The 243,953-nt window shown below is 27.0% G+C and overlaps 15 protein-coding genes across 27 annotated transcripts; 6 read left to right on the forward strand and 9 right to left on the reverse strand.

The window, feature by feature from the left end:
* Positions 1-13,841: 13,841 nt before the first annotated feature.
* LOC103569003 (uncharacterized) lies at positions 13,842-47,792 on the forward strand. Its single transcript, XM_008546067.2, has 10 exons — positions 13,842-14,199; positions 37,076-37,118; positions 37,562-37,729; positions 39,888-40,146; positions 44,991-45,074; positions 45,461-45,594; positions 45,736-45,872; positions 45,952-46,348; positions 46,750-46,933; positions 47,501-47,792. The coding sequence occupies exons 1-10, from the start codon at positions 14,174-14,176 to the stop codon at positions 47,698-47,700; spliced, it is 1,632 nt and encodes a 543-aa protein (XP_008544289.1). The 5' UTR covers positions 13,842-14,173; the 3' UTR covers positions 47,701-47,792.
* A 2,247-nt stretch (positions 47,793-50,039) lies between these two features.
* On the reverse strand, positions 50,040-52,365 carry LOC103569004 (acyl-coenzyme A diphosphatase NUDT19). Its single transcript, XM_008546068.3, has 5 exons — positions 52,186-52,365; positions 51,123-51,489; positions 50,728-50,966; positions 50,501-50,659; positions 50,040-50,390 (listed from the first exon to the last, which is right to left on the reverse strand). Exons 1-5 carry the CDS (start codon positions 52,261-52,263, stop codon positions 50,187-50,189), a joined length of 1,047 nt encoding a protein of 348 aa, XP_008544290.1. The 5' UTR covers positions 52,264-52,365; the 3' UTR covers positions 50,040-50,186.
* Positions 52,366-52,457: 92 nt separating this feature from the next.
* On the reverse strand, positions 52,458-53,197 carry LOC103569007 (succinate dehydrogenase assembly factor 3, mitochondrial). The gene is made up of 2 exons (XM_008546071.2): positions 52,850-53,197; positions 52,458-52,734 (listed from the first exon to the last, which is right to left on the reverse strand). The coding sequence occupies exons 1-2, from the start codon at positions 53,024-53,026 to the stop codon at positions 52,561-52,563; spliced, it is 351 nt and encodes a 116-aa protein (XP_008544293.1). The 5' UTR covers positions 53,027-53,197; the 3' UTR covers positions 52,458-52,560.
* Positions 53,198-53,651: 454 nt separating this feature from the next.
* On the forward strand, positions 53,652-56,363 carry LOC103569006 (coatomer subunit epsilon). The gene is made up of 3 exons (XM_008546070.3): positions 53,652-53,802; positions 54,006-54,494; positions 55,551-56,363. Exons 1-3 carry the CDS (start codon positions 53,689-53,691, stop codon positions 55,857-55,859), a joined length of 912 nt encoding a protein of 303 aa, XP_008544292.1. The 5' UTR covers positions 53,652-53,688; the 3' UTR covers positions 55,860-56,363.
* A 3,084-nt stretch (positions 56,364-59,447) lies between these two features.
* LOC103576487 (uncharacterized) lies at positions 59,448-190,579 on the forward strand. Its single transcript, XM_014443240.2, has 18 exons — positions 59,448-59,959; positions 60,452-60,707; positions 170,516-170,576; positions 171,185-171,293; positions 172,096-172,640; positions 173,343-173,803; positions 174,896-175,020; positions 175,292-175,424; positions 176,563-176,714; positions 180,096-180,294; positions 180,427-180,579; positions 184,480-184,830; positions 185,415-185,556; positions 188,318-188,499; positions 188,590-188,779; positions 188,858-189,141; positions 189,225-189,373; positions 190,191-190,579. Exons 3-18 carry the CDS (start codon positions 170,524-170,526, stop codon positions 190,380-190,382), a joined length of 3,420 nt encoding a protein of 1,139 aa, XP_014298726.1. The 5' UTR covers positions 59,448-59,959; positions 60,452-60,707; positions 170,516-170,523; the 3' UTR covers positions 190,383-190,579.
* LOC103569008 (ATP-dependent (S)-NAD(P)H-hydrate dehydratase) lies at positions 61,173-63,133 on the forward strand. 2 transcript variants are annotated; one of them, XM_008546074.2, is made up of 3 exons: positions 61,173-61,522; positions 61,585-62,559; positions 62,656-63,133. In XM_008546074.2, exons 2-3 carry the CDS (start codon positions 61,619-61,621, stop codon positions 62,702-62,704), a joined length of 990 nt encoding a protein of 329 aa, XP_008544296.1. In that variant the 5' UTR covers positions 61,173-61,522; positions 61,585-61,618; the 3' UTR covers positions 62,705-63,133. The 2 variants fall into 2 exon arrangements, with proteins under 2 accessions (XP_008544296.1, XP_008544294.1); XM_008546072.2 differs by having other exon boundaries at positions 61,173-62,559.
* Positions 63,206-76,653, reverse strand: LOC103569010 (bumetanide-sensitive sodium-(potassium)-chloride cotransporter). 3 transcript variants are annotated; one of them, XM_008546076.2, is made up of 16 exons: positions 76,573-76,653; positions 71,738-71,878; positions 71,610-71,670; positions 70,766-71,021; positions 69,479-69,732; positions 68,960-69,403; positions 68,398-68,629; positions 68,103-68,224; positions 67,461-67,660; positions 66,674-66,821; positions 66,187-66,428; positions 65,354-65,674; positions 65,174-65,277; positions 64,907-65,021; positions 64,544-64,804; positions 63,206-64,457 (listed from the first exon to the last, which is right to left on the reverse strand). In XM_008546076.2, exons 2-16 carry the CDS (start codon positions 71,866-71,868, stop codon positions 64,322-64,324), a joined length of 3,027 nt encoding a protein of 1,008 aa, XP_008544298.1. In that variant the 5' UTR covers positions 71,869-71,878; positions 76,573-76,653; the 3' UTR covers positions 63,206-64,321. The 3 variants fall into 3 exon arrangements, with proteins under 3 accessions (XP_008544298.1, XP_008544297.1, XP_053595161.1); XM_008546075.2 differs by lacking the exon at positions 76,573-76,653 and adding an exon at positions 74,951-75,077; XM_053739186.1 differs by lacking the exon at positions 76,573-76,653 and adding an exon at positions 73,943-74,324.
* LOC103569011 (probable serine/threonine-protein kinase DDB_G0282963) lies at positions 83,234-108,751 on the reverse strand. 2 transcript variants are annotated; one of them, XM_008546078.3, is made up of 9 exons: positions 108,276-108,751; positions 94,178-94,247; positions 89,254-92,377; positions 88,992-89,184; positions 88,587-88,694; positions 88,042-88,209; positions 87,099-87,608; positions 85,345-85,659; positions 83,234-85,279 (listed from the first exon to the last, which is right to left on the reverse strand). In XM_008546078.3, the coding sequence occupies exons 2-9, from the start codon at positions 94,215-94,217 to the stop codon at positions 85,226-85,228; spliced, it is 4,512 nt and encodes a 1,503-aa protein (XP_008544300.2). In that variant the 5' UTR covers positions 94,218-94,247; positions 108,276-108,751; the 3' UTR covers positions 83,234-85,225. The 2 variants fall into 2 exon arrangements, with proteins under 2 accessions (XP_008544300.2, XP_053595159.1); XM_053739184.1 differs by lacking the exon at positions 108,276-108,751 and adding an exon at positions 97,013-97,068.
* Positions 113,775-124,822, reverse strand: LOC103569012 (bumetanide-sensitive sodium-(potassium)-chloride cotransporter). 5 transcript variants are annotated; one of them, XM_053739185.1, is made up of 18 exons: positions 124,305-124,614; positions 124,040-124,125; positions 122,923-123,201; positions 121,666-121,825; positions 120,629-120,724; positions 120,379-120,570; positions 119,662-119,838; positions 119,438-119,577; positions 118,395-118,950; positions 118,201-118,322; positions 117,569-117,704; positions 117,281-117,492; positions 116,776-117,017; positions 116,008-116,156; positions 115,599-115,929; positions 115,364-115,512; positions 114,143-114,254; positions 113,775-114,057 (listed from the first exon to the last, which is right to left on the reverse strand). In XM_053739185.1, exons 3-18 carry the CDS (start codon positions 123,187-123,189, stop codon positions 113,922-113,924), a joined length of 3,177 nt encoding a protein of 1,058 aa, XP_053595160.1. In that variant the 5' UTR covers positions 123,190-123,201; positions 124,040-124,125; positions 124,305-124,614; the 3' UTR covers positions 113,775-113,921. The 5 variants fall into 5 exon arrangements, with proteins under 5 accessions (XP_053595160.1, XP_008544302.1, XP_008544301.1 ...); XM_008546080.3 differs by adding an exon at positions 123,616-123,741 and having other exon boundaries at positions 124,040-124,614; XM_008546079.3 differs by lacking the exons at positions 124,040-124,125; positions 124,305-124,614 and adding an exon at positions 124,671-124,822.
* On the reverse strand, positions 125,718-128,657 carry LOC103569014 (ubiquitin-like protein 7). The gene is made up of 4 exons (XM_008546084.1): positions 128,394-128,657; positions 127,976-128,181; positions 127,768-127,904; positions 125,718-126,550 (listed from the first exon to the last, which is right to left on the reverse strand). The coding sequence occupies exons 1-4, from the start codon at positions 128,536-128,538 to the stop codon at positions 125,890-125,892; spliced, it is 1,149 nt and encodes a 382-aa protein (XP_008544306.1). The 5' UTR covers positions 128,539-128,657; the 3' UTR covers positions 125,718-125,889.
* LOC106694253 (single-pass membrane and coiled-coil domain-containing protein 4 homolog) lies at positions 129,466-131,246 on the reverse strand. The gene is made up of 2 exons (XM_014445018.2): positions 131,041-131,246; positions 129,466-130,436 (listed from the first exon to the last, which is right to left on the reverse strand). The coding sequence occupies exon 2, from the start codon at positions 130,427-130,429 to the stop codon at positions 130,253-130,255; it is 177 nt and encodes a 58-aa protein (XP_014300504.1). The 5' UTR covers positions 130,430-130,436; positions 131,041-131,246; the 3' UTR covers positions 129,466-130,252.
* On the forward strand, positions 132,065-134,187 carry LOC106694252 (mitochondrial nicotinamide adenine dinucleotide transporter SLC25A51). Its single transcript, XM_014445015.2, has 2 exons — positions 132,065-132,376; positions 132,888-134,187. Exon 2 carries the CDS (start codon positions 132,927-132,929, stop codon positions 133,887-133,889), a length of 963 nt encoding a protein of 320 aa, XP_014300501.1. The 5' UTR covers positions 132,065-132,376; positions 132,888-132,926; the 3' UTR covers positions 133,890-134,187.
* LOC103569038 (gamma-1-syntrophin) lies at positions 135,583-142,926 on the forward strand. Of its 4 annotated transcripts, none has more exons than XM_053739187.1 (10): positions 135,583-136,135; positions 136,362-136,466; positions 137,681-137,879; positions 138,171-138,296; positions 138,822-138,986; positions 139,351-139,535; positions 140,084-140,242; positions 140,329-140,553; positions 142,273-142,476; positions 142,695-142,926. In XM_053739187.1, the coding sequence occupies exons 1-10, from the start codon at positions 136,073-136,075 to the stop codon at positions 142,800-142,802; spliced, it is 1,539 nt and encodes a 512-aa protein (XP_053595162.1). In that variant the 5' UTR covers positions 135,583-136,072; the 3' UTR covers positions 142,803-142,926. The 4 variants fall into 4 exon arrangements, with proteins under 4 accessions (XP_053595162.1, XP_014300497.1, XP_014300493.1 ...); XM_014445011.2 differs by having other exon boundaries at positions 138,825-138,986; XM_014445007.2 differs by having other exon boundaries at positions 137,684-137,879.
* Positions 190,580-200,246: 9,667 nt separating the features above from the next.
* Positions 200,247-205,400, reverse strand: LOC103569040 (aminopeptidase N-like). 2 transcript variants are annotated; one of them, XM_053739183.1, is made up of 13 exons: positions 205,372-205,397; positions 205,111-205,211; positions 204,505-204,960; positions 204,164-204,415; positions 203,100-203,280; positions 202,624-202,741; positions 202,461-202,542; positions 201,786-202,138; positions 201,430-201,713; positions 201,071-201,264; positions 200,691-200,987; positions 200,522-200,591; positions 200,247-200,454 (listed from the first exon to the last, which is right to left on the reverse strand). In XM_053739183.1, the coding sequence occupies exons 3-13, from the start codon at positions 204,951-204,953 to the stop codon at positions 200,332-200,334; spliced, it is 2,403 nt and encodes an 800-aa protein (XP_053595158.1). In that variant the 5' UTR covers positions 204,954-204,960; positions 205,111-205,211; positions 205,372-205,397; the 3' UTR covers positions 200,247-200,331. The 2 variants fall into 2 exon arrangements, with proteins under 2 accessions (XP_053595158.1, XP_053595157.1); XM_053739182.1 differs by lacking the exon at positions 205,111-205,211 and having other exon boundaries at positions 205,372-205,400.
* Positions 205,401-206,166: 766 nt separating this feature from the next.
* LOC103569041 (aminopeptidase N) lies at positions 206,167-209,719 on the reverse strand. Its single transcript, XM_053739310.1, has 11 exons — positions 209,277-209,719; positions 208,936-209,187; positions 208,522-208,702; positions 208,230-208,350; positions 208,085-208,166; positions 207,685-208,019; positions 207,328-207,611; positions 206,966-207,159; positions 206,586-206,882; positions 206,352-206,430; positions 206,167-206,289 (listed from the first exon to the last, which is right to left on the reverse strand). The coding sequence occupies exons 1-11, from the start codon at positions 209,717-209,719 to the stop codon at positions 206,167-206,169; spliced, it is 2,391 nt and encodes a 796-aa protein (XP_053595285.1).
* Between the last annotated feature and the right edge of the window lie 34,234 nt (positions 209,720-243,953).

Genomic DNA, 243,953 nt, shown 5'->3' on the forward strand with positions numbered 1-243,953 from the left:
CGGGAGTTACTTGGAGTCTGTAACTAATGCAGTATGTATATATAACGTCTCCATGATTTAAATTGCCCAGTTACTTTAAGCACAAAACGGAAATAGAGCATTTAAATACCACTTTTGAAGTTTACGGAGAAATGGAATAAATGCTGCTGTGTGTATACATTTTTTTTTTTTTAAATATGTATATAAATTTATATTTTCATTTGAAAATTTTTTATGAGTCATTGCTCTGTAAAAAATAAGCGGAGTGAACCCGGAGTAAATCTGGAGTAAATAAAGAGCCGATGACTTTTTATTTATTTAATATCCTCGGAGTTAAATTCACTCTAAAGGGGAGTAAATGCAGATTTAAATAAAATCCAGATCACTCCAATCACTCCGCTAAAAAAACAATGATCCTGAAGTTAGTAGACAATTATCAATTTTCGATTTTTTTTTCTGATATCAATTACAAAAAAAAAAAATAACTAAAAATATGCACATGTAGAAAATTTAAAAAAATACAGGTGCAATTTTTTCAAAAGTTTTTTTTTTTAATAATAATTATAAATTTGATGTCTGCTACATTCACACTCATAAATTAACAGACAGTTAACAATTTTTGTATTTGTTTTTTAATAAATAAATCACAAAAAAAAAAAAAATTGAAAAATATGCACATGTAGAAAATCAAAAAATCTACAAGTGAAATTTTTTAAAATATTTTTTTTTTATAATTTATCGTTTAGAAAAAATGATTAAATGTCGGCTAACTTCAGTATCATAAAAAACAAACTCCCTATTTACTCCATATGCAGATTGATTTTTTTTAAAACTCCGGAAGTCCGAGTGACGGAGTGAGCTCTGATTGAAATAAAATCCGTAATCACTCCGAATTTTTTAGTGTGGGAAAATGAATAGTGAATACTTTTTTATGTTAGGGCTGAAAGAGTAAATTTAAATTATGCGGAAGTAAATTTGCAGAGCCGACACTACTCATAACCTTTGGTCATATAGAGTGTATGAAGCAATCAATTTTTAAGATGAGAGTATAAAATGTGGATAAAACACAGTATGTGAATAGTGAGTGTAATAATTTTTTTAGTATTTTTTTTCAGAAGCGAGAGTGAAAGAGAATAATGTTGTTGTGTTAAAGGGTTTTTATTTGTTTTTTTTTGTATAATCAAAAGATAATAAAAGTGGTATATGTAAGTGAAGAATAAATTCTTTTATATTTAGTATAAGGTAATGTCCGGCAATTTTCAATTTCACTGACTCGCTGCTGACGGAAGTCTAATGCGATTGAGACACGACGACATACAATGACGCTTATACTATGACGCGTTTACTTTTTATGGATTATAACATTTAGATATGGACAGCTGCTGCTGATGGTTTGATATGGTAAATTTTACTTGTTTTTTTTTTTTTTTTAAATAGTTGTGGGTTTAAATGGACATAAATATTTCAGAAGTTGGTTGAAAATAGCGAGATAGATTTTAATTACATAGCGCGCAATTAGTCATAGAATTTTATAACATTTCTTGAGTTCTATTTTTTTTAGATGCGAAAAATTGGGATTAAATTCAGAGTAACTCCGCATTCACTCGGAATTTAATTTGCGTTCACTCAATGAATTTTTTACAGAGTATCATTTTTTAAATCAGAACAAAAAAAAAATTGTTGTCCTTTAGGAGATTTAATTTAACTACGGTTTTAAACTGGCAACTACAGGTGCAATTGGTACTAGATTGGAGCTCGTGAATTTAAAGATTAGATTTTAGATAAAAAAATTTTTTTTAAAAATAAATACATAAACATTGAGCCAGTTGAATCAGTATTAATTTTTATGGACTAAAATTATTAATTAAAAAAAAAAAAAAAACTATAAATTACGTCTGGATAAATTATGAATTTTTGATAACTAATTTTGTAAAAAATAAAATCTGCAATTAATTAAAAAATTTATATAAAAAAAAATTTCAAGAAGTCATTTAACTTTAAAAGAAAACCAGGTTAATAATTAAAAGTAATCAGATAATTTGAATTAATTAAATAAAATGACTTATACAAAACAATAAATCACCTGTGCAAAGTTAAATTAAAATTAATGACTCAGTTGGTTAAAAAAGAAAAGATTAGCGATAAGCTGCAGGATCTTTCACTGCCATAGGATCTAAGGATCTTAACGCTGTCTGATAAAACTTGAGAACATAAAAGAGCCGCGAGTGATAAAGTCAATGATTTTTATTATATTATTTTTAGTTGCTGCTGTTGTTGTTGATGTTGATGTAATTTTTATATTTTTTTCCATTCTGTTCTCTTGTCTACAATCGTACTGATGCACAATTCGTTAGAGTTAAAAAAATGTGGGGTTCCCGTGAGCCAAGCGATCACGGATCAAGAGAGAAAGAGGAAGGAAACTAAAAAGGATGGGATGAGGAATAGAACGAGAACGGTAACAACAGCCGTGTTGGGATTCACACGGTTCACACCGTGGTCTTCTTAGCGGTCCTCTTATAGCGGTAGATACGTATAACCCTTTTCTCATTTACATACGCGTGGTAACGTGATCCTGCTTTATATATTATTGTTATATTTCATATATATCTACCTACATTTTCCATTTACACACTCATAGACACATACATCCACAAATATCTACGTGCATACGCATCAATTCACTTTACAGCTGATGCTCTCGTGTCAATATTTATTTATTACCTTATTAGTGTAATTATACTTTTTAATTTAACCATCAAAAGATTATCAGCAAATGTCTCTATCATTTAATAACATTTCATTTTTTTATATATTTACTTTCACATGTATGTATGTATGTATATTTATTTATTAAATTTTTCTTTTCAAAGGGGGAGGGCAGTTAATTTTTTTACTGGATGGTGAAAAAAATAAGTTTTTTCTTCTGAAGCTTTGGGTTTACTCAAGATCAAGTTTAAATCTGCAAAATCGATTTAGCGAGTTCGCGTGCATACAATCGTGACATTTGCGTTAGACAAGGTAAGAATAGAACAGTAAAAACAAAAAGAGTGAATAGACTGTTAATCGTCGCATGCAGAAGACGTGATTGCAGCTCCAAGCAGAAACCCAAGTAAAATTATACCAATAAAAATAAATAATACTGTTGTTGTTTGTTTATTTCTGAAATAAAAATAAACATAGTATTATTATTATTTATATTATTATTGTTATGGCAGCAAATATTGATTTTTTAAATTATCATTGTTAAAGTTAAATTTTTAAAGTCAATTTCTAACAAAAATTTTTTTTTACGTATTGTCAAATTTAAAAATTGTATTTTGTTATGTTTTTGATTTTTAACCATTACTACTAGAATAATTTTAAATAATTTTTGTCTCTACTAGTTACAAGGGCTTACTTCAAAACGTAGTCAATGAAATATTTTTATCTAAAAATATGTTGATAAATAATTTTAATTATGTAAGACCTTAGAAATATTTCGGACTTGAAGACCGGAAGGATTTTCACACGTTTTGACTTTAAAGATGACTTATGGAGTAGTTCGGGGTGGCCTGCAATTTCCGGCTGACGTGTAAAATATTTCAGGTATCTGGATACAGTAGATTTTTTACTTTTCATTTCATTTTTTTTATTTTTGTTACACGGAAAAAACAGAATATTAAAAATCAATAAATAGTAGTAAAAATTGGAATCTGTTATCAATAATTAGTACTATTATGCTTAATGTAAAGTAGATTACTAATTTTTGTAGATTCCTAAAAACTACTATCTATTATTTAAAAAAGTAACTACATATTATAACTTTTAGGTATAATACGTAACTTATTAGTGAAAGTTAATTAACTTATGGCATAATCTATTAAAAAGTAATGATTGGTCAAATTAAGAATTGCTATCTTAGATACTGATTTTTCGAGTCGAAAATTGCAAAAGTTACAAACTTTTATTTTATAAATTCGATATCACTGATCAATTATTAGCTTAAAATATTATTTATTCGTCCTTATAAATTAATTTACAATATAAATGAATTGAATAAGTAATAAATAATAAAATAAAAAATTACTATACTAGATACTGATTTTTTGTTCATAAAAATACCGAAAATTTTAAACTCTTATTTTATAAATTCTATCCCATTGACTAATAATTAATGTAAAATGCTATTTATTCGTTATTATAAATTAATGTATTATATAAATATATCAAATAAGTGGTAAATAATAAAATGAAAAATTCGTATACTAGATCTTTATATATTAATATGTACGTTTACTAATTTTTCGGTTCTTCATTTTTTTAATTTTTCTGTTTATTTGAATAGTTATAACTGTAGATACTAATTTATCGATTTTTTTTCATATCAGTTTTAATATTCGAAATTACAAATTTAGCTCTTCTATGTGTATCAAATTTGAATATAAATAATAGCCAGTTTGTAATATATATATAATGATTCTGGTTTGATATAAGTATCGAATGTACTAATTTTAAATCGAAAATAAACTACAAACTATTAAAATTTTGAGTATCATTTTTTTTCGTGATACGTGAACAACGTTTCGATCTTCAGGTATATGAAATATTACTTCGATTATTATATTATTGTTATTATAATTATGTAGAATTGACGGTATTAAATAATTTTAGATTTTGCTGATAATTAATAATAAGTCAATTAGATCAATTTTTGACAATCAAATATGTAATTTTTTTTTTTAACATTTCGAAAAGACACCTTCATTATTATTGTATCGAAAAATTTGTATAAATTTTGAATTAAAGATTAGACTGATTAATTTCCAACAAAATTTCCAATTATTAATATTGAAAATATAATAATAATAGTAATAATACTAAAATTAATAAAGAGAGAAAAACGAAGGTGAAGAATAAGAAGAAGAAGAAGAAGAATAGTGCAGAGTATTATATAGACTAGTATACTACAAAGTGCAACTGAGTAGTGTAAAATAATAAGTGAGAGGATTGCGAGTATTAAAGTTTAAAACTGCAACAACCATTAGGAAAAGTTGTTGTTCTTCTCATTTGGACGTTTTCACTCGCCCTTATAACTGCGGGAAGAATGACCAGGCGGTTTCTTTACTCCACAAAGCATAACTTTACTCGTATCCGAGATACTCATGAGGACCGCAGAAAGACCAGTACAGAGAAATATTCATTTTATGAGTTAAGAAATTACACTAATACTCTCAGCTGTACATATATACACACATGTAACTTAACAAAATGCTATTTCATTGTTTATCTGCATACGAAATTGGTTGCTTTAACTATGATAACTATTCAAAGCCCTTTTAGTAAGACGCTTAAGTAAATTCAATATTCAAATACCTTTTTACATACATGCATTGTTGTTACTGATAATTATTATTTATATATTTATTATTATACTCACTGAACAGTACTTAGGACCACGTCGTTGGTAACTTTAAATATTTGCTTGTTTAACCAAAATCCCTTTTCAATTATACTAAGTGTTGTTATTATCAAATAATAAAATATAAATCTTCCTATGACTTTTGCTTTATGCAAATTACTTCCGCCTGTTATTATGGTAATTATTTTTTTTTATTTAACAAAAAAAACAATTAAAATATTATGAATCGACTTATTGTATGGATAGATTTTTAATGTTTTTAAATGATTTATCTCACGCAACTTGTTATTATCCATAGGGTTTTAATGTCTGATATTAAGATGTTAGTCACGATTTGTACCTCGGCAAACCATTCTTTGCATAAATTAACGATTAGTTTTATTGTTTCAGTGAATTTTCGATTTTGTAAATTATCCAGTGCTATTGACAAAAATAATTATTAATTATTTTACCACACTGTAAAAAATTGAAAGTGAATTCGGATTGTATTTAAGTCATAATTCACTCCTTTATTCGAAGTTTCGGAGTTTTAAAAAAAATCACTTTGCACATGGAGTAAATTGAGAGTTAGTTTTTTCAGCGGAGTAATTTCGAAGTGATCTGAATTTGATTTAAATCCGCATTCCGATTACGGGTTTTAATATTAAATTAAACTCCTCAATGAAGTGAACTTCACTTTGATCTTGAGGTTACCAGACAATTAACAGTTTTCAGTTCTTTTTTCAACAAACCAATTACAAAAAAATAAAAACTAAAAATATGCACATGTAGAAAATTTAAAAAACTGTAAGTGCAATTTTTCGAAATATTTTTTTTTTGTATAATTTATTGTTTAAAAAAAAATCAAAAAATTATTGGACGTCGGCTAACTTCAGTATCATTTCACTGTGATCCTGAAGTTATCAGACAATTCATAATTTATGTTATTTTCAACAAATCAGTTACGAAAAAAAAATACCAAAAATATGCACATGTAGAAAATTTAAAAAACTGTAAGTGCAATTTTTTTAAATATTTTTTTTTTTTTATAATTTATTGCTTAAAAAAAAACAAAAATTATTGGACGTCAGTTGACTTCAATGTCATATTTTACTTCAAGGGGATTTACTCCACACTCCGATAATTTTTTACAGTCGATGATATAATTTTTTTTGATTAACTGTTACAGAATTTAAATAAAAAGTAATTTTATTTTGTAAGTGGTTTTCAGTTTCCTTTGTCAGTCTTTTAATTTAAATTTAAATTTTAAAAAAATTTTTTGTTACTCACGATTTATTGCCAGGTCGGAAGTGTCGCCAATTATTTCAGACATTTCACACTGCAAACTGTAAGGAAAAATATAAAAATTGTAAAAAAATTATGTGTAATAACAACGAAGGTACAAATGGTATTGTTATTATTGTTATTGTGGTATATTGTACGTTGTAAGTTAATTATATCTTAGGGTTTGTCATTTTAGCGCCGTAAATAGACAAAGACCACCCAAGATAAAATGAAGAAGGGATGGAATAGTTTAAGATGATTATAATAATCATCTCGAGCTGAGTATAAAGGGAGTCAGGAAATGACGTAAAGAAATAGCCCCGAAGTACTTTTAAACTTTACATTAAATATTTAAGTGTAAGTTAATTATTTTTATTTTTAACGAGTATGAGTTAAATTAATTATTTAAAAAGTCGGTTAATAAAAATTTTTTTACCCTCGAGTAATTTCTTCAGGCCGAGTATATCTGTCAGATATTTTTTTACTTGAATTTTTATCCATTTTTTAAAAATTATCTTGCTGTCATATTCAAATTTTATTATTGCTGGCCTATACGTTACACAATTAATTAATTAATTCAATTTAATTGCGACAATAAAATAGTAGGGGAAATTTAAAAAAATTAATTAATGGTTAAGGTTAATTAAAGAGTAAAATCAGACTATTTAAAATAGACTTTATGTTGATAGTACAATTCGCTGACGTAAGATGACATTACGTTTCTTCGTACAGGCGTCGTGCACTATCGTCAATGGTCGATGCTTTCTCACTGGGAATTCCCTTGTAAGAAAAATGCTTTTGTTTATTATCATTAATACTGACTACTGACATTTTAATTTTTAATTATAAATTCATCATATTTATAATAACAGTTATATTATATTTATAATCAGATATAGTAAAAATAATTAATTTGAATTTATAAACCTATTCATAAATGATGCATTCAATTCAAATATGATAATAATTATAATAGAGTTATTTTATGCTATCATTTTAATTAATTAATCTAATTATTTTTGTAACTTGCTTATATACGGATAAAAATGGAGACAAAAAATCTACGAATTTTTATTATGCTGTTGATCAAACTTTGAACAGGAAGTTGAGCCGTCAAAAAATTTTTATGCTGCACTATAATTGGTATTGTGTAATTCATAATTTACACATGTAATATTCATTACAACTTATCAATTTATCAGTTTTGAGTGTGCAAAATTTTTTGCTAACTTCCTGTTTTGGTTCACAGCATAATAAAGATTCATAGAATTCTCAACCCCATTTTTTGCTGCGTAGTATTTTATTTTTATTCGCTATGTTTATGATTTAGAGTGTCGTCAAAAAAAATTTCTTCAATGAGTCCTCATGAGAATTTCAAGCCCTGCTTGAAATTTTTAAATATTCGCTGTAAAAGTAAAAAAAAACTTTTTTTCCTACATTGTAAAAAATTTTCGGAATGAAAACGGATTAATTTGGAGCGAATGCGAAGCGGATGACTGTTTATTTATTTACTCCCCTCAGAGTTGTTCATTTTGAAGGGGAGTATTTTAATATTAAAACTCCGAGTTAGAGTGAATGCGGATTTCGAAGTAAAATCCAGATCACCGCTGAAAAATCAAACTCCTTATTTACTCCATATACGGAATGAATTTTTTAAAAACCCCATAATCACTCCGTGTTCACTCTCGATTATTTACGTAGTCCATGTAGTCCGTCACTTTGAAAAATATTTAAATTATTTTTTTTGACCATATTAGAAAATGACAAGCTTTTTAAATTTTCAAACTAAAGATATTTTTAATGTGATTTTTTTTGTAGGTAACAAAATTCTCAAAAATTGTAATTTAGCGTTTTCATATAATTTTAAAATTTGATTGACATAAATATTTATGTCTATATTTTTAAATAGGATTTTTTTTTGTCTTAATAGGAAATAGTGTAATAAATTTTTTTCCAATTGTCATTAAAAATAATGTAAGTGGATAGTTTTAATGTAAAAAGATAAGGCGATACAAATAATTGCACGAGGAAGGGTATCGCACGAGATCGACCTCTACGAGGTTCTACCGTATATCATCAGGGTTGTGTGATGTATATACCTTAAGAGATATGTAAGTTCATCAACGCCAACCCTTCCATTACTTAAACTTTTATTTCATAGCTGATCGATTAGCCGAATGAACACCGAACACTAGAATCTAACTTTTATTTTTTCCTGTACATTAATCCTGATGTTAATCCTTCATGATCAACTCCACCACTTATGTACTTCCGTATGTACATATTTCACAGCAAATGAAAAATCCATTTAATTTTAAATAAATAACTTTTAATTAATAATCAAACAATAAATTAAATATATACTTGTTGTTATTATTTATGAAATTTCAAATTGTATTAATAAAAAGTGTAACCGAGGAGAGAAAGAAAAAAAAAGTCCAGGATTCACAATGTACAGTGAAGAATAAATTCTTATAACCGTGACAATAAATGGCCATGAAATTGGTCAAGTTCTCTCACGGATCAAAACTTGTTTCCTTTATTTCCTCTATAGCTTCTTACTCTTCAGTCGTATCCTACATACTATCCTTTGCAAAAATTACTCTACACTATGCTGGACAAAAGGTTGCGAAAAAATATTTTTTATTTAAACCTCAAAGAGAATAATATACCGACAGATGGAAATAAAAGAGAACAATGGACAGAGTAAAGTGTCATGATAAAATTATATTGCGAAGATGATGGCAAATAAGTATAAATTTTTCGGTTATTTAGACGAGTGCTGTATGGGGTATCATAAAATAAATAAATAAATAAATATATATATATATATATATATATATATATATATAATAATGAAAATATATTTTTATATGGATTTTATTATTTTGCTCTAGACTAATCGAAGAAGAAGAGCAGAGGCCAATGGGAACCTTTTCTCATCTGACAGCGATCAGTTGAAATGATGGTCTTTTATTTGTAGTCGAGTTTAAAGCTTCTCAACTGTTAGTTGAAGTCATGATTCCGTGATTCATATTTTTATTATACTAATGTGAGATAAATCAGAACTTACTTCATTACTACTTCCTCCTTTACATTTTACTATCGTTAAAAAAAAATTTCCTCAAGTACTTTATTTTATTTCATCTTCATATCATCAAAATTAAACTCATTTATATATATGTATATATACTATATAAGTATCAATTAAATTTTAATTCATATTTTTTAGTAATTCCATTAATAAATATTGACTGTTAATGTCAATAAATATTCAAATTATTTAACTAAGGGGTTAAAAAAATTCATTTAGTAATTACGTAATCTATATTTTTTCACACAAAAAAAAAGGATTTTTTAGGCAAAAAATTGTTACTCGCCCCAAAAAAATTTTTGTATTACAAATTGAAAAAAAAAAAAAAAAAATGTTAGGGCGATAAAAAAATTCTTGAGCCAAGAAATATTTTTTTCTGTTTACTGTGAAAATTTCAATAAATTTTTGCAGACTTGAAAAGTGAAATTTTTCAAATGTCTTATATACAGGAATAGGGTAAAATGTATTCAGTGATTTTTAATTTTCATTTAAGTGCAAATGAAGTGCCGATAAAATACTAATTTACTTAATCACAATTGAATCATCTTTTCAAAATCATTATCATAAATTTACATTTAAGTGTCAAATGTCTGATTAAAAAAAAAAAAATTGACACTTTATATAGTCGATGGGAAGTTGACTTTAATTATGATTATGTATTAAATTAAAAAAATGTATTACATTAATTAAATCGACACTTTATAGTTTAATTTTATGAGTAATTAATAAAAATAATTGACTAAAGTAAATAATTTATTTATTGATGAAAAATGGTAAGATTGAAAATCTGTAGGGTTTTTTTATAGTTGGATTGAAAATAAACGGAACAGTATAAGATAAAAAAATAAAAATATAAAACGTGACGAGGTGAAGATGAATGACGTGTCCAAGTCTTTTTATCAAATCAACCGATGAATGATCATCTGCAATTGCAGCATGAAATGCTATTGAATATAAAATCCACAGACCAATGAAGAAATAGCGTATTACATAGAAAAATTATTATTTGACTCCTGTGGCTGGTAAGAAAATATATATGTATATACATATGCTATGGAGATAAAATGAAGGCCGTGTATTAGACTCCCCGTGGATCCTGAAGGACTCCTAGCGAGTGAAGACTAATAGAGATAATCGATCAAGGACAAAGGATTTATCTCGAAAAAATTTTCATTCTTAATTTTGCAAAGTCAACTCAAAAAATATATATATTATTGTTATTAATAATAATATAGAGGGTGAATGAAAAAAAAGTAAGTGATTGTTTCAAGAATAAATAATGAAATAAAATAAAATCGGTAAGAAAAAAAATGAGGGATAATTTCACTTTGCCGTTATTCGACAGTACTTGAAGAGTTAAACGAGTAAATCACGAGCCCAAAGAAAATTCTTTCGTGAGTAGTGATTTTTCTCAACGCCATCCCACGCAATCGCCGACTGTGTTACGAGACAGGTAACTATTAAAGTAACATGGTGGCGCCATACGTGTGCCATAGGGTTGGCAACAAGTTTAAATAAAAATATAAAAATAGAGTTACGGGTGTATACACGCCCTCGGGATTTCCGGGTCTGCACGCGTCTAACGGTTCGACACTACGGATCAGTGAAATTGGTTTAACTCTTTTCTTGCTTCTTGCTTCTTACTCTTCTTCTTCTTCTTCTTCTTCTTCTTATTTCTTTTTCTTCTTATTCCTATATCACGTCGTGTTCGTCTCCTTGTCGATCTTTCACTGCACTGCTACGATCTTTGGATACTCCAAAGTCTTCCTATTCGACGGAATCTGAGCAATTCTCGGAACTATGGAGAACGATAGTAAATACGATTCCCAGGCTACTAAACAATTTCAATTGTATCGAAATTATAAAATTATAAATTGTATATTTTTATTGAGCAGTTGTTTCAGTTTTTAAATTATCTTTACTTATTAATCGATCCAAATTTACTGTTTATGGAATTTAAACTTAATTATCTATTTATTGACTTTGTTGTACTGCGGGTAAAATGGTCTGCGCAAAATTTTTTATCAAAATTATCCTAAATCACATTTTACGACCAACAGTTATTTTTAAATAACTTTAAATGCCCGGACTTAATTTCATAAATGTTTTTTTTTCTTTCAACGCTTTTGCTCTCAAATTGCATAACGGACAGAACTTGTAACTTACATTTACACGTCGATTACCATATTTGTTAAATTATACGAAAAATGATTTTCCCGCTATGAAAATTTGAAATTTTCAAAAGAAGAGAAGTTATTGGTTTCGGTCGGATTTTCGACAATTTTCATCAGATGTCTGCATTTTGACATCCTAGAAAGTTATTCTGACTATTTCTAATTGAAAGCCCGCCCACGTGTGTGTTTTCGAATGTGTGTAAACTAATTTTTGTCATACGATATCTTTGGAACGAATCAACCGATTTGGACGTCTTTGGCAGCAATCGAAAGGGCGCATTACGACTTAGATCTAGATAGATTTTAAAGTCAATCGGTTAAGTAGTTTACGAGCTATACGAAAAATAAAAAGTCAAAAAATTTTTTTTTTCAGGTTTTTTTCATAAAACTCATAAACTCCTTGCCCGAGTTGACTCAAAATTTATGGGGCTCTAAGTCTTGATGAGCCCTTTTGATTGCCGCCAAAAACGCTCAAATTGATTGATTCGTTCCAAAGATACCGTACTACAAAAATTATTTTTTTTTTAGCTAAATTTATTTTTTTCAGTTGAACACCAAAATAAACATTTTTTGACTTTAAAAAGCTCAAGATTTTGCAAATTATAACTTTTTTAAGTTTTCTAAGCTCGAAAACAGTGGGAAGTTTTGGGGTTGGCCCACGGGGTCAACCGGTTTAAAAATTTTTTTTTTTTAAAAACTTGCTGTTTTGCAAAAAAATAAAAAAAATTATTTTTGATAACAACTGAAAATTTGGATGTATTATCATAAAAATAAAAATCTACTGATTTTAATAATAAAAACTATTGCAGAAAATTCCTCGATAAATTTGTTTACTTGCAAGTAAATATAAAAAAAATCAATAATAATATTTCCAAGTTTAATAATATCCCCCTTTAATTATCACTTACCTCCGACTTCGATCCCATCTAATAATAAATACTTAAAATATTTTTTTTTACGATACAGTCGTACCGCTTTTACTCCATTTTTATTTTTCCCATATCATAACACATCATGTATTATTATCATCTCTGTTAATTATCTAACTAATCGTAATTAGTATAAAAAAATGAAATAATAAACTATCAATATGTTTATTTTTAAAAATAAAAATAATAAAAACTAATAACATGTAATCATAGAATTAATGCTATAAAATAAATAATTTGACACAAGTGCGAATTACATCACAGTAAATAATCGATTCTCACGTAGTAACATGTCTTCATCCATATAATTATCAGTCGTAATATAAAACTAAAAAATACCAAAAAGTATCTTGAGCATCTAACAGTTAACTACTTTTTTTTTCTTATTATTATTAATACAGTTATTACGCTCCAGTATTTAGTTATTTAATAATTTAACTCAAAGTATACATTGTCGTAAAATAAAATAATTTAAATTGATAAGTATTAAATAATGTAATAACGCAAAACATGTGGCGAAGAGTAACTGAGGAATGTGATGGTACAATTGGTCCTCCCCATCAACTAAGAATACAAGAGAGTTTACTATTGGTCAGTGGCTCGTTTCCCCACCTGGGTAAAATTCACTTTTTACCATCCCTATTACAAAACTGACCGGCATCTCCTAGACCATGTCATTACATCGCGGTGCTCCATTCTAACAACACTGCAGATTGTTGTTCCTCTTTCTCTCAACTCTAATATCTTCCTTATAACACGATATATAACATACATATACATATATATTCACATATCCACCGTCACTTCCTTCTTCATCATCATCTATCCTCTTCCTTCTCCTCCTTAATCTCCACCACCTTGTTGTCCACCTCCTTCTTTTTAGTTGCTCTCTCCTCGACTCTAGTCTGCAGTCCTTGTCTGTTCTCCTCCACTCTATATACCTGGTGTGTGTACACTGCAACTCTCCCTCTAGAAGAGCTAAAGAAAGAGTGAGAGAAGGCAATTGGAATTGTTCGCCCACTCTTGCATCAGCAGCCAACGCAGAAGAGCCAAAGAGACTCTTTCTGACTGGTACGTCGTCTTCAAGGTGAAGAGTTGCCTCGGTTCATACAAGGACATTTTATTATCAATCTTACAACTCTTCACCCAGCCTATCTCTTCCGGTAACTTAATATATTACATTATTATTATATCTACGTGAACATTCAACGCTTACAAATAGTGCTATTTGTGTGATTTTATTTATTTTTTATTTATTATTTGTGCTCTTATTTTTTCACTGTGAATTTGACTATTTTTTGTTGGTTTTCAATTAATCAAGACTTAAGGAGTCAAAATGGATAAGAAGAATCTCTTTGCAAGGTATTTTAAAAAAAAATTTATTTATTAATTTAAAAATAAAAAAATTAATTTTTTTTTTATCAAGAAAAAAAAATTCTGCTCTATTATTTTACTTTAAATTTAAAAAAAAAAAATTGTAGTAAAAAAAAAAATTTGAAGTCTACAATTTACTTTAATTAAAAAACGGATAAAAATATATCAAAGTTAAATGAAACGGGACATTATAACCACAGTTCTGTAGACGTAAATATTAGCGTGTCGTTGGTGGATCATTGACGGAAGAGGAAAGCAAAAGCAAATGAGGAAAAAAAATTGATAATAATAAAAAAAAAAAATAAATAAAGCAGTAGGATAAAAGTATGTCTATATAATAAAAATAGAGGAATACAAGAAATAGAAGATGCAGTAGAATAAGACTAAGATGATGATGAGAAGGAAGCGAACGCGAGTACTCTGCTCGATGACTAATATCATTTACGTCACGGTGTGGTCGATTTACAGCTAGGCATGGGCTTGTGTCGCACGACTACCCTCAGATTTTAAAATATATAACATTCGTAAGTTATAAGGTATAAGGTATTACGTATTACCACTACCAACTACTACACCTTCTATGGAAAATATATATTATCTATACAGGAATGTGATATTACATTTAACGAGTTTAATTTATTGGCTAATGTAATGTAATGTGGAATTTACCTTAAGCCACTTAAGGTTGGGCTTTTAAATTTAGAAAGAACAAAAAAAAGCAAACAACTTTAAGCTGATTTATGTTGAGGTGAACCTGGTACTAATTTCCATTTTATTCGCGTAATGTATGTAGGTAGGGATTTATTGGTACGGATGTGCTAATAATTTAATAACGAAATCTAATTAGTTTAAATTAAACTGCTAAAAGACTGGTGTTTAAATTAAATAACACAAGTAAGGTGGTGTAATTTGGCGGTGTTAAATCGGTGTAAAAAAATTCCACGTACAGAAATTAGAAAAAAAAAATGTATTACATACAAAAAATATATAAAAATTTAAAGGAAATTTAAATTTGCTGTGTACTTATTTATTTTATACATTAACGCTTAAGCTTTCTTATAATCGAGTAGAGATTTTAATTAAATAAAAATAAAAATAATTTTCTTGAGACAAACTAGTACTTGGGTTAAACGGATTTGGTTTCACTGAAGAGGAAATTTGTTAAACTCTTAAGAAGTTTGATGTCAATATCTTATTTTTTACAGTGTAATTTATTTAAAAATTAAAAAATTTTACGCCCGCAATTTCAATCACCAATAATTTAATTTAAAATTTCAAATTTTTAAATGCTAAAATTTAACACAAATTTTAACACCTACACCTCGTGGACTTACCCCGGGTTTTTTAGATTAATAAAAAATTTCTAAAGTGCCATTGCCCTTAAATTGTCTAGTACGTTCTCTTACGGCTACCGAAGTCGTGAACTTAACACGAAAACGCTATTAAAGTGGTCAACTAACCACGACACGTGCGTTCCGTTAACGTTCTTATATATGTGTAAAAAGATCACACTTTTTAAAATATACTTTTAGTTTGTTTTCGTTGAGATTTTATATTTTATATCATATGAGGTGACTATTATTCTGGCGCTCTTGTTAATTATTGTATAAAGTATGTTTTATATATAAAATATGTTGTGTCATTTAAATTGTAAACTTAAATATTTAAATCTGAGCAGCTATAGCTGCTATCCGCTGATAGTACTTGAGTAGACGAGTTTCATTTTGCCGATTCACTCCGTTATCTAATTAAACTAACTGAAGATATTTAAATTTACGCGGTTATTTATGTTACGCTCTTTATACTGTGAATAAGTGACCAATAAGATGAATGATATTATTAAATATAACGTAACTTTTCTGGAGTATGTATACGTGTATCTATAAAACGTGTCTATATAATTAAATAATTAAATATTTTATTAAGTTGCATATAAAATATTTTATTTTTCAATCATCATTATTTTCACTTTATTGATTAAATTTTATTATTTTTAAAATGAAATATTGGCGGGAAAAAAAATTTTTTTAAAAGCCAATTTAAAAAAAAAATGACAAGTAAAAAAAAATCAATTTCTACTTTAAATTACGAACATTAAGTAATAAATATATTTTATTAATAATAAAAAATTATAGATACGGTTAAATATTTAAAAAATTTATAATAGATAATAAAAGATAAAATTATAACGGCAAAAATTTTTAAGTATATTGTAAAATAAAAAAAATAGCACTAAGTATACGATTTAAATTGGTTATTTGAGAAAAGACAAAGATAAAGATTTAAGAGTGAAAGAATAATCATCTGAACGGTAATTCTTAAAATGACTATTGGAGAGCAATAGTTCTTCAGCTCTCCTTTCTCTGTTGTTGTTGTTGTTGTTGTTGTTGTTCGTTACAAGACACTGGTGACTTTTACTGAGAATCAAACAAGTTATGCCAGTGCTCTAGATAATAAGAAAATATATTATTTTTTGTCTACGAAACTGAATGCAAAAGAGATAAAGAAAGCATCTGGTGAGGAATTATTGTAATGTGGACGGGCTTGGTCTATTCGATCCATAACATACTAGACCATAAAATCTCTAGACACTCCGTTCTTTCCATATAACTTTAGTAACTTAACTTGAGAACATCATTCTCGTATTTGACCGCGCAACACTATTTCATCCAGTTATAGTCTTACAGATAAATTCTGGAAAATGTACTGTACCAGTTGTTATGATAGCACATGCGCAACTCGGAATTTATTACAAATGCAAATTATACTAAAATGCTAACACATTTTTTTTTACACTAAAAGTATTTTACTCTAATTTTTCTATCCATGTTTTTTTTTTTTTTTTAAATTACTCTACGATTTTTTATTCACGAAAAAATTCATTTTTATTTTTATATGAATAAATTCATAGAAAGTTCATAAAATTTGTAATTTATGCATTAAATTTTTTTTTATTTAATAATATTCAAGATAAAATAATTAAATTTAAAAAGTTCGTGAAGAAAAAAATTAAAAATTCTTAAAGTAGAAAATTGAGAAAATTTTTAAAATTTATATTTACTTATAAAATTATTTTTAAATAAATTCGAGTGCAATCTTTAATTTCGACACGTAATTTTTTTGATTGCCAAAATAAATTGCAGTAAAATAAATAATTTGTTAATTTATTTGAAAATGTTGGTCGGTAATAAAGCAGTATAAAGTTGCGTATTGATGTAAGATGATGAGGTGGAGTCTTAACGACCTCTGAGCAATCCCGAAAGTACACATTAGCAAACGATCTTTCTGAGATCTTGAATCGAACGTCGGATTATCCGATCGTAACTCATCCCATCTTTTTAAGTTTTATTTTACTTTTCTCTCTCTTTCTCTCTATCTCTGTCTCTTTTTCTCTCCTCCGCCTACTCGTATTGAAAAGTCAATTACACGTTAATGAATAGCCGTAATACGCTCCGATGCCGAGAATAAACGAGACGCCCGGAGGACGGAAAACGAGAGCGAGAGAACAAGATATATATATAAATATATATACATATATATAGAAACATAGACAGAGAGACTATAAAAGAGAAAAAGTTTTTAGCAATGTTACTACTCGGTGCATGTCGCTCTCTGAAGCACTTGGGATCCCATCCGGACGCCAGATCTAACGATAAAGATGTTTCTCATGAATCCTTCCTCTTTCCTCTCTCAACTCGCTTCTTTTACTATTTTATTTTACTCCTATATCCTTCATCCTTTGCTACATAACGTCCCTGGTTTTATTTTTTATATTATATTCTATGGAAGACGAAGTAGTGCCTACGCAAGGCGAATTATTCGCGGGTGGCAGTTTTATATGGTAGGGATAATGGCCTCGTATAAATGAGTAATCGACGCTCTACGCCCGTACTTACTGACCAATACCTATATAGATACTTAAGGGAACTGATGCGTGGTTCAAGTTACATTACCAATAGAAATAGAAATAGAAATAGAAATAGGAATAAAAAGAAAAAAAATAGAATTGGTATGAGAAAATTTAAAACATCGCCAATTTATTGTGTATTAGACGAGCATTAAAAGGTTTAAACGGGGGTCAGGGTGCTCACAAAAATGGTAATTCTTTGGTCTTTCGTTTTCAGTACTCATTACAATGAGAATAAGTAATTGTACGTATGTACGCTAAAACACGCTGCTCGTAAACTCAAGTTTTATGACGCAGTTTACCTGCGAGATCAAAAACCTTTTGCTTTTAAAAATATTTTTTTAAAACTTGGAAATAATAATAATAGTATATTAACCTTGTCTTATTGAATTTCATTTATTCTTAAAAATTATGATGGATTATAGACAATATAATTCGTATTTATTTTTATTACCAAGTATTGAAAATAATAAATGATTCATTGAACTATTCAACGAAAAAATAAAATTTTAATCAAACTTAAAATCCATTAGTATGAATATTGAATAGCTTATATAACTTATAGATCATTAGCTGTTATCACGATTACACAAATAAAAAAAACTTTCCCCAAGTATGAATACTTTAATTAAACGAATATTCAGTCGGTACACACTTTTAATTATCAGATAAAATGATGTGTTTAGTAATGAAGTATAAAAATGATTAAAAAGATATGATATACATTAAGCTTTGTCGTTAGAAAATCTATGGTGGCAGGAAATGATCACTTAATGTGATCACATAGAGTTATTATATCCTGGAAAGTAATTTTAAATAATTTCCTGGATGTAGAGAAGATAAACCCAGCGCTATTATGATATAAATAGAATAAATATTTAATTTCATTGGGTATGGGGAGGCCCTTAGGTAACTTTTACTTAATCGTTGGTTAACATTACCTTCATACAGTACCTCAACCTCAATATATCTCTATACCGGTGACTTAACTCTAAATGAGGTAGGTAAATCCCATGAGTAACATCATATAACATGTAACATGGTGTTTAGATGCATTACATATCATATCATATCGTATATATAAATTTATATATATATATATATATATATATATATATATATATATATATTATATGTTTATGCAACTAAGATGTTTTGTACATTGACCTTAACGGTGTGGAGACAGACCCAGCTCGCCACCCACCGTTTTATCCAAGACTAGTCACTGTACCATGATAGAGTAGAGGTAAAAACAAATCCAAGATGACCGAGGTGACAAGCTTCGGTAATGAGACACGACGTGTTTCACGAAACACTCTCACCGGTTTTCTTATATTCCTCTCGCTTTCATATATATCTATATATATTTATAAACATCTGATTAAATCATTTCCCTTTAGCTCATTAATTTAATAATAATGATAATAATAATTAATATGATTATTATTATTAATTAATTTATAAATATATTATTTTTAATTATTTTATTATTGTTATTAAAAATTCAATTGTAATTGCAACTAAATTGCAATTATTTTAATTATGGGTTATTAAATGTAAACATAGGGCTCGTAGGTTCTTTATTATTATTTAAAATTCTTCTCGTCTCCCTTATATATAATCTAATGATTATATAATAACTCTACAATGACTATTCATTAAGTGATTGGATGGTTTAACTATTCAATGAGAGAAGTAGAAATGCAGGTGAATAACGTAACTCTGTAACGGATCTTTCACTTCTTATGGAGTTAACTTATTTATTATAACAATTTTAAATAAAAAAATATTATTGCATATATATAGATTTGTAAATAAATAAGTTAAATAAATAAACCGAGTTGGGAAAGGAGAGATGGGATTTTTTTTATTGGCGATAATTGTGTTCGTTACGTTTTTAATGAAGCCCAGCCTTGAAATTATGAAAAATGTTTCGTTTTATGTAATGGAGGAAACTGTTTCAGTAGATTGTAATTAGATACTGCTACCTTCGGTACATATATATATGCTATATATAATGTTATAACAAAAAAAATGTAACGTTACGAAAATTATACTGTATAATATGTGGGCTAATTGTTTGTGATAATTTATATTTATAATCATTTTTTCTTTGAATATTGAAAGAGTTTCTGTGCTAAAGAGTCAGGGAAATTCTTTTGCATTGTTATCAAGCGAATTTCTTTTACTTTATGTTATCTTGTAGATATTTTGTATACAGTTACAGTACTTTAATTTAAGGGTATTCTCAAATAGTGCCCATTCTCCACTTTTTAAAAATATGCAATGACTTTCAACTGTCAATCATATTAAAATTTTACTAATTAATTAAGATTTTAATTGAAAGAACAGTTTCGCCGAGATGTAGAATTTTTTAAAAATCACTACAGTTGTCATCAATTAGGAGTTAAACAAAATTTTTTGAATAAATTTTAGCCTACAAAATTTTTAAATTTGAACTTTTGAATTGATGAAAATTTTACTGAAATTTGTTTTTCAAATTTGGTTTAACCCCCAATTGACATCAACTGTGTAATTTTTTAAAATCTATATCTCAGTCGAATTTTCCATTTTTTAATTAATATTTTAATTTTTTTTTTTAATCAATTGATAAAATTTTGATGCGCTTCTGGCAATTGAGTCATTGAAAATTTTTAAAAAGTGGAGACACTGCCTGAGAATGGTCTTAAGGTTCGTCTGAAAGATACAGTAAAAAAGGATGGGTATAATGAAGTACGTGAGGCACGGCGGTGTATTTTTTTACTGAGACTTCAGTGAAAAAAAAAATTTTTGTCAAGATTTTCGTCTTCAGTTTGTTTGTTGAGGTTTCTAAATGCGTAAAATTCAATATAAAAAAACTTTTTTCGCAATACCCCGTTTTGCTCCGAAAAATTTTTTTTTCTTTTAGATTACTAATTTTTAAGTTCAAGTACATAATTTATTAAGTACTTGAATAATTTAATGGTTTAATAAAAATATCTCAAAAACGGCAGCAGTATAATTTAAAGCTCATAATTTTTTCTAGTCCAAAAAATATAATGTTACTATGGTGCGTAATACGCGAGTACATAAAACACTATTGTTCCATAAAACTCCATATTAAACATTCAGTAATCACCAGCAGCAGTTACTTAAAATTCCGCGAATCCTATCGTTAAACAACTCACCATTTAAAATTTATAATTTTATTTAATGTCTACACTTCCATAATTACAAAAATCCTAACGTTTACTATTTTTACTCTCCAATAATTAAAATAAAAATTTTTTTAAAGAGAAATGATTTAACCAAGCATATATATTATTACATAAGTTATTTTATAATTCAAGTTCAAGGATTTTGCACTTTACCGGCTATATTTCTTATACTTATATCATTATAACAGTTGAACGTCTGTGAATCGACCTCAATTTAGGTCGAGGTCGCTTCAGATGATTTATTTGTAAAATAGAAAAACAAGTAACGCGAAATCAAACAGATGTTAAACCGCTGAATGGTATTTTATATATATAGATATATATATAACCTTATAGTTGCTCATGATCCTGACAATTTACCCACTTTGTAGTGAACGTGGCTATATAAAAGGTAATACTCTGCACGAGGTAGAGGCAATAATGCAAGAGACGCACGTATATATGCAACACGAGAATGGGCCGGTACCCAATTACGCTAGCGTTGATTAAGTGCGAGAGGCTTTATTCCATATACATTTACATCTATATATATATACCCCAGAAATAAAAGAGAAGAAATAATGTAAGAAGAATCAAGGCGTTGTAATATAACGTTAGAAGTAACACGTGCTTTTTGATCACTCTTAATACATTATCAATAATAGCAATAAAATAATAATAATAATTTATATTATTAAGAGAATAAGGAAATTTTTTTCCACTCATATCTATTTGATAAAATTAGTTAAGTTATTACATTTGATATCATTAAAAAAGGTCTTGACTCAAATTTGTCTTTTCATGGTTTTAAGACATTTTTTATGGCCAAATATCGAGATTAATAAATTTATCTATATCATTCGAATTACATTTAAATTACGCGGGAAAAAAAAAATCGTATTTTGTTTTTTTTAACAAATTAATATTTTAGTTATTCTGTCAATATAGAGGAAGGAGGTAGGGTAGATAAAACGGAGTACCCCCAAAATTTTATAAAAAAAAAAAAAATTATATTTTAAATGGTTTTTAAACATTCCAAAATAACTTTTGTAAATACAATTGAGCGTTATTTTGAAATTTTTTTTGTTAAACTTTTTCAAAAATCAATTGCCAGTTGAAAAATATTTATGACTTTTGTTTTAAGATAAAAACTAGTAAAAATTCATTTTTTTTTTTTTTGTATCAATTTTCTTCTTGTAAATTACTTGCAAAAAAGTTTAACGTAATCAAATTCATCTAAATAATAATGTGCATGTTTGCTCGTGATAATGATAATAACTTGATGATTTTTATAATTCAAAAAAAAAATTTTCCAACATAATTCATAATTTTTTTTTAATTAGTCGCGTGTCAAAAAAATGTAAACATGATAAATAAAATAAAGTTTTAAAGTTTCTCGTAAACTAATTCATCATCGTCAAGATTTATCAGACAACATACAGCATGATTATATAATGAATTCGTGACTAAACTCAACTTAAGATCATATATACACAAATTACATTATCCCTGATTGCAGCCACGTGGTGTACGGTAACATTAGCAGCCTAGTGGAATTTCCACGATAAATAGGAAGTAAAGGGATACAAGAAAATATAAATACAAAAAGAGGTGAAGGTTTAATAAAAAAAGGTTTAAGTTGATTTGCGCCCTTTAACGAAGCTCAGCTGTATAACTTCCACGTCTTCTCGTAAATGCATGTACTCTAACCTTCCTTAAGAGAGTAAAATGATCCTCGAATCGAGATATCTCGCTGGTGTAATGTTTACCATCTTAAAGTTATCTGCCGGATAACATACGGATACATATACATATATACATACATATATATATATATATATACACACCTACACTTAATACTCTATACTATAAACTGTAAGGAGGAAATGCACTGCTAAATGCGAGTCAAGAGTGAAGTGTAATTTTTTTTATCCCGCTCTCTCATCACGACCACGCCAACTTGCAATCCTACAGTCCTTTTTGTTATTTGTTATTTTGTTTTATTTATTTTTTATTCTTGCTGTTCTTCTTAAGTTAATACTTTTTTTTTTTTGGTTGCATTGTTTTATTTTTTTTTATCCTTTTACAATGGAGACCTACAAACGGAGCAATTTGTTGCTGTTACGCCCGGTATTCTTGGAGCCGTGCTGAGAGAAAATACTTGGAACGCGGAACACTATCGTGTTCATTGGAAAATATGTACTTTGATGTTGCCCCTGGTGCAACAAAATAATTAGCCACAATCTTGTTTGCGTAACTTATAATATCTTATATACCTTTCAGTGTTATATATTTATCAGATTTCCTCTTATGCGGATCGCACATCTGCCGTTTAATTTTTATTAATCGCTAAATATTAATTATTAATGTTTATTATCTCAACTTTTTTAAAATTATAGTTTAATTAATTTGTTTTGATATTTTAACGTGGGATTTATTAGATAATGAGGACAGGTTTTGCTAAGTACAAAAAATAGTTACCGGGGAAGAGAATAAGAGATTGCGATCAATCTTTTCTTGACTTATTTTAATGAGTTCATGAACTTGAGCAATTGCTTTTTTTTTTAACGCCCATGTACGCGTTGCGTAAGCAAAGGGCTTTGCTCTCGCCTTTGCTTTATTGTTGGTAATAATTAAAAGTGAGAACAATAAAATTTTTTTAAACTTTTGTTTCGTGTGAGTGAGTCTTAACAATTTATTTTTAAAATTTTCTACTTAATAATTAATGACTATTTGTTAAAGAAAAAATTTGAGGATGTTATTTTAAATTTTTTCTCTTTTCGACCGGAAGATTGAGAAGTTAATTTTTTGTAGGAAAGACGCGGGAAAATAAGAGCACTATGAAAAAAGGACTTTCTTTATCTAGAATATGCTAGTTTCTATTTTTTGTTTGTTTAAAAAAAAAGAGGCTAATTTTCAATTGCAATACTATAAGAAGAGCGGTGTTAAAAATGGACTCAATTTAACACCACAAGTGTAGGCGGTGTTAAATCGGTGTAAAAAAAAAATTCCTCGTATAGAAATTAGAAAATAAAATGTCTTACAGTTCGAAACAGAAATTAGAAAATAAAATGTATTTACACCTTCGACGGTGATATTTTAACATACCGCTTTCGGTGTTGAAATTTAACACCTACACCTGGATTTACCCCAGTATTTTTCTACAGTGTATAGATATTTTTTTGTCTTATTTTTTGCAAAATGAGGTCTGTTAAAAAAACAACTTTTATTAATTATGAAGATCCATAAATAAATTTGAAATAAAAAAATTTTTCGTAATAAAATTTGAGAAAAGAAATAGATAATTATAAAAATAATTATTAATTATATTTTTAAAAAATTTTAATTCTTATTAATAACCAGCAGAATCTATCGATCGTGACTCAATTTATTGAAATTAACTCGATAAATAATTCTCAAGTGTCTTATAACAGGATCTAACAGTTTACGTTGCAAATAATTGTCCTTAATATTTTTTTTCCCGTTCATTAAAAGCTGCAATGACTAATCACCCATAACAATGTTTAGACACTTTACCCATAAAAGTTGATTAAATAAAAAAAAAAGTATCACAACGACAATATCATTTATTACCTAATCGATCGCTATCAATTATAACACAGCCAAGTCCTTGAGAAATTTTCTTCTCGGTCGATTGCAGTCGGATATCTCAGAGTAACGCTAAACGCGAAAAAGTCATCTAGAGTAACGGACCGTTCCAGATGGCGTCCCAAGTAAACGTCTCTCCCTCAATATATTTTTATTTCTCCTCTCTCATTATACCTCTATAGAAACCCACATACCCACAGCCATAAAAATAAAAAAATCTAAATATAAATACATTAAAGATCTCTAACTGATGCACAACTCAAGGTTGCCCGGCTGCCGGAGAAAGCAAAATAAACAAACTAGAGCTAAAACGTTAGATACCCCAGGAGAATAATCGAGATCAACTCGCCTCGCCTACTACTGATCCTTCTTTTACTTATTCGCGATAGATAATGTGTGCAGTAAGTTGTATAACTACATTTACTGGCCATCCATTTGCGCTCGACCAAACGCTTTAAACCATAGCATATATATACATTTATCTATGTATGTAACTAAACAAGAGTAGAGCGGATTTGGATGAGTATATCCTCTCTAAGTGCATTATAAGCTGCTAGAAGGCGATAATACGAAGCCCATGTTTTATTTTAACCATCATCAGCCCCGTTAACGATTATTTCACGGCTAGGGGTTTTATTTCCTGGAATACCATCTTCTTATTATGCTTCTTCTTCTTCTTTTTCTTCTTCTTAGCTCACCTACTCAAGGCTCTGGCATTTTCGAAAAGTTTACGGCGAGATTACGAGTAAGAGTGAGAAACAAGTCATAGAATATATCATTTTATGATGGCTAGGAAGCTGGGTTAGTCGTGACTCGAAGGCGGGGTAGTTACTTCTAGGTTATAGATAATTCAATAGCTTTTTGATGATCACCACTATCACCACTTGCGCCACACCGTAAAGAAGTTAAGTGTCGGGGATACATTTTATAATAATTAATAACCGCAGCCGACATTACTCTGTAGATTTATACATTTATACGTCTATAGATCTGCAAGACATCCTACCAACATACTAAATATATATAAAAGCTTATGGTATGTTGGTGAGTTTCTTTGAAAGTTATAAATCCGCTTAGCAGCTGTGGGTTTTATTATAGTTTAACTTACAATACCTTACTAAAAGATGGTTTATCGAGCTGAGGTACTCTTTTTTTAATGTCTACTGGTGTAATACAGTAGCAGTTAATGCGCGGCACATTCGTACAGTCATACTACTTAGAATCGATCATCTAGAAATATTGGATTTCTTTGAAAACAGCAATAATTTTAAATAATATTATATTATTTTAAATTTATATCAATTTTAAATAGGTTTTTAATAATATATAAATATATATATCAAGTCTAGAAAATACTTAATTTAATTATATACTTTTTATATTTTTACACTTTACTGGAGATAAAAACTGTGTAAAAAAATTTTTCAATTTACTTTCACGGATTAGATAATAATTATCAATTATGTCAATCAATTATATATTTATTTATATATATATTATAATTTTCTTAGCCTTGACACTCAAGGACGTAAAGACAAGTTTGTCAAGTATTTTAAATGCTCAAACTAATTAATACCTATCAACAATCGTTAACGTCACTTGGTCTTGAAACGTATAAATATACATATATATGTATATTTAATAGATGACACTCATATTATAAATGCAGAGATCGATATTAATGATGAACTAGCAATTTTCTAGCGGTCATGATCTTTTTCTCTGTCACGTAACTCAATATTATTAGCGGTGAAGGTCTTGAGTAACAGAATGAAAGGCGTTGAGTAAGTTGGGTGGCCGTCTAGTCTCGACGGCCGCGGTGACGGCATAGCACTCATCAGCCGGTCTTTCTGAGCCGGGAAGAGAGTGAGAGACCGGTTGTGTCTTGTACACTTAACTATACTGTCATACGTCTTTGTTACTCTCTTACATCACATTAAACTTACCACGAGTTCGAGAAGGTCGGGCAATGATCTCGCCATACTTTATAAAAAATATATATTTAAATATATATATACATAATAGACCCGGCTTATATTAACTTAACTTGAATCACAATATAAACTAACAGAATTAAATCTCCCAGGAGAGCGACGATTGCTTAAACTAATTATGATGTTGTCTTATCAGTCTAATTACCCCGTCTAGTACAACAAGGCTTTTTTATCCAAGTTAACCTCGTCGGAGTAATGTCTTAAGTCGATTTGAATGAAACCTCACGTTTAATAACTTCTAAGTTAAATGCCAGAAAGTCATCAGAGGCATTACAGCTTGTTTTACAAATGGCTACTTTAACCCTTGCTAGGTTTACAGCTACCGTAGCTGTTGGTTTAGCTGATTGGTGTTGTTGTTTGCTGACGCTGGCTGTCTATGATTTAATCCTAATCCTGCTGGTGGTTGTTAAGTTTAAACCATTATGATGATAATGAAGACAAGAAGAGACTCGTGTCTACCGCGAGGGATTCCCCTTAAGTAAAATTACCCTCTAAGCGTCCGCATGTCCACTGTATACCGAGGACCGACTCCCACAAGATTGCCCTGCTGACTCCTCTTAACCAGCATTTGCGTTGCCAAGAAGCCGCAAAGGCCGTGGGAACAAAGCACCACCAGATAGAGTTGCTTCTTGTTCGTCCTTTGTACATATCTACAGGGAGAAAAATGGTCAGTTTTTAGATATCAACAATCAGCAACAGTTCCAACAAAGACCTTTGATGCCTTTTATTTCAACCCAGCGATCTCGGCAATTGTTCTGGTGCTATCAAAAACTGGTATAAACACTTAAATGAAACCATAAAACAGCTTTTTATCATCGTATATTCAATTGTACAATGCAATTCTCCGATTCTAATTTGTTAAAATTTCAAACTCCTGCGGTTACCTCTTGACCTCGTCAAATCGATTATATATATGTATATGTATATATCCCTTGTGGGCAGCTCACGGTTAGATAGCTCCCTGGCTTCTCCCATGGTCAATCGAGCAACCCGACTATTAAAGTAAAAGAGTATTAACTTATATAAGATAGAAGGCGTCGAGATTTAGTAGTCAAGCGTAACTTGAGGATAATTGACCTAGGTCGGGAAGTGAAGCCACGATAAAAAAAAAGGTAAAAAACATCATCATGGTCTTGATCTTGGCCGTGGTCGTGGTCTTGGTCTTGGTCTTGGTCTTGGTCGTGTTGCTGTGATGTTACCATAGTAACCGATAAAACTGATCGTCAATTCTCATCACCACACTGCGGGACTTTGATGGTTTTGATTGCTGGGTCAGTTGTTACTGAGTCACTGAGCATGACAAGGAATAAATAGCTTTATGATCTTTGCTGTATTTTACCCAGTTAAAGTGGATAAATATAAATACGAGTTACGAGTACAGGTTGCAACAGCAGTTGGAATAAATATTTACACACAGACGTACAGTCATTGCGATAAAAGCATTGTCTTTTGCATCTGTTAAGTCCACCGGGAACCGAGATCCTTCATTTCGATGAATTATGAATCGGAAGTAGGTAATAAATAACGTTTGCGCATTGTAGGTACTGTTATTAATTATTAATAGAAGTGGTTAACGGTATAATAATACTGATCCACTGATGCTGATGGTGATGCTGGTAACTACTGGTGCTTTGGTGCTACTGACCACTCGAGTTGATCTTAAATATCAAGTGTCTTGTGGGTATATAATGATACTACATTTCAATATTTATACTACCGTGTAGGTTTTTAAAGAAATTCAAGAAGGTACATCATCAAGAAGCCTCGTCATGTTAAATATGCTCTAGTGGATGTTGTTATATAGGTCATACATTTATTCATATTTACATTTTTTACGTGCGAGAGATAAAATTTAATATTTAACAAGCGCATGTTGATTTATCTTGACTGATGATAATTAAAGTATGATTGTAGGAAAAAAATTTTTATACTCATATCATTTTGTGGGATGAGGAAAAACGAGGCAGGCTATCTAAGAGCCCGGAAATGACCCAAGAGTATTTGGTTACGCGTCGTTGAATAAATGTCTGTGTATACAGAGTGTAGAAACAATTTCCTTAAAAGTTTTCAGTAATGATGTTTGATTTACACATCTCTTGTATAATTTTATAAAGTTGATTAATAAAAAACATATGACATAATAACAATAATTTGAATGTACAGTTGTAATGTAGGGTGTAATAAAAAAAATAAAAAATATTAGTTTTATTTACAGTGGATTTGTAAGAAAGATATACATGTAAGTATAATCTTTTTCCATCTCTGGAGCTTGTAACCGCAATTGCCGAGGGGTCTTAGGGCACTTAGACGCTCTTGAGTATAGTGAAGATCACGGAAAAGCAATCCCATCTATTTTGTTTGATCAAGCCAACGTTTCAACCCAAGTGTAATCCAGTTGACTCTCGTTGAGCTTTTATTTTTATACTTTATCCTTTTTTATAACCGCATGCAGAAGAGCCCTCAATGCCACAGTAATCACACTAGTCGCTCGCTCAACCAACATTTCTTCTGTCGATCAGTCCGAAACCACGCATGAATCTGCTACTCCTTGTTGTTCTTCTTCTTCTTCTTCTTCTTCTTCTTCTTCTATGTCTTCAATCTTGCTCTTTTTACTTTTCAGTATTCACCGACTCAGATGTGTCTTGCGTGTATGTACTTACATTTCCACTTAACGTGAAACAAAGTCGAAAATATATCTCTTCCTTCCTTTCTCTAAATATATTTACAAGTGATTTATTATCATCATTAAGTCATAGCACACAATCTATCAAACCTTTTCACACCTTGTAATCTAACCGAAAAAAAAAATTTTTTTTTACGCTCGCAAAATATGAATTAGTGCTTAAATAAACGGAATCACTTAAAAATATTAAGCTACATGATAAAATGAACAGTTTTACGAATTCGCTAATTAAACTTCACTTTTAGTAATTTATAATTGACGATAATTATTAAAACCACTTAATAAGCGGTATTTTTAATGTAAAACGAGAAGTAACAGTAAAAATTATTAACATCAAACATCACAAATATAAACTCGTAACTTGATACATTAACGCAACTGTTTTTATGTTCTTCGGCATTGGATACCGCATTAAAATCGCAGCCAATTAAGTCGTTGTTAGTTAACCAGATATAAAGACGCAGACATAAATAAAGTCTTGGGTGTACACAATATAGACATGGAACAGTCCATACCAACAGGTGTTAATATCTCCTTAGGCGTTACTCGGCTCGGAGTTTAAGCCAGTGAAGGAGTGGCATATACACTAGTTAAAACTACTTAAAACATTGTACATACTACTTGTCTTTAACTACCCTTTCAAACTATAAATCCATCCTTTAAATCATTAACTCAACTGTTGTACATTCAATAGCTAAATTATCTGATCTAATAATTTATTTGTTCATGTCAGGTCATTTTCATTTTCATTTTACTCCGGAAAGTAGTATAGGTACCATTTTTAGCTACTTTAGCGCCAGTTTTGGCCACTTTAGAAATTTTAATAAAACAATTTGTAAAAGATGCAGTGATATAATTAATTTTTAAAATGTGTGCAAAGACACTTATCACACTATTGCAATAGAAATTTTTGTTTATACTTCTTCATTAATTAAATGTCCGAAAATGGAGTAGTGGCCACAAATGCTACTTCTATCCAATAGACATGGAGAAAAATGGACTTAAGAAAGCTACGAATTTTTATTATGCTGTCGATCTAACTTAAAACAGGAAGTTGCCAAAAAACTATTATGCTATACTACAAAAAATTTTATACACTTAAAACTGATATATTATTTGTCTAAATTAGGAATGATAGTAGACAATAAAAAATTTTAAGAGGCTTACAATAATAATTGTAGTGCAGCGTAATAATTTTTCGACTCGACTTCCTGTTTCAAGTTCGGTCGACAGGATAATAAAAATTCGTAAATTTTTTGTCTCCATTTTTCTCCGTAGACATTCTCCTTAAGATAAATGATTTCAATTTTAAAGTAATCATAGTAATTTATTATCAATTGATTGAATTTACATTGAAATGAAATATGCAAAAGTATATAATACACATTATCTATTTAAATATTTGTTTATTTTGTTCTGGTTTGGCTTGGGTTGATTTGATTTGATTTTATGATTTCGAAATATCCTGATCTAGTTGGCATATCGAACTGGTTAAAATGCAACGGTAACTTGTAGTATCCTTCAGGCCACGTATTCTTGTTTCTTATATTTCTTAAACATCTTTTATACACATATATGTGTACATAGGTATGCAGGTATAGATAGATATTTATATATGTGGATGAGTATCATCAAAGCCGAGAGAACACTCCTTTTACCTTTCCTCCTTTCACTCGTCTATGTACATATATATATATATATGTACAGATATAGATAGATATAGAATATAGAATATACAGAAAACAACAACAAGAACATGCTATTCTTGTCTCTCCAGGCAGTCAACACATGTTTTGCTGTGTTACGTTAACGTACGTCGTTAACCCTCACGGCGAGTAACTTAATTGCATTTGCATGCAAATAGTCGTGCAAATGTTGAAGATGGAAGAGTTAGTATATAACTGAAATAAATAAAATACTGTGCCGCATAACTGCGCATCGACGCAACATGTAAATGATTATTTTTTATCATTTAACGTATAATGTACTTTTATTATTCCATGCTATGCTACGCTTGTACTTGTACTTGCACTTCAGTTGCTTAGTAATAGCAAATAGCAACAATATGTGTACCGATGCATTCGCTGTACATTTTAAGGGAAATCCTCAAGATTCAAATCTTGCTGTCTATGTTATAAATATATGTTATGTCTTTTGTTGCGTGTTTTTAAGCTATTTTCCTGGAATGCTGTAGTACATTGTTTTGTTATGCGGAGGAAGAGTTAATTTATTGTGTTAAGGCAGTGGATGTTGAGGTTATAATGACTGCACGCCTGCGCGTAAGATGATTCAGGTTAACGATAAAGATGACAGATTAGTTCTTGCACTTATTTATTTTTTAGCTGTTGTTGGTTGGTTTTTTTACTTTAAATACGACGTATTCTTCTTCCCTCGCAGCGCATTCATTTTCCCATATAGTGGATCTGAGAATTCCATAGCGTGGTGTAAACATATAGTTATACTTGTTAGAGTATACAGTGGAGGTTAGATCGTTAAATGAGAGAATATGTGTACCACCCGAGTGTATTCTTCTGGGCTCGTTAATCTATGTACGCGATCTGCTTTCAATTATCTTTTACTCTCAGGATATTAACCTCAAAATTATTTAAGTTCTGTTTACGATCTCTCATCATCATGTGATCTGTTGTTTGTGTGGCTGTATATAGAGAACATCCTAACGGAAATTGTTCGGTAGATTGTGCACGAAAAATTTTATCCATTTTTTTTTTATGTAATTACGATTTAATTATATTTTTAGAATAATTGGACGAAATTTATTTTTCTCAGCAATTTTTCTTCAATGCGCATTTTAAAATTAACTTCATTTTGGGTTATTAAAGTTAAGTACTAAGTTCCTTTAAAATCATTCTTTAGATAATGTTTTTTAAGATTTCTAGGACAATTAAATTTTTTTTTTCCTCATCTGTGAAAAAAATACATGAAAAAATGAAAAAAATTCTATCAGAGCAATAATCTGATGATTAAAAAAAACAACTTGAATAATAAATTCATACGATTGGTAAAAAAAATCAGTAATATGTCATCAAATCAGTTTGTTAATAAAACAGAGGTTAATAATACGAAGTTGAGTAATGATCGAAAAACGAAAATCCGTTGGTTGTTTAAAGTTTTCTGAGAATAAATACCGATCTTCGACCTTACTCAAGTTTAAAATTGTAAGTTATACACAAATTCACAGTCGCAGAATGCACTTTTTTATTCCCACAAATTCGCATCTGTAATTCCGTTAGACTTCTTGAGAACTGATCGTTTCCATGAATTTATTAAAAGTAAACGCATTTCATTTTATGAATTTTATATATATTTAGATATAGATATATACTTATACTTGGTGATAAAAGTACGGGATTATAATTTATTCATAGAAAAATACGATGCAATTTTTATAAAAACAATACTTTCTTCAAGCTTCATAAATAAGTTTCTCGGAATGTAATTTTACAATAACTATTTAGGACATTCCGTACCATCAAATCATGCGTAGCTCATCATTATTAATTCAAAAATTTTTTTTTTATTCAAATTCCTATTTCCTCCCATAAAAATATTATCTAAGCCTCAAATTATAAAATTATAGTTTCATAAAAAAAAAAAATAAATGAAATGAACAGAGAATTTTCCAAAATAAAAAACGGCGGTTATTTATACATTTTCATATATTTAAAAATAAGTAAAGATATTTTTACCATTAAAAATTTGCATGATTTATATCTATCAGTGGTAAATGTATATGTATATATCTATAACTATATATATATATATATATATATATATATATATATATATATATATATATATATATATATATATATATATATATATATATATATATATATTAAATAAAACAAGTGAATTGAAGGAAGAATATCACTGACCTAGTGGTCGAGCGTCAAGATCAAGTTGCTTGCACGCAACCGCATACGTAATAGCAGGTGTCTTCGTATAACTGCAAAGAAAAGAAAATGAATTACCAAGTCCCGTATATATATATACATATATAAACTAGTGGGAGAAAATAGAGCTCAAGTGGGCCTGCTACTTGAGTTCATCGAGAATGCGAGAACTTTTTTTTTAATCCACCTCTACTACTATTCTGCGTCAAGGCAACACTATCTTTTATATAAAGAGAAAGAAAAGAAAGGAATAGATGTGTAATAAAAAAAAAAAAAATGGAGAAAGAGTTACGCGAGAAATGACTTTGATGCTCTAGGCAAATCAAGTTTCCCGTTTACTTCCAACCTCCGTTTTATTAATTAGATCAAACTCTACCCACGTTACTCTCTATCATTATACAATTATTTTGCCATTTTAGACATCATATCATTCATTATTACTATTATTATTATTTTTATTGTAATTATTTATGTGCTGATAATTTTATATATACATAGGTGATTATATTTATTTTTTATTTTTCACTTTTTACACCTCTTACACTTTTATTGCATATTCGTTTTCTCTTTTTACGTCTATCCTTACCCGTCAATTTATTATACATTACTATTCATATATATGTTCTTGTTGGCTAACTTATGTATTGTGTTGAATTATTTTTATGTACTTAGATTTGCTCAGTTGAACACACTTATGTGCCTAAGTACTTACGTGTTAAAACTTTAAAATGTATTTTTCTCCTCTATTTATTTTAAATTTATTTAAATTATCCTGAAAAACTGTTAATCATTTACATATGGTTTAAAATATTTTTTTATATAAAAAAAAATCATAAATATCAACATAAAAATATCAGTAATTTAGTTTTAAAATTTACCGGTGAATAGAATTTTTTTTTTGGCAATTTTATTTTGTCACTATTTTTGAAACTCTATTTATTTTTTGTGACAAATCAGAATAAAAAATTTAAAATTATTATGATTGTAAAGAAACATTAATTGGTATAAGTAACAACTAAATTAAAAAAAAAAAAAATTTTCCATTAAGAAGATTATTAGAAATGACTCGAAATTTTTTTCAAACAAATTGCTCTAAAATCTAGAAAACATTTTCAGTTGAATTACACCTTAAGGTCATTCTCGGATAGCGTCCCCCACTTTTTGAAAACTTTCAATGACTTTAAATTGTCATAAGCGTATCAAAATTTTATCAGCTGATAAGAAAAAAATTAAAGCATTAATTGAAAAAAGGACAATATCGAAACATAGATTTTAAAAAATTAGCGGGAAGTTAAAAATGACACAGTTGATATCAATTGAGAGTTAAACGAAATTTGTTAAATAAATTTCAGTAAAATCTTCATGTCAATTTTATGATTCAAATTTTAAAATTTTGTTTAACTCTTACTTGATGACAACTGTAAGTAATTTTTAAAAAATTCTATATCTCGGCGAAATTACTACTACGTTGTCCTTTCCTGAATCAAAGTATCAATTTTGTTCTTAATAAAAAATAAAATTTTAATACGGTGATCACAGTTGAAAGTCATTGTATATTTTTGAAAAGTAAGGGGTACTGTCTGAGAATGCCTTTAAGTATTTGAAATAACGTAGTTATTTTTTTTATGTTTCTGTGCAAGAAATTATATCTGCAATTTATAAAAAAGTGATTTGATTTTACATATCTAAATAATTACCCTCTCTATCTCTAATTATAAATTTAATGTGACTATTAATCAAGATATGTAAATGAATAATTAATATTCTTTAGAAAAATGAATAAATGTACTAACATAAAATCAAGAGAAAAAAAAATAATAAGCAATAAAAAAAAAATATTTTCATAATACGGTACTATTGATAATACAATTCACGCAATATCCTTGTATTATAACCATAATGTTTAAAATAATCTCAAGTTCTCAATGAAAGCCGTATAAATATATAATATATATCTAACATAAAAAAAAATTAGTATCACTAATTGAATTCTCAGAACATAAAGTTATCAAACAGACATATAATAGTACGTTTGGTGTGAATTATTCCCTGGTATTACCCTAATTACCCGTGAATAGCTGTCAAATGCACATTCTTAACTCCAGTAACCGACAGCGTACATACCACACATACACGCGTTTTTCCAGTCCTTGTTTATTTATACATTTTTTTTTGTTTAATACTCTTGAAAAGAAACTCGAGCACGTTCGCCGGATATGTTATAAGAACATTGCGGTAGTCTTTAGAATGCAGCCATTCATTTTCTACCGGCTCTTCTTTCTTCTTCTTCTTCTTCTTCTTCTTCTTCTTCTCCTTTTGTCTCTGTTTGTTACCTGTTCTCCAACTTCATATGTCCAGTTAACATGTATGATTCTCACACGGCAGTTCACACATGGCGCGGGAGCAAAAGCTGTTGTTATAGGTTATTACGTTGGCGGTTGCGTGTTACAAGACTGTTACGAAGCTTATTCACTAGGTCAAAATAGTGATGATGCACTGCCACCGCTATTCGTATTATATAAACACATATACATTTATATAAATATATATAGCCTAAAGGACAGTGAATTGTTTCAATATTCATAATAAAGCGCAACTTGTTCAATTTTATCTTCGTGACGTTTAAATTTACGGCTAACTAAATAATAACAATCCCTTAGGATAAATAAATAACTTTTCTGGACAATTCGTGTCTAAAATAGTATTTATTATCAATGCTTCGTTGTAGACATTTACAAAGCTATATATTTTTCATATATAATAAAACCTTTGAATCAGGTACATTAAAATTTATATATATATATATATATATATAAATAGAGAAGAAATAAATTATATATTAAATAAAATATTTTATTGTACATTAAAATAATGATTCAAAGTGGTTTTAAATAAAAATATATATGAATTTCTATATATATATATATATATTTGTAAATTTTTATTAACCTGAAGCGATAAGTAGTTTTCGATTCGATTCATCGGGCATTCCCGGAAGAATAAACTATATCTAGGTACTCAGATCTCACTCATAATCACCCGGTTATTCCTCACGGTCGTTTTGAGTTAAGAGTAAAGTTATAAGAAAATCATCTTTATGCGTGAGTGTGGAGAGACTGAAGGATATCTTCCTGATGTTCTTTACTTGTTGCATACTGAATTAACTGAAGCGTGGACAGAAGTGGAGCATCAAGGATAAATTTTACAGACTCGTGTTGTTTGATTGGTTTTGCTGGGACTATCTCTATGTCGGTGATAGAGAAGCGGATGATGGGGCTAAAAAAAAAGTCTATGGGCAATATCTAATGTGCAGAGTAATAATAGTAAATTGTAACACTGAAGATACGGGAAAACTCTAAAGCGTGATCGATAAATTTTTATTCGCTACTGTGCATATATGAGCTTTTTACTACTTTTTATTAAGAATATACTTCTTTAGTTTATTTTTTTTATTTCGCTGTGTTTAAGTTTCAGTTTTAGTTTAAGTTTCTTTTTGCAAACTGAAAACTCATTAAGTTTTTTATCCATTTTATGCTATTGAGATTCCATGGATATTTATATCGTGTTTTATGTTTTTACAGGCTCGTGTGGATTCTACTGCTTGTTACTATAAATTCCATTCAGGTGGGTACTTTTTGCTGTACTTAAAGGTAAAACCGTTAATATTTATACACATATAAGTTATTTTTTAACTTTAAGTAGTTTAGTTATCTCTTGAACTTCATTCAATGGATTTTATTTGCAAGTCGCCAAACGGTTATTGGTTTAGAAATAATTATTAATGGCAAAATATTTAATTCGTTTAAGTGCTCGAACAGTAAACGGTTTTTACTTAAAGAATTTTGTAAATTCATTTTTTAATTATTTAACGATAGATTTTTGGGAAAAATCAATCTCGGATTTCTTTTAGTAAATTTTTGATTGAAATTACGGTCTTAAAAAATTTTTTTTGAAAGTGTGAAAAAAAAATTCGGAGTAAGACAACTAAAAATTACGATAAAATTTCCACAATCGGTTGAAACTAAAAATCTGAATTTTTTAAATAAAAAACAAATAATTTTTTTTAGGCTCATCCTGAAGTAATAGAATCGGAAAAACCAAATTTAGATACAATAGTCGAAGATACAACTGATGACTATTGGGCAGGCAGTGGAGCTGGTCCAGAAGATGCTACAGAATTAAACCGTACCGAGACCAGAGAATCATTAACCCATGAAGCCAGTGATCAGGATACTGTGAGTTCTTAAATAATTTAAAATAATCTCATAGTATTAAAAAAAGAAACAGTACAACAATGTAACAACATGAACAAAGTAATAAGGCAAGAACGGAATTATAGTGACCAAGCATTTGGTTATGCGACTAAGATCTGTTTCCACTAGTTGCATCGTTGATCGAGCAACGGTTTCTCGTCTCTTTCGCCGACAGGAAGAAACCGTCTCTATGACATCATGGACAAAACAACAACTGGAGGATAGGATAGGATAGGATAGGATAGGATAGGATAGAATAGCTATCCGACGAGCAAAACGCCACGTTGTTTAAGGAAGCATTCATATAGTTATAGAAGAGTATTCTCGTTCTACATGATAGCCTAACCATCAGTAAGAGTACACGAGCTAAACTACACAGAGAGGCAAATAATCCCGGAGATCTGGATAATGGGGGGATGATTCGCCGGCTACTTTCAGTACCGGTGCAGCCACCAGTCATCATAATCCTTAACATACAGCTACTGCACGTTTCGTCGGTTAACGCCCCTGTACTGTCTAGATGCGCCAACAGAACAGACTCTACACTATTTTATATACATTCTGCATTACACTCTCTACATCATTACTATACAGCCTAGCAGTGTAGGAAACGATCGCGTTTTATCACTCGGCAAGCTTCTTTCGCGTTTTACCGTTCGCCGTAAATCAACGCTGAGCATCAATTTTCTTTGGTAAAATTAAAAAATTCGCTAAACTTAAAGAAAAAAATAAAATACATAAATAAATATTTAAATTATTATACAGCATCTTTGATTTAGAGTACTGTTTTAATATAATAATCACGATGCAAGATATAAAATTTAAACGTTTTAACTTTTAACTTCTTTATAGTGTATAACTCCACAGATAAATATATAAATTTATGCATTATAGTTAAATGTCGAAGGAGAATTATTTATTATTTAACGGTCAATAAAAATAATTAAACACTTGGCTATTTGTTATTCATATTTAATAAATTTAATTTATCATTGCACTATTGTAAGTAATTTATTTATTATTGGAAATTACTATTCTGCATACACAACAATTTATGAGATAGAATTTTTTTTTTTTTAATAAAGTTTAATATAGAAAGAGGAAATGAAACAAGATATACAAACAAATTTTTCTTTTGTGAATTACTTTCCTTCGATTTTTTTAAATCAAATATAAATGAGTATAAATTATAAAAATTAATATTTTATATAAATTAGATTTTACTGTAAATTTATATAACTCATAAAACAAAATTAAACTTAATGAAAAAAAATTTATAGTTTCACTGATTAAAAAAAATTCAAGATTTTTTTACCCGGTCTCGTTTTAATGAAAAAAAAAAAAATAAATGAAATTACTGTGCAGATAATTGACTAAGAAATTAAAAAACCAAGCGTACAATTTATTGGCCATATAAATTAAACCATCGGAGGCTTTAAATACAATTAAATGAGACATTGAGAAGTAAGATGCTGAACTAGATAAAATAAAATAAAAAATGTTGAAGAAGTAGCGAATCAAAAGTAGTGGCCTCGGGTCTATCACGTGGATCTAGTCTATCTACTAGTCATTGCCACTGAACCGTGTCTTGTCTGAAAAGACAAGCATCTAATCCCTTAAGCTCAATAGCTTCTCTAGTGGTGTAGCTGTTGCGTATCGTAGCTGCTAAATCCGAGTTAAGTGTATAGTAGTTTTGTAAATAAAAAATATAATCGGCAGCATCCCTCTTTAGTATCTTATAGCTCTTGTATATAAAGTAGCTCGACTAATGGTTTAAGATGGTGAACCGCGTGACCGTTAATCGACGCATGAATGCGCGGGTGTCGACTCGTGCGTCTTCGTGATGCTCGTCGACATGTCACGGAGAGACATGAAACAAACGGGATGGATACTACAAGATGTCGTGTTGCCACGAGGACGCACTCTTGACGTGACAGTTCCGCTTCCTGGTCTTTTACTTTTGTACATATATATATACACATATATACCCATATATATATCAACACAACACTAGACTATACATGCTGATGCTTTAGCTTGTTATTTGCTAAGTTTTTCTAACAAATTCAATTGAGATTGGATAATTTTAATAATGATGGATTTGTTTATTTTTTTTTTATTTCTCTACTTGTTCCCAAAGGTGGTTTACTTGGGTGAAGGTGCTCAGTATATTCCGGTACCGGCAATAAAACCTCGAGTACCGTTGAATCCAAATTTGCAAGCTCTCCAAACTCTACAGGGTCTTCAAGGCATTGGTGCCACTGGTGGTACTGGTGGTGGTGGTTCGGCTTCAGGTACAGGTGGAACTGCTCTATCCAGTGATGACGAGTGGGGACGTCATCCGGAAACTTGGGACAGAGAGCATCGGAGATATAGACCTAATACTACTCGTGTCCAACGTAAGTAATACCTGTTATTACTATTACTACTATCATTGCTATTATTACGTATAATTGGATGTTATTATTCATGGTTATAAATTACTGACAATGTTGCAAAATGTATCAACGGTAAATCGAAAAATTAGTAACTCTAATTTATGTGAACGTTTTTTTAGAAATTAAGAGTCTTATTAACGGTTTTGTGTGTGCACAGAAAACCTTTTTTAGCAATCCGACACTTATTTGTTTAAAACTGTAAACATGGAGCTTTAGTTCATCTAAATGAATAGTTGTTACCAGTCATAATTTACTGGAAGTGCTATTTTTGTAAAGGAAATTTCACTTAAAAAATAATAGTCCACTAGTTAGACAGGGTAATGAAAGAGGAAATTATTCTTCAAGGTAATAATGGTGCCGTTAGAGGGTTTTAGTAAAAAAAAATGCAGTCAAAGGCAAAAGAAGGCAAAATTAGTTTTTTTTTGGGTTGTAATGGTGCCGTTAGTGTAATTTTTTTTACTATTTACACTTATTTTTAGTTGCTGATTAGGTTTTAAACATCCAAAATATGTCTGTCAAAATTATTTATATTTTTTTTTTTAATAATCATGAAGTGTTGAATAAAAATATTGGACATATACTTGAAGCCTATAGTTTTTTAATTTTATGTACAAGGAATATATTTCACATTTTAATTCTAATGCGCGTAGAATTGAAAAATGAAAACTTTCTTTTTTTTTTAATTTTGATTTTGAAAATTTTAAACATGAAAGTACTAGCATGTTTTTATATTTTTGTAAGTGTAAGATGATTGTATGCTAGTTACGTGAATTTACAATGTTTTGACAGAACTGCTTTGTCATTTTTGTGAATGTCCGTGCTCGTGTTTTTTATTATTAATAATGGTATTTTTTAAATTTTAATGTTTAGTAAGTTTTAATGTTACTTAATTATTTTTAAATTTATTTTATGACACAAGCTACTTGGAATGCCAGGCTTCATTTATTTTAATTAAAAATATTATTTTTATTTGACCGATAAAATGAGAATGCCGGTTTGTATATTTCGGAGAAGAGTAGCTCGTAATTTTGCTTCTGTTGGAGAAAACTACACAATATAAACGTTTTTTGTTCTATATAATGTCTTTTAAAAGGAAAAACTATGAAAAAGCCCTAAGAAAAATTTATTTTCTGATATCTAGGCACCCCTTAGATGGGGGAGGATGACTCTGTCTACATAGAATAGTTTGTAATTTTAATTCTGTTAGGAATTACTCTACATAATATCATCGTTTTTAGTTCCTTGTAATGTCCTCTATAAAGGAAAAATATAAAAAAATTAAATAATAATAATAATAATAATAATAATAATAATAATAATAATAATAATAATAATAATAATAATAATAATAATAATAATAATAATAATAATAATAATAATAAGAGAATTTTTAGTATAATAAAAAAAGACAACAAAAATTTAATAATGAAAGTTTCATCTATGCCAAAAAATTAGAACTAAAATCTGATCATGCGCAATGTAAAACGAAAAATAAATAATAAGGGCACTTCTTTGATGAAATAGAGGCAATTCAAGTCCGAAAAATTGCTTGACTTTGACATGTTGAGCGTTATGCATCACTTCAAACGCTTCGCGTTATGAGGCCTGCATTTATAGCAAAATTTGAATATTTGATAAATAATTAAAGATTCAATTTTATTGGTAACCCCCACTACCATTTGTCACTAAAATTTTCATAATGAAAAATTAGCGAACCTCACAAAAAATTACACTTTAAAATAGTATTATTAAAAAAATGAATCGTATGCAATATATTTTTAGAAGTAATTAAAATTATTGACTTAATTAATGATAGCCAATTAAAAAATAACTGTGCATAAAAAAGGTGGTATCAAAAACTTTCAGCTTTCTTTTTAAGTTACTCAGGCTGAAAGTATCTGTTGAAGTATTAACAGATAGCCATAAATAACTCATAGCAGAAGTAGACTACATACAATTAGTGATAAAGACAGAGCAGTCAGTAATAAAGACTACTTTCGGCTTTATCATAAATCTCTTTGGTAAAAAAATGAACGAGATTTTAGACAAATGACCTAGACAAGTTGTCTGGACCATGAAGATTCTCTTTTATATAGACACCCATCAACTGTCTAAATAGATGATATTACTTGTCTGGATCAGTCCCGTTAGCATGGCAATTAAAACGGTGTTGGAAGTCGTACAACGCTGACACCACATGAAACTACAGCAGCATTTGCCATTACTCTTTCTCTTTATCATAAACTAAGTGTCTATTGCATAAAGACGGTTACGTCCCTCGGGTACTTAACTCGATGACAAAGAGCCTGTGTATGATCATACCATGAATAATAATAATGAAATATCATAAGATAAATAAATAAATATGAAATAAGTAAATTATACCGGTCAACATGATGGATTACTCAATCGCTACCTCAATTATCCATCTATGAATTCCAAAGATTATTAACTGATGAACTCAATAAGAAGAAGTAAATCATACGAGTTTAAGCCTAGAGCGCTAAATAAAACCAACAAAATTACTCGAACATTATAAGAACATTAGCATGAGAGAATTGAAAAAAGATTAGATTAAGTTGTTGCTGAGTTACAAGATTATGAAACCGTGTGTATGTATAAATAAAAGTGCATACTTGAATTTACAAGACATATCGGGGGCCCGGAAGTAACTACCCGGTGAATATATATACGTGGAATCGTCAATTACACGAAGACGAAGCCGATTATAGGTTTAGTGCAGCATTCTCCAAGCTCTGGCCAATTCCCATAAATTCCCCATCACTTGGATTCTCATTTTTCTTCCTCCGCCTTCTGCTTCATCTTCTTCATTCTTCTCTTCTTCTTTATCCATTTCTTAGTCTTTTTTTCATCTAATCCACAATTTCTTCCTCAACCCTTCGATTTTTTTTCTTCACCTCCAAGACACTTAAAGTCATTCCATCAGTATCTACTTTTTTTTACCCATTTTTCTAAACTTTTCTTCTTTATTCACCTTTAGTATTTCACGCTCATCATCATTTTCTTCTTCAACTTCTTCGGGTGTTTTGTTTTTATTTTGTTGTAAAAGCCCTCATTTTATAATATTTTAACATCCACGAGAATTTTACACACTATTTCACTCTATATATATATATATATATATATATATACCAATTTACTTCATTCTTCTATTCTCCGGAAACAAAAAAATTTTCTATTGTGATGCCAAGATTTTGCACTCTATTATAGTGAATACGATCTTTTCTTTCCAGATCGTTTCACCCGAAAATTAGTTTAACTAACATTTATTTTTGTTTTATAAATAACACTAATTTTATGCATATAATACATTATTTATCATCTATGACATTTATATTTGCCTATAGTAATTATAATAATAATATTAATTATTATAAGATTAAAGCAACTACAGTGTAATTAAAAATGAGCAATTCGAGAAGTCGGATAAATATTTGAATTTAAAAAAATAAAATAACGCAATCGCGTTTTTCTGGGATGTAATAAAAACGTTATAAGGGAACATTGTATCATCATTCCAGAGTTACCTGATGCATGACTATCGATTTAAAATCTCCACCGCCGCTTGTTTAGACACGTCGTTACGTGTGCCTTCTTTACTTGTATCCTTACCTCCTTAACCTATCCTATCTTCCTTATCACGAAGAGCACGCGTACACAAATACATAACATGTGTTATTGCTGTGTATGTTGTTTGTGTACACACGTAAAACCCATTTGCTCGTTTTACTTTCACTTATTCCATCGATGACCGGATTCCACCAACGGAAACTTATTTACCTTATACGTACATATGTATACATATATATACGTTACATCGGATGTTGCACGAGAAATAATCTTGAGGCCGTGAATAACGATCTCAAATTTTATTATAAACGTCCATTTAATTATTTATTTGTTTTTTTTTTTTTTCTTATTTACTCTTTTATTTGATAGAAAAATAATTAATCTGGTTAATGAGAGGGAAGAATCGATAAATTAAAAAAATGTTTTTTTTAAATTTATTTTATAGGCTCTAGTGAGTGTAAGATGGACATACTTGTTAAAACTTCTACTGTAATGCAAAATTTGTAAAAATTGTTGTTGGGATTAAAAAAAAATTAAAAATTTGAAAATTATGTCAGACATCAGACTGATAAATGTTTAAAAATCAATTTTTGGAACTACAATCATTTGAAAAATTATTTAGTCATTATTATAATGATCCTGAAGTTACCAGATAATTAAAAATTTTCGGGTTGTATTTTTAACGAATCAATTACAAAAAAAAAAAAAAAACTGAAAAATGCACATGTAGAAAATTAAAAAATCTATAGGTGCAATTTTTCTAAATATTTTTTTTTATTATTTATCGTTTTTAAAAAAAATTCAAAAATTAATTTTTGAGTAGAAATTTTGAATAATTGAATTATAAAGGAAATTTGAAAAATAAATTACTTTTAGCTTGTAGATATCGAAGGATGATTATTGGTTGATTATTCCACTCGTTAAAACGTTTATTTTTACGCGCAAAATTTAAAACGGAAAAAAAAAATTTTTTTTTTTTTCAAATTAAACTCCGGATCTTAATTTTATTCTTCAAAAAACTCATTACTTTTTTAAATTAAAATGACCATGTACATAATTTTTACTTGAAAAAAAAAATGTAGTTTGAAGTGTAACTCATAAAAAATTAGATTAATTTTTTTCTACATTAAAAAAAATAATCATAAAAAATATATCGATTGTAATTCCGCGGAGATTAAAAATGATGTAATTTTTTTTCTTATTTTTGATTATAGATATCGAAGCTGAATGTCAAGATGATTATATGAAAATACGCATTGGTTTCAATGGATCATTTGCCGGACTTTTATACTCAGCTGGTAAGAATTAAAATAATTCAATTTTAAAAATTTTTTCTCACGGGAACCAACTCACAATTGAATAATCCTGAGTCACGATAAATAGCAATGTAATTGTTACGAATGAAATTAAATTGGCTGTATCTAAAAGATTGATCGCGATTGAAAAAAATAAAAAATGAATTCAGAAAAAAAAAATAATGAGTTGCGAATTGTAAAGTTGATGACGTGGAAAAAAGGCGTATAACATGATGATAATGATAATTGTGATGAGAAAAGAGAGGTGTTATACTAATGATCAAAGACCGTTGTTCGAAATTGATCGATACCGATCTTGTATTTACGATCATACACCCCGCTTGTCCAATTGCTCGACTTGGTGAGAGACAATCGCTTCTTAATTACAGGTTACTCTTATGATCCTGACTGCATGTACGTCAACGGTACCGGAAGGGATTACTACGAGTTTTATATTCAGTTAAATCGCTGCGGAACTCTTGGGGAAAATACTCATCATCAAGATAGCAGGAAAAATCCAACGGTAATAATATTTACTGGATAATAAATTAATTATTTTAATTTTCTCATTTACAAGTAAATTTAATTCCACATTTATTACTAAATCTAACGGCGAATTATTGCTTTCATTTAATTTTATTCCAATTAATTTTTTTTTCAACAGAAAAATTTAATGTGGAATACGGTCACAGTTCAATACAATCCACTCATCGAAGAAGAATTTGATGAACACTTCAAAGTTACGTGTGAATACGGATATGATTTTTGGAAAACTGTGACATTTCCGTTTTTAGATGTCGAGTGAGTTGAAAAATGTTTAGTGCATTAGTATCATGATAAATACAGTTTAGATAACTGATACTTGAAATTTTTATTGCAGAGTTGCGACAGGTAATCCAGTTGTATTTACATTACAACCGCCAGAATGTTACATGGAGATAAGATATGGTTACGGAACAACTGGAACGAGAGTAGCCGGCCCTGTAAGAGTTGGCGATCCACTTACTCTTATCATTTACATGCGTAGTAAATACGATGGTTTCGATATTGTTGTTAATGATTGTTACGCTCACAATGGCGGCAATAAGAAGATCCAACTTATTGATCAATACGGCTGTCCAGTTGACGACAAACTAATTAGCCGATTTAGAGGATCGTGGTCGGAAAGTGGACTCTTTGAAACTCAAGTATTTGCTTATATGAAGACATTCAGATTCACCGGGTCACCGGCTTTGTACATCGAGTGCGACGTCCGAATGTGCCACGGCAGATGTCCGGTAATTTATTTATTCAACACTTTCTATAATTTTCAAAATTAGACAATTTTCACTCGCGTTATCAAAGTGCGAATAATAAAAAAAAAACTACAAAGGAAGTAACCATAAATAGTCACACAGTTTAATTATTGGACTCGGTTTTCACTCTAGTTTCCATTTCCACTCTAATTGACTTTTGAATGCATTTAGAGACCCACTAAAAAATATACCGATTTTGAGTAGTCATTAATTAATTTAAAAATTCGATTTCGGGACCGTTTTGTATAAATGAATTATTAGAGTATGGAATTTTTAAAAGTCTATTTTCCTTTAGACTTTTATTCGGGATTAGAACTTGATAATTTAAAAGAATTTTTTTAAAAATTTGAGCTGTAATTTATGAAATTTGTTTGATTGATTAGAGCCAACCATGTCATTGGAGAAATTCAAAAAATATTGCCAAACGTTCATTGGCTATCGGCGGTCCTACAACACCGGCGACTAGTTTATCTGAAAATGTTAATCTTTTCCAATCGTTACGAGTTCTTCAAGAAGGAGAAGGCGAAGCTGAAGTATTTCAGAATACAACAGCTGCATCTCATAGTGGTAATTTTTATTTTGTTATTCATATTAATAATTAGAGCTAATAGATATTCTTAGAAAGAATAAATCTTTATAAGGATCTTCCAGTTAAAATTTTTTACTTTACTCGGGAGTAAAATTTGTAAACTAAAATATGTAATAATAAAAATTAAATAAGCAAGTAGCTGATCCAAGTGCGGTTAATAGTTTTAAGAACAATAAAAATAGTTCAAGAATGTTTCTAGCAACTTAAATCGATTGTTAATTTTTTTATTTTAATTCTATAATATTTGAAGAATTTGCTATTGATATTTAATGCCACAAATACTGGAATATAAATTTTAAAGTCATATTTAATTAATTAGAGCGTAACCTTTTAGTTTATAAAAAATTTTATTCTCGCTTTCAAATTTTTATTTTGTTTCCAATAGTTTTTTTTACCGCGAATTTAAAAATAAAAATATTTATAATTTTAATTGTATTGAAAATAAATTTAAAAAATAAACCGGAAGTTCTTTAATAAAAATTTTAGCCGCATCATTATTTAAAATAAATAATAACAATAATAATTATGTTGTTGTTGATTTATAGGAGGAGTAAGTGAAGCAACAGGAGAAAAAGTTTGTTTACGATCAACAGTCGTTAATACAATAGTAGGTTTTAGTTGTGGTTTAATTTGCATAATGGTAGGTACTCTCCTCGTTCTTTGTTCGAGAATACGACGAGCAGCTAGAGAAAAACTTCTTAGCGACAGTCTTAGTTATATGACTCATAAAGGACGAATTAATTAAAAAATAATAACTCGGCCTTTTTTTTTATTCAATGAATAAATAAATAAATTTGAAAAAATACTCATCAATTACAATCACAATGCAAAAAAAGTTTAAAGAATTTAACAAGACAATGATTATGGAAATTCGTCAATATAATTTATAGAAAAAAAAAGTTTTAATATTTTAAACCGGGTTTTCACGTTTAATTGATGAAAACCACAAACATAAACCGTTAGAGCAACCTCTAGGCGTTTGCGGGTTTAAATTTATCACGCATTAACTACGATGTGCGATATATTATTATAATAATAATAATAATAATAAAATACAATAATAATCATAAGAATAATACACGTCATATACACTAATGATCAAGTAATGAAGTAATTTAATTAATAAATTAGATTTAATTAAGGGTCTTCCGAACAATATACGCCATTCAGTTTTAGTTAACGTTATTTGATAAATTTTATTATTCCTAATTAATTTAAAGAAAATTATTTATTTTAAATTTTTTATTAAAAAAAAAAAAAACGATATTTAATTTAGTTTAAATTACTGGCGTATCAATAAACATATCGATAGATTTATAATTTACGTAGTAATAATTATTATGCGATGCAGTAAGACTATAAAATTAGTAAATTATATGAATTTTGAAGTAATAAAAAAAATTTATGATAAGAATTGAGAAATATTATAATTTTCAGACAGTGTAATTTTTGGATGCATATCTTTGGAATGGTTGAATTTTCGAAAATTTCAAATCAGACATTTTTTGTAGAGCATTCAATTTCCTACAAATAACTGTATTGATAATTTCTTAATTCTTATTAGTTGACATGTTATAAAATTTACAATGAGCAAAAACAGGTTCTTTAAACTGTACAAAAATGCTTCAAATTTCGATATCTTATGAATGATCGAATTTATAAAAATATCATAAGAGAACTTTTTTGTAGGTCAGTAAATTTGCTAAAAATTTTATTCAGATAAATTTTCTGTATGTTGATTTGTTCAGAAGTTATGAATTTTTTTAGCGTGTTACTAGATGAAAAATCGAAAATTATAAACAGCCACCTCTTCATATCAATATTAAGAGCTCAAATTTTATCTAGGGTCATGTTATGAGATACCCTTTCGATTTTTCAATGTTCTTCAAAAAAAAAAAAAATAGCCCCTTAATTTGAAACAGTCTAATCATTAGTCTTTCTGTCTCGAATAATAAATAAATAAAATAAATGAATTAGGTCATTTATATAAATACATAACAGCATTATATATTTAAATAATTATTTTGACATGCATTGAATATTACTCCGTAAAATGTCTCCGTTTTCTCGATAATCATTTTAAAAATATTGCATTAATTAAACTATAAAATATATAATAATAGTTATTAATTAATTATTATTATTATAATTAAGTGCCTTGACGCGGTAATACGGCCGGTGAGGATTAAGTAATATTTCTCATTGAGTGAAAGCAAATTAAGACTCTTGTATCAGACAGAAGTCATAAGGATTCACGCTACATGCTCCTTCTTCATTACTTTTAAATAAAATTCTCTTTTTAATATTTCGTTATGAGGATCTAAATAATTATAAGAAAATGACGCTTATATGTAATTATCTTCTGTCTTGAAAAATTTATTATAAAAAAAAAATATTAGTTTCCCCTCCTGGCTGTTCCGAGTAAAAAATTATTATTTCTTTTTTTTTCATTTTATGACTACTATTATTTTTGGCCAAAATATAACTCTTGTAAATATAGTTTTATTGGCGAATGTATGATTAATTAATAATGACTATTGAATAAATAATAATAATAAATAATAACAATAAATATATATACTTATATATAAAATTGTAATCATGATTAATGATATGATAAATGATAAATGTTCGTGTGTATCATGGTAATCAATAATAATAAAAATTACAATGCTAGACACATAATTAAGAGTGTACTTGTTTTTTTATTTATTGACTTTTTATTTACCTTAATTACCGTAACTTTTTTTAGTTAAAGTAAATAATAAAAATGAATAGCTTGTACTTTTTTAAATAAATGTCCTGTCATTGAAGGATTTAGCGGTAAAATTTTTTATATTTTTGTAGATTTTAAAATTTAAAAGAGGAAACTAATGAAAAATACGCGCACAGAGAAAGTAGGGGACAGGAAAGCTTAAACTACAAGTATCCACTTTATTATATTAGCCCTCAAATAATTTTGAAAAAAAGTTTAAAAGTCAAAATGGCTTTAAAAGTCCACTGTTGTGGGAAAACGACTAAATTATTTTTTAGCCATCGAAGTAGCGGTCGTGAGAAAAAATTTTGTAAAAAAAAAAAGACAAAAACATTTTGAAGACTAATTCCAACCATCAGATCTTCTTTTATTTATTTTTTAAATATAAAAATATTTTAAACTCGATAGAATAAATTTTATAAAACAATAAAAAAAATTTAAAAACACTGAGTATTCGAATAATGAATGAGTTAATGTCAATCATCTATTACTTTTATCAATGTATTCTTCCCTTTGTGAAACTCAATGCGATTTTTTTGTCCAACAGACTGATTATGAAACTCGTGGATAGTCAAATTGCTTTTAACAATATCACGTACTTCAGTTAAATGAATATCTTCTGGATATGTGACATCTCCAGGCAATAAATAAATAATTCCATTTGATAATTTAACTCGTATCTAAAGTAAAAACAAAATTAACAATAAAAATTTTTAGTTAAATTAATTATTAATCGTAATTAATTCGTAATATTAATTTTTAAATAAACAATTATTCAAATTATAGTCACAGGTAAATTAAACAATGCGCCCTTTTTATTTTGCTCAATCGCATACTTCAGCAGATTATCCAACTGATAAATTTTAGAAATTTTGTATATTTCATATTGTTGCGGTGGTGCAAATTTAAATTCCGCCGATTTATCAATCAAGTTTCTAGGAGTATCCCACTACAAATGAAAATTTACGCATTTATTATTAATAATTTAAAATTTTAAAATGAAATAAATTTTTTTACTCTCAGATCTTCCATTTCCTTGGGATCAAATTCAGCATCAGGTATATTTTTCAAACATGCAGTAAAAAAAATAGTATTAAAACGTTTTCCATCAAGAAACGCTGGTGTTAACCAACTGCTCCATTCATGCAGTGACCATAAATCTGGATAACATTGTAATGATTCACACAATTCATAAAATTCAGTAGCATTATTGTGGACTTTTTTTTGCCATTTAACCACTTGCTCTTTTTCATTAACTAAAAAAAATATATATATATATATATATATATATATATATATATATATATATATATATATATATATATATATATAAATATATATATTTTATTATTTCTACTTATTATACATTTATATTGAGGCTATTAATTAAATTGATTCTTATTATTTATTACTTGTAAAATGGTGAGCGTGAGATGAATTTTTATGATTAGATTGTGCAATTAAAATACCACATTCTTCAAATGTTTCCCGAATTGCCGTTATCCTCAATGATACCTCCCGCGGTAATTCGTTCGCTGATTTTGGTTTAAAAATGATTGGCCTTGATTTAGACAGCGATGATGATGATGATAAATTATTGTAATTATCATTAGGAAATAGAGATAAAAAATGTTTATCATTAAATCCAAATTTTTTGTATAAATTTTTCCATTTAAAGTCTGCGTCAGCTGGTTCAACAACGCCACCGGGAAATACATAATTACCTGGCATAAATGATGAATCTTTATGACGTTTTAAACAAAGTAATTTGAAGTCATACTAAAAATAATTATTATACAAATATTTATTAACAATAATAAAATATATATATGACAGGGCGAAATGAGATTGTTGATAAAATATTGCAACGGTGAAATTTTAATTGAATTTTTTTTTTTTTACATTTTACTGGAGTTAAAAGATAATAATTATTACAAACCACAATCGAGAATTTTTTTTTTATTTATATGTCGATTTTCGAAATAAAATGGGGGTAAAATATATAAATTAAAATTTTTAATGAATGCTTCGATAACTGCAGTAAAAAAATATGTTTAGGGATGCTTATAATTGATATTTGTTGCTATTTAACTTGGAAATTGAAATAACTTTAATGAAATGAGACAAATTTAAAAAAAAATAGATTTTTTTGAAAAGAAAAAAAAGTACTAGACTGTTTCAAAAAATTGATGAGAGAATTTACTATTCGAATTGTTACTTTAAGTATTTTTACTACTGTAGTACTTTCAAAAATTTTAAATAATCGAAAGACACGCGCGCAAAAAATCTAGATAATCGAAATTGCAGAAAAAAAATAATTTTAATAAATTTTGTAATTAAATAAAAACTATATATTACCATAAATTAACAAATTTTCATGTAGTTAAATTCAAATTGCTCATTTTGCCCCGGTTTCTTTAAGATTTAAAGAAAAAATTGATATCAAATAATTCGAATATTAAAATTTCAACTTACATTTGTTTCCACTTTTTTAGCTGAATTTTTATAGTTTGCTGCTAAAATTATACTCGCGGAATCTCGCCAATTCTTCATTATTAATTAATAAATTAATTAATAAAATAAAATAAAAATTCACTATTGCACTAAACCTAATCCTTCTAATATAAAATTGTAGGTTAAGACCACTGATTGCATTAGATATAAACTAGCAAAAAAATCTGATAGAATATAAATAAAATAAAATTTTTCCGAAGCAACGAAAAAAGAAAAATTTTCCACAAGAAATGAAATCTTTTTTCTTTAAATACTTTAATAATGACTTTAATTATATACAATTAATCAACAAAAATTAAAATAACAGAGCAATTAATAAATAACAATAAAACTAAACTATTTTTTTAATTTATCATGTGATCCAGTAGCAGCATTCATTAATTCATACAACTGATAAATTTGTTCGTCGCTTAATTTATCTAAATCTTCTTTGTTTAGATTTTTACCAATAGGTTTTGCAGAAATTGGACCACGTAAACCCAATTGTTTCGCTAATGAAATAGCGTAATCCTTAAAAAATAAAATTAATTAATTAATAAATGAATTAATTAATTAATACCAGATAATTAAATATGTTTTTTTCATTAAAATAAATAAAGTACAGTAAGTAAACATGATTAATTACCGTCCATTCATTCATAAAAATATTCGCCTCAGCATCATTACAATTTTTATGCCTTCTAAATTCATCACGTACATAATTATTACCAAGTGATTGCACTTCCTCCGGTAAACCACGATGTAATTTTAATATTGTTTTGTATAATTTTCTTACACGTTGTACATGCGCTAATGAAGTCATTATTTTTACTTTACAATTAACAATTAATTGTTAATAATAAATAAATTAATTTAATGATACTGAACTAAGCTGACGGGTAATAATTTTTTTATTTTTTTTAAACAATAAATTATAAAAAAAAAATTATTTTAAAAAATTCCACTTGTAGTTTTTTAAATTTTTTACATGTGCATTTTTTAGTTTTTTTTTTTTTTTTAATTGATTTGTTGAAAAAAAAATTCAAAAATATTTGTCTACTAACTTTTGAACCATAAATTATATATTTATTTATTATAAATAACAAAAAATTATCATAGACATAAAAATTTATTAAAATAAATTTTTGGTTTCATTTTCATATAATATATAATTTACGTAATCAAAAATTTATCAGTTACCAAATTTAAATTTATTATTTAAAAATTTTAAATCATAACTAATTACTTTAGAGAAAGGTAAAATTTACTACAATTTATTATTGTAAATATACGCGTATATTTTTCGAAAGTGTAGTATATATCGTAGTAAATGTTTTTGGATCAGTAAATATATATGAATGAATATAAGTACGGGGAATATGAAACTGGACTGACTAAGAGAGGAGAATACGTGGAAAGTATAGAATTTTTTTTAAAAAAACAAGAGGAATTGTGAATAGAAACATTTCGAAACGTCATAAGTAAATGGTCAAGATGGCACGTCAGCAGCAAGCTGATGTTGATGAATTATTTGACGTTAAAAATCATTTTTATATTGGAAATTATCAACAATGCATCAACGAAGCACAAAAAGTCAAGGTACAGAATTTCATTTATTTATATAAATTTTTTTAATTTTACTGGATATTGATTTTCTGAATGTAAATATTCAAAAAAAAAAATTTACTGCAGAGGTCCATGTGTACCGCATGCTGTAGTTTTTTTTTGATGAATTATATATTTATATATATAAATAATAGATGAGAGATAATAATTTACTATGATGATTTAAAATTTTTTAGCCAACGACAATAGATATCGCATTGGAGAGAGATGTATTTTTATACCGTGCTTACATAGCGCAACGTAAATTTCGTGTTGTGCTGGACGAAATAAACGAATCGTCATCAGCAGAATTGAAACCGTTTAAAATACTAGCTGATTATTTTGCATCGCCGAACAGACGTGAAACAATTTTAGCTGAGCTGGATCGGGCTACTGGTTATTCAATTATTGATAATAATAATTTGATGATTGTAGCGGCAACTATTTATTATCATGAAAAAAATCTTGAGTCGGCATTACGTGTACTGCAGAATGCTAATAATTTAGAATGTATGGCACTGACACTGCAGATTTATTTGAAAATGGACCGGCTGGATCTGGCTAAGAAGGAGTTGAAAGCTATGCAAGATAAGGATGATGATGCCACCTTGACACAGTTGGCACAGGCTTGGATTAATATCAATAGTGGTGGTGATAAATTACAGGAAGCATATTATATATTCCAGGTAAAATATATAAGTATTTAATGATACTTTTCTATTTGATTGCATATTAATTTTCATAATTCATTGCACAAAAAATTCGAATCCGTGATTTAAATCTTGCGAATAAATTTATAATACTAATGATTAATTTGAATAATTTTTTTTTTATTTGATTTTCAAAAAATATATGAGTAAATTGATAAATGATATTTAATCGTATATATTTTTATTGAATGATTAATATTTTTATCAATTTAATGAATAATTGTTAAAGATTTAAATTAACTTGGAAAATTTTTTTTTCTATGATTTTTTGAGGACAAATTTAATTGGTTGAGGTATTCCTCAATAGGTGACTAGATGGACCTTGAAGAATTTTTTAAATTCGTGTTTAAAGTAAAATGAACATTGGATACTATTTGCTGACCTTAAAAGTGTAGTAAAAGATGTCAATTTTTTTTTGTCAGTATACGTAACTGAAAAAAAATCTTGGAACGGTTTCAAAAATGTGTGGACTTAGTCTTGAATGGGGCTAAAGATTTTTCATAAATTATCGATTTATAAAAATTTATTTACTACCAAAGTCAAATTGTAATTTATTGCTGATCAGTGAAATTTCTTTTTTTAGAAAAGAAATATTTCTCCCTATATATTTAATCTTTACAGGATATTTTTCATTAAAAATTAAAAAATCTTTATTTAAAAATTTTATTTCTTCTAATCGTGACACGTAAAAAAATTTGAGTTTTTTTGTTATCAATAGCAAAATTTCTGGTAATGGTCTAGAAGTGGGATTCCACTTACTTTTGACCATAAAAATACTTGTACTTGGAATTTTTTTTAATTGTTCTACTCTGCGGCGGATTGATAATAAAAAATTGGAAAAAATTTTCAAAAAAAAACAAATTTTTTCATTAGTCAATCTTCCGAGGAGTAGAATATTTAAAAAAAATATCAAACAGAAGCAATTTTCCAGCCAAAAGTAGATGGATCTCCACTTCTAGACCATTACTGAATTCCCGGTAGAATATTTTAATTAAATAAAATAATGAATATAATTATTTTTTTGTATTACAGGAAATGATTGACAAATATTCCAGTACTAGTATGTTATTAAATGGACAAGCGACATGTTTTATTGGACAAGCTAAGTACGAAGAAGCTGAAAGCGCATTACAAGAATCACTTGACAAAGACAGTAACAACCCTGATACACTCATAAATATGATCGTACTATCACAGCACATGGGAAAACCACCAGAAGTTGCGAACCGTTACCTCAGTCAACTTAAAGATTCAAACCTAGACCATCCTTTCGTGAAAGAATATTTACAAAAAGAAGTTGAATTCCAAAGGCTTTGTAATCAGTACTCACTATCAGCTTAAATTTGATATTATTAATTTTTTTTCATATTATTATTACTAATATTGCCGTCGTGGAGCATTTAATGATAAATTATAATTTATAATTGTCAGAGTTAAAATAATGAGACAAAAATTACATATAACGATACTGCTGCCATTTTGTAATCAAATTTTCAATAGAAAAAAAATAATTATAATAATTAAATATACATAAGTAATTAATAACACATTTGTCAATTCTTTTTTTTTTTGATATATATTTAGATAGAAATTTGATAATGATTTAAAAGTAGTTTGGATAAAAAAATAAAATGCAGGTAATGAGTACTGATTAAAAATAAAAATATTTGAAACTTAATTGGTGAATAAATAGTGTAGATTTTTTGAATATTTAGTTACAGTAATAAATAATTATATTTATAAATTAATGTACTTTGTTTTATTAATATTTTGTTACTTCGATTAAAATAACAAGTTAAATATTATTTTATTATTAAATATATAAACTTAAGTCGAAGATCAATCGAGTTATATGCACGTGTTAAATTTATTTTTTATTTTTAATAAATTCATTAAATTATTAATAATATTTACGAGTGCTAGTGAATGAATTTTAAAAAAGTATTATGTAAAGTTCGCTCCCAATAAAGACAATACGAAAGTTCTTGAATTTAATTTATTTGTTATTTATTTTTTTATGTGGCTATCGCTTTTTTTAAAAGATCTAGGGTAAGGAGGAATCAGTACTATTTGAATTTTTTTTATACAAGAAAGTCGCCTATTCCTATGGATAATATAGATTTTATTTCTAAAATCACCTATTTCTATAAGCGCTGTAGGAAAGCAGTAGAATCGATTCATAATACAATGATACTGAAATTAGCCGAAGTTTAATCATTTTTTAATTTTCTTAAAAATGATAAATTAAAAAAAACAATATTTCAGAAAATTGCACCTAGAGTTTTTTAAATTTTCTTCATGTACATATTTTTAGTTATTTTTTTTTTTGAATTAAACTAACTTGTTGAAAAAATATCCGAAAATAGCTAATTGGTAACTTCAGGGTCATACAATACACTATTTATAGCTCGTATATATTTTTGTTATACCATATAATAATACGAATTAGGTAACAAATACTATAAAAATACCAGTGTGTCGAAACAGAGTAGTTTCGAAAAGATATGAGTATGAATGTGGCTGACAATTGGCAACTTTTTGAATTTTTGAATAAATAAATAAAATATGAGTAGAATAACAATTTAAAAATACCTAATTAGATAATTTAAAATTCAGTATCCTTCTTTTTCAATTTTGTTATTTTAATTAATTAATTTATTTATTTAAAATTTATAAATTGTCTCATGTCTGCTACAGTCACACTCAAAGTGATACTGAAATTGAAGGATTTTTAGTTTCTGGATTTTTTAAAAAATGATAAATATAAAAAAAAAAAATAATTTTGAAAAATTGCACTTGTAGTTTTTTTAAATTTTTACATGAGAAATTTTTTTCAAAATAAAAAAATTTGAAAATTTTTAAATGTCTACTAACTTTAGAAATGTTTTAAAGTAAATTCAAAAAGACTCACCATTGCTGGCTTCAAGCTGCTTACGTTTTGCCGCCTTTTGTGTCAGCGCAGTGGCAGCCATTTTGATTAACACTTAACTTCTTTGCTCACAATTTATTGTTCACAAAAATAATTTTTTTTTTACCGCTAATAAAAGCACTGACTCTACTAACAAATTAATAAAAATCAAATTTTACCAAAAAATGAAAAGAAAAAAAATTTTTTACACTCAACACACAAATCACTATTACTATTTATCACTGAAGAACATAAATCACCACTCATTACTACAAAACATAACTAAATTTCACTTTTAAATGGTAATTTATTACTCAGAACACTAAAAAAAAATAAAATAAAATCACTCATTACTTTTTAATTACATTTGAATTAACAATTACCGGCCATTTTAATTTTATCCCGCTAACTATTTTATTTATTATTAATTAATTATTTAATAACAACAATCAATCAACTTAAGTTATTTCTGGCAGTTTAATAATTATTTAAATATATAATTAGTTAAATTATTATAAAAATAAACGATAATAATTTTATATTATAAAATTTAATATTACTTTGAGACGTGAAGTAAAGCTGAGTGACAACTGACTTCGTGAAGTTGCCTAGCGTCAGTACTCCTCTCCCCACTACGACCTATTTTGATGCTTTAATCTGATTTGCCGAAATTTGAAAATTTGAATAACCCACCAATTAAAAATCTTTCGTTTGGCAACAGAACGAAGCTTCGAGAACGGTCGCTAGTCGTCTTCTTTGTGCAGCGACAGTTCAAGTCAGCTTCGGGTCTCGGTTAAACGAGTCGTTTACTTCAGTTTTACTTCTCGCGCGTCCATTATTTAATTTATACTCTGATACTCTGATCTGTGTATTAAAATAATATACACACTTTCTGTGAGTTACTTTAATTAAATAAATAATAAAATTAGACTGACAATTAATTAAGACTACTAATTAAGTGAGTAAATTTTTAATTATTACCGAGTAATTAATTTTTAAATGAGTGTCAAGTAAAAATAATTTTAAAAATTTCTATTTTTTAAATTAAATATAAAAAATAATTTATTAATAAATTTAAAAAAGTGTTTTTAGTGAATATTTAAAAATAATTAAGTGCGGTGCTGATAAATATTTTAAAACAATTAAAGTTTTATTTTGTTTTCTGGGAATTTAAATTTTTTATGATACTGAAGTTAGCAGACGTTTAATAATTTATTGATTTATTTTGAAATCGATTTATCGAAAACAAAATTCGATAATTCTTAACTGTCTGTTAACTTCAGGATCACGAGTGACGACTGACTTCGTGAAGTTATCGATCATCAGCACTCCTCCCCCCACCGCGACATATTTAGAAGCTTTAATCTGATTTGCCGAAATTTAAAAATTTAAATAACCCAGTAATAAAAAATCGTTCGCTTGGAAACAGAGCCAAGCTTTGAGAACGTTTGCTAGTCGTCTTCTTTGTGCAGCGACAGTTCAAGTCAGCTTCGGGTCCCGGTCAAACGAGTCGTTTGCTCTGTGAGTTACTTTAATTAAATAAATGATAAAATTATACTAGTAATTAATTAAGACTACTAATTAAATGAGTGAATATTTTTAATTCGTGAATTTAATAAATAAATAATTTCCGCCGCCATTAAATTTTAAATATGATTAAAGTGAAATTAAAATAATAACTTTAAATTATTAATTTTTAAATGAGTGTCAAGTAAAAGTAATTTTAAAAATCTCAAATTTTTTAAATAAAGATAAAAAATAATTTATTAATAAATTAAATAAAGTTTTTTAGTGAACATTTAAAAATAAATAAGTGCAGTGCTGATAAATATTTCGAGACAATTTTGATTTTATTTTATTTTCCGGGAATCGAAATTTTTTTGTAGCTTCATACTTTTCCAAGAATTCGGCCATTAAAACAACCGACAAACGGCGCGCTTTGATTGGTCGTCGCGTTTGAATTTTAAACTCCAAGCCAATCAAATCCTCGCTTGTTCTAGAGTAGGGGGAAGTTTCAGTTCGCTGTAACTGGTGCTGTGTTTGTTATAACTTCATGGTGGTAGTGTTCGTCTAGCTTATTTTTTTCGTGGAAGTCAAGGAAATAAAATATTCAAAGTTTTTTTTTTTATCAGTGATTTTATTTGTTTCGCTTTAAAAATAAAAATAAAAGTAGTGAAATTGTGTCGGTTAAAATATTTATGTATAAGTAAAGTTTTAGTTGATGGCAGTGATAAAAAAGTGTCTGATGTCAAGCGTTCATTGTTATAATTTTAAAGTGAATTTTATATGTGTTCAGTTATTGTTTGAAAGTAAAGTTGTGATTTAAAAGTGCCTGTGTAGTGCAAGTGTGTGTTTTTTTGGGATAGTGATTGATTATGACCAGCAAAAAAATAGTGAACATTCTCATAAATTTAATTGTGTTGATAAAACTATTTTTCATTTAATGAATTTTGAATTCCAAGAAAAATTTTAAGTGTAGAAAAATGTCGGACACGTTTAAGACAAAATTTGGTAGACAATTTTACAAAATCAGGTCAGTTTTGATTAAATTTAATTTTAGCTTCAATTCAAAAGAGCTTGATATTTTTTTTTGTCTTTCAATATTTCATTGTTAACTGATTTGAATAATTGGTAGATGCTGAAGTGATGTAAGTTATTTTTCCATTATTAACACCATTGAAGATAAAAAAAAATTTTATAATTTGATATTTGTCCTTCTAATTAGCAGCTTCAAGTTACTTTTTTAAATATTGAATTTAAAAATGAGAATGCATTTGCGTTTTGTATGAACTTAGATCATAATTGGCTCCAAACAAAGCTAAGAAATAAACGCGGGAAAATTAATTCATTTTTATAAAAAAAATATGTGTCCCTTTAAACTTGTGTATGATATCAATTTAAATTTAAATCACTAACAATAAAAATAATTACTTGGAATTGATAGTGATTTAAGTTCGTGAAATTTAGACTATCGTCTGCTTAGTCTTTTATTTCTGCTTATGTGTCGTAAAATTTTTCTTGGAAGTCATTAGTAAAATTGGACAACTAACTATTCTAAAAAATGATCTATCTATTTTATTTTTTTTGACTAAAAACTTACATGCTGGAAAAACAATTAATAGTGATGACATTTATCAGTGATCAAAATTTTATTTTAGTGAATAAGTGAATAAAAGTGTTTCTTCCTGTTACATTTATTGGATTACTCAAGCAAACAACTTTATCATGGCGCCATATCCAGACTGCAGTAGCATCAGATCGTCACATCAAGCCAGCGACCGGTGAGTCAGTTTTTAGTTTGCATGCTTTCTCATCAAAAGCTAAAGCTTTTGCATTGGTAATTTTTATAAACTACCCACTGAAAAACTAAAATTCATACAGCTCCGGAAAACCCCGAGCGAATTTTCAGAATTAATTCTCGCAGTTATTGAATTAATTCCAATTTAAAAAATTTAAATCCAAGTTTCAGTTCTTAAAAAATCTGAAAAACAAAAATTCATACAGGTCTACAAAAACCCGCGCGAATTTTAAAAATAAATCTTCGCAATTATTAAATTGAATTAATTCCAATTTTAAAAATTTCAATCCAAATTTCAGTCCATTACAAATCTGAAAAACAAAAATTAATCCTCGCAATTATTAAATTGAATTAAATTCAATTTAAAAAATTTAAATCCAAGTTTCAGTTCTTTACAAACCGACCAAATGATAATTTGCGTATTACCGCTAAAATATGGCCCGTTCTTATCAACCGTCTTTTAAAAACAAAAATAAGAAACAACTCCAATAATTTTTTATTTTTATACAATGACTCGTAAATTATCAAATAATCAAATTAATCGTGCCTACTACATTTAAATAAACATTCCAAAGCTGAAAAACAACTGATACAAAAATAAAAGTCAGCTCAGTTCTCAACTTAGTGCTAAATTCACTTGTTTGTGTCAAAATTCTAGGTTATAAATACTATTTACTTTATAAAAAAAATTTATTTATAAATTATTGGGAGCAAAATTTCCAGTTTGAAATTCCCAGGACCGCAACTCAATTATTTTTCTTTAGAAAAAAAAAAAACAAAAAAAAAAAAATAATTTACGTGAGTGTTTGATAAAATCGATTTTTTTAAATGAATTTAACTATAAGTAAATTGATCACCAGGTTGTCACTCCGCAATAAATTGATAGAGTTAAAAATGTCATCGCAAATATCGTTGGATGATCGCATGTTGAAGTCAGTACGTAAAATAGTCCCGTCATTGACAACAACGAAATACAAAGGTCAGGATGGCAGGATAGGGATCTTCGGTGGCAGCATGGAGTACACAGGTGCGCCATACTTCGCAGCAATGAGCGCTTTTCGTACCGGTGCTGACTTGGTCCATATATTTTGTACAAAAGATGCTGGCACTGCTATAAAATCATTCAGTCCAGAGCCAATCGTTCATCCACTGCTAGATCATGCTGACGCAATAAGACAAATAAAACCATGGCTAGATCGTCTGCATGTTATATTAATAGGACCTGGTCTAGGACGTGATGAAAAAATATTCAAAGTTATTGCGGAGTTGATAAGTATCTGTCGTGAATTAAAAAAACCTTTGATTATTGATGCCGATGGACTGTTTCTGCTATGCCAGAAGCCAGATTTAATTCGCGATTACCCAGGTGTTATATTGACCCCCAATGCTATGGAGTTCAGTCGTTTAGTCAAAGCATTTCTTGATCGAACTGTCCAGCCGGCACCGGTTGTTAAAATATCTGAGCTTAAACATTTGGCGGATTCAATTGGGAAAAATGTCGTTATTCTTAACAAAGGCGCTAAGGATGTTATTGTTGATGGACAGAAAGGTAGTGAAGCTATTACTTGTGCTAGCTCGGGTTCAGGAAGACGTTGTGGTGGTCAAGGTGATTTATTAGCTGGTTCGCTGGCTGTTTTCTGGTGGTGGGCAATCACTGCTGGACCCAGTGAATGCACTATTTCCTCACCTGCTATCACTGCTGCTTATGCGGCTTCAAGATTGACACGAGAGTGCAATGCGAGTGCTTTTAAAGACAAACAACGTTCTATGTTGACTACTGATATGGTGGAAAATATTCATACAGTTTTTAGTAAACTTTTTGAAATTAATAACAAGTGAGATATTTATGACTTTTTTTTTTTTTTTTGTTGAATTTTTTTGGGAAGGAATAGGGTAATTTTTAGTTGAAAAAAAAACTTTCATTTTTTTAGATTGCCTCCAAATGGAAAAATGATTCGGATGAAAAGTGGAGATTTATAATTTTGAAAAAAATAGAATCAAGTTTTTGTATTTAATACTTTTTTTTTTAAATTTATATTTTAGATGATACAAATAATAAAATATTTTATATGTATGTAATACATAAATTTTATATTATATATTTTTAAAAATAAGGAATACTGATTCTTTTTATTTAAGGTCGTGTAGTCTTATAAATTATAAAATGATCAATATGATTAATGAGTATATTGATGTAGAGAGACTCATTTAAATAATTTATGAGCTCATTTTTTTTTATTTACAAGTCTGACTATTATTTGATAAATAATAAATAATTGTGTTAAATACTGCGGTGATTATATGACGGACGTAATTATTAATATGCTCGATATTTTTCATCACTTTCTATGATAAATATTTAAATTGATTACTTTTATATTTATATTTATTAAATTAAAAAATTTTAAGTTATATTCTTATTTCTAATACTCATTAATTAATAATTAATACTTCAAATTAATATTTAATTATTTAGTCAGAAATAAAAAAATATCAAATTGCAAAAAAATTTTTTAAAATAATTTTTGAGTTTGAAAAAAAATAATTAGTAATTCTATTTTAATTAAATTTAATTATAAAGTGATGAAAAATAATATAATTAAAGTAATTAAATTCTCTATTTAGTTTTGCTCATATTTTAATAAAGAGCGTGTCAGTATTAGGGTGATCCGTTTTGAGCGACTAAAAAATTTGACCAAATGTTTTTTAATTTTAATTTTAATTAAGTGAATAATTTTCCCATTAATGAAAATACGGAGGAAATTCGAGAAGATTCGGAAAAATTATTGAGAAATATTTTATTCACAAAATTACTAAAACCCCTATATCACTTGAACGAATAATTTGAGCTAATTAACTTAGAGGACCTTTTTTGTAGAGAATAAAATTTTCTAAAAAATCGATAACTGCATTTTTCCTGTAAATTTTGTTATTTAGTCAATATCAACCAAAACCCCAAATTATTATTTAAAAAAATTATTTTCAGAACCAATAAAAAAAAAAACTCTTAGAATCTCAGTAAAATTACTAAGGAGACTTTTTTAAAGTATTAAATTACCTACAAAATGCCGCGAGCTCCGACTCGATAACTTGAAATACGGCTGAGGCATAGAGAATTTAAAAAAAAATTATAACTTTCCTAACAACCCCGAATTTAGCAGATAATTAAAAATTTTCAAATTTTTTTCGACAAATCGTTTACAAGAAAAGAAAAAACCAAAAATATGCACACGTAGAAAATTAAAAAAACTACAAGTGCAATTTTTTAAAATATTTTTTTTTTATAATTTATCGTTTTGAAAAACAATCCAAAAATTATTAAACGTCTTGCATACTTTCTTATGTATTTTAAATGGGAAAACTTTAAAATCAAACGTCAAAATTAAAATTAAGATCGAAATTTCCCGGAAATTTTTCCATGTCGACAATAATATTTTAAAGGAATGAAAAAATAGTCGTTCTAAACGGTCCACCCTAGTCAGTAATTATTTATAATTAAAAATTAATTATTCCTACTTCATAGTTTGTTTTGATAAAACGAATAATTGTTGACATTTTTTGAAAGCCATTTTTTGGTATTGAAAAATAATTAACTACTTAAGAGTAAAAAGTTAATACAGACGTATGATTGCCTCGTATTAATAGTGTCGGGGGCATATCACGTGTTAGAGTTTCAAGCCACGCCATATATAAAGGTGCCGAGACAGCTCCTTTCCTTGGCATTGGCAGAGACCTAAAAAAGTTACATTTCAATGTCAATATTGATATACTTAAATTTCCTGTAGAGATTTTTTTTTTTAAAGTAGCATTGATATTTACATGACAACAAAAGTTGATTTGCTAGAATTTTCCAACAGTAACTCTCTGAGACGTAGTTGCCGATTAGTTTTGTCTTTTAGTGTTTGTAATTCCATGTCTGTAATTACACAGTCTGTAATATCAGTATCGTCGTGTTTGCGAAAATCACTAATAAGTCTATCAAAGAAATCTTGGGTTTCTTGTTTCGGTGGCACACTTATATCATCGACTATTTTTAAACTAGTATATCTGATACGGAATTTAGCCATTATTTCTGCCATCCTAAAAAAAAAAAAAATAAATATTTATTTTATTAAGAAATCTTCTTATAAAAACTATTTTTATTATCTTAACATTTAAAAAATTTTATTTTTGTACGCTTACTCTTTTTCTTCAGTTGAACTTTCTTGTTTATGATTAGCCAATGCAAATATTCGCATTTCGCAATGCTCCCAATTTGACCTTGTGCTTATAATATACGGTAGCAGTATTGTTAATCCTGAAAAAAATTTTAAATCGTGTAAAAATAAATAAGAAAATATTTATTGCCGTAAGATGGCCGGAGGCCATAAAAAAAAATTTTTTGAAAAATTTATTTAATTATTATTTTAAATAATTAAAATAAATAAATTTATCAAATAATAAAATTACCTCCATCATCATATAGCCACCAAACATCAATAACTCCATTTTTATATTTTTTTTCAAAAATAGTTAAACTTTCTGGTTCTAGTAAAATTCCATTTCTTTTTTCACTGCAATAAAAATAATTAATTTTATAAATTATCAAAGTATTATCAGGAATTATGATTAAGTAATTAAAGTATTTACTATAATAGTTTATCAGCGATGTATTTTTTTTTATTTCTCAACTGATCTTTGGCGCTTAAACTTGTCGGCGATTCACGTACACCTGATACACTTGACTCACTGCTAGGTAAATAGTGTGAACCAATAACAGGTACACTTTGTACACGTGTAATACGACTGCTCATTGATAAATCGCTATCAGCGTGCATCAGAGTATTACCGGCTAGATCGTAACTACTCTGTACCAAATGTTCTTCTTCAACGTGATTTATCATGTTTGATGTATTTATTCCATTTGGTAGACGTAACATTGCGACAGCTAATTTTTGATCGAATGCATTACTGATAAAAAAATTTGAAATTTTAGTTAATCAATTTTTTTTATTATAATTATTACAGTCAACTATCCGTCATAGGCCTGCCCATAAGCCTTTTCCGCTCAATCGGGAGTTACTGAGTCCATACAGTCTCCCCCACTTAACCACTCTAAAGAGTTTCGTACTAGAGAACCCGTTATAAGTCTTCGTTAAAATTGTCTAAATTATAAACTATCAATACCGTTATCATTATAATTTTTTTCATTATAATTATTAATAGTGTAAAAAGATTATTTATTTTAGCCCTATAAGCATCAGGAAAATCGAGATAGTCGCGTATGTAACAAAATGTAAATATGACGTTTAAAATTATATAAAATAAAACAGGCTTATAACGGGTAGTCGAGAACAAAACTAAATCCACGATTATGGGAAGACTGAAATTTCAAGAAAAATTTCCTCTGCGTCCCCTAAACCAGGCTTATGACGGATAGTCGAGTGTATTATTATTATTATTATTTTTTTTTTTTTACTTACTGAAGTACATTGAAGTATTCCTCAAGATCTTTGTGATTACAAGTAGCCCAGTCGATTTTAAAACCCATTAAAACAACATTAGGCATCAATTTACCAACACCAGCGGCTTGCATTAAAGCCGATGCTCCTTTTTCGAAGCTTAAATTACCGATAACTTGATAAAAACCTTTTACGCGATGACGATTGAGCCATTCGTATCCACCGCGTATTCTTGCAACTCTTGCACGATAAGATAGTGGTGTCTATTTTTTTTTGAATCATAAAAAATAAATTAAATAGATATTTTTAAAAAATATTATTTCTTATCTACAATCATATCAAACCTTTCAAGAACAATAATTGATATTTAAAAGTCATAAAATTTTTTTTATTTCAAGTTTTAAAGTGAAACACTTGGAAAATTGTTTCTTGTATTTATTAAACTAGACTTGAAAGGTTTCATTATCATTGATACATTTTTTTATTATTGGTATTGAATAAATATTACCGTGCAAACTTCTCCGGCAATAAGAAGTGAATTATGTTTTGTTATAAGATTCGCCAAATGCAATAAATCAGGACGTTTTTCCGGAAATCCCGATAAACACAAAATTTGTGGCGCGTAATTTTTAACATGTTCGTCGGTGACATTTAATCTGAATAAACATATTAAAATAAATTAATTTATACTCCTTGGAACGAATAAATAATCGATAAATATTTTAATATTTAAATTCTACTAGCAATTCACAATTTTTTTACCAGCAGCATAAAAATAATTTACATTTAAATAATTTAAGACTATTCAAGACAATAATTATTTTTTTAACGGCTTAGAATTTGAATAAATAGGAAATTATATTCTTCACATAAAAAATTATTTAAGTAATGGATTAAAAAAAAAATTTACTATTTTTTTGTCTAATGATAAATGGAATCATTTTCAGAAGTTCTAAAAACCAATAATTATAATTAAAATTTTCAAAAAAAATCATAGTCCAAAAAAGCTCAACTCGAATTATTTATTTACAAAAATCAAGCTGAGTAACTTTGGTCTCAGAGTAATTTCGAACTCTTTTTCAAAGTATACAGCTTTCTGCTGACCATCTGTTGGTTTTATGTTAAAAAAAAATATTTAAATTATGTCTAAATACAATTTACAGGGACAGACAATATTGTTCGAAAGGCCAAAGTTATCTAGATTGATTTTAAATTTATTATATTTTTTTAAACTATTACTAAAAATCTTATAGCAAATTAACTCTTATCAATAAAAAAAAAAAAAAAATAGTTACCTATAAACGACAGACAATGCTGTTTTATAAATTTGTGCCTGAGTACTACTCCCCCAATTAACATCCGGTTTACTATAAACAACTATTAAGTACAGTCCAAATATAACAACAAGTGTAATAATTGATGTTACCCAATCAATTAAAAACATAAATGCAACACAGAGAATAAAACCTAATAGTGACAGCCACGTATTGTAATACTGTAAAAAAAAAAATAACAATAAGAAGATAAAATTGATAGTAAGGGCACTGTAAAAAGTCAGAAGTGAATTCGAAGTGAACACAGATTTTATTTCGACCCGAATTCACTTGGGGTTCCGGAGTTTTAAAAAAATCATTTCGCATATGGAGTGAATTGATTTTTTTTTTCAGCGGATTTATTTTGGCGTGATGTTTTTTTTTTTTTTTAAATCCGCATCCACTTTGATTCAGAGTTGATGTTAAAATAAACTCCCCTTCGGAGTAAATCTCACTCCAATGAAATCGAAAAAAAAAAATCCGCTCCATATTCACCCCAAATTAATTCCGTATTTAATCCGCGTTCACTCCGCAAATTTTTTCAGTGTACAATATATTTAATGATGTAAATTTATAAAGAGGATTGATAGCAGTAAATGATTTAATAATAATTAATGAGATTACCTTGAACGTTGGTCTCCAACCAAGAGGTCTAATCAAACCCGCATGAAAGGTACAGAAGTTTATAAGAGCATAAGAGGCTAAGTAGAAGTTTGAGATAAGAGGAGCAACTAAATTAAGATTTGCTGAAATAAAATAATACCATTATACTCATACGTATCTGTATTATCTACAAGCAGTTTTTTAAAATTAGAATCTTATTTATCTGTCGCTTAGAATCTAAATCAAAATTTCATTGATTATATAATTAAATGTCATTAAAATATTATTGTAATAAATTATATAATTATAATCTTACCGATAAGAAGAAATACTGCTGCGACGATAAATGTTAATACATAGCCGCGATAAGGTTCCCCAGATTTACCATATCCTTTGCTAAAAAATATTAATCCTGGATATATTCTATCACGACCAAGTGCTTGAATTAAACGTGGAACTGATAATAAATTTGTCAATGCTGTTGATAATGTTGCTGCGAAACAACCGGCATAGATAAATGGCCCCCATACTGACATCAATTGCATTACCTAATATATATTTAATAATAAATTTTTACTCTCACTTAGGATTCAGTTATGTACCTGAAGATCGGAACGTATTGCGCAACGAAAAAAATTTATGTAATTTAGCTGTTTAAGGGTGACTTGAGGGGTAGTTTTGGAGATAGGGGATGGCCTGTAATTTTTAACTGACATACTAGCATCGATGCGAAAGATTTTAGAAATCTAGATCCAGTAGATTTTTAAATTTTTATTTTCGTTCAGCAAAAAACGTTCCGATTTCCAGGGACATTTAATTTGAATATTGATAAAATTTTTAAAAAAATTAAACTAGTGATACGCGAATAATTAACTTACGGAAAAGCTATTATGGAGACCATATTGGCAGTCAACACCAGGTGTACAATTAATAATAGTATTGTTTAGATCTAGACCACCGGCATCACGTAGAGCCGCACCGCCGGCAAATAAAACAAACGCAACGTAGCTTATCATGGAAATTAACAGCGACAATAAAGTACCTATTGGTATACTTTTAGCTGGGTCTTTTAAATCTCCGGAAATATTGGCGCCAGCTTGTATGCCCGTTACCGAGGGGAAAAATATTGCAAATATTGAAAAAAAATTGTGCGTCGTATTTTCAAAGTAACGGTAATCTGAATTCCAATTTTTTGTAAATACTTCTGTTGAAAAACCGATAAATCCTTGCGCTTGTGATAATTGATCGCGAGGGCCAATTATTGTTCCGATCATAAAGTCGAACATTGCAATCACTATTATGGCGATTAAGAAATTTTGAGCCTGAAAAATTTGAATAATTTATTTATAAACAGTTCAAGTTGGAGATGACTTCGGGGGTTTTTTTTTTTTACTTACTTTAGACTCCCATTCCATACCGATAGCACAGATAAGTATCATTACTAAAAGAGCAATAACACCAACGATTCTAATGTCCATAACGCCATTGTCTATTATTTTCAAACCGTGGCTTTTTAATAAATCATTTAGTGATTCGCAAAAACCAATAGTATTCATTGACGCGGCAACTGCATTCGCAAATGCAAATACTAAACCAATAGAGGCACCAAATTCTGGTCCTAATGATCTTGAAATAATAAAATAAATTCCTCCTGTAAAAATAATATTTTAAATATTTATTTATTTATAGGGATAAAATTTTTGATTAATTTTGAAATGAATGGTTCAAATGATTGATATTACGGCGAAAATATTGGTCGTATAAAAAAAATTTTCAAACAAAAGTTGGAGGAAATTTAATTTTATAAAAAAAACATCTCTTATAATTTTCTTATACGACCAATATTTTCACCGTAATTCCAAAATTAAGATTCATAATGAATGATTCAAATTTTTGTTAATTATGAATATCTTTATTTTGAAATTACGGCTGTTTTATCGGTCCTAAAAAAAAATCATAAGAGATATTTTTTTTGTAAAATTAAATTTTGAACAACTTTTATTTAAAAAATTTTTTTATGCGACCAATATTTGCCGTAATATTAAAAATTTGATACCATTTATAATTAATTGTTATTTTTAAATTAAGGCAAAAATCCCGGTCCTATTTATTAGTAAATAATTTCATAGATTAAATACTCTCATAAAATACCGAGACAGGCTGGGTAGATAGGGTTGCAATTTTTGTGAATTTGAATGCGCAAAATTTTATACTTTCACTCATTGATAAAGAAAAGAAAACTTTAGGAGTAACTTTTAAAAAATTAAGTTTTTTTTTTTTTCATTAAAAAAAAATTACTGACTAACAGTCACGTTTGTTTTCAATTTTTTTTTTATAAAAGCTTTTGGGTTTATAATTTTGTCCGACACTCCCTTAAATATCAATGGATTAAATTTTAAATTAAATTAATTAAAAATAATTGATCTTTTACTGATGGATTGGAAAACTTTAAAAATGATAAAATCATCAAACAGTAATATATATACTACTACAAACTGAGTAAAGCCGTAAAATAAACATTGAAAAGAAGGAGGGAATAATGAAAAAAAAAAAGTGTAGAAACGATGAAGTGGAAATCGTGTGGTAATATAAACCGAACGCGCCTTGATGTAAAAATAAAGTATAAAATAAAGAGAAGAGAAAAAGTAATATAAAATAAAATGAAGATAGTTGTATCAACACACCTCCCTTTACTTCGCCATTAGTACTAATTGCACTGAGACTAAGTGTTGTTATAACGCAGACAAGTGCTGATATACCGATAATTAATAGTGACCATGATATACCAGCTTGTGCAACGATCCAGGATAGCCGAAGAAATAGCATTACACCCCATATATTGAGAAGACAAGGAATCAATACCCCTTGTATCCATCCTAATTTTATTCCTTCGTAACTTGCTTGTCCTGGATTTACGATAGCCGCCTCTATGTTTGGATCCTACGCACCAAAAATATATATATTTATTTATAGTCTTCTACCCTCTGTGACATATATACGTTATCTTGCTGAAATAAATCCTTGGAAATAGTAGAAAAATATTTTTCGACGTAATTATTCATTTTTACTTCAATTAATATTTATTTTTAAAATAATATCAATGACGTTCTGTTCAGCAGATTAAAAGATTAAAAGGTTTATATATGAGTTATAAGATAGAGACCGTTAATTGTCTGAGTAAACAAAGTTTATAAAAATAAATGTTTACACTTAGTACTTGTATACATCTGTAGATTGTGTATATACGTAAATATAATAGAGTATGAGGTGTTGCATACATGAATGAGATTGTTTAAATATGTATTTAAGAAAATTACCGGTTAAATCCAACGATATCCAGACACATCGAGTTTTTACCGGTGGAAATTTTTTTTTATTATCATTTTAATAGCAGGTATGCATGAGAAAAGTGACCGACGCGTTTAATTAACGTCTTCGAACCATTGATGTATGTTTATATGATATATGTAATATATATTATAGTAAATAAAATTACTGACAAGGATAAATTGTTTGTTGCGTACTCACTTTTACGGGATTTCCATCGTGCAAATCACTTAGCGATGGCCGCTTTGCGCGTTTACTCATTCTGTTTTAAAAAATTATTTTTGTCATTAATTTTCTAGTCGGTACTTTCATTAATTTTTATATTGTACCTATAGTATTCCATACGAGGGACTACATCCCACAATCCCGTTACGCTTAATGTCATGGATGACTTTTTACCGTTGATATGATTTTGAGTATTTGCTTCGTCTGATCCATTTTGATTTTGAAAGCCCTCCATCCCAGTGATCCTATAAATTGTTTTTATTTTATTCTGTTATATATTTTCTTTTACGCACTTTTTTATGTCTACCCGGTTTTTATAATCCAAAAGTTTATAAGACGGATATTTTATTTTTGAAGTTTAAAATATTAAATTTTTGAAATTCAAATTAAATATTTTTTGTCATCGGACTGCACTAATATTTTTGACTTTTTTTTTTTTAATTCAAATTATTAATTTACTACACTGTAAAAAATTTTCGGAGTGAATGCAGGTGAAATTTACCCCTGGGGAATTTATTTTAATATAAAAATTCTAAATTGGAGTGAATGCGGATTTAAATAAAATTTGTAATCATTTAGAATTTACTCCCAATTTTTTACAGTGTACGTAAAAATAAATTTTTTAATATTTGAATCCCTGAAGTATAAAAAAATGACATAAAAATAAATGTCGAGACAAGTAAACATATTTTTTATTGCCAATATAATTTTTTATTATAAAATGAAACTTTCAAGTGAAATTTGAAAATTTCATGATTCATCCGCGAGTACTAATATTCAATATTTTTTTTTGTACAATAAATTTTTAAATTAATTGGTTTAAAAAATTATTAGTACTGACATTAAAATATTTATGGCAGTAAACGGAGGAAATAAATAAAAAGTCATATGTAGAACGGAAAATAAAACATAACTTCAGGTTTGTGAAAATTTAAAAAAAGTAGAATTGTCTGGTTTTGTTCGAACATAAAAGCAAAGCTCGGGAGACTCTTATGTTTATTTTCTTAAAACTAACGCAGCATGCAATACAGATAATATCTGATAATATGATTAATAGTGTTTACATTATTAAATCCAATAAAAATGATTTATTATTTATTTTTATTTATAAATTATCAATAACTAAAGAATTAATATAAATTTTATAAATTTATTGATAACTTTTAAGTCCTTATATTTATCGCGTTAATTGAAGTTATCAAAAATTTAGATACAGAGCGTTCAGGAAGTTTATCAATCGCTATTACAAAATTGCTTATTGCCAAAATAAACATTTTATCGATAATAATTTTATTCATTTTAAATAAAATTCCATTTATGACTTGTCTGATTAATTTACTAAATAAATATTTTTTATTTCGCGATTTTCTTTTCTTCTTAACAACTGATTAAAAAATAAAAAGTTCAATGCAAGAGTAATGTAAACCCATAAAGTTTTCTTCTTTTAAATGTATGAAGTTCAAACTGTATAAAAAGAAAGAATTTCTCCAGATATAAACATAATAAAAAAAATATATAAATAGGAGACAAAAATTAAGTAAAAAAAGTTTAAGTATCTAAGTATATACATTTATATTTATGTCTTAAGGGGCGTATTCTCTTTTATGCTTTTGTGTAAGATAGTGATCGATCGATGACAAAAAATTACTTGGTCAGGAAGTAGTAAGTAAGAACACATCAAAGTCTCATACTGTTTTGTCTTAATACAACTTCATTATTAATGTATGTATATATATGACTATACGCTACGCATACTGTCTTAATATATATGTTCAGTAGTTGCCGGAGCATATACATATATATGTTTACTAGGTAGTATAAAGTAAGTTGCCAAAATAACACAGTTCAATTTTGACGTTACTTCATCCCACGAAAATTTTGGCATCGGTCCTAAAATAAATTCAACCACAAATATGTGTGTATGTGAATGAGTAAAAGCTTTCATTCATACTATATTATTATTCATCCCTCTGGTATGATGTTGAAGAACAAGTATTAAGTCAAGACGTTGGAAAAGAAGAAGAAGAAGAAGAAGAAGAAGAAAGACGGAGAAAATATAATATACAAGGTCAAGAAACGTCTAATGGATTTTAGTAATAAAACAAAAGTCGTTAAGCTATTTTTTATTAACAAAGTTAATTTTTTTTTTCAAAAAGTTTCTTATTAAAAAAATTATTTTAGTTAAAAATAAATAAGTTTATATAAAAAAAAGGAAAAAAAAAACTTTTTAATTAATAAAAATAACAAACAATTGTTGGGTAGTAAAAAAAAATTTCGAGAAATAAATATATTTTGAATTAATAACTCACGTTTTTGGCGAAATTAACTAAATTTTATATCCCTTAATTAATTGTGAGCAAAATTATTTAAATTAACGAACACTAATTATTTATCACAAATATATAAATTATTATAAAATAGCCAAGTCATCTGGTGGTTCACTATCGATTTAATATCGATCACAAATCGGTAAAAAAGCGGTTTAAGTAAATTTTGAAGAGATTTATTTAAAGAACAGAAAGTAAATTTAATTTTGTTTTAAAGAATTAAAGCACTAAGACACTACGAAGAAAGTGCTAACAGGATTGAATTATGAAGATCAATGACCGGCGAGAAGTTATGTGTCTATATGGCGAGGATCTTGAAAAGTGATCCTGATGCCACGAGTGGAGTCTGTGATCATTAAACCTCCCGTGTTTGTGCTCTGTTTCTGATTCACCCACGAATAATGTTAAAGAAGCATGCGTCGTTGAATTTCCCTTTCTCCAGGTCAAGAAAGGGAAGTAAACTATAATAAGAAGACGCCACTCATTTATTGGAAATTATATTGCTAAATTATATTATTACTATCCAACATAAATACACGTGCCTTTATTATTTATATATCTATTCATTTAAATATGAATTTCCAAAAATAATTTTATTAGTTCCTCGTTATTAATCTATTTTAACCGGCAATTATTTGTCATCGGGAATTTAAATATCTCATTTAAATATTCAAAATTCCCATGACTTCACTCACTATTTTTATTTATATTTTTTATTCCAATTAATTCAAAATTTTTTTTCAAATTTCATTGACATTTATCCTCATTTTAATCATCCAAATTTTTTGTTACCTGTCTATTTTTATCATAAATATTTATCATAAATTAATCCTCAAATAAAAAATTTTTGTCAGGATTTACTTCCTCAAACAATTCAAAGCCTACTTGATTCCATATTTAAATACTTTTACTTTGAAATTATTTCTCGCAAGAAAATTAAAAAACTTTTAAGTAAAATAAATAATTACTTTGGTAAAATATAAATCATACCTGCGCAGTAATGAAGTTTTTCGTTTTTTATTCATTTTAAATTATGAAAAACTAACACAAATAATCAAAAACAACAACAAATAAAAAATAATAACAATAAATTTACTGCGGAAACGTTAAATCACATTCGTGTATCGCGTTTCAAGCTCGACTATCACCTTTTTCAACAAACTCTCGATATATATATACTGTTGAGGTAACTTAAAAGATACACATCGCACACGTACAAAGATGTCATTTAGCTCGCGATGAGGAAATTCTTTATCGTATCCAGCTGGCCACAAGGTAATGCATCGTCGGTACATTGATACTACTCTACTTCTCAATTTACTATTTTTTTATATATTTATTTTAACAATAAAAATTTTAAACCGTCTAACAGAAACAGACCTTGGCTATAGGTGTATTTTTTTTTATCAACATCCTTGATAAAAAAAAGTAGTACATACACAGTATATACTTACATAATTATTTAACTCGCGCTAATATTTTTCTTATCTAAAAAGTAATTATCTTCTATTGATTATTGTTTCAATTATTATTATGCGTTGGTGTCTACTGTTGCTAAAAATAATTTTTTATCTGAAAATTTCTTTACAAAAGAAAATTTTCGATTTCAATTCATAGTGAAAATAATTTCTCAGGGCAAGTAAAATTTTTTAGCGCCAATAATTCTTTTTTTTCTGCACACAGATAGAATGAATATTTTTATTGCCATAATTATTTTTCTTTTATTAGTATGGGAACGTCCAATTCATTTAATTAATATAAATGCCATAGTGTCGTCACTAGTTAATTGAAATGAATTTCGATTGTTAAGTATATGTCTTTTGATAGATAATATATTTGACATTAATATGTACTATATCAAAGTCAATTATTTTACTAATGAATAAATATATTTTTCATTCAGGATAAAAAATCTAATAAATTTCTTGCAGTAAAATTAAAAAAAAAAATTGATTGTTGAATTTACTAGTCCGATTTTATTGTAGAAATATTTACACTTTTTTTGCACTAAAAATATTGTCTGAGTAACTTAGATATAAATAGATTCATAACAGGGCTCGGCTGAAAATTACTTAAGGCAACTCGTGATTTTGATAATTGAAAAAAAAAATTTTTTATGGTGTTTCGAAAGTGACTTTTTTAAATAAATTAATTTTACAAGCAAATATATGAAAAATAAAAATTTAAGAATCTTTTGTTCATAATAACTGATATTTTGAAATTTTACTTTAATGGTAAAAAATGATTAATTTTCCAAAAATATTCACTGTCATTATTTTGAACTTTTGCTTACAAAATTTAATATTACAAATAATCGAATACTCTAATATTTTTCACAAAATTTATGAGTAGAAATAAAAAATATATATATATTAGTAGCAGTAAATTTGTATAAAATTTGAAACATAAAATTAATATTAAAATAATTTTTCAATTCTTATTAATAAAAAATGAATTTTTTTTCGCCAGTGACATAAATTATTTATTAAATAATTAATGATCTTGAGCTCGATTGATAAAAAATGAATTGTCCGTCTTGAGATGAAATAAATTTAGTTAAATATTTTTGTTCAATAAAAAAATAAAAATAATAACAGAAGATAAATATTTACCCCTGGGTATCCACAAGCGTAAAAATCAATAACAATAAAAAATAAAATAAAATAAATAACGCGAATGTTGATGCGTTAGTATCACTTTATTAACTAAAATGTATCCATCACCAAATCCGACATTTATACCAAGTGACTATCAAGCATTTAACAAATTGCCGACCCCCTTGCCGATAAATTGCCAGTACCACTCTTAAGTTAGTTAACCCCTTGGTGAACTTGTACACATAAACAATGGCGTAAGTTTCTTAACAACAATTCTGAGAGACATCTTCTATTTCTTATACTTAACTCATCATCTCATTATCTCTCACTCACTCTCTGCTACTTTTTTATTTCTCCTTTGTATATACACTACATTCGAAGACTAATTAATTGTCTCAGTTAAATTATTACTCACAATCATCACTCCATCATTGATACTAATCTACCAATGATTAATCATATTTATTTTTTTTATTAATTCCTATTAACTCAATTAATTCAAACATAATAAAAAATTTTGTTTATTTTTTATCTACGGATTATTATTTTCTCTATGATCTTGTAGAGACGTTTTATTTATTGTCATTTTTTAAAACACGTGCTGGATGAAATTGGAGTGTCAGAAAAACGTGAATCATTAGATACATTCATACATACATATATATACTATAAATTGCCAGATATTATACATGTTAAGTGTCTCGACGCACTTCAATTTAAATATTAAGACCAAGACAAGTCCGGATGAAACTGCGTCAAGTGACCAATCTTATTATATATATTCTTGTTGTTATAAGATCTACTAACGCATTATATATGTAGACATATTTAACATATGTATTTTATTCTGTATACTTTATCATTAGAGCAATAAATATCATAATATTCATACAAATAATCTTTTAAAATATTGCACTGTAAAAAATTTTGAGTGAACGCAGATTAAATCCGGAGTGACCAGAGTGGGAGATTGTTCTTTTATTTAAATCCCCTGTGAGTGAAATTTACTCCGAAGGGGAGTTTATTTTGATATTAAAACTCCAAATCGATTTAAATAAAAGTCAGATCACTTCGAATTCACTCCCGATGTTTTACAGTGTGTGTAATTTTTTTTTTTTAAATTTGTAAATCAAAAATATTTTTTGACATGGAACAAAAACAAAAACTATTTTTTTATTAATTCATTGAACATTGATTACAACAGTAATTATTATTGATGTTTATTTGAAATTTATGTTTAAAAAATTACACTTTTATATTTCATGAAAGATTTATTTGAATATTAAGTGCTTGCAATTATTAATAAATATTTTTTTTTATATGACATCCAAGTAAACGACGTTTTAGTACCCACCTTAAGTGATTCATCGTTTAATAAACAAATTAACGAAGTTCATATTAATTCTGAGAAAAATGTAAAGCAAACTTAACGATTTTTTTTCTTACAAATTAAAAAGTTGTATGCACTAACATGACACTTTTACTAATGAAAATAATAATTGAGTTTCCATTAACGTATTTTGATGATTTGATACGATAAAGTAATTACACGTTAGATAAAAGGAAAATTATATTAGAGAATTTTAATTATTTTATTTCCTTGGGATACATTTAATATAAAAAATTACTCATTTATTGATTTTATTATTTTTTTAATTACCATTAATAGTGTCATTAGATTATTCTTATTGTTAATAACTTTTTTTTTAATCTAGTTGATTTTGAATATTTTTAGTCCCTCTGTTTATTCTTATTTTATGCTTTTGAAATAAACTTGAATGCTAATTTTTATTCATTATCGTTTATTTATATGTAAATTAATGCTAAAAATTTTTCATCATCATATTTATCATTTACTTGACTCTTAACATTTTCAAGCATTGAAAAAAAATCTAAAAATAATAATTCGAATTTTTTTTACGGAAATGTTTCGAGAAATTTCAAATTATCGATAACTTTCTAAAATTTTTTAAATTCTTTTAAATTACACCGGAAATTCGAAAAACTGTTTAGGAAATTTTTGAATTTCCCGAAACAGTAAAAAAAATTTTCAAGCCTGGAAACTTGAAAAAATATTTTACAACATTTGGAGAAATCCTTGAAATTTCTGAAATATTTCAGAAAATTTTACAGTTGTCTGGAAATGAAAAATAAATAAAAATTACCGTACACTAGGTTGAATAATAATTATAATTACTATAATACGTTGTCATTATTAATCATGACATTGAAATTATAATAAAAATTACATTATGTAATTGAATTCACAGTAAGGTAATCATTTTAGTTGAATTTGCAATTGAAAATACTTTTTATATTGTTTTATAAATACAAAAGTATAAAAAAAAATTCAATGTAAAAATGTTGACTATTCTAAATTTTAAAACGTGTCACAATAAAAAATTTTTTTAAAATGATTTTTAAACTTATGAAGATACAAAAAAAAAATACAATTGACTTAATACTACAAATTAACGTTTTTGACAATTTTGTAGACATTTTTTTGACGCTCTATTAAAAGTTCTCGGTTTAATTATTTTTTTCAGTGTAAAATACGTTCAGAAAAAACTTATTTTGAACTTTTTCTGGTTTTTTGTTTTAGCATGTCATAATAATATCAGTATATTCATCGATTTTTTTTCTTGAATTTTCAAAAGTTTCAAAAACGTTCAAAAAAAGTTCGTCGTGTCACGTTTTGAAGTTAAGAATAGTTAACACTTTTAACAATTTTTTTACACGATTTTGTTAATGAGTTAAAAAAACAATTTTTATCACGAATTACGATTTACTGACATGATGATTATAATTATATAAATCATGCACGAAAACGGAAGTTGAACAAATCTATTTACTTTTATCATAACAAAATATATGTATGTGTCCATTGTCCTATTTGCTGTTATTATATCTCGTTAGCATCATCACCGACTCATCGATCCTCATAAAAAAAATGATATAGATTCGCTGATGTATCGTTACGCTATTTATTGTATTGTATACAAACGCATTGCCCACTAGAATTAACTCTGTAATCCATAACTTAGACTCTATTGCTCTTCAAATATTAATATTAATTACAGTAACAAGTAATAAGTAATAAATTAAAAAAATAATAAAATATATACAAAATTATTTATTTTTATGACGGCGATTTTTTTTTTTATAAACTCTGTTGCAATGCTGTTACGTAGCGAAACATGTGGCTTACTTAGATTTTATGCGTTTTTGAGTGAATCCTATATTTAGAATGAGATTGAAATGTTACATAAAAAAAATATTCTAATTTAATACAAAAAAAATTTTTTTTTAATTAGTAATTTTTTATTTTTAAAATTAATGAATCATAATAAAATTTAATTAATTAATTAATAGATAAAATAATTAATATACATTTTTTTGACTTTTCAAATTGCAAAAAAATTTTTTTGAACATATTTACTATTCATACTTTTACTTCTTACATCTATATAAAAAAAAAAAATTTATTAGTCTACAAAAAAGATACCGAAGTTAAAAGTTTGTTTCAAAACGACAAATTATAAAGAAAATAAATATTTTAAAAAATTGCACTAATAGTTTTTTAAATTTTCTACATGTGCATATTTTTAGTTTTTTTTTTTTTTGTCATTTATTTATTAAAAAAAAAAAAAAATACAAAACTTGTTAATTGTCTGTTAACTTAAGGATCATAAAAAAAAATATAAAGCAAAAAAAAATATTTATTAATATCATACACTATTTAGAATATTATTTTTATCACACATGACACATTGCAATAATTGAACAAATACTTCTAAAAATACTTCAGTTGCAACTTGACGATCTTCTTCATTAATTATCATCATAAAAATCTTTTCATAATTTTTCTTCAAGTTCATCAATAAAAGTTAAATGATCTAAGCTAATAAAAAAAAATCTGTTTAAAATATATCCATTTTAATGAAGTAAAGATGAATTAGTCAATCATACATCACTCATAAAAAAAAAACATTGTTATTATCGTGAACCGTATTAGCTGTTTATCTTGTTTCATTTTGTGTTCCTTGAAAATTAATATTTTATGACTTATGACGCTAATACACAGTATGTTTGATCACGGTGACAAGCATCGTGATGATAATGACCTACATGTGTAGTAATTTGTATGTTGGATGTAACCAACAATTTTTCATGATCGTATTTTATAAATCTTAGTTTTATGTTTAAACATTTATATATATGAATTAATAAGATTAGCCTTGTAAAAAAAAAGACATTAAACAGATTCAACATTTGACGTTCGACATTAGTTCGGCCTCCGTAAAACCTTCATAATTTTTCGTTTTATTTACAACAACAGCAACAAATAATAATAATAATAATTTATTATATTTACGCTTTATCTTTTTTTAATTAATTATTATTCCTTTCCTAACTGATAATGTAAAAGCCAATGAAAACTGATGTTTAGTATTCTCGAGATTTAACAGCTTCAAGCCGGTTGAATCCAGTTAAATCCAGTTTATAATACACACGACATTACCTGAATATTCTGGGTATGTAGTGGAATTTATATCAATTTTTTTTAAAAAATATTTATCGGTATTATTATTATTTATAATAACAATAATTAATAATAATTATTGTTTTGTATAGAAATGAAACCCATTTTTTATTTTGAATATTTTGATAAATCGCGGGCTGACTCATTTTTAAATTTTTTTTACAAATAAATTATAGCAGAGATAAGAAATAAATAAATTAATGAGTCGATTTAAAATTTCCAAGGATTGATGTTAGGAAACAGATAAAAAAAATTGGGCCTTTCCAGAAATTATAGTTTTTATATGTAATTAACAAAAAAAATTGGATATTTTAATTTGATTAGGATCTTATCAATTAAATAGGTTATTGACGTGTTAGTCACGATATTAAAGAGATATCTATTGCTTCAAGTTAAATAGATAAAATTTTTAAGACATGAAAAAAGAAAAAAAAGTTTTGATTACTCGATAAGTCGATTTAATTATGTGTCAAACCCTTTTTACAAAAAAACATCCGGTTTGTTATCATGGGTTTTTTTTTATTGCTATTTGACATGAGGAAAATATTCTGTGTAATTTTTAAAATTTATTTATTCATGATTAATACATATATATATTTTTTTATTGAATAATTCATATGGCAAATATGTTTTGTCGGTCGATAATCGGGATTTGAAAGTTGGGATTGCAGTGACACCTGTTGATTAAATGTTTTACTGTTTATCAAACTTTATTTAAAAATATTGGCACTAGTATTCAAAATTATTAAAGGGGGAAAATTATTGGGTTTTGTTAAATAGTTAATTTTTATTGGTAATTTTATTTATAGAAATTTCTGTCTAGACTTCGGATTCATAGAAAAACATTTAATTTTTCATGCAACTGGTTTTTAAAATTAAATTCTGGTTAAACTATTCAATATACGACTAAAAAGTACTGAATTGATTTTATAGTAAATTTTATTTTCTACAAAAAAAGACCTCAATCAATTTTCAGCTAACTTCAATAGTTTATATGGGAGATATTTTTTAAACTAATAATAATTTCTCATCACCGAAAATTTATTGAACTTCCCAACTGACTTGATTCTAAATCCAATAATTTTATACCACGACAAGTGATCTCTACAAATTGATCCCACCGACATTCAGTTGAAAATAATGAAGATAAAGGTTTTGAAGATAATGCTAATGAAAGTTATGAAAATTTTAATGAAACTGATGAATTAGAATGTCAGTTGTTAGTTGGATCTAGTATATGGGATCAGATATCATGGAACTGTTTTTTCTTAGTCTCAAAAACAGTCAACAATAAATTTTCATTAAGTAAACTATCAGATTACTTATAGTTTAAAAAATATACCCAACAACTTCATTCCGCTTCAACTTTCAAAAATTCTTCAAGTAAATAATAAAAAAAAAAAAATTTGAATTAAATTGAACATTTATTTAAATTAAAATTGATATATTTAATGAATATATACATGAATATACATTTTTATTAAAACAGTTCATACGATGATTTACAATAAATTTGAATAATTATATTTATGACTATGATTAAATTATTATAATTACACTTCTACATTATTAAATATTTTGGCAAATGTTTTTCTATTTTTTTTCACTTGGAATCTATTATTTATCATTTTAATAATATTATTAAAAAATAACATATGCATTAATCATATCCTATATATTTGTTTCCTATTAAAGATATATATAAATATATGACAATTGGAATAATATATATTTTATTGTAATTCAATACTGACGACGTTTCAAATTGTATAAATAGTCGTTATAATAACAAATTTAAATTGAGTATACAACAAAAATGTACTGCAATGTAAATATTATATATCATAAAATCATTAATATAATATATATCTTCTAATAAACAAAAATATTTTTTAATCACATTAATAATAAATATACGATTCAATCTTAAACGGTAACTTTTAACAGAATTCAAATATTTAAATCTGCATCATATAATAATTCCATAAAAAATATATATGTATTTTTTGAGCCAGCTTTAATTCATTCGTTCTTTTATAAAAGTCAATCAATATTTAGTTTTTTTTTTTTTCAATAAAAAAAAAAAAAAAAAATTTTATCAATAAATTGCAACAAAATTTTGTTAAATTTGAATTAACGCCTGGTAATTTCAAATATTTACATAAAAAAATTAATAGAGAGTCCAAAAATATTAATAGTAATTCTTATAATAATTATTTAATACTTCATAACAATAATCGAATTATAACGAGTATTTTTATCAATTTTTTTTCTTATTCCAATTGCTATAAATTTTCTAATAAATAATTTTTTCTAATTAAATGAGGAAGATCAATAAAATTTTTTACTGTTTAATTGTCTAGTGTAAATGGATTGATAGAGCTCAGTTTTTTAAAATTCTTGTTGAAAGAGCAGAAGTAGCATTTATGGCCACTGTTCCATTTTTTGACATTTAATGCTTTATTTTAATTAATGAAAAAGTATAAAGTAAAGTATTTTAATAGTGGGATAAAAGTATCTTTGAACACATTTTTAAAATTAATAGTTATTGCGTCTTTTACAACTTATTTTATTTGAATTTTTCGAGTATTCAAAACTGGTCCTAAGGTGACAGAAAACGGCACCTCTACCCTATAAAGTGGTGTGATATTTTAGTAGTTTATATAGAAAAAAAATATAACTGGATTTCGTTTTTAAAAATTAATTTTGTTCAACTATCAGCGACTAAAATAATGGGCATTACAAAAAAAATCTAACAAATATTTTTAAAAAATAAATAAAAATTCGATGGTATTTAAAAATATTTTTCTTATTTCTATTGGAAGAAAATAATTGTTAATTATTTTATAAAGATTTATTTGGATTTAATCACTTATCAGGTAATTTTCTTTAGTGATTATTCTGGGAATTTACAACCCAGTTGCTTTTCAAAAAAATGCTCTCCAATTATTTTACAAATTTCAAGGCGCCAATTAATTTACACTTTTGTAAATTTCAAATTTTTTTTCGGTTCTTCCAAAAGAAGATGGGCCTCGATAATTTTTTTGTTTTCTATTTATTCAATTTTTTAGAGAGCCTACGAGTCTTCTTTCGTATCCATTTTTGTAATTGTTACGGAAAAATTTAAAGAATGTTAAATAAAACAACATCGATTAGTATTCAGAACGTCACTGAATGTATGCAATAAATTGCGTAGACAATTTCCCCTGTACATTTACATTCGTAGACAACAGAACAGAACACAGTAATATAATTTTAGCCGACAAAGAAACGGTAAAAATTTATGCAGTACCCAAATATTATTATCAATAAAAAAATTGCAATCAACTCATATATTCTTCTACAAAATTACAGAAAACTAAACCCGTCTAATTGACTCCTCTCACCAATTTCACACACTATCTATGTAACATTACAATAGGCAGTAATTTTTCATAACTAATAACATTTCTTCAGACAATTGAACAGTAAAAGAAACAGTACAGTAGTATCGTAATTTGACACCTCGTTAAATAAATAAATTAAAATTTTTTCTAATTAATCTCGATTCCTTATCATTTTTTTTTACTAAAAAAAAAAATAAATGAAACAATTTTTAACAAAATAAAAAATTGTAGCATTAATTTAAATCTCACTTTGATTTTTTTTTTTTTTTTTTATATTAATTATTTGTATTTTTAAATCCTCACAAATTATATAAATACTAATAATATTAATACGTGAGTATGTAAAATACTATAGATTTATAATATCATTTTTATAATTACGAGACATTAAATACGCGCATACATAAATCGTATAAACTAATTTGGCATTGCGCGTTTAATTGTCACATAAAATATATGTTATTCTTATTATTATTAATTAGATACTTAAAAAAGTACCTAGGTAGATATTTATCATACGAATAGTCGGGGATTATAACCATTGTATGTAATCGATTATCAATTAATCATAAACACATTACTATCAATTGTTATTATCCGTAATAATATAAATCATCCAACTCTATGTTTAATAATTAATTAATTACTTGATTATTTATTGACTTAGATCGTGTTTCCTTGACGTTGATTAATTATTTGTTAATTATTCGATGTTTATTTAGTTTATTATTTTCTTTTATCAAGTGGATTCTAAACCTCCACCAGCAAGTTTTGTGGCGTATAAATTTAATGCCTGGAAAAAATAATAGTTTATTAAATAATGTTATTGCGGATCAATAATTAAAAATAAATAGTTACCTTGTAGATAAAAGCATATTGTTCTTTAGTTTGTACAGCACCAGCTCGATCTCGCCGTATAGTGTAAACAACTCGCGGTACATCTACAGTTCGCGTTATTTCGTACTGTCTAATACCCAAATCTAGAGCAATTAGTGTACCAGTTCTACCGGTTCCTGGGCTACAATGAACTACAATTGGCCCAGGACCACCTCTTTGTAGTGCACGCGCTTCTAGTAATATTGCTATTAGTCCAGCTGCATCTGTTTGAACACCATTTGCTGGCCATAAATACCAAATATGAAATACTTCTCTATAAGTATTATTTTCCAAATTCTGAAAAAAATAAATAAATTTTTTTTTTCAGTTCAATATATATAAAATAAAAAATAAATTATTAATATAAGGTAAGAGACTGGAGTTGGCGAATTCTGTCTCGGGTAGGATTAAGAAACTTCCAATTCCGTCCGGTGGTCAAAAAATGGACTTTTAAGTTGCAACCGATTTATTTCTCCCTCCCTTACATCATTTTGCGCAGAAGAAATTAATATTATTAGTGAAAAATATAGTGTGGGTAAACTAAAGTTTTTTGGTGACATTAGTAATTGAAGATTTTGAACTTTTACTACTTTGCTATGTGAGATCCTGTATCTGATCAGAGAACTAGTACCCGATTACTCTTGTATTTGTATATCTATATTTACTCAAATTTACTAATTATAGATATCTAATCCATGGAGTCATCGAGTACTAGTTCCCTGATCGGGTACTAGGTCTTTTACCTTAAGAGAAAAAAAAAATCAAATTTACTCCGTATGGAGTGATTTTTTTTGAAACTCCGAAACTCCAAGTCACCGAGTGAATTTGAATTAAAATAAAATCTGTAATCACTCCGAATTTACTCGTAATTTTTTACAGTGTAGTCATTGTATGTGTATATATATAATATATTAACTCATATGTTTGTAGTCGTACTTTGGACGTCAACCCTCACTAGAACGCCCATAGAGTTCATTAATTTTTTATCATGGGTTATTATTTATTTCGTTTAATAAAAAAGTTATTTATTTAAAGAGAGGACTAGACAAAATTAAGTACAAAAAAATTTATTTCCGCAATTTTTTATTTTTCTGAAGCTGTGCCATTCTATCAAAAATTGAAAAATAAATTTTTTCGGTAATCAAAATTCATAATAAGCGATAAAAAATTTATGATAATGATAATGACTATTATGAGTTTGTAATTAAACTTAACTTGTTATATATAACTATATGTATCATAATTATGATCTTCAGAATAGTAAATAAAAGTAATTGAAACACCTTGATAATTATAAGTATTGCCCGGAATGTGAAGTTAATTAAAATTATTCATATTAAAAGTGATAGTTGATAATTAAATAGTAGAGAATGATTCTCATGCAGCATAACAGAATTATTTGTAAATACACTATGAGAACTATTATTATCTTAAATAATAATTATGCTCATGTAAATAATGAAGTATATGAGTTTTTTTTTTAATTGTCAAGAGTTAATCGGACACTTTAAATAATTAACTTTAAAAGAAATTATCTTTAATTTGTCGTAATTATCATATCTGTTTCGGTCACTTCGCGAGTGTAAGTAAAAGTATTTAAAAAACTTGTCATTATTAAATTTAACTCTCTGATGAACAAAATCATAAGACGACCAGATGTTTGTTAAATATCTTTTTAATTTTAAAAAATATTTACTGTATATTTCTGATTAATTACTAAGTATAGATTAATTTACCTTTAAATGTATTGTAGAAATCGCATATTTCTCTTTGGTCTCTCGTTTTTTTAATGTCACTTGATAGTCTCCGTAAAGACGATGGCAATCGGTAACTTCCGACGGCGGTATATACTCGGAACATTTATCTACACCATTTTCAATGAGATCGGTAAGCATAATAATTACTTTAGACTGTTGTTCCCATATCATTCGCCAAAAATCGGTTACTGTCGACTCCATTGGCGCTTGACACGCAATGTAATATTTAGTAGCGTTTTTAGGGCCGCGTACGTAACTTGCATTGATGTATTCACTCAGTGGATCATTGTTGATTTTCATAAGAGGCACACGTGTCTCTGGTAGAGGCACTACATTTGCGTATCTATTTTTAACTTCCGCACCAGGTGGTAATTCATCTATGCGCGCTGAAACCTGTGGTATGCCTGTGAACTCCTCGTATATTGCATTTTGTTCATTACAGAATGCCGATAGACCAGCAAAATTTAATGGATGTGATGGAATTACCGTCTGAAATTAGTTTTTATTTTTTTTTTTTAACACAATCATAACATTCTCTTCACATAAAAACATTTTAACTACAAAGCTTTTTTGAAAAAAAATTTTAAATCAAATAATTTTTCTATTTTTATTTTTTTTTTTTAAATAATTATTAATCATCATTTAAATATTAATTAATTTTTTTTCAAATAAATTCATTATATTTTTTTAAATTTTTGAATTATTTGTGTAGTGGAAAAATATTTTCTCTAAATTAGATTTTTACTTCAAATAAAAAATAATTTTAAAAATTACAGTCTGTTAAATCATTGATTTATAGGTTCGTTTATTAAAAAAAAAAAAAATTAATTACAGTAAAGTCAACAGTTAGGAAAATTATTTTATTCATTGACTGAAGTTATTAAAAAAAAAAAAAAAAAAAAAAAAAAAAATTATTACTCACAGAATCTTCAAAAGTTGGGTTTCCATAGCTACGTTTAGACGCTCGTGCAGCCCCTTTACGCCTAACACTATTATAAGCTGAAACGCTGTCCAAACTGTAAGCATCTAAAGAGACTGGTCGACATCTTTCCCCGTAATTAAATCTCGTTTGACGCTTTCTCATAATAAACTACAAAAATTAATAATTATAACTTTTAACACTGCTTCAAAATTCTCTTTACAAAACAGAACATCAAAAGCCAAAGTTTTCATTTATTTTTATACACATGACGTAGATTCAAATAACCGTACGTATATTCCAATAGAATTAAAAACTTTGAAAAAGACTTTTTTTCTCAACTTTTATCGTGCGATAGAATTTCCTGTAGAACTTTTGATCAAAGGCTTTGCTTTGATAGGGACAAAAAAATTGTAAGCGCGATTTAAAAAAAAATATCAAGTAGTCTTTAGAAGATAAAAATTTACTTTTTAAAACCGGGTAGTATGAGCTTTTATTTAAATTAATTTAGTAAATATAATTAGCAGTAAAAAAAAAAGATGACTTACAAGTAAGCTGGCTAAGAGAACGAGGCATACAAAAGCCACACAAGAAACCACTATAACTGCAATAGCATTTCCGGAATCTCCATCTTGTACTAATTGGAAACTGCGAATCTATATATATTTTTCAAATTATTAATTATCATTTATTTTATAAATATAAAGCAATACAACTTTTTAAAACTAAAAATATATTTTTTAATCAGCGAATCGTAAAACCTCTAGTTTAATATAAAAAATGTCGTTTAATATTTTAGGTCACGTTCTTTACATCAGAAAATTTTATTAAAAGTTGTTTATATTTTTCAATATAATTTTTAAGTATAAAGACTAAAAAGTTTGTGATCTCATAAGTTAGACATTTACGAGGTTTTTACGTTACTTTTTTTTATGTAACACAGAATAACTTACAGTCAAAAGAGATTCGAACGGTCGTTGACTGTACAAATTTGGCAGATTCTGCGTCATTGTTGCGTCAAAATTACCATTTTCATCAATAACATACAGAAGAATTGTCGATAAAATTAACTCTATTGGATTATTTTTGGCAGCAATTTCAGTGCAGGGATTTTTTTGAAATATTATTTGGCTCGCGGAGACCGGCCTGTAAAAAAAAGTAATTTATCTCTCGCTGAAATTTGATTAAAAATCCCATAAATCATAAAAAACTAACTTTTCCATTCCAACAGTTAGTAAATTAGCAAGTGATTGTTTGAGTGCAGGTAAATGTTGACAAATGTCAGACCAAGTGCCCTCGACGACTATTCTGACAAGTAAAGTGACATCTCCAGGAGTAAAACGTTGTACGTCGTCCTCAGTGACAACTTGAACTGACCCAACTGTAGTAGTAATATTATCTTCAATATTTGTAACAACCATACTATTATTACTCTCTATTTTAGTGCTTGTCATCTCGTCAGCATTTAATCCCGTTGAACTTGTCACATTCAATGTACTCATCGTTGTTGTATTTAATTCATCTACTGTCGTTTCCACTGGACTCGTCATACTACTATTATTATTATCATTGTCAATTATTTCAGTTGTTAATAACGACTCGGTAGTCGACGAAATATTATTTAAATTATTTGTTTCATTATCATTATTTAATTCTTTCGTAACATTTAATTCCATACCAATCGTCGTACCTTCGGTATCTGAATTTGTTGTGTCGTCAGTACTTGAGTAATCGAAATTTTTAGTTGTATAACTTGTAGTATCTGTTAAAATACTTTCTGTTGTTGTTAATAATTCATCAGTAGTACTCTTTGAATCTCTCGTAGTACTTTCAGTTGTATTCATTTCCATTGTATTATTTATTGACGTGTTATTAAATAAATCCGGCAGCAATGTCGTTGAAATATTCTTATCATCATTATTACTGACAAATGTTGATGAAGTAGTGTCATTAAGTCCAACAAACTCATATTCAACAGCGGAGGTTGTACTTTCAGGTAAATCGATTCCACGTCCGCTTGAATTAAATGTCAATGTCTCTGAGCTGGAAAAGTTTTTCGACGTAGTATTCGACATCGTCATAGTGGTAGATGTTACTGGCGATAAAGTTGTTTCCGACATTATCGTACTCGTTATTTCCAATTTATTTGTCGTGATGCCGGAAGTTGTTACGTTCTCGTCGACGTCAAACGACGGTGCTGGAGATGTTGGAGGAGAAGTTGAAATTAATTGAATCCCCTCGGGTTTTATGGAAGACGAAGAAGAGTTTAAACTAATTGTCTCTAAGGGTTTTTTAATATAACTTGTTGTTAGTTTATAATTTGTTGTATCGTTTATGGTTTTATCTTTATCATTTGATTCTGTTGCATTTATTGTCGTAATTTCACTGTCTGGTTTTATTTTTTCAATGTTATATTCAGTTGTATTTTTAATATTTAAATAATTCTCTGTTGTTTCAATAATTGGTCTTTCGCTTGTCACCAATTCCGTCAATGTTGAATTTTTTTTATCAATATTTTCAACATTTAAACCGTTGCTACTTAAATCTAGTGCACTTTTACGTTCTATTACTTCTTCGGGATTACGAGGAATGTCATTGACATTATCCTTTAGTTTTAAATTATCATTATTATTCAATGTTGTATTTATTACTGCTGCAGGAATAGATTTGACAGTAACTGACGACATTGAAGAGGATGACGGTGATAATAATGATGAATCTGTCAATATTTTAGTCGCATTACTAGAACGTTTCAAATTAACTGGTTTTGTTTGGATGTTATTATTTATAATCGAAGATTCGGTAATGAGTAATTTTTTATCATCCTCTTTGTTCTTATTGATCGTATTTTCAAAGGTATAAATTTCATCGGTTTCTTTATTAAAATTAATACTAGTTGATTTTTTATCATTTATAAGATTAACAGCTGAATTATTAGCCGTGACAGCTGGTGATGTTTTAAAATAAGGATACGGCTTAAAGTCTTTTGTTAAATTAACATCAGTATTTTCTTTTGTAAAACCAATAGCTTTCTCTTCTGTACTACTGAACCGATTGGCACCACCAAATGATATCGTGCGACCTTTTGGCGCTAACTCTTTTTCTTCATCATCATTTTTATCAATTTCTTTGTCTCTATTTTTAATTCTGTCTATTTCTTTATCTAAATTATCATCCAAGTTGTCACCATTTTTAATAACTTCCTTTACTTCTTTTTCTTCAATTTCTTTGTCGACATTTTTATCAACCGCTTTGTCATCTATTTTTTCATAATTACTTTTAGCTTCAGTTTTCTCAACATTTTTTCCATCATCATAAACTTTATCCGTTTTATAATCGGTAATTTCCGTTTCGTTGAAATCTGATGGCAATTTCTGTACCTGAATCCGCTCAATACCTTCAAGATTATTCAATTTCGTAGCAGAAGTATTTATTATCTCAACTTGATCATCAAAATTTTTCAGTTTCTCAACTTTATTTTTATTCACTTTATTATTCTTATTGTTTATCATGACAGCATCTTCGTGGATTTCTTTCTTCTGGCCTTTGTAATTAACTTGAGTATCATTAATTAGCGAAACACCACCATAATCATTAATTACTCTAGGTGTTGTTGCTTCACGTGATTCTAATTCCTCTTCAAAATTATCTTCATCATTTTCGTTATCTGTATCAACATTTAGTTCCGACAACTCATGGCTATTTATGTCAACAATTTTATGCCCATTTGGTGAAATTAATTGTTCAAAAAAATGTTTCTTCGATTGGTTATAACTATTAATTTTATCATTTTTATCAGTCTTCAGTAAATCAATTTTTTGTAACTTTGTTGTTGTTTTATTATTACTACTATTATTATTATTATTATTATTATTATTATTATTATTATTATTATTATTATTATTATTATTATTATTATTATTATTATTATTATTATTATTATTATTATTATTATTATTATTATTATTATTATTATTATTATTACTATAACTATTATTGTTTAAATTTGAATATTTATCTTGATAATTAAATTTTCTTTGGTTATTTTGTATATTGGATTGTAATGAGTCACGTGTATCAACACTAGATTCAGTAGTTATTTTAGCTGTGGAGGAATGGAAAGGTGTTTGACGTTCTCTATCATTTTTCAAGGCTGGCAAACGCGCGAACACATCAACTTCTTGATCGGCTAACGTTTTACGTAAGATTGTTGTACTGTTTCCTGATAGTAATTTGTAATCTTTCGTGTTTTCTGTTGTTTTGCTTATGATTTCTGGTGTTATGGACTCTACTGTTGTCTGTGATTGAGATTTTGTTGTTAATAACAGCAATAGTACACCTGAAAAATAAATTAAATTTTTTATTTACTTATTTTTCTTCAATTATTGAATTCTTCTTTATCAATTCTTTGAACGCTACGTGATTTTTTTAATTTTTAAATCATTTTTCAGATAAATTATGAGTTGGAAAAGAAAACGTGTTTTATCATGAGTTTTTTTTTTTTTTGTAAAGAAAAATAAATAAAATCTGCGTTTACTTTTAATGATTATTAATTTGTAAGTTTCTAAGAACAAGTTTTTCTGAGTTTAATATTTTTTTATATCAATTCATAGTATTTAAAAAATATGTAGTTGATAATAATTATCAGGCTGGCGTGCATATAAAGATAAAAAGTATTAAGTTTTTTGTTGTTTTTATTTAAATGTAGATGTTTAAAAAAATTATTTACAATGTTTAAGCAGCGTGAACGTTAAAAGTAAGTTTCTAAGTGAACATAGTTTAAAGTACATAAAGTCTAACAGTACTTTGTACTCTTACTTCACCGAGCCATCGCGAATTATTTAAAGCTGACCGTCTACTCTTACAATTTATTTTTTTTTCTTCTTCTGCTATCTTTTCTAGGTTTTCTTTCTTATTTTTATTTTATTTTATTTCCAAACAAGATAAGCAAATAACGGGATATATTTTGATGAAATTTTGAAATAAACTTTAGAAATTTAATTTTTAAAATCTGATATATAATTTCAGAAAATTCTGTCTACTCTTAATTGGAAATTCAAATTTCATGTTGTCGCAAAAAATATAAAAGCTTCCATTTATCGTTTTTTTTTACAGCCTAAAAATTCTGTGACCTTATCAATACCACAGCTTGATAAAGCATTGAATTTTCAACAAAAAAAATGACGAGTTTGTGTATCAGATAGTTTTTTAGTTACAGATAAGAGGCTGAAATTTAATTTTTTTATTGAAAAACGGATAAAATCGCTCGCCACTTCTAGTCTTGACCGTGACGATATACAAAAAACTTGAATGACAATTTTGTAGGGGATTGTATGGCCTACAAAAAAGTTTTTATAGAAAAAAAATGATAAATTTAAAATTAGAAAGTTCAGGCATTTTAGAATAATACAATAAGTGAATACTTTTTTCAAAGTGAAAAATTTTATGCTCTACAAAACCACGTAGTCAATGAGGACAGAAAATTATTTTTAAGGTAAAAAATAACAATGGAAAAAAAGTTATGTTTTTTTTAATGACGAACATAAAAGTCAAAGCGAGCTTTTAAAATTCAAATTAAGGGTAAAAGACTTTTTTTTAATGGATACTAATTCTGTATATTATCTTAGTTAATTTATGTTCTTTTGAACAACTTAAAGCCTTGAGATGTTCATTCGAACTCCGTGAAAAAAAAGTGTTAAATTAAAAATTGGATACAACTTGAAAACTCGATCTGAACTTAATGTGAGTAATCAAAAAAATCCCATGAATTTTTTCAAAATATTAATTCGAATTTCTGTATACCTGAATATCGGAATGTTTTTCGCGAAACGACAATAAAAACAAATGAAATGAAAAGTAAAAAGTCTACACTAGATCTAAATTTCTTAAATATTTCGCATGTCAGCCGAAAATGGCACGCATCAATTTTTTTCATTTTCGTTTTTCAAAAAACGTTCCGATCGTAAGCTACATAAATTTCCTTTTATTCACTTTTGACTTTTTAAAACTTAAAAAAAATTTAGTTTGTCAACTGAAAATTCCGAGTTGTCTTTAATTCGTAAACTTCTTGAAAATTTCGCTTTCTCCCGGGAAATTCAAATAAAACATATTTTTTACTATTGAAATATACTATATTTACCTGTCCATATTGTTAAGCTAACATTAATTCTGCGTGTCATTTCACTGTTCTTTGGATCGCTCCATAAAATCTAGAACAATTAAAAAAAAAATCGTAAATCAACAAGATTTCCATTTCAAAAATGCTATCACTTTATCATTTACAAGTCAATTAATTATATGATTAATGTAGATAAGGATCAAAAAAATGCTTCAAAATTTATAAAATAAAAAAAAATTGTGCAGTAGTAATTTTTATCTCTGAATAGGCGACCTCATTCATATCAAGCAAAGTGTTTAAATCGTAATGGATCGTTATATATGTACTGGATTTTACCATTCTAGAAAAAAGATGAAGATAAAAGGGAAAAAGACAAAAAAGGGAATACTGTGGAAAAATTAAGGGAAATGAAAGCAAGTGTGCATCTATTGAGATGTAAATAGAAGTTTAAGTCACCGTAACACATCCGGTCATAGACAAACTACTCCAGTTAATTCTAAATAGTAAAATAAAGCACTCGGTTGAATGGAAAATAAAGTAGGCAGTATATTTTTTATGAATTTAAATCAGTAATTATTGAAGAGCTGTAACTATGAACATTGATTTATTATAGATAAATATAATAACTGCGTCGCACGGTTAAATTGTGATTAGAATATACATATATCTATAGATAATGCAGCTTAAGAATTAGCATTAGCTTAAGACCCTCGACTACTTGGCTAGTCAAGTATGAATATAGAATTACGATTTAATTCTATAGCTAGAGAATGTTAATTTATTGTTAGTTGTTCGCTTTTATGTTATCTTGTTTAATAATTCTAAGATAAATTTATTTATCCTTCTCAGTATATTATTTACTTATTCATTTAATATTGTTTTATTTAATTGAATATTTATAAATGGTGGAGACATATATATATAAATGAAGGTAAATAACTAAATATGATAAAATATTTATGTCACAAGATGTTTACGGAACTCTCAAAGAGGATGCTCCACTAACTTGTATCCAAGTTCTGTCGTGTCTTTCTTGCTACAAAACGAGGCGAGAAGACCGTTAGCTACGGAAGGTGACAATCTATAGGTATATATAAATATATAGGGAAGCCAGATAAAATAGGGTATCAAAATTTTATGTTTTTTATTTTTTTTTTTTTAGATTCAAATTTTAAATTACGGTTAATTTATTTTCTCTTCAATTAATAAATTCAAATTAATTAAAAAAATGGAGTTGAAAAAATTGAAAATATTCGATCCCTTTTTTTATGATTTAAAAATATTTATTTTAAAGTCTGATAAAATGTAAACTTAAGAAAAAACAATCAGTAGTTTTTTTTAAATTTGAGTTCAGTTAAAAATTTGAAAAATTTTGGATTTTCAAATTTATCGAAACACTTTTTCCTAGAAATTAATTACGAAAAAAAAAAAAAAAAGAAAAATATGCATGTGTAGAAAATCAAAAAAGCTATAAGTGCAATTTTTTAAAATATTATTTTTTTTGTAATTAAGTTTTCAAAAAAAAATCCAAAAGTTATCAGGCTTCGGTTAACTTCAGTATCAGTTTCTAAAAAATAAAAATTAAAAATTTTACAAATATTAGATAAAAATTTATATGCAAGTTCTTCAAGATATACACAAGCAATTTTGAAAATTTGGTGAATCAAAAAAAAAATCATTGATTTTTAATTAAATGACCTAGATAAATTTAATAATATGATTATAATTAATAATTAAAAAGAGAAAAAAAACTAATAGATTCAGTTAATTGCCATAATAAATAAGGTATTGATTTAAAACCTTGGATATTCGTTTTTATAATTATCGCCGTAATTATTCATCACAATTAAGCGTTAATTAATAATTAGTATCACTTTAAAATTTTTTGTCATAAAAAAACTTAATTGACAAAAAAATAGTTAAAAAAAAAAGTGTACAATGTAAATAATTACATAGATTTTAATCAGAAATACTTGAAACGAGGCGATAAAAAATTTACAAGATTTTTTATTAGACAATTAAGAGCAATCATGTGTCCGGGAATTTCGAGATAACTGTTGACATAAATTGAACCCAGCACCGTTTTGTCGCTGTTTATTTCTAGTAGAATTGACTGTAATAACTAACGCAAACATAATATGTGGTCGGCGCTTTGTCTATCGGCTTTACTATAATAATTACCTCGTACTTTCATATAATTACATCCATGACAGCCATTGACTTTCAACCCAAATATAACACTAATCCAAAAGTATTAACAGAACAATATTTAATTTAATTAAATACTACCATAAAAAATTTTCAAAGTTTGCAAACCGGATATTTGTTTATTTATTTAACCCCCTCAGAGTGAAATTCACTCCAAAGGGGAGTTTATTTTAAATTAAAACTCCAAATCGGAGTGAATGTGGATTGAAATAAAATCCAAATCCCTCCGCTGAGAAGACAAACTCTCTATTTACTCCATATGCGAAATGATTTTTTTAAAAACTTCGGAACGGAGTGAATTCAAATTTAAATAAAATCCGCAATCACTTCCAATTCACTCCCGATTTTTTTCTAAAAATATTAAATATTATTTCTGCTTGGTTACAGTTTAACGAAGATTTAAAAGTTTAAACTGGAAAAATAAACGAAAGTTATCTCAAAAAATTACTAGTATCAAACAGATTATTTAAAAAAAAAATATCGTGCAAAATTAAGGTGTCCGAGCGGGAAATTATCCGTAATAACAAACAGTCTGAGAGTTTTGTGTTATAATGGAACGTGATTGTTCAGAAAGGCGAGGCAAGGCCGTATTCTGTCATTGGATAATTGGACTCTAGGTACTTGTTCTCTTGCTATCTGTATTCATACCTAGTTTTATCATCTCTCTCGCTTCTTCTCTCTCTATCAGTATTTTTTAATATTTTTTTATTCCACTGTCCACTGCTGAGCCCCTTTGCTTTGGTGTGCTGGCACCGGGTACGGGATTAGAAGCAGTTGTGGTAGTGTATAGTAGGCCCACTGATGCAACTCGAGCTTCATGGAATAATGGGCTCGTGATTTCACTACTATATACTACACTCACAATCAGTACAGCACATTACTGTACTTGCATATCCCTACATTGCTCAGGGTGCGACCAACAACAATACGTTTAATTCCAATACCTTCATTGCTATCTCTCACTCCTGTTTCATACTACACTATATCATATACACTTAACACTTCTCATACATATCATATATTCGTATGTATGAGTATACTTAATACTCTATACCATACTAGTATCTATTTCATGATTGATATTGTGGTTACCAACTTTGGATTTGATAATTACAATCAATCCTTGTCCTCATTTCCGTAGCCCTCATAAATTAAAAAAAAAAAAATATATATATATATATATATATTTTTATCCTTACAATGTATTCTATGGATTTACATGACTAACTCTTACAACAATTTTTATACTTTTTTTTACCTAAAAACTTTTTCTAATTAAAATTCCATAAAAAATTTTGAATAAGATAATTAGTTAAATGATTTTACTTCAGTCTTAAAAGAAAAAAATTTTAATCAGATTATTTGCTTTGATTATTTATTCAGATAAAGAGTAAATGAGATAACATTTTAAGTTCAGGGTTTTTAATTAAAATTGAAATTTTTTTTATTCACTTGAAAATATACATGTGAAAAATCAAAGTTAAAATTCTTCAAAAATCCAGAAAATCAAATTTTTAGAAACAAAATAATTTAATAGTCATAAAAAAATACTTTCATAACAAAAGTTAAATTTGTACACAATTTAAAAGCTATTGACCCTTGAACTAAAAAAAACTATTTCAATTTATTTCTTAATTGCTCATTTCATTGGTTTCGTAATTCGTGAAAAATTATTCTAATAACTGTGACCAGTTATTTAACTTAAAATAAATAATATTTTTTTTTGTCATGACTCGCATGATCTAACAGTGAAACCATAGCCTTGGCGCAACTATTGCATTGCAACATTTTAAAAAAACATTAAATCTAAAGATAAATTTCACAAATTTCAACATTTATTTTAATTTAATTCTAAAAATAACTTTATTTACATTTTTAAAAATAATACAAGGTGTTCAATTGCTAATATTATAAGCCAGAAAATTAACGTTCGTTCACAGTATAAATATCACTTTCTTCACTTAAGACTTTCTCTTTTCCCTAGTATAGTACTGCATTAAATTAAAGTACTCACGAACCATGATACGTTATAACTTACAGCTATCATAAAAATAATAATAGTGTGATTCTTATTAAAACGTCAAGCATTTCAAATGTATATATTATGCAAATCAAAAAAATAATAAATTTAAACATGTGTTAAATGATGAATTTATATTATAAATTTATGATCGATATTACTTAATTTTAAATCAAGTTGTTATACTTTGGATTTAAAGTATAAAAGCTTGATTATTCAATAGAAGGTAAAACATATGTATGTATATATATATACATACGAATTTTCTTATCTTATCAATGGTAGCTTGTAGTTACTATTAAATGTGTACTCTAGTAGTTAAATTTTACGTCGCATGAGTAATAAAATTTTTGTTACTGATTGTCAAAGCTAATTTCAATAATTTTCATTAACAATCACAATAAAAATATTTATTTTATATAATTACTATTTATAAAATAAAAAAAATTCGTTTTTGTGAACTCGGATTTTAATTTAATTCAAATTCACTCCGTCACTCGGAGTTCTGAAGTTTAAATAAAAATCACTCCGCTGAGGAGTAAATAGGAAGATTGTTTTTTCAGCAGAGTCATTTCGGAGTGATCTGAATCTCATTTAAATCCGCATTTACTCCGATTCGGAGTTTTAATATTAAAATTAACTCTCTTTAGAATGATACTAAAGTTAACCGACGTCTAATAATTTTTTGATTTTTTTTTAAAACGATAAATTAAAAGAAAAAAAATATTTCAAAAAATTGCACTTATAGTTTTTTAAATTTTCTACATGTGCAAATTTTTATTTTTTATTTTTTTTGGTCATTTGTTTATCAAAAATAAAAATCCAAAAATTTTTAATTGTTTGATAACTTTAGGATCATTTTTTTGGAGTTAATTTCACTTCAGAGGATTTAATAAATAAACAGTCATTCACTTCAGACTTACTGCGCGTTCACTCCGCAAATTTTTTACAATGTAAAAAACTTTTGCTTTTTATAAAAATATATTCTTTAACTATTTAATAATTACGAGAAATAAAATTTTTTTATTGCGTTATATACAGTAGAAATATATATTATCATTGTTATTAAGAATTATGTAGACGTAAAAGTTTGCAAAAGACATTGAATAGTGAGCATTTTCTCACAGTGGGAAGAAGCATTTTAAAATAAAATTCACTTTTTCTTTCTTTACAATATTTACATTCCATTGTGTCGAGTATTCACAACTAATGACTAATGAATAATGTTTTTAAGCTTTATACATTAGCACTCTTCTGTTAAGAGTCTAGACTTTATCAATTATATACACCTCCATATATATGTATATATCTTATCTCTTATTTTATATTAATTGTTGTCTTTGTGTTCATATTACCTCTTGTACACACATTTTTATTCATATATGCGTATATTAACATATAAACACCAGCGGAAATGCCAGTGTGTTAAAATACACGAATCAATTAAGTACATACTGAGCTACGAAGTGTTGAGATAAAAAATAGTGTGACTTTAGACAAGGCAATTATTATTAATTTATAATTAATAAATTATTTAAGTGCAATTTTTAATTGTTGCTAATTATTCTTTATCTTCAATAATTAAAAATAATTTATGAATGTGCGAACAGTTCGAACTCAGTGTAATTTTATTGAGTTTAGTAGGGAGAGGGTAAAAAAAGTTGCGAATTTATTTTAATCGAAAAAATTTATTCTGCTGGATAAAAACGGATTTTTTGAACGATTTTGAATGAAAATTAAATTACACTGGATTATTTTAGTGCATAGTTCATATTTTATGGTATATAATAAATCTAGTGATACTAGAATAGAGGGAATTTTACTGTGACAGCTAAAATTTTACGAAGCAAGTAAAATACACAAACTTTAAATTATATTATTTAGAACCGGAATGTTTTACGCGGCGACGTTAAAACTTTTAAATTTATAGTGGAATTCAAATTATTTTTTTTAATATAGTTAAATATTTTTTAATAGGTATTAAATTTAACTGTAACGCTTCGGAAAATTTATGAAAGCAAATAAATAAATTTTCCTTTAATAGTTTCGCGAAATTTTTTTAAAATTAGTTATCAATTTAAATAATTATAAGTTTGTGAAATTTTTTATAATGTACAAAGATCAAAAGAAATTTTACATGTCAATTAAGTCTAACATTTTTTTTACAAAAAATAAAAATGCATGGAAAAGCTCGCGCTTATTTTCATTAAAATTTTCTTATTATTTCAGAGATTCAATTTATTCTTTAATAGTCTATTTGACTCAACGCTTTACTAAAAAAAAAAAAAAAAAAAAAAAAAATAGCAAATTCATATTTTAAATTTGAAAAATTCATAAATGAGATGTTAATATATTTTTATATATAAGTATACTTTATTATAATTTTATAAAATATTAATGGTTTTCACTGTATATTTTTTAACTAAAAATATTTAATTATTTATTACAGTCGGATCTCGTTATAAGATTATCATTTTGTCTTTTTTATAAATCAGGTTATAGTTTTATAACGAGGTCCTACTGTAATTAAATTTTTAAAAAATGCGTATACTAATTTTTCATTTTTCTAAATACACATTTTTTAATTTTTATCCTACTCATATTTTATTTATTCACTCAGAAATTTAAAAAATTGCCACTTGTCAGTTACGTTCACACTCATAAAAATATTATATATAAATATATCTGGAGTATAAATCACAGAAATAATTTTTTACATTAATATTAAAATTTTTTATCACAAGATAAAGTGAAAAAAAAATGACTACAATGAAGTTGACAATGATCTATTACCGTACAACATATTTAGTAATTAGTAGTACTTACGTTTTTAATTGCTTGATATATATCTAAATGCAGCTAATTATCAAATCTTTAATATGATTGTAATTGTTTGTAAAAAAAAATAATCATTAAATTCCAAGTTAGATTTTCATATAAAATTCATTACTCTCAATTCGGACTGTAGTTAATTAAAAAAAATATATAAAATATTTATTCTATTAATAGCAATTAAAATGTGTTAATTGAAAAAGTATAAAATTGTTCCTTTGTGACCTTTCTTTAATTAAAATTGAATTTTGAAAACTAATAAAATAGAAAATGTTAAATATACAATTATCTTGAGTGAATTCCATCGCGTTTAATTATAAAATATATAGACAATTTGTTATTTTAAATAAATTAAAACAACGAATGTTAAATTCATTTATAAGATAAAATAAAAATTCTCCTAGTTGTTCGAATTGATTACGTTTTACGATGTAGTAATTTATTTTATCCTGAAATGAAAGCGTTTCCGGATAAAAGCGTCAGACTTTAAAACAAGAGGGAAATGAAATTTCAATTGTCACGATTTTTATTATATTTTTTTTTTTTTTGTTTATTATCATTATTATTTTTTTTTTTATCTTTTATTTTTTATGGAAAAAAATCCACATCTTTATTTACAGATATATATATAGAAAAAAAAATTATCTAACACAATATATAAGGATGAGAAGGTGAACATAATCCTCTCTATTTTCCTCCAGTCTCTTGACCTGACATTTACACGAATTATTGCATCACAGCTTAATACATCTCATGACTTTTCTTTTATACTTCAATATAGAATATAATAATAATATATATAAAAGATCTGATTTATTTATTATATAACGTGACATTATAACTTGAAAAATATTATTTACAACTATAATAATAATAAAATAATAACGATATATTATAATGTAAGATAGCATTATATACAATATAAATTTGATAAAGAGAAAATAATAAGATCAGAAAATACGCGATACTCAAAAATGCAGAATACGCGGTATTCAAAATAAGTTGATTTATAATCACTGGTCTCACAAAATTTATGCATGTTTTTTATGACGACGTACAATGCTAATAGTTAGTATTACTAAAGTTTATATATCGTTTGTTAATTTAGTATAATTTTATAGGAAATACTCTATTCGAAATTTTTTTTTATTTCAAGATTTTCAGACTAAAGTTATCTGATTTTTTTTTATTTTAAAAAGACTTATTTATATTCACTATATAATATATGATAATATAAAAAGAATTACATGTTAATAATTTTTTTTATTCAATATTTATTCATATTATAGAAAAAAAGGGAACGAAATGTGGTATTGTAGACAAATTGGAGTACTCAAAAATTTGAAAATTTGGATTTATGAAGTTTGTAGTTATTAAGGATATCCTACACTGTGAAAAGTCGGGAATAAATGCGAGGTGACTAGGAAGTTTTCTTTTACAATCCGAATTTTCAGAAGTTTTCTTTTTCAGTCCTAATTGTCCATAGATTTTCGGTAGGATTTTTCAGACGACGGATTTTCTTGATAGTAAAGTCTGAGGTGCACTCAGAAATGTCGGAAATGATTACATAGGGAATTTTTTTTTTCAGAAAGGTGATATGGATTTTATTATAATCCGCATCTACTCCGATTTGGATTTTTAATATTAAAATAAACTCATTTCCAGAGTGAATTCCACTCCGAGAAAATTAAATAAATAAAAAATTATCTACTTCGCATTCACTCCGGATTCCATCCGAGTTCACTCTGCAAAGTTTTTTGTTTGTTTGCTCGGAAATAAAAAATTTAATGTCTCGCGTGATCTTGACAATTCGACAGTAAAACCCAACCTCTATTTCGCGTTTAAGTTGTGCAGAAAAAAAAATATTTACTGCTATTTGAGAAATTTTCTTATTTTTTAAAAACATAAGTAAAAAGTATATATAAAACTTCAATCGTACAGAATCCAAAGTAATTTTTTTTTATCATCCCCTTCAACTCAGTCCTCTCCCGCGATTATTTTATAATTAAAACTGTTAATATATGCGGGTGATTAGAATAAATTCGATAATCCTTAAGGGAGGGAAAAAAAATTCTTCTAATTTCAGTTAATCCAATTTCTTAATTTATCGTTCTATAAATATACTTCTGGTCGTGTTAAATTTAATTAATGAAAGTTTGAAACTAACTAACAGTAACGAACCAAAATGGATTAAAAAATTAGAGTAGATCGATACTTTATTGCCAAAGAAAATTATAATCCCGAAATTTAACAGTAATTCGTAATCTGAAAATTTACCGCCATAAAACTTAAATCATTTTAGTTCATTTGTACATTATTATAATAGAATATATTTTTGGAATATATATTCGTACTATTTACTCCATGGAAGCCATAACAATTGAATATTTTAAAAATGATATTGTCCCAAGTTTCCTCGATGCTAAAAATAAATATTGAACAAGAATTTTTCTAAAAAGTAAATTTCATACATTTATATTTATATTATACCCCTCTTGGTTTTCTTGGATAATATTTTATCAAGTGGTTTGTCTATTTTCGTCCCTAATGTGGACGTTATTTTATCAAAAAAGAATAGAATAGAACCCTTGGGCGAATACACCCTAGAAATTTTCCGTAATCTTGAAAGATAACAGCATCAAAAGACATTACTCATAAAAGTATATCATTTTTTGAATAAAAATATCATTTTTTAATTTCTATATATACATAGTCATTTATCTCAATATTGATTAAAAAAATATAAAATTTTTGCCAAATCACAACTTTTATCACTGCAGTGAAAAAATTTAATTCTTTTTTTTTGCCAACTTAGCAACTGACATATAAAAATTCAAAACTTTTCAGATCTCTATGTTAATATTATCTACATATCTTGAGAACATGAAAAAAAATTTATGTTGAGGAAATAAATTTTCCAAGGTAACTTATTTTGCCTCGAGTATCTCGTTTGCCCGCGATCCCCTTAAACGAATAATAAAAAAAAATTCAAATTATTTTTTTAAAAATGTCTTCAAGGCAAGTTTTCCTTTTCTTAATATACATGTATGAAAAGAAAAAATACATTGATAAATATATACCAAATAAATAAAATGAATTTTTAAATTGATCGCCTACATAAAAATTATAAATGAATGACTCAGTATAAGTATATACATATAAATTATTATAATATCTATAATACAATTCGAATAACAAATTCAGCCATGATAAATTTTTAATTCAAGGACAAAAAAAATATTTTCTCAATAAATAATATAAAAATAAATGCAATAAAATAAATCCTGGCATATGTTGAATTCAAAAGTTCATTTAACAAAAAAAAAAAAAGATGATTTTTAATATCGTAATTGAAATTAAATCCTATTGTGTAGGTTATTTTCTAAAAATTAAGTATCACGTTTGTGACATATGTTTAAAAAGCAAAACAAGAGAAAACGTTTACGTAGCATCAAGTTACGTACCACTCATTACTTACGTACATCATATAATGTAATGGTCAAGACACGTCGAGTTGAGTATTACTGATATGATGTCTAGTTGTATTGTATTATATGTAATAAAAATTTCACGCGTCGTCTGTTTTGTTGTTTAATTTTTATGATACTAAAGTTACCCGATGTCTGATAATTTTTTGATTTTTCTGAAAACAATAAATTATTAGGAAAAAAAAATATTTAAAAAAATTCTACATACAGTTTTTTCATGTACATATTTTTAGTTTTTTTTTTTTGTAATTTATTCGGTAAAAAAATTTTGATTGATAACTTTCGGGTCATAAATTTTTATGATCCTGAATATGGCGGACAATAAACAATTTTTGAATTTTTTTTTTTCAACAAATCAATTAAAAAAAAAAAAACCAAAAATATGCGCATTTAGAAAATTAAAAAAGCTATAAGTGCAATTTTTCAAATAATTTTTTTTATTATAATTTATCGTTTTTTAAAAAATCCAAAAATTATGAGGTATAGGCAAATTTCAGTATCGTGAATTTTTATCTCAAAATTAATTCTTATTGTGTACATATACATTGTATTGTAGTAAAATACATTGCGATTACGACTTTCGATTCATTATTGTGATAATTGAGTATTTTATAATTTATTAAAATTATATTTTATGATGATACATTATGAATATTTATGCCGATCTAATATTGAACGGTCTGCTGCTCTTCCTCTTCTTGTACACAATTATTTATTAATTATAATTATAATAATTAAAATAATAATAATAATAATTCAATCAAAGCATATTTTTGCGTAGAGTATAAAAATAATCAAAAATTTATATCACGTACATTCACCCAAGTTGTTATTACGTGACATCGATCTTCGAGAGTTAAGTTCAAAATATGGATTTCTTTGTTTTATTTTCATTGTTCTTAGTCATTCTCATCATTTGCAATAAATAAAAAAAATCATTTTTATTATCACTGAACAATAGTATAATTAAATAAATTATTATTTATCATTGAGCTTAAAAGATAAAATTTTTTTTAAAAATTTTGCAATTTATTTTTTTATATTTTTTGTTTAAAATTTATAAAATATATATCTATATATAAACTTTCTCACTTTCCGTGTTCGCGTGAGAATTTAACTTCAAATTATCTTCCTGCGGATATCCTGTAATTTGAGTTCTTCATTCAATTTATTATTTTTTTTTTTATGAGTTTTGAACAGCAATTTTGCACCAAAAAAATTTATTGGAAATAAAATAAAATAAAATTAATAACTGGTTAAATTAAAAATTAATAATTAATCTTTAAAATAAAATGACGCATTTAAAGTTTATGAGTTGGAGAAAGACTAGGACGATAGATGACTCACCAGACAGTTTTACACACACACATATATATTTATATTAGCCTGTTTGTTCCTTTATATGTTTTCTTACAAAACTTTCCAACGTTAAACTTCACCGCTATATTATATTATCCTTATTCATATAATAAAACATACATACTCTGACACTTGCACACAATTTACTCGATTCTAGCGTGACCAGACGTTTCTTTGTACACTAAAAAATCATCTAAAACCCCATTTATCTATTTAGTTTGAACAAACATATACATACATATATAATTATATTATTACATCCTTTAAAAAAGCCTATTTTGAACAATAGTTATAATTACAGTAAACGCTGTTATTTTTTCATCGCAAAAGTATGAAAAAAATTTCAAATTTAATTCAACTACGCTCGAGATACTCAACTAAACGAAATACTGCACAGTAGAGGGCAAATTTTTTAGCTTTGGCTAAAGAATTTTTTTAATTTACTTTGAAATCCTCATTTACTTTTTATTGTAACTACAGTTTAATTTTACTATTCCGTATACTCTTACATTCATTTGTTATGTATATGTATATATATATATATATATATATATATATATGTTTCTATATTGCTATTATTCGTGAATTAAATTATTTCATATTAAATTTTTTTATCATTACAAAGACGAGGATACAAATAGAGAAAATTAAATTCAATTTGTGGTTCAAATTTTCCACGTGATGTATATATATATATATATATATATATATATATATATATATATATATATATGTACATATACATCGTGGGATGAGAAATTGAACAAAATTATATCACTGCAATCTCAACGATTCAATAATGAAATAAGAGTAATATATATATATATATATATAAAGTATTTATATGGTAACATATGTGGAATGATATTCCCCTTAGTAAAATTATAATCAAATTCCACTGCCGCGTGCCCTAGAATTTGCGCTCTCTTCTCATTATATACAAACCATAATACAAACATTAATATATTTAAATATATAATTAATTTCACCTTCTATTCATTTAATTAATTAGTATTATTTAATACTAAAAATCCTTTGAATAAATTATATTGTTATAAACAAAAATACTCTCTAAATTATACTTGATAAAATATTACTGATTTAAAGAAAAAAATTAAATTATTTTTGTGGTAACTTCAGCAATAAATCACTACACAATGTCATTAATATTAACGGAAACTTGAATAATTATAGAAAACTAAAGAAAGTCTAATGACTAAGTGACTTTAGATTGTAAAAATATTAAATTTCATATTTAATTAATTCAATAACTCATATTTTAAATATATATTCCCTAGTTACCAATTATATATTAATATTTAATACAACAAAAATTAATTATACATCAAACATTTTACTGAAAGTTTAATGATTTTTCGGTTAATTAAACTCATAAATATAATTACCCCGGCCAAACAATTTCGGAGAACCTGATTTTCATTCATTTTTATTGAAAATAAAATACATAAATATTTTCATATTTCTAAAGTAATTAAAATTAATTAGATATTGATAATTAACTATGTATCAAATTATATTTTGTTCGGTAAATTAATCAAACTACTGGTTAAGAAAAAATAAATTTTGGATCATTGTCAATTTTTTTTCGACTATAAATAAAAAAAAAATTTATTTGATTATGATAATTTCGGTGGTTAAATTTAGAATTTAAATATTCAAAAATATATGAATATACATATGATACGTGGTTACGTTTTTTTAATCCACTGATTACACACACATATATGTAAGTATATGTATATGTATTACCAAATTATCATATTTATGGTATTAATACATAATTATCATACATGTTTGCATATAAAATATAAATATACTTTATTTGGCCTTCAATAAAATGAACAAAGTGCATTCTTTTACTATTTTATTTTTATAATTAATAATAACTTATTATAATTAATTTATTTCATATTATTACACATAATTTCAGTAATCGTTTACTCCATAATATATAAACGCGATCTTAATTTGAGTAGAAGTTTAAAGAGCCAAGTGGTTGTAAATGAAGGATTTCTATTTAGTATAAACCGCAGTCCTTTAACTTCCGGAGCCTCAAAATATAAAGTAACATGAATGTATATACAAGACCTTTTAATTAACTACTCGTAAAAAAAAAAAAAAAAAAAATTTCCACTAAACTAAACGTCAAATAAAATTTTAAATGTTAAAAAAATTCAAATTCAAATCTTACCACGAGCAGACCCCAATTAAAAATATTCCGTGCATAATCCTATCCAACTATCACTCAGTCACCAAACAAAAAAAAATTCAAAAAATTTATTACTAAAAAAATCACTTGTAGATTTTTTAAACAGCTTAAAAAAATTTTAAATTTTTGTAACAAAAAACATTTTACACAAACAAAATTTCCATGGCACAACAGACGTAACCCATGGCGACGCTGTTACCTGGAATTTAACCTGTTTAATGTCAGTGCAGGTAGCAGGTAAAAAATTCCGACAAAGGTAAAAAATTATCGGTTTCAAAAAAAATTTTTTGATTTTTTTTTTTTTTTTTGCTAATAATGAATTTTTTCTAGTATTTTTTTTTTTAAATTATAAACAATATGTTGTGATAATTTAACAAGTGTTACGGACAAAGAGTTTGACCAACGTCCGGCGCGATACTAAGACTCAAGTAACATCGCGTACTGCCCGTAGGCGATGCTCAAACATCACATCGGTTTGTGTATGTTTTGTGCCGCGTACCTGCGATCGCGAGAGTACAAATACTCTATAGTATGCGCAGGCGTCGATAAAGAAACATGCCGTCGTATATAATAATATGTATATATGTATGTATGTTGTATATATATATATATATATATATATAATAATGATATGAGTAAGTGTGCAATGTAGAGTGAATGGAAAGGAATAAGTCAAAAGATTTCTTACTCCGTCTTACGTCTATAGTTTAAATAAAATCATTTCTTTCTATCAAATACCCTTTTGCTCTTTCATTTTATAACGACCTGCACAGCATCTCTTGTGTAGCTCCGTCATTATCAACTGACTTTACTCTTTAGTTCTTTTAAGAATTCGAATTGATGTTCAAAAAGACAAAGAGAACAAAAAAACCATTCATATAAAAAATATTATTCAACTTTTATTTCATTTTTTTTTTTTTTTTTTATTTTTTTGTTTTACTCAAAAAATTATTTTGTGTAATTCGTTTTTTTACATTTATTTCATAATTGGGTCAGTATTTATTTTATAATTTATTAAATGGATTTATGTAAGATTTATTAAGTTTCAAATTATTGTCTTTTGGAAAGGATTAAATTAAAAAACTTTTTTTAAATTAATTTGGGGATGATTGAATTTTGTAGAATTTTTAGTCGACAATTTTATAATTTATCTGCGAAATTTAAAATTGCAAAAATTAGTAACAGTAAAATTGTTATGACAATTGATATTGCGGATAAGATTTTTAGCTTTTAGTGTAACGGTAACTGACGTCAGTAAATTATAATTTTTATTCATGTACGTTTTGAATATTCTCGGAACAAATTAGTTCATTTAAATGAATTTTACGGTAATTGAAACCCAGAGATGAAAAAAAAAATTTTTTTTAATGTACATACACTACTTAAGCGGTAATGAGTCGCTGAGAGTCCATTTGAAAGATTATTACGTTCATAACGGCAAATTTTACTATTCGTGACAGTGATTTTAACACCACTCTAGTATATTTACAGTTCAGAGATAACTTTTGAATAAATAAACTGTTAATTTTTGAGTCTTTTATTTTTAATTGTCAATAATTACCTCATTATAATGATGGCGTTACAACTTGAAAAATTACATCCTTAATAAGTAAAGAGAAGCTTTTCAAACGAAAAACTGTAAAAGTTCCAGCTTATACTTAAGATTTTTTCGTTTAAAGAGCTTGTTTTTACTATTAACACTATAATTTTTCAAATTTTCATTTTTCCGAATAAGATCGAAATCATTTATGAATATTTCGTAGCTGCTTTTAGTTTCAAAACTCCCTAAAGTTTTGTAATATAGTGAAGTACATGCATGTTTTCATACTGCGTTTCCTGTCTGTACTTTATTCTAGTTTGCAGCTTTAAGAGTTCAAAAAAAATTCAAAATTACAAATTTCAGTATGAAATTAGTATACTTTTTTGACAATAGAAGTAACGGTTACACGATTAAATATTAAGACAAAAACATGACAAATATGTCATTAATCTTACTAATTTTCACCGTCATTATTAAAATTGTTATGTACGCTATTTTTTTATACATTTCATATGTGTAATAGAAATCGTATCTTAAATGTTTTCTATAAATATTTTCTCTTGGATATTTAGTCCTGTCACTGAACTAACAGTTTATAAATTTAGAAAATAAAATTTTTTGATCCTTAATAAATTTCATGCTTATTTTTTAGTTTTGATAACTCGTTATTGGCCTGCTTGATTTCAAATATTAATCAAATTTAGCTTTGATCGAATTTTTTATCGCCTCTATATATCATCGGTAGAAATGACATACTATTGTATATCGTATACTTTGTTAATATATATGATAAATATTTGAATATTTACTGGATGTCAGAGTACCAAAATTTTTTTATTTTCTATGCGTAGAATTTGGATCCCGGAAAAAATAGACCGGGTCTATTTTTTCCGGTAGAATTCAAATTATTAAATTATAATTTCAATGTAAAGAGCAGTACAAAAAAAATTTATTTTATAAAATGAATGTTCTGATTATTGGCAAGGTACCAATTGAAGATATTTTATTATATTTTGCTATTTAGTAGCAGTAGAACCGAGAAAATAAATTTTTATTTAAAAAAAAAAAATTCTGTCGAGTTCAAAATTGATAAATAAACCGTTGATTCCGCAATCCATATGACGTGACAACTATTGATACATGAGACTCATCAGTCATCATTAATCCTCTTTATTCATTACCAGAAACGACAGATTTCTTTTTATTTAAATTTTTAAAAAATTATCTATCAGCATTAAATATCCAATGAATAAATTATTTCTGCTTCTTACTGTCAATAATTACGACCTTCAAAACGAAATCTATTAGCACTAAAAAAAAGCCTCAGGTGTAAAGTAATTAGAGTCCAATTAAATTAATTTCAATTGAATTTCCAACTCAGCTGTGTTTGTTTTATATACAAAAAAATTTTCTAATTGAATAAAAAAAAAGTAAATTAAAACTAAAATCATTTGTTACAAATACCGTTAAAATATTAACTTATATCAGCGTTTATAGAGCACTTAACAGTACAATTAAAAATAGCTTACTTGCATTATTTATTTTTTAAATGAATTATTAAAATAAAAATAAAACATCTCAGTTAATTTTCCTACATCCTCTACTCTAAATATTCTAATAATAATTAATTGAAATAAATTATTTATATTTATAATTAATAAAAAATTCTTTTGCAGTATGGAATTACTTAAAACATTTATAATTATATTTTTAAAATATAATACACAATATCAAAATACGCCCATACATTTATCATACCGTTAATACACCCGCTTTGATAAAATTTCTTCAATATATCCAATATACAAGAGATTTCCAATAAATCCATTGGTATTTGAATTCTCATACTCAGCTGCTTCCTGTACTCCAATTAATTCAATCGGCATCAATACAATTTCTACATATATATTTATACATATGTTGGAAAATAAATTTAATTCCAAGCATTACATAAATTCATAGATTGAAAAAATAATAATACTTTTATAATAATAATAATTTATCACGAGAGATGATAGCGCCAATAGATAATGCAAAAGATATGTTAGGTATTTTTTATTATTGTTATTATTTATTGTATTTTTTTATTTAAAAATAGACGATGGCTTATCCACTTACAAAGAGATTTAAAAAAAGACCATGAAAGAGACCTCGACCTATTCGTCCAACTCTTTTTAAGGTACAAACAATTTAACAGTCAAGTGGCCTCGTACTTTTGTTTAATACAATACATATAATGCAATATTAAATAAATATATTACTACTAATTGTACTTAAAAATAATTTAGATTTTAATTTAATTAAAAATAATTTCGTGGCTTCTGATTGTAAATTTCATTATTTTGTCATATTATTTTAATTTTTTTTAGCAAATATTTTAAAATGAAAAATAAATATCCCGTCATAAATTCTTGGTATGAAAAAGAATACATAAATATATGAGCTGTGATACATGACAAAATAATAAATGAATAAATAAAAATCTCTTGGTGTTTCGGTTCGCGTAGTATGCAGTAAATAAAAAAAAAATACAAGAGGATTCCCAGTTGTGATATCACGAGCTATATTTTGCTATTGATACAATACAATAGTGGAAATGCCCTGAGGAGGCGTTTTCGCTGTATCAGATCACATTACACATAAATTTTGATTTAGTATCTAAATATAAGTATTAATATTGCTGATTAGTTTTATTTTGAATAAATTTAACTGATATTTTTTTTTTTTTAATTAATAATATTATATATGATTCATAACTAATAAATATGAGAATTGAAATTCGAATACACTAGCACTCTCTTATTTTTCCAGTTTTTAGGAGTGCTTGCGATATTTTGCAAGATTTTTAAATGTCGGAACCATTCGATCAAAGTTTTCTTAGCGATTTCCTAATTCGAAGTAGTTCTGTGCGTCATAAAATAATTTAATATAAATATTTAGTTATATTGAATATTTAAAAATAATTTTTATAATCGATTGACAGTTCTGAACTTTACCGCGCAATTAATACTAGTTTTATATTAATTATGCAAACATTTGCTGATCAATAGATTGCCTTTTGCTCGTGATGTTATGAATAAAATATTAGTACTTGTATATCAATATATTTTGTCATTGATACAACAATAACATTCTCTTGTCTTTTAAAATATTTGAATCTTTTTCACCTCAAGGAGGACGACTAGTGTGAAATTTTGAAAAAATCAATTTTTTTTGCACATTTCGATAGTCTATATCTTCAACAGTAACATACTAAAATTTCTAGTGCATATCTCGAATAGTTTTTTTGAGTTACATCTGAAAAGCAGCCGCTTATCGGTTATCAAAAATACATTTTTCAAAATTGCTGTATTTATAACTCAAAGACAATTCATCCGATCGATTTGAATCGAATTGTAGCTTCTTTTATATATGTTTCTACGTACTATGAACCTTCAGTTTTCCAATTGAATCGAAAATGTATTTGTCAGGCCAAAAATCGAATTTTCGCGCGAAATTTGAATTTTTTTCAAAAACTCCGCCATTTTGTAAAATTTCAGTTTTTTTCCAAGCTCGAGGCTCATGGTACGGGATATACCTTCTAGTTTAATAAACTTTTTGGTTTTTTGATTTCCGGTACTGCGAAGGTCGCTATCACTACAGCAGTGGGGACTTTGCTTTTGAGCGATGAGATTGTGAATAACTCGCTGAATTTTGAATTTTTTGGTCCAAAAATTTTATCTTGTATTCATTATATATCCATAAATATGTCCTTAAAATATTAAAATATTCCATGCAGTAGTTTTCTTAAAAAAAATTCCCTAAAATCATCTTTTTTTCAGGCGGTCACTAGTCCCCCTTAAGTATTTAAAAAAATACAAGGCAATAAATAAACGAATAATTTTTCATTGTATTTTTTATTATTATAAAAATAATCTATTATTACAATAAATTTTCTCCACTTAAATTTTTAAATTAATCACTAAATATTTAATACTTAATTTTTTGTTCGCTTTTTCATGAGTTATAGATTATTTATATTTAATTAGTTTATTAATTAAAATAAATTAAATTAAGGGGAAAGTAAATAATAGGAGAGGAAATAATTTTTATGAATAAAATGTAAGGACTGACGTATGGTTGCCACGTACTAATAAAAACGGTGGCATATCTCGTGTTAAAGTTTCGAGCCAGGCCATGTACAATGGCGCTGACACTGCACCTTTTCTCGGCATTGGCAATGTCCTAAATAAACAAAAAAATTTTTATTATTCTATACAAAGAGATAATTTTTAAATAATTTTAGCATTGAAATAAATAAATATCTCACATGACAATAAGATTTGCATCCATTGAATTTTCTATAAGTAGTTCACGTAACCGTAAATGCCGGTTCGTTTTTTCGTTCATTGCCAATAATTCTGATTCTGTTATTTTTGATTCTAAAATTATAAAATTAGTAAATTATAGTCATTAATATTTGCGATTAATTATTTAATAAATTATTGAAGACGATTTTTATTCAGGATTAGAAATTTTTCAAGTCAATAGACTAAAATTTAAATAATTAAATTTTTTTTTTACTTCAAAATTATAAATATCCAGGAGGGTCGGGAAAAATCGGATACTGTGGGCAAAAAGGGATAGTAAAAATTTTTTTTAAGCGGCTTTAAATTTTCATTTATCATTTTTTCAATTATTTACGCAACTTATAGTGCCCGAATTATTAAAAAATATATATATTTTAAAATTTATTTACAAGTTCATATATTTTACTGAAATTCGCATATAAAATCGTCATATGTGTCAAATTTAATCGAAAAAATTTTAAGAAATGATTTTTTTTTATATTTCATTTCGCCCGAATCGAAAAAAAAATTTATTGATAGCAATTTAAAAATCGCGCCAAAAATTTTTTTTTTATTTAAATAAAAAGTAAAAAAATTCAGAGCTCGGATATTTTTTCTTCCTCATTTCGCACGACTCTCCGTTAATTAAGAAAAAAAATGTAATCCTAGTATCTTTAATCCTTGTTCAAAGTAATAATAATCGATAACAATTCTCAGATATTTTAAAGTTATAAACATGAATGAGCTCTAATTAAATTCTACGAGAATGACTCGGTCTATAAAACAGTTCGTTATCAGTTTCTAGATATTGAGAGCTTTACAAAGTCTAGAATTGTCCGCAATAATCTCTACTGGCTTCTAATATAAAGAATAAAGATAAAAGATTCTTTGGGCGGTGAATTTTTAATTAATGCTTCCGGCTATTAACGACAGAAAAACTTTTAAGTTTTTCTCAATCATGTTCTCTATTGCGAGGTTATATATTAGAGCGACAAATTTAATAATTTTTTTTTATCAATCATATTAATTTTTAAGTAAAAAAAAATGATTAAAACTTTTGTTAATTGTCTTAAAAAATTCCTAAGTCCTTAATGATATCAATTGATTTTATTTAGTGAAAAATCTCATTATTAATAAATTATTTTTCCTGGAATTTTTCTATTTTCTTATAGCAATTATTAATAAATTAATTAAATGAATACCATTATCTGAAGATCTTGATCTACTTTGATAGTCAGCAATTAGTAAATCGAAAAAACTTTTAGTTTTTTGGTCCGCAGCATTTGAAATATTTGGAATAACTTTGAGATCTGAATAATCAATTCGAAATTTGGATAGTAGACTCGCCATGCTGAAAATAATTTACATTTTCACTTTAAATATTTAACTACCATTGAAAAAAAATTAAAATAATGTTTTAAAATATTATTTACTCACTTTCGTTGCTCGTACTCCAATTCAGAGTGTCTATTAGCCAAAGCAAATACTCTCAATTTACTACTAGACCAATGACGACGTGTACTAATAATATAAGGCAATAATAACGTCAGTCCTCCGTCGTCGTATAGCCACCACACATCGATAGTTCCCTTTTTCTGTTTTCTTCGAAACTTTATTATTGAAGTCAGTACATCTTGTGATATTATTGAAATATTTGATTTATTGTCCGTACGTTCATCGGTTGTCGATGCATCGGGATTATTACATATTTCTGTTGGTCTGCTTAGTGAGGGACTGCCTGGTATTGAAATATCGGAACTACTGCTTGCTATAATAAGTCCATAAATAAATAAATATATAAATATAGTATAGTATATAAATAAATATAAAAATTAAATTTCTTTACCTTGACTAAGCTGAGAAAAACTTTGGTTTCCTCGTATTGTGACGGAACTTTTTTTAGAATTTTCCGGTGTCTCATTTAAAATTTCGCTATTATCGAAACCTTCGCTTATTCGGAGAATAGCAACTGCGACATGCATATCTAAAGCTTTGCTAGAAAAATTTTATTTTTATTAATTAAATAGTGTATTATGCACCTAGTGTATTGCCACCGAATTGGAGGCGATAAATTTTTTCTCGTATCAGAATGAAAAATTTGATTAAAATACAAATTTTAAAAAATCAAGTTTAAAATCTCGGGTTAGAGAAATTAATTTGAAAAGAAGCCACTGAGTCAAAGATGTGGAAAAAAACTAGAAACTAGATTTGATATCTTTCAGTATTCTAGATTATTGATGATAATGTTTACATAATATAACGTGATATAAATTGAAAAATAAAATTTTATTTTTCATGGGCATAGACACCGAGTCTGTATTTTCTGGAGAGACGTTAGACATGAAAACTTAATATTGGATTCACTATTTATATCCTTCTAGATCAATGACAGTAATATTTAAAAAAAATAACGTCGATTAGAATTAGAAAATAAATTATTTTTTCTACTTATGCATAACTAGGTCTACGACGGTCATTTTCTTATTTTTCAACTAGAAACGCTTCAATTACAAAAATAATTATTGCTCTATATTCGGCTGCGATACTTGTATGTAAAAAAAAAATAATGATAATATATGGAACCGCGAATTAAATAATTTAAAGAAATACTTACTGCATAACATTGAAGTACATGTCAAGATTGTCTTGGCCACAGACAGACCAATCTTGCTTATAACCCATTAATAAAATATTAGGACGTAATTTTCCCAACCCACAAGTTTGTAAAAGTGACGTCGCTCCTTCTTGAAAATTAACTCCGTCAACTACCGTATAAAAACCCTTTATTTTATTATTTTTTAACCAATATGAAAATTTACTTATCATCGCACTGCGTGTTTTATGATTTAAAGTACTCTGTAAAAAAATCAGTTACCAATAAAATAGTATATTATGTAACAAGAGATTAATTGGTATATTTTGTGATGAGGAATGAAAAAAAGCGACTTCAGACCAGGGTGAACGCTGACATCACTCGCAGTCTAAAATCGTGTTTCATTATGTGCCACACACTAGATCTCTCATGATTACTTGGGTTTGCATTGGAACTTGAAGTTTCAGTGTCAGTAACCAATCAGAAGCAAATAAATTTTATAAAGTCTATTAAACTAAATAAGTACCTGAATAATATCACCACAAATAAGAAGGCTTTGTTTTTTAGTAATATAATGAGCGAAATCTATTAATATTGATCTAGCACTTGGATTACCGCTAAGTACTAATATTTGAGGCCGATAATTTTTTACATGTTCTTCTACTCTGTCTAACTGCTGTACTGCATTTAATGCATTATTGTAAGTCTGTGCTTGGGTCGTCGATCCCCAATTAACATCTTAAATAAATATGTAAATTATTATATTACATATTTAATTTTTATATATGATTTATTTAAAAATACGATGACTTACCCGGTTTTCTATAAGCAACAACCAAATAAAGAGCAAGAACAACACTGAGTGTTATCAATGCTGTCCACCATGATATAAGAAACATTACTGCAACACATAAAATTGCTCCAGCAAGACTTAGCCACATATTATAATACTGAAATAAAATAATAATGTCACTTTAAATATAAAAAAAATAATAATTTTTAGTCGGTAAAAAATATTTTCAATTTTATTGTAATAAACAATTTTGGTAATTATATAGAAGTCTAGTCCTCGCTTTTTCATTTTATTCTGATAAATTATTTAAATGTTTTATTGCTGCGCATTTAAAAAAATTTATTAAATTCATAATTTAAAAATTTAAAGACGTTTCTAAAAAATTCCAAAAAAATTTCAAGAATGTTTTTTTCTGACTCAAAATTCGCTCAACATGAAATCTTAAATAGACTTTTTTTGTTATTATCAAAATTACTAAAGTTCCAAAAAAATTCCACTCGAAGTTCAAATCTGTCTCGAGTTTTAAAGTTTCACATGTTAAAATTTTTTAGAAATAATTTTTTTTATACGGGAAGCTTTTTAAAAATAAGTAGAGTTTTACCTCTATATCATTACCAAGCAAGTTTTTTCTTTTTTTTTTTTTTATAACATACTTTAAAAGTTGGTCTCCAGCCGATTGGTTTAGCTAAAGATGCATGAAAAGTACTAAAATTAACGAGTGTATACGCTGCTAAGAAAAAATTCGATATCAATGGCGCAATCGAATTCAAATTACCTAAAAAAAAAAAGAAAACATTATTTTTTTTATCTACTTGACATTAAAATAAAAATACAAGAATTAAATTACCAATTAAAATAAATCCAATGGCGATAATAAATGTGAGAAAATAACCGCGAATTGGTTCTTTGCCTTTTTTACCGCTGAACCAGGCTATACCTGGATACAAATGATCTTGGCAGAGAGCTTGAAATACTTTTGGCGCTGACACTAGAGATGCTAGTGCGCTGGATAATGTTGCGGCAAAACACCCAGCATAAATAAACGGCCCAAATGCTGATATTAGTTCAATAACTTGAAAGCTGTTGTGTGAACCATATTTACAATTATTCTGGGTGCAATTGAATGCTGTACCGTAAATACTCCATATTTTATCGGTTTCATTTAAATTATCAATTATATAGTTATTGGTAGTGTTGTTGTCTTGGGTTGTCGAAGAATTAAATAATAAATTTGTACTGTTGATTAGGATGTTTGTTTTATTGGTCATTATTAACAAGTCAGATACATTTCCTGACGCGTCTCTCATTACAGTGGCACCGACCATTGCTGCCATTAATAAATATGACAATGTTGTTAATATTATTGCTAAAATAGTGCCTTTAGGTATTGCTTTTTGGGGATCCTACAAAGAAATAGAAAATTAATTTGAAAAAAATCGGGCAATTTAAAAAAAAAAAAAAATAATAATTTTGGGCAAAATGAACGACTTCAAAAAAGATAAAGTTTTTTTTTGATATTTCCAAAAAAATTTTTAAATAATTTCTCTACCCATTAAATTTTTTGAAAAATTGCAAGTTATTTCATGATACTGAAGTTAAAAGACGTCTTATAATTTTTGAATTTTTTTAAAAGTGACAAATTATAAAAAAAAAAATATTTTAAAAAATTGCATTTATAGTTTTTCAAATTTTCTATGTGTGCATATTTTTAGTTTTTTTTTTTTTTTTCTTTGTAATTGACTTGTTGAAAAAAAAATAAAAAAATTGCGAATTGTCTGTGGACTTCAGGATCATGTTATTTTTAAACGAAAAATTTTTGTCTCACATTTTCCCCGGCTTTAACTTGTAATTATATTTATCTAAAGACTAAAAAATTATATAAAATATTACTTTTAAATCACCAGATATATTTGCACCAGCTAAAATTCCAGTTGCTGCTGGAAAAAAAATAGCGAGGACTGAAAAAAAATTATGCTCTACCCCATCGTAAGGTCTATAGTCCGGTACGAAATTTTCTTTAAATAACTCAGCTGTAAAAATGAAAATTAATTATTTTTTTTTTTAATTATATTCAATTATGAGTGATTATGATAATAGAAGTATTAAAATATTACCATTATACCCAATAAATCCTTTGGCATATTCTTCATTATTTTTCGGTCCCATGAATGTACCGATAATGAAATCACACAGAGCAATAAGTAAAATAATAAGTAGACCTATTTGTGCTTTAGCTTCCCACTCCATTCCTATCATAACTATTACAAGTAATACACAAATGGTAATGCAGCCTATAAAAAATTTTAAAAAATATAGATCATGATTTTCATTGAAAAAAATAAGCATTAATATTAAATTATAAATTATTGGAGATTTTGAATGATTCTGAAATTAGTCGACGTCTAATAATTTTTTGATTTTTTTTTCAAAATAATAAATTATAAAAAAAAAATATTTTAAAAAATTGCACCTATAGATTTTTTAATTTTCTACATGTGTATTTTTTAAATTTTCTTTTTTTGTAATTGATTTATTAAAAAAATCATCTGAAAACTTTTAATTGTCTACTAACTTCAGAATCATGGATTTTGAAACTGATATATATTTTTTTTTTTTTTTATAATAATCAAACTTATATTTTATTTACTGCTTTATATTTAAAATTTATCATGTATAGTAAAAAAAAAATTGCTTTGAATCGTTAAATTAAAGCCCAAAAATTAATGACTTCAGCCTTGAACAGCGTGATAGAGTTTTAGGCCACCCACAGTCTGATATTTTTTTTTTTTATTTTAATGAAGTAATACAAATAAATATAAAAATAAATGAACCTATTATCCTGATATCCCACTCGGCGCAATCGACGATACATTGTCCGCTAGATCGTAATAGATCTTGTAAGCTTTCACAAAAACCGACAACGTACATCGAACATGCCACAGCATTAGCTAGGGAAAAAATTAAACCAATTGATCCACCAAATTCTGGACCAAGAGATCGTGAGATCATATAATATGTTCCACCTGTAATTAACATTCTCTATTAATGTTTATTATTATTATTAATATTATTTTTTTTTACCTCCTTTTATAAGACCATTGGTACTTATTGCAGACATTGATAGTGAAGTTATTGTCGTCACTACTGTTGTCGTAAGAATTAATACAATGGCTTGCCCTTAAATAAAAATATATTTTATATTCATTATGTTCAATTAAAGTTAAATGTATACAGAAAAATAGAATTAATGTAACGGTTTATTACTATACATTAAAGAGAAAGATAAACGATTTTTAATTCAATTCAATTCACCCATAAAGTTTGGAAACCGAATAGAGAATCTTTAGTGTTTTATAGAATCTTAACAGGGGGCTACAAATCTTTTAATTCAAAAAATTTTAGTTCTTTTGCAAGAATAATTATTTTGAAATTCTCATTTACTCTATGAATGTAAAAAAAAAGTTTTTTCTTCCGGTTGTAGAAAGAGCTCCGGTACCATTTCACCTTAAGAGGAATATTATTAAAATTATAGGGAACACCATAAGTATGCTGACCGTTTGCATAATGTATGGAAAATTTTCTATACATTCTAAAAAGTCAGGAGTGAATTTGGATTTTATTTCAATACGAATTCTATCCGTCAATTAAAATTCAGGAGTTTAGAAAAAAAAAATCACTTTGCGTACGAAGTAAATAAGGAGTTTTTTTTCACCGGATGTGAATTTTCATTTTAATCCGCATCGCGATCTGGAGTTTTAATTTTAAAATAAACTCGAAATTGCAGGAAATTTCATTTCATTGCGAGGGAATTAAATAAATAATAAATCCGCTCCGGATTCTTAGGATTTTAAAAAGAGTCCAGCGAGAAAATCATTTTTGAATAATTCCTGAAAGTCTCAATGATGAGACCAATTCCATTCCTAAATTGTTATTAGTTCGAAAGTTAGAGGTTTTTTAAAATTGAAATCTAAAATATTTTAGAATTTTTTTTAAATTTGAAAAAAAAAAAAATTGATTTCTTACTAATTCAATTTTTTTCAAATGTTGTACTAAAATATATTTGGCGGCAATAAATATTTACAGAAATCAATTTTTTTACATAAAAATTAAATGCATACCAACTCCAGCTTGAGCTACGACCCAAGACAGCCGTAAAAATAACATGACACCCCAAATATTTAGAAGACATCTCATCAACACACCTTGTATCCATCCAAATTTTATACCTGTTTCTGGTTCTTTTATATGACTCACTGGCAATGTATTTGTTACAGCGCCCTTAAGTTTAAAAAATTAAAAAATTACTTAACCGGAAATCCTGGATTTAAAATTTAATGAGATTCTGTCTTTTTCAACTCGATAAATCTTTTTATCCTGAGTTAAATAATTATTTACAAGTGCCTTGAATCCTAAGAATTTAATCTAATAAATTAATTCAAATGCTATTATAATGAATCATAAGAAAAGCGAGTGTTTTTTTTTAAATATAATAAGTCAAATGTCAAGGTCTTTGATAATGTCATCTCATTAGATAAATTTATTAATTTTTATTGGAAAAAAATTTTTAAATAATTTTTGTTATTTGAATTTTTACATTTAAATCATTTTTTTTTTTTTTGTTTCATTGGTCATAAAAATTATCTAAGTTATGATAGCAGACAACTGTGCGAATGATTCAATTCGCATATTGAGCTTTTACGCTCCCCCTAACAGAAACTATATAACTCATTTACGAGTTGTTTTAATGACGATTCAAGTTCACGATCAATGAACTAAGAATAGACAAAAATAATTTTTTAATCGGAAGTTATAAAACTTATGGAAATCTAAAAATAGATTTATCCAGATTTTTTTTAAAATGATCTTGAAGTTAATAGACAGTTAATTAAATTGTCGGATTATTTTTCAAAAAAAAAAAAAAAAAAAAAAAAAAAAAAAAAAAAAAAAATGCACATGTAGAAAATTTAAAAAACTATAAGTGCATTTTTTTTAAACATTTTTTTTTCTATAATTTATCAGCTAATTTAGTATCATAAAAAAAAGTTTTAAAATTTATTTGAAAAATAAATTAAAAAATCTTTCAATTAAAAAAATTATTATTTATTTATTGAAAAAATTATATTTTTAATATTTCTATTATTACATCTCAGTTTAAAAATGTTTGAAAAATTTTTTTAATCATCTGATTCAATAACCGAGAACGTCGAGGTCTTCATATTGACCTGTAAATTATTAACCAACTTACTCATCATTTATTTCTTCTCTTACCTAATTCTATTAATAACTCTAATTAAATATTTAGAAAAATATTCAAGTTTTAAAAATAAATTTTCTCTAGTAAGTTCAAACAATTTAAATTTAAAAAAAAATTTTACCTTACTGAGAAGACTAGGGTCGTGAAGTTCATCTAGAGTAGGTCTGTGTGCCGCTTGAATGCTCAAAATATTTCTATAATTATCCAACCGCGGTAATGCTTCGCGTGTCAGATGTCTTAATGATTTTTTAGTCTCTTGTTCACCCAAAAGACTGGTACGTCCTTCCATGCTATCAACGCGATTTACGTGAAAACGTGTTCGACGTTGCAGTGGACTCAATTCAACGTCTTCCATAGTTATTTCCGTTTCGTTAACTTCATAAGGCATTTTTGGTTTTTTCTAAAATTTTAATAAATCAAAATTTTAATTTTTGAAAATTAAAAATCATCAAATTATGTCATCAAAATTAACATTGATTTTATTTTTGAAAACTCAGTCATGAAAAATTTTGATTCTATAATACATAGAGTAGAAGTATCGTTTTTGGACACGAAAAATTTGAATAAATTAATTTCTAAAGTACACAATGACGTAATTAATTCTTTAAGTTTTCAAAGCTACTTTTATCACACTATTGCAATGGAAATTTTCATTTATATTTCTTCATTAATTTAAATAAAGTATTTAATGTCCAAAAATCGAGCTGTGGCTACAAATGCTTCTACTTTATAAATTTGAAAAAAATATTATTTTCGTAAGGTAGTAAAATTTTAGTATCTGTTCTATTTTCTTGATCAATTAACACATCTTTACCTTGAAGCAATTACAAGATGAATAGAGCGTGGGCCTGACAATTATAAAATTATTCTCGTTTACAACGCCCGAATACAATTAGAATATTATCATGTACATCAGTAATTTGCATCAAAGAACACCGCTCTCATATCATAAAATTTAAATTGAATAGTAAAACAATATATATCTAATTTTATCAATTATGCAAATATTTTTTTGTCTTTTTAAAATCAATTCAAATTTAAATTCAACCATTAATTTTTTTTTATAAATAATAAAAAAAATCAATTACTAATTAATTAAAAAATAATTTTTTAAAATTAACATTAAAAAATAAAACAATTTTTTTTTAAACAGAAAAAAAAAACGTTTCAGTTCGAACTCCAATTACAAAACGACTAAAAAAATAACAAAGTTAAAAAAAAATTACAAAATGTCTTACTTGTAAATATTTAGTTAACAAGTAAATGATATTTACTTTTTTAGTCAGAATTAGATTCAATATTTAATTAGATCAAATTCCATAGCCTTCGTAATATAAAACATTGTCATTTTTTTTTATCAATTATTAAAAAATTTTAAAGCATTTGAATCACTGCGATAAAAATATAAATAATAATTTAAAAATAATTATTTATATTTTCATAATAATAGCGATAGTTAAAACTATAAAAATATAAAACTTCGCAAATCAGAGTAAAACAAACGTTTTTATGAAAATGCACGTGGAAGAAACGCAGACGCGAACGTCTATCCACTGACACTGACAACACACGTGTGTAACTTGAATGAAAGTTATATTTCAGTTAACAACGCGTTGCCTGTGAGCTTGAAATATCCCCTCAGGCCCTCGAATAACCGCGGCACAAATACATCCATCCATCCATCCATATATAATATATATAATGCATGCACATATATGTGTGTAGTAGCGATATATATATGAAAGGATTTGTCTATATTTTAAAAAGTATTGGTATAGTAGTTTTATACAGCCGCGTATAACAGCGTGCGCTACAGTTGAACTAAATTCATAAGGATACGCGCATAAATGAATATAATACACTACTTACCAACATGTTCCTTTATTGTAACGTATACCATATATACATGTATATATAGGTGTAAATGTAAGAGTGTATCCTTTTATCGTGTGTCATGCCATGTCCTTTGGCCATCTATCTATTTTTTAACATTTACTTGTTTTTTCCACACCCATCAACCTATTTCTACGTTTATCGGATCAAAATATATACATATATATACACATATATTTTTTTATATTTATCAAACGTAATCTATACACTAAAGCTCATAAATAAAAGAAACTTATTAATTTTTTTTAATAAAAAATTAACGAAAAAAAAATATTACTTGTGAAAAAAATATATATTTAAATTTTTTATAAAAAATTATGATTATTTTTGGAGTAAAGAAATTCAAGAGTAGACGCTTGGAAGAATGACTCGATTTATTTACAATATGGATACTGTATTTTTAAATTTTGTTTTTTTTTTATCGATCTTAAGTTTTTTATGGTGATTTGAAATTTTATTTTATTTTTTTGTTAATTTATTACAGAAAATATTTAAGTGAATATGAATTTGAAATTTTGAAGTATTAATACTAAGGTAAAAAAATAAATAGTGTTCATTTGTGGACTACTAGTATGGGTCAAATTTTTTGTGTCTTCGGTGACATATTTGTCGTACTTGTATTTAATATTATTAATTAAATTGATCATTAATTTGTTGATTGTATGATTTTGAAAATCTGTATTATAAAGACTTTTTTTATTTCAGTTCAAAAATTCATAAAATATGATCAATAAAAAATATTTTTTTTTTTTATAAATAGAAAAATTTATAATTTCATAAATAAAAAATTTATTTAATCTCTAGTTTGTCCATGAAAAAAATTAGATAATAAAATTTTGACCTGGACACAAATAAGCAATTGAGCCGAATTTTATTCCAACTTATATTTAATTATTATTATTATTATTATTATTATTGTTCCTTAAGCTATAAATTCTCAAAACCAAACAATTTAATATTTAGAATCACTCAAAATTTATTGGTCTAGACTTCTCTGAATAAAAACACAGGAGTATTTAAAAATAAAGGCTGAAATAGTTGTTTATATTTCTATTTATCGTATTACAAAGAAACCTTATATTGTACCGGAGTTAACTTAAATGTTTATAATCGAGTAATAAAGTAACAAATAAATACTTCAAGTATTTGTATTATATTAAATTTTATAATTAATCTTATCTATGTAAGCATAAGATTAATTATCACCTAGGCCACTGAAGACAAGTTCAATAGCAGCTTGGACATCGCCGTTGGTAAATTCCAGGGCTTGGATATTAATAGTGTCATCTCGGAGACCGATTTCGTGCATCTGGGCAAGTTGTGTTTCAAGATTACTTGAAGATCTCACTGGTGGTATCGCTGCAGATGGAGCCGTACTGATAGCAGTGGACGATGCTGATGTTTGAAGGGGTGGTGGTAAACCGGAAGCAGAACTTGCAGCAAAGGCTTGTTGCATAGCTTGGGTAAACATTTCCGTAGTTATTACACCGGAACTGAAGCTTCCTGTTGATGCTGATGACGATGAACTGGATGGAGGCGGGATTCTTGTACGTCCATTAGCGCCAGCACGTGCAAGCGCGGCTGCTAATTGTGCTGTCGTAATTGCCATTGGATTGGAACCAGCATCTAGTCGCGATGAACCGTTTTGATGCTGAGCTGAGTCTGATGACTGTGATGAGTCGCCGGCCATTTCGTCGTCGCTTAAATTATCTAAGCTGTAAGAGTAAGCTGTTGATGCTGCGTTCATTGATGATGATGAGGGTCCAGATGATGCTGCTGCATTGTGGGCTTCTTCGTGTACTGCTGCTGCTATTAGCTGGGCTGCTTCAACTAATACTGGGTGTAATTCTGCAATTCTAAATTTTAATTATTATTTTTATGGTATTCAATTACCAGGGGGTTAGGTTTAAAAATTACGAGAATATTTATTTTTTATTTGATTAATTTATGCCTTTTTTTTGACGTTTTCATGGTTTCGATTTAACACCAGTAAAATAATTAGAAATTTTTTATCTCATATTTTTGATGTTTACATCGAAGTAAAACTCCACTTATTTTTATATATGGAAAAATTTTAGTGATTTATTTTTTTTATCCATTCGCTATAAGAAAAAAAAATTAACACCTGAATTCTTCAGCTTTTTTTATAAAAAATAATTAGACACTTATAGATAAATTTAATAATGGAATTAAATATCCTAGAGACTAACTTGAATCATAAATTAATGGCTGTTTTGAAATCTTAAAATACAAATTTTATAAATTATAAATTATTTGAATGATAGCAGAGAATTATATTGTCAAGAATTTGAGAAAGTTTAAGTATGAAAACAAAATGTCGCAGTTTTTACAACAAATTACAATAGGGATTAATTTATCATGATTAAATTACAGGCAATAAATTACGCAAACAAAAAATTTTAAAAGATTTTTATCCGCAAAAATAAGAGATGAGCAAAGAAATTTTAAAAAATAGGAGTAATGAACAATAATAATTATAATAAAGTACTAATTTTTTAATTTACGTTTAAGCAGACATCATACAAATTTAAACTTATAAATAAATAGAATAAATAATTAAAAAAAAAATATTTATAAAAAATGCACTTATTAATTCAAAAATTTTTTAAATGCCCATTTTTTTCTAATTTTATTTTATTAATTATTTACTCTATTTATTAAAAGTTTTTAATTTGTCTAATGTCTGCTACATATGACACTGAAATAAGCTGACGTCTAATAGTTTTTGGATCCTTTAAAAAACTGGAAATTATAAGAAAAAAAAATTTTCAAAAAATTGCACCTATAGTTTTTTTAATTTTCTACATGCGCATTTTTGTAGTTTTTTTTTTTATAATTGATTAGTTAAAAAAAATTTTTGAAAATTCTTCATCGTCTGTTGATTTCAGGATCATTTGCTACATTCACACTCATCTAAAATTTATAATTAATAAATAAATAGATCACAGAGTCAGGACTTTATTGGAACCCTCCCATCAAATCAAAGTTGGTTCTGATTTTTACCTCATCCTGATTCCCAATGATCTATTAATTTATAAAATAAAAAAAGTACCTTTTGACAGTATCAGAATGAGTAAAGTATGCCATTAAATCAGGATCTTGAAGCATAGCAATTGCTACTGAGTCTTCATTGAGTCCAGGAGTTGTTAAAATAATATTTTCAATAACTTCTGGCCGTTTACTCAGCCGCTGAAATAAATTAAAACAAACAAATTAATCTATCAATCATAGAATTAACATTCCTTATAAAATAAACTTACGTGTAATGCACTTCTCAACGCCGGGTTTTCATTAAATGATCTGAATGCAGATGCCAGTTGTAGAATACTTTCTTCAGAAATAGATTTTGCTGGTACTGGTATCTCTGGATCTTTTTTCTTCAACACATGAATCATTGCTCCACTTTTTAAACCACAAGATTCCAATGTAACGTCATCTTCAAGTATACATCCGCAGTATATAAGCTCTATTAATAAAACAAACAAACAAAGAAACAATAAATTTAAAAAATTTATTTATCACTTGATAACCTTAAATTTTTTCAAAAAATCACGTGATTTTATTTTTAACCACTTAAATTATTTAATTATTTTATAGTAAAATTTCATCAACTCAACAAGACAAAGAATTCAAATTCGCTAAAATATTTAGATTGTCTTTAAAAAAAAAAAAAATTACCAAATGAATCCTTAGGAAGTTCTATTTTCGTAGCAGTTTCCATTCGCAAATTTTCAACCTTGGCTTTTAAATTAACGTCATTTAATTTAATTACTTTGGATGGACCAGGCATTAATCGCACACCAAGTAATAATTCTGTTGCCATTTTTAAATTATTTGAATTTATATTAATTATTGTTTTTATTTATATTTCAACACAACACAGTTGAGGTTAAAGTTCTAATGAGGACACGATGATATTTGTTTGTTATGGTCACTGGTCAATGTTTAATGGCCAATGATTGAATATGTATATCTATATATATATATATATATATATTTAGATAGGTATTGAGTATTTGAAAATACGGGTTTTTGATCTTAACGCCTCTATAGAAAATTTTATCAACTAATTTATTATACTCGACTCAGTCAGTAATTTAGAGTTTTGATGTCAAATTATATGGGCCAGAGGTACCGCTTTTGGACACGAAAAATAAAAAAAAATTGTAAAAGATGAAATGACATAAATTTGCAAAATTTTTTATATACTTTTTAATTAAATAAAATAGAGTATTAAATGTCCAAACATAAAGCAGTGGCCACAAATGAGACTTCTGCCCTATTGAGTTTAAGGCTGGGCCATACAGCAAATTTTAGAATTTTAAAATTCTGTTAATTTATTAATTGATGATTAATACAGTGATTTTTTCAGCCTTTGGAAAAATGCATACTTTCTTGGATGATTTTCATCATTCGAGTCCCATAAATATTTAAAACGTAATTCAAAATTAAACATTTGGACATTAAGTTTTTACTGCCGCGACTTAATTACTCTTTCGTAGGCGTTAAAAAAATTTTTTTTTATAAATATCAAATTTTAGTATTTAAAAAAAAAAAAAAAAATTTGACTGCGATCTTTACTGTCGTAAATAATTATTTATTTATCAAACTGAAATTAATTTTTTTATTCTTATTCATTAATTTACGGGAGTAGTTTTCAAAAAAATATGAAATTGTCCTTTTTTTTAATAATTAGACTGACTTATTTTCTGTAAATAATTTTATATTACATAAACATAATTTTTTTTAAATAACATATATGTCAATGTCTATATTTCTATATTTTGTTGCTCATATTTAAAATTACCACTCATTTAATCTTGAATTCAAAATATTATTTTGTCTTATTCCAATAAATTGATTATAATTAATTAAATAAATAAATTCAGTAGGACTTCGTTATAAGACTATCAGTTTCTTTCTCAAACTATTTCGATACCTGATTTGTATAAAAGACAGCAAATAGTCTTATAATGAGGTCTGGTTGTATAATAATTAGTTAAATTAATTTTTTATTCAGTATTAAAAAATATTTTTTTAATGGTCCCATACAAATATAAATATTCTTCATTATAAATATATAATTTTATACTTGAAACATTTTTATATAATTTCAAAAATAAAACAAACAAAAAAAAATTATTGGAAGAACTAAACAAATAAATAAAAATTAATTGCAATACCATTCAAATAAAATATCGAAAAATTAATTAAAAAATAAATTGTAAATTTCTGTCATCATTAACTTTGATTATAAATACTGTGATTAATTAATTTGAGTTTGATATTTGATTGTAATTATTAATTTACATCGAGTTCAAGAATTTTAATTAAAAACTAAATTTTTTTTTTTTTAAATTTGTTTGGGCATTCGTGTACTTTTTAGTAAGTCTGAACGAAAAATACTTAAATATCTAAAGATGTAAATATAATTTTATGAATAATTCGTGATAAATGCATTTAACAAAAAATATAAATATATATGAACGTTTATATAAATATTAATGAATAATTAAATTATTTAAAATATATGTGTTTTAAAATTCAACTTTGGGACGAGTTTTGACATACACGTAAGCAATAATGAGAATAAATATTGCAGCCAATGTTGGTAATACTAAGCTAAATACTCTCTGTTTATTTTCTAAAAATTCCTTTTTACGTTCTTTCTTCTGTTTGTTTGTTTCTTTCGTTTTTCCTTTCAGCTGCCGCATGTTTGTCCTAAAAATTTCAATAAATTATTAATTAGAATATATAAATTTTTAGCATCGACATGAGAATTAATTGTAATCTGTAGTGAAAGTAGCAGGCATCAGACAATTTTTTAATTTTTATAAACAAAAGTCATAAGTAAAATAAAATTTTAATGATTTGCACAAAAAGATTTTCCTAAAATTTTGATGTGCAATTTTTAAAAATATTTTCTATAAGTATTTTATTTGTTTATTTGAAAGAAATCATTTTTTTAATGTCCCGTAATTTTTTGATTTTGAAGTTAGCCGACGTATAATAGTTTTGGGATTTTTTTTCAAAACAATGGATTATAAAAAAGCATTTTAAAAAAAATTGCACTTGTAGTTTTTTGAATTTTCTACATGTCCATATTTTTAGTTTTTTTTTTTTTTTTTTTTTTTTTATAATTTACTTTTAGTATCATGAAAATTAAATGTAACCTTATGGTAGTCAAATTTTGAATTTTAATGTCGAAAAAAATATTAAAATATATCAGATTAAAAAATATTTGAAATTATTAATGTCACTGAACAATATTGTCATAAATTTAATTTAGATAATTGAATAATAATGTAAATTAATAATTATTTACCCGTATTGGTTTTAAAAGTGACACAAAAATTAAGTCAATAAATTTATTAATTTATTTTATTTTTTTTTTTTTTTTCAATGTGTAGGTATTTACTACACGGTATTCACAATTAGTATGACAGTAAATTGATAAATAAATATTGCAAAGGCAGATTCAGGTAGTAATAATTTTTAGTGAGGTTGACACGTAGCTTAGCTGAGATTGTTGTGATGTCATTTCCTGCACTCGCGAGCTCGTGACGCGATTTAACTTTTCTGCTCTTTCATTCCATTATAAAATATATTAACTTTTTTAAAATAAATTCTATTTAATAGATACATTTATTACTAATTAATTATTTATTTATTTATTTGATTACAAAAAAAATTGTAAGAATTATTTACTGCAAATCTTAAATAGTTTTTTTTTTCTAAATTACATTAATATTTATAGGTAAAAATTTCAAAATTGCATGTAGGAATTAAAAAAATTGTTCAAATCACCAACTATTTCTAAAGAGCTTTAAAATTGTCAAATGTCTGATAATTTTAGTATCAAAAATAAATTTTGTTTTTAAATTTTATATTAATGATTAAAAATTTTTTTCATTTTTTATAATTAAAGCTAAAGTCTAGTCCAATTCCCAGTTTTCAAAAACTTGTACTTAAGAAATTTAAATTTTTTTTAAAATTCAAAAATAATTAAATCAGAAATTTATAAGAAGTATGGAAATAAATAAAATATATAATAATGGATGGAAAGTAATAAGAGAAAATATTTTGCCCAATTTGAAAAAACATTTTTTTTCCGACTCAGACTCAATAAAATTTTTTGAAAAAAAATATAATTTATACTAACAGTTTACTCAAATAGTATTTTTATTTTAAAATATTATTTTTTAAAATTAACTCATGTCAAATCTGAAAATTATTTAAATCCAATAGTTATATTTTCCCCAAAAATAAATAGATGTCATCACTTCTGTACACTACTCAAGTCACACTAATTACCAATAAAAAAACTACAGTCACACAACTTACTATTTTACAATACACGTGTGATAATAGTGTTAAAACTAAACCAAAAAAAGTGTTATCAAAAAATAATAATAATCATTTTCAATAGACCACCAAAATATATCCAATTCAAAAAACTAAAAATTCAACAGAAATTTTTATAATAAAATAAAATTATGTTAATTTTTTTGACAGTCATTCCATATTAAAGAAAAAAAAATAAAATCGATTATATAATACAAACTGATAATGTTTTTTTCAATATCGCGATATACAATAAAGTTATAAATTGTGTCATGAATATTCAAAAATCATGGGAGTACACTTACATTTATCAAACAGTAAGTAATTTTTAGATAAAAATTTTTTTATTTAGTCATCATTAATATCATATTTAATATTAATAATAATAATAATAATAATAATAATAATAATAACAACACTAAAAAATTTACGGAGTGAACGCAGATTAAATCCGGAGGATGACTATTTATTTAATCTCCTTGGAGTAAAATTCACTTAACGGGAGTTTATTTAAATATTTAAACTCCGAATCGGAATGATTGCGGATGTAAATAAAATCTAGATGACTCCGAAATCAGCTGAAAAAACAAACTTCTCATTTACTTCCGATTCAGAATTATTTTTTTTTATTCTCCGGAACTTCGAGTGACGAAGTGAATTCCAATTGAAATAAAATCCTTAATCCTTCTGAATTAACTCCGAAGAGGAGTTTATTTAAATATTTAAACTCCGAATCAGAGTGAATGTAGATTTAAATAAAATCTGCGATCACTCCCGATTTTTAATTGTAAGATTAATACTGATGCTAATAAATATTAATTTATTTAGATAAAAAAGGAGGTCAATAGTTGAAAAACAAATTTTCCAATGGATTGGATAGAGAAAAAAATAATTCCATCAACTCGAGCATCAAATGATTCTTTAATTACCCCAACTACTACTAATAAAAATGTCATTGATAAAGATAGTAATAACAACGAAGATGACTCATCTAAAGTTACAATCAGTTCATTGCTTCAGCTTACATCAAATGACAGCAAGGAATTCATTTGTGGATGGGGTGCCGCGGTGATAAATGTCGGAGTGACATATCCCATAAACAAAATAATATTTCGGCAAATACTTGAAGGTGTGCAAGTCAATACGGCGGTCAAACAATTATCTAAGGAGGGCATAAGACTGTTGTATCGTGGAATATTACCACCATTGTGTCAAAAAACGTTATCGCTCAGTTTAATGTTCAGCGTTTATGAGGGCAGTAAATATCGCATCCATATGTTAACTAACAAGCCAATTTTGTCTAAAATACTGGCCGCTAATTTTGCTGGTAGTGTTGAAGCAATTTTGATGCCTTTAGAACGTGTACAGACATTGCTTCAGGATTGGCGGTATCATAATAAATTCAAAAATACATCAGATGCTTTCAAATATTTACTTAGAAATTACGGCGTCGGCGAATGCTATCGCGGATTGATGCCGATTATTATTAGAAATGGGTTATCTAATTTAACATTTTTTTCATTGCGTGATTTATCGAAAGATATTGTCGGTAATGAGCAAACTTTATTTAATAATTTTATTTGCGGTGCGTTAATTGGCGGGTTTACGAGTACGATATTTTATCCGATGAATGTAATTAAGATTCATATGCAAAGTAAAATTGGCGGTGACTATGATAGAATTTTAGTGACACTGAGAGACGTTTGGGTAATGAAAAATCGTAGTATTACTAATTTTTATCAGGGTGTTCATTTGAATTACATGAGATCATTTGTAAGCTGGGGTGTCATAAATGCCGCGTATGATTTTTTGAAATCTTTTATTTTTTGATTATTTATATTGTAATTTAAATTAAATATTTATATAGATAAATTTAATTACTATGTATATACTATTGTGTATTTAATTATATTAATTATAATTAATATTCATTTACGTATTTATTATTATATAGATTTATGTAAATTAATTACGATTATAAATGAATTTATTTTTGTATGATAAAAAAATTCTATTATGATCTGTGTTATATTTTTTATTAATTATAAAGTAATAAGAAATTTATAAAATACTGCCGTTGAAATATGTAAATATGGATAATTTTTTTTTTAATTATTGTAAAAAAATGAACGAAGTAAATATAGTTAAATTTTAAAAGAAAACAATTTTAGTGACTATTTTTTTGAAAAAGTTTATGATTGGAAAATAGAAGAGCAAAATACTTGTACGTTGATTTGAAAAAAAAAATTAAATTTTGGAGTTTAGGAGATTATTTTACATTATTTAATAGACATTTAAATTTGTATCAGTTTACGGAAAATAGAGCGGTAGAAAAATTACAATTTTTAGTGCAAAACCAGGGTAGAAAAAAACCCCGTATAAAAAACCAAGTATTCTACGGCTGTCCAATTTCAAAACACAGTAAGTGAAAAATTTTTCAAATTCGATTTTTTAGTATTTTTAGTTCCAGTGGAGTTTTGTGAACATGATTCTATACATATTTCAAAAATTTTATTTTTGTCAGTTACTGTGTTTTGAAATTAGGCAGCCGTACAGTTTGCATTGTAATAATCGGGACTACTTGTAATAAATTAATTACAATTATAGACAACAAATTTTACAATTTCTGATGCATTTTTAGTTGAATGAAACACTATTAAGAAATTGTTTATAAAATATGTTCACACTAAAGGGGGTAGAGGGGGTGTCACCTTCTGTGACAAGGGGGTGGAGGTCTAAAGAATAGTGACATTCGCAACTCATCAAACAATTTTGAAAATTTTTCTTTCGGATTTTTTTAATTTCATTTTTTTATTACTTTATTTTATTAGAAAGTCATGCGTTACATATTTGCAAATATAAAAATATTCCTATGTATACATTTCCGTCATAATGGAGGGAGGATCTATCATTTGTGACGCAATATTGATAGGGGATCACAGAAAACATGACAGCGTGACGAAGGGGCTCTACAAAGGTGAAATTTTGCGTAACATATTTTACGAACCACCCCTAAGGATTGAAAAAAGTTTTAAACGAAACTGTAATAATTAATATGTCTCAGAAATGTTATATTTACAGTTTCGAAGTAGAAAGACTTGCTGACATCTGAAACTGTAATTTTTCCACTATTATTTTTACCCTTATGTAAAAAAATTTATATTTTATTTTAAATATTTAAATATTTATGAATTTAATTTGACTCAGAAATTAATGAATCAAAGACTTGAGTTCCTGGCACATTTCAATTGTCAATTTATTTAAAAAATAAAATTTTAATAATAATTGTTAATAAAATTATTATTAAGATCCATAGATTTAAATATTCCATAATTTCAGTTAAATTTCATTAAAACTTTCTAATTAAACTGTAAAAAATAGTGGCAGTTGCTAAGAATAATTCAAATAATCGCGGTAAAATAATGTGACACAATATTTGCGCAGAATTTAGCCCATATTTGATATGCGTGCATATATGTGTAATTGTGTTGATCGAAAAATATATTTGTCGCTTGTGCGCCGGTCCACAACTCACGGTGATGAATAAAAAAACTCAAAGGTAAAAAAGGGATTAGTGTAGCGGTACATATTCACTCGTATGTAGACTCTTTTCGCAAGTAGTGTCGTCAAGTAACATAAAAAGTTTCCCAAGCATTGTCATTAAGAAATAAAAAAAAACCGGCTTTGATATAAATAAAAAAAATATCTCTTTGACAGCTAAAGCTGCTGCGTCAAAAGTTAATTTCCCCGGATATGCTGCTCGGCTTAATTACACCGCGCACTTTTAAAACGAGCTAAAAATCTTGGTATTATAAGAATCGATATAAGAGACCCTGGAGCTACGTGCCGGAGTTGTACTTCAGTCATACAACATACATCATATATTTTATGATGATGGAAAACGCGAGTGTAGTTACTATTGAAATGTCATTACATAGAATTGTTTTTCCAAGATTTGCGAGCCTCAAATGCACAGATAAAAATAACAAATTATCATTCTTATAATATAAATAATGAAAATAAACATCACAAAAATGAGTACTCCGATTGAGGAGAAGATTGACCAGAAACTCAAGGTAAGTAAAATAATTATTTTTTTTAAAACTTTCATTATATCACAGTCCAATTGATCTGTTCTTATTGCCCACTTACATTTCCTTTTAAATTATTTGTAATCAATAAAGTGTAAGTATATTATTTATTATTTAAAAATTCACTGAAGACGTTATCATTTTATTTTTTTTCTTTTACTTAAATTCTGAAAAGATTTTAGATGATTAAAAAATATTTAAAAATTTTTAGGTGAGGACGGGGATGGTAGCAGTTAGTGATGGGAAAAGTAAGCCGATATCTATGAGAATTTATTTATCTATGGAAGTTTTGAAACTTCAAAGAGAAGACTTAGAGGTAATAAATTATTAATTTTATTATTCATGTAATTTCGGTATCAACTTTTGCATAAAAATATTTTTTTACCTTAGGGAGGACATATTTTTTATTTTTTTTTTTTAAATTTACATCTACGCGATTTAATTTTTTTATTACTGATCTAAATTTTTTTTTCCAAGCAAAAAAAAAAATGAAACAAAATATCTGTAGTCAGGATTATACTCAACTTGATAACTGGTGCTGGGGTAATTTGGGCCCTTGAAATTTTAATTAGGCTTTTTTACTATAAAATATTTCGGGAGTCTTTGATTCTAAGCCTTCAGTTAATTATTTGTTTAAAAAAAAAGAAAAACTATTCGTGTTTAGATATCATTTATTAGAGCTGGCGGTTACCGCGACAGGCCAATGTTATTCGGGTTGACTATCGTCCAAATAAAAAAAAAGCTAATTGCGCAAATTAAACAAATTGAACGGTACGTAATTTAATTTGTAAGACAATTAAACGAAACTAAATACTGACAGTAACTGTATAAAATGTTGGCTCAAATGATTAAAAACATTTATATGATAAAAAAGGTGACACCTTCTTTTTATACGGTGTTGAAAAAAAAATTCAATGGTCTACGATGTTTTTTTACGGATTAAAAAAATATATAGTACTTATTTAATTACAAACTATCAGACGGATTTTTTTTAATTAAAAAAATTTTTATTATGCTTGAAAAGTATCAGTTTTAATAAAAATACATGGACTTTAAATATGGAGACCAGGATCAATTTTTTGTGAGAAAAAAATTTTGATGTTTCTTAAATTTTTTTTTTTTATCAATCACTTTATAAAAAATCGTAATTGCATAATTTTACAAAAATCTTTGACTTACATTTTTTATTCTTACAAAAAAAAAATACCTTAAATTTGTTGAATGTTGAATTAAAGTTCAAAAAAGGTTAATTATATATATCTTTGGCTATAATTTTTCAATAAAGACTTAAAATAAATTTCCTTTAGATAAAATAATAAAAATCCATTTCCCTAAAAAAGAAAGTTATAAAAAATGAAATCTCACTAACTATTTATTGATCTTCATATTTTAAAACGTTATAATTTTTGTATTTTTACCGTATTGAGAATAATAAATTTCATATTAAAAATTTACTCACTGGATTTAAATGAAATAAATAATAAATTATTTAATTAATACAAGTAATTGTTGATAAATAATTTTAATTAGCAGGCAGTTAATCACAATAAACCGCCATTAGATTCAAAAGAACGTATGATACAAATAACACGACAAAAAGTTGGTGGATTAGGTTTAAGTATAAAAGGTGGTGCTGAACATAAATTACCAGTATTAATATCGAGAATATATAAAAATCAAGCCGCTGAACAGTGCGGACAATTGTACGTCGGTGATGCAATTATAAAAGGTAAGAAAAAAAAAATAAAAACTAAAACTTATAATTGTTTAAATGAATATGTTATACGTGTCAAGTGACTTTTTAATATTTATTATACTTTTAAATATAGAATAGTCGATACTGTATTTCATGAATATTTTATATTCAATAGTGTTTCATGTTTCTCACTTTGTTTTTACAAATATATATTTCCATTATAACAACCTGACATTTATTCAATACACAGAATAAATAATGCATTTATTTATTTTATTAATTAAAGAATACATAAGATTTTAAATTCTTATTTTTTTTTTTTAGTAAATGGTGAATATATAACGGCTTGTAATCATGATGATGCTGTAAATATTTTACGTAATGCTGGTGATATTGTCGTACTTACTGTTAAACATTATCGTGCTGCAAAACCTTTTTTACAGAGAAATGGTAATTTTTTTAAAATTTAAACCATTAAAAAAAAAATTATTAAAGAGGTCTTTTGATACGCAAAAATTCGGGAATTAATTTAAAAATTTTTTGACTTCTCTAATTTTTTTAAAAATAAAAAATTCATTAATTTTTTTTGCGGGGGTAAAATGGGCAAAACAAAATCCAGTTGTCGATTATTTATTTTTTAGATAAGTTATTAAAGTCAAGGAATTTTTTTTTTTTTTACTTTTAATATCACTCTGCCCATTTTGAAAACCCATGAAAATTATTGTCAACTTGCTGACTTATTTGAATTATTTAAAATTATTTTCGAGAGCTGACTTAAGATACAGAAAATTTTACGAGACCCGATTTCTTCTTTTTTCTCTTTTAAAATTTTATTTTCAGTTAAAGTTATAGAAAGCTTTGAGTTTTTTTTATAGAGTTAACTTACGTTATAATTTTTAAAGATCTCTTTACTAATTTTATTAATGTTATTTTAATTAATAAAATAATTATTATACTAAAATTTAAAAAATGCAGTAGACAAAGAAGAGAAATTAGATAATGCAACAAATGGTGAAGTAGATGAAGAATGGGATTTACCTAATAGACGATCTATCAGTCCCAAAAGTGGTCACAGTAGACATGGCTCTAATACTTCAGCTTGTTCCACAAATTTGAAAAAGTGGATCGACGTTATTACAGGTAATTATTATTATTATTATTTTTTATACATTTTTTAGGTTTTCATAATAAATCATATTTATTTATTAATAAATATTGCAATATTTTTCCCTTATCATATTTTTAATATCCACTTAAGAATGATTATTGCAACATAATTATAATAACCTTTCATTTAAAGGGCATTATTCAAAAAACTGTAATTTATAATTCATATATTTTTAAAAGCCACTTAATTATTTAAACATCAAAGGGATTTCATAGAAATAAAATTACCATTTCCATTTCGACACTCAAAAATTTATTCATTTTTAATAAATTTAATTATTCATTAATCAGAGCTTTATGTAATTATAAATAGACTGACTAATGAATTAATTTTTAGTACCATTGATGATGGCTTATGTAACCCGCTATATATTTGGTACGGATAAATTACGTCGTAATGCATTTGAAGTACGTGGATTAAATGGTGCACGTACTGGAATCATACATTGTGACGATAGTGCAATATTAAGTCAATGGTTGAAATATATAACAGACAATATTACTGGCTTAACAAACTTACAGGTGATTATTATACACTTACAATAATTATACTAAAAAAAAAAAAAATAATTGGCAAAGTATCAACTGCTAATTTTTTCTTTCTGTATTGATTATCAGTATAATTTTTACAAACATAAATTTTGCAGTGTAGTAAAATTATTTAGTAATTAATAGGATATTAAATTTAATTGAAAACTATTCATTTTACTTACCATAGTAATTGTCTAATGAAAGTAATTGCACACTATTTAATTACCTACCACAATTATTGTCTAGTGTTAATGCTGTGGTTCCTTACATTACTATTATGGTAATTGGATAGTTGGCAATTATTTTACAGCACAGCAGGGCGGAGCGAAATGGGAACACTGAGGAAAATTGGCCGTAGAATTTTTTTTTACATCCGGGTAAAATGGGGTAGCTTAAAAAAAATAAATAAATTTCTTTGTTGTTTAAGAAATTCAAATAATGGGACATGAACATTAAATATTAAAATTTTTAACTTTCCTACTTCGTCCGGCCCTCCTTCTTTGTCGTATTAAATTTAAATTTTAAATTTATTTTTATAGATGAAACTTTATAATCGTAATTTTGGTGTTGGTGAACGTATTGAATATATGGGATGGGTTAATGAAGCCGTAAGCAATAGTAATCAGCCTTGGCAAAGCTATAGGCCAAGATTTTTAGCATTAAAGGGTCCAGATTTATTACTTTTCGAAACACCACCAGTAAATATTCTAGTTATTAATCACATGAATTATTTAAAAAAAAAAAATCATAAAATGTGTTATTAATTTAATTAAAATAATTATAGTGCAATATTGGAGACTGGTCTCGATGTGCGCTAACATTCAAAGTCTATCAAACAATGTTCCGAGTGATGCGTGAATCGGAAAATGTTGATGAAAGACAGCATTGTTTTCTAGCACAAAGTCCCGGCAAAGCACCTCGATACTTGAGTGTTGAAACGAGACAAGAATTATTGAGAGTTGAGGCTGCTTGGCATACCGCTGTTTGTTCAGCTGTAACCCATCTTAAAGTAATTATTACTATTACTATTATTATAAATTTTTAAGACCGCCATTTTATAATTTGATGATTTTAATAGCAGAAAAACTGTGAAAGGTCTCGAAAAAGTTATTTTTTTTTTTTACTAATTACCACACGTTAGAGGAATATCAGGGAGGATGACTCTGTCGGTGTATTTTTATGAATAGTGGCCTGTAACTTTGTTTCTGTTGAGAATAACCCAACACAATATTAACGTTTTTTGTTCTGTACGATGTCTTCTAGTAGGGGAAACCCGAAAAAGTCCCAGAAAAAATTTATTCTTCGAGTTCAGATCCATATTAGGATGGGTGAACATGGGTGAGGATGACACTTTCCATGTCTTCCTATGAAGAGTGGCCCGTAACTTTGCTCCTGTTGGGAATAACCCATCACAATATTAACGTTTTTTGTTTATTGTGATGTCTTCTAGTAGGAGAAACCCAAAAAAGTCCCAGGAAAAATTCATTTTTTGAGTTCAGATCCATATTAGGATAAATGAGGATGAATGAGGATGACAATTCATGAAGAGTGGCCCGTAACTTTGCTTCTATTGGGAATAACCCAACACAATATTGACCTTTTTTGTTCTGTTCGATGTCCTCTAATCGAAGAAACCCCAAGAAGCCCCGAAAAAAATTCTATTCTTGATATTTGACGCCGAATAATGCTGGGGAAAATGAGGGAGAATCGGGGCGGATGCGGACAATGTATTTTTATGAAAAGTGACCTGTAAATTTTTTCTGTGGGGAATAACTCTACACAATATGAACGCTTTTTGTTTGTTTATCAGTTAGAATTTCAGCCAATTAATTAAAATATTTCACGAGTACTGATTTATTGACAGCTAATCAATGCTAAAATATCAAATTTAGCTCATTATAAGTTCGTTAATTAGTCAAACATTATATTGATTGAAAACATATGTAATATTTGATAGCTACAAATATTTGTACATTTAAATTATCGTATTTCACATTATCGACCACGTTTCTTTTATTAATATCATTTATTAATGTCTTATTTATTATTCATTAGAATCCAATGTAAAACATGACAATTACCTTCAACCCTTTAACAGAAATTAAAGTCAGAGTTGAATTACTAAATTTATTATCAGGTCAGTTTAAATATTTATAAAACAAATTAAAAATCAATAGCCAGTTATTGAAATAGGTTTGATTTATGTTATATTTGATGTCAATAAATTTATTTTCATTCGCCCTCATTAAATATGTCAATCGCCCATGTGAAAAAAATTCGTTCAAAAAAGGTCCAACACTTAGAAGTTTTAAATTTGAGACAGCTTAAAAATCCAAGTTGAATTTTTTTCCGGAAATTTTCAAAACGTATCTTTACTAAATTTTTTCCTCGTTTAGAAAAAGTTCAAAAATCTCTAATTTAAAATTTCAATATTGGAAAGGAAAAGAAGGAATAAATATACGTTTTAAAAATTATGGTTTGAAAACGTTCTCATATGATTCAAAATTCGTGCACATGAAATTCTAAAACGATAACATTTTTTACTATTAAAAACCTATATGTTGAATAAAATTTATAATGGATTCAAATTCAGAAGTTTTACATGTCGAACTTTATTGTAATCTTTTTGGAACGGCTTTTTTTCACAAGAGTGGTGTAATAATAAAGTCTAAAGTAATTAATAATTTTTAAAGACGTCATAATAAGTAAAGATTGTTTACATTTTTAGTGTAAAACATTTTTAGTAACGTATAACGGCAGAAGTGCTGGTTTAACATTAGATTGGGCTCAAGGATTTTCATTATCTTATGAATGCAGCGGTGAAATAATATGGAGATTTAAATTTTCACAATTGCGCGGTTCTAGTGATGACGGTAAAAGTAGACTCAAATTGCATTTTCAAGAGTTGGATAGTATTGCTATTGAAACAAAGGTATGAAAATTCATTATTATTATTTATTTATTTATTGCCTTGCCCTATCTTATGTTAATATATACATTTTTTATTTTATTTATTCTTGTAATTTGAAAATTTTATTTGAAATAAATTAATTAGAAGTAAAATATTTTTTTTTGCCTTATTATTTAATAATTTTTATACTTTTAATATTAAAAATTAATATATAATAATTAAAAAAACCTTTTTAATAGGAATTAGAATGTCCGCAATTGCAAAATTTACTATTTTGCATGCATGCATTCCTCACTGCAAAAGTTGCGGCAGTTGATCCAACTTTTTTGACGTCAACAATACCATAAGCTATAATTTAAACATAATAAATGCGGCGATACAATTACTTAATAAGATATTGAATTTTAAGCATTTTATATTTATTAATTTAATAATCTCGTACTAGTCATGTCCAAAAAATTTTAAATAATATTTCAGAGATCATTTTTTTATTATATATTATAAAGGGAAAAAAATTCGTACAAATATGGGATGGGTGGGATGTAAAAATTTTTTTAAAATTCAAATTTGTAACAAAGCGTTACATGGATTTGAATAAATTTTATTTGATTTTTAAAAATATATCATAATAAAAAAATTTTTAGAATAAATATCATGATAGTGAATTTTTAGATTATGAATTTCATAAAATTAATTGAAACTCAGTATTATTATTAATTATTATATGACCATGGTGGCAACTTGTTGATAAACATAAATTAGGAAATTACGTAATTATAAATTTAAAAAAAAAAAAAATATTTTGTGACTACGGTACTAAAACATACGTTAATTATCACTTCATCATCGTCTAAAATTCGTGTATATTTTTATGATGTCATTATTGTCATTTTGAACAAAAAAAAAAAAGTAGTGATCATTTTCATAAAAAAAAACCTAATATTTTAAATCTAGCGGCCTTTGCATACTTTAGTATTTGTAGCATTTAATAATAACTGTAATTGAATAACTGTAATTAATTAATACACAAGTCGTCTAATATTTTTTAATTAATTGTAGAAAGTGCCTAATGTAGCATCGTAATAATTATTTAACAATTTAAATTAATTTTCTTATATTAACGTTCTACTTAATTCAATTAAATAATTAATAATTTTTGTTTTTACTGGCACTTGAAGGGTTGTAAAAAAATTTTTGATAAAGTGCTCAAAAAAATTTTGATTTATTAATAATTGAAGTTACAGGCTTGTATTTGTAGAGCAATTAATTTTAAAAATAATTTTGAGGCGTAACAATTTTTATTTTTATTTAAAAAAAATTTCTCTGCAAATATATAGCCGTAGTTTTTTTTTTAAATTATTAATTACGGATAAAAATTTGATTGAAATAATAAAAAAATTTCAAATGTTAATTAAATGATAAAATAAATATTTCATTAAATAAATGTAGTAGTAATAATTATGTTAAATTTAATATTAAAGTGTTACCATGGTCAGGAAATAAAATTTATGAAAAATCATCGTTCTAAATGTTTAATAATTTATATACTATTTTAAATATATTTATTTAGTTACATTAAATTCCAACAGAACGATAAGTTTTGACGAGTAGTCAAATAGAGATCAAAGGAATAAAGATTGATAAATAACGTAACTAATATTTATAAATAATTATTGACATTAACTGAACAAATAATAATAACAATAATAATAATAATAATAATAATAATAATAATAAAACGTGAAAATGGTTGTGTGCTTGGTTGTATCGAATGCAATACACAAATACTCAGATTATAAAAAAAATAAAAAATAAAATAAGACACTCGAGCAATTATAATTCATCATATTATTAACAATTGATGATAAATAATACAAAGGTTTTTAATTATTAATAATTAATATCAAATTTAATAAATTTATTAATTATTAATATTTATACATATATATAATATTATGTAATGATGATAAATATCGAGTGATTTATCAAGGACTGCACAATTACATTGACTAGATTAATTCTACAAAAAAAAAAAATCAATTAATTAATTAATTAATTAATTAATATAGTATGATTAAGGTGCATAATAAATTTCGGAAAATTATTATAATTCAATAATAAATAATAATAATAATAATGATATGAAAGAGGACGAAGTTCAATTATAATCAAGATCAATTATAAAGCCTGATTATTACAAAGTAAAAGTAAATATTAGAAACATATCCAGATATAAATATATTAAATGTCTTATGTTATTATTTATTTTTAAAAATTAAAAAAAAGCTTCTTTTGATTCTTAAACACTGCAGTGGGTTCAGAACTTCCAGTTATCTGTATATTGACATTTTTAACTCGGTGTATAATTTTAAAAATTCTATCCGTCGACTGAAGTGGAAGCGGATCTCTGACTGAATTTTGAACTTCAATAAAATTGATAACAAACTTTAAGATAAAAAGGCAGTAGATCATTAAAATTTATTTTATCAGTTTTTAATTTTTTTTTAAAGAAAAATTGACACTAAATTAAATTTCATTGGGCTTTAAGTGAATGATAAAAAAATTTGTGATTTTTTGTAAGAATGTTCTAAAAGAAATTACACATTTAACCCTTAACGGCCACATGAGATAACTCCCTTTTTTTGAAAATTTTCTGACCAATTTATTTAAAAGCTATAAGATCTCTAATTACATTTTTTTACGCCTGAGGTGACTAGTCACCTCCATGTGGCCGTTAAGGGTTAAGTCAAAATATCACTTATTTACATTTTTTAATGTTGGGTTCTAAGAAAGTTTAATATTTTTATTTTAATTTCAGTACTAAGTACAATAAAATTATTAATCAATACTTGTAATTATATTAAAGTTACACAGCACATAATAAACATGCAGTAAAATTGGGTCCCAAAATGTAGCGTTTAAGAATCAAATGATACATGAAAAAAAATTTTTAATTATTTGCAAGAAGATTTGAAAAAAAGAAGCTTGATTTTTTAAGCTTGGGCAATAAATTGTGCTAGAGCTATTGCGAATAAAATCAACAATAAAATGAAAATAATTATATAAAGAAAATGAAAAAAATTAGTAGGATATTTAGTACTGCTGAGGTCGTATAATTGTAATGTTGCTTATATTCAAGTTAAAAAGATTATATTCGCACGATCTTATATTTACAAATATAGTTTATCTGTTATAATGTCTATCCCCTTATTGACAATATGTTTTAAAAAAATATATTATATTATTGTTAGCAAGTTATTGATTTTTTCATTATCCAAATTTTACTTCCACTCTTCCTTACAGTGATCGTTTTTTTTTTTTTTATTTTTAATTTAATAACCCGAACCGAAAATCAAATTCTAGTTTAGTCCTCAAAGTGCAAGGAGAAAAATTTTGGTTCGAAACCTATCAATTTTTATTATACTGTCGACCAAACTAGCAACCGGAAGTGGAGCATCCAAAAAATTATTGTGCTCATACGAAAAATTATTATGCTGTATCACAATACTTACTGCGTGCGAGAAACTTATCAATAAGCTTCAATAACAATTATTTTCATACATTCTAATAATTGTGATGCGGCATAGTAATTTTTCATACACGGAGAGAAAATTATGGCAACTGATCCTAGTACGTTTATGAAATATCATCCCATACCGTTATGGTAATGATTACTTGGGATTATGGGATATAGACCCATACTTTCTGGGAAAAGTTTCCATAAGTATGGGAACGATTCCTATCATTATGGTAACAGTTTCCATATCCCATGTAAAAGAATCATGGTAATGATTACCATACTCATAGGAATAGTTCCCACAAGCAAATAGTAACCGATCCTATAACCACATTGTAATGGTTCCTAAGTGTATATGGGAATAAGCCCAATATATTATGGTAACTATTCCTATAATATTATTGTAAACATAACCATCATATTATGGTGATGATTGCTATAATATTATGGTAACCATTATCATAGTTACATGATAACGATTACCATGATTCCATAGGAACTATTTCGATACCATATGGGAATTATACCCATAATTATAAGAATGATTACCATAATATATATGGGTGCCGTTCCTATAATCAACATTTGAAAAAAACCGGTTACCATGCAGTATGGGAACCATTCCCATAATAAATTGTAACTGTTACCATAATTTTCTCTCCGTGTAGTAACAATAGCTTTTTGGATACTTGACTTCTTGTTTCAAGTTTGGTCGACAGCATAATAAAAAATTGATAGGTTTCGAGCCAACATTTTTCTCCATGTGGTAAAAATGGTCGTAACTACTACTTTGAGGACTAAACTAGGATAACTTTCTATACTGTTGTCAATCTTAAAATTCTAAATTGATCTTCAAAAACCTCATTTAGAACTTTGAGATTTAAATCCGAATTTTTTTTTTACTCGGACATCCTCACAAATAATTATCGTCTATATCAATAATAATAATAATTATTATTATTATATTTTTCTTTATTCATTATATGTGAAATTTAATATTGACTATAAAAACTACATGTCTCAAGAGAATCGATTGAGAGAGTGTCTAAAAAGCGCGTGCTCATATAAAAAACTTATTCGTATTTTTATTGCAATATTTGTTATGTTAGACGTCTCATTAGAGGCCAGTGGATTTACTTGTTTATTTTTTTATTTTTATTTTTATTTTCTTTTTCACCGCAGAGTAAAGTAAGATATCTAAAAGTATGACCTCTAGTAGTCAATAGACACTGAAGGATCAACTTACACACTCTAGAGCTGCCAATTTGTTAACTTTCTTCGCTCTTACCCTCCGGTTATATTAAACCGGAATAAAAATAATTGTCAATAAATCTGAGATAAGAAAATATAATTATCATCATTAAATTAAATTTTATTTATCTTAGTAATATTTGACATAACGTTTTAAATTTTTTTAAATTTATCATTGGAATAAATGCAGGAAGTTTTAATTACTTAAGATATAATAATTACTTCTTGTCTTCTCTTCTATCTTTATTATCCTTCTGTTATATATAATCTATTCTGCAGACAAGTTTCAAAACTATATATATACATATAAACTCCTTCAAGTTTGATTGAAAATCTATAGAACCGAAATAATTAAAGATAATGAGAATTAAATCTTATAGAATTTCAATCGATTTACTTTCAATTCATTTTATCTATTGTATTTTAGTTTTATTCAAGTAATTTAATTTATTTATTTTTTTCTATCATCTTTGAACCCATTTTTAGTTTCTTTATTTATTTTATTAAATAGGGGAAGGGAAGGGGGCAAAATTTTAAGCCCCCCCCCTCCCCTATTAGGGGAGAGTGGGACAAAATGGACCCCTAGGGGCAAAATGGGTTGACATTTATATTATATATAGGCCCTTATTTCTTAAGGGGCCCATTTTGCCCCCTCCCTCCCCTACGTGGTAAGAAGGGGAAACTGGGCACGACACCCTCTTCTTCTTTGAGCCGCTAATTTTTTTTGTGGTTGTTGAACATCGGGTATAAGTTTTTTTAAACCCAAGTTCATATAAAAATAAAAAAAAATGATGATTGCGATATATATGTAATCAATCACACAACTTTCCTTGACAAATCGCGCACCCTCGAGAAAGTTAGCAATCGATCATTTTGACTCTCTAATTGTCAATCTGAATACAAAGAAAAATATATTTAACTTTTATCCGTTTATTGAAATTTTCACTCTTCCAATCTCACAGATTAAAAGTCAGAGAATTTTCATCCAACAAATAATTTTATTCTTTACATTCTTTAATATATTCAACAAATGATAGATGATTTTCAGTTCCATTGAATTACTTTTTAAATTTAATAAAAAAATATTTTATTCCCGTTTTTTTATCAAAAAGAAATTGATTAATTTTTAATTTCCGATATTAAATTGCCTGGTAATTTTTCGTGATTATAATTAATTAATAAATAATTAATTACAAAAAATTAAAAACACTCTGCGATAATAAAATTTATAAACCGTAAAAATTATGTATACTTTTTTTTAATAATAAATTCCAGTCATATATTTGCAGTTAATATTTTATCATCAAGAGTTTATGAGCAAGAGAGATGAAAAGTTACAACCCACGCAAATATCTCAACAACCCACGTTGGTTTGTTGTAGAGCACACGCAGTAACTTCTGCTAAACTATCTACCAGTTACATCCTAGACCGTGAACTCGGTAGTTAAACAAAACTTTTTTTTTTTTCTTAAACTTCTCAATTTTTTTTTTTTTATTTACAAAGTAATTTGTCAACTAGAATTATTTTACAAACATTCTTTTATCATTTAATTATTAATTTCCGTATCAATTTTCGAAAATTGAATTTCAAAAATGAAACCACTAATTTTTTTTTAGCGCCATGTCTATTATTTATTTAAAATTTAAATTTCGAGTGAATCAAGCCGTGAATTTATATTGAATTTTCATTTTATCTTTTATATAAATCCAGAAAAAAAAAATATATATATATATATAAAGTGCAAGATAATAATGAAAAAAATTTCTGAATTGATAATAAGGTAAGTTGAGGATTAAAAAATAAATTTCAATTTATATTTTCATAATTGATTTAAAATAAACAGTTGTTATTTATTCAACATTAGAATTAAAAAAAGATATAAAAATATTTAAATTTTAAAGAGAAATAAAATATTTTACAGTTCAAAAGTACTTATTTATGCTTGAGATGAAATTATACTACAACAGGACAATAAAATAATAAATGAATAGCTAGTGTTTTTTTTTTTTTTTTTTTTTTTTTTTCCAAGATAAAAGGAGAGTAGATCGACGTATGCGGAGACACGAGAAGTCCTACTAGTTCACGAGTATTTTATATTATAAAATATTTTTCTCTCTATTTATCTTTATTAATTTTTTTTTTTTCTTTTCATTTATTTGTATTTATTCCATTGTTCGAATATTGATAAAAAGTCATAAAATAACAAGTTACACTTAAAATATAAATTTTTCGAATTTATAATTATTCAATCTATTTATTTTTAAATTACTTATAAATTAACTTTGTTTCTTTATTATTCATTATAATTATTTGGATAAAATTTTATGACTTGACTTATGAATATAATTGGTCAGTGTACAGATTCAATTGATTATTATTATCATCATTATTGTTCATATGAAATGTAAACCATGTTGCTAAGAGCTAATAATTAATATGACGTTTCAACTAAAAGATATTCTAAATCCATTAATATCAATACCTCTTTGGGTATCAACTCGACTAATACTAAGCCGATTATAATTTAAATTTAAATCCTGACGCTGTGACAATTTTCAGATAAATTAAATTCGAAATTTTTCGTTTGATTTTTCAAAATTTCATTCTTTCATCATTAAATTTTTTAAATTTTAAAAAAATATTTTTCACAAAAAATCAGATCCAAAAATATTTCAGAGGCATAATTCATAAATTTACAAAAAAAAGTTAAAATTCTTCAAACTAAAAAATAAAAGTTTATATTTATTTTTATAAATTAATATTGAAAAATTCGTAAGAAAAAAAATTTTTTTTTTTTTGTAATTAAAAAAAATAAAATATAAAATAAATGTAGGTCAAATCTCAAGATTGCCATATGCTACTAAGTTTACTAAGTATACATCTATATATATATATATTTATGGATGAATATAGACTGTAGTACTCTAAATGAATTTGAGAGAGATGAGATTGTATGGCAAGAGTAGAGCTGTTTTGTATTATATTCTAGGATGGAGCATATGTGTGTTTGTATTTACTACCAGCTTACAGTATATAGTTGTCTCGCAATATGCTCAAAGATATAGTACTCTCTTAGTGTACCTCGAACACATTGTTTGGTCGTCTCTCGTAATTATTCTGCAAGAATGGTTAACACCGTCCGAGCGAAGCTTTCTCGTTAAACTTGCGGACCAATTATTTTGAAAGCATTTTGATAATTAATTTCATTATCACTTTATAATTAATACTACTTGATTTTCAATTATTCATCCATATCTATTTCATCTTTCTTCCGACAAATTTTTTTTTTCACTTTACAATATTATTAATTAATTAATACACTGTAAAAAAATTGGGAGTCAATTTTGAATGATTACGAATTTTATTTAAATCCAAATTCGGAGTAAATTTTATTTTGAAGGAATTAAATAAATAAAAAGTTATCCGCTCCTTATTCACTTCGGATTTAATTCGTATTCACTCTGAAAAATTTTTTACAATTCCCATTTTCTATACATTAATAACTAAATGAATATATATATATATTCCCAAGAGTTATCATAGAGTGACATGTTTTGTGAAAAAATAAAAAAGATTTATAAAAATTTTTGTGGCAACTGGAATTCGTGTCGTGTCATGTAGAATTCTACTAGTTCATCTTAACCACATACATATGTACTAACGTGGGTTATTTATGCTATATATATATATATATATTTATAGAAGTTGAAATGTAGTGGATAGTGGGTGGTTGGGATTTGCAGTATCAACACAAGTGCGGGGTTACTGAGAGCTTAGCAAACATCCAACATATTGCGCCCAATGTCTCTCTGACTCTGTCAGATGTCAGGCACCAACTGCTTTACTGTAATACTAAGCATTCTACGGTTTTATTATAATTTTTATTTTTAATTTTATTTTTTATGCTAAATAGAGAACACTGGGTAGTAAAAATAATCCTCTATTTAATTTAGTAATTAAAGGATTTTATAAAAAAATTTTTTACAGATAATTTGTGATATTTTATAAAAAAAAAAAAAAAAAGATATAAATTAGCAAGTGAATTAAGCAAGCTAGATGATGGAATTGAAATGAATCCTCTAGTCATGTTACGGCATAACCCATTTTATTAAATTAAAGTTAAGCTTCTAGTTTATTATTCAAACGGAGCCTTTAGAATTTATAATTGAATGTTCGATCGAATTTTTTATCGACCACTTTTCATATTTTTTTTTTCTACCAGATGGTACGACAATACTTTGGTTTTAAAAAAATTAATAACGAAAAAAAAAAAAAAAAAAAAAAAAAAATAAATAAAATGGAATTTTTTTTTTTTTGTTAAATAAAATAAAATAAATTTATAAAAGACAGCTTTTCAAAAGCAGCTGCTTCTCTAAATCCAATTAATCGACTTTCTGCGGTTTTGAACGGCCATTATTCATTGGTATACCATACAAAAATAGCTAGCAAAAACAAATATATTTAAGATAATAATAATAATTAAAAATAGTAAGGAAGAATGAATAATGAGTTGGGAAAAAAATTCAATATTAATATGTCTGCACTTGTCGATCCACCTGTTCTCCGTACTTACAAACTCATACTTTTAAAGTCGATCACCAACAAAAGTTTTAACTGAAGCTCATGTTAAAATATTTTGTCTAGAAAGTTTTTTTTCAAATTTTTGAGATTGTCTATTTTTTTAGCATTACGTTCTTACTCTATTTTTTTTTTTACATTTCGTTTGCGAAAAAGTTATAAAAGAAAATTTATACTACGAATGTAGTATAAAAATATGAGTTTTCAAAAGTTTTGTCGACACGTCATTGCCACGTGTTCTTTTTCATAACTTATATATTTTTTATTTTCCATCGATATATAAGAAAGTAATTATTATATTTATAAAATATTGAATTATCGAATTTTAGTAAAAAATTTAGCTGTCATTTAAAAAAATATTTAATTAGCAGGCGTCATAATTAAATTTAAAGTAAAATATTTATCAGTAGGTGGACATTAGAACACTAATATCGAAAGCTTATGTTTATTTGAATAAGAAAAATTGTCGCGATCGATAGAAATATTAAAAAAAAATTAATTTAAAAATGATAGAAATTTTTTTTTTTTTTTTTTTACCGCGAACGTTAAAGCTTCTTAATGATTTTTTATAAATTTAAATTCTTTTTTAGAGGATAAAGAAATACTTTTTAGATTTGTAAAATTTATTTTTATTTTTATGGAAATATAAGATTTGCTCGGAAAATACAACAATACATTTTAACAAATATTTATTCTGGTTATATCACATAAATATTTTACACTATATAAATAGAAGAAAAAATTGAAAGAGAAAATCCAGCTATTGTATTTAATCCGCATTTAATTTTTTTTTTTTCTAAAAACGAATATTGCAAAATAAAATATATTATATTATTTAAATACAGTATTTTTAAATAAAAAAAAAATAAAATTTCTCTGAAAAACCGAAATAGACGAAAAATAAATCTAAATGTCACGAAAAAAAAAACATTCTGAAAACTTACAAATACTTAGTTATTCAGCCACCAACGACAAACAAAAAATAAATATAAGTTCAAAGTGTAAAAAAAAAAAAAAAATACAGAATAAGTAAAAGAAATGTGAAATTCCAGGCAAAATCAATTTTTCCCATCGAAATCACATCCGTGCATCCCTTCTAGTTGTTCGTTTTCATTCTTGGTATAGAATGACAAGTAACCTGAAAGCCAATAACGCTATAGAAATTCTTGGACATTCTGGTCTCTTTTTCACGATCACAACACTAGATAATACATTACCCAGAAAATTTAACTCTATGAAAAAATTTACCACAGTAGCAAAAAAACATCTTTTTATTTTTATTAATAATTTTTCCTTTTATTAAAAAAAAAAATTACTCTCTAAAAACGAATTAATGAAAACTACGTGACAATCACTATTTGGCATTGAATAGTCACTTATTGCTAGTAAAAATATACCACTATTTGAATTAGTGACATACTTTTCACTAAAAAACAGTAAATAGTCACTATATATTATAATTAATATAGAAGTGGGCAAGTAATTCTTATTTTAATATGTTAATAAACAGAAACCTCTTAGTATTAAATCTTCTTAAAATAAATTAAACTGTAAAATATTGAGAGCTTTTATCTTTATGAAAAGTGAAGAACTAATGATCCGCGAACGGAGCTCAAACATCAAAAAATTCGTTTGAAGATTATAATATATTATCATTATTATTATTATTTTTTTTTTATCTGTATTGATTATGATTGTACGAGGTCACCGTAGATAGAAGGCGTGATATAGTAGCTGCGTAGCAACAAATATGTATAAATATATTGCATACCTTAAATGCAAAACATACATACATTTGTTTATGATATATATTTTATGAAAACGTATTAAGGTCAGTGCAGCCAGATCACGGACGAAAAGTTTACCTTCCTAAGTACTGTTTAAGCTGTTAGTGATGCTAAAATGCTGGAAGGGGAACTTTTCGTCCGCGATATGTCAAATAGTTTTATTAGGGAGATTTCATGAGCTTTTAAGAGACTTAACTTTGATTTTTTTTATATTTAATATCATTAGATACACATGAGTAATCTATGGTGTAGAGAAAAAAAATTTATATGATTGAATATTACTATAAATATGTTGTAAATATATAATGGCTTGTAATATGTGAGTAATAAACTCAAACGGACTCATAAGTATCAGGTTTTTTTTTTTTTTTTTTTTTTTTTTTTATTAAAAGGGGTAAAGTCAACTTGAAAAAAAAAAAAAAAAAAAAAAAAAAAAAAAACAAGCCGATTAAAAGATAGGAAATTTTTTTCTCTTGATGAGGATTTTTATTGTTTAGGCAGCTTTATTTTCAATTGTATAAAATACCAGTTTAAAAAAAATAATTTTTGAATATTTGGTGTATCGAATTATTTTAGCAATATTTAAAAAAATGAAAAAGCTAATAAATAATTTATTATCTATTTTCATTTTATTTCTTTTGATGTCTGTTTTTTTTTTATATTTTTTTATCGATATAAATAAATACTTTAACTTTACTTTTTGTTTCCATTTTCTTTCAATTTCATTTTCACTTATTTTACACGCGCTCCGTGGTATATTGGAAAACCATCAGATGCTTTTTAGTTAACGTATTTTATATACTCTTCGGTTTCTTGTACAATATTGTGAAATCCTTTTTGACGTTACCACAAATTAATTTCCGTACTATTATATATTTTTCCTTTTCTCGATTTTAAATTCAATTATTTTTTATACATCATATATCATTTATTCATTTTCTTTATCGCTAATTGAATTAACACATACAAAATACTTTTCAATAGTATAAATTTCAATGCGATAAATTATCGCATTTATATTAAACGCGTAAGCTACTTTCTCTGGCTCGTTAGGTATTTTGAGGACCGAAGTCTGTGGTCAGACACTACTCCTAGACTATGAAAATGTTCTTTCCCACTATATATAGAGAAGGATCGAGAATAATATCAAGAGGGATGAAGAGGAATTCCAACAGAACCCTTCGGAAATCCCTAACGTTACGTCATCTAGGCATTCTCACCCTCTCTTTGTTATCTATATCGATTATTACACTTTAAAAAAAAGCGCTTCTAAAATGGACTAAATTTCATAACAATGCCGATGCGGTGTTACTTATAAATTGTGTTATCCAGCGGGTGTAAAAACGGTGTATATACGAAGGTAAATAACTCTGATCGGAGTATAAGTGTGAGAAAATTAGGGGCTTAAGTTCTACAAAACAGAAAAAAAAAAATAATATTTTGTTAAAATTAAACATAAAAAAAATTCTATTACTTTTGAAATAAGAAATGTCACTTTTATTAAACTGAACAAATCGCTGAAATTTTTTGTCTCTTATCAAAGTAAATATTTAGGAACAATATAATAATTATATTTGTTATAAATTTCATGTTTTCCATGAGGTAATAACTGATTTAAAGATGATAAAATAATCATACGAACCCGTATTTTATATTTTATACATTAATATTCAAATATAGTTGTGGACAAATGTCCTTTGAACTTTTCCATAAATTGGTAAATCTGTCGTATTATTCAACGTCTGATAATTCAAAAGTAAAACTACTTTTTTTTAACACCGCTAACAACTATTTGTTAGCACCGTTTTTTGATTTAAATTCAACACTGACATTTTTAACACAGCAAACATGGACTTAAATTTTTTTTAAGTGTATTGTCTAATTTTAATTATACAATCAGTTGTTGGGTCTGTTGATAATAATAATAATAATTGTTAAATAAATACTTGTTTCTATGAACGTGCAAGTGAAATATATAAAGGTGGCCTTCTTACAATCGCGATTAGGTTAAATTGAGACTCCAGTTACAAAGAGATTGTATTTTTTACAAAATAAATTTAATCGATAGTCCGGGATAGGTCGTCAAGGACGGATGAACTTCACGGATGTGAATCTTCAAGGATGCTTTTTGAGGACATACATGTTCATCTACTTGAACAACTCTTCTCTTATACAATTCAATATGTCTTAGATCTCGAAAAATTTAATATATAAGCTTACGACAATTTTTCAAGCGATCATAAGTTTTCGGTCAAAAATTTATTGTACCTTTGGTTGCATTAATTGAAATATTTTATTCTTAAAAGAAAATGTAAATAAAAATAGTCATTAAAATAATTCGAAATTCAAATGAAACCCCAGTAATTTGTAAATTTGTTTGCATAACAAAGTCATGGTCTTATAAATTTTAAGTATAAATCGTTTAAACAAGAGAAGCCTCGTAAAAATTCAAATGATTTTGGTCTCGATTTATGGAGCCTTAAGTCTGTTTTTCACTTTTTTTCTTAACTGAAAGCTTTTTTGTGTCATCTGTTATGGTTTCTTTATATAAACCGCGATCAAAAAAGTACCGAGATAAAGACTCAGATCATATATTGTTCGAAGAGAATAGTTGTAAAAAAAAAAAATGTGATAAAAAAATAACGGGATCATTGAAACTGATGAGAAACCCTTTCAAGTAAAGATACTCCTTTGGGATTTAGCTTTGGCTTGGAGACTCTTTAGTTTAGTTCAAGAGCTTTTTGCTTTTCCATACGTCTTTTGTCGACTACATAAGGAATCCTATTAATCACACTTTCTTTTCACTACTTTTTTACAATTAATCTCTTTTAAATTCTATTGATCAAATCTTTACGATCTAATCTCCTTCAAATTCTGAACATACATATTTTTTTTAATTCAATAAACACCAACAATTTTCAAATTTTTTTTTTAACAATTTAATTTTAAAAAAAAGAAAAACTAAAAAAATGCACATGTAGAAAATTAAAAAAACTATAGGTGCAATTTTTTTAAATATTTTTTTTTTTTAAATTTATCGCTTTGAAAAAACATGTAAAAATTATTAGACGGCAAACTTCAGTATCATAAATTAAAATCATTTATTTTGAATTAGATAATAAATATAGAGGAGCATGGGGTAAAATGGGACATTATTTAAAAGCAAGATTTTTTGTTTTATTACAAAATTTTTATTTGCGGTGTAGGAAAGGAAGAGAAGTTGAACACCCTAGACTATAACCAACTTTTTTTTTTATATTGTGTCACATCTTACCCCGGGTTATTTTCTCTTCGAAGTTTATCAGACACTTAATATTTTTTTTATTATAAAAAAAAAAAAAAAATTTTAATAGTGCAAAAAAAAGTAGACATAAATTTTCGATCATTGCATTAAAAACAACGTCATAAAAATTATATGACTGTTGGTAAATGAAAGATTATAAAAACTATATAAATATATAAATCATTTTTATCCCTTATAAGTATATTTAATCGAGTGTACAAAGAGTAAATAAAATAAATCTCTACAGTGTGAATTTTGTATAAAAAATTTCGAGCCTAAAAAAAAATTTTTTTGAATTTCTAAAATTTATTTAATATTCAAAAGCTATAAATTGCCGTTTAAGATGATTATATTATATTTTGGAAGATTTGTAAACTGAAAATTTATTAATCTGTAGTTTATTAATTAACTAATATCCATAAATTAAAAAGTTTTCGAGATGTTTATTGAGAGAAATATAAATATTTAAATTCAAAACTCGAGAAAGTAGAGAGAATAATAGACAACTTCTATAAGACAATAGTTAATTGAATTCATAGCACGAAGTAGACTATAAATAAATTTTATTCACTTAGTCAAAACTTATCCTCTGTATTTTATTTACTCTCTCATTTGAGCAGCTTAAAGCATTTTACTAAAATTAACTTAAATTTATTATAATCAAATTTTTATTTTTTTCCGTTACTTTAATTTCTCATAGACGTAAAAAATGACTAGAAAAAAAAGTAAGCAAAACATTAGGGTCATAAATATTTCAATGTCGTATTTTGGTGGCTAGAAAAAAAATCGTCATCTTATGAAAACATCACAGTACATATATATACTGTTATATCATCCTTCAAGTTACATCCACGACTGAGATGATAACGGAATGAAGAATATAAGGATAAAAAGCTTTCTACCGTGAATTATTAATCTCAAACTGCCTTACTACATATATTTATATCATTACAAATAACTATTTCATGCATTATAAATTGTCTTTTCGTTACAATAAATTTGTTTTTTTTTAGATAAAATCATATTATAAATAAATGAATAAATAATTTAAGTTATTAATATTACATTATTGTCAATTTTTAAAATGTACAGCCGTCATAAGCCTCTTCCCCTCAATCGGGAGTTACTGAGTCCAAACAGCTTCCCCACTTAACCACTCTAAAGAGTTTTGTACTAGAGAATCCGTTATAAGCCTCCGTTAAAATTCTCTAAATTATAAACTAACAATAAAAAAAATATCAAAATTAATGATGAAAATTTACTATCTATGTTTCGCGGATAATAATTTAATCATTATTAAGTAAAATATAATTTATTATTCATAATTGTAATCATTAATTACATCAAAAGCTTCTGTTACAATTTAAAAGTTTTATTGAGCATTAAGTTGATCAATAAAATTATTATTTTAATTATTACTGTAATCAATACCGTTATCATTACAATTTTTTGCATTTAAATTATTATTAGTGTAAAAAGATGAGTATTTATTTTAGCGCCATAAGCACCAGGAAAATCGGGATAGTCGCGTATGTAACAAAATGTAAATATGACGTTTAAAATAATGTAAAATAAAACAGGCTTATAACGGGTAGTCGAGAACAAAACTAAACGCACGGTAGTGGGAAGACTAAAATTACGAGAAAAATTTCCTCTATACCCTAGATCAAGCTTATGACGGTAGTCGACTTTAATCTAAAAATTGGTCATAAAAATCAATAAAATTTATATAAATCACAAATGGCCTATATTTTAAAGTCATCAATTAGTCTCTTGTGAGTTAATTGTTTAATAATTTACAAAATAAATATTTACTTATTCAGAACGAAATTAAACCACATAAAATTGTAGTCATAATAAATATGAAAAAAAAATGACTAGTAGGTTCATATATCGGTTTTTTATTGCGTGAAAAATTTACTACAATACAAGCTTATGACGACGTTAATTTACGATACAAAACCATTTGCTTTAGCAAGTTACTGCAATTGTACTTTCACGTACAACATAAAGCTCGTATTACATCTATATATATATATATATATATATATATATATATATATATATATATATATATATAGTGAAAGAGAAGCCGTATAAACGTTTTAAGTATAATTGCAACAGTTAAACCATTAATGGTTGCATGATAACTTGTGCCAACTGTTTCATTTTATCTTCATCGTTTATAAACATTTTGACCAAAAATTTATTCTATTATTTTTATTATTCCACTTTTAATTTTCACCAGATGGAAAAACTATGAAAAAAATATTTCTAAATTTTTTCACTCAATTTTTTTTTTCTTAAGTACAAATGAGTAATTTGTTGCTCAATAAGTTGATATCGAAAGTACTTGAGAGCTTACAGAGAAAAAGTTTAGTTGTATGTAAATACAATGTCGAAGAAATAGAAAAAAAAAAAAAAAAAAAAAAAAATAAACAAAAAAAAGAAGGATAAGAAGTAGGCGCTTTAATCGTTGCTTAGCATACAAATAAGAAAGGATATTTTATTGCATCGACTTACAACTTCAAGGCACGAATCACCGTCTATACATATATCTATCACGTCTACCAACGGATATATATCCACTGTATTCAATACACGTTGCAAGTAACTCAATTCTTCCATCAATAAAAATACATAATTAATACTCTTATTCTTCATGTCAGCTACAAAAAAAAATTTTCATAAATTTAAAATTCATTTTTATTCATTTTTTTTTTTGCCAAATTATTTTTTATTTCATCTAATGTTCCTATTTAAAAATTTTCAACGATATTTATTCTTAAAGATAACTCTACTTAAGGCTCGTAAGCTAGTTCAGAGAGCAACGAGTTTAGAAATATCTCTTGCAAGGTTCCAAATAATTTTCAAAAGCTGCTAAAAATTTTTATTTCTTGTCTACAAACTTCTAGGTCTGTAAGACCCAAAGGAAAAAATTTTTATTTCTCGTCTTTTGGCTGTCAGACATTTTTTTTTTAACAACAAATTATAACCGATGTAGTTTAAGTTTTTTACTGCAAGTTTTTAAAAGTTGTATCTAAGATACGCAAGTCTTATTAACGTTTTTGTACGTCAACTATATCTAAAATCCGTTTTTACGGCTATTTACGTCTTCAAAAATTGAATTTGCGTTTTTAAAGTCTAGTACATTAAATTTATGACCTGAATTTAGACTCAGGTATTTTATAAAAATTCAAACTGATTACAATAAATTTTGTTTGAATTATTTCTGTGTAAAAATAAAAAAAACCGAATTTTAAAAATTCTTTGGTTTCAAATAATTTAAAAATAAAATAGCTATTGGTTGATTAATAATGTCTGTACCTCAAAACATGTATCAATATATATGTATCTAGAAATATATAACAGGCCGATCTGAATTTCCGGCTTGCAATCGTCCAAATGGAATTTGTGTCAGCGATATCGCGGTATTACATAATGAAATGTGACGGGCTTGTTATCAGGCCGGACGACTAGTCGTTCGAGAGAATATATATATGAATATATGAGTATAGTATGTATAGGAGAGTTACAAATATTGAGAAACGTAGTAGTATAGTCCGTATAGTCACATCAGTAGTTTAGGATTTGGTTTGTGGTAGCTTGTAGCAGCGGATCGATGTTTGTCGCAAAATAGCAATAACTACAGTAACTACTCCAACAGCCAACAGGAGAAGTAATAGTCATATAGCTAAAGCAGTAACAGCAGTGGCAATAGAAGCCAAACCATTTATACAGAGCATAGCTTTTCCAGTTGAAAAGCGAATAGAAGCATTGCAGGATGACTAAGGAACCAGTCAGTTTCACCCTCTGTAACTATTGCCAGGCGCCAAAAAGTCTAGCCAAATAAAAGATCGAGGTTATTACTCTTATTTCTGAAATAACTATTCTTGTCAATCAATTACTTAATGTCATATTATTTATTATTATTAATTATAAGTAAAAAAATTATCATTTAAATGAATCGTTTATTTGAGAAACCCTATAAGTCAAGAAAACAAAATTTTTCAGGACAACACAAAAAACATTTTTCTGAAAAAACTTGCCATTGAAATAGCAAATAAATAATTTAAAAAAATAATTTTTGCGCCTCTGAAAAATATTAAACAAGAAAAATTCAATTTTTTAATTGAAACTACCTTAAAAAATTATTTAAAGTTGATTGACTTATGGGGTTTCTCAACCAAACGGAAAAAAAAGTTATAAAATCATTGTTTTTTTTATTTTTTCCACTCAAATAATTAATCAAACTGATAAAATGAAGTATATAATATGTGTAGAAACTCTAAGACTCAAAAATTAAAAAAAATAATGATCAATTTAAGTATTTTAATTAGTCATATTATTTTTTTTCCAAAAAAAGCGCGAATTTTGAATAAAAAAGAAAAAATTATTTTTATAAAACTAAAACTGCATTTGTTTATTTGAAAAACTCCATAAGTCATTGACTTATGGGGGTTCTCAATAAAATTAAATTTCTGTCACCCCGTTAATTGTTTTTTAAACACTGATTTGATGAATATTTTTATTAATTTCTATGGGGGGACATCCAAAGAACCCAAAAATGCAAAAAAACCTAATTTCGAAAAAATATGACTTATGGGGTTTCTCAAATAAACGATTCAAATAGAATTTGCTGCAAAGAATATCAAATAAATAAAAAAAAAAATTATTTTTTATTTGTCTTGATTTTTTTTCTTTATTTTTAAAGGATTTAAATGTCGTCCCTCCAACTCAAAAGAAACGTTTCATAATTTTAAAAAAATATTTTATTATAAATCCTCTTTCCGCGTCACTTTGACGTGACTTTTTTTCTTTTACTTTCTGTTTTCATACTTTTACTCTCTTATTATGTAAACTTTTGTCAAGAGTTACTTTATGTGCAAGTTATAATTCAGTTAGACTTTTTTGCTCTTCAGCTTACGTCGAAAATAAAATTTATAAAAGATGAAACTTTAAGGAAAATATTAAAAAGATAATTTTTTTTTCCTTCTCGTTTATTGCATTTAATATATTTGTAATTAAAACAATTAAAAGTTTACTATAATATTTTTCATAAACTATTAAATTAAATATTCTTGACAGTATAGGCAAATTATAATTTAATAAAATTTAATCGAGTTAAAAATTAAGTTATAAATTATAAATCAAATATGCGTCTATTTTTTTTTAATTAATAAACAATAAACAATTATTTTATTAATCAACAACTTGGGTAATCCCTGTTAAATCCTAGGAGCTTTTAAAGTGCTTTTCTTGCATTATCTGGCTGTCGGCCAGTGTTGGATTTTGTCACGTGGAAGGAAACGAGATGGGGTCACACTTTCTACACGAAAAAAAAAAAATATTCCGCGGGATATTCCGTAAGGGATTGAAAGAAATACAACCCGAGTTATCAACTCTTTTGAAAAGTGTGTGAGTGTGTGAGTGTAAGTTTCTCGGGGATTATTGTGTATCCTTAGGTTATTGCAGGGTTTACTAAGTTGCTTGTCCATCCGATTGGCACGTAAAAGACACCACCCACCCTCAATCCGGAATTTCCAGCTACATGCTACACGTCTTCATATAAAGGGCTTAGTAAATTCTTAAAATCTACTACACTTTATCTATTGTCCCTACTATTATTTTTTTTATTTCATTTTCTGGTCGCATGTGAACAAAAAATAGCCCTATTATATGGAACACAAACATCCTTTTTATAAGGGTGGAAAGTATGAAGATAATGCGGGCATTGAAAATAAAATTTATAATTAACTTTTCTTTTCAAGGATTTTTACTTTACTTATATTGTCTTATCTACTTTTATCACTGGTACGAAATAGCTTATGAAATAATGCTCTTGGACAAGTAATAATCTAGTATCAGTATACTGGTGATTCATAAAGTTACTATAAGTTTTGTAAGTACATATATTTAGTACTTCATAACAAATGTGTAGCGTATTATATTAGAAACTGTTATATAAGGTCGAATAGCATCTATATATATATATATATATATATATATATATATATATATATATATATATATATATATATATATATATGTATATAATTAGAATCTTGGCAAAATAGAATACTGTAGGAAAAATGAAGTACTCAAAAATTTTGAAAAATATCTTCTTTTTTTTTTTTAAGTTTCAAAATTGAAATTTGTTATGTCGATCATTTTTGGGCAGCTTAAAGTGACTGAAAATTTTTTTAAAAATAATTAATTATGCCATATAGGGTAAAAGTAGCATTTGTGGCCATTGTTCCATTTTTGGACATTTAACACTTTATTTCAATTAATTGAAAAATATAAAAAAATTGATAGTGTTATAAAAGTATCTTTGAACGCATTATAAAAATTAATGTCATTGTGTATTTTACAAATTATTTTATTAAAATTTTAGAGATTTCCAAAGTGGCCAAAAATAGTACTTCTTATCTATACAATAGAGAAATAGAAAAATGGCTAAAAATTAAATTCTATTCATTTGAGAAATGTTATAATTGAATATAAAATTTTATTTCATGACTTTCATTAGGAGTTAACAAGAGCTGAAATTTTCAAAAGAGATTTTTGAGCTCTGTAAATTAATTGAAATAAATATTTTCATCCCAGTTTTTCAATACTTAGCACGAATAAATTTTCATAAATTTAAAATAAAATAGATATTATTGTCTCACTAATTAATTTCAAAACAATATTTTCAATAAATACTAATGAGTAATGCATAGCAATTAATAACTGATTGATATGAGTGTTCATGAACGGAAACAAAATATAATTAATTATTAGTGAAAAATAAATCATGAGTATCAATTAAAATATAATAACTACTGATTTGGATATATTAGTAAAATAATATCACTTGACAATTGAGTTTTCAAGTGTAATTATTTTCATTAAAGAACATGGACTCAATTAGTCACATACTGTAATTTAAATCCTTGATACTCACATTTAGAGTAAAAAAAAAATTATTTCCTGAGTAAAATTACTGACAGAATTTTCATAAAAATTATTGAAAGACGGATCATCACTTTTATGTTTTAACCAGTTATTTATTATAATTATTTTTTCATAAAGGAATAAAAGACTCAAACCAAAGAAAATATATATTTTTGCACTTGAATATAGTTTATGTATTTAGCCTGTGCACAACAGCTTTTAATTCATTATCATTATCTATTATATCCGGATTCTTTGGGTGAGTCTTCAATGCAGTCTTTGAATTCAACTCTTGTTTTATATTATAATACCAGTCTCTTCCAATTATTTCTATTGTGAAGGTTCATTTAAAATATTTATAGAGTTTATTTTATTATTAATACACAAAAGCTCTGCAATTAAATATATTTCAATGTATATTAAATCCAAAAGTATAACATTTGATACAAAAAAATGATCAAATGTTAGTTTATATTCATCATCTTAGTGCTGCGTATTAATTATTTAATTTATTAATTTTTAAATTTCCAAGCTGTGTAATCAGTTGATACATTGATATTTTGAATTTCTAATTTGCTTTGGTCCATCCGTATTTTTAAAAAATTCTTAACAGTTCAAATTTTATTTTGTCAAAAATTAAATTTTTGCCAAAATAAAGTAAAAGTGAAAGCGCGATAAAGGATTTGCCGCTACTTCAATAATTATTTAAAAAAAAAAGAAAGAAATTATTATATAATAGCGCGACCAGCGAAAGATAAAAAAATTGTTAAAAAAAAAAGTTCATCTAAAAAATTCACAGATATAAATTAAACTTCACAAGAAAATTTTAATATCCCGATCAAAGTAATAAAAAATGACCTCCTTTTAATTTGATCTATAATAGAACAACTCCGCGTTTAATCTCCTCAAATATTTATTATTTTCATTCCAATTACATAAAAAATAATTAATAAGTAAATAAATAATTCCAGTATTTTTCACAAGTTTATTTTCATCATCAAACTGGCATCTCATTTATTTCAAACAATAAATTTAATTCCCGTAAATAAAAAAAAACTAAAACTAAGAATTTAAAATTTTTTTAAACAATTGAATTTATTTAGAATGTTAATTTATAAGACACAGAGAGTATGTAAAGTGGTTCGGAGATGGTTTTAAATTTAAAAAGGGGGAATGAAGTATGCTGTGTAGAGTGTGAGTTGAGTTTAGTTGAGATATAGTTGTCCTGGGTGCCCTGCGCAAGGGACTCAAATGAGGGATGTAGATACCAGGGGCTCAAGGGGAGGCTGGGTCGCTGTTACCGTCGCTGTACGATAACGTCGACAGCCCGTCGTCGAGCGGCTCAGTAGTACGCTACCACCCACGCACGTAGTACACACGGTCATCCACGTGTGATCGCGAATCAGTATTTTAAAATATTTACACTCATTATTTTTTATTTTAATTAATTGATAATTACCCATTTATGTTATTAATTATTTATGCTAATGAGTATTTAAAATTTTTTGAAATATATACTAAAATCAAATCCATATTTATTAACAGTAATTTAATAATTTATTAAATGTAATTATTTTAATTGTATGGATTATTTAAAGATCAATGATTGTGAACTTTTCAAGTGGCAATTACTTAATTCAATTACCGACTATGGTAAAATTTAAAATGAAATTTTAATTGTCTATTTTTTTGTGTTTTTAAAAAATTTTTTTCAACGATTTCATTTTTTTTTTCTGATTACTTTTTATTTTGTCATCATACGGAGTTACGTTCTATTGTAAGTATTTTTATATGTTTTTAACAATATCAATAATTATTTACCCCTAATTAATTATTTTTAATTTTTTTCTCGAAACAAATCACAAATTTTTTTTTTTTACCAAATCTGGTAATGCAAAGTGTCAGTTTGTACTTAATTTTTTTTTTTTAATTTTTGTGGATAAAAAAAAAAACATTTAGCAACATATTTTTTGTATACTATAGAATTCAAAGATAAGATACTAAAAAAAATTCTCTTGGAGTATTTCTTGTGTCAGATAAAGTTCTTTGAAAGTTTTCTACAAGATGTAAAAGGAATAAATTTTTTTTAAGCCCCCTGGCCAATCTCTTTGGTGAAGTCTTTGTCGTGCGCGTTTGTCGCTTTTATCACAAATTTTTTTCTCTGCTTTACTTTTATTTTATTTCTTTTCAACAGTTTTTAAAATTTTTTTCATTTTTATTCCCGAGTGATCCGGGAGTCATCCAAAAGAATCTGTCGTCTCTTCCGGAATAAAATGAAGGAATCACGGTTTTTCATCTTCTTTTTATATGCACACGAGTACATATATGTGCTGTTGATTGTAAAAACGCGGGTGTACTTGTACTACTTCGACACAACTTTCTACATCATTATACGTCAGAAAAAAAACTTTATTTTTTTTTTTAACGTTATTGGTAACAAGCTCTCTTTTTTTTTTTTAATCAAATGTACTGAAGGATTAATTATAACTCAATTTAATAAATGTACATGCACAGTAAAATATATACTAATATATATATATATAGAAGAAAAAAATCGAATCAAGAAAAATTTACTTGATCCGAGAATATTGTTATTAAGAAAAAAAAATTTAGTTTCAAGAGTATTGTTTTCTTAAAATTGATAAATTTGAATTTTTGACCCAAGTATAATTCTGCTTAATTGAAAACAAAGTTTATTTTGCTCAAAGAACTTCAAATTAATGTTCGAACTGTATTACTGACTTGAAACAGAAGTGGTAGGAATTCAATCCAATAAAATCAGACTTGGTTTTTAAGTACCCCCAATAGACTGTTCAACCCATAAAGAACAGAAATCTCTATACCATTGTCATAGAATTTATAGTTACAATTCTAGGTTCTAATATCTCGGCGTATAACCCGAAAGGCAAGAGTTCCATTCCGTTCAAAATTAGTGTTTTTTGAAAGTTAAATTGGAACGTCAAAATATTAAGTAACTTTGGCATCAATTTTTTAATTAAAAAAAGAAAGTACATGTTCTGCGATAAACTGCAGCCTTTAATCGAGTAGCTAGTGTCTCATACCAAGGGAATAATATAATTAGGACAAAAATATTGCGCCATAATAACAAAATTTCGTTTGAGTCATCATAGATTTGATCAAAAAATAAATTTTCTCGTTTTTGATGCAAGATATCATTTCTTCGAATTGAAAACAAGAATGATCTAAAACAAGAATTCGATTTCGAAACAAAAAAAATTCTTGATTCAAGTTGAGTTTTTCTTCTGTATATATGTATATATATATATATATATATAATATAATGATGAAGTAAGATACTTTAGAAAATGTATTAGCCTGAAAGCAAAAGTCGATGAAGTGAAAAGCAAACTCTTTACTTGTACCCTGTCATCCTTTGTAAACTATGACAACTATTATATCATCCTAAAAGACCGTTTCATCCGAAAGTCGATCATTATATCACTCTTATCATTTTTCCTAAGGTTCATTGTTGTAATTATTATTTTTAGTAAATTGAAAGGAAAAAAAATTTTTTTTTTATCCATTACGGATTACTCTTGTTAAATAAATGCAATAAATTGGGTAAGCTGGTATATACATATGTAAAAAATGTTTAATCAATAGAATATCAACATTTGTTGATTTAAATATTTTATATAGTGATTTATGAAAACATCAAAATTGAATTTATCGATGCAAAAAAATGATTATGTATGTATACAAATATATATAGATAGATTTGTGATGAATATGATTTAAAATTATTTCATAGGTATGATTCATGTAGCTCTTGAATATTCATTTGATTTATGGTGATATAAAAATGTGGAAACGATTCAATGTTATTTTCAATGTCACATTTTTTTTTCTGCTACATTTTTCATCCTGTCAATTTTACTATTTTTGTTTTTTCAATCGTGACAAAAATATATTATATCGATATTACTTGATAAAAATATTATCTTTATCTCAATTTTGGAAAAATAAAAAAACAGTTTATATATATTTGAAATGAAATGCCATTTAATCTCCACAAGATTTTTAGATAGAATGAGCGGGAAAAAAACGATAGGAATTACGAATTGTATGAAATCATTATAAGAATATCTTTTCACCGATTCTTTGGGATTTTCTATATATTTTACTGATCCTTTGTTATTTTAATATCTATTGAACGTTATATTCTACCAGTTTTTTTTTCTCATAACAATAATCTCTATTATTATTCTACAATTTTCTAATTTCAAATTTCCAATAGTTCAATTTTTTTTGTCAAGAAAAAAAAAAAGTTAATAAATAACAAAAAATTAATCATTAATTTTATATCGTCAAAATGTAAAGTAAAGCATTAAATAGATGTTAGTATTTTAAATTTTCCTGAAATCTCATATTTTCTGGAGGACAATTTATCATTTTTTTCCGTATAATTTAAGGTTATACGTAATAACGTGACGTAACAGTACCGAGGAAACAAATTATAAAAAAAAAATTAATGTATCATAAAATATAATTCTTAGCAACAAATTGTAATTACCCGATTCTTTTACCAGCAAAAAATTACTTATCACTTATCACCAATTACGATAAGCAATTACAATTTGATAACAACAGAAATTTATCTCAAAACATATAATTAAATTTAATAACAGTAATAAATGATAGAAGGATTTAATAAACGGATATGCGGAAAACAAATCTAATTAACTGGCTTACAAAGTAGCGGTAAATATTTGAAATACTTGTTTATTAAAGCAATTAAATTTACATAAATTAACAAAATAGTAATAATTCATATTACGTTTGCGGTCAATTTAATTGTCCACATTCATATTTTTATATCTGCATATTATTTGACCACCAAAACCAATATGTTATCGTCATATGTATACATAATGAATATATTCATATTTACATTCTATACGTTCTATACAATTATGTTATTTAATACTTACTCATATATATAGACATATATTTACCAGAACCACCCACGGCAGCTTTGATCCATTTAAATTTTTTACTAAATCCACATTTTTTCCGAAGTTCTCAAATTCAAAAAAAAAAGTTTTGATAAATTATCAATTTAACCATGGGACTATTAAATTTTTGGAATAATCCCATACTCCCGTTCATTTAATTCAAAATTTCATAATTTAAATTTTATGGTAGAAAAATTCTTTGTTTGAGAATTTTTCAATGATTAATTAAAACTAATTAGCTTGATCAATAGAGGTTCAAAATATCCATGAATTCATATTTAATATCAGTGCTGATTATAAAATCAATAATAAAAGATTATTTAATCTCTTTACAAAGAATCTTTATAATTTTTAAAAATCAGTACCTGTACCAATAATCCGTCAAAATATATCGCATAGAATAATTATTGTATATGTGGACTTAAATTTATTCAATTAAAAGTATCAAAAATGAATTTAGTTTAATACTTTTTTTTTTTTTATTTGATTATAACAAAACAATTTAAAATCAGTATTTTATTTAATTTCCATAATTAATAGATAGATAAAAAAATTTAGTAGTACAGTTTTAGACTCAGTAAATAATTGATAAAAATGACATAAAATCTAATAAATAAAATAGTTAGTGAATAAAATTTATGCGTAAAAAGGAAAAATGAATTAAAGTCGTAATGACTTTAACTGAATTTTAGTTATAAAATTAATTACCCAATTGGATCTTTTGCCTGTGGTTGAGTTATGGAGATGATAAAAGATTTATTAATAAAATTTGTGTAAGTTGGTTTGACGGAAATTGAAGTTTAGAAGCTCAATATAAGCATAAGCATACATTAGCAGTGATAATTAGGGCATGAGTTTCTCCAGCTAATGGGAATAGTGTATGCCATTGTCTCTATTGACAACAGTTGGCTGCACTCAAAGGACATTAAGTTTCAACATACATCAATCGTGTTAATAACCTCGTGCTAGGTAAACTTTGCATTTAGGTCCGTAGTCGGGAGTAATAATTTACTACGCAATAATTTCATTTGACTGCACGTTAATCATCAACTTTATATTTTTATCATTTTTTTTTCGTGTTGGAAAAACGGGGCAAGTTGAGGCGTTTTGAAAAAAATTTCAATTTTTGGTTTTTAATTTTTACTGAGTTTTGACATTGAAAATGATATACTTCTGCTTCAAGGGGTCAAATGGCCACTAAAATTTTTATTTAAAAAAAAAAGTCACTATTTTTTTTTTTTTTGTAATTTAAATATGAAATATAAAAATTTTGACTCGGTCATTTTGCCCCTGTTTTTGTAATTTTTGTTTATTTTTAATCTCAAAAAATGCAATGAAAAAATCGCATAAAAGAAAGTAAAAATTCAATGTAAGTAGAAAAATTTAACTTAAGTCAGACCGATTTATTTTGACAGAACCTTTTTTTTTTTAATTGTAAATTTAAAATTAATGATTTTTGTGTTGAATATTTTTTTTTTTTACAAGAAAAAATTAAACACCAATAGATTATAATGCTAATGATTTACGGTCTAGATTAATATTAATGAAATATAAAATTTTAAATATTTAACTTTGCAGTTTCCATCAGTTCAATTAACCATTCATTCCTTTTCTCATTATACCTATTGATATATTTATTAAATCCTTGTAACAAAAAAAAAAATAAAAATTAATTTTATTTTTTTGAATTAATCTCTGGAATAAAATATTTTTTTTCAATATTGGCAGCGAGCGAAATGTCGAGGATGGATAACAGAGAGATTGATATAAATCCTACTTGTCAATCGAGGTAAATAAAAAGTAATTATCTTCATAATTCATTATTATTTTTATTATTACACAAAAGCTTATATTTTTCAATATAAAATTAATTATCAAAAAAATTCATTAAATTTTTTTCAATAATAATTAAGTTTTCATAATATTTTAATAAACTCACTCTTATTTTATTTTTGTTCAAGAACGAGCTAAGCCCATAATAAATTTCAAAAATAATAAAAATAAATTAGCAGTTTAGATTAAGTATACCCTGGGAATTAATTTATCTTGTTATAAAATGAATTACTTAACCTTAATAATAAAGTGATAAAAAGCTCAGACAAATTATTTTACTAAGTATCTAAAATGGGCCATTAATTTTTCCCAATTTTTCCTAACGAATTCAATTTTCATATTTTCTATTAATTTTTTTTTTGAGTTTAACGAGGGTTTCGAAAGTTTTAAAAATTAACTGCAGTACCAATTCGAAACCGCTTAAAAAAAAAAAATTAAACTTTTGAAACCAGAGCCGCAACGAAATTTTACTAAAGAAAAAAGATGTGATAGCACCTGCGCATTTGCCGATTTATTGTTTCTAATATTTACATGTCATAAAAAAAATAACTTATTTGTATTAAGGCAAATTCGAACGAATAGTATGGCACTTCCGGCATGTGGTTCACTCGTGTTGGTCAGCGGAAATCACCCTCAGCCACCATTACCACGACGTCATTCCGAAACTCCTGCGGTACGTTATGCACGATCCAATAACTGGAACGAAATAGTTTTCTAACTGCATCCACTCTCATTTCTTTTTATTTATTTTATTTTTTCATTTCATCCTCTACTCTCTGTTTTACTTGAGAAAATAAGTATCAAACTCTCTACTATGAATCTGCACAACTTGTCAATTTAAATTCTGCTTCATTTAATCTCGTACTAAGCTAAACATATATATATATATATATATATATAGGGTTAATATTATATTTTGATATTTCTTCATGATTTAGCAGTTCTACGATTTTACACTCGAATAAATTAATATTAAAATAAATTATATGTATAAAAATATAAATACTTTTTTTTTGTTTGTCATTTACAATAATTTATATTTTTTTAAAAAAATTGATCCTTTCATTTTATATATTGACTAAATTTTTTCAAGATATAATTGATTATCACGGGAACAAATATTATAAATTGCAACATATATATGTATATAATTTACATGCAAGTTCTTTTGAATATGGACAAAATCTCTAAGTATTCAAAAAATAGCCAAAAAAAAATTTAAATAAAATCGTCGATTTAGTATAAAATGACGTACATGAATATATATGAGAGACACACTGTGAAAATTTACTAACACTCATTCAAAGGTCAAACGCGAGATTAAAGTATGCAAAAATATGTACTTTAGTTCGTCAATTGTTGAGTTGACTGAAATAAAAGTAATAAAAAAAGTTATTAAGTAAAAAATCTGTAGAATTGAGGATTTAATAAATCCATAAGTTTCTTTCTATATATAATAATAATATTATTGATAGATATTACAAAAAACTCCACCACCAATACCAGTTCGTAAAAAAAATGAAAAGCCGATATTTATAACGGAAAATCGGCGTAAATTACAAGGAAGAAAGTACAGTCTCGATGCCAATAAACTGGAGAATTTAGTGTCTGATCGTCCGTTGCAATTAATGTGGAGGCAACAGCAGAAGCAGTACGAGGACATTGATAATGAAAAACTCATTGACCTTGAATCAACATCATCTATATCAGAAAGTAGAGTAGAGTGTAATAATGTGCATCAGCACCAGTCGGTATCAAAGCATCCAGCAGCTGGGGACTTGGAAACTGCCGAGACTCGTGACTTCGGCGCTCCAGGCTTTGATAAAAATGGTGGGGGATTTTTACCAGAGGCTTGCGAGGTGGTAACCTTTAAGTCAAGCTTTGAAGAGCTTCAGAAAGCCGCTCGTGATCTTGATAAGAGGCTTCACGAGGAGATCATCATCGCTGCTGAAATTGCTCGCTCTACAACCGCCCAAGCTAATCAACCCAGGCTCAATAATGGCTTTTCTAGAAACTCAAGGTAATTTAAATTCTTTTCTTTTTTTTTTTTATTTTCCTTTAAATAATTTTCTTATTCTTATTCATTTTTATCACCTCAATATTTATAACAAATTGCCCGACTATATTTTGGTGTACAGGCAATAAATATATAGACATAAGGCCTATATATTTTCCTGCATAAACTTTCCTGCATGCAGTTCAAACTTTTCAATAGTACAAAATTACGGAGCCTCATAAATTTAACTGGAAACTTTTTCGAGGCTGCCTTATTCTCCTCAACCCCTGAAATTTCATTTTATTTTTATGAAACATAATATATATGTTTTTAAAACTCGCTCGTCTTTTAAAACAATTTTATTTTTGTTCTTAATCATTTTAATTGATAAATAAAAAAATAATAATCGTTATTTATTTTTATACGTAATTGAATTTTTTTTTATTGCCGTAATAATTTTTTATTATTTCATAAATTTAATATATATATATATTATAGAATTATTTTTTCTCATTACATCGTATTCTAAAAATTCGGTAGACGAAATTTATATTTAAATTTTGATTAAAGTTTATTTTGTTCGAAATTAGGTTTTTATTTTTTTACTAATTTTTACTTTTAAAAATAAATTTAAGTATTTAAATACATGACATAAAATCCATTAAATATAACACGTTATTTTTTATGAAAGTTCACTTGAATGAACTTATGTCTGTCCAATAATAGACCGCGACGTTCAAAGTTCGAACACGATCAGGAGGAAAACCACCAGGACTTTGAGAAGAGATCAAAGTTTGAAGCTTTGCAAGCTGCATCGAGGAACTTGGAAAAGCGGCTTCAAGGTGAACGTGAAATTCAGAAGCAGCAACTTGCCAAAGGAAAGTACAATTCAGATATGGAGAGAGCACGTAATATATTACAGAATAATTTACGTAAAGAACGAGTGGTTGAACGATTAGAGAAATTGCCAAAGGCCACTCAAACGAATTTACCCCCACCCCTTAGCTCCATCTGTCAGAATCCTCTGCCTAATAATAATAATAGTAATAATAATAAACCAGCAAGCATTAGACAAGACAGCAATGTGTCGTCAGACAGCTTTAGTCAAACAAGCTCACCTAGTTATACCAGCAAAACAATGGAAGCTCCTCTTCTGCCTCATAAACATATTTTTAGTAAAATTCAAGGTACGTCTATTAATTACTTATTTAGTAATCTCATAATTAATAATCATTATTTAACTGAAAATTAATAAAACACACTGTCAAAAATTAGTGGAGTGCAGAGCAGATGACTATTTTTTTATTTGATCCTCTCGGAGTAAAATTTTATCCAAAGTGGAGTAAATGCAGAGTGATCTTTTTTAAACTCGGAAACTACAAGTGATGGAGTAAATTTTGATTAAAATAAAATCCGTAATCAATCCACGGAAAAAAGAGCAGTTGAAAAATTTAACTCATATCTGTATTTATTACAGTTTCATATAGTATATAGTAAAGCGCTGCGACTCTGAAACTGTAAAAATTTCATTATTATCCCAGGCATAACAACAATTACAGTTTTAAACTCGATATTGTCCAGCTCTCTATAGTAAACAGATTTTATAATTTTAAATTTCATTCTAAAATTAATTAATAATTAGTTAAGGTATAGAATTTAAAAATTTGATGAGCTATGATTTTTCTCTGATCATTAATCATTCTTAATAATTGATAACTCACAGTGTAATTTTTATGTTATCAATAAATAAGAAGTATTATTTTAGAAAGCAAAAAATACATGATCAATAAATCTTAATTTTTACAATTTCACCTGTCAGCTATTATTTTTAGATAAAGCTAGAATTCAAAATAAAAAGTAAATAATGCTTTAAAAATTTATTTAACTAAAATTACATTTTAAACTGTAAAATTTGCTGCTTAAAATTGCATTAATTTTATTGCTATAACAGATTTCCAAAATTACACTTTAAGCTTCAATATTTAACGATTTTTGCTCCGAGGGCCTGCTTTCTCTGTAGAAACTGTAATTTTTCAACTGCTCTTTTTCCGTGTCCGCATTCACTCCCAATGTTTCACAGTGCAGTGAACTAATTTGATAGAAAACATTATATTTTATCGGGTAATTTATTATTTTTTCTTATGACTTTGACAATGAGGGAGGGTCAGAAAAATTAGGGATGTTGAAAAAAAGTTTAACTTCATTTATTACAAACTCATTCTGCATTAATAATAATTATTATTTAATAACAATTATATTGAAATGTTAAAAAAAAATAGGTAGGATTTCGACCGCTGAACCCGAACCACCGGGTAGTCCAATAACAAAATCAATGAGTACACCAGCAAGCTTACAAACAATCGTCAGGTTTCACAGTGGAAGTAATATGTCATTACATCACAGGGTAAGAAAATTTAATTTGTCGTATATTAATTGTCTCCTATATATAGAGTCATTTACCAATGCATATATATAGCATCTTTCTGCCGGCGATTTAATTAACTAAGGAAACCTCTAGTCTTCAAATTACTACTATAAATTTTCCCAATTAATTTATCATATATTTAAAATAACTTGTGGACATTTTCACATAATATAAATTATTTATCATCTTAAATTTAATTATCACCCTACTAATGAACAATTAAAAATACTTTGAAATTTTTTTGTTAAAGATAATACGAGATATGAGAAGACCTAGTAGTCATTATGTATCCAGAGGAAGATTACGCTTTCGTATTGCTCAAATCTTAATTAATGTACTTGCTCTTATCGCTATCACCGGAGGCTTCTTAGTGTATTTTAAAAGTAAGTTTTTTTTTCTCGTTATTTATTATTACTTAGGTCAAGGTCAATGATAATTTAATTCAATAACCTGTCATTTTTTTTTAGTCAGTATTTTATTTTATTAACACATTTTTTAATTTTTTCAATTAATTTTCGAGGGTATTATGGATTTATTTAAAACGAGTAGTCACAGCTCTACTCAATTAAATTTTTACTCGGCTTAAAATCAGTAAAATAATTATTAAACAAGTAACAAATTATGGCATAAAAACATTTTAAAAAAGTTTTTCTCATAAATTTGTTGGGTACTCCATTTTACACGATCTTTTCTTACCGTGACATACTTTTGTATAAATTAGTTTTTAATTTTATGAATTTATAAAATGAACTTTGGTACTAAAATAGCAGTATCAAATAACTTAATATAACATTGATAAAATATTGTACTATTCATAAATTTATTTCGACAGGTATTTGATATAGTATGTAAAATATTCTTGAATAATCATAAATCATTTAAATGTAATACTAAATCCTAGGGTAGAATACAAGTTAAAAGAATATTTGAAATTTTTCCGAAATAGTTCAAATATTTGACCTACAAAATATTAAATTTACATGGTGATTATTATTGATTACTAGTAGTACTTTTGCACGCTATACTGAGTCTATTTAATTTTTTCAAAAATATATATACATTTTTTTTTTTAACAAACTTTCATATAAATAATTAAGTTATTGTAAAAAAATCAAAATTCTAGCTATACTAATATAGATACGACAAAAATGTATATAAACACTTTGGAAGCTTATTAAATTCTCTATAAAAAAGTATTTATATCATTTTTATGTATATCTGATTATTTCGGCGTAATCTCAACTCAAAGTAGTGCAACAAAGCTTAACATCTTAAAATTAATTAATCTCTTGTTAATTTTATCGATATCTTGGAAATTATCAGGAGTACGTTAATAATCTCTGAGACCTTTTTTGTAGGAAATTTAATTTCCTACAATTTTTTATCACAACATTTTTCTCTAAAGTCTATAGTTTCGCTACAAATTATATTTTCGTATGAACTGTTTAGTATTTGAATCCTTATTTAAAAAAAAAAAACCGTGTAAATTCTAACGATGAATGAAATATTTTTATTTTACAGTAAATCCGCAAGGTGACGTTAAATTTGTCAATGAAACAATTAAAATACCTGCAGTAACTCGCCCCCCTATACAAACATATTTAGCAGAACCAAAAAATCCAGCGCCCGGAATTTGTCTTCCAGTTATCGTTACTTTTTGTCTCTATCACAAGGTAAGTTTTAAAAATACAGCCAACTACTCGTTATAAGCCTACCCCTCATAAGCCTCTTCCCTTCAATTGGGAGTTACTGAGTCCAGACAGCTTCCCCACTTAACCACTTTAAAGAGTTTTGTACTAGAGAACCCGTTATAAGCCTCCGTTAAAATTCTCTAAATTATAAACTAACAATAGGAAAAAATATCAAAATTAATGATGAAAATTTACTATCTATGTTTCGCGGATAATAATTTAATCATTATTAAGTAAAATATAATTTATTATTCATAATTGCAATCATTAATTACATCCAAAGCTTCTGTTACAATTTAAAAGTTTTCTTGAGCATTAAGTTGATCAATAAAATCATTATTTTTATTATTACTGTAATCAATACCGTTATCATTACAATTTTTTGCATTTAAATTATTATTAGTGTAAAAAGATGAGTATTTATTTTAACGCAATAAGCACCAGGAAAATCGGGATAGTCGCGTTTGTAACAAAACGTAAATATGACGTTTAAAATGATATAAAATAAAACAGGCTTATAAGGGGTAGTCGAGAACAAAACTAAACGCACGGTAGTGGGAAGACTGAAATTACAAGAAAAATTTCCCCTACGTTCCCTAGGCCAGGCTTATGACGGGTAGTCGACTGTAATTATATTACAAATATTGATTACAATATTTAAAATATTAATTATTTTACTCAATTGATTTCATTAATTTTAGTATAAAAAAAATTTATCAAGTAAATTAAACAAATAAAAATAAAAAAAAATAGCATCATTTTTTTACGCTTCAGTGAACAAAAAATCGGTAAAATAAATAGTTTTTACGGTTTCAAAGACAGAAAGAAAAATAATAAAAAAAAAGTTTTTAAATGAAAATTCGAGGCTGACATTTTTCACGCCGGAATTTAAACAACGCAATAGCGACGGAGTAATTTTTTTTTTTTTTATTATTTGTTTTCCACTCCGTCATGAGCATTAGTTGCACGCGTTCCGAGATTTTAGCACGTACAAGACATTGACTCTTTTTTCCCGTAGAGTTAGTTTAAATTCATAAGGGATGATGTAATTTAACGTGAAAAAAATTACCATAAATTTAAAAAATAAAAATTTACGTTTTCTTCACAAAAAATTAAACTTTATACTATTCTAGAAAAATTGTATAAATGTAAATTTGATTTAATTATACTAGGGCAATTAACTGTAATTGTAAAATAATTTGGTATCTCTATTATCAATTGTGTGCTTTAGTATTTCAAGAAGCGCACAATTCAATTTACAGCACTAATGATCACATTTATCATTTCATCATTCGTCCAGTTTGGAATTCGAAGTAGAACAATCAAACTTCCTCAATTTCTATAGGCCCTTTAATTGCTCATTCAAATGTACTATTATTATCATCATCATCCTCATTATTATCATCCTATTCATTAATAATCTAACTATTAGAAAACTAAAAAAAAAGTAATGATCGAACTAATTATTTAAAATAAATTTAATCGGATCAATTCAGAATTTCCCTTTCGACTTAAGAATACAAAACGAAATAACCAACAAATTGTTGCATCGATCCGTTAGTATCATTACAATTAATTGTAATCGCCTTTAGCTCGAGTGACAATATTGCGAGAGCTGCAAAATGTCTTGCTATCCTGCGGTGTTTATACAAATTTATGTCACACCTGGATTAAAATAAAAAAAAAAAAAAAAATAAAAAAAAAACGGGGAATTTAAAAGCTCAGGTCATAAAAAAAGTAGGAAAGCGGGAAGGCTTCGATTTAAATATTTTTTAAAATATTCAACAGATTGCAAGAACTTTGGCGAAGAAAAAATATGATTTTTCTAAAGCTTGAGAATCCTGACTTATGATAAATTTTTTATAATTTATTTCAAATGAAAATTTTTTTCTTTTATGAAAACTGCATACTGAGTTTTAAAGTAACTCGTTCTGGATGATACATTGTTAGAATATTCTTTATAGTACATTGCTGATGAGTAGAGTAGTTAAAAAATTCAATAAGAGCTTTACGGTTTATAAATGTCTGATTTTAGAAATTAAAAGTTCGAAAAGTCAAAAAAAAATTGAAGCAACATAATCCTGTTTAAATTTTGAATTAACAAGATATAGGTTCGAGCATTACTAATAATTAATTATAAATTTAATATTAGATACACTGTTAAAAATTTTCGAAACGAATGCGGATCAAAATCGGAGTAAATGCGGATTGAAATAAAATCTGGATCACTTCGCTGAAAAGACAAGCTCCCTATTTACTCCGTATGCGGAGTATTTTTTTTTAACTTCAGAAATCGGAGTGACGGAGAAAATTCAGATTGAAATAAAATTCGAATTTACTTCCGATTTTTTTACAGTGTACGTAAGGTAAAAGACTTAGTATCCGATCTGGAAACGAGCATCCGATCACTCCATGTATTTGTTAATCGATATTTAGTGAAATTTAGTAAATATAGATGTGGTCGGGTACTGGGTTCCTTACCTTATTCTTAATAGGAAAATTAAAAAAAAAAAATACGAAGCGATATTAGATAAGTTTCAGTAAAACATTTTGAAATTACAATTACATTTTAAATGGAATAAACGAATATTGACATTATCATTGACAGGAGTCTTTACAAACTAAATGAAAAGTTCTTCAAGTAATAGACGTAATAGACACATGGACGCTACAACTCAGCGTTAAGAGCATTTGTCTTGATAATACAAGGTCGGTGGTTCGATTCCACTCAGAGGTATTTTATTTTCGATAATTTTACATCTCATTACCCAAAAGTCATTTAGATTCGGAATAAAAATTATATTCTTCTGTCGTAATTCGCGGGAGAGTGAAATGGGGACGTAAAGAAAAATGGTCGTTTATATTTGAGGAAAATAAAAAAAATTTTTAACGGCCGTTAAATAATTTTTTTTTTTCTTGTTTTTAAAAAAATTCGTACAAAATTATAATTTCCGAAACAATGAAAGAGTAAAATTGTCAAAAATAAAATTTTTCGAAAATAGCTTAAAAAAAAAAATAGCAAATTCATTTCCGGTGCGCGTAATCATAAATAATTGTTTGGGTAATAGATGACGGTTCAAAAACATTTCTAGAAAAATATTTTTTCTACTAAAATTTTTCGTTCTCCATTTTGTCTGGCTCTTAAATTCTCGATTAATAAGGTAACTAAAAAGTACGTCAAACTAGAGTAAAATTCTTATTGTATAAATAATTATTAAAATAATAAACAATGTTAGGGTATAATGGATTAGTTTAAGAAAGCGTTTGTGTAAAGTTTTAATTAAATTGAAAGAAAATATTTAATAAGTATGCGCAGAAAATCGCGTTAAATAAAATAATGTACAAGGTTAAAATATATTGTAGGTACCATACAACTTTACTGTTTTTCCAAACTACATGGGTAACTTTCAGCAACGTGACGCACAGCATGAGTTGGAAAATTATGAAGCAGTAGTTGATGTCAGGTGTTACGAGCTTGCCGCATTATTTCTATGTAATGTCTTTGTTCCGAAATGCGGATCACGTGGTCAAGTTGTGCGGCCATGCCGCAGTCTTTGTAATGGTAAACTATCAAGTATTTCCATAATTTAAAATTCATTTTCACTATGAAAAAAATTAAAAATTTAATAAGGTCACAACAAGTCTCTTCAAAAAAAAATAATACGCTTGTGTATAAATTTTTTGTTAATTATAGAAATGACAAGACGTTGCGGATTTTTTTTAACCGTTTTTGGATTAAAAATACCAGATTATTTAGCTTGTGATTTTTTTCCTGAAAATTCTGATCCCGATGTTTGTGTTGGTCATCAAGAGGTCATTGATGCTGCAGAAAGAGCCAAAAAACCAGGTCAGTATACAGAATATTCATATTAATGTTATCTTTTATATAAAAAAGTGAGAAAATTTTTTTTAATACAAAATATTTTTTATTATTTAATTATTGATACAAAAAATATTGTTTAAATTTACAATTATATTTTTTCAAAAATTTATTTCTGACAATAATAACAGTAGTAATAATTAATTCCAACAATTAGTTGTAATCCGTCTTACTAAAAAGTCCTGAACAGAAGTCGAACATTTTGGTCGGCATTGATTATTAATCAAGCGATAGCCATTATAACACTTCGACTTACATTCATTGTCAATAAAAACTTCCCCTTCAGGACATCTCGGTCTACAGCGATTGTTTATCCAAATCTGATTATGGGAACAACTATTGCGGCATTTGCCAAAAATATAGTCGATACCAGATGAGCACTCTCTAGGTTCTTCTGGTGGTTGACAAAGTCCGTTGATCCATTTGGTACCGTATGAACATAACGGCTGACAATCTCCGTCGAGCCAACGATACCCGAATGAACATTTTGGCTCGCATGCGCCATTACTCCAAATTTCAGCATCAGAGCAAATTGGGCGGCATTGATTATCTATCCACTTTGCCCCCGGTACACACGTATAATGACATACGCGATATGTTATCAGATCATTACATACAAGTTTATCGGAATATTTATTGTGTACATATGATTGTACTTCAATTATAGTCATAATTATAAACAAGTTTATTATTACAAAAATTCTACTCCAGTAGGTCATTTTTATTTGCTTCAACGAATATTCTGAAATAAATTAATTTATATGGTGTTAATAGTTTACAGTTTGTCAGTAATATTAAATTTGTTTGATTAGTGCTATTAGATCTTAATATTCAACCGTCATATATTTATAATGAACATATATAATAAATACGTCCGAAAATAGGGACTTAAATCCTGCACTTCACTTGAACTGACATAAATCAAATTTTTTTCGTTATTTATATTTATGTAGGCCTGTGCAGATCTACGTGGATGAAAGTTCAAAAAGAAAATTATCAAAATGTAAAAATTTCAAATTTTGAATTAGCAAATTTCTTAGAAATTTGAGAAAAAAAACGTTTTGCTCTGCGGAGATCTTCAGAAATGTATTGATAGTGACCTCTATTTATTGCATTAGGTAACAATTAGTTCAAAAACAAAAAAATAAAGTTAGGATTTAGTATTTGATAGAAAATTCATATATTTTATCAAAAATTGACGTTTATGATTTATGTAGAATAAATTTTAGTAGCGTTCTTATAGTAAAGTTGTATGTGTAGTCAAGCAAAATTGAGTTTGTCAAATATATATAAATTATTTTGAATATTGAATATTGTGAAGTGACCGGAATTTTATTCTTATCTCAGCAGTAACTACCAAATAATTAAAGTAATTAAAAATGTCTTACCAAAGTTTCAAAGTTTTTAAGTCAACGAAAAAAAAAAATCTTCAACTTAACTTGAGACTTTTTCACTCTGACTAGTTCAAATAAATCCTCGCTTTATATACCTCTGTACTTCAATAAAAAATAATGATAATGATAATATCATTGTCAACGTGATGTTGATTGAAATTCTTTCGTGAATTTAAATTAAATTCGATTTCAGATATCTCACGTTTTCTTTTTCATCATTCTCACTTATTAAAATACCGGAAATTATATTACGATTACTTTAAATAATTGACCCACATAATTATCATCATTTAACAAACTTATGTTTTATTATTACAAGTAACTTAATAACTTATTTATCCTGGGTCAAGATAATAACTGGAGTATGAATTTTTGCTTTTGGCCAAATTGACCTACTTAGTATTCATTCGTCAAAAAAATCAAATTTGACTCGGTTGTAATATAATTGATTTAAATTCCAGCCAAAAAAGTCAATTTTAAATTATTTTTTTGACCCAGGATCGAAAGTTTAAAACAACAAACAAATTTTTTTTTCTTTGTTTAAATTAGTTCAGTAATCGAATCCTCATTAAGATTATCAATCCGATAATATTATACTATTTTTAACCATTAATTAAAATTAAATTTTTTTTTACTCCCGCATTTCCATTATCAAGACTTTAATCCTATTTCCGATTGATTAAATGAACGCAAGTACACACACACATATATGCATATATGTGCAGGCATATATATGTATACGAATATATTAACGCTGATGTGGGTAGAATTATCGGAACTATAGTAGGAAATCGTACATATATATTATCAAAGTCAGAACTTCCCCTTGCTATTGATTATAATTTATAAAAATTAATCCTTCAATATTGAACTTTATAGCGGCAACTTTGAAGATCGATATCCTGAACTGAGTAAATTAATTATTTGTATTGTTATCATACAAATTTGTGCATTTATAATATGCATTTATTAATAAATTATATTAATTTATAACACACTATTATCAATTACTGAATAATTAATTATATACAATGTTATTAATTTAAATTATCATAACTGCAGTGTCATGAGTCATCACCATCAATTGTAAATATTTATTTGACATTTCGACAGTCACGTTATGGTAAACAATAAAATTGTTTTGCAACAAAAAACACCGATTAAGACTTGGGATCTTGGAAACTTATCTTGTTTATTTTTTACATTTTTTAACGAAAATAAATATCTATAAATGTACATGCCATTCAATATTGCAATTTATTTTTAACTGTTTTTAATCATTAAATTAACTTTATAAATTTATGTTAATCTATATCTCTATTTATAAGATATAATTTAATTTTTAAATTTCTATCATCAAAATTATTCAGATTTTTTTTATATATTTTATTGAAGGGAAGTTTTTTCTAATGAAAGCTCTTTAAATATTTTTATCTAGGTAAAGAAAAATCATCTCCCATTTTTTTCAAAATTAATTTTTAATAATTCAAATCGTCCGGTTTTTTAAAAATTTTTATTTTAGAATTTAATTTTCAATGTCTTCATTTTTTTATTGTACCCTTTAAAAAAATCCATGAGAAATTCCATGAGAATCCATAGGAATCCATATGTGAATGTATTTTTGTAAAAATCCATAGGAATATAGGTGTATGGATCTATGTAAGAATCCATGTAGGAAACCATGGGTATCTGCAGATACATGGATTCCCATTTTGATATAGTGAAGATTCCCATGAGAAATTTTCATAAAAATCAACATAAGAATCCATACTAGATTCCCGTATGGATTTAGCATCGTGTGGATTCTCATAGGAACCCATGTGAGAATCTATATTGAATTCCTATAGGAAATCATGTAGAAACCTATTCAAAAACGCCATGTGGAAACCGACATAGGAATTAAGGCTGCATTCCCATGGATTTTTTGGTAGGGTATCGTTAAATGCATTTTAAAACTGCTTTGAAAAAAACATTTTTTTCAAAAATTTATGAATGCCTAATTTTGCCCAGATCTTTTCTATATATACTAATCAAATAAGGATGTAAGTAGGCATGCAACATAAATAAATTAATCACTTACATAAATATAACATCTTGTCCCTTCAATGTTCTATTTTTCTTATCAGTTGAACGTCAAGTTAAATTGTACTGTTATCTCCTAAATAGAATCTCGAAATAAACCTGTCAAACTAAATGACTAGCGAATGGTCACACAGAAAAAAAAGTCAAACAAATAAAAAAAAGCTAATAAACTCTGAAACCAATTTAAAACCTAAAAAAGACTCTTTCACTGACAGCAAATAGAAGTGGTTACCAAAATTTCAACGTATATCAAATCGTCATCGCTTGAAATTAAAAATAGATGATGAAATTTTATCATTGGCATTACGAGTGAATGAATACTTCCAGCTCCACAGGACTACAGCCTTCTCTCTCTCTCTATTAAATACATTATTTGATTTTCACGTTGCAGTTTGCATCAGTGGTTTTCAATGCGACGGTACCAGATGCATTCCGCTCGATTGGAAGTGCGACGGGCACGTGGATTGCGCCGATCGTACTGACGAGATTGGATGCGGGGATTGTCAACTTTCTACCTCTTCTCTCTCTACTACTATTACAACCACTACCATTACATCGCAATATTCGTCTGTCCTTGGCTCCAGCATTAGTAATAACAATAACAATAATAATAATAAATTGTCAATGTATGATATGATTGACAAGCCAACACTTCACTGCGGTGAAAGAAGATGTATGGCAGATTCACATGTTTGCGATGGTGTTATGGATTGTCCTTGGGGACAAGATGAGAGAAATTGCAGTAAATATATTTTATATATTTATACTTAAAAAAAAAATCAAGTTTTTATTATTCTAAAAATTTAATAAACTGTCAGTTTAATTAATTTATAATTTAAAAATATATTTAATTAATTGAAAAAAAAAAAAAACTGTTTTTACTTTAAAGCAAAAAATAAAATGATTTTTTTGCATGCTAACTTTGTTCCATTAAATTTAAAAGATTAATCTCTCACTCATTATCTTCAGAAGTTATCAGAAGAAAAGTTAAAACTCTTCAGTATATTTTTTTTTTTTTTTTTTTTTTTTTTTTCAAACAAAAAGTCATCAATAGATTAAATCTCCATTGTGTTTAAAACTTGGATTAATTTTATAGTTTTTTCATTTATTGTATTCTCGATTTTTCTCGTTTTTCAGAGGATTTTATTTGAATGTGGATTATGTTTTTTTTTTTTAGGAAATTGTTGTTTTTAATGCAGGTTGTAAAGTTACATGGGTTGAAATGGGTCAGAGTAACTTAATTTGATAAATAAAATAGCTGAATAAATGATAATAAAATGATAAATGATAAAAAAATGTTTTTTTATTTTGTATTTATCGTTTCAGTTCGGTTGAGCGAGATGAATGGAGACAAGGGTAAAGGACGTCTACAAGTTTATAATGTCAAAAATAGTACATTTATTCCTGCTTGCATAGCTCGTTGGCAATCATCACTAGCTCAATCTATTTGTAATCTTTTAGGATATTCGTAAGTATTTTTAATTAAATGTCTTATAATATTATTATTTCTTTATTATTCATTAGAAAAGTTTCAGCAAAATAAAATTTGACAAAAATTTCAATACATTTTTTTTACTAAATTTATGCAAATAATTTATTTTTAGGGGGGGGGGGGGGGGGGGCAAAACGGGGTACCTAAGGAAATACTAAGTTTTTGAGGACTAAAATACGCTAAATCTTTTTTTTTTTTTTTTTAATGATATTCAAGATAAATAGACAAAATTTTTAGCTGCCGTTAAGAAATAAAATTTTTACTTTTGGCGGGCAAAATGGGGTACCCTGAAAAAAAGTTGAAAAAAAAAATTTCTGGAAGTTGATCAAATTTCATTAAATTAAATTTTTTTTTTATGTAAAATACATAAAGAAAAATTACATATCACATCATTGGAGGATACGAAGGCAGAAAAAATTTTTTGTGGGACAGGGAGGCTCCCTTCCAAAAAATGACATTTTTTTTTTTTTTAATTGAATTGTTATCAATTAAAAATTAAAATATTATTTTCGAATATTTTAAGTGGCCAAATTTGCCCCAACTACAGAAAACCAGGCGAACAATGAATTAACATATTAATTTTTTTTTTAATTTGAGGAAAAAAATATGAAAGAATCATTTTTCAGAACTTTTGGCTGGTCCATTTTGCCCAAGGTGTCACGCGTAGGGCTAAAAATGCGGAAATATATTAAATTTTTTTTAATTTGACGATAAAAAATTAAAAGAATCATTTTTTCGATTTTCCGGCTGGTTCATTTTGCCCCGTGTCATGCGTAGGGCTCAAAATGCGCTAATATATCGGATATACAGTAATTAGACAAAAAAAAAAAATTTCTTTCTTTATAAAATTTTGGGGGTACCCCGTTTTGCCCCCCCCCCCCCTCCCCTATATCTGTTACTTTGATTCCAAACAAAGCTTACCAGTTAATTATTTTTTTAACAATCAGCTTTCTTTGATATCAATTTTCGTGTTATCCGATAACGTCAGATTTTGACATAATTAATTTATTTTGAAATCTACTTCAATTTACCGTACAAAAATAATTCATGAGAACAATAGACCACAACAAAAATATTCAATATAAATGGTAATTGGCAAAAACTGTTCGAACAATTGCGAGCATATGTATAGACATATTTTATTTATATAATAGCACATGATGCCTGAAAAAGGGCAAATACATTTATTGTCCAGGTTATTTTTACCGTCGGTTATTTTGGTGATTGATTATTATTTTTGGATAATGTCTATTATTTGAAGAGCTAATTTACTTGTTACCAATTATTAGTAACTGTACTTTATCATTCTCATATTATTATTAATGAGACGATGATTATCGATAACAATAATAATCAATACTAAAATTCATTGTTACCGATAGTTTATGCATCCCGTCAGTTTTGACACCGTATCAAAGCTCCAATAACGTAATATGGATGCTTCCAAGCATAGAGTAGCATATGATAGATGGATAAAGCTACAGCAATATCACGGTGGCTTACCTCAAATCGAAACTTTGAAAAGTTGCCTACAATATATCCATTCATATTACATAGCCATTCAGATTATATGATTAACTTTTGTGACGTTCAGTGTAACATCTTATTCATACGCCCGTGTGGAAAAAATATATTTCAATATCATATGTCACATATATAACATATGTGCACAAAAAACAAATATGTTCGATAAGTTTTGCGATTATGTTCACACAGGGTAGAAATTCCGTTTTCGGCCACTTCACAGCTAGATTTGGACATTTGATTTTTCAAAATTTAAGTACTATAATTTTTTAAAGACTCGATCACATAATTAATTTTGAAAATGTGTACAAAGTTACTGAAGTCATTGAAAGCTCAATATTAGAAAACACAGATCGTACGAATGATTCAAAAATTTGAATTATTATATTTGGATACCAGTATTTGATTTACTTCTGGTGGTTAGTAAATATGAAAAATATAAAATCCTTTAAAAATATAGTTTTCTGTAGCATTTGAAGTATTTTATCAAGTAAACAAGAACATACATAAGGGAATTTGTTTTAATTGCATTCGTAATTAATCTGATTCAGCCAACAGTAAATAGCTACAATATTTGCTTGAGTTCTGTCTATGAACCATATTTACTATTAGATGTCTACTTACATATAGATATACATCTTTCATATAGATATATATCTATATGAAATTTAATTTCGAATAAGATGAATACTTTATGTGTTTTGCGAGATGTGAAACCAAAAGTTTCATTCCTAACGCCCGATTACCATTTATTAAAATTAAATTATATATAATATATAGTACATATATGTATTTATGATACTTATTATTTTAATCGTATAAATTATTCTAATTACTTTTCTTTATATAGTTATTATACTTTCAAATTTTTTTTTTTTTAAATTTAAAAATAAGAATTTTGATGAAATTTTGAACGATTTCAATAATTCAGAAACTTGAGATAAAATTTGATATTTTTATCTTCATAAATTTTTTAAAACTTTATTTAAAATTATTTTTCTTACTAAAATTTATCACAATTAAAAAAAAGCTGGTTATTAAAAATGTAAAAAAATTCATTTTCACAGAAAAGTTTAATTTAAAAAAAAAAGTCATTTTTAGTTTTGGCTCTTTGAAAACTTTTAAAAAAATTTATTAGCAGGATTATTAATCCCCCCCCCCACCCTACCCCTTAAAATAACCCAAATAAATTTTGTATTTCAATGATTTAAAGAGTTGTAGAATCATCATTTCTCATAATGAAGAATAATAATATATCAGTAAATGAACCACTAATCGACACGTCTCAACGCTGGAGATTAGCACAAAAAAGTGAACGGAATCTTTTAAAAGAATTGCAATCATGTACCGATCAAGATGATTATCCAACAGTCGATTTATCTTGTTCTGAATACGGTTAGTTTTTATTTATATACATATTCATATATATTATTATCTATTCAAAAAAAAAATATATTATTTCTGTATTATATAATGATGATATAGCGTGCGGACGACGTAGATACCATTACGGTAATCTGAAAGTTAAATCACGAATTGTCGGAGGCGTTGAATCAGCGCCTGGTGATTGGCCATTTCTAGCAGCCCTATTAGGCGGTCCCGAAGAAATTTTTTATTGCGCTGGTGTACTTATTTCCGATCAATGGGTACTGACAGCTTCACATTGTGTTGGAAAGTTAGTTTTTATATTACATATTTCTTGTCTTATTATATTATTAGTTGTGTATTAAATACATTATTTCCAATAAATTAGTTTCAGTCATTCAAATTTGTCTGATTGGACGATACAATTGGGAATAACCCGACGTCACGCGCATTCATATTTTGGAGAAAAATTAAAAGTTAAGAGAGTTGTACCCCATCCAAATTATAATTTGGGTGTTGCGCATGATAATGATGTCGCACTCTTTCAATTGAGTAAACGCGTTGGTTTTCATGAGCATTTGAGGCCTGTTTGTTTGCCGAAAGCAAATATTGAACTGGCACCTGGTACTATTTGTACTGTTATCGGCTGGGGTAAAAAGGAGGATACCGATGGTAAGTTTCTTAAAAAATAATGTTTTGATTAGTTTTACCCACGAATTATTTACAACTTTGATATCTTTATTTATCGATACTAGATTCGCAGTACGAGCCAGCGGTCAATGAAGTTAAAGTACCTGTTTTAGAAAGAGACCTGTGTAATGCTTGGCTGGAGCATAAAGAATTGAATGTTACCGATGGTATGATTTGTGCGGGCTATCCAGAGGGTAAGAAAGATGCTTGTCAGGTAAGTCAGTTTTTGAATACTCTAGAGTATAAATATAACTTTTATACCCTGATAGCCAAAGTTGGCAGCAAGTTGGCGACAACCTTCTGCAGCAATTTTTCACCAAGTTGGCCGCAAAAATTGTCATTTCCATAAGTTGATGGCAACTTGCTGAGAAAGTTGGTAACAAAAGTTGAAAGTTGTTGGCAACTTGTCGTCAATTTGGTCGAAACTAATGTACAGCAACTTTCTGATCAGAAACTATGGCTATCAGGGTAAATTTTGAAAATTTTCGTCGTTAGTTCCGTTGATAAGATGGACATCCTTCTTACTGCTTAGAATTTTTATTGAAAAATAGCATTGATTAAAAGTTATTTCTTGTGGAAAACAAAAACAAGTGATTTAAATTTAAAAAAAAAACTGTCGGATCATAGTAAATGCTAGACTACTAAACCTCTGATACTAGATTTCTTTAAGGATGTATGAGGACTGTAGCTTCTAAGAAATTAAGGCTTGATTTTTTTTATACGTAGTCCAAATACCGCAATTTTTTAACAGTTATCGACCGTCGTAACTCACCCTTTCTCTACTTTACAAGTATAAAGTCCTCGAAAATAAATCACCGTCGGGAATTGTCGGAAATTTTCGGTTTGTAATGTTAATATATAGTAGCGGCGTGAAATCAAACTTGTTTTTCAATACTGGGAGTAAAAACCGACGGTGGCTTACTCTCTGTAAGGACTTTAGGTCGTCGGATTCATAACCCGACTTAATTGTATAATTATATATACATATTATGTATGGATGACAATTTAACAATTTCTGTGTATTGATAAAGGGTGATTCTGGTGGGCCACTTCTTTGTCAATCTGAGGACGACGAGGAACGTTGGTTTGTAGGTGGGATTGTTAGTTGGGGAATAAAATGCGCTCATCCACGTTTACCTGGTGTTTATGCTTATGTACCTAAATACGTACCCTGGATACGTGAAGAAATAGCTAAATATTCAAATAAAGATTACGTAGATTAATTACTTAATAGTGAAAAAAAAATTAAATACTATACTAATAAAAAATACTTTAATTTACAAAAATTGGACAATAAAATAATTTATAGTTGAATATATAAATTATCTAATTATCGATACTGCCGCTATAAAAGATGAATATCATTCGCGATTGATAAAAAAATATATCGAAATAATTTAGAGATATGAAGGAATCATTGACAAATAAATAACAATGATAACTATGACAATACGATAAATATTTTTAAATAATAATATTTTGGAATATTTTTAAGAGTGATTAATATATGGATTAATCAAAATTACATTGTAATTTATTGATGATTGAACTATAAAATAATTAACGGCCAAAATTATGTTTTTTATTTTGGCTTTGAGATGACAATGAAATATTTTGAAACATAGTAAAGATTAAATAATAATAATGATTATAATAATTATTGATAGAAAAAAAAATACTGAACATTATTTACATACTAAGATATTATTATTAAAAAAAAAGTATATCTATACAATAATATATAAAAATAATAGTATAAAATTATTTTCTATGAATTTAAAAAATAAAATGATGAATACTTTTGGTAAAATTAAATGAAACAAAAACAATAATATTAATGATGATTTCAATGAATAAATGCATGAAATGCATTCAAAGATACATAAATATATGGACGATTTCTATATTATTGATTGTAGATCGTCACAAAGTGACTTAGAATTTTTTTCTTTTTTTTTTTTAATTAAAAAATTGAAACGATTCTCATTGTACAAATAAATAAACAAATTAAAAGAAAAATTTTTCAGTACACAATTAAATGGATAAATAAAAAAAAATTAAGGGAATAGAATACTAGTTTGATACAAAAAAAAAATTAAATGATAAATTTATAGTATAATATATATTGTCTATTTTTACATTTTAGAATCGTTTCAAATAAACACACCTATTTATATATACGTATTTCTTTTATGTTTATAACAGTGGAATTTCAGTTTATATAATAATAAATTTTTTCGGGTTTCTAATTAAATATATGACGAATTATATTTTATAGCTATAGTATTTTTAACAATTTTTTTTTCAATTAAAAAATATGAAATTCCATTATTATTTGTAAGTGCCGTAAGAGCATTAAGAATTCACAAGACGAAAATTATTTCAATAAATGAACGAAATTAGATTTTTTTTTGTCCAAATTCTAATATCAACTATAATAGTATATTATTTTCTATAGATATAGCATTATTAATTTTTTATCTTATCATTTATTTTTCACTCACTATCAGTCGTTTTAATCCAGCGCCGAGTCCTGGACTCGAACGCTAGACCTTTCTCTTGCAGTGTTGCCATGCAATGCACATGGCTACAGTGAACTTAAATATCCTCTAATGAAAATACATCATTCAATTCAAGGTTCTTATTGGTTATTTAAAAATTTACAGCTCGATATTGGTTACCAAGTAATTTAAAGACATTCCGTCGCCTGACCACGTTATAAGACTCGGGGAAAAAGTTCTTAGAGTTCGGATTTATCTATTATTATATTTGACAGCGGTTTGCGTCCTAACCTCACTATAAGACTAACGATGTTTTCTTTTGTAACAGAGAGACTTGTTATATATAATTTAAAAAATATGAAATAAAGTTATTATTAATGTGTGTACTCTAAAAATTTTTCATTTATTTATTACGCTCTCGTTGAATCCTTTTTTTCATATTTTTAAATACTTCACATATGGTTAGTCTCATAACGAGGACTGCCAACTAAATTTAAATAAGGCGATTGGTGGGGGGGGGGGGGGGGGGGCGTGGTATTTTAGAAAAGGAAGTCTTATAACGAGGTTGGGTTGTAGCTTAGTTAATATTTTACCATTTCTTCATCGAAAATTTTAGTATTTTTTTTTTTTACTAAATTCACACCGTAATTAAAAATAATATATCTGTTACCATATTAAATTAATTTATGCAAGTAAAAAGTTTGTACATCAAATTTTTTAAAAGTATTACTGTATATAATGATAACCATTAAAAAAATATATTATAAGTAGATTCATATATAAGAAGTAAAAACAGTTTTAATCTGTTAGGCTTACAATCAATAATTCGGGCTTAGAAAGGTTTCAATAATTTAAAAAATTATCGTTTTGATCAAAAATTTGACAATAAAAAATTTTTGAACTTGATTATTTTAATGTTTTTTTAGTGAAAATATATTATTTTTGCATAGTAATAAAATATATAACATAAATAGTAAATGAAAAAAATATATTTGACATTAAAAAATATATCTATATATATAAATAATAAATAAATGTTGACTGAATTCTAGGGATATGAAATAACGCACCTGCACTTTTTTAATTCGCACTATAATTTTTTTTGCTGTATAAACTGATAATAATAAAAACTAATAATAGTTTTTTAAAATTTTTATAAATGAATATATATATACTTTTACAGTTGACCGATATTAGAATTTTTATGATAAAAAAACCGCTATAGTATTGTTGGTATTGAAATTAACACCTAAGAAAATTAAAACCTTATAAAATTATTTTTTACTCTTGTTATTAATTGAAAATAATATTTTATATAATTTTATCTTGCTTACGCTTCGACAATGAATGAAAAATAAATATAAATTGTCTTCCTTAGTATCCAGACAACAATTAATTAAAAAAAAATAAGTTGATATATTTAATTATAATATAGTCTATGATATTATTAATAATATTATAGAAATAATAATAATAACCGACAATACTGTGTGAACAGACAATACTTAATATTAAGGAAATGTTCCAAGATGGACAATAAGTATCATAAGTTATAAGTAAGATTAATGTGTAATAATAATGATAGGTAATAAAATAATTTATAAGTTAAAGAGGAGCTAGAGGTAATCAAATAATTATTCAATATATATTGAATATAATGAAGTACTAATTATTGATATTAATACAAAGTAAACAAATACATGTTAATTTGAAACTTACTCACTTTATTATAATTAAATTTTTATCGTAACTTTAGTGATTTCATTATATGAATTTTTGAAGTTTCATTAATTTCAAATATTTTTTATTGATAAACGTAAATAAGACTGGTAAGGTAAAGACCTACTATTCGATTAGGGAACTATCCTGGGTTACTATATCTAACGTCAATCTAGCCTCATTGAACCCAAGTAAGCCTCAATCCAGCCTCACTGAGTAAAAAAAAAATTTTGAGCCTCAAATAAGCTCAAAGATCCTCAATAAGTCTCGATGAGCCTCAAATCAATCTCCCATACGAAAAAAATATATATCCGGGCAAATCTGCATATATGAGACATATTTATATATATGTTGCATATATATGACATATTCCAGATTTGCCCGGATATATAAGGATATATATTTTTTTCGTATGGGAGATTAATTTGAGGCTCATCGAGACTTATTGAGGATCTTTGAGCATTATTTGAGGCTCAAAATGCTTTTTTTACTCAGTGAGACTGGATTGAGGCTCACTTGGGTTCAATGAGACTAGATATTATGACCCGGGACAGTACTCGATCACTCCATGAATTTTTATATCTATATTTACTAAATTTTACTAAATATAGATATATGAAGACATGACTGATCGGGTACTAGTTCCTTGATCGGGTACTCGGTCTTTTAATTTATCAGTCTTATTCATAATATTTTTTTTTTTTTTTCTAATGATATACTTCGTCAAATTTGAATATTCATGATATTTTTGAACTCTTGTAATACCTCAATACTGAATACATGCAGAAATGAATGAACTATGCGATAGAACTAGACGGCAAAATAAAAAATGTTACAACAACGTTTTCGGAAAATGTATTCATTTCATACTAATCGACACAGAAGTTTGAAAACATTGAAAATTTTCAATTTTCAAATTCTAATCTCTCAAATTCTAAAGTTCGGTCAAACTTTTCTTTTTTTACACCGCAGTTTACAAAAAATAATCATTTTATTCCATCTCTCAGTACTTCAATTCATTTTATAATAAATAATAATTATTGAAAGACAATAATAATAATAATAATAATAATAATAATAATAATATTAATTACGACATAATAATAAGTATAGAAGAGTATATAAATTTTAATTAAAAAATTGTATAATTTTTTGATACTTTGTTAGTACTTCTATTAAATTATTCATTACTCTACGTGTGATTTAATTAAAACATTAATTTTTCATATTAATTATTTAATTACAGCATCAAAATATTTATTTTATTCGTGATGAAAAATGGTGAATTTTTAATTTGAAATTTTTTATAAAAGCTTGACTTTTATTATGAATTATAATGAAATCTTGCGCACAAATTAGATGCTATAATTACTAATTATTACTAATTACTAATTATTACTAATTACTAATTACTAATTAATTGTTATTATAAATAATAGTTACAGTACATGACATAATAAATAATAAAAGTATAATAATGATAATTTTAAGTAGATTTCTAACAAAAAAAAAATTAATAATAATAATAATAATAATAATAACGTAATCACTCCTGTCAAGTCAATGTTAATAACAAGTCAAATTATATATTATAATAATGGAAGAGTTTTGAAAATAATTACAAATTTACCCACAGTAATTAATTACAAAGTTCATATTATTAAGTAAATAAATAATGAGCTAATAACTATTGTTATTTAAATTATAATTTTGAAAACTACTTCAAGTAATTAATGAAAGTCAGTTTTATAAAATATTATTATTTATATATTTTTAGTTTTTTTTTTTGCTTGCATTCAGTAAATTAAAAATGACAAATAATTATTAATAAATTAATATATACATATATATATATATATATATATATATATATATATATATATATATATATATATATATGTTGAAGTAGCAAAAAACATATACACATATATATATATATATATATGTTCTATGTTACATTAGACATTAGATTTTGAAAATTCATCATTTAGTTTCTGTCATTTTTTCTTTTAATTTTTGAATTAGGAAACCAAATTTGATTCAACAATAAACAATATTTCATTAAAATAAATGTTAAATAATAGAAAAGTCTATACACTTATTGTATATTATAAGTTATTAATATTATTTGTTGAAAAAAAAAAAAATCTTTATGCCTGAGTAAACTTGGTACAGCTTTAGGATACATTTATAAGTGAAAAAACCGAGTATTTTCTTACTGAGAAAAATAAAACTCGATGAAGAATAAAGTATATTATCTATTAAATATATTATAATTTAAATGAATACTAAATATACATAGATATTGACTATATATGAGCATAGATTTAAGTAGATAAGAATTCGTTATGATAATCCAAAAAAACAAAAAATATATATACATCAAATAAAATATATAAAGATATTAATATATATAGAAATATAAAATTGTGGAGTTTGTATTAAATAAATAAATGTGATTGATATTTATATGCATCGTGCATTTGAATTTATGTGTACAATCAGAAAGTAGTTGTAGATTTTTAGATTATAAACAAAAGTAAAATAAATAAAGTATTTATGAGACGTTAATTTTTATATTGTTAAGCAGCAAAATATTAAGTTACGTATTATAAATTTATATCAGGTTCGTTCGTTATGACAATTGATTAAATAGTTTAACATGATGGAAAATATAATTATTTGGCATTATGAAAAGTCGCTTCAAAACCTCTCTATCCAGAACAATTCTCTTCAAGCTCAAGTTCTACTTTGAAACTTCTATTCAATGCCATGGCTATCCGAAATAACACTAAGGTACCCGCGGGTAATAAGGCCTAAGTGACAGAAATGATATTTAAAATAACCGCTTCCACTAAAGGCTACTCTAGTAGAAGGGTCTTGCATAGAGATGTTACGACAAATTTATAGAGTCCCGATACCACGTTCCCTGTCTTCTATATTTCATCATCCGTCATATGCTGTCGTAGCAAAGAAGAAATTATAAAAAACAATCTAGTCTTCTGATTCTTAAAAAGTATTGTTGCTAAATTTAAGTGATGATTCATCTCTAATACCAATTTTATTACGCTATGAAAAATTTCCAACAAATTTTACTATGAGCGTATTGTAACACCGGACCATAAGAAAACTGGTACAAAATTTACAAGTATCCCATAGTAAACGGTATGCGCAGACGATACAATTGGGACCTATGCGCATACGTTTACTATGGGACACTTGTAAATTTTGTATCACTTTTCTTATGGTCCGGGGTTACAATGCACCCATAGTAAAATTTAATGGGAATTATTCACAGTGTAAGTATAGTTAAACTATGACAGTTTGTTTAACCCGTAGGCCTTATTACCCTACTGTAGTAAAATAAGGCCTATTCGTATGGTTTTTATAAAAGTATAATTTTTTGTTTGCTTATGGTAAAAATTACCATCACTTCGTTACATTTCATGGCTAGTGTATTGAAAAAAAAGATTAATGATACATTTCGATAATTAAATGCAATATTTTCGATTCTATTCAAAATCTCCCTTAGCTAGGCCTTATTACCCGCCGGTACCTTATTGATTATTGACTCAGCTAAAAAATCATCGGTAACTGAAAACACGGGAATTTCCATGTTAGCTAATATGTTTTTTCAGCTACCGATGATTTTCTAGTTAAATCTATGATGAATAGTATTATTTCGGATAGTCTTGGCATTGAATAGAAATATCGAAGTAAAACTTGAGCTTGAAGAAAGTTGTTTTGGATAGAGATGTTTTGGAGTAATCAGTTCAAGGATAGTTTTATTCTACGATAGACATGTTCTAGGTAGAAAAATGATATAGAGCCGTCTGTGCATAGAGAGGTTTCGAGCGACTTGTCATAATGCCGATTATTTTAATTTTTGTTAAAAATAGTATTTTGTAGCAAGAGATTAAATAGTATATTGTGTCACAAGGAATGAATCAAAACGATTTCAGACCAGAATGAAGTTGGCTAGCATCACCCAAAGTCTGAAATCGTGTTTCATCCAAAGTTATCCACTATATTTTACATGATTACCTGCATTTGAATTTGAAGTTTCAGTGTCAGCATCCAATCAGAGACAAATTAATTTTAGACCTGTGGTGTGATCAATTATTAGCGTAAGCGTAAATTGTCATTTGCAATTTATGAGTAAACAGGAACTACATAGAAAAAACGAATTTCTTGGCGTAAGAAATATTCTGCATTATTTTGCGGCATTAGACTGAAATTGGCTTCGAAAAGTAAAGAATAAAAATCGATGAATTGATGTTTTGTAAAATACTTTAATTACATATTTAATAAAACAAAAAAAAAAAATAGTAATTACAATTATTATGATTACAGTAGAGTAAAAAAGCATAGATATATATTACGGTGATGAATATACATCAGCTTTATATAAATATAAATATATTGTGTGATTTAATTGCTTGAAATTTAGAAGAGAAAATATATGATTAAATACCAGTGTGGAATTAAAATAATTAACGCAAAGTATTAATTAATTGTTTGATTAATTGCATTAACCTTATATTCAATTTCAGTTCTTAACCACTGGCTCAAGTGGTCAAATTGAAAAATAAAATTTTTGGTTATATTTTTTAATCCCTAATGGCAATAATTAATAATTATGTAGTGTAATTATTGCCATTTTGATATGAATAATAAATTAATCAAGTAATGAAAAATAATTTATTGGAAAAAAAAAAAATATATTGAATAGTCAAAGGACAATAAATTTATAACTTTATAATTATTATAGTTTATAATTATGTAGTATGAAGTTAACAAAAATATGTGTAATTGTGTCAATAGTGAAGCAAAGAAAATAATTTAATAAATTTTAAACAAAATGTACACTCTTGCAGGACGAGGGTTCATGAGAGTAATTAAAAAAAAATAAACGAATAGAAAATAATAAATGAATTAATGGTTAAATAAAAAAAAGGAAACACCTACAAGAGTGTGTTATTTTAAATTGTAAAATATATTTTTGCAGATATTTCTAAACAAATATAATAAGAAACAATTAATTGTCTAATCTCATTTGATAATAAACAGACGACGATTAATTGATAGCAAAAGTTATTGCGCACAAAAATATATTAGTATGGATAAAAATTTTTTTTAATTAATTCAAAATGTCCGTCATTAATTGCCTAGTGGCAGCAGCTAAAAATAGTATATATAACAGCGAGTGATAAAATACAGTCAAACTCCATTAACTGGGATAGTTAGTCTACGGGAGAGCGGAAATTTCTTGGAATTTCCGAGTTAACGGATGCCCCTTTTTCTTAAAAAGTAAACTATGACGCATGCGCTCTTACATTACATGAATGATGGATTGATAAAATAGTGGGGGTCAAGATTGAGGAAAAGTTCCAAGATAATGAAATCCAAGTTAATGGAGATCGACTGTACCTGATCATTCATTTGTGTTGTTAACCGTGCTAAAAATGTTATTTTTTAGTTGTATCCACTACAGCTAGCGTGCGAAAAATCTCAAAGTAAGAGACATCTTTCGACAAAATTTTTCATCACATTTTCAAAGCCTATTATTACCTGCAGCCGATAACCTGCTGCCTATAGGAACTCATTGGCGCATTTTTCAAGTACACTCAAATTGTACTAGATGTATACATTAATTTTCGTAGGAAATATATTTCTCACAAATACTAATGTATATATCCAATACATTTCGCGTAATATGTTTGGGGTGTTGACAGTCGTTACAACTCGCAATCGAACTCGATATATAAACTACTATTTTCATATCTTTACAACATATCGCAAAATAATATTATTGAAACTCTGCAAAAATATATAGTAAAAACAAATGAAGTTAACATGAATAACATTAATAATAGATGTCAGCAAAACAATACATAAAAAAAAGATCATAGATGTAAAAATTAAAAGATGTATGTATGATGTTAATACAATATGTATATGTGTTGCAAATATAATAAATGATTTAATGTAAACACTAAGACAGTCACTATTGTTTATTTATTTTTCTATTTTCTTATTTATTGATGGGCTCTATTGATTCAGTGGTCAGCGTTGATAGTAATGAAGATATTCTACTAATCCATACTTTCGCCAAAATATATCGATCATAGCTGAATACATTTTCTTGTTATGCGAGAACAATTTAAAAATTGAGATGCTAAAAATTTTAAGTCTTTATTCAAATTGGTAAATCCGTTCGAAGAAAAAAAATTTCAAGAGTAATTATATTATAGTATCTTGAAGTAAAGTTAAAAAAAATCATGATGCCATTCAAATAAAATCATGAAAATTGATTTTCGACTATTGCTTGATTCGTCAATTAAATTTATTACTGTCGTTTTATATATTTGTTTCAAATCTAATTAGTGCCCTATTATACCCCATCTACTCGGACCATTCCATATATATATATATATATATATAAACAACTTTACTTTCCAAGTCGTTACAATTCCAATAGATAAATAAAAACATAAAAAAAAATCTATAATAAATAACAATATCAAAATTATTAAAAACCAATTATAAGAAATAATAAATTTATAATTCAACTTTTATTGGTGATAACATTAAATATCAATTTTTTCTTTTGTCACAGACTAATAAAATAAGTCGTTTGACTCAAATTAAAAAATTGAAGATAAAAGAAATTTCTATTAAATGATTCGACAAATTTATAATCATCGAAGCGTTAATGATACACTTAATTTTAATCACATTTATAAGTCTATTAATTAATGTTTTTTTATGATTGAAAATAATTTTTTTAACGTGGCAAAAAAAAAAATGATTAGCTTATCAAGGCGTCATTAAATGATAAATCAAATGATTTGAACTTTAAAAAAATTGAGTTAATTGTTTATTGCTGGAAGTACATTTTATTTAAACATATATATAATTGCTTAGGAAGGACAACAGAATGCACCAAAAATTAAATTTTGAATGAGTTGACTACGTCATTCGCATGCTCTACTCTGAAGGAAGCAGTATCTAGATGTGAATGAGAATTCTCTGGGTTAATATATTGCGCGTAGTAGTTTAATATTCTTTTGAACTAGAAAATAAAAAAATTATATTGAAATCATTCTTCTGAATTGATAAAATAATCATTCAATACTTACTTTCTCAAGTTGATTTTCGTTTTTGATTAACTCTTCAAAGAGAACGCAAATATCTTCTATCAGCTCAGTGCTATAATAAAGAAAATCCATAATTATATAAGTTTCGTTAATTGATAAAAAAATATGCATATTTTATTTTTGTGAGCATATATAGGGTATTCGGAATTACTTTTTATCGATTAAATCTCGATTTTCATCGATGAACTCGAAAATAACATCTACACCATTAGTGCTTTGCTGCGCAATTCCCAGGAAAAATAACCACGGATTTCTGTCAATTAATTCACCCTTTACAAACATTGTCATTAATTTTTGCAACAATTGATTGTCTGATGAACACATGAGTGCCAACAAAATGTCATCGTCTTTGTTAATTAAAAACTTGCTTAATAATTTATTCCATGTATCTTTATTGGCACTACGAATTCCGGCACAAAGCATTTCTCGTCGAATATCCGGCAAAAGTCTGCATGGAAAAACAGAAACAAAATATTTATTGACATTTTTAAATCAGTCTATATGGATATGAGATAAAGAAATTGAACTGACGGATGCTGAACTGGGTCAGTGAGCCAATTTTCGAGTTTAGTTAGCGTATAGTTTCTGCAAAATTTCGATCCATAGAAGCAAGTCCACTTTATAAATGATATTTTTTGAAGTCTTTTCATCCGATCATTATCGGTTGATACTCCATCGGACAATATAGTTCTTTCTAAGCTTTCAGATACCTCCGAAATCATGTTCTACAAAGAAAATTTATTTTATTATTACTGTAATAGCAACTTTTGATGAAATATTCTTACATGATTAAAAAAAAAAAATGGCTCTAAAAACCATTAGAGCAGAATAAGAAATAAAAAACTGTTCGTGATATCATAAAAGATTATTATTTGTATTTTTATGTGTACCTTGAACATTTCATAATATTGTGAATTAGATATCGAGGAATATTGAAACAAACGGAACATTTTTTCCCAAAACGTAGCCCATGGGACGTATTCTGTTTCTAATCTGAGATATCTCGCTAAATCAAAAGCGATATTGAAATTCAGGTATCCAAATTCAGCCAAAACAAATGCGTCGTCGATCAGCTGTGCACGATTAAGCACATGAATTTTATGATAATTATTCGATTTGAGATACTGAATAATTAGTTTCCAATTTTTCTCATCGTAATTAACACGATAGTAGCCTAAAGAAAAAAAATCGATTTCACATTCGAACCATAAATGCATTATTATTTCTTACAAACCGAACTACATACCGAACTGTTGTTTATTGGCTAAGAGCCAGTTATCTCGAGGGGGTGCTGTAATTTCAATCGATGCCGTTTCAGGATCGAACCAATCAGTGACAGTAGTATTACTAAAATCAGCATCATTTTCACTCGCAAAATTTATTGGTACCCAGTAGTCAGGCACTAAGTTTGCATCCTTCCTTCTCGAAAACGGTGACTGCGTTATAGTCGCTTTATTACTGCTGTAATCTCTATTTATTGTTAATATAGCCATGCTCATTCTGCCCAACCAACTTTTAAGAGCGTTATCCAAAGTATCATTGTTGTTTCCAGCCACATCAATCATTTTGAAGAAAACATTCGTGTTTCGAATCTCTTCTCTAGATGCATTTCGTAATTTAGAATAAAAACATAGATCAGTAATTTATTTATGCACAAAAATGTATCATACAATATGATCAGAGCGAGAAAAATTGGGCTATTTAGAGCACTAATTTTAGTAATACTATCATTTAATCAGTACAAGCAGAGAAAGTAATTTAATATTTAACTTTATTAATAGAATAGAAAATAGATCAAAATCATAATTATACTAATGCAATAATAAACATGAACTTAATGTTATATCTATTTCAGAAAATCTGATACTGCCTCAGTAGCCCATCTCTCTCCATTCTATAATATATATATAGATATAAGTACCTGTTTTGTAAGTAATTTTGAATGACATTCTTGAAATTGTTTTCACCAACTACATGTTCGAGCATTCGAATCACGAAACCACCTATATTTTAGATCATTGTTACAATCGAGTATTTATTTTTTGAGATTTATTAAAAATTTAACAATGATAGATTTAACATACGTTTCGGATAAATATTTACACCATTAAATTTCCTACGGCTATAAAGATAATCATCTTCAAAGATACCGTGTCGTTGATGATAAGCATATACATCCATTAAGTTCCATGTTTTCAAAGCCTGTATTTTATCAAGATATTATATGATTGCACGGAAAAAAATTGTAGCTGCTACAAAAGCATCTGTAGTTAAGGTTACTACAAGTTGGAGTAATCTCAACCACAAATTTTACTACATGTAGCCAACTACAATCATAGATGTTTACTACAATATTTAGTTGTCAGTACTATTTATGTAGTATTTTTTACTACATATTGGAGTACCCGCTACCACAGTTTTTTTCCGTGTAACATAAATTTGAGAATATTTTAAATGATTTCTGTAGGAATACCGCCCAGAAAAACTGATTTTTTTATAACGTAATTGACACTATGTGCGCAACTGGTTAATTATATATGTATCTGATATTTTACTATACCTCATCGGTTATATGGTAGCTCAGATATTCTTTAAGAGTATATATCAATCTTCCGTAGTTATGAAGTCGACTAGGATTATAGTTTTCGAATGCATAATCGGTCATTAATTTTGCTATGCCGAGGAACAATCTTTCATTACCAACAGTTGGAGTGTATTCCTCTTCAACAAATAATTCCTCACTATAAAATAGATAGATTTCCTGTTTAACATCAATAATTCCTGGCATATGTTGAAAAAAAAGAAAGTGGAGCAAAGTGACCCTCAGAAATCAATCAGTCATCAATATATTCAAAACTTAGTTAACTAAATTTAGGTAAATTTGTGGATTATTGTAAGTTAAATAGACTTGTTGAATATTTCTTAAGGTCTACTGGATTTTTTTTCCACTTTCTCATTCTTTTCACTATATTTATATGTAGGCTAAGTGGTACCGAATATTCGACTTCCATTTTATGCGTAATTCTCTTTCATTGCATGATGTTGTGATTTTCAGACTGAATTTTTTTTTTTTATATATATATTTAATGATAAAATTCAAATAAAAAAAGGCCTATAACTTTTTACGATAACTATAATATACAAAGAAATATGAATTTTTCAAGATTTAAAAAATGACGAATGCAGAATAGTTTCGATGCATTGAAAATATATGAAAAATTATGATGAGATATGATAAGTATTACTTTTTATGTTCTTCGTACTAGTTAATAAAATTCTCAGATTAAAATAAAAAATGATATTTGTTAATATTGTTTTTGAGTCATTTATTACACGCGCTCTATTACGTTTTCTCTCCTTCATAAATCTTAATTATTCATATCTTATAACGTTTTCTAGAAAATTTTATAAACAACAGTATGAAGAACATTACAAAAAAGTTAAGAGCTATAGAACTTTTTTTATTTGTACTTAAACAATATGGCACCAAATTGCTTTATTATAACATGCGTTTATCAGCGTTAGAACATATTGAATAGAACCACGCAAAAAATTAAGTCCGAATAGTTTCCGGTACTCATGCAAGATATTCTCTTGATTATTAATAAAAAATGAAAATATTACTCGACATAAATGAAGTCTCCATCTTTATATTTCGACGTGTGAAGGTTGGGCAGTACAATAAAATCAAATTTAACATATTTGTTTTCTTTGTACAAGATACCGGTATAATTTTCAAAAGCTTTCATTAAATTTTTAACATTTTCCATCAAGTATTTTCCATGTCCCAGAGCGTTTCTTCTGATCCATATTCTAATTGCGTGATTATTGGTTTTATCAAAACTATTGTCGTCAAAATTTGTGAGCGCTATCCATCTTGAGTTTGTAATGGAAATTAATTAAGCAATTGAAATTTTATTTATAAACTACGTGACAAACAATTATTTATATAGAAAAGTACTCACTCGTGCAGTGTAGCATGAGGTGAGCTTACACCACGATGATACTTTAAATATAGAGTATAGTTGCCTCGTGGTAAATTATGCGGAAATGTAAGTTCCAATAACCCTTTCTTGTTAATTAAATACACATCAGTTGTATAACTTTTAATGGAATCAACGTTTTTTAGTTGAATCAGGTCGAGTGTATCAAGATTTTCCGTGTTAAATATTAATGTATCACATTCATATTTTATTTCAATATCCATTGAGAGTTCACCGTTTGACGTAAAAATATATGATTTTGGGTCAGAAATAGAATTGAGTGCATTATTGCTTTCACTATTGATATCAACCTTTTTATACACTGAACAAATTTGAGTCTCTGCCGAATTACAAAATACGGCTGACGGAAGCAATATTCCATATATTAGTATAGCTATCATAGTTCCCGCGCTTTGTTTCGAAATTAACATCTCGATTCTAGAGTAATTAAATATTAAATGTTAAAATAAAATTATAAAATTGCTGTAGTTAAATTAAAAAATTAACTAATCGTCAAAAGTTAAATCGTTATGATCTTGTGTCGTTTCATTAAACTGTTAAAATTAATTAACATTAAAAAATATTTACTTTCTATCTCGATCATGATAAAAACAACCTCATAACTATGTTGTAATTATCTATTGAATTGAAGAACTTTTTTTTATGTCTTAATTCTATTATTATCCAATCTATGAATATAATACACACAGTTTACATTATCATTAGATAATAAGTAATGACTTTGTGACTTGGAAATTTCATGTCGAAACTCGTATAAAATTACATTAATTTAATTTTTAATGATAAGATAATTGAAAAAATATTATTATTATTATTATTAATACTCACAAAAATGACCAATTGAAGACTTTCATTAGCTATCGAAAATATTACTGTGTCTCAATTTCAAGTACCGTCATATTTATATGAAGATTTGTCCAATGAAATCCCACCACATTTTCTTATGTCATATCTGAATGACATCATGAAGTTTTAAATACTAATTTTAGGAAAAAAACAGAACATGCTACAGACAGTGAATAAATTCCAAGCACGTGAAATCCAGCCATAAAAATTAAAAACGCAGGTCTAAGTGCGCCTCTCTAAGAAATATTTAAAAAGTTAATTGTTTTCATATAAATCAATACTTTTTTAAGTAAAACAAAATGCTGGACAATCTGTCGAGTTTTTTTTTGTGTTTAATCTAATGACCATTATGACTTTATTTCACAGGTTTAATTAATTAAGATAATAACCAGATACGTGTTGATTGAAGTACGTGAGCACTAAATCATTATCCGTGAAACTCAATGTCTTCAGCATTTGTCGATAATTTGGCCACCTTAATATCGTGATGAATCGATTGTGCTTGACGAATAATGACTATATAGTCCGCTTGTTATTATTAATCTACTGTTAAGTGATTAAAATCGAAAGAAAAATGAATTCGTTAAAAATAAAAACACACACTAGAATTTTTTAAAATTTGTATATAGATATTTATTACATGTTTATTCTCAGTAAGACTTTTAAGTTTTTTTAATTTCAATCAATAGCGCGTAAGTCGTAGATAATTTATAAACTGTTTTTACTTGAAATTTGATTATTTATTTATTAGAAATTTATTAGACGAGGATTTTATAATTAAACTTTCATCAAGTCAAACACCTTATTTGCACGACGTACTTTATCCGTGGCAGTAGACAAATATGAAGCAAAATTTACAATTCCAATTGAGCCAAAATCATGAGTCAATATTCGATAAAACTGCAAAAATAATAAGAAAAATACATTTTCTTTCTTATATTTTATGAAGTGTCAGTGCTTACTTTTTCAAGTTGGACATCATTACTGATAAACTGTTCGATTACAATGCAAACGTTATTCATAATTTCATTATAAATTGAGCTGAAACAAAAGTAGTTTAACGTGTGTACAAAAAAAGTTACTGTACAGGGTATAGAGAAGAGTCCAAGCAAAAAGAAACAGAAAAAAAAATTATCGAATTTGATTTGGTTCTCCTCTATATATGGGTTAAGGATGTATTGTGTGGTCACAATTACTTTTTATGAAATAAATCTAAATTTTTGTTCATGAATTCTAAAATAGCATCCACGCCATTAGTGCTTTGCTGCGCAATATTCATGTAAAAAGACCACGGACTCCTGTAAACTAATTCGTCATTGACAAACATTGTCATTAATTTTTGCAATAGTTGATTATCTGATGAACACATGAGTGCCAACAAAATGTCATCGTCTTTGTTAATTAAAAACTTAATTAATAATTTATTCCATGTATCTTTATTGGCACTACGAATTCCGGCACAAAGCATTTCTCGTCGAATATCCGGCAAAAGTCTGCATGGAAAAACAGAAACAAAATATTTATTGACATTTTTAAATCAGTCTATATGGATATGAGATAAAGAAATTGAACTGACGGATGCTGAACTGGGTCAGTGAGCCAATTTTCGAGTTTAGTTAGCGTATAGTTTCTGCAAAATTTCGATCCATAGAAGCAAGTCCACTTTATAAATGATATTTTTTGAAGTCTTTTCATCCGATCATTATCGGTTGATACTCCATCGGACAATATAGTTCTTTCTAAGCTTTCAGATACCTCCGAAATCATGTTCTACAAAGAAAATTTATTTTATTATTACTGTAATAGCAACTTTTGATGAAATATTCTTACATGATTAAAAAAAAAAAAAAATGGCTCTAAAAACCATTAGAGCAGAATAAGAAATAAAAAACTGTTCGTGATATCATAAAAGATTATTATTTGTATTTTTATGTGTACCTTGAACATTTCATAATATTGTGAATTAGATATCGAGGAATATTGAAACAAACGGAACATTTTTTCCCAAAACGTAGCCCATGGGACGTATTCTGTTTCTAATCTGAGATATCTCGCTAAATCAAAAGCGATATTGAAATTCAGGTATCCAAATTCAGCCAAAACAAATGCGTCGTCGATCAGCTGTGCACGATTAAGCACATGAATTTTATGATAATTATTCGATTTGAGATACTGAATAATTAGTTTCCAATTTTTCTCATCGTAATTAACACGATAGTAGCCTAAAGAAAAAAAAATCGATTTCACATTCGAACCATAGATGCATTATTATCTCTTACAAACCGAATTACATACCGAACTGTTGTTTATTGGCTAAGAGCCAGTTATCTCGAGGTGGTGCTATAATTTCAATCGATGCCGTTTCAGGATCGAACCAATCTGTGACAGTAGTATTACTAAAATCAGCATCATTTTCACTCGCGAAGTTCATTGGTATCCAGTATTTAGTTGACGATTTTTCATCTCTTTTTCTCAAAAAACGTGACTGTCTTATAATCGCTTTATTACCTTTGTAATTTCTATTTATTGATATCACAGGATATCCTTTCATATTGACCCAATCATCCAACACTTTCTTACGCGGAATGTCAATCAATTCCGAAAATAAATCAGTGTTTTGAGTATTCCTTCTTAAGTCATACAAATGTAAGAATAAGTATAATTTAACTACATGTGAATTTACTATCGTAGATACCTTCTTTTGAGATACTCTCGCAGTGCATTAATAAAATTTTCTTCCCCTGCCACATGTATCGCCATACGTATTAGTAAGCCGCCTATAGTGATATGTCATTATTATAAACTGGTTTACTTATAATAACTATGTTTTTTTTACCTACCGTTTGGATAATTGTCGAATAAAACGTATTCATTCAAATGACCGTAAAGGTAATCATTTTCAAATATACGATATCTTTGGTACCGAACATACTCATCCATTAAATGCCATGAAGTGATGGCCTATATTTTAATGAATTATTATCAAAAAACTATTGCAACTTATTCTGATTAGTTAAAAACAAACGACCGCCAATAAATCATGTTTAATATTAGTTACTTATTGGTTACTAATTCTGTGACTTATTGAAACAATTAGGGGTCATATGTTTGTTACTGATAATTGTGCTTTACCTTATTTATTATATAATACTTAAGATATTCTCTTAGTTGAAAGATTAATCGTCCGTATGGACGAAATAGACTGGGTTTAAAGTATTTGAATGCATGATTGATCAGCAATTCTGTTATGTCGCGGAACAATTTTTCATTACCATCTGTGGCAATGTATTCTTCGTCAACAAATAATTCCTCGCTATAAAATAAATGGATACCCTATTCAATATCAATAAATCCTGGCAAGTGTCGATGAAAGAGAAAAAAAATCAAAGTTAGCCTTAAAAAGTATCATCTATATTTATAATTAAGTTTGGATGAATTTGTGTACTATTGCAAGCCAAATACTTTTAGAATTTTTTAAGGTTCACTGGAAATTTTTTTTCATGCTCTCATCTTTTTTTGCTATATTGATAAAGAAAAAAATATTACTCGACATAAATAAAGTATTGGTGGCTATGTTTGAACATGTGACTTTTGGGCAGTACAATAAAATCAAATTTAACATATTTGTTTTCTTTGTACAAGACACCAGTATAATTTTCAAAAGCTTTCATCAAATTTTCAACATTTTCCATCAAGTATTTTCCATGTCCCAGAGCGTTTTTTCTGATCCATATTCTAATTGCGTGATTATTGGTTTTATCAAAACTATTGTCGTCAAAATTTGTGAGCGCTATCCATCTTGAGTTTGTAATGGAAATTAATTAAGCAATTGAAATTTTATTTATAAACTACGTGACAAACAATTATTTATATAGAAAAGTACTCACTCGTGCAGTGTAGCATGAGGTGAGCTTACACCACGATGATACTTTAAATATAGAGTATAGTTGCCTCGTGGTAAATTATGCGGAAATGTAAGTTCCAATAACCCTTTCTTGTTAATTAAATACACATCAGTTGTATAACTTTTAATGGAATCAACGTTTTTTAGTTGAATCAGGTCGAGTTTATCAAGATTTTCCGTGTTAAATATTATTGTATCACATTCATATTTTATTTCAATATCCATTGAGAGTTCACCGTTTGACGTAAAAATATATGATTTTGGGTCAGAAATAGAATTGAGTGCATTATTGCTTTCACTATTGATATCAACCTTTTTATACACTGAACAAATTTGAGTCTCTGCCGAATTACAAAATACGGCTGACGGAAGCAATATTCCATATATTAGTATAGCTATCAAAATTCCCGCGCTTTGTTTCAACATTACTATCTAATTACTAACAATCAAAATAAATGAAATTATTAATCTGAAGTTTTAAAAAATTGTAATTAAGCCCTTTATTTTTATTAATACAGAAATAATTACCACCGTAGTCGACTTCATAAAAGTTAGTTCGAAAAATAACAATTTGTATTTTATAAAATTTGCTACTAGTCTTAAAAAAAAATAAATCATCAATTCTATATTTCAAGAAATACTCATATAAAACTAAGACCAATTAAACCACTCCGTGTTCACGTGATATTGCATCATCTATGAACAGGACTAATATTATTGCGTTATTTTTATTGCTCAATTTGAAAAATTCAATTACTAAATAGACATAAGGATTTATTGGATGTAGATAATAATTTTTTTTTTTTTAACCAATCATGTAACAGTGATTATGTATTGTCATTATTTTACGACTAAAAATAATTTTTTATCGTTATCTTCAAAAGTCGTTCATTGATCTTACAGTATGTGGTTGTAATCGTTCTTTGATTTGATTTAAAAATATCATTGCTTCTACGCCTCATTTATGTTTATACTTATCACAGAATAGTGTTTTCTACCTTAGAATTCTAAACCAAAATCATGTTAAAAGTTTACTGAAATTTCTTTAATATTTGCAGTATACATTAGTCATTACTTTTTAAATTCAAAAATTTCCTAAAATCATTGTTTCTACCCTATTTCGGACACTTGGAGAAAACAATAGATTTTTATAGCTGAAAGTACAGCGCGTTTCGATCTTCTTATAAATTTCAGTCATTCTCATAAATTCTCTTCAAGAATTTATGAGAATCTATAGTATTTCATAAATTTTTCTATGCATGGTAGATTTGATAAGTTTGGAAATAGTCCATAAATTTAGAGATATTTTTTTTCTGGTACAATTTGTCAACGAAAATAGATTTATAGCCCTGACGGCAAGTTAGCGACAACCTGCTGTAACTTGTTGCCAAATTTAACGCCGAAATTGGCTTTTCCATATGTCGGCGACAACTGGATGCCAACTTTCTAAGAAAATTGATGGCAAAAGTTGTTATCCCATAAGTTGCCTTCTATGTTCCGTTTCTGGAAGATGGCAACAATTTGTAGTCAACAGTTACAAAGGTTGAAGTTGTCGTCATCTTGATCACAATTAATTGACATCAATTTATTGACCAGAAAGTCTGGCTATCAGAGGAGAAAAATTTTTATCTTTTCGACAGTCAAAATTATATCTTCAGCCGATAACGAAGATATTTACGCCACAGATTTCTTCCATAGCTACTTGGGTTTTCATCTTATTGACATATGCCCTGATAGCCAAGTTGGCGAGAAACTGACGAGAAACTTGCAGCCGCAACTGGACACCAAGTTGACCGCCAACAGTTGGTACCTCCAATAGTTGATAGACATTTTCTGAGAAAGTTGGTGGCAAAAGTTAGCAATCATAAGTTGACGGTAAGTTTCTTTTTAATTTTCTTAGAAACTTGCATTCCAGTTGCGGCTCCATATTGGTGCCAACTTTCTGAGAAAGTTGGCGGTAACTTGTAACCAAAAGTTGCAAAAGCTAAAGTTGTCGATAACTTGTTGTCAAGTTGGTCAGAAACTAATGAATGACCAACTTTTTCACGATCAACTCGTGTTATCAGGGGCCATCCAAGTTCTAGTTCAGAAACCAGAAACACTATGGTAAGGTTTAAAATTCAAAACTTTTCAAAGTATTGAATAGTCGAATAAATAAACAAACTAATTTTGTAATAAGTCTTATCCTCTACAAAATTTTTTATTGAACGATTAGAGTGAAGCTGAAAAATTAAAATATGAAAAGAAAAAATACAAGACATGTAATTTGAAATAAATTTGTCACCCGTATAATCTGTTAATTTTTTTTTATAACATATTCATCGAAAGGGTCACATTCGGATTTTGTATTACTATCCATTGGTATCATTTTAATCCATGTCCGATTTTCCACCATTTTGCGTCGCATGTGATGTGACATTAAATAGCCGCATGGGGTTTTGCTAGTAAATGTCAGGATAAAAAAAAGGGTCTTGATCTATTGTTAAGAAAACATGCGTAACTGTGAGGGTTTTTAATCGGGGTAAGCAAGGCACGAGATTGGATTTGCTACGATTTGAAATCTATCCGCGTAAAATCTGCTTCTAGATTTCTCATGCGGATTTTAATTCTTGTATTACCCACGTCAACACAGTGAATCTCTGAACTTAGAACTTGTACCTCAGATCAGAGCTTAAATATATAACTCAATCTTCTAAAAAATAATTTTTTTTTTTTCAGATAAAAAATTAATGTTATTTAATTTTAAGTATTGAATCGTAATTTTGTTGAACTTCCTAATGAATTATCAATTGAAATTCGTCTTTTAAAATATTTTTTTTTGTTTTTCAATAAATCGTATTACTAATGAGTATTCGATAAAATTGAAATTTTCAAAATTTTTAAAAGAACTCAGAATGGTTTCAATTTTGTATTTCATGAATTTTTTTATTTTACTAAAAATGTCAGGATATTCCTTTGCTCCAATGGCACCTCGACCCTCACTGTCTTTTTTGATATTAAATTTAATCTTGATTGTTGAGGGCATTATAAATAAATTTGAAATTCTTCCAAAAATAGAAGTAATAAAAAAAAACTATTTTGAGTCAATTTCAGTGCGCAATTTTTACGCACTTTTTCCTCAGTAATAATTATAAGACAAAATAATAATAACGAATATATAACATTAAGATGATTTGTAAGTTATCTTTTAATTAAATCTTTCTTATATTTACGTCAATAAATAATAGTTTATTAACGTAGTAATACCATGATGTTAATTAATGTATAGCAAACCGCATGCTGCGGGTTTAATTAAAACAAACGTGATTATAACTTTCAGCTTTAAAATTTATAATAATATTTATTTATTGTATTGATAAACTTTTTTGATAAATTTTATGGTCTATTAATTAATTAATTAGTCCATAAGTTACTTTTCAAATTAATATTTTATGCTTTTAAACGAATCTTCAATAAATTTTTATTATTCAAACAATTTATTCCATTGAAAAAAAAATTACTTGAGCATTAAAAAAAAATTAACTTACATTTTTCAATGAATTTTATTTGCTTCAAATATTTATTTTTATTCGAGAGTAAAATTTTCTTTAACGTCAAAACGTATTAAATAATTTATCGTCACCTTCATTTTACATTTATGTAATCCTATTATACACATATATCGATATATACATATACATATATAAATTAAACCATCGATAATTCAATTTCAACCCTTCTATATTTTTTTACATTTTCAATAGTTACTTTCATAAATTAGGGGAAGTTAAGTCAAGATGAACTATTGGAAATAAAATCGATTTTTTTTTGCTTAAAAATTTGCATCGATTGCGTCTAGGGCTGTATGGGGCAAGTTGGTCAGAATTTTCAGTAAAAATTAATTTTTTTTTCTTCAATTCTGAAACAGTGAATTAAATGAACGTGGAATAAATTTATTTAACTTAAGACGACTACAATTAAAAAAAAATTTAAGTATAAAAATTGGGAAGTTTCCTTACGGTCCACTATGGCCATCTTGCCTCCACCGTTTCAAGATTTTGTAAATAAAATTTTTTACTAACGAAAAAAAAAATTTTTTTTCCGAATGATTTTTCATGTCCCGAGTAATTTTTTAAATCTATAAATATGAAAAAAATTATGTAACTAGTAATTAAAATTTAAAAATAAAATTTTATAAAATTAATTGTGTTATAAAAGTTTAACTTGATAAAAATATTAACCAGGCGACATTTAATCAAGCTTGGAATGTAATTATAAATAAATGACAAAAAAAAAAAACAAAAATAAACTTAAGACTAGTATAAGTACATGAATATATATAAGATCAGAAGTTGCGGCGCTTTCTTTAATTACATGAACTCATTGCTCTCTTACTGTGCGCGGCGTAGCATGCAAACTTGAAAATTAACAGCTCGTACCGTGGTGTAACTCGGTGGTGGTGAACGCCAAGTATACTTTTATTAATTTATCGCCATGTTGTATATTACAACCATCGCCTTGGCTTAAATAATGTGAGAGAATTATATAAACATACGCCATCTGTTGATTGTGTTAGTGATCATAAATACATTAAAACACAGATACAAAAACGAGTGACATTAGAGACTTACTCAGCGACAATTTGTCATCTTATCTGCTCTTGGAAAAGTAAAAATAATTTTGAAAATAAAATTTTAACTTATATTATTAACTCTGCTATCTTTAAGTACATTCTTGGTTCCTTAATTACTTTTATAAGTAAAAATTGTGTTTTTTAATCACTTTCCTCTTGATTTAATTACTCACAGCGAAGGGAAAGTTCATTTTTCTTTATAAGTTTTCGGTAAAACTCTTAAATTAATTTTTTTAATATTTTTATTAATAAATCCGACATTTCCAATTAATCAATTGTATATTTCATTCAAACAATTTAATAGAAAAATATTTATGTATATATATCGATCAACACCACAGGGGACAATATCAATCTAGCTAATTGTTTTGTCCTTATTGCTTTACCAAGCTCATCTAATTCTATCTCAAAATAACTGACGTTATCGGGTAAAGGTAATCTCTTTATTGATAATTTAATTTAACCCCGAAAGATATCTAATAACAATATCCTTTATTATTTCTTTTATTTGTTTACTATCTACTATAATTGTTACACTTTTACTTATCTCTTTTTGCTTTTTTCTTCATACACCATCGTACATAATAACATTGTACCGGGTGTTATATTTAATCTGAAGTATCAGAATATGTAAAAAACAGATACCAAAAAAATTGGTCCCAAAATTTCCCGCTGTTTTTAAGCTCGTTGAGTTTGAAAAAATTATTATGAATACATTTTCGAGGTCTTTGACGTACACACATACATACACTCGGACATCACCTGGAAATTAGTCAGAATAGTTTCCTAGAACCTCAAAACGTCAAGATCTGATAGAAATTTGATTTTCGAAAATCAGACCGAAACTAATAGCTTCCTAAATTTTTGAAAATTTTCAATTTTCTTAGCGGGAAATTAAAAAAATTTAAATGAGCACATTTTGACATCGCTTTTTTTACAGTCCACATTTTTTTTGTACGGAAAGATATTTTTGTATGGTGACACGTTTTGACAAATAGAAAAAATAATTTTCACCCTGATATATTTATACATATATCAACTAAAATATGTACTTATGTGTAACAAGTGTAGAACCTCTATAATACTTATTAACTATATTTTGCAAACAAGATTATGCGACATGTAGGTTATAAATTATTAATATCCTAAATTTTTTCGAGCCATTATTTGTATGAATCTGAAAAATGATTGTTTATTATTTAAATTTAATTTGTGTTGAAAAAAGGTCTTTAATAAATACTGGTGTGAAATACGGGTGTGCATTATTTATTTTAAAATAGCGTACCCATATTTTAGGGTAGTATACAAAAGGTATAAATGGTAGAGGAGTTGGTTGAAACAAACGTGTAATTTAACAGTGGCTAAATGTTGCGAAAGAGATTTAGCCACTGTTAGAACACAAGCGAAATATTGTAGAGCTGTTGAGGCAATAATATATAAGTGGTGGTGTGGTCTCTGGATCTCTAGAAGTAGGTATAAGGCATAATAGAGAGTGAGAGAGCGGAAGATAAAATAACTAAGAACCCGCGCCAAGGAAGAAGATTATGATGGGTTATGTTTTAGTAGGCGGGAAGGACTCCCGTTTAACTGGCAATTAACCTCGACTCCGCCTTGCGTTCAAGCTACTCTCTATCTTGTTTCTATAACTACATAAATAGATCACTTTTCTGTCATATTTCACTGTATTCTTTATTCTCAACTTGTCTGTTGGTCTTTTGGATAACGATTTTTCAAAACTAATGTCAGGTAAATGTCTGAATTATTGATAGGGTACCAATTATTGGCTAAGTAATAACAATTTTACTGATGACTTTTTTTTCTTATCAAATTGGAAATGACCAGACCTAGTAATCTGCAAAATATGGAAAGATAATTAATAATAAACTGAAATTTATTGTCTTAGACGTTTTAATTTTTGGAATCTTTCAAATAAATTATAATTTCTACCAATTATTGGAATCATTAAAAAAGCTGACTAGCATTTAAAAATTTTTCTGAACCAAAAAAACGTAATAAATTTATTTATTTATTTGAGTACCGAAAATCTTGCTCTTAAAACTTTTAAAAAGATTATTTATATATACCTCAGATGAAAATTATTTTCCCATGTTTCATGAGCGGTGTCTAAGACACGGTCTACTTATTTTTCGGGGCCCGGCGTCTACGACAACCACCACAACAACTACTCTATAAAGCTAAGAGAAAATAACGCGGCGTTCCCGTATAGGTTCGCGCACGTAATTCCCGGAGTGAGTTTTCGACCCCCGGTGCTCGCGGTTGGACGCCATCTTATTTATTGTTTTAATTATATCAGAATATATCGTTAGAACCCGTCAGCTTGCGCCGCACCGCCAAATACGTGAGATTTATTAGAGCGAAAAGAGACGATATCCCTCTCCACCCCCACCCCCCTTAACCACCTCCACAATTTTTCTCTCTCTCTTTTTAAAAATTTTTTTTTCTTTAAATCCTTTTTCTATCCTCTTTCATAACTGTCAGTATATAAACATCCTTGTGCCTCTGTACGAATTTTTTTTTTCTATCTGGATTCACATTCTCGATACAAAAGTTGAGTTGCAAGTTGAGTATAAACGTGCGTTGACGCGAGTAATTTGTTATTTTGTCTGATTTTGTAAATGAGCTTTGATATTTACTTAGTTGAGAGACATCTATAATTTTTTTTTTTTTTGGTGATAATAATTAAATGATACTTGATTTTAATTAAACACGCAATTTCTGTACGTCAATCAATATAATATATATATTTAATTATTTAAACTATAAAGTAATAATTATTAAACATAAGTTAATGATTGTCATACATATGTGTCCTTCTATTTGAATAATAAATTTTATTTAAAGGGCTAGAAGATGAAATCCAAGTGATGCGTGGCAGAAATAAAGAACACTAAGTGTGCGGGGTACTTGAAAATTTGCGTAACAAATTGCCAATCTTTGACAGTGGGTTGTTTCATTGTTTGTTAGAACCCACTTGTAATGTCTATTTGTTTGCCAGCATCCCCTAAATTTTTTTCAGTATTTAAAATTCATCTACCCACGATGTTAAATTTATTAAATATATATACAAACCATTGAATATTAAAATGTTTTAATTAAGCAAGTATTCTAATAATTCGATGCAGAGAAATCCAGACCGCCAATTACGTGTTTTTTTGTCTTTTTATTGTTAATTGCGCAATTACTGATTAAAGCCTACAATTGGGCTTTAGTATTATTACAATCATCTTTAATTTTTATATTAAACTATTAAATTGAAGGTTTAGTTTAATTATTTTTTTACTATGTAATGAGGAATAAGTGGGAAGTACTTTCATCAGTGTATTTTTCCTGATTGTCGGTATTTCTAACTTCCCGCCATGATAATTGAAAACTTTCAAAAATAGGAAAGTACGCATTTGTGTATGTATGGTAACTAATTTTTGTCGTACGATATCTATGGAACAAACTAACCGATTTGAATGTTCTTGGCGGCAATCGAAAGGGCTTATCAAGACTGAGATCTGGATAGATATTGAAATTGATCGGTCGAGTAGTTTCAGAGTTATATGCAAAAGAAAAATTAAAAAATTTGTTTTCTTTAGGTTTTTTTCATATAACTCATAAACTACTTGTCCGATTTGTCTCAAAATCTATGGGGCTCTAAGTTTTGATGAGTCCTTTCGATTGCAATCAAGTACGTTCAAATCGGTTGATTTGTTCCAAAGATACCGTGAGACAAAAATTAATTTTTTTTAGCTGAATGTATTTTTTTTGGTTGAACAACAAAATAAACATTTTTTGACTTTGAAGAGCTCAAAAATTTGTAAATAATAACGTTGTCGAGCTTTCTGATCTCGAAAACAGTGAGAAGTTTTGGGGTTGGCCTATAAAGTCAACTGTTTTTCAAATTTTTTATTACTGTGTACTATACGCAAGCACTCTAACACCTGAAATAAATACTAAAAAGAGTTTATTTTTTTCCATTAGCTGGAGGTCACTATGGACTGGAACTCTACAAAAATTCAGCAACAGTAACCTTTTTATTAAACTATTATTAGTAAAAACTGATAAATTACATCGCGTTGTTTGTCATCTTTGTCTTGTTTTCACTAGAACCTGAACAGCGCCTCGCGACAATTGGAGCAATTATACTTTTTTTACTATGGGATAGCAGTCGATAAAGCAGAAATTACTGAAGACATAATAGTGCAGGTTTTTTTTGTAAAAAGTATTTATATTATTTAATTAATAAAAAATGATTAATGAGGAATAATTAAATGTAAATAAATTAAAAAAAATGTTTTTCTCAGTACCAAATAATAAGTAATTAATTTAATTTTAATAATTAACCCTTCAATATCCTCTCACTGATCCTTTTCTTATTCCACCTTCTTCTTCTTTTCTCAAAAGAATGTATATATAATATTTTTTTTTACTATTATTTTTCACTGCAGCATAGTAAGGCGGCGTCTGGGCGCGCGCCCGCTGGTATGTCTGGTATTCTTGGCCGGTCTCACAATCTTTTAACCAACGATTTAATATTGTCCATGTCCAGGTTGTGTTTAATTTCTTCTCAAGTGCAGAAACAATATCCGCAAATTTAACAATCGAAAGGTTAAAATTAATATCAATAAATATATCAAATCACTAGACATATATTGAACAATGCAAATATTTATTATCGCGATTTGAATCATTGTAAGTTCTGATAGAATAAAATAAAATAAAAATCGGTCAAAACATTTTCGGATAGACACACGCGACCACAGTGATCCCTATCTACTCTTGATAAATTACTGTCCTTACTTGAAACTCTCCTCAACCACCTTCTCTCCTCATCCGCGCGTTCATTTAAACTTCTCTTTCTCCTCCTTTCATATTATCTTTTCGTCTTTTTTACATTTCTTTTATTCTTTTCATATTACTTATTTCTTATATTACTTTTAGCTTTTTTATTATATTATTTTATTTTTTATTTATTTCATGTCCAGAAGACCATATTCCACCTCATCCACATATATAAGCTTTTCGAACTCACCTTAATATTAATTTGCTCCTCCATTGTCCACTTTTATTACTCACATATTTTATATTTTTTTTATCATTTTATCTTCTTATATATAAAAATGACCATTCAATTTTTTTTTTACAATTACATGAATGACAAAAATTTATTAAATTTATAATTCTTAATTTATACACAACTGAAAATTTTCAAGTAGAGCAAATAATTTATGATAAATTTTTCTCGGGTAATTTTATTGTGACATATCAATTAACATTTAACCGGCTAATTATCGTATAGCTGATTTTTAACTGTCACAAATTTTATGTAAATGAAATTTCTCAATAAATATAAAATTTTTAATGACAATGCTACAGACATAAGTATGTATTTTTATATTTCATACGATCACTAAAAATTATAATAATAATAATAACAACATATTTATTTATACTTTCTTTCTCCAACGATTACATTTTAAAAGCGTGTGTATTATTAATCATAAAAAGAAAGAAAAAAACTAATAAATAAAAGTAAAAACGACGCGTCATTTTAGTGTTATTGAAAAATCATATATTATTAAAATTATCATCCACATACCTATATTATAGAGGCAGTAAATAAATTTTCATTTAACTGGCGTCGGGTTACCAACCCAACTAAGCCGCTTCTACTCACATCGATGATGATGTATTTCTTTTTCTCCGATGACGTATGGAGAGTCCACGTCCACGTCGTTTCGTTTCTCTCCGAGGTATACATAAAGAACCATAAATCACGATGGGGTTGGTCAGAAAAAGAGATGAGTATGGAGATCCAACAAATAATAATATCATATATTTTGAAATAAGATAAATAAATATAAAGTACAATATTTAATTTTTCATGGATTAGAATCCTCAATAGTATTTTTTAATAATTTTATTTTATAGAAAAAAAAATCGGAAAACGGTTAATCCTGTGGGCCAACCCCAAAATTTCTCGCTGTTTTCGAGCTCAGAAAACTCAGAAAAGTTATTATTTTCAAATTTTTGAGCTCTTTAAAGCCAAAAAATGGTTACTTTGTTGTTCAACTGAAAAAAAATGCATTTAGCTAAAAAAAAAAATTAATTTTTGTCTTACGGTATCTGTGGAACGAATTAACCGATTTGAACGTACTTGGCGGCAATCGAAAGGGCTCATCAAGACTCAGAGCTCCATAAATTTTGAGGCAAATCGGGCAAGTAGTTTATGAATCATATGAAAAAATCCTGAAGAAAAAAAAATTTTTTAATTTTTATTTTGTGTATAACTCGTAAACTACTTGACTGAATGACTTCAAAATCTATTAAAATCTAAGTCTCGATGAACCCTTTCGATTGCCACCAAGAACATTCAAATCGGTTAATTTGTTTCAAAGATATCATACGGCTAAAATTAGTTTACACACATCTATGAATATGCATACTTGGACGTCCATCCAGAAATAATCAGAATAGTTTTCTAGGACCTCAAAACATCGAGATCTGATGAAAATATGATCCTTGAAAATTAAACCGAAACCAATAACTTCCCTTTTTTTTGAAAATTTCAAATTTTCATGGCGGGAAGCTAAAAAAGAATGCTAAGTGGGTTAATTTAATGGTTGTAATTATAATTGAAACATTTTGATAATTTGAATCTGGTGACAGCCGTTAGACAGGATAAAAAAAATAAAAAATAGGGCGAAAGGTAGAAGTAAAAATATACAATAAAGTGAAAGTGAGTAAGAGATAAAGAGAGTGTGTAACCTTTGAAATAACCGCGACAAAGCTAATATGGAATTATTAGACACGGTGGGCCATGGTTGGTTTTGCACCCCAGAGCGTACGGAGCATGGTGTCCCATGGCGAGGTCGTGGTGTGTCCTGTTATGTGTATAGTACCATACAGTAGTTGTGTGTTGTGTGTGCCAGTAGTAAGGGTTCGACATCAGCATATTCTACTCGTTCTTTCTACTACCTCTCCTCGTTCTCCACTACCACCACTACCATACAAAACTACTCTTAAAAGGCTCTTTTAAGGCTCGCGCCACCACCCCATACCACGCCTTGACAAGTATATCCCAGTTGTATTTTAATACACATAAATATATCTGGGCTTCTTTACTTTTGTAACGTCAAAGAAGTCAAATATTCTTTTGTATATTTGTGATGTGACATGTCAATATATTATCGCCAGTTTTTTTTTCAGTTTCAGTTTCTAAATCAATTCTTTTGTGTACTGAACTAATAATTGTTTTTCAAAAATTTGACATTTTATCACTTATTTCAGAAAAAAAATTATCTTTGGTCAGACTTAATATTTTATTAAAATTTTTAAAAATGGTCTTCAGCAAATTTAGAGCCAATTAAATTTTTTGTAAAAAGTTTCTTAACAATTTTTGCTTGAGTCCAAAAATTTACCGCTAGAAATTTTTCAAATTAATATTAACAAGTTTATTTAAATATTTTATAGTCAGTTCATATTATTTTTATGAAATATAATTTTTTTAGTAAAAAAAAAAAAATAGTTCAGACCCTTTGTATTAATTGGAAAAAAAAAATAATGAATATCTCATTACCTAAAAAAATACTAAAATCCGTTATTAAATTTTTTTCCTCTACTCAACACACATTACAAGTATATAGAACGTCATGTAGTCATTAACGTACTTTGCGCACGTGCTAAGTACTTTTTAAGAGCGCAAACAGTCGTTGAGAGACTCGAGGCGTAAAATCGGCTTCTGTATTCATACGCCGTGACATTTAACAATAAAAGGTTGATCTCAATTCATTCACAAGTCGAGGTCAAAGATAATAAAGAGCCAGAGAATGAACTTCTACCTTGCCAACGTCATAAGACGCGATATCGAACAAAATCACAAGAGAGACCAAAACAAAAAATACTGAAGGGGACACACACTAAAAAAAAAAAACTAAATAACAGTAAGAGAAAAAAAGAGGAAGAAAGAATGTCTGAGACATTTGCGAGCGTTTAAAACGGTGCCCTCTCTCATTGTTCACCGCGGGGTCTCCGCGAGTCGAACAAACGAGTGGCACCTGCAGCTATTACATAGCGTCGGATTACACCCGACGTCCTGTCGCGGAATCGTCGCTTTTCTACCAGGTGAAACTCTCCCTTCCTTATTCTGTTTCTGCTTAATAAAATAGTGCACCATATTCGCTGGGGGTACATTTAAATTTCATCAGTCTTTTATTTCTTTTTCTCTTTCTTTCTTTCTTTCTTTCTTTCTTTACTTATATACATACATATATTGTCGTATATATTTATTATTAGAGGCTCATATACTGTGAACGGAAGTTCAAATTATAGACTACGAATTTTCTCACGATCAGGTTATATTATTCTTTTTCGAGCTTTTATCCATACTTCTTATTCTTATTGTTCAATTTTTGACTTTGACGATACAATGAAAAAAGACCGTTATGTGTGTATGTACATGTTTATATGAATCTGTTGAGTTTATTTACTCCCGGGAAAAATCGTTTAGATCTAATTAAATTAGTGCAGATCTGAGATCAAAATTTTGTATTCTACTAGTCCGAAATCACTTTCAGAATCGAAATTTTAAATTAATAATCTGATCTCTCATTATTGTTCATTTGATGCGTAGATCACAGAACTATATAGATCTTAATGATTAAAAAATTATATCTGCAGGTCTTTATAGATCATCAGATTCTAAATTCTGTAGATCTGAATTTTTTTTTAAAGTAAAAAAAAATTGAAAACCTTTAGATTGAAGAAAATTTTCTAAATCTAAATAATGTTAAATAGATCTGAAAAAATTTGATCTCCGATGTCAATTATTTTTTTTTTTAGGTTAGGAAAATTATTTATCAGAAGGAATGATAATTAGGGAAAATAAAAGGAAAGTTATAAAAAATTTGAAATTTTAATTTGAATTTACAATAATTTATTTATTTGTAGTGTGGAGACATTTAAATGTAAGAATGAGTGAAGTAATAATCGATAAATTGCAGACGATATGTCTGAAGCAACTAAGATGGCGTTGAGACAAGAAAACTACTTGGCGTAACGACCGTTAAAAAAGTAAAACACGAGAGGATTCTTGTTGTTATTTTATTCTTCTTATTTCTCCTGGACTGTAAGATGTGCTGGTTAACATCACGTGTGGATAAGTCGATTGGTCGGGAAGTTGTATCTGGGCGGGACTACGACAATCGTCTTTAACTCATCACATTTTATTTTTTATTTCTACGAAAAGTATTTTATTTTATTATCTTAATTTTTTTAATTGCTTATTAAATTATACACTAGAAACACTTATTTTTATTTAAAGATCCTGTAAAAAAATGAAATGTGTATGACGGATTAAAAGGAGAACACACGGAGTTAACTTTTACGCACGCGAAAGTGCACGAATAAGATCGTAATGACAACTAGCGCAGCGGGTGGCGTGACTTGGCGACTTTGATTACTAAATGTTGTTATAAAAGCCCGCCGACACGGGACACAGGACCTGGACGGGAGACACGAGACAAAGGACCCGGGGCATCACCAAAAAGAGATGCCCAATCTCTAGGTACGAGTAACACGATTGTGAATATTTTTATGTCAATAACTTACTGTCATATTGTGACATTTATTATCAATATTGTTCATATTTATTTCATTTTATTATTATTATTATTTACAGACGCTAAAATTATTTTAATCACTGTCAATAATTTAATTGAATTTTTATGATGTAATATATTTTAATTTTTCATTTCTGCAAGCGAGAATTTTTTTTTGACCGCGACATCTAGTGGTGGTGAAAATTAACACTTAATTTATTTTCTAGTACACTTTAAAAAAAAAACCGGGGTATGTCCAGGCGGTGTTAAAATAATACCGACAAAGGTGTAAATAATCTTTATCAGTGTTAAAAAAATTTCTCGGTGTTAAAATAATTTTCGGTGTTAAAAATTTTCTCCAGATAATTTTCATTGAATTCTTATATTTTTTTATATGTAATACATTTTTTTTTTCTAATTTTAAACCGCTTTTTTTATAGTGAAATGGTACATTAAAAATATGAAAAAAGTGTTCATTAGATGTTTTAAATTAAATGATGTACTGAAAAAAATTAAAGTAATAATTTATAATTACACATATTAATTTATTTTTAGCAATATAAATTATTTTGTTTGTAAGATTATTATGGCGGCACTTTTGTGAATGTCATTATATTATGTAAAGATATTGATTTGAAGTTTGAACAGAGAAAGGACCACCAGATCTCAGCTCTAATATAATATGCACTCAGTGAGATGAGACTAAATTCGAAGATGATGAAAAGAAAAATAAAAGAATGAAAAAAAAAAAAAAAAAAATACCAAAGAGGGCGTTTTATTGTGTCGTGTTATTGTTATTCGATGAAGAAGCAAATGAGTTTTGCTGAGAAACTTTTTTAGTCATTGTTGTGCGTTAGATCATCAAATCATCATCATCATCATCATCATTATTATTATTATTGATCGTCGAAAACCGACCTCCCAATAAGCATTCAAACTTTATTTTAACGTTATCTAGAGTTCGCTACGATTAATACATCAATTGAAACAGCTCATTTACCAATTTATTTATTTATATATATATGTATATATATTTTTTTTTAATGTCCACTCTGATGATAAAAATATTTTGTTAGAATTTTTTTCCGACTTTCATTGTTATAAAATTTTTTTAAAGGAAAAAACAGAACGCGCTAAACGCGTGCCAAATAGTAAACCCGAGGTACGTAAAACATCTGGCCCTTGTTGAACGATCAGAGAAGAGTAGAAAAGTCGAGTGGTGAACTTATATTATATATAAAGCTTAAGTGTACTTGTTGGGGAGTTTTTAAAAAAGGATTTCCGCACTTTTGAACTTTTGGGTGTTTCTTAAGTACTTGGAATATAAGAAACACGTTCAATCGTTCACGTGTCAAAAATTTTTTTTTATTTTTATTATTATTTAAAAGAGTACTATTTATAATGACATTTTTTATTGTTGCAAATATAATAATGATAATTATTATTATTTATAAAAAAAATTAAATTTTAAAATTCTTTGCAAACCAGATTATACAACTAAATGTTGAAGTTAATTGTTCATGTTCGCTAATGGGTACAATCGTAGTAAAGAACATATATACATATATATATAGATGGTAGATCGGTAACGTACATGAACACCGGAGCATTCGTCGGCCCCCCACGGAATCTCTTCTTCGCGTGCCACGGGGGTCCACCTATTGTCATAAAGGGCAGAACCTCCGGGGTTTCCGGCGCGTCAACGACTTCTGAATATGCCCTCCTGTTGCACCCTAGGAGGCATCATCGCGCCCGGTCTGTAATTTCGCGAGCGACTTGACGTTTTTCATCCTCATCAACCCGCGATCGTTCCGTATGTGACGTGACCGTTGAAGTCCCAAGCAACTGAGTAATCGAGCATACACCTGGTACATTTATGAATTACGTATAATACAGTCTATGTCACATCGAATCATATACATTCCATATATTCCTCATATCAACAAATATTTCCATTATCCGAATAAATATCATTTCCATAATTGTTACTAAAGCATCCAGAACCGGGAAAATCATCAGCTGACAAATTTCGATAATTTATTTTTGCTTGGACTCAAAAATTTTTCTCTTATGATTATTGGTATGGTAAAAAAAATGCATATTTTGGATTACAAATAAAAGAGGGGGGGGGGGGGGGTAAAAATAAGAACACACTGAGGGTGACATGAGTTTTTCGTTTAGCGATCATTACGCATTTGGCACTCGCGTTTCTGAGTTGCTTGCCTCCCAGTGAGACCCCCCATCTTGCTTTTATTAATACCAATGGGGATGCTTGGGCAATAGGCACAATTTAAAGGTGTATGTGGGCCATATCCAACATCCATATATATATAAATATCTAATAGTACATATGTACATGTATAAATGTCTGTATAGATTCTCTGGCCACCGTCGCAGTCACTGCTGCTGTTCCTCCGTATGTCATTGTCGGGATAAACGTCAGTGCCCCCCACGTGTTTTTAACGTGTACCCCCCGTATCGCGAGCAAACCGTGAAAACCGCGGGATCTGGTACCCTAGTTTATTAAAAAACCATTTATAAATATATGTATTTTGAATTATTAGTTTACTTACTTATTATTTTTGGAAATTTATTCGCTGATTTTAAATTTTATTGGTCTTTTGTGCGGAAAAAGGATTTTTAATGTGGAAATAGAGGGTATTTAACTGAATAATTTCAAGTAGAAAAGTTTGGCTTTATTTGACCACATGCAGTGTGTTAAACCGTAGACACACTGGTGCGTATGATAATCCTAAACAAATTTGAGGATTAACGCTTTTCCCAGCGTGAATTATTTAATCTTTACACTACTGTGTGTGTTATTGATCTCAGACTCTTTTGTGTATGTACTTACTGATATGTTTGCAGGTAAATTGACTTCATTGTAAGTAAATTTGGTAAATTTGAATTTGTTGATTAATAAAAGTTCCTGTCTAATAATTTTAACTCAATAAAATATTAATAACTTTATAATACTTACTTAATCACTATCTAATACTTATAATCAATTGTGTCAGAAAAAGGCCTCAAATGTGACAAAAAAAAAAAATTTTGTATTACGATATTCAAAATCCAAATTAATATTCAATATTCAAAATTACAAAAAAACACGTTGTCTTCTTCGCTATATTTAAATTTTATATAAGTTATATATTTTTAATATTTTCATTTATGACATCTTTATTTACTAACATTGATTTTTTTTTACTTAGATTAGATAGAAAAAATTTTATTACTCATATTTTTAAATAAAAAAAAAACAAAATTTTTAAATTTTATTGGGGTGGTCCATTTTGCCCGCCTAAAAAAATTTTATTTCTGGAAACTGAAAATTCGGTTAAATTACTAGCAAAAATCTATTATTTCCTTAGCGGTCTCATTTTTCCCACCCCCTGTATTATGAATGATTTCAATGTTCATATTAATGAATAATTAAAGTTTTAAAAAATTCGAATGAAAAAAATTCAAATTAATTATCTTAAATGTCGCGTATAAGATGTCTTTAGTGTATATTAATAAAAACACTTGTCTATCCTAAATACTTAGAAACCTAGAATGAATAATTTTTTATTGTAATCAGCAATAACTCATATGACAGAAAACATATGTTAAAAATAATATAATATAAATATACATATATATATTTTGAAAATTTATTATATCTAACACAGTTATTTATATTTGGACTAGTTCTTATACAATAGTCATATCCGTAAACCGTAAATAAAATCTCCGAGATGTTGATATTATTAATGTCATCCGGTAGCATCTCAGTATATCTCACCAGTGGACTATGATATAGTGTAAGAAAGCCATATAGAAAAAGGAATATAAGCCATACAGCACACATATAGCTACAGCTCCTGTGATGTTGTTATACAACCCCTTAAATAAAATCTTGTTCTCCACACGGGATCAAAGCCAACGCACACTCACACATTCGACAATACTAATAATCATAATAATAATATTATTTGTCCAACAAACTCCTTAAGATTAAATTTATTTGAACGCATAAACTTTCACGTGGTAATATATGCATAACGATCTTAAATAATAAAGCCTATCAGTCACGGAGGTCGTTCATAAACTTACAGTTTCAAAAATCTCATATATATATATACATATGTCTATATGTATAAAAAAAACTAAAGTCTTTAAATTAATAATCAAATATATAATAAATATTATTACTGTTCTTATACATGCGTTATAAATAATATGAAGAATAAAAAATGAAAAAATGTTGAAATAAAAAAAGTGAGATAGAAAATAATATTTAAGAAAAAAAAAAAAGTCTATCTCTGACATTGAAATTCATTGGATTTATGGCACGTCCGGTCATTCATAAAAATATTATTCAAATTTAAAATATGTCTAGACTATTAAAGCTATAGCTGGTTTTTGGATACATTAGAGAGCACAGATTTTAAATATGTCTTATAAAAAATATTTTCGCCTTTTTGTATTAAACCTTTTTTTATTTTTATTTAACGTTTATCGTTATCGGTGATTCTTATCTTATTCATTGATAATTTTTCTGATGGTTTATTGGTTTTGGGTGAATTTAAAATTCATACATTATTACATAGAACCCTTTTTATTAATCATTATTACTATTATTTTTTTTTTTTTTTTTTTGACTAAATTATCGAAAAATTATTCACCAATAAAATTTTTTTATTTTATTCATTCTCTTTCTATATTATTCTGTATTTATTTTATTATTTTTTATTCCTAATTAAAATATTTTTGTATTTCAATAAAATACTGTGAATTATATTTTTATAATTATTTTTTATTTTACGAGTTATTAATACAATATATGGATATATTATGGGACGTATTTGATAGTTGAATTAGAATATAATGGTGATGATAATAATTTTTTTAAATTAAAATGCTCAATAGAAAAAAAAAATAGCAGTAGATTTTATATTTTTATTTGTTTTTTTTAAAATTATCAATGTAATTTATACGTTGTCGAGTCAATATACACAACTATTATTTAAAGAAGATAGTTTCATGTGGTGTGCAGAATTTGTGTGGGTTGTGAAAATTATTAACTGACGTACGAACAATGTCAAAATTCATTTTCATGTTAACTTTATAGATGTATGTACGTAAAATGACAATGTAAAAAAAATTTTTTAAAATTTATATTGTCTGTTACTGGAGACATTTTTCTTCCATGCACTTTCTCATTTCTTTTTATATATATATTATTATTATTATTATTATTTTTACGCTTTATATAGATAGTTATTTTACACCGCGATAACGTCACTTGTATCGCCCACGCGTAACATCTTGATTCCCAACTTCATAAAGTCGTAAATAATTTAACTTTTTGCTTAATTTTATTGCACGTTTCATAAAGTGAATTTTTGCTATTATAACACTAGAGATACTGCTTACATTTATTTAGATTAATCCCCGTTAAATTTAAACTAAACCATATTAAGAGGGACCACAAGTGTAACCGCTTGAAAAAAAGATGATTTTTGGAATTTTTTTTCAAAGAAAACTACTGCATGGAATGTTTTAATGTTTTAAGGATATGTTTGTGGATATAATAAATACAAAATTACATTTTTTGACCAAAAAGTTCAAAATTCAATGAGTTTGTCATAATCTTCCAACGCTTTAAAAAAAATGTCCCGCCACTTCTGCAAAAATAGCAATCTTCGCAGTACATGAATTCAAAAAAACCAAAAAGTTTATTAAACTAGAAGATATTTCCTGTATCATGACCCTCGAGCTGATAAAAAATTGAAATTTAACAAAGTGGCGGTTTTTAAAAAAAATTTGAAATTTCGCGCGAAAATTTGATGATTTTTGGTCTGCCAAAATTACATTTTTGATTCGATTGGAAAATTGGAGGTTCATGGTACGTAGAAGCATGAATAATAAAATCTGGAATTTTCAAAATTTCACAATAGTGGTCCCCTTAACGTTTTAATAAATATCCCGAATATCAGTTCCCGGAATTTTCGCTAGATGGCGTAAGTTTTCCGCATGTGGTACAAAAGTTAAGCGGCTAAATGACATTGGCTAGAATAATATAATTTTTAGTATTGTAGATATCTGCTCTAGACCCAAACTAAGGAAAAATGAGGCAAAAAAAAACATGGGTCTATATATATATATATATATATATATATATATATATATATATATATATATATATATCGATTAATATTGAACTGTAAAAAAAATTATTAATTTGTGATTGCGTTCGACGATGAACGATCAAGTTGAGTAGACTCGTGTGATGCGTAAAATATACGAAACCTACGCACTGAATCTGAAACACCGCGGGATATATTAAACGACATGTGTTTCAATATATATATATACATATACATATACAGTAAACTAAACTCGTATTAAACTTGAGATATCTCTTCTCGACTATCATATTGTCCTTGTCTCTGGTCTCTTGTGCTACAACTACTACTACTTTACAATATATACTTTCCTAACCATTCCTTTCTTCACCTCATATACCTTAGGCATTTTTTTTCTCAGACCCAAATACTGGCGATACCCAAATTGGCTGAAGCCTCGCGTGCCAGATGGAATTTTATTACAAACAAAAGTGTTACGAATGAGAAATTGAGGATACTTTAGCAAAATTATAAATCAACCTTCCATGACAGTGACTTATATTTAAATAAAAATAAAAATAGAAATAATAAATATATGGATTATTAATAACAAAAATAATCCCGTTTGTTGTAAAGATTTATTATTATTTTATTTTATTCTACGATGATTTCAATTTGTTACCATTTATATTTTTCATTTTAATATAAGTCTATTGATATTGATTATTAAAAAAATATCTATTTGCTTCTTTTCATTTATTCAATTTTTTAAAAAAGTTTACTAATTTTTTTTGCTTAAAAAGAAAAATTGATAGAAATAAAAATATCAGAATTATATTTATAATAAATAATGAAAATTGGTTCTATAAATTTTTAGGACAGGTTTATTCTTGATCGTATTATTTATATACACGGCAAGGGGTCGCAAGAGCTGCCATCCCCGAAAATTCTGAAACAAGGGTAGAAAAATAATAATAATAATAAAAAATATGAAATCATAAATAAACTTAAGTGAAAAATAAAAGAAAAGGTGGAAAAAAAAAATTAACTTTCAAATTTCTCTTAAATTTGGTAGTTTTCTTGTATGACAATACCTGCTACCAATATTGTAGAAACAAAAATATCAATGGCCATGGCCGTTAAAATTCGAACGGTAGACATCCAGGCAAAAAATGGTTTGAGTTTCACTTTTCACAATGATATACAATCACGTCGAAAATAGACAGAAAAAGGACAACGACCAAGAGAAACGCCAACAAATATATATATCTTGGGGTTTATGTTGGCTCTGTACATTAAATAAAACCGTAAAAGTTTACCATAGCCAGTAGTGGTTTACTGGATTTTCCTTTTGACAAATGATTTACGATTTCATTCGATACCAGAGAAGTCATTTGGTCACTTCTAACGAAGAGAAATCTTGTTTAATTTTTTTTAATTTTTCAATTCTGACAACTTCTACTCCCTGATTAAAGGCACTCAATAAAATTTTTAAATAAAAACATATATCAAAAATTTAACCAAATATTTTGTAACACAAATCAAAAAATTTTACCAATAAAAACAACAGTTAATAAAAAAATCATTTATTAAAAAAAGTTAATACGAAATACACACAAACAAATATATACATCAAATCCCGAAGATAAAGTACATTGTCATGTTCCCTAAATTTGTGGAATATTATTAAATAATCGAAATGAACTAAACGATTATTTACCAGTCGATTTACCCCATGGGAATGTGAAAACCAAAACCCACAGAAATTTTTTCCACCCCATGTTTCTTTTGGCAACATAAAAAATATCCGTGAAAATACACTAGTAAAATTTGAATTCTTTTAAAAATCTTTACATCTACATGAACATCCATAATAAGCGAACAGTAATAAATAAGAAATAATGATTAAATAGAATAATATAAATGGATTGTCCCGAAAAACTTTGTCCTGCCTCGTGGGTGGTGTTAAAATAGGAAATAGAAAATATCTTTCCTCTAAAAGATTATTTCATTTCCTCATAGGCCCCAAAATGATTTTTAACTTTAGTCATTGTCGGATTCAGTGCATTGTATCAATACATATATACATGTCTTATTTTATTCTTCAAAATTTTTTCTTCTTGTTATATTCAATTCCATACTGTTCCATATTATAAGAATCATCTTTACTTGGCGTGTTGGTGATGATGCAGAAAAAAGGTAATAGATTGTGTATTGAGGCCAGGTGATGCCATTTAGGGGGTGACAAAGTTTTAATATTTTTTGTTAAATCTTTTGAACGGTGGATAAAAGAAGAATACAGAAAGTGAGTTAAATAAGTCAATTCTTCAAATGTTTTCACTGAAAATTATAAAATTTCCAGCCCACGTACTCAAGTTGTCGTTGTCGTTTTGTCGTTAGACATATATATATCGTAAAACTGTGTGTTAAGGTCTTAACATGTTTGGCCACACAGGGGTTCCAGAAATTACAATGAATACCCGGTCAATTTATCGTCCTAACAGCCGCATAATAGTAAACCTTGACTATTATAGCACACATTCAATAACTCGACTTTCCAAAGTTTTTAAATAAAAGTTAAAAGTTTTAAAAAACTTCACTGTGCGATATATATACGAGGATATATTATATCTTTACATGGAATTGGTGTAAAAGAAAAATTCATGAAGGTGATGAGAGAGAAGGGAAAAGGCGCGTGGTAGGTCCTGACTTTTTTTAACTTCTTGTGATTTAGACATTTCTGGGCCAGACGGAAATCCTGACTACTTTGTCCTATTTCTCGTCCATCTTCTTGATTTCTGAGGATTTTAAATCTAAGATATATGTAGTACAGAAGATATCGGGGAGGTTTGTTGTTTAAAATATGTATATATATTTGAAAAATGAAGGATGCCTCTGCCAAATAATTCCTGCCTGTCCTTTTTTCCGGTAACATGACATTTGGCTCGAGTCTTGAGTCCTCAACCTTTTTTATTTATGACTACTTTTTTACCAAACATTTTGGGTGTTTTTTGTTTAATTTTTTTTATTCCGGGGAAATAAATTTTGAAAATTTATTTTTTTAGTGTTTTCGTCTTGATTTTTTATGGGAATGTTAAAAAAGGACGTAGAGAAATTGAGTTGGTTATTTTGTTACGTGTTTTTTCAGGAAGTGACATAAATTTTTATTTTTTTTATTTATTTTTTTTTTTTTTTTTTACGGAGATACTAAAATGTGGGAAAAATAAAACAATATTTTTTATACCCTTTAGTATTTCATTTTTTAAAAAAATATTTCAAGTGATGGGTTAAGAAATTCTAATACTCAGTAAAGTATCGACACTACCAGCCAACTTATCTGTGTGCATATGTCCCAAATATTAAGGACATTATTTTTTAAATTTTTTATTATATGGTTCAAATTTCCAAAATGATAAATCTCCATCATTAACTTTTGAAACAAAAAATATTTTTGAACGCCATGAAAAATGATAACTCCACTATCAGTCTGTGTTAAATTTAACACCGATAAGATTAACACTGAAACAGTGAGAACTGACATCAATTTTTTTTTTCAATTTTAAAAATTTTTTTCCAATTTTGCCTCTGTAAATAAACAACTAGTACTCTAATTAAAGTCCGATTGATCACATAAATTATTTTTCATATATTACACTAGTATAAAAATAGCTAGTGAGTGTTATTGTAGACAGATATATCGCCATGGGTGGTTCTGATTATAATAGAGGTATCATTTCACGAGTGAGATGCACAGTCCCAATAAGATAATTGCGAATCGAGCATCCCTTTGTCCAGGTCGGGCGATCAAAGGTACGCTAATAAATAAAAGATAATCATCTAATTATTCTATTGATCCCACACCCTCATATATTACACTCGAATTTTTCCTCTTCAATAAAATCGAAAATGAGATTATCGTTCGATAAAAAAAAAAATATAATAAAAAAAAACCCTCATATAATGTGACGCATGCAGGTTTTGTGTGTACAGATTATGCAGCTGGATGTTAAGAATTTTTAAGAGCTCCAACAAGAGGACAAGGTGTGACCAGCACTCATGAGAGACAGACTGTCTCCCGAAATCCGCAGATAAGTATCTATCATCCCTCCTCCCAGCCTCAGTATCTATACACTCTCATACATTTTATATAAAGGAAATTAACCGGAGAATTCTTTGCCAACACCAGAGGACAAGATACTCATCACTAGATTAAATATTTTATTTTTGTTGTACAGTTAACTTTTTAACCAGTAGTCTTTTGTGATTAATTTTATTAATTTATAATCTTTAGTAAATTCACAAAATTTTATTAATTCAATTTTTTTTTTCTGGTCAGTTATTGAATATTTACGAATTCGGAAGCAAAGTTAAAAATAAAAATTACTTTGTACCAAATTGTTAGCAATAAATTTTGAAAATATTTTATTGATTTTAATTATGCAAAATTTAATTAAATAATTTTTCGAAAATTAGGATATGGCGTATTGTTATGTTTATATTCAAATTCTGACTAAACTATTGAAGATACGATAAAAAATTGTAAGGAACAATTTTGTAGGAAATCAAATTTCCTACAAAAAGTTTTTTTGCTATTTTTACGTAACTTGAGTATTTTCAATGGAATTCTTAATTCAAAGTACATCAGTTATGAAAATTTTCATATTTCGTTCAAATTTTGTTTGATCAAACTTTGAATTAAAATTTTGGCTAAACTATTAAAAATATAGTAAAAAGTATCAGATACAAAAATTTAGAAAATTTAATTTTCTATACAATTGATAGAAATGACTTTTAACTTAAATTCAATACTTTGTTCATATTTTTGATCTTAAACCAGGCATCAAAATAAAAAATAATTATTTCCCATTAAATATGTAGTTCAGATCAACAGAAAAATTTGAACTGAAAAATATTAGTTCAAAAAACGAGTTGTTGTTGTTGTTTTTTTTTTTTTTTTTACAAAAATCAAAATTTTGACATCAATAAATTTTTTCGAGCAAAGTTTTAAGCTGACGTACATCAGCTCAGTCGCTTTAATTGCACTAATTTGCATTCGTCCTCTAATGTTGATGTATGCAAAATTTTTTTTCCCTAAAAAAAAAACATGAAAAATGTGAAAATATTTAAGACCTCGAAATTGATGTTTTTTTTTTTTGTTATTTATTTTTTTAGTGGCATTACTTTTGAAAATAATTGTGGGCAAAGGCCACTAGGTGAGTGGGTGAGTGACTTTGCTTAGTATTGTCGTTTGGAGGTCTCATCTAAGATATATGACTGTTAGTTCCCAGAAACAGTTTATATTCCCGACGGGGATGAGCTGAACGAGAGATCGTTATATACCTGAGATCTGTAGTCTCACTTCTTTCTATCCGTGAGGATAAAACTTTGGTCCTCAATCCTCAATATTATTACTACACATCCATACAAACATCCACACCCATATATATTTATATACATTAAACATATACTCAGTTATTTTATAAATTCCATCGACCCAAGAAATACGATGACGATATTATTTAACTCGTTTATTTTTTTTTCTCCCACCTCCTTTATTTTCGTAATTAATCGATTTACTTTTTTGTCCTTTAGTTTTATCTTCCTTTAATATATTTAACCCCTATCAATAAATTACAATTTTATCACATTAATTTATTATTTATAGTAAACCCCAATATTGTTTAATAATTGTCAATTACTAGATTAATTTGTTCTGATAGAAAAAAAAATTTTTTATTAATTTGTTTTATTACCTATTAGTATCAATTAACGCACGTCACTAGACACATAGTAAACAATTATCAATAATCAATAATTTATTTCTAGTTCATACAATATTAAATGAAAAAAATATGTAATTTAATTAATTACTGAGGACTCGATTTTTGGAGAAGAAAAAAAATGAAATAAGAAAGTTTATAAACAGAGTTGTTAGTATAGTATGTACGTAGCAAGTAATAAAAAATATAAATAGCGAGTGAAGGAGTTAAAACGAAGGAGATGATAGTTCTTTTTGGGCATTGAGGTCCCTCGGTCGTAAATAATACTGGATGTTTTGGGCACCATAAGTCAGGTAGACTGGGTCCTTGCACGCAGCTAAAGTCCTGAAGCAAAACTCTTATAGTCGATGATAATACGTACTATATAAATATATATGTATATATATATATATGTGTATGTATAGAGAATTCGATGATGTTTTGTATGCTGGTGGTTTTTAGAAGTCACGCCCTGGAACCACAGCCCAAGGGGGTCTGGATCTTATAAATTTAACTAAAAAGAGTGAGAAGAGTATCGTGTCCCGTATGGAGAGTGAATGGAAAAATGGATAACAGGTGTAAAATATCTATATGTATTTATATTTATATTTATATTTATATATAAATATAAATAACGTTTCTTTTATATTTTTATGATGACTTTATAAACTGCTAACATCTATTGATAATATATAATATTTTTTAAAAAGTTTCATTTTCTTTCATCAAGATTTTTATTTAAAAATTTTTTAACCGCTTTTTTGATACATTTTCAAAATTAATAATAAATAATTATAGTTGATAAAAAATTTGATAACTTGACCTTAAATTCTAAATAAAATTTGTTTGTTATAGAAAAATATGAATAGCTGATATTAGAGAATATCGTTATGAATGATACTTAACGAAGTAATCAGCGATAGATAGGAGTGAAGTTTTTTTTTTATTAATTTACTGACGCTTTTTTATCAATTTTTTTTATTAACGAATTATGTTCTCTTGTCTCCACTCTCCCTTCACCAACTGGTTATATATATATATATATATATATATATATATATATATGTATGTATATACATATATATACGTCCCTGGACATATTACTTTGAGTAACGAGGTTCTTGTTATAATGGAGCAAAAATGTCAATGTGACAGACACGATAAATTGGCGCTGTTATTTAAAAATATAAATTTATTGAACCTCTAAAAAATTATTAAAATAAATTATTATTTTATTAACTCACAAAACCAATTACCAAATATAACTACCAAGAATTCCGCCAATAAATTTGAAATCTTAATCAAAAATACTATGTACGAAAATTTAATTCGATAAATAAAAACTAATTTGATTGTATATTAAAATATGAGTGTAATAAATAAAAATAAATAAAATTTTTACACGCTATATATACTTTGAACACACTTTTGTATGGTCTATTACCAAACTAAAGTATACAATGATATTTATCATATTTTATCAACCCTAAATATCTCCAGCATCAAACAAGCGATTGGCATTAGATGTTATCGATAAAAATACTAAAGAAATCACTTTTGCTTGAGTGCATTTACCACAGAATAACTTTTAACGCAATGTTTGTACAATACATAGCTCCTGTGAAAACAAGGAAATTCTTTCAAGTTAATAGTCATGCGTTATTACATTACATGAGACTTAAACGTCTATTAGAAAAAAAAAGTACACAGTATAAAAATTAAAACGATAAAGTAATAAATAAATAATCATAAAAAATATGTATATATGTATATAAAATATATAATGACATTTAACAAAAATTCATATTAAAAGTCAAAATAATTCATCGATTCAATTAACGATTCCACGAGTTAGTGAGCACGCGAGCTAACAAATTCGTGTTTCAGGTCTATACATATATTCTTTGGTTGTTATAATAAAAATAATAACAACAAAAAAAGGGGAACCCCCTGCTGTAAAGTTGGAGCCGTGAATCTATAAAGGCGACCATTATGGACGCGTCGTCGCGTAAAAACGTAAAAACGTTGACTGGCTAAAAACCAGACTCGATTCTTCTTCGTTTGTGACGTCTCAACTGGGTCTTTCTCTTTATCTATATGTTATATATATATATATATATATATATATATATATATATATATATATATATATATATATATATATATATATATATATATATATATATACCATAGATTATTTATAGATATGTATCAGTCTATATCACCGCTGAATTCATATTATACATATTCATATTTATCTTTTTTTTTAATATTTAAATATATCATGGAGATATATATTTGCAGGACTCGAATATTCGAGGAAAAAGTTATATTGAATGGACATTTGTTGGTCATTTATGAGCAATCTTAGTTTTATGTCTGCAATTTTTCTTTGTTTACTCTACATTTCGTAAAATTTGTGTTCAAATCTATATATATTATAGACATTCCAAAAAAGTTCCAGAATCACACTTTTTTGGCCTTTTTATGGACTAAAACAAACGTTCCAAAAAATTCTAAAATCCCTATTTTTGAACTTTTTATAGAACTAAAAAAGACGTCATAAAAAGTTTCAAGAATGACATTTTTTGGACTCAAAATTTGCTCATAAAACTTTTTTTTTTTTCTATCAAAATTACTAAAGTTGCAAAAAAGTTCCAATCGAAGTTTTAATCCCTCTCATGTAAAAAAGTTCTATGTTAAACTTTTTTGGAATTTTTTTTTACAGCAAAAGAAAAACTCAATAGAGCTTCTGAAGATCTAATGCTTTACAGTAATTTCTTTTTCACTACAGTAACATAAAATAATTTTTTTTTCTGTTAATATTCAACAATAATCGAGTTATTTTTAAATGAAATTAATTTTCAAACTGCAATCGGTTGTCATTAATTTTAGACTATTGATAAAAAATTAAATCGTTTTTTGAATTATTTGTGAAATATTTTGGTAGCCAATTTTATAGGTTTATTTAATTAAAATTTTTTTTTAATCGTTTTTGTTGAAAAAAAAGAAGTAACTAATTTCTGACGTTTCCTTTAATCTCTTTGTTAGTCACTAGAAAAATATAAAATGTCATAACGCCTAAGGCAGTTAAAAGAGCTTTCGAATTTTCCACATGACACTAAATCTGCAAAAATTTTAAACCCGACATAATCGTTAACTTCTGAAGGATCCAGCATTATATCCAAAGAAATTCAAACACCACTTTCTCTTTTTTTTCTCAACTATTTTTCTCTGTCTTAATAGTTTCGTGTCGTTTTGATGGATTCGTTTGGGTCGACACCAAATTCGTTTCGCTTCTTTACTGCAAACTCATCTTTCTATTTTATTTTTTTTGTACTTCCCCAATATTCAACATCTTATCTAGGGAATAGTTCTGCGGTCTTCGTTTGAGTCTTTTCGACTTTTAGTTTAACTTCCAAAGACGCCTTTCTCGACGGACAATATTAAAGACTCAAAAATATACCCCTGAGTATTAGTCATATTATACATATATTATAATGCATATTTAAAATTTTTACAGGTTCAAAGTTCTGTCTCCTTTGATGAGATTGATGAGAGATGTGTTCTCTGATACATCTCTGTTTGTCAAAGACTACCGCTTTGTAAACGCGGGAAAAATATACAATCATTTTTTAAATTTTCTCTACATATTTAGATATACGATAAGAATAGATAAATGATCATGTTTATCAAACTTTGAATTCTCAAAAAATAACTTATTTATTATTTCAATTTATAAATTTACAGATTTAACCGTAGCGTCACTAAATATTTGAAATATTTCATTTTAAATACTTTTGACCTGTGGCTCAAATTTTGAACTGACATTTAGAATTATTACATATGTTTGTTGTTAAACCTTAAATATGTTTGGTCACACTTGGAAATTTATTTCGAAAAGGGTTACAACAGGAAAACATCACAATATATTTTATTTTGGGAAGTATTTGAACGGAACTGCAAGGTCAGTTTTTTTCTTTTTTTTTTTTTTAATGGAAAACTACGTAAATCATGGGTTAAATAGACAAACTTTCACGTCAAACTGGGCCGTATGTTGAGACATTCAGCCCATATGAAAAGTGAAAAATGAAAAATACCTTACTCTATACGATACAACAACTTATTCTTTCCCCAACAGACAAGTAAGTCATCGGCGGCGATGTCGTGTGCTGGGCACATGGCGGAAACGGGTACAATGAACTAGTGGACCCCCTGCCCGCTACCACCCTCCTATTTTCCGGATGTTATATATGGCAGTTTCACCACAAGGTCCACAAGAATTACTTTTGCCTCGAGAGTTTGCTTGTTATTTAAGAAAATATCGCCAAGGAAAGCTAAACTGCCACTTTTTCGGACTCTCATCTATTTTGTAAGGAATAAGTCTTTCGAACTCGCTCTCTGCTCCCATGGTCTTCAGATTTTTTTTTTTTTTTTTTTCTAGTATCTTGTGCTAAAATATTTGGGACCTCCAGCGAATGAAAAAAGATAGAGGACCTACAACAAAAAATAAAATAAAAAAATATGGGCTACGTTTTACGGGGAATAGGCTTCTGTAGGTCATTTTTATTGCGAGTTTCTTTTACACTTTTAGAACTTTTGAGAAATCTTATTCATGGAATTCAAAGTTACATAAATTCTATTATTGTTGTACACATGTTTATTGTTAGTTTTTTTTTTTATTTATTAGTTTTTTTTCTAGACAAATATTTTATGTTTTTTTTTTTCGGTCAGTTGATTTAATACTTCGTAATATATGTTATTGATCTAAAAAAAAATTTTCTAAAGGAATTCTTTATTTGTGAAACACATGTAATTAATCAATAGATAGAGATCTTCCTAGATCTTACAGATCTCCCCGAGTCGATATAGATCTAAACTAGAAAAAAATTAGATCTTAATCCTTTTTTGAAAGTTACCATTACTCGCATGTAAAAAAATGATCCAGTTCTTACAAGATCTGATTAAATCACCGCAGATCTAATTTTTTCAAATTTTGATCTACATTCATATGAACAAATCTATCTAAATCTACTGAGAATCATGAAAACTTCTTTAGATCTGTTTCAGAACTTTCTTTTTATAAGGTCTCGAAATCGAAATTTTTAATGATTAGATAATAAAAAAAAATTAGATCTAAGATTTAATTCAAGATTAAGATCTTCGTAGATCGAAATTATTTTTTCCCAGAAAAGAAAAAATATTTTAGTAGAATTAATAAGGGTACGAAAAACTGAAAAACCGTTGACCCTGAAGGCCAACCCCAAGACCCCGCTGTTTTTGAGCTCCATGAGCTCAAAAACGTTATTGTTTACTTACTTTTGAGCTCTTCGAGTTCAAAAAATGATTGGATCAAAAACAAATACATTCCACTGAAAAAAAGTACTTCTTGAGTCTTAGATTTGATTTAATTTTAAGGTAAATCGATTAAGCGGTACGAATTATGCAACAAAAGCCTAAAAAAGAAATTTTTATAATTTTTATTTTTGAATTTCCTGCTAATATTTTTCCTAGGACTGCAGGATCGACATCTGATGAAAACTCCATTTTCGAAAATCGGATTGAAACCAATAATTTCCCTATTTTTGAAAATTTTGAATTCTCATCGCAGGAAGTTAAAAAAAGCGATTTATCATAAGTTGATAGATGAAAATATTTGATAAATATGTTATTTATTTAAAATAGGTGTGAGTTTAAAGAGTTTATGTTCCTTGAAATATTTAACGAGGATTTAAAACGTCATATTGTACATTGAGCAAGTCTCAGAAGTGAATACACCGAAGCGAGGAAGGGTAGTATAAATTGTTCAGGTAATGTCTTGTCGTATTCTTCTCAGCATTATACTGCCCAGTCAAACAAGACCAAGGTCACAAATAATAAGTATCGGTAGTCATACAATGTACATTTTCTACAACTATTTATAACTATATATAGATATACACTTTTAAATTTATTCACTACAAGCAATTGCTATTACCTACAGTTATAGCTATACTATGGGGATACTATGGACCATAGATCTTGTATTAGCAGCCTATCTTTACTACATAGTAACACTGTGAAGTTAAGAGTAAATTGTATATTGCACAGTATATACACTAGACACAATACCCAAAAGATAAAATTATTGCCACCGAATTTATGATCAAACAAAAAGTTTAAGTCATAAATGTGACAAAATATTTCTATAGTTTTATTATTTATAGTGGTGCTTATACTTCAACGGGTTATTTAAGTATCAAAAATTTTTACTCTCCCTCGACAATTTATTTATACATTTTATTGTCTATAAAAAAATATTTTAAACACGCAACCATATAAATAATTGGATATTTTTTAAATTTACAGAGCGTTTCTAAGTATTTTTTTAAAAATCATAGCATACTTTCACAAGCTTGTCGTTCCTCGGTCTAAGAAACTAAAAAAAAAACCTTCTTAGCATAATAGTTTAAATTAATTATTTATATACATAAATAAACTATTAATCAAAATTCAAAAAATTGGATTGCTATTATTTGAATTTGAATTTTGAAAATTCTGATTGCCAATTCAAATTTTTTATTTGCTAACAACAGTTGACTTTTGTAATTTATAAATTATTATAGAGGGTTATATATTTTATAATTGGCCAGGTGAAGGATGTATGCACACAGGTAGAAAATATTTTCTAAGGGGTGAGGGTCAAAGTTATAAAAACAAACAAAGAATATGAAAAATTATGGAGGCGTCATAAATTGCGAGTTTACTGTATTGAGAAACTTGAATTTTGAAATTGCGTATTTGTAGATTCAAAAGTAAGATTTTTTATCATTATTCTATAATGACCAGTTTTGGACATTATATTTACTATATTACGATATATGAAGGTACGGCATATGAAAAATATTCAAAATAATGTTACTATAACTCGTGTAAAATGAATTCGTTTCAAAAAGATTCAAAAATGTTCAATATGCATATTTTCTAAATTTGAAACTAGAATTTCAAATTAAACTTTTTTCGAACTTTTAGGATATCAAAAGTAAAAAATATATGTAATTTATTTAGAACTTTAGGTGAGCAAATTCACAAAATGTATGTTAGCTGTATTTTTCCAAAGTTAAAAAATCTTTAATTTGAAATTTTTTTAGTGGAAGGCAAACTCCAACTTCTCGACAAATTTTGAAAAATTTGAAATTTAAATTGCTGTCGTTTTATTCATTAATTTATTACTTTTCAAATGGTACAAATTTTGTTCTAGTTAATCATATTTAAATGAGTTTAAATATGATTTTTTACGCGCGCGAATTATCTAAGACCAAGTTAGCGTTAACAGAACGCATATCATTGCTTCGCAATTAAGTTGTGCGATATCCGGGTTCAAATAACTGTAATTACGAATTTCGAGTTATTGGTTAAAACTTTATGAAAGTTAAATTTAAAAAATTAATTTAACATATAAATATTAACAATATTTATTAAACATCCACTAGTAATATTGTCATATATAAAGTTAACATAAAAATAATTATTAATACAACGAGTTTTTTTATATTTCTTGTAATTACGTATGTAAAATCTGAGTGTTTAAAACTCATTACGAAAAGCAGAATAACAAGTATATTTATGCAATTTTAAAAGTAGAAACACGAGGCGTAGTCTTTTTCTTGTCATTATACTGTCGAAGTATGGAGACATCTAGTACATTACGACTCAAGTGTCCCGTAAATGTACAATTTTATTACACCTTCGCAATATTTCGTTTGAAAAAAAAAAAAAATAAATAATAATAATTACTATTTAGAATTTTTATTTGCTGAAATTAAACGCTTATTGGTCGTCTCTTTAACTAATTATTTTAATTTAAAAAATTAATTATTGTGTAATTATATTATGTCCATTGTAAAAATAATTCAAATGTACAAATGGATGTAAGTTTGAATTAAGATCTTAGGTCTATATAAGAGTAAGTTTGTATAGGTGTATTCATTTTGACCACTTAGGGCAAATTGGTAGAATTGTAAGAAGAAAAGATTCGCATGTATATAAATATATATAAGGTTTAGGATAGCATAAATGATGTTCACTTCCCGCCAGTAAGGACTTGCTTCAAGTACTTTTGGCTCTAATATATCTATACATACTTCTATTACTTGCATTACTATACTACTCAACTCTTGTTCTACTTTGCCCACTTACACTCATTCAATTCATTTTCATCAACCGCCGTACTGTATAGTTCTCTGCCCTTTTTTTATATCATTTATTCTTTGTCATTAAACACATTTCCTGTATGTGTTTCATTACTGTAATTATATTACAACCCTTTCAAAAAATGTATTACATTGATAATTTCATTTATTTACGCTCAAAGATTTGAGAAAGAATTTTGTTCTTGTATTCTTAATTTATGCCAAACGTAAAAATTTGCTAACGTACTCTTAAGATTCTTTATAATTTGTTTACAGTAAGAATTCAAAAAAATACATTTTTGATTTTTTCAAAATTATTTTGAGGAAAAAAAAATTGGGATATATTTTGACATTTGGAGTTACCAGGGTTAGAGGACAAATATTTTTTTATAATTCAAGTCTA

Source organism: Microplitis demolitor, chromosome 5 (assembly GCF_026212275.2).
Source record: "Microplitis demolitor isolate Queensland-Clemson2020A chromosome 5, iyMicDemo2.1a, whole genome shotgun sequence".
In the NCBI taxonomy this organism is placed as follows: domain Eukaryota; kingdom Metazoa; phylum Arthropoda; class Insecta; order Hymenoptera; family Braconidae; genus Microplitis; species Microplitis demolitor.

Bases quoted from the DNA above. Each gene is read 5' to 3' on its own strand.
- LOC106694253 (XM_014445018.2), bottom strand. From the start codon at position 130,429: ATGCGGCAGCTGAAAGGAAAAACGAAAGAAACAAACAAACAGAAGAAA.
- LOC103569010 (XM_008546075.2), bottom strand. From the start codon at position 74,985: ATGAATAAAAAACGAAAAACTTCATTACTGCGCAG. The intron at 71,022-71,609 runs GTGAGTACGCAA...TTTGGTGCGTAG, and splicing joins ACGATGGAAATCCCGTAAAA to GATCCAAACATAGAGGCGGC. The intron at 69,733-70,765 runs GTGTGTTGATAC...TTATTTTTACAG, and splicing joins TAATGGCGAAGTAAAGGGAG to GAGGAATTTATTTTATTATT.
- LOC103569004 (XM_008546068.3), bottom strand. From the start codon at position 52,263: ATGAAGAATTGGCGAGATTCCGCGAGTATAATTTTAGCAGCAAACTAT. The intron at 51,490-52,185 runs GTAAGTTGAAAT...AATTATTTTTAG, and splicing joins CTAAAAAAGTGGAAACAAAT to TATGACTTCAAATTACTTTG. The intron at 50,967-51,122 runs GTAATAAATAAT...TATTTTTTTTAG, and splicing joins TCACGCTCACCATTTTACAA to TTAATGAAAAAGAGCAAGTG.
- LOC103576487 (XM_014443240.2), top strand. From the start codon at position 170,524: ATGTCGAGGATGGATAACAGAGAGATTGATATAAATCCTACTTGTCAA. The intron at 185,557-188,317 runs GTAAGTATTTTT...AATGATTTAAAG, and splicing joins TGTAATCTTTTAGGATATTC to AGTTGTAGAATCATCATTTC. The intron at 189,374-190,190 runs GTAAGTCAGTTT...GTATTGATAAAG, and splicing joins GTAAGAAAGATGCTTGTCAG to GGTGATTCTGGTGGGCCACT.
- LOC103569006 (XM_008546070.3), top strand. From the start codon at position 53,689: ATGGTCAAGATGGCACGTCAGCAGCAAGCTGATGTTGATGAATTATTT. The intron at 53,803-54,005 runs GTACAGAATTTC...AAAATTTTTTAG, and splicing joins ACGAAGCACAAAAAGTCAAG to CCAACGACAATAGATATCGC. The intron at 54,495-55,550 runs GTAAAATATATA...TTTGTATTACAG, and splicing joins AAGCATATTATATATTCCAG to GAAATGATTGACAAATATTC.
- LOC103569008 (XM_008546072.2), top strand. From the start codon at position 61,553: ATGAATTTAACTATAAGTAAATTGATCACCAGGTTGTCACTCCGCAAT. The intron at 62,560-62,655 runs GTGAGATATTTA...TCATTTTTTTAG, and splicing joins CTTTTTGAAATTAATAACAA to ATTGCCTCCAAATGGAAAAA.
- LOC106694252 (XM_014445015.2), top strand. From the start codon at position 132,927: ATGGATTGGATAGAGAAAAAAATAATTCCATCAACTCGAGCATCAAAT.
- LOC103569012 (XM_008546079.3), bottom strand. The intron at 120,725-121,665 runs GTATGCATTTAA...TTTTTATTTAAG, and splicing joins CGTAGCTCAAGCTGGAGTTG to GGCAAGCCATTGTATTAATT. The intron at 120,571-120,628 runs GTAAAAAAAAAT...TGTTAATTACAG, and splicing joins CAATGGTCTTATAAAAGGAG to GTGGAACATATTATATGATC.
- LOC103569014 (XM_008546084.1), bottom strand. From the start codon at position 128,538: ATGGCAACAGAATTATTACTTGGTGTGCGATTAATGCCTGGTCCATCC. The intron at 128,182-128,393 runs GTAATTTTTTTT...TTTTATTAATAG, and splicing joins ACTTCCTAAGGATTCATTTG to AGCTTATATACTGCGGATGT. The intron at 127,905-127,975 runs GTAAGTTTATTT...AATTTATTTCAG, and splicing joins CGTTGAGAAGTGCATTACAC to CGGCTGAGTAAACGGCCAGA.
- LOC103569007 (XM_008546071.2), bottom strand. From the start codon at position 53,026: ATGACTTCATTAGCGCATGTACAACGTGTAAGAAAATTATACAAAACA. The intron at 52,735-52,849 runs GTAATTAATCAT...TTATTTTTTAAG, and splicing joins TTTTTATGAATGAATGGACG to GATTACGCTATTTCATTAGC.
- LOC103569038 (XM_053739187.1), top strand. From the start codon at position 136,073: ATGAAAATAAACATCACAAAAATGAGTACTCCGATTGAGGAGAAGATT. The intron at 137,880-138,170 runs GTAAGAAAAAAA...TTTTTTTTTTAG, and splicing joins CGGTGATGCAATTATAAAAG to TAAATGGTGAATATATAACG. The intron at 140,243-140,328 runs GTAAATATTCTA...AAATAATTATAG, and splicing joins TACTTTTCGAAACACCACCA to TGCAATATTGGAGACTGGTC.
- LOC103569040 (XM_053739182.1), bottom strand. From the start codon at position 205,397: ATGAAAGTCTTCAATTGGTCATTTTT. The intron at 204,961-205,371 runs GTGAGTATTAAT...TAATTACTCTAG, and splicing joins GTCTTCAATTGGTCATTTTT to AATCGAGATGTTAATTTCGA. The intron at 204,416-204,504 runs GTGAGTACTTTT...TACAAACTCAAG, and splicing joins CCTCATGCTACACTGCACGA to ATGGATAGCGCTCACAAATT.
- LOC103569041 (XM_053739310.1), bottom strand. From the start codon at position 209,719: ATGTTGAAACAAAGCGCGGGAATTTTGATAGCTATACTAATATATGGA. The intron at 208,703-208,935 runs GTAATATTTTTT...TTTATTTTATAG, and splicing joins CAATACTTTATTTATGTCGA to CGAGGAATTATTTGTTGACG. The intron at 208,351-208,521 runs GTAAAGCACAAT...ATTAAAATATAG, and splicing joins AGTATTATATAATAAATAAG to GCCATCACTTCATGGCATTT.
- LOC103569011 (XM_008546078.3), bottom strand. From the start codon at position 94,217: ATGACACGCAGAATTAATGTTAGCTTAACAATATGGACAG. The intron at 87,609-88,041 runs GTGAGTAATAAT...AACTAATTTCAG, and splicing joins ACCCAACTTTTGAAGATTCT to ACGGTAATTCCATCACATCC. The intron at 85,660-87,098 runs GTAAATTAATCT...TATTTTTTTCAG, and splicing joins TTTCTACAATACATTTAAAG to AATTTGGAAAATAATACTTA.
- LOC103569003 (XM_008546067.2), top strand. From the start codon at position 14,174: ATGGATAAGAAGAATCTCTTTGCAAG. The intron at 37,730-39,887 runs GTGAGTTCTTAA...TTGTTCCCAAAG, and splicing joins AAGCCAGTGATCAGGATACT to GTGGTTTACTTGGGTGAAGG. The intron at 46,349-46,749 runs GTAATTTATTTA...TTGATTGATTAG, and splicing joins TGTGCCACGGCAGATGTCCG to AGCCAACCATGTCATTGGAG.